Source organism: Gavia stellata, chromosome 6 (genome assembly GCF_030936135.1).
Source record: "Gavia stellata isolate bGavSte3 chromosome 6, bGavSte3.hap2, whole genome shotgun sequence".
In the NCBI taxonomy this organism is placed as follows: Eukaryota; Metazoa; Chordata; class Aves; order Gaviiformes; family Gaviidae; genus Gavia; species Gavia stellata.
Genome location: NC_082599.1, coordinates 17951574 through 18162933, shown reverse-complemented (window position 1 = coordinate 18162933; position 211360 = coordinate 17951574). Strand labels below are relative to the sequence as shown.

Below are 211360 nucleotides of genomic sequence, written 5' to 3'. Positions count from 1 at the left end.
ACAATGACACTCCCGAGACATTTTCTTTAAATGGAGGAAAAGGGGGGTATCAGATCCGCCCGTGGAGCATGGAGGGGCCGAGAGCCACCGAAGCGAGACGGGTGCGGGGAGGTCTCGCCCCTGAGAAGAGCCCGGGGCGCCCGGCATGGCGCCGGCCCACCCGCACTCCGCGGCGTGCCTGGGGCAGAGGCTGGGCTCAGGGCTGCCGTAGGAGGCGGGAGGGATTCTGGAGCCCGGCGGCTGTGTGGAGCCTCCCAGGGACGCAAGGAGCCGGGCGGATGGACGCCCCTCACCGCTCGCCCCCATACCTTGTGCCGGCTGGGCCGCGCCGGACCACGCCATCGCCGCTCGGGCCGCGGCCGGGGCCGGCAGGGTTGCTATGGGGACGGGGCCCCGCGGCAGCCGTTACCAGGAGAAGCGGGTAAACACAAGCGGCGACCGGCGGCGGGGAAGGGCCGCTGACCCCGCGCTGCCGCCTCTTGGACGTGCAGCCTCCTGTGGCGGCTGCGGGTGCAGGCCGTGGGGCTGCGCCCCAGAGGGTGATACCCTGAGGGGAAGGCCGAAGGTGTTCAACCCCGGAGGGCGGATGGATGAGTGCGGGTGGTTGCTGCTGCAACCACTATCCACAGTGTCCCTCAAAATCCGGGTGGGGCTGAGGCGGGGGCCCCTTAATAAGGCTTGCACTGTGGAAAACACACCTTTCTGACTCGGGAAAGGGGGCTGGGAGCCAACCGAGGGTTCAGCCCCGTGGCAGCCGGTGCTCCTCGGGAGGCTGGTGAGCAGGGTGGGGGGTGGCGGCTTGTGGAGCGGGTGAAGCTGAGGCTGAAGGGGGAGGACATTCCTCATTAGAAGCTAAGAGCAGCTACATTTAAAATAATAAAACAGGCTATATATTTTGGGTGTGGAATTAACTAATTAGTGATTAGAGTTACTGTACACCAGAGTTTAAAGGAAGTCCACCGAATACTTTTTAGCTTGAATTTCAGCCAGTATCGCTTAAACCTTTCACCAGCTTTCAGTCATTACAAGAAAACAACTTTAATTAATAAGGTTAACATTGACCACTTTTAGTTCTTGAGGCAGCGTGACAGATTATGCTTGAAATGTTTTTTGTTAAAGAAAATAGAATGTGAAATTAGTGTTTCTTGAAAGAAGTAAAGGAAATACGTATGGACAGTCCAATGAATGAAGTCCTTTCACATACTGAGGACAACACACACGATAAACATGCAAATAAAGCACCCCAAACACAGAATGAAAATGAATACTATTTCCCCAATCCTATTGTTGATCCATAATGTTAATGAGCCATCACTCTGGATACATCTTTAGGTTATGAAGTTGCTACTGCCCTCCCACCTGCCTGTCTCATCTTTTGTACCACTGGGCCGATAAGAACTATATTCCCTGACTTCCTTCCCACCTGTAAATACCCCCTCCAGTTCAATTATCTGGGTCCACCAAAATACCTATCAGATGATAAAAACTGGACTTAGATTTGACCTAGGAAGGAGTAAGTTACCTGTTGCACAGTAGCTGAGGTTAGGAAGCTATGTTCAGCTCTCCATATATGTGTCCTTCTGAAGGCACAGGAAAATAATCTTTTCAAGGACAATCCAGCAGAAGTACCCAGCTGTCCCAACACCGTAGAGTTAACATAGCCAAGAGTTATTTTACCAACTCAGAGCTCAGCTGGTTAAGAAACCTCTAATAATGAGGAAGGTCATGGAATGTATGTGGGATGTATCTCAAAGAATAACAGTGTGGGATTAATACATTTTTTCATGGAGATGATTGTCCATACACATTTTACAATGGATGTTTCCAATGTCCATATACATTGAAACTTTCAAGCAGTAATTACAGATAAATACATGCAGTCTGCACAATAATGACTTAAGAACAGCATTGGCTTTTCTTGTTTCATTGCTTAACTTCAAGAAGATAGAAAAGGAATCATTTGATTAGGTGAAAATGAAAGAGCATTTTTAGGAAAAAGCCTGTGTAAAGGCTTAATGCAATTTCTTCTCTTTATGGAATACTATTTATGAAGGTATTTGTATGAAGGCATTTCCAGAAAGGATTAAATCTCTTCTTTTTACTGAAATAATGACTATTAAGAAGTTGAATTTGATGGGCAGAAGGTGCAAACAGCAAAATGTGTAAGGGAGTAAAAGTATCCCCATCATGGGTGGTAGGGAGCGAAGACAGTGAGTTTTCACACAGAGCTGAGTATTTTAAGCAAGAAGTCGGTGGAGTAAGAAATAGAATTCCTAAATGAGATCACTCTGTTCCACTGAACAGCAAGAAGGAAAGATATTTTAGTGGCAAAGATAAATGGGATGATCTGCTCTCAAAGAGTATGCATCTCGACTAGCCATAAAAGAACCTTTGCTGACTAGCTTAGGCTTAGTTACCAGTGGAACTTCCTGTGGGGACGGGTAAGTCAAAAAATGAAAAAGCAGAACACGTCCTGCAATCCAGCAGCAAGGAATGCTTGCTGAGATCTGGTATTAGAAGCTAAAGGCCTATGGATGGTCTAGAGGTTGGAGGTGCTTTTCCCCTTTCTTCTTTGTGGTAGGCAAATACTGAGTTTGTAGCCCAGCTGTATTCATAGAAAGACTGCTCTAACTCTTCTGAAGACTAGAAACCATCTGATTTAATTTCTAACCTCAATTTGTATGAGTAGTTTCTGTCTATTTGTTCTTGCACCAACACTGATCCTTTACCTTATTTTCAAATGCCTACTTTTCCTCCTTGGATTTTTACACGCAGTTTCTGAGTTAGAATATTTTCTCTTAGACTTCACTTTGCTAGGCTAAGTTCAGTTCCTCTAGTCTCAGCCTACAAGTTCTTCATTTCTCTTACCACCTTAGTATCCCTTATTTGCCTGTGTTCCAGTCTGAGCTTCTTTTCCTTAAATAGATTTGACTCTGTTTCTAAGGTCATTTCACCAGGACCCGTTACAATGGCTTTAACAGTCTTCATCTCTTTTGGAAGTTCCTCAACTAGTACATTCTAGGATTGCATTTGGTTTTCAGATCATGTTAGGGATTGTTGTCACCTTGCAATTGAATAATACAACCAATTTTTAATCCATTACTTTTATCTTCAGCTGATGAGTTTGTAGCTTTCTGCAGGATTTAAGCATATAGTATTGCAGTTTGCCCTTATAAAATCAAATTCCTTTTCTAAAGAAAAAAAAATATTTATAGCACGCAGTCTCTATCTTTTGGTCCCCGTCCTCCTCTTCTTTCCAAAGTAATTTTTGAACCTGATAGCAAATTTGAACCATAGTTCACAGAGGGTTGTTGTCTTGGAAATAATTAAGCTCCTACAAGTTTTGTAAAACCTGAGGTAGTTGAATTGAGGGGAAAGCCCTTGCTGATGTAAAGGCAGGCATATGAACTGCAGATCACGTTCTGTAGCAACCAGCCAGACAAGTGTTTTGTTCATACTGTGCTCGCTAATTAGAACATGAGTAACCTCAGCCTTGCCCAGTGGGCATTTTATGGAGAAGGTGGACAGCACAAAATTAAGGGACAAAGCACATAATTCTATAAGGAATCAGATCTCATTACTTTTGCTGCTCATGAACTCTTTCCCTGACCTTCAAGTCAGATGAGAAGGTTAGGGAGCCTAGGGCAGAATTTGTGAGTGCAGGGACTTCCAGATGGTGCCTGTTCACACACAAGGACTCTGCCATGCCTGCCCTACACCTCGCTGAGTTCCGTGAACTTCATTTTCAGTGCCAAAACTCTTCAGTCATTCCCTTATGTGATATAAAAAATTTCTGTTCCTGATGTCTGCTTGTAGTCTCTGTGCTCTATTTGCACGTTGTCAGACATGTATTGGCTGTAGCAAGTCATTGCTGCAGTTACTGCATTGGTAGTTAAGCTCTGTGTGATTCCCTTGGTTGCGTTCAGGCTTGTCTTGCTGGATGACAAGAAGTCATGTCTTCTTACATCAGCTATCACTAAAAAATAAGCACTTAGGAACTCCCTCACTTAGCCAGACTGAAGGATATTTAATACCACCTTTTGCTTTTCCCAGATTTGATTGATCAATGCTATTAATACCTCCTAGCACAACAGTATAAATGGGTATCGTAGAAAATTTTGTCTGAAAGCTAAAGTGTTAATTAAAGTAATCACTTAAAGAATTATGCAAGTATTCTCTTGGTGCAAAAACTTCCAGGCAATAAAGTCGTAATGTATTCTTGAAAGCAGCTTACTCAGGAACTGGGTCCACCCATGGCATTTGCACCATGTTTGGCTAATTCTATAAATTAGTAGTAGTACCTTTATGTACTAGTGACTTTTTACTGTAAGTTATTTTTACATTTTTAATGTAAAAGACATTTTATAAAACAGTAGGTGAGATCTTTGCCTGAGCAGTCAAAGATGAGATCATTTGTTACTGGCACAAAGAAATGGGGAATAGGAAGAATTTGTTAACATGGAGAGAAGGGCAATTGGAAATTTTTTTTACAGTCTCAAAGTTGCAGCCAGAATGTGTAAGCAAATTTTCTTGTATATTTTTCCTCACATTATTGTAGACTAGGGTGTTGATTATTACTGTTAAAGTAGAACTGTAATAAAAGTTGTAAAAAACAGTTGTAGAGGCTTACATAAAATAAAAAAGCCATTCAAGATAAATAATGCCAGCTATTTCTTCTGTTAAATAGCAGTTTAGCTGATCAGCTTCATGGGCAGACAAGTTGAAAATCAGCAGAAAACAAGATAATATTTGTCAATTTCCTTTTATTGTTCATTAGCTTGCTTTTGTTGCAAAAGTTACCTATTTTTGGCATTCACAAAACAAACAAAAGTCCTACTGTTATGGTGAAAAGGGCTTAGCTAGAGAAATAAAAAATCCAGTTGTGCTGCATTTATTTCATTTTGTATCAGTACAAATACACTATTTAGGTGCCTAGAGTTGTTAACGAACATTTTTATGCATCTCAAGTTCTTGTAATCCATTGTTAGTTTGTTGTTGTTTTATTTTAAATAGGGAGTAGTGTTTTGTGGAAAGGCAGGGTTTCAGCTCAAGAGGTGACCTACATGAGAATACAAAAAGAGGGAGAGGACATGATGAATCTGTTGATGTCTTTTCTTTAAGCATGATTTTACGGAAAGCAATATTCAAAACCTAATCCTTAGAAAGCAAATGACTACTAATTTTTCACCAAGTCTCTGATTTCTGTATTGTGATCTCCTACTTACCTCTTGTTTTCTGAGCAATTATGTGCTTCAAAAAATGGCAGACGATCTGAAGTGAGGATTTTTAAAGATTGGACATTGTGCAATACACTGTCTTGGCCCTAGAGATTAAAAAATAGAAAAGACCATTTTCAAATAGGACTCAATGCAAGGGACAAGAGGTATACAATGTTGTGCATGGGTGTCTGGCAAAGAGACAGTTACTTCAAAAATCTTCAAGGAGAATAAAGCAGGACAATATTTTGGTTTATAAGTTATAGATTAACAATATCTGGATAGTTATTTTCCGAACAATGACAATAACAGAGATTCTGCTGTTCTTTTTTAGAAATGGCTTCCAGATGGGAATCATGGTTTACAGTCCAAGACTGAATGTGATTTAAGAAGTTTTTATCAGTAAAGAATATAACATTTCAGAATATGAACTGTGTTACTAGACTGTGCTTCCCTCTATTTGTAGATGGTTGTTTATTCCGTTTTGTTTACTACTGCCCAGGTCTTTTGAATATTTCTGAGTATAATTTGGAAGAAATAATCAGTGTGGTGTAATAACCAGATGATTGTGACTATGTCATAATAATATTTGGAGTACCAGCTTAGAAGACTCTGATTTTGAAACACGTAGTAAATTCATTCACGTTTTCTTTGTAGCATCAGAACAAGTTATAGGTCAGGTTATCAGGGGCCTCAACATAGTGAGCTATCTTTTCAATGAAACTTAGGCTGTTTTTCCTGGGTTTGTAATACTTTAGTGGGGGATAATTATGTTCAAAGATTTTTCTTTTTAATTCCAACATTATCTTTCTGTGTCTTCAACCTCAATTCCCTCTTCATGTAATATTTTGTCTTGAAATTTCTGCTATTAAAATATATGTACATAATAACACTGAAAGAGAAAACTTCAGAGAAAGATATTCTGGAGTAGTGTCATTTAAGTATATGACTAAATTTTGAATTATTTTAAAATGCTGACTTTTACAGGAGGAGTCACCAAAGTATCGACTCCATTAGCCACCTTAATTTGTTCATGTACCAGTACAACCCCTTACACACAGAAAGGATTAATGGCTGACTGTCTTTATTTTTTCTGATTGATTCTTCCCTGCATAAAAAAAGTTCTATTTTGCTTATATTTTCCCAGGGAGAAAGAATATCTATGCATTTTGATGTTTATACAAAATGCTTTTTTTAGAACTAGTTAATTATTCAGACCTTAATAGTATAGCAATTCAGTATTCATAGAAGCTACATAATGATGTCTTTTAAAACTTGCTCATTGGTTAGTTGAATTAGTTTTATGAATGGATGGTAACTACAAAGTTAATACAGTTTCTGTACAGCCATCAGGAAGATATACAAGCCTTTTAAGGCTTCAATGTAAATCAGGCATTCTAATTTATGTTATAAAAATCAATGGAACTTCAGCAGGGATATTCTTCTCTGAAGTAGTAGAGATTGAATTAAAACAAAACAAAACCAACAGAATATTTATCCAAAATAGTGTGTGCCAAGTGGAATGGACAAAGTGGTAACCCTGCAAATTAGAGCACCTTACTCTAAGTCAGGGGTATCCAGAAACACTTTTCACCTTTGCAATTTAGAAAAGATTTTGACTTTCTGGCCAGTAAAACAAAAAATGGAGAACTATTATAAAATGTAGGAAGAAGAATTGCCAGCTACACTTATTAGTTACATGTTTAGCCTGTGGTGCTAGACATTTGAAATAACTTGATATTAAAAGTAGTACTGCAGACAATGTGTCTTGTACTGTGATTGAAGACAGTGTTTTTAGCTTTCAAACTTCAACCCTTCACAAGTGAATGCTACTGACATGCCCCAATGCCTTTTGCTTTCTTAGTGGTTTCTAAAAATTGCCTCCTTTTTCAAGAGGAAAAAGGAAGAAAGGATTGGGCTGTTTGTTTTGGGGTGAGAGTGTGAAAGGAAGATTGTTGTAAAATCAGAAATAGAATGTCGTAAGTAGTCTCCGTTTATGGATTTCTTTTCCTAGAGGAAAAATGAGAGGTATTGGTGGAAAGTATTTTGGACTGTAACATGGTGATATTAATCGGGAAGGAGAGTTTGGCTGTTTTATGAAGACCGGATTCTCACACTAGGTGCTAATACAAACGTGTAAAAGACACTACATCGTTCAAGATAATTTAAAATCCTTTTCAGGTATTCAGCTTCCAGTTATTACTGTTCTAGCCCCATTTCACTACTTAGGCAATCACCAATAGTAATTCTGGGTAATTCCCTGCATAGTTTTTATGAAAACTAACATAAAAATATTAAAAAAAAACAAAATAGTTTTTTCCCCTGTTATATAATCAGAAAGAAAGCCAAGACTGACATCAGGGCGTTTTCTCTTCTTTGTAGGTCATTTTAAGGCATTTGGAGCAATCACTGGTTTTGAAGAGACTGCTTCTATCATTTATGGTGGTACGGTAATATTATATGGGAAAATGTGAAATTGTGAGAGGAGTGGAGATCAGAATAAAGCCAAATCGCTACAGGGTTTGAGCAGCAACTGGCTGTAAAATTAATATGGAGCAACAGTTGGATGTTGCTCAGTTGAGTATTAATCCAGTGCCTGGTAGAAAAATAATTTATTTATCTAAATTTCTATTTCATAGTGATTGTACTGTGCAAGCTATTAAACAAAACAAAATAAAAAAGCAACTCTCCTTCAAGTCCATAGAATATATTTGATGATACTGACATCTTCACTCAGCTTGGATGAAAAGTAAGTCCTGCGTGGATGAGAACAGGAATTATAGCTCCATTCCAAATCCTTTTACAGTAGAACTTCAAATTGGGGAGGAAAGTTGCCTTTTTATCAAAATTATTTTTATTGAGAGAAGCAGAAATGCGTGTTACATATACATATCTTCTTGCATAGTGTACATTCTGATACAGTTAATTCAGCCAATTTTCTGGTATTATTCTCAAGATCTGTGCCATGGATATTAGAGTCCTCCATATGGGTACATTTTTCCTCCCATTTTTTCCATTTCTTCTTCTGGTAATAACTGTATAAAATTAAGCATTTTATCTGAAATTTAGAATCATTAGGGTTGTTCTAGAGGATCTCAAGCTCTCCCACATTTTGATAGTTATTTTATTGTAGAGAGAGTTGCATCTAGCTGTTATATCTTCATTTATTTTTTAGCTCAAGCAGAGATGGAGATTAAAACTATCTATTTTAAAAAAACCTCTCTATTCTTTTTGCATCCAATTTATGCATAAATGAATATTTCAGTTTATTACAAGAGGTGTTGATTTCCAGCAAGCCTTTAACTCTGAATGTAAAATTTGGGGGATGATGCAGGCCACTTTTTCAAAATGCATGCACATGTGCTCTGTTTAGGTTTGGGAAGAATAACACTGAATAGTTCAAATATAATTTTTCCTGGAATATCAAGTTAGCATCTATTGCTTTGGTATTGAAAAGGTTGCTGATTATGATGCCAAAGGACTGTCTTAGTGGGTAGTTTGAAATAATTTCTCAGAGATGGAAGGGGATTCTGTCCCTGCTGGAAAATCATACATGGCAAGACTTTAGTATCATCTGCTCCCATTTCTGTCAATATATTTCTGTCATTGATTTCATGGAGGAAAAATTTGGTCTATCAACAATACTGTCAGACAGCAGACAGTTAAACTTAAGTTTTACCAGACTCTTTCAAAAAATCTAGTACCTGTGACATTCTAAAACATAGTTTAGTTACATTAATGACATTTTTCTGCTGAGATTTCAATGTAAAAAGTTAGTGATTTGTTCTGATTTTGGTAAAGCCTTTCACACGGGAAATAAGATTAATCTTTGTATGCCCAGCATCAGAAGCAATTAGGCTTAAGATTCTGAAGAAATCTACTGCCAATTAGCAGTTTGCTACTGCCGTCAGGTAAACATAAGCATATTTAAGCGTGGTAAGCCCAAAATTATATGCTCTAGTGATTCGTTTATAATGGTATTTTATTCTTTTGATAGTTTGGTTCAGTAACACCACTGAATTTGAAGCAGTGACATTTAAGAGTTAATAAAAGTTTTGTGCCCTTAAACTGAATAAGTGCAGAATAAAATTTGAGGATCCGAATCTGCAAATTTTTATGCAAACAGTCCTTTGCATCTCTTAGTACATACGCTATATTGCACAATAAGGACGATGTAGAAATTGGTGCCAAAGCTGGCTCATGGACTGGAAGCAGGCTAGCTTATTTGTGCAATGCTTTGCCAAAGCTAATTTACTTTGCTAAAAAACAGGGTAAATTAGACAGTGTGCAGCGTTAAGCAATGTGGTTAAACTGCTTTCAGTTACCCAAGCTGGCTCCTTTTGAGCTGCTTTGGCTATGTCTCCACAGCACTGTGTTGTGCAGCACAGACATGCCCTGACTAAAATTGATGTGTGTGAAATTTTATTCATGTAAGGAAGAACTGACGAATCGTACCCATCCTTTCTTCTCCAGAAATTCGGTCCTCAGATACATGTAGAATTTACAACTAAGCATGTCTTCAAATAACTACAGTATAACTATCATTGCATTTGACCTCAGAAATGTGATTCTCTGAGTAAACACAGAAAATGGAGGCACCGCAACTGATTATAATTAAATGTAAGTGGCTAAGCGCAGATCTGTGGTATAAATAGATGTGTTACGGCTGACAGTTAAAGTTTGAGTTCAGCTTACGTGTGAGCCTTTGCATTACTCATGTAAATCGATGTTCTCACTTAAGAGAGAAACCTCATAATTTACCACTACCCATAAAGTATTCTCGCTGTAATCAATAGTGATTCCTATATGGAATTACTGTGCAGAGCAACCTTTCTTCCATCCATATCCTCAGCATGATTGCTGTATGGTTTGGCACCACGACAGAAAAATATCCAGTGAGCTCAGTAGTCTTCTGCATGGAAGGACTTAGCTGTCCTAATTTGGTACAAAAATTCCATTCGGTTTAAAGTAAGCAAAACTGGAATTAAATACTCCACATGTTGAAGGATTGAGTAGAATCTTCAGGGGGGGAAATTGTTTGCAATCTCACTGTATTGAGACTTTACGATTAAATTCAGCAAAATTTTATTCTATATAGAAGTAGAACATGCTAATTAAAAATACTTGGTGTTGTCTGCCATACTAATAACAATAAAGGATGATCTGGTGATTTTTTTCATCTCCACTTTTGGTGATAATTATGTATGTTGCATTTGAGACCAACAGCAGACCATATTCAAATCAATCTGAAAACATTTTACAGCTTTCTGATTATGTGAGCACACCATGATGCATATACAGACATGCTGTGCTTGGCTCTTCAGTCTGCCAAACAGGAATGCTGAGCGCAGGGGTGTTTCTGAACCCCTCCACTCCTCTTGGGAGCCTGGGGGTGTCCCTGCAGGTGCAGGGCTCTGAGGCACTCTCCCAGGGCACCTCATGGAGCCACAGTCCCTGTCCGATGGGATTCCCTTCTATAAAACAGGCTGAAGCTTAAAACAGTAAGGCAGTGACTCTGAAGCATGCAGGAACCTGAGTCCTCCATAACTCACCACTTTACTAGACAACTCCACAAGTTCAGGGGCAATCGCCAAGTAGCCGTGAGCCCAGGATATGAGCGAGATCCTTCCTGGAAGCAACCAGTGGTGTCAGTAAGTGGTAGGTGTGCTCAGAGCACCTGGATTGAAGTGAACCCCTCAGGGAACCGAGTGCAGAATTGTCTTTTCATGGGGTTAAAAGAAGCTGTAGCTAGAAGTTCAGAGTTCAGTGTACTCACAGGAACCTAAGCTTTAGCACTTAGGAGACTGACAGGACCAAAACAGCGGAGCCAAGTGAATTCAGATTTTACAGTCAGTAAAGCAGAGGTTTTCTAAATCGCTTTTGTGGATTTGGATTGCCTGAATTCCACTTCCGGTGCCTTGTGTGCATCCTGAGTGTATGGCTCTGTGTTCCAACAAAAATATAGGCTACATCTCAAGTAAACAGAATTTAGAAAATAATTGGTTTTCCATTTTAGTATGTGTTTGTGATTACTAAAGTAAAAAACATTCCTGTAATTTTCTAGTCACCTATGTAACTAACACCTCTGGTGGAACTGAGCGTACCTCTTCTCGTTACATAAAACAGACCCTTCCAAATGTAATGTTTTATAAAGCTGTGATTAACTAATGGGGGAATAGAAGAGTTTTCTAATAAAATATGGTAAACATGCTAAATAAATGGCATTTTTTAAAAAAATCATAATTCTTGGCATTGGATTACAGCATCAAGGAGTGACAAAGTATATTTAAGATGACAAAGCTATTTATACTACAGAAATCTGTGAAGCTATGTGCTTTCCTGTTCTCATTGTTCCATTTCTCATATGAAAGCTACTTATTTTTTTGCTTTGCCCATCTTAATATAAGGATAGCTGTTTATTTATATGCTATACATTTTTTCATATAATTTGTGATTTATAAGACACACCACATTACATAAACCATGTTTTACTTTGAGAGTAAGCAGAAGAGTAACTCTTCACCTCAAGTAGTATCTTCCCATAAAATGTCCTATGTGTCATCTTCAACTGTTACCAGCAGAACAGTGTAGTATTTTTAAAGCGTTATCTTTTTGCTGTACAATGTTAAGACTATGGGAAAATACACAGAGACTAGCAATTGCTTCACATATCGTCAGTAAAACATATACGTACTCACAGTGTTGCTTTATTAGTAGGTTCTTCAGTGACTGTTTGCTGTTCGGAGATACAATATTATCTCCATTTAAAAAGATAAAAAAAGCACGACAGATGAAGGACTGACAAGTGCTAAACAGTAACTTTACTAATTCTTGCATTAGCAGAAGTATCTTAAACTCAGCAACTGTTCACAAATACTGCATTTGTATTTAGCTTGAAATTTGCTGTTCTTATGTACAAGGAAAGACAGGTTTAAGAAGGACAAGCTGTTCTCCAGCCATATAAATTGAACTCGTGCAGACTTATCTTTGTAATCCCTGCCTCCGCTTTTCTTGACTGCCTCATTGAGATGCATGGTGCCTGATTTCTCAGTATTCATTGCACAGCAGTGCTTACAGGCAGCTCCCGCTGCCTACAGCTTGCAGTTGCAAGTGCTCAGCACTTCTACAAATTACGCTACACCATACCAAGCACCAAGAAAAACACAATTAACAACCACATGTGCAAAGTGACTAGCATCACACAGGAAATCTGTGGCAAAGGCAGGGATACGATTCAGTTCCCCAGGGCTGCATTCATGCCTTAATCATGAAAACATGTTCTGTTCTCTACAGTTGTCTGCTTCACTCACTATGTACTTCCAACGGCTGCAATAAAGAAAGCACGGATTCCACAGAGCATGCTTGCTTTTACTACGCAATGATTCATCCTCCAGCGCAGGTCTTTTCTATATGCTACATAACACAGAAGACCCATGGAAAACTCCCTATGCTCTCAAAGGAGTCACACGCAGTTCCCTCACCCTCACCACTCGCATAATCGACCGGAGTCCTTCTCCCTTTGTCTGCCTCTTCTAACACCAAGAGAGTTGGGTGCACAGGAGTGACAGGATTCCTGATCCAATTCCTGTGCTTAATCAGGCCCCAGATTGCAGCAGCAATGAGTGGCAGGATCAGGGAAGACCATTTTGAATGTCAGTAGCCCCAGGGCTCAAGCGTGCCCAGATGTTTCGTGGAACAGCTCTGGCAGGCCAGTCGCACACAGGTGTTTATTGGCTTGAAGTAAAAATCAGGAATACCAAGAATAATTCATCCACCACTTGTCTCTTCAAACAGAACAGGAACAAGCACAATGTGCAAATCTAAATGGCAGATAACAGCAGCTATTAGCTAACAACCATGCTTTACGCACGGAGTTGCTTGCATGATGAACTATTTCTTTTCCTGGAATGAACTCGTTCTAGTATGAAAAGTGATTATGCATAAAGTATTGTTGAAGGCATGCAGCTGAGCAACCGTACAACTCATTTTTTCACTAATATCTATAATTTTTAGGAACAAAAGATGCTGCTGCTAACTGCAGTAAGTACAAATCTACTTCTTAGAAAAGTGATTTGCAGTTTACTTTCTCTTTACACTTAAAAGTCATTTAAAAGCAAAACAGATCTAACGGGATCAAAAGTAGCATTGTGTGCTTACATTAAATATATTCATTTTCACACTAAAATTACTTTAAGGAGCAAAGACTTGCTATATGTGGAAAATCAAAGGAGAAATGTAAGAAACTGTTCCAAAGAGGTTTGCTACTCTGCACAGCAAAAGCTCTGCACAGCCTCCCCGTGACCTAGACTCTGCACGATTTATTGTTTATCTTTAATAAAGTGAAATCCAAGCACCTCTTCTGTTTTGTTACTTCCATTTTAACACTAGCAGTAGCAGACAGACAGACAAAGGTTAGTTTTAGCCTGGGAGCTAAAAGAAATACTTCTAACATACATATGCACTGTTACAGTCTGACTTATAAATGCTCACTAGTAAAGTCAGCAGGAATTGAGCACTAAAACTGGAGAAGAGTAAATGGAAAGAGACCCTGTTGTATTTGCAGACTCGTGGTAATAAGGAAAGGACTCCTGACTGCTCTTGGAAACTTGTCATGTAAGTGAGCAAGGGGAAAGGTCAGGCAGTGACAGACCACTCTTCCAGCCTGAAACTGGAAGAGCAGGTAGATTTCAGGTTTTTAGATTTGGTTGTACCAAATCTAAAAACCTGAGAACAGTTTGAAACATGCATTTAACTAAAAATGAATGTTATTAAAACAAACTATACCCATCATTTAGAAATGTAATCTGAAAGTACCGTAGCTCCTGGCTTCCATTCAGATGATGTCTGGCAGCGTGCTGTGTATCATCCACAAAGTATCTTCGAGAATCTCCAGCACCCTGGCTTCAGGGACTGCTCTAAATCTCACTAAATTCTGATGATTCTGATGTCATTTTCTAAGCTTAAAATGTTCTTTCAAGTGACATCAATCATGACTCAACCTGGCCTCTCCTGCCATGTATGACAAAGGCTCCTATTTTTAAACTTTCAGACAAATACAGCCTGTATAACTTTTTTTCGCCAAAAATACGTCAGTTCAACTCTCACTATTCCGAGCATATTCTGTTCTTTTGGGATACTTGTCAGCTGGCCTATTTATATCAGGTTTGTAAGAAATTAGATGTTTTTTTAGAAGTAAAATAACAGACTTGGAGAACAGAGCTTCCACCTTGCATTATTAATAGAATTCATGATAATCTGTGGTTATATTGTCAAGAAGCACAGAGACTAATTGCACAGAGCCAACAATTCACTCAGCGTGGTGGTTAAAATGGATAAATGGATAAAAATGATTTGTATTAGTGCCTGCAGTCTCTTGTAAATGTCAAATACTTTCTTGACATTCTAAAACCCAGGCTGTACAGCAAAAGTGGGAGAGTAGCATTTCATATTAATTTTAAAATGCATAAAACTGATTATCCTCTTCTAGCACTCAGTATTTCACTGTTTCATGAAGACCCTAGATGCTGCTCATAACTGGCTATACTCTTTCAACTCATCACGTCTCTAATTTTTCTTTCAGCAAAGCAGCGAATGTTTTACTTCAGATAAATAAATGAATAAAATTTTACTTCTTGTGTAAGAAGATATTTACAGAGATTCCCCACAACCAGTTTTCCCACTTGGAAAAAGTTGTAAATATTCATCTTCCCTATTTCCCATGCATGGCAGCGTTGCCATTCCCAGGAACTAGCTGTTCCTTTTGTGTAAATCCCAATCACATGCATGTATCTTCATGTATTTCAGTACAGCTTTTTACTGTTCACTGTCATCACCTCGCAGGGTTCAAAGAACACTTGGACATATTCTCATCTGATAGTCTTTAAAACATTCACAAAGTGTTCTAGTATAAAGGATTTATGATGTTTCCTTGGTTCACTCCATTTGTGTACTTACCATACATCTGTTAGAGACTTATTTTACTCTGCTATAGTAGAATGATGCACAGGTATAATTGAACTGACAAAAGTGTTAATATTTTTCTGAAACAGATCACTTATACTTAGTACAACTGACATTTTACTCATTGTTCTCGTTAGTACCCACACTTATTCCAAAAGAATTGTGAAACGAAATCATCAAAAACCTACCAGCTGCACAAGTCTTCTGAAACCTCTGTCGTCTGTCTTACACATTACAAAAACATGCAAAAAGGCTTAGAGATAGTTTAAAAAAAAAAAAAAAAGAATAGCAAAGGAATATCCAGGTGGCTTTTTAACTGTGGTATACAATAAAATAGGGTTTGGAAAGTATTAGACAGAAATAAAATAACGAAAAAACAAGATACGCAGTTTACAAGTTGAAATATATAGTGCGGTGGCTTTGCTTGAGCTGAAATCAGTAAAGCAGACAGAGCTTGCTTTATATGGGTTTACTAACTGCTTGACAGCTCCAAGTTAACAAATGTATGACTGGCAGCTTACAGGCGTGCTGATTAACACTAGAAAATCTTTTAAGGCTTAGGGTTAATTAAGGTTAATTATTCTGAAACACTGTTTTAGAGATTTTAGTAATGATTGCCTAAAGTGACAGAGATTAATTGCTGCCTCCATTTTGAGAGCACTTGGGAAATTACTTAAAAGTGTGTGAGAAGATTTATCAGGAACACATTGTAGGTGTAAAAGAAATGAAACCCAGGATGAACAGCTAAGCAGCAAAGGGCATGCCAGTGTAACACAATCCTACAATTTGCATTAAGTAATTTAGACAAAGAGTCAATAGATTTATCAGCAATACCTATTTACTATCATGTGCTTGACAGGACTTAAATGCATTTGCATTGAAATTTACTCCCAGATACTAATCTCAGATCTTAATCCAAAGATAATAACCAGACAGCTCTTACATGTTTGATTACTCACCAAAATATTTATCATCTTTGCTGATTGCATCTTATCTCAAAGCCAGACCCTGAGCCCAGGGAAGTCATCAACTTGGTTCCAGGGCAAGAGCTGCCAACCCCATTGTGAGGAGTGTTATTGAAGTCAAAGGGACCACACATGAAATGAGGCACTAAAGCTCGACAGTAAAAGTCAGCAAGACCTGGCATTAGATTACAAGGTCTTCAGAGCAAAGGCATTCCTCATTTCCCAGGCACAGAAAGACAAGAGGTAAAACTCTGATATTGTTAAAATAAAAATGAAACTTTTCTACTAACTTCACTAGCACCGCATTTTCATCCACTGCCATCTCATCTGTGCCACACTGTTTAACTGCATGAACAATCCCATGTTTTTAAGTGGTACAGATGAAAGTCATTTGAGGCTAGCTATAGGAAGAGTTCCTACTATTGCTCATTTAGGGGTTGAAGTGGTGTCAGCTATCTGCTGATATTTCATACTTGTCCCATATACATAATACAGAAAGCAGCAGCAGCCGTTAGGTACTAATAGTAAAGCAATCCAGACTAAGCACTTTCCAATAGCAGAAAATGAGGCAATTTACCAGGAAGAGAGGGAGTTGCATTAGCATGAAAAAATTCTAAGTTATTCACAAGATGCTAAAAGAAAAGGAAGAATCATCAATCCTGAACACTGGAACCATGAGGATCCATAAGGATTTTACATGACGCTAGTGAGCGCAAGCCAAGTAACCACTGCTTTAAGTGGAGCTGTGCAGAGAGCAGAGTACTAGCACTGTCTCCCTGCAATGCTCTCCCAGATTTAGAGAGAATCTGGCCTCTTGTGCTTTCCACTTAGATTTTGTGACAGACAAGTTACTGTAGCTGGGAGTGACCCAGGAGTTCCTGCAGAAAACCTGAGCATGAGTGTCTCACTGGAGGTACTTAAATGCAGTCGCAAGGACAATAACAAACACCAAGTGTATAAATGCATCACATTTTGCCAGTGGTAGCAGGGTTAATACCAGCCACCACTGTCTCCCCCTGGTACAAAGTAGGTGAACGTGAAGGAGGCTCAGGATAAAGAGTGCACCTACCTTGTCAGTGATACACAGACACTTCAACCACGCATGTCTCGGGAATTGTTGGACTTGAACAAACTCTAAGAGTAGGCAGATTTTAATACCACTTTTCAGAAGATGACTTCTGGAGACCACAAAGTCAAAAGCTATGTTAGGACCGTGACATTGTGAAGGGAAACCATGTGCAGAGTCTGCCACGATGGAGTTAAGAACTGCACATTGGGAGTGCTTTACCTGGCACAGAGGGTAACTTAAACTGCTCCCTGCTAAATGCTTGTAAGTGAAGGGCACAGGGGTGGAGACTGCTCCTTCTCGTAATTAAGAGGGAGTAAATGACTGCTTAAATCATCTTCCCATTGCTGTTTTCACCCATAGGCTGCTCAATTTTGCGCTGGGCTTGCAGACTTCCCGGTGGTTCAGAGTCTGGCAGTGCCCCAGCTTCTTCCTTCCAGCGGTTCTGGCCAGCCTCTCCTTTCTGTTCCACATTGCCCTTGTTAAACTATTGGTCCCTGACATGGAGAGGCTTTTTGAGAAGACCGGTTAGGAAGAAAGAAATGAGATTAAACAGAATAGGTCACCTGAGAACAGTTGCAGAAATTTTGTCTTTGCTTGGTCTGGTAGCTTTGGAAGATAGGAACTCCACATCTTTTACGGATACATTTATATAAAGAATAAAGGCTTTAATTACAGCAACTCTTGCTTTCAAGAAGGCAGTAGGGAAGCCAAAAGAAAAATAGAAGAGTTTGCAGGCAGAGTAATAGTATCTAATAATCAGAAGTGTCACATAAACTTCTGAAGATTAAAAATAGAGTAATGAAGTATTTTCCTCTTTTACTAAGTTACTGTGCAATCTTACCACAAATAGCATCTCTCATTTCAAACACTGTGGTGTTACCTATGGCAGTCTCTACCATGGCAAAGAGTGACACCTCCTGCTTTGCTTGAAATAGCTTCCCTGTTGCTCCCCTGCCACGCCACAGCATCCCCCCAGCCCACGTGGCTGGCTGACAGTCATTGAGAGCGTAGTTTCAGAAGTGGGGTACATATGTAAGTGGACTTTTGAAGGGAAAATAGAACTTGATACTTCAGTTCCCACAGGATACCACCACAGAGACTATTTTCTGTAAAACGAAACCGGTGGAGTGGTGTTTTACACCACAGTATCACATAAAAGGCAAGACAGTTGGCCCAGTGATACTCCTACACAGACGAATTCCTGTGTCTCCTGACAGGTTCACATTTCTTTATCTGGCAAGCATAAAATTATAGTCTATATACAAAGCAGCCTTTTTATTTAGGGAACAATTAAGCTAATCCCCGCAAGATTTCATGTTTAACTAGGTTTGTAGTGAACAAGTTTGTAGTCTGCATTCAATCAAGCTCTTTTGACTTTCACAAAATAGGGACAAAACAGTATATTTGAAATGTAAAATCCTAAGCTTACTGAGATGTGTGAGTCCTGCCCAAGTAAAACTATGCATCTATTTGCTAAAACTTTGGTATTATATCAGTAGACTTCTTTCTTTAATCTGTCATTAATCTTCCAATTAAGCAATAAAGTGTTTTTGTAAGCCTGCTTTTTTCATTAAAATAAATTGGTATACACTACAGCACTTGATAAATACATAAACATATATACATATGCACACATGCACAATAAAATAAAGTTGCTATTGGCATAAAGGTAACATCAGCTGCACTCATTACAAGATGCAGACTCTTGGCTTTCAAAGTCTCACCTATTCAAAAGCGTGGTCAGAGTGTGCTTTTTTCACTTTGGTTTGAGCTGGGGTTGGATCCAGCTGTGGCCAATGATGGTCTGAATTCAATGAGGTCAAAAGAAGACAGTAATTCAGGTTCAGTTCTGGTTTTTGACAAAACAATGGTTCAAATCAATCTTTGGTTTTGGTTCTACTTCCTGCTTAACAGCTGTGTAAAGAAAAACATCTGGAATAATACCCCATCAGGGCCAATAACTGAGGCTGCTCTTTCATACTATCCAGATAGAACCAATAATAACAAAGCTTTCAGGCCAGTCTTCAACAACAAAAAACTCCAACCAAGCAAAAAAATCCCTTTTGTGCCATACGATCAGTAGTAGCCAGGATTGCAAATGGGACTTCCAACATACGGCCTCCATCTGCACCAGTCAGTAACATGGGCCAAGACCTGTTGCTCTGGCTCTGAAAGAAAGAGGCACAGCACAGTTCATCTATATGCAGCTAAATTCTCTCCCCCAGACAAGCTGGCCTCATGGCTGCTGGGACCAACCTTTTGCTACACCTCAGCTGTGCCTGGGCACTACCCAGCATGGGCTGAAGCCCTGCCAGGAAGCCCCCTAACCACCTGATCCTCCTGTGAGCTGCTGAATCCCAGATGTGACTGCCCCATTATGCCAGCACAGCCTCCGGTGCCAGTTGGTAAGAAGACTCGTGCTCACTAGATCTCCTTACACCTTCTTGCTGGTCTGCACCGCTCTGCCATCTCTCTGACTTTTTTAGTGAGCTTCTTTGAACCTGGGACTACGTTTTTGTTCCATGTTCACATAGTGCCTAAGACGGAGCAGTCAGTATTTGGGAGTAGAGCTCCAGAAGCTACATCAAAGTAGATTTAGTAGGGAAGCATAACCCATACATGGTATGTGAAGCTCTCAGAGAGAGTAAAATATGAGAGGGCCTACATGCACTCTGGAGTGGTCTCAACCCATGCTTCCATCTGTGCAATTTCCACATCATAAATCTGTGCCTTGATCATGAAACATGGTGACTACTCCCACCACTTGAAGCCTAACCCAATTTCAGGGAACCAGCATCTCTTAAGAACAAGCCCGTAATGCATATCTAGGAAAGGGGACACACACACCATGAAATGTCCTGAGGTCACACACAAAACAAGCAGAACCACCCCCAATTGCCATTTTCTTGAACAAGAAGCCCTGAAGCCAACACTGGCTACATAAAAATTAAAAACGCTCCTGGCCTTTTTTACCACGTGCTGCTCTTGCGTATCAAACAGGCCACAGGGACCTCTCAGAGCTATTCTGTTTTCACGGGACAAAACACTGTTCATGTGCTTCTCCATCTGGATCAAACGCTAGCTCTTCACCCCTTGTTTCAGAAACACACCGTCTCTAGGTCCATTGAGAGGGAAGTAAAAAATGTCCTTGTGTCAGATTTTTGGTGTCTCACTATTTTTCGAGATGAGTCGATTTTCCCTTTCCCCCTCCTTGTACGGATTACTAAACTAAAGCTGTACAAGGGCCAAGAGGAAAAAAAGAATAAAAGTGCCAGTGATTAAACCCAGTTCAGTAAGTTTGTGTTGAAGCTGTGATCTCTGTACTCTTGCTGTAAAAGTTAACAAAATCAGAAGTAAAGCAAAGCAACAGCTTTGCCAACATCACCAGGATGCGGAGTACTCCTTCTGGGCACTACATTTCAACTCTCCATAATTCCAACAATTTTGGCTTTGCTTACCAATAAAGATTTACTGGTGCTTATTTATATTTACCAAGGAGGGAACAGAAACCACAGAACATCGCAGCCAACTTGCTAACCTCCTTGTTCAGAGACTTACAAAAACAAAGATGCATTTCCAGGGTAATACTCGCATTTATAACATTCTCAGTCCCTCTCTTCCTCACCCACAGACCCTCTGCCTTTAAAACATGTACTGAGTCCCTTAAAACAAAGTTTCCATGAGCCTGTGTATAATCCTATAGAAAGCTTGTAACATCTTTGTTAAACCACAAATCTAAATTTCACTTGACGAAAATTATAGCATGCTTTCTGTTTTTTTAGCATATTCAAGTAGTGAATATTAATAGGACTACTGAAAAGAAATAGACCTAATTACAAAAGAAATTGTGACCTAATTTTCTCTATTTATTTCTTATGAAGGAGTTTTCAAATACTGTTTGTGCCATTTGAGCCCTTTTGGAAATCCTAAAGACATTTTTCTCCATTCTTATATTGAAATGTATAGCTGGCAGCTTTGTGTCACTAAGTCTTTAAAAATTTGTTTAAACAGACTTATGTGTACAACTAAAATAGAAGCAAAACAAAGTCTCAATAACCACAAGGATTTACCCTCTTTGTTAAAATGTTGGATGTCAGCTACACAAAATACCATAGTATTTTATTATAGAGATGTAAAATCATTCCATACCGTCTTCCAAATATCCAACTTGTATTTCAGACACAGATACCAAATGGGAAAAAGTCTCCAACTGTCTAGAACTCCAAATTCTCTCGTTTGTACTGTCATTTAACATAAGACAAAATTTAAGACCAGGCTTTAACTGCTTCCAAATGTTTTTGTGTATGTTTCTGCTGAAACCTTTAACCATTATCTAGCACCAGAATTCTTAAACAACAAATACACCCACTGTGTTCCTTTAATTTTGTGTTCAGACATTTTTCTGTTGAATGCTTGGTATGATACATTAATCATAGTAATATATGATAAATACTTAATGACTTTGAGAGCAAAAGGATCTTGGGCAAATTGCAAGTACAAATGATTTTAAGCATTGATGCACAGAAAAGTCTTAATTCTATGGCGAAATGACTGTAAATACTGCAGTAGCAAAAATAGACTCAGATTATAACTTTAACTGTAAATCTCTGAAGAAACTATTCATCCTGTGAAACAATCTCACAAAAACTAAATACGAGCTTTAATGAGGAAAAAACTCTCCACGCACAGTAGAAACCTGAACCTAAGTACATGTGGGAAATACAGAATACTGCACTGAAACAAAACAGCAGGGGCTTAAAAGTTTTCTCTCTAATCCTAGTATGTGTTAGGCTTTTTTTCTGGAAAAGACATAACACAATGCAAAAAGTAACTTAGTTTAAGCAGTACCTTCTTTGAGTCCTACAAATGAACACAACCTCCCATGGGAGGTTGGGGTGGGCTGCAGGAAAGCATAAACATCTATTTTGAAGGAGAATTAGGCAACAAAAATGAAAAATTAAGGATTTTAGTCCTTGTTCTAGGTTGCTTTATTTTTCCATTTAAAGATAATGAGAGCATTACAGTTAATAGAGAGACCTATCAAATAACTTACTACTTAGGCATTTTACCTTTTAAAGTCATTAAACCTATGTTATGGTGCAATTTACAATAAAGAGAAAAACACCTTCAGTGATATATCAATAATTTATTGTTTTGCATAAGATTTCAGGTAAGACATCAACCAAGGACCTGATGGCAAATTCAAGTATAGAGCTTGGTACAATATTAAAAAATACTACCATTTGTTTGACTATGGCAAACAGCTAAAACACAAGAAAACATCTGGACTTGACTGTCAAAACATACAGTTCTCTAAAAACCCACACAGCACAACTTGAATATGTGGAATATTGGAAACATGTTTAGTTGTCTTCGTTCCCAAATTCTTAGGAGTCAAAGGAACAATATCCCCCCCTTCCCGGTATCCCAGAACAATTCAGCACATGGACTCAACGTCCATCACAATAAGCAGGCTCCTGTCCTGTTGATGCTGTTGGGCTAAGACATTTTTTCTGCCTTGACCTACTGTCATCTTTGCCCACCTCATGGAGGCCAGTGGCTTTGATTTTTTTTTTTTTTTTTGAAGCTAACACAGCAATAATGTTGACCTTCAAGAGCAACTTAGTAATTTAATTAAAACTATTTCTCACTCCTGAAAGACTCTGTGCACTTTCTACTCTGTTGGTTGGATTTATGTTTTTGTGATTCCCTTTCTTTTGCAGGTGTTACAATTCAGGAATTAGCTCCTGGCTTGGAGATGGGGCAGGCAGCCATCCATCTAGGAAACTCCTGCCAGGGCTCTGCTGAGGATCAGAGGGTCAGTGTCTCTGTAAACGCAGCAAAGCACCGTGCTGCTTACTGCTGCCCGCCAGAGCAAACCTGTTGTAGAAGGTCCTCCTAGACCACACTGATCCAGGAATGGGAATTAAATTAATTTCAAAAGGACGAGAAAAACAGTCTGCAGGACAGCCAGAACTGTTTCTAACAGGGAGTTTGCAGGTTATTCTAGCATCTATTTCTTGAAGAGAAAAGCAGGTCCCTTACGTGAGCGTTATTGTACACTAATGTTCTGAGACAGCCCAGGTTAGAAGCAGCGTTAAGTGTTTCAGTAAGGACTAAAGCCCCTCTTGTTGGAAATGGCCAGATCCTGAGAGATGCTGAGTGCCCTCTCAGTTTGGGTTGGTTGCAAGAGATGGTGAGGGCACTCATCGTCTCGCAGGCAAAGGCAAACAGACCTGCTGAATTCCAGATCCCCTGAAAAATAGTTTGATTTTCAGTAATTAAAAAAAAATAGAAAATGTTTTCTCAACTCACATAATCCCCATGCAATTAATTTAATCAACAAATTTCTATTTATGTTATAAAATAGTTTAAGTCCACCAGGAAAATGGTGAAATTTGACAAAAGTTACGTTATAACTATTCAGGCAGAGCGTGTATCCATACTGGGATTCAGTACATCTGTAACTCTTGCATAAACATTTCCAGGGATTTTGCTGTTCTTTCTGGCATTTAATTTATTTTATACACTCTAAACCAAATGCAATGACCCACACATTAAATACTCATTTAGAATAAAACTGCAAAATCTGATGGCTTTATCACAGCGTATGAACTGAAATAAAATATTTACATGGAATGTTGAGCTCCATTTCCAGAGACAGTGTTTCAAATTACAAACTTAGTAATCTCTTCAGTAAATGATCAGATTGACAAGAAATTTAAAAACTTAACATCCCTTTTCAACCCTTTCATAAATATATAAAGTTTCACTAAATTCTTTTTTCTTTAGACAAGACAGCTATATTCTCTTTACAGATTAACATGAAATAATGGTTTCCTGTTTGAATGCCACAGATGTGATGATATGAAGTCAGCAAGTTCCTATACACATTCTGTACTTACAAGACATATTCACAACACAACACACAGGTGTTACTTGGTCTTTACAGCTGTACTCATTTCCTGCATATCAGTAGTAAATAAAGAAAAATACCAAATTATCAATATTAAAAATACATCATCTAATATACATTTGCTTACACTTCCACATCCAGTTTTAAAATGAGGTTTCCAACTGTGTCTAAGCAGTGACAAGGATATTTTTTACAGTGAAGTCTACAGCTTTAATTTATTTTTGAGTGGAGACAAAATATCTGTTACACTACTAAAAAGTATCACTACATACTAAACAATAAAAAGAATTAATCCCTTGCAAATGCTTCCCAGATCTCCAAGGTTTCCTCACTAATTGTTTGAAAGTTTCTGATAGGAAAATTATTCTAAAGGATGCCAAAAATGTTTGAAATCATTTTAAAGGGGAAAAAAAAAAGTTGCTTTCTACTTTGTTGCTATTCATATCACTTTGCCACTGATTTTACAGAATATTAATGCCAAAGACTTTGAAGTTATATACAAAGTAACTCACATTTTTCCCTATTTAAATAAATATTCCCGGGAGTTTTCTTTGTTGTGCCACAAAGCATGCGTGAAAATATTTTCAATCCATGCGTGCTCACAGCAGAGTATTTCACAATTAAGCCACTGAATACATCTTTGTTTCCATGACTATGTAAGTGCAAAGGAGTACTAAAATCACTCTGTACATATAAGACAAGGTTCACATCTAGAAAAGTAAAAACACTTATCCTGATACGTAATTAAAACTACAATGTCTTCCTTCCTCATAAAAATGTTGGTCGCTTTTGCCTGTTTCAGTTCTCTCAAGCACTTAAGGGGGTAATAACTTCCAAGTGCTGATGTGCTCTTTATGGGAGCAGTTATGCTTAAAACCATCAAAGTGCTGATCTCCAGTATTAATTAGTATCTTCTGCAAACTCCCAGTTAAAAAAGCTTGGAAAGCTTGGAAATACACAGATGATGATAAAGAGGTGTTTGGCAGTTTTGTTACACTAGTATTAGCTCACTTTACGGAGCATAGTAAGACTTCGGTTTAGTCTGAGTGTTCCGCCCCAAAATTGCGGGCAGGAGGATTGAAGACACAGGAAAACAAGACCAGTTCCAAGTGCATGAAGAGTGCACCTGCTGCTCAGGTAGAGTTAGAAAGCCCTCCTACCAAGAAAACGGCCAGTGAGTAATGTGTAACCATGCCCCATATTTAGATACTGAGACAACAGCAGATGTTTTGTCTACTTAAAACGTTATTATGAATGTAGCCAGCTGACGGGAACCCAGAAGGTCTCGGTCTCCAACCTGTCAAAAGTTGTTTTAAGCTCACTGTAAGCTGTAGCGAGGTCATCGTTGACTATCACCTTGTCAAAAAGGTGGCCATACTGGCTTTCCATCAGGTGGGCAGATTTAATCATTTCTTGAAAATCTTCTTCCTGGTAAGATCAGTGCAAGGCATAGTCAGTCCATAGCAACATCATGTAAACTCGTCGTGTGGTAAACGCAAGGCTCCTTGCTTATTTCTCATCTCATCAGGAGATGGAAACTGTACGTTTAATAAAAAAAAAAATTATAGAAATTACCACTACAAGTGATCTCAGAGAGCATTCTCATGAGTAGACTTTGCTCAACAGGCAATTCTTTCATCTCTCCCCTTGCAGTGACACAATTAATCACTGTATGGTAATTACAGAGACATTTTCTGTTAGCAGTACCAGTGGAAAATGTTTCTAGCTCTTTACTTTGATGATACCTTTAAAGTTTCGTTACCTATGTCTCAGCTTGCTATTAGCATATATTACGGTGCAGCCTTTGCTTTTAAGAGCTTGGTAGGAGCTTTCTTCCTATGCCTGGTTCAACCTGGCTCAGTGGATTTCTCTTCATGTTTGGGAAGGGAACAAATCTTAGGAATTTAATTGTTTACTTAACTATGAGAGATTAAACCCATCCTAACTAAGCAATGTCCTGAAGGCTGCTCTTAAGAATGAACTCCTCTTATATTTTATATACCATAGAACATATTCTTATAGTGCATTATTTCCAAACAATTTCAAATGCATATTCTACACAGATACAGTCTGTGACTATATCCATGACTCAGTTTGAAACAAAATCTAAAAAATCCTAAATAACATCTGAATGAGGGAAAATGATACACACTGTAAATGTAGATAAAAATTCTAATGATGATCAGCTCTGCTTTAGCTTCAGCTGAAATATGATTTCATTATATTTCAAGGAAATAAATAATTTACTGTTGGGTAATCTGACTAATATTTTTTTCTGATTATTGTCAAAAAGCAGCATTAGTTACTTGCTTCTTTCTTACAGTGTTCATTTCCCTATAACATTTAAAAAAATTGTTTCTCTTATCCATAAATATGGGCTTTCTATTAAAGTAGCATTTACTTTTTTAATTGATGCTTTATATTTGAGCTTTCCTCTAAATTTAGACTGAATAATACACTTGATAAAACAAGGAAATTCTTATACTTGGATAGAAACATCTGAGCCCAGATGCAAATTTTTTAAAGGAAATCCACAGCATTATTTCTCATAAAGGTATACTGGCATTGTGGGGGTTCTTCAATGACATAAAATCAGGGGACCATGGAAATGTAAATACCCACAAGCATATCAAACAATGAAAACAACACAGTAAATTTGCGATGTGAGAGAGGTTGGGAAACAACAAGATACTATGTGTAAGCCCTGACAAGTAGGGTCGATGAGATCCAGTGATCACCTTTATTTTCAAGGTAAACCACTACAACAAAACTCTTAACAAGTTCTCATGTTTTACCATGTCTAAATATACTTACTGTAAAGGGTTTTGCAGTTCCCTTATCATCTTTACTTGAAATAATCTTGGCATTTTTTCTGGTCTCTCTCAAACGGTCAAGTGACGGAGGCTTTATGAATGTAACAAACGGTTTAAATTCGTATGTCCGTAAGTGTTTCACTGTCTGTGAAGGGGAAAGGCTTTAATTAATTAGTTTATTTCACACAATGGAATTTACTGTAATAAAAGAAACTCTCCACTAACCAAAATAAACCCATAAAGCACTTCTGAAAGACTATTTTTCATTTACTGCCATCCCACCCTGGTGACCGGCATTGATTGATTCATGTAAGGAGAATTTTCATGCGACCAGTTAAGAAAACTCTCCATTTCCACAGGGGCTGCTGGTAAACCCCATCAGCCCGGCAAAGGCTGGGCTGTGCCCTGCAATGTCAGCGGCAGTGGGAAGATGGAGGGGAGGAAAAGTTCAACACATTTCAGCAGGAATAATACTTTCTATACCCATGAAAAGTAGTGGGAAAAGGTGTCTGTGACACTCAGTCACAACAGGTCAATGATTTGTTCTCTTCGATAATGTGTGTCCGCTACATAACTGCTCGCTCCTCCTGAGCAAGTAGAGTGATGCTACATATGGAGTTAGAGGTAGGTCTACAATTCAGATTGCACACAGGCTGAAGCAGGGATGGGTTGGCCAGCAGCTTTCTGTCCTCTTCACACTGCCAGGGCCCACAGGAAAATGCTGTGTTGGAGAGTGGGATCCCAGAACTGTTCAACAAGCCTGAGTCCAGAGGAGAATTTAGTGCTTCACTGGAAAACAGGGCCGTGCTAGACATGGAACGGTCTTGCAGAGCAGCCTGGAAATATCAGCCCCAGAAGTCCCTGCCCAGCTCCCCTCCTCCCCTGGCACCGGGTCTGGCTTCCCTGGATGCTCCTCTGCCAGCACAGCCCCCCTGCCCTGCTCCTATAGCACAGCCCTGCATCTGAAACTGCCCCAGGAACTGCTCACAAGCCAGGTTTCAGAAGTCACAGGCTGGCCACCCTTGGAGAAGAAATACTTTGGCTGGCTTTAAACAAACTAGTCCAGCTCCTGGAAGCACTGTTACTAGTAGCATCAAAATTCCTAGTGGAGCTGTTCAGTGGGGTTGAAAGACAAGGTCAATCAAGAACAAATGGTTTAGAGAGGAATGTTCTTAACCATTATCCAGCCCACATCGCAATTAGTGCGTTCCTTGACTCATGTCCACCCTGCATGGAAATCCTTTGCACAAACGGTCCAGCTAAACATGTGAGAGAGAGTTGCTGGACTGTGTGGTAGCTCAAAGCCATTCTGAAACTGAAGATTCAGAGAGAACCTCTAACCCAAACCAGCAGAAAGATGAATTAAAATACAGGAGCATTTTGTAATTACATCTTTAGTATTATACTGCAAGCTTTCAATTCGGTTAATTACTGAGCTGAATACTTGCCAATAGGTATTGAAGCTTCCTTCCTCTCCTCCTTTCAGAGAGTCTTGCTGTGATAAAGGTACCCAGCAAGCCCACTCAACAGTCATTCAGCATGGAATAAAATATACCTTTTTAGAAACATTTTTTTTCCTGGAATCCCAATATGCAATGTGGGGAACTACAAGAGTCCAAAAGACACGCTTACTTACATGAGGCTGCACATCCAACAAACAAACTTTGTTTTTAGCTAGAACGGATCGAACAGAATCTAAACTTGTACCATAGTAGTTGTTCTTATACTCGCCGTACTCGATAAACCTGTGGCAGAAGGTGAAAACAACTGGAATAATTTCCATTTTCTCCAGAAAAAAGCTTATCAGTTTGGTTTATAAGATCTAATTCAGGAGCAAAAATATTTTACTTTACTTGAGAGTTTTACCATGTTTTATAAAGGAAATGCTGTCAAATACTTCAGCATGTCAATTTTAAGAAATCTTCTACTTTACCACTTTCAAATCAGTAACACCTGCTTGTATTACAGTTAAAGAGAAAAAAGTACTGTAGTCCAACAGCCCACTAATGTTTTCCATCACCTCTTTTTCTGAACTAATGCAACGCAATAAAACAGTGGATAAGCTAAACAATAGAAACTACTGAAATTTCATTGCACACTACAGAATATCCAAATTCTCTGTCTCAGAAGAGGAGGAGGAGCAACGATGGTGCTAATGGAACCAAGGAGGCTGGTTATGTGCTATAAAAGTACAAGTGCTATTTGCCAAAGAAGCAAAGCACAGTTTGAAGTTTCAATAAAACCCACAGCTTTGTGTCTAATACACTTTTGCCCTCTGAAACACTGGGGCAGAATTTCAAGCTACGATATTTTACAGGCTGCTGGAGAGCACGATGCTACCATTGTCTTCGTTTTAGTTTAATTTCTGGCAGGTTTACAGGCAGGGGCTTCACTGTAGATCTCTAAATTCAAAAGCAGAGGAAGTGCCTGGCCTGCAAGAGAGCAGAACTGTGCAAACATTGACTCAGGCACGTTTGCAACACTTCCAGGACGCCCCCTTCTAGAGCTGCAATGCTTTATTGCTATGACAGACGATGCCCTATTAAAGGAGCGCTCCCCCATCCTGAACACCTACAATTTCAGTGTCTTCTTGATGAGCTGAAGTACTGAAACTACTTGGAAGCTTAGAAACATTTGTGTTTGCACATACTGCTTATTTGCTCTGTGTTTTTGCCAGCTGCTTTGAACTGCTTATATATCAAAATGTAATTTTAACACATCTTCAAATCACTGCAACTTATATCCACTTTGACTTATTATCTAAAATTACAACCAGCCCCATTTTATAATAAAGCCATTGTTTTAACTGTGGTTCTAGTTAAAATCGCTTCAACATACTTGTTATTCTGTACGTCTGTCTCAAACAAGTGCTTGGAAATGAAAATGTATTCGACACCGTCACTTTCTTGGCTTCTCCTTGGTCGGGTAGTGTCTGCAGTTTCATTAAATGAAAAAAAAAAAAGGAAAAGATGCACAAAACAATATAATGCAAACCAGTTCAGGAAACATTGAAAAGCACACAACCCTTGTGCAATACTAAGCATAGCGGTTCCCTCACTTTTGACAGACGTAAGGCTGCTCTGGATCTGGTAGGCAGCACTCAAGCATATGACAGGATTGAGTTTAAAAGCATGCAGGAAAAGCAGGAAAAAACTTACTGGACAAGTATCAGATTATCATTTTTATTAACTAGCAGAAAAATACAATAAAATGAGGACAGCTGAATAATAAAAGGAGCAGCAGTCCATAACAATTACCCCAGCCTTGCCACTTGTTAAACTTATCAGTATACAAGACCATAAAGGGAAACAAAGCTCACCAACCTGATTTATAAAATACTATGTTCATTAACAACACTTGTATGCAAACCATGGTAATAAAAAAATGGGGTGCGAATTTTATGTTTTAGTGCTTTTCTTTTTCTGGTGATCAAAACCGAATTCCTTTTTCTTTCATTAGCCTCCGTATTTGCACTTCCTACTTTCAAGGACTACGTATAAAGGTCTTGCTTATCAATGAAATTTATTTGTGGGGTTGCCAATTATGAATAATGAACCCATTCAAAAGCCCTATTTAAAACAAATTGTATGTTACAGCATCATGCATTCTCCATCACATAGGAACATACAGAGCATACTTGCAGAAACACAGTCCTGAATGCCATTTGATATCATGCTCTTCTTAGGTTGACAAGAAGAGAAACATTTCCAAGACAAGAACCTCACTTCCCCCTCCAAGTCCTGACTTACTGAATTTTAGGGAGAGAGATTTCTTTATGTGTTTGTTTTAAATTATAACCACAAATTTGGAAGAGAAAAGAGAGAAAGCAGCTTGATGAATACTGGCAATTTTTAGGGAAATATTTTTGGGCAAATGATTGCATATGCTTCAATGTGTTAAATATTTGGGAACATCTGGCTTTTTTTGTTGTTGTTTTCAATACCCAGCTGAAGCAAGTAAGTGCAAATGACATGACTTGCCAAAACCAAATGTATTCCTTTTTCTACCTAGCAAATTCATTCATATATATACTTTATAGAATACCTGTACTTGCAAAAACCTTGTGACATTATCTCCCACACTCAGAATGTTGGACCCGTATCTTTTGACTGATCCCAATAGGAGGCACAGGTACAAGTAGAGAGCAATCCAAGGAATGAAAGTCAACTAAAACTGTCAAGTCCTCCACATTAAAGAAAACCCAATAAAGTATAGTGAAAGTTAATACAGAACAATGTTATTCAATGTTATATGAATTACACTACTTGGTCAGATGGGGGAAAGAGGAAAAAAATCCCCAAGTCAACTTTTCTAAAGGTAATCAAAGGGATTTAATTAATTTATTCTCAGGATTAAACTGCTTATCATCAGTCTTAATTTTTCAGCCTGTCTAATACATAAAGAACATTTTGCTGCCAGCAAGCATTGGTAACAGAGTACATTTTACTGCTTTACAGCCAAATCCAGGGTGTTCTTCAGCTGAGTTTCATTTACTAAACCTTGCTGACATCAATCATGTTAAACTTGTACTAAAAGTCTACTGCAATACCTCTGAGCCAAAACGTCCTATCAGTTTAATCAATGCTATTTAAAGTACAACTGCAGCAGCACTTTTAAAAATTAGAAAAGTAAATTGGATGCCAAGCATGCATTTAGAGACCCAAATTTGAAAGTGCCTTAAGGTAATGCAATAATAAAGGATAATAATGCAAGTACAGCATTAGGAGAATAGAAGCGTATTTTTACTTACGTGGCACTGTTACCCCGTAATGCTGGGTGTCACTGATGAGCAATTTCCGTTTAAGTTCATTCAGTCCAACCCCCACAGGACCTGAAAGAAAAAAATTGTGCTGTTTCCCAACAGCCAGTTCTCTGTAGTCTTCAGGTATAAGTACTCTCTGAGGTAAGACTACGTAGCAAATAGCTATAATATATATTGACTTTTAATCAGAGTCATTTGGAAACGCCCATGGTTCTAGCCTCTCCTAGAATATACAGAGCTGACAAATTTCACGGGACGTAGTTGGCAGTTACTCTGCTCTGACTTTACTACTGAGGAAAAATCAGTGAGAAAGTTGACAGCAAAGGTAACTTTCTTTTCTACAGCAGCTACCCACAACATGCACCTATCTCCATCCTCAGCCCTACTACAGACCCCCGCACTCTAACCTGCAGCTTTCCAGCACAAATACTGGTCTGGCTATTCATTTTGCCAGAATATCCCCAACTCACAGGCTAGAGGACCCCAGCTGGCATGCACAAAGTCCCCCCAAAGCCTCTGCGCTCCGTGTGTCAAGACGGCCTTTTCCTCACTCCCTTCAGCTGCTGCATCCCTTGTCTGCATCAGATGCCCCTGAGGAGCATTGCTCGTACCTTCTCCCCATGCCCTGGGAGGAGCACTGTGCTCCTTCCAGCCCCAGCTGCAGGCAGGAATACCGCCTGGCCTCTGGCAGGCTGTAGCTGTCACTCTCCTCCTTTTGACTGGGCCAGGGTGGCATCGCATGGGGAGAGGAAGGAAGGGCAGCACTCCCCAGGTCACAACCCACTTGGGATGTTTGGGTTTCTTTCTTTGTTGTTGATTTTCTTTTAAACTATGCTCGCCTCCTGCCTGCTGTCTGAACTGGTCCAAAGCAAATGTTTCCTTCTTCATGCGGCTGCCAAAGAGAGACCACTCTTGGAAAGAGGATGGCAGGAAGAAACAAAGACTGCACGGAATTTTTTTGACCCATCTCCTCCACCTCCATTTGAGTACTGCTGTCCTAGAAGCTACTGAGCAGACGTTCCTCTTGTTTTTCAGGTTGTCATTAACTCTCGCCCATTTGCCAGTGGTGCTTTAGGTCTCAGTAAAGGCAGTCTGTCCTGTGAGGTCTCAAAGGCTCCATGGGCAATTGCTGCCTGCCCCCAGAAGCCCTTTACGCAGGGCTCCAGCCTGCCTGGCCCGTTGGTGGTGGGGCCATGGTGTCATGGGTGTGTGGAGGGAGCTCAGCTCTGCATGCTCATGCATTTCTGATGGTGCAGTGGCTTCATTTCTGTAGAACCAGGCCACCAGCAGAATGCAGAGGAGAGTGAGTCATTGGAACCAGATCCCAAATAATACAAGGATAATACATGTAGTTTTAAGGAAAAATCCTGCTCTTCTAGTAAAAGTGATACATTTATTCATGGAGTGCTTTTTAACAGAGACATTTTAGACATCAGAAATACAAAACCTAATAAACATTTAAATGAAATAGTGGTATGTTGGTTAATTACTAGTGAGAGTCTGGTATCAAAAAGCAAAGATTGATGCTTCAGCACCTTCAGGTGCCTATTTGTAAAAATGACTATCTGCCCTGTCTGAAGTTAGAAACATATAATGATGAAAAGCAAATGCTTGCTACTTTGCTACTATTCCCAGACTATGGTCTCTCTGTAAAATCTTAAGAGTTTCTGCATTTATAATTTTTATATGTTTACATAAGTTAAACACACAACTACATTTCAAGTTCCATCTCTGACTTGCCTGTAAATTAATCTATCAGTATGTATAAATGTTTATTTAATATGGTGTACAGCAGCCTCTACTGGTGCATGTCTGCAGAGGAAAGCAATGTGTCATGTAGATAGATAATGGCATTACTTTTGTTCTTATTTTTTTTAAAAAACATTTTGCCTTTTTTAATAGTATAGCTATTTAAGGCAAATATGGATTTTTGTAGGAAAAGTAATTAAAATTCTCAATATATCCTAGCAAAGTAGAATGAAACAAGTGGAATTCAAGTAAAAAAAAAATCACTGTATTCCTTTCAAGCAAAAGATTTTCTCCATCAAATCTACACAAATATTATTTCCTCTGTCTACATGCTGTCAAATCAACAATATGCTTTTAGCTCTATTTATATATGAAGAATCCAGGCTTGCTTCCTGCAACAGATGCTTTGGAAACTTAGATCAAATCTGTTTCCAGACCACAACCTCACTATTACTCTGCCTCCCCTTCCAGATTACCATTTAAAAATCATCTTTAAATTTAACTATTGGAAGGTGTAGATTCTTCTTTGTCCATTCTGTCTTCACATGGCTGCTGCAGGTTGATTCCTAATTAGCAATGCCATCCATTATGCTGATTTTCATACTACATCTCCCGAGTGTAATGTACACTTCTATTCTGAATATTCTTTTCATTTTGATGCAACAGTGAAAGATGCCGGTTTCTAATAATTATGAATCTGAACATAATTTGAACTCAAGAAGAGAATAAAGCATCAGGATTGAAAAGGACAATCCAGATTCTTATAGTAAAATGCCAGGCATGTGAAATCCATGACTGTAGCTTAGTTTTGTTTCACTATAAATCACCCCAGACAGCAATATTTAGAGTTATGGTGACAGATTTAGAGATATTTTGATTAATTTTTTAAAGGGACATTTATGTTGCTTGCTGTTGCATGTTGAGTCATGTAAGCTAAGTCATGGTCAAATCCTGCACAAATGGGCTGTAGTGCCTACCTCACTTTACTGAGGGACACTTGCAGAATTAAACCACCAATCATTAAAACTTGCATTAAATTTGGTACCATTCAGACATGTCTGAAGAAAACAGAAAAAAATGTTTGATGTAAGTTCAGGTCTCGGCAGGGTTAAGCCAACCAGCATTCTTCACCCATAGATACATACTGACCTCCTAAAAACCTATTTGGGGGGGGTGGGGGGGGGGGTGGGTGTGGAAAAAAAGTGGTCTTTCAGAAAAGATCTTGGGAGTTAGGTGACAACATCCCTGCTGGGATCATAAAGACCCTGTAGAAAACATGCCTTGACAGAGGTTCTGTGGCTCAGTTATTCCTTCTCTAGTACAACTGATCACTATAATGCAATGACCGCACATGCATGTCCAACTGTACCTCAATGACATATGGTAGGAAAGCAGAACCTCATTTTTTTGTGTTACAGTAAATTACAACTAGCAGCGGGAGTGTACTTTCAGATTTGCTGTTCACTGAAGCAGGATCAGTGATTTTATACTACTGTTCTCATGGGAAAGGCTAGCCAATATGTTGCATCCTATGTGTTCATTCCTGAGCCATGCTGACGTACCCATGCCTTCAACCAGGAAGGTTTAATGAAGACAGCAATGCTAGGTCTCTTTTGTCATTGTCCAGATGGTTTACTTGAAGTAGTATGGCCATGATAGGCCATTTTCCTGCACTACTGCTGTAGATCTATTAAGTCTCCGCAAGCCACTACTGAACACATGTTAAAGGTAAGTCAGGAGATGTAGAAAGCTAGGAGCCACTTCCATTTCATCCTCCCCTGCTCTGAGACAGACCTGGCTTCCACATAGCTCCTTCATGATAAAACCAGAGGTGATGGATTCTCTTAAAAATGTAAGCAATATAACAATAGAGAACTTTTCCAGTCCCAGATTCCTTTTCTTTGCAGTGGTGACCAAAAGGACACCATTGTGGGGAGTACTGGCAGCCTAATTCAGAGACAGACAGCCTTTTCTGTGTCGCACACCAATAATAACTGCCCCTTTGTGGTTACACACCTCTGGTTCTTGCTTCCACCACTGCCCACTTAGGACAGATGCATCACCATGGGTGACCACAGCATCTGAAAGGCTTTGCATGCCTCTGGTGATAACACTGCATGCACATAACTGCGTGCATTCTGGGAGACACGCTCATGGTTTGTTACTGCTGACCTTGCTTCATCCTAGCACTGGCCCTTCAGAAAGCTCTGACTTAGCTGACACTACGCCCTGTAAAGTTACAGTATGCGGCACATCCATTCTGACTGCTAGGAAATAAAATTTGTGCTAGTCTGGCCCTCACAGTTACTGAAGCCAGTTACTGAAGCAGATGCCTTTGTGAGCAGGACTTTCTCCTCATTAATGTAAATAAAAATTCTAGTGTCTAAATAATACATTTCATATTAAAATATTCTGCCTTTGCCTGATAGGGACGCAAGGTATCATGCTTAGGATGCAGGCAATATTTCTGAAGGGAAGACTTCAAGGATTTGTTGGCAGCCTGGAAACAGTAAGTTACCAGAAGACTGGTGACATGATACTGGATAATTTTGGTTTTAGCAAACTCATCACATTCATAACAACTAAAAGCACAGCAGAAGTATCTGTATCGTTACTGCTTCAGATGATCTGTTCTTTTAGCCCCAAGGACATGCAGGACTTTATTCATGAACCTACATTTGCAGACAAGGTAAAATACTGACAAACTAATACATCTAGCTGAACCTGAGACTAGTATATATCACACTACAGGGCGCTAAAAATTACTGTTTATGCAATTTGCATTCTGTCAATTAGACTACACCAATTTAAAATTAAGCCAAAAGAAATTTCCACTTCAAAGTTGTCAAACTCCCTCTCCCTAAAAAAAGGGCAAAACAAAACCTGAAAAAACCCCTTCCAACACTAAATTATACATTTAGGCCTACCAAAACACAAGGGACATTTAATACCCCCACCAATTACAGCTATAAATTGATTATCTGTCCTTTTGTTTCCTGGTGCAAATATCCAAATTATATTTGACGGATGACATTGAACGCTGCTACTGGCACACAGAAAGCTTTTTAAATGTGTTCACTTCTACTATACCTGCGTTGCTTAGCTCTGCTAGTTTTTCCACATTTTGCCCAAGACATTTTTATGGTATTGGCCAGACTTGAGCTGCTCTTAATATCCAGAGAAAAACATTAGAATTACTGAAGTCTGCAATAAATTTCTGAACTGCTTTTGTTACTGAAAAAGCACACTTTGTTCATTTGATTTATTACAATAAAAATCAAATGAAATCTCTAGGTATTCCTTAGATCAGACATATGCAATTTGTTATAAAAAGTCTACTTATCACACTTTTGCACTGCACTCTGTTCATGTAAGTGTAAAATCAACTCAACCATGTTATTACTTGTTGTATATAGCCCACAATCTCACAGTGATCACACTAGTAGGTGGCTGAATTTCAGTGCTGGAGAGTGACAAAACTGTTTATTAAAAACTAAATTTAATGTTCCCTTGCATATGAGCGACATAAAAACACAGCTACTCAACAGTTCATAACAGTCCCTGATAGAGGGTCATATTTCTCTGCTCTGCTGCTTTCAGAATGGAGGCAACTTTACTAATGAAGCATCAACCTATGTGCTACTGCAAAAGAAGCAATAAGCAATGAGATATTACTCATTGGTACTCCAATGGTTACTCATTACTCATTGTTACTCCAATGGTTACCTTTGAAAAATTTAAGATCATGTATTTTCTCTTTTTCTAGGAGACTGAAGCAATGCATTTTGGTTAGATAATAAATGCTGTGGGGAACCCATGGCAGTGCCAGATTACAAAGAACAGAAAGCTGACTAAGGATGACATCTTGAGTCTTCTGCAGCTATGTTTGCATCTCTTCTTGACCTACAGAAGTCCACATCTCATCCACCTTTCTCTCTACTTGTCTGTTTACTTATTCTAACACAGTAGATGGTTTTGTTTCTTTGCACTTATATATTCTGTCTTGGCTGACCATGGGTATGTATTCCGTTCTTTTTTTCTTCTTTTTTTCCGCATAGATATATTGATTGATCTCTAAGAGCAGAACACTGAATTCTTTTGAGTTTTAGTACAGCTTGACTGCCAGGTTCAGATTAGTAACCATGGTAGCTATATTTTAATGTCATCTCCTTTTGTTTTAGCAAGGCTTTAAAAATGGTCTCCTAGAGCATCTTTACATGCAAGTTGGGACATCCTGTCTAGATGGGTGGACTACTAGATAGGTGAAAAACTGGATGGATGATCATGTTCAAAGGGTAGGGATTATTGGTCTGTACTCTACTGGGCGACTCATTACAAGTGGAGTTCCTCAGGGGTCTACCCTGGGACATACTCTGTTTAATGAGGACACAGAATGGGCCCTTATCAAGTCTGCAGATGCCAAAATGCGTGATGCAAGTGACTTGCTCAAGGGCAGGGCTTCCATTCAGAGGGACCTTGAAATGCTACACGCATGGGCTGGCAGAACTTTGTGAAATTTCATGAGGACAAATATGAAGTCCTGCATCTGGGATAGACTAAGCCCCACAGCAGTACAGGCTGGGGACTGACTGGCTGGGGAGCAGCCTGGATGAAAAGGACTCGGGGGTCAAGGTGGGCAGTAAGCATGAGTCCACAGTGCACACTGGCAGCAACAAAGGCTGTCGGAAGACTGGGCTGTATCAGCAAGAGCCTAGCCGTAGAGAGAGGGAAATGATTCTTCCCCTTTACTCAGCACTTGTTAGACCCTGTGAGGAATACTCTGCCCATGATGAGCCCTGCACTACAAGATTCATGTTGATAAACTGGAGCAAAGCCAGCGGAGGGCCTCCGAGATGGTTGGGACCTGAAGCACATGACCTGTGAGGAGAGGCTGAGGGAACTGGGCTTGTGTAGCTTGGAGAAGAGGTGGCTTCAGGGGGACCCACCAGCACCCTTCTGATACCCACTGAGAAGATGGAGGCCACCTCTTTACTGAGGTGTGTGGTGGGAAGACAGGTTCCCAAATTTGTTGTCATCAGCAACCTGCTCTGAATTGCGTTAATTCTGCTGAGTGGGAGGCTGGACCAGGTGACCTCCTGAGAATCTTTCCAACCTAAATGATTTTGTGGTAAACACTGTGCTAATCAGCAGTCCTCTGTTTTATCCGGTCAAAAATAAAGAAAACAACTTACCAACCAAAACTACAAGCCTGTATTTGTCATTAGGTTGTCGTCTATATTTTGCAACTTCTTCATATGTTGGGATATCTGCTGTATCATACTGATCACTCTTCTTGCACTCATACATAGATTTGTTTGTTTTTTTATCTTTTCTGCTAAGACGAAAGCTTCTTCTAAAACCAGCTGCAATAAGAACAGGATTTTTTCAAAGTAAGAAAATAAGTCTTCTCAAAGTATTTGAAAACAGTCTCTTCCAAACATTTGAGGATTGGTGCATGGAATAAAAAATGGATTATATGCTGAATAAGCCAGGTCATTAGAACAATGTTTTCCTGCAGTTTTAAACTATATCAGGTACCTATTTAAACTGCAAAATTAAGATTACCAATAAAATCGTAACAGTTGCAACAACAAGCTGTAAAATATAATTACAATAAGTTGTTAACATATTTAGATAATTTGAGTGTCTTACACATTAGTATATATACACAAGGAAATTCATGCAATCTGGACTGTTATACCACATTTAATGTATTTCTGTTAAATCACCATGGCACACAGACATCAGATACAACATATGGTAGAAACACAACTGGTGGTTGAAAAGGTTAATGAGAATTAACTCCTGGAATAATTTTTTTGTGCTTAGCTCCATGCTGACAGCATAAAAAAAGTGCACAAAGCCTTTCCCGACGATGTTTAAAAGTAAAACTAAACACTGTTAGTTAAATTCCAAAACACTATGAAACATCTTCGACAATACAGTACCCATATTATAGATATGTTAGCATGAAATTAAAAGTTAATATTCCTATTAAATTTGCATTTATAATTGCACCAACAGTGTGACATTTATAGTGGAAATTTCTGGAAATTTCACATAGCTTTTAAGTACTCTCAAAAGAGATAATCATAGGCATTTTCAAGCAGAACAGCACAAAACCACCTTCTACACTGTATGTTAAAAAGCAGTTTACTCCTCTGTTAATGATTACCTTACAGTTTTTCAAATAAATCCTTTACATTGCATTATATTACATTTTACTGGTATCTCTATGGCACCGCTTTTGTTCTAGAAGGAACTACAGGAAGGACTGCAAAGAAGGACTGCAAAGCTTGTTTCATTATTTGGGGGTAATAAAGTAAAACACAAAGTACACTTTAAATACTGGAAAAATCCCAACACCCTTTTTTTCCCCCCCCAGAACATTTCATAGGACGGTAAACACATGTAAACTTTTGGTGACCCCAGATTTTTCAGCAATATGTTTTCATAAACTTGTAAAAGCACTTATATTTAGGTGTTTGAGAAGTAATCACATTACAATTTTTTCTTCAAAGGTAGTATCTGGCAAATTCAAGACTTAGTTCTGCAAATATTCAGAACCAGATCTGAAGTGAAATCCTACAAGGCTTAGTTACAGGCTTAGCATTTTGCACACACACAGTTCAACTTAGAATAAATCTTTGCAGAACCTGGATCACGGAGGATGTTAACTAAGTTATTTTATTGATGTGAGGCCCTGTAACTATGGGAATTCACAACACATGCATACATACAAAAAGGGAAGAAAAATTTGAGAATACAGGGATACCAACCTCTTCATATTCAAAATATGAATAAGTAAAATGAAAGTAAATTAAGTAAAATGAAAATTGTTAAAAAAAGAGAAGAGCTAGACTTGTATATAAAGAAAGGTTAAAAGTAACATTAGCAATACAGACACCTGAAGTGGGTTACAAGTTTCCCGAGGCCTAATCTAAAAGGCTCCAGATTAAAAAAAAAAAAAAAAAAAAAAAAAATCAGTTCCCCTTAAAAGCAAGCTGCAAATTGTTCTGAATTTTTTCTATATCATCTTTTTACAAAATAAGGAAAAAAGAAAGGAAAGGAAGGAAAAAAAGAAAGGAAAGGAAGGAAAAAAAGAAAGGAAAGGAAGGAAAAAAAGAAAGGAAAGGAAGGAAAAAAAGAAAGGAAAGGAAGGAAAAAAAGAAAGGAAAGGAAGGAAAAAAAGAAAGGAAAGGAAGGAAAAAAAGAAAGGAAAGGAAGGAAAAAAGAAAGGAAAGGAAGGAAAAAAAGAAAGGAAAGGAAGGAAAAAAGAAAGGAAAGGAAGGAAAAAAGAAAGGAAAGGAAGGAAAAAAGAAAGGAAAGGAAGGAAAAAAGAAAGGAAAGGAAGGAAAAAAGAAAGGAAAGGAAGGAAAAAAGAAAGGAAAGGAAGGAAAAAAAGAAAGGAAAGGAAGGAAAAAAGAAAGGAAGGAAAAAAAGGAAGAAGAAAAAAGGAAGAAAAAATTCTTCACCATTCGCTACTAAACAATTGACAGAATAAAGAGCTTTGTCGCAAAACCCAGAATCCACATATCTGGAAAAGGTAAAAAGCAAGGGTAGAGATCGACTGAAGCTAAGCCAGTCATCTCCATTCCAGTTTGGTGTTGGCCTTACAAATACCTCCATGCCTCTGACTAGCTGTATCATAGCACCATTACCACCAGCTTCTTAACCTCCGCTTACATGTCAAACTGTGCAATCTTCAGGAAATATCCTTTCTGCAAAATCTTCATGATCAATTCAGTCTCTGCTCTTAGGTTTTAGTAAGACCGTTTGTAACTTGTTTCTCTTTTCTCCATCCACATTATTCAGATTCCATTACCAAACTACCAGGTGGTGGGTTATTTCAGAATTTTCATTCCTTCTTCTCTTAAAAGACAAAACCCCCAGATTTTATTTTTTTATCAAAAAGAAGAAAAAGAAGAAAATCTTTCAGTGCTGTCTTCAGGCTGATTCATTCCTTGTCACTTTTACAGGTTGCATATAAAGCATCACAAAGACTCGGGTGATATGGTTCTGCTGCTAACATGGGTTTCCTTGATTAAAACATTTGATATTTCTGTGACTGAAACTCATTGGTAAAGTTAAAATAGTAATATTGTCCTGATTTTAAGGAGGTTCAACAACAACAAATTCACCTAGGACTTAGACATTACAGAAAAGCTATTCTGTTAATTAAAAAGAACAAACAAGCATATGAGCCAGAGATCACGAAGCAGATTTCCAGTACGGCTGATTTCTTTGCAGTTTGCTGGTGAAGACACACCGTAAAACTACTCAATATTAAAACCCTGTGATACGCTGATTGCTTTGCCACTTTAAGACTACTGTCAATGTTGTTTTAAGTGTTCCTTAAGGATATCTGAATAGCCCTACACAGAAATCCAACAAAGCTTGCCTTAAGCAGCTTTCAAAACCAAGGAAAACGTACAGTACAGAGAGAAAGGATGAGACTATTTCAAATATATCCAACATTTTTATGATACTGCTACTGCATTCCTGGGAACATGATTCTCCGTCTCTCACATCTGCCATTATATATCCTCACATATGTGGCTTAACTTTACTACGACCTTCAGAAGCTATTTTATAAAGAACAGTTAATAAATATTTTCTATTGAACCCTGCATTTATAAATGCATTATATGTTGGGCAGCTATAACTGTGCAAAAAGATTAAGCTGAACTGCAACAACATCATACTTGCAAGGAATAAAAACATTTATGAACAAGCAAAAAAAATTCTGCTAATGTTTGCATATTTTACAGTTTAGGAAAGATAAAAAAACTTCATATATTTAACAATAGAGCATCATTAAAAATATAGTGAAAATCACTACAGAAAAACAAAACCAATACAGATATTCAACAGAAAAATGAAGTTTCTATAAAATGATTAAGCTTAAAAGTAAATGCCTATAAAGAACAAAGGGAAAAATAATTGCTTGTCCAGAATATTTGATAATATAAACCTCAATGAATATGAAAGGAGCTGCAGGCTATACTGTCTGTGGAATATGGATATCAGCAGAGATTAACCTTAGTTGCCAAGTATGCAGACTATAAAATAAAAGGGGAAAATTCTGTCACTAAAGCAACATAAAATTCTGAACATTCCGAAGCTTGCACCAGCTCCCTGGTTTCAGCTACATGACCAGAAGCCCACTGAACATGCAAACCCATAAACTACTGCTGGAATGTAACAGTTTGGTGAAATAAGAACAGCCGCTGGGAAGAAAACATGAAGAACAAATGTTCTCAAACTACAAATGTCTCCAAACTTTATAACACTTCTCAACATGAAACAAAAATCGTAAACTGCTGCTAATAAACTTAGTTAAGGCCCAACAACAATTGAAGAGAACCTACTTACATCCCTAAGAAAAAGAATGAAAAAAACTCTAGCAGAAAATTGTGATTACTCTTTAAACCACTAGCAATATACATTTGGTCATCTCAGAACAACATCCTTACATTTACACAGAGAAATCCACTTGGACCTCACACAGAAATTCAAACTGAAAACAGGCAATGCATGAACCTGTCTCCCTTAAAATATTTTAAAAGGATGTTGATGTAAAAAATTGTGCTTATTTAGATTTAATTATACAATTCTAAAGAAGTGAACAAAAGATCGCGACTATGTTGTGTGAATTTAAATCCAAATACATCCATGAAAGTAGAAAGTTAATTTCTCAAATTCAGAGAAATTACACTAACAGGAAATATTATAATTTAAATTCACCTATGCTTCATAAATTCACCCGTAAGGCTCCAGATTGCTATAAAGCACTTACACATGCTTTTGTTCATTTTCATTCATTAAAACAAGTGCTTAAGTATGTGTTTAAATTATGTATATTCTTTGCTGAATTTAGGCTAATCTTACAGAACAGAAATCTTATGGTGAACAAATGCTGTTTATTTTAAAATGCATTTGCAAGTACTTTTTGTATTCATATTACTGACAATGGCAAGTTTGGTACCATGGTCATTATCTACATTTGTATGAATACAATATTTTTACTAGATGTTTCTGGATTCACACACACCCCCTTCCAACCCCCCCAAATATTGGGATTTTTTATACTGGCTCATATGCCGAGTATTTCTATTGTTACACAGGAACTGCACAAACAGAGAGCAGACTTCTTGCTTCTGCTTGCTTCTCTGCTTGCTTCTGGACTGATTCCCAGCTTGCACATTTAGACAGGGTTAATAAAAATTTAGATTATGTCTGGATTTTTAAGACAAAATTGAGAATAGTAAACAGATGATATTCATCTGTATTTACTGTATGTTCATAAAGGTTCAAGTAATGTAACTAGAATTTAAGCTTGGCAAAGGCAAACTCCTAATGTTCTCCCCAGCAATTCCTCAGGAAATTACTGCAGAAACATACAATACTATACTGTGATTTAAATATAAGAATTTGGTGAAAAATAATGAAATTTATCTGAGTCACTTTAGAGGGGAAGGTTCAAAATTAATAGTAGCATAAAAGACATAAAAGATCTGACTGCAAATGGTACAGACATTCTAGCTTCTGAAAGCTGCCTCTTCTGTTGCTCTTCATGACTATCTCATGCATCTAAAGTACCTATCCTTTCAGAGGGGGTCAGATGTTCACAGAATATCCTGGTTCACAGATTGAAATGCCAACAAATACAGAGCCCTAAACCCATAACAAGCCATAAAATCAACTGAAAATTCATTAATTGATAGTAGAATTCTTGTAGTTCACTTGATGTGATTACACACTATCAAAAGGAGCATGAAAGATGACTTACTCTTTTTGGCTTCAGGAAGTAACTGGTATATCTATACTTTGAAAACTGTCTCTAGAATTTAGACACATGAACAATTTACCGTACTTCAACTTGCCTCATACTAACTCTCCATATATGTGAATACATACAAGCTTATACAGGTCAACTCCTTCATCAACGGTTAAGCTAATTCAGACTACCTTGCTCTTCTAACAGGTTACAACATACAGACAAGCAGTTACTTGGGTGTCACCAAAACACCCTGAACTTGTTGGTGTGACCGAAGTCCTTCAGAGACAATGTTTTAGGTTTTGTTTTCAGTGTAATATGTTTAATCAAGACTTTATGTTATAATAATGAAGAGACTTGCTTAGAAATTCTTAGTTACTTAGTAATCAAGGAGTGCCATGAATGTCTATGATCTTTCAAGAACATGCACATTCAAAGAAATTGAGATGCTCCAAAAACCACTACTGTAAAACACAGGTGGACATTCACAATAAGCTGTTTTCAAAAATCAGACATATTTATTTTCCCACTCTCCAAAAAAGCAACAGGCAGGAAAAAAAAAAAAAGTATTTGAAAGGGCTTCACTACCTTTAGGATTGAAGAAATATATACTCAAACCAGTGGAAAAGAAAGAGGCCCTCATAAGCAGGAAGGTGGACTGCAGCAGTTAGATATGGTAGTGGCTCCCATGTGTCTAACAGAGGGTTTATAAACTGTCTTTGCCTAGGACTCCTTGACCTTATAGACGATCCGAGTTTTCTAGCGAGCACAGCACATAGGTAAGAGTTTTGTCTCCTCCCTGCAGCTGGTCACCAATTTTTGTTCAAATTATTAGACTTTAGGCAGTGGCATTTTTCCAGCCCAGAAAGTTATTCCACAGCAGTTTGTTCCCTGAGAAAATACAACTGAAAGATAATTCAGGAGAAAAGCAACCCTAAATGTGTCTGAATAGGACTGGGCTTCTAATGTTTGTGAAAAAAAAAGACACTGGATTGCATGAGACAGTTTAAATTACAAATCACTGTCTCCTGTTACCATGTGCAAAAGAATAGTAACATCAACTTTCAAGAGGCAACCTGACATATCTGAAGAGCAGATAATTTTTAATGAACCATTCTTAATGAACCAAGGAACCTCTACTTTCTAAACCAAATAGGTAGCTATTCACAACCAATTCACAACTTCTGTCCTTACCCTAAAACTGGTCCTAACCCTAGACAAGTCTTTTTCCCCCTATTGTTCTGTCTTCTGGTGCTCCTCTCTGACACCTCACTTCCAACAGCACAGACCCAGCATGAGAAGGCTGAAGGGACCATCTCTGGACCGATGGCAGCACTCCACTGCATGGAAGCTCTCAAGAGATAAACCATTGCCTGCACTGTACAGTAGTTCTCCAATAATTTTTGTAAAGTTTTTACTCAAGTAAACTACACCCCATTGATTTTTTGTTCTTTGCATCTGAGACAACAGTAGCTTCTTCCTCAAGACTTCTGCTTCCCAGATGACCGAACCTTTTTGGTAACTGTTGACCACAATGTTTCACTGAAAGGGCTACAGCACCAAGAAAAGGTGGATTCTGTTTTGCCACCTTCATTCTTGAATAAAGCAGCAGCTCACTAAGATCTGATTGCAAAACCATGATAGTCTGATCTTAAGAACTCATGCACTCTGTATTTGCAGATAGAAAGAAAAGGTGGGGCAAAAAAATAGGTCTTTTCTGTTTTAAAGAGAAGATTTGATAAGGAAAATGCAGTTCATCTGGAATCGCATCCAAAGTATCATTTTTCAAGTATACTTCAATTTCTCAATACAATTGCAATTCCACATTAACACAATTGATTTACTAACAAATATAGGAAGTTTCTTTTCAGCATGATCAGATGACCATTAGTTCCACAAATACCACACTAAGGTTTTGGAAAGAGGCCAAAGTTCTTTCAGTTATATAGTTTGTGTATTCCTGATGTAGTTCATATACCACATTTTAAAAACAGTATCGTGCAATATGAAAACCATCTCTAATTTACAGTACTGGTCTAGGCTGTTTCAGTGAGCCCAGTGGCTTGGATGTACTAAAGCACTTTGACAAGTTTCTTCCCATTCCTCTTGTAGTAGGAGGATAAAAGTCTTGGGAAAAGGGCTGGTTGCCACAAAATCCACTCCAGCCAGCCTTCAGCTGGCAGGAATTCTGGACAATTTCAACCAAAATATTTTTACATTGCTTTTGAAATGGCACAAATTAAAAAGCTGAAACATATCATGGAACATTCACCTTTTTTAAATGTTACTTTTGTTTGAAATTTGGAATCTTGAAGCTGAAGCCAAAGGACTCCTTCCCCTCTTCTTCCCCCCTGCCCGCAATGATACACTGAGCTCAGACTAGCTTTAAAGCTAAATTTAAGCTATTGAGTTATTACAACTCATTTTATTTTGTAACGTGGAAAAAGAACTGGTGCCTGCAAACTTGCTTTGTACTCTCACTGAATCCTCCCTGAATTGTTAGATAGACATGCACAAAGAAAGAAAGTGTAAGCAAAACTTGGATAAAACCTTGAAAGTGTGTCTTTAAAGTCGTACTCAAACTTTTAATGATATAGTAACCTTTTTGTTTCATTAAATACATTGCTCACTTAATATACTTTAAAAGTCAATATTTTTCCCAAATTTATATATATTTTTTATTTTGACTTAAAAATCAAACCAGTATTTTAGTAGCTTATATTTAACCCGATAAAGGCATACACTACAGAAACCCTTTATGTCAAATCCAATGAGCCATTTTTAAAACCTTAATATTCATGCTTTTCTCATGCATAATAAGGACATTTGTATGCAGATTACCCCCAAATGCAAAATGGACACAGTAGTTCCAAGGAAAAGAAGCTGAAAGAAAGGAATAAATTGTCTTTTGCAACCAATTGCTCACCTAGATAGGATCCACTGTTGTGACCAGCACATTCAGCATCTTCTGGACGAAGGGTAAAAGCATACAGAATAAGAGCCAAGAAATAAAGCAGAATAGTTAGAAGCCCAGCAAAAAATACAGAAGAAATTACTTAAAAAATGACAACTGTACAAAGCATAGCATTAAAAAGCCTTCAATAAGCCATTTTCTTAAAAACATAAAACAACATTTATTGTTTTATATTTTAGCTGGAGATATTCTGAAATTTTGCAGCATGCACACTGATCTTTTTACCTTTTCAAGCAAAAATTGTGATGAGAGCAAACATTCTAAAAAGAATTCTAACACTGTATTATTCACACTTTATCAGTTAATAGAAAATATGATGCTACTTAAAAGAAAGCAAAATGTATTTGATGTAAATCAAGCTTTTTTTGTAAATTATACATTATCAGACTTTAGCTTTAAGTTTTGGCTCACTGGATTAGACAGAAAGGTTTTTGATCAAAAACACATCCTCTCATTTGATGTAAAATAGCTATAATGTATATTTTTACATGCCAAAGGCCCTTTGATCAAAAATATGAGCTACAATTTCTAATGCCTTTAATAACAAAGGCCTCTTAAATAAATAAAAAAATAAAATACAGGAGATCAGCTGCTATTACTTTAACATATGCTGCAAGCATAACAGTAACCGGCTACACTCAGAGGGAAAACAGTAAAGATGATACTACATGGATGAACTTTCTACCATCTCAGACAAATAATTCTTCAGTATTAATTAGAAATGCAAGACCTCTCATGGCCATGTAATTAAGTCAGAACCATCTCTTTCCAGCCCAGCCCACCCAAGTTTTGCTGATATTATTTTATGATACTACCCTTCTATACATATCTTCCAAAAGTTCAAGACAGAGAGAAAGCAGTTTAAAACAATAGTCCGAATTACTGATCTTTACATGGAGCAATTAGGAATATTCTGGTATTTTTATCTACTTTTAAAAAATGATTCAATGTATTTGGTAGCAATATAGAACCATTAGATGTATAACATCTCTTAGAAACGTTGGACTATATTCAATTTAATTCTAAACACATGTTCTCTAAATAAAATTATTGGGCTATGCAGGGAAACTTTTGTACATGTACCTTCAATTTCCTCTGAGAAGCACATAGGAAAAAATAGGAAAGGAAATCATTAAATAGAGTGAAAACATAACTTAAGAAAGAAAAGTTAAATTGAAGAAGAAAAATGCACCTACCACACTCAACCGCTTCCTCATCTTAGATCAGCCAAAAAAACAAAGTATTATTGTTTAATACTTCATAAATGGGAAAAAATTTAGCTACGTAAGCTAATCTAAAATCCTCTTGATAGTACCTATTATATTGAGGCATATACCAACATACCAGCACTGAGTTTAACTTAAATGTTTAACTACAGTCAGTTAGAAAAGAACCTAAAAAGACACTGAAACATTACATGCACTTTAAATTTCTTATATGAGATTCTTCCACTATTTATTTGGTAGCAATGACCTTACCCAGTTGTCATGGAAGATCTCTTTGGTATTAAATGCAAAGTTTGTTAATTCCATTTAATCAGTCTTAACCGAGATTTTCTAAGGATGACTACCATGAACATGATCTCAGTATTTTTCTGCACTTACAGTAACTGCTGCAACTGCCCTTGGAGCTGGGTTTTCGAGAGGTTTTTTTGTGTATTATTTTTTAACGCCTATAGTTGTAGCTAAAAAAAGCTGAAAGAATTTATATACTCTGTCATTTTTTCTCTGATGCTATTCTAATATAATCAAGCTACTTTCTGCTTACCTATAGTAGGTCAATAAATTTCTACCTCCTTGATAGTGGAAAACACACAGTTTTACAGTCATCTTTGGATTTTCTTTTTGGTTGTTATTGTTCACAAAAATATTATATACTAAGGTCTAGATTTATATAGAGATTTTACAATCTACATCTCATTCACATTTCCTTTGGAATCTGGATAAATATGCCTAAAATATAAATATTTCGAAGTGTTTCCACGAAGCATGTCTTCCCTCAGAATGTGAAGAAATTACTCAAGACATATTTTAAAATCTTTCATGAGTAACTGATGTACCAAACAAAGGGGAGGTCAAAACTCTCCTGCCTATCTGATTACATGGAAGAGATTTTCCCATTTCATGTCATGGAATGGATACAAGAGTCTTTTCTGGCAGGGGAAGAATACTGTTTTGCAGAATCACTTCTTGGCACATTTTTTCTTGAGAACTTATGTTTTAAAATATTAATTCGGAAGACTTCTCTGAATCCTATTTAAAGCTTATTTCTACACTTGATGTGACCATATGGTTTTAGTAGGTTGGAAAGTCCACTAAGGTGAGCACTGCTTGGTTGACCACATCCGCTGCCTTAAAAAAGCACCGACAGTTTTGTGAGTTGAGAGTGAAAGTGTTGGATCCTTTTTCATCTCCTGACCTTCAAAGCTCCCAATTCTTGAAGTGACAAATGCCCTAAAGCTGGACCTAGGGGGGGCAGGCTGGCTTCCAGGTACTATTTCTTTCTCCTCTGTGCTGAGAGAGCTCTTACACTTCCTGATATGCCTACAAGATTTCCATTTCTATGATTTTCAACAGGCTGCAAATGTATCTCCTGAAAAGAAGTCACTAATGTTCAAAACCACTTCACATCAATACATCTAAAAAGTCTCCTGAATTCAACAAAGTTGTTTGACTTAACTAGTGACTATGCATTTTAAAGTATTCTGTTTGGTATTTTATCATTGGAAACAGACAAGTCCTTGTTTATGAACATGAAAGACTGGACCAGGAGAAAAAAAGGTCTGTATGTACACACAGGTATACATTCACTCAACCCTGACCACTTCAGACACTTGGAGGAGACCTCCAAGTATGGGAGATAGATGGTGGAGCTACAGCAGCAGGGCTGAGAACAGCTGAAGGGAATGCAGGTTTCTGGGCTACCCCTGCTAGGGAAGGGAACCGTCTTATCCATCCATGCTGTAAATTAAAGACGTGGATTCCCAAGTGAGCCAGCTGATGCCAGACAGCACAAGCCAAAACGTCTACAAGATGAGGTTTAACACTGAGATGAAGCGAAGGAGTTCTGAACTTTTTGTGTTTTGTTAAAAATCTTCCTTCTTTGGCTTTCTTTGCCTACTCCTAAGGCTGAAGATAACAGTCTATAATGAAAAGATGTGGGAAATCAGTGGCTTCATGCAGCTATGCAAGAGTCATCAACATGTAGCTCCCAATTTGAGCTTCAGCAGGAATTTTACCAGGGCTATTGCCTGGCCCTAGTAAAGGCAGAGGTTATTTGCCAGAAAACTTTGCATTGTGATTCACCACTAACTAATACAGCTCTGTGTGTTTGAAGCAGTTGTACTCATGCAGCAGATATGTGCAGATATGTGCCTAAAGTTCCAAAGTTTAGAGACATGGAAAATTGGGGTAGATCTCAGGCCAATACGGTTTCACTAAATTGAAGTGGGGTGAGAAAGGAAATAGAGGTGTTTATCTGGAAGGAACGAATAAGAGACTAAAAGAGGACAGAGACTAAAGAGGAGGAAATCCAATGGGAAGTAGGAAAATAAAAGCAGTAACAAAATGAAAAAAACCCATAAAGCAACATGCAGCAAAAAAAACACTGGGCAAAGAAGAAATACGATCAATTAAATGTAGTGTGGTAAGAAAGGAGAGGAAGTTACAAAGAAAATAGTCATGGAACAGGCTTATGAAACAACAACAAAGCAGTACCAAGACATAAATGGAAAAAAAGAAATAGGAAACAAGCCAAATGGAAGCTTAGGAAGTAGGTGTTTTTATTCATTTTAGAAAGATTTCAGTGTAGTCAATATGCTAAAACTATAACAATGCAAACCAGTATCACATACGCTGTCTTTTTGTATGTATCTTAACTGAAATATATTAAGATTTGGTTTTGGGGACCTCACCTAAATTATATTACGTATGAAGCTCAAAACCAGTGCCACTCCAGGAACTTTCTCCGCTCTCGGGAACAGTCCAGCACCAGATTAAAATTTTTAGCTTTTGCTGACTTTCTTTCAACAACATTTCCAAAGAATCTTACTTAAATGTTTCTCAGTCTAAAATTAGATACAGCAGCTCTGTTGTAGTTTCTTATCACAAGCAAGTTACATTATCCCTTAAATTCTATTTCACTCTAGTAAGCAAGAAATGTGACGTACAACGATCTGCATTACAGTGAATATATTAAACACTCCTGATTTTTTAGTGATGAACAGTCCCACAAAGCAATCGACATTTACACTGTTTTGCGGGTTTTTATCCTATAGAGTTTTTTAGATCGAATGATACATATACGCTCATGCTATAGGAAATTTAAGGTGATCTAATTTAATCCTCTCATAACATCATCAGATAACAGTATCTCTACCAAGATAATTTGGAAAATGAAGGATAGTCTTGCGGTGAAGGACAGAGTAAGAGTTTATGAGATCCATTTCCACTTCCGTCTCATGTGGCCGTGACTCAAATGTCATCCAGCTTCAGGTTTCCTTAATTTCTCTGTGGTAGCAGGAAGTTAATATTTGTAAGGACAGGAGACTTCTGAACAAAGATGCTAATGTGCTAATTTAACTCTATAGGTCTGGTTTATTTTTTGTTTTTACTTGTAACTACCTGCAGGTGGGCAATCAAGTTTCAAATATGAACACAGAAAAATACTGAGAAGAAAGGCAGAGTTAAGATTGTGCAGCAATTATAACAAGCAAAAGAGTCCTACTACGCATTTATCCTAAATGCTTGGTCTTCAAATACAAGTGGTACAAAGCATTCATTCTTTTAGCCTGTTTAAATTCTTTTGTTGGCAGAACACCATCTTCAATTCACAAGACACTCATCTACGGATAAATTGGGTTACATCTTGTTTGAATGAACACCATTTGGCTGCAGTTAAATATTTCCTTTTGCTCATACAATGCCAATCACATATGGTAAATCAAAATTGAAAGTAAAATGGGTTTTAAGCCCTAGAAAAACTATATGATGATGGCTTTGCCACAGTAAGTATTTACATTTAGCATTAAATATACAGAACAAATGTATTTTCATGGAAAAGACATCTCTGAACAGCTCTGTCGTATATGCCACATACATACACATATTTATATATAACTATACAGACAGGGTATGGATATACACATATGCATGCACTGTACAAGTTAACAGAAGTTACAGGCTACACTAGTATAAAATATAAAGTTACCAGTAATTTTCATACCAGAGACAACACATCTATAACATAAGAATAAACACAGTAACCACTGTGAAAGCAAAATTCTGCTGAAGGAATATAATGTCTTGGCTGATTATTGTAGTTCATAATAATTGCAGAACAGTAAGTTACTTGGTTGTTATTCAAAGAAATTTACTTTTTTTTCCTCAAAAAAACAGGTGATCACTGTTTTATCTACAAATTAAAAATTAAAGTAACCTATAAATGTAAGAATGACCACGTTTGTTGGCAATGACTATTACAGTTAGAGCATGAGTAGTCTTTGTACTCAAGTTAACAGACTGGGAGCTATTAAACAAATGAGTTCTTCCCCGTCACTGCTAATTAGCCAGGATGCAGCGACAGCAGATCCCACAGAGCCAACTCCAGCTACAAAGTTGTGCCCAAGCTAAGATGACCTCCAAAAGCCAGGAATGCTGTTATGTATTATTGAGGAATACCAGGTAAGCAGGTTTCTGCAGAGCTGGCATCAGCCATGGCTCACAAGCTCAGACACACCAAAGCTGATTGCATGCAGCCAGGCACCTGTACTGTACCTCACTCCGCATCCCACAGAGCTCCCTCACAGCCCGTGTCAGTACACTGCACGTTCACTGTCCCAGCACACAGAGGGTTAGTCCTACTCACACAATTTAATGCAGCTCTATTCCTTTACTTTCATTCCATTTTCCTATTTTCTATGCTGCTTTTTCTTTTTCCCCAGTATAATTTTCCCATAGTATTAATGCACAAGCAATACTGCTTTTTGCTGAAAAGTCATTGCTGTCAAGTATTGAGAACAACGCTGAAAATGCTTGAGAGGTTTGGTATCTCTCCATCACTTCTGCGCTAACTCAGAGCCTGGGAAGTAACACTATCAATCTTGTCAGCAGGTCAGCACATCTAACTGCCACTTATCTCCTACTTTTAAAACTTATCAAATATTAATGTTGAACTTATTGAGGTTCTACCAATAATAAAAAAAAATTAAACAGGTCAGAGTTTATATTAGTAATTTTTGAATTCATCATTTCAAAATCTTTAACAAAACAAATACGTTAGTGCTTGATTTAAATGGAATCAAGAAACAACTGAACTACAGGGCAAATACTGACTATAGTAATGCTCTTGCATAATACTGTTAATTGCGCTAATTTAAAAATTAGAAAGCCCATCCTCTGTGGGGTTTTGCCTAACGGGGTTTATGGGCAGTTTTTGTCCATCTGTTCTTCCGTTGTCCTTGTTGCAATACTTGCTCCTTTTCTTCATCCTCAATATGAAACTTCACTTCCCTGCTTTTCCCTTTATTTCTACTTTTTCTGGGTCTTCCTCTCAATGTAAAATCACCTCTTGTCAGTGTAGGGTCCATCTATATTGTAAGTTTCTTCACCTTACTCCCAGATACCATCAAACTATGCACCCTCTCCATTTTCAAATAAGAAAATGTGATTTCACTTACCTTTCAATACGGAATGTACATTGTTTTGTCCTCTCCTCCCGTGTACACATGTTAAAGGTTTTTCACTTAGACTGGTGCAATGTGAGAAAGATTCTCTTACCTCTTTCAACAAAATAGCTAAATTCTGGGAGAGGAGTACGTATGTATCTTCCACAAAGCTAAAGTATTTACTTTTACTTATATTCACTTCGCACATAGTCACAATGAAACAAGTTGACTTGGCTATTAAAGAGAAACTAAGAATTGGCATTTCCATTATAAACTGATCCTTTTAATAGTTCAGAATTAGGTTGGTTTCTGTTGTTTTCAGTGGAAATAATTCTTGCTGAAAAAGTTCCTTGGAAAATATCCTCTACTTCCTTTCCTTGACATGTGTATACATACAAGCATGGTCAGCATCACCAAAAAAGCCCACTTTTTTGCTTACAAATTTATGATACACAAATATGTGTATAGATTAACAACTTTACACAACATGCATTGCTATGCTGAAAAGTATAAAAAATTCAAAATTGGAAATAGAAAGAAGGCTTCCCAAAAGTAATTCAATCTAGCTCCTCGCAGGTTTTGAAACATACTTAATTATCAAACCAAATCCTGATGGATGTTAATGTTACTGTGAATACAGTTACTGACTATGTTTCAGAGAGCTCTTTTTTCCTACACAAATACCGCAGTCCTCCCCAGTTCCAGAACTGGCTTGAGAAAAGAGAAAAAAAGTAGTTGTAGAATACTTCTCATATGTTATATAATTTTGACTAATTTTTAGATTAATTTTCAAGTAGAAGGACACTACTACCCTGGAAGCCCACCTAAGAAACCAGAGCTGACTCACATTTTCTTGGTGTCCAAGAAAGCAGAATATTTCTCCTTGATTCTCCCTATTAAAAACAAAGGGATGTACCCAGGTTTCTTCCTCATTACAAAAGATGGGAGCTGTGGAATGAGTTGAACAAAGCAAGCCAACATCCAGTGCTATTTACCATCTCTCAAGAAAGCTTCCTAGTGCAACTCCCAGTAATGTCAGGAAAGGGACTTTTATTAGCAGCTCTGTTGAAGTCAACAGGTTTTTTTCTTTGGGAAGCTGTAAGAGCATAAGCTGGCAAATTGCCCTTTCCCTCCAAACTGCTAAGGAAATTCAGGTCATACGATCGGACGGGATCAACTGCAATAGCAAGCAACCTCTCAATGTACAGCTAGTTCAGGAAGATCTTCAGAACATCAGTTTCCCAAGACAATTACCCTTCCAAACGTTGGAGAACCCTATATCTACCTGAAGGCCTGTAGAACAGGATTGAAAAAGAATCAGATTAAATCAAGCATTACCAATTTCCCACCTCCTTACATGGGAACTTGTTAAATAAAACTTTAGAGGACAATAACCAGTGGGCCATACCCCACAATATAGAAAAGGGCTAAAAAAGTCAGACCCAGCAGTCCTTTCCAATTTTCTGTTCTCTGTGTCACCTTCCTTACGTGTTTCCGTATGCTGTTCATTCAGCTGAGCAACGCATGATTTTCCAGCATCTCCCAATTTTGGCAAGGTGATTGCTCCGCACAAATACAGACATGGCCTCCACATCTCACAGCTTCACTGACGTGCTTGGTAACATGAAAAAGCTGCCTAACTTTGGAAAGATCACAAGAGCGCAGAGTTTCCCAGCTTACGTGGAATCTTCTTGAAAAGCCAAACAAATGGAAGGTTTTCCTGTGAGCAACTCGAGCAACATCCTTGTCACAACACTTTTTTTCTATGGCTGAATTCTGGTTGTTAAAATGCCTCCTCTATGAAGGATCTAAATTCCCTCCTAGCACTAAAAACATATTTAGCCTTTGAATAAAGGGATGGACCTCTACTCAGAACATCACTTCCCCTCTTCCCCTGGAAATCTGGCAGACCTAGCAGCAGATTGTCCTAAGAAATGGGGAAGAGAGAAAATGACAAACCTACATTACGCTTTCCTCCTTCAAGAGGCACCACTGCCTTCTAGATGGTATTTAGCTGGAACTTGCTTTGTTTAAAGAAAGTCTAAAAGAGAACGATAATAGGCATATTGCTTGACCCTAAGGCTCTGTCACATTTTAAAGGAAAGGTATTGCTTGACCCTAAGGCTCCTGTCACATTTTAAAGGAAAGGGGAGGAAGAGAGGAACTCTTCTCCCTTGTTTAAGCTGGTTAAAGCAAAGTGAGCGGAGACAGCAGAGACAACAATAGTAGACAACGTACTGTGAGTCTTCTTTGGCTTGTAATTTTGGCAATTCCCAAAAGGAATCCCTGCCTATTTGGATGGGTGAGATGCATCTTGTAAAACCTTTCACTTGAAGGTCACTAAAAAGATGCAGTCCATTACAAAAGGAATCATGCAGTTTTGCTGCAGCAGCTGATTTACCTCTTCAAAAGCACCAGTGCCACATTAATTGAAGGCTCTTGTTGAGGGTATTATCCAGATTCAAGAACAATAGACAGAGAGAAATAGCTATACCCTGGAAACGGAGACTTTTCCAAAACTGGGGCAGAGCAACTTGACCTAGAACCTAGAAAAACAACAGATTTACTACAAGCTGGAGGAGCTCCTCTTTGTTTCTAAGATCTATGTAAATTACAAAAGCTATAGTGCAATCATATAGTCTGTTACTGTAATTACAAAGCTAATCAAGGGCTTTGGAGTTAGCATTAGGGCACACAAACAAATAGTGAAATGGAATGAAAGGTAGAAAATGCTGATTATTAGAAAACTAACAGTAATTGTCAATCTTCAGAACACAAAAGCCCTAGCAAGGAGTTAGGAAAACTGCAACAGAAACCTCAGTGAGAAGTTTTAAAGTTAAAAGCATTTAGTTTTGCACTTAATGTGCCAGCATCCAGTTTGCCATAGTATCCATAATTTTTGATTTAATGTTAGAGAATGAAAGATGGTTGGAAATTTTAGACCACTTTCTGAATATTTCTAGTTGAACTCACAAACATGTTTGTATTCAAGATTTGGATCCTACTGAAGCGTGATAGTTTCTTACATTGTACTCACTTTGTTATGAGTCTGTACAACTGAAAGAAATAACAGGTCAAGTAAAATATGCAATAATACTTAAAACAGATGTTGATGTAAATTCCAGTGGAAAGAAAATATTTGTTTCGATGTATGCACTTTCTTAGAGCTTATTTTTCTTATATTGTGCAACTACTGTATTTAAAAGTAGAGACTATTAAGAAAGAATTTGTTTAAAAAACAGTAAGAGGTGGTTCTGTGAAAGCCTGTCAAAGAACTGAATGTCCTGACTTCTAAAATTTGTGCTGCTTCATAGGACACAAAAAATCACCAACTATATGGGGGAGAGAAGGGGAGACTATCCAACCTTTTATCTCACTCTCAATATAAATTTCACTGTATTGATGCAGTCCAAATCATATAAACTGTTGAGCCAATTCTGTACTATTTCAACAGGAAAAGAACACTCTTCAACCTTTGAAATATTATATATCAAAACATTAATTGGGCTCGATGATTCAAAAACAAAGCCAGAGGGTTGGGAAAAATTGTTAGCTGCTTTTAAAGCTTTTAATTTCAGCCCTTATATTTATTTTCCTACTGATACAATGTGATCAAGAAGCTATTGTGCCTGGGAGAAATGCATCCTGTAGTCACAGGGCTGAGACAAACTGCTATTTTATAAGGTTAGAGATCAGGAGCATGATTTTTATTCCAGGTTAACAAACTTACATGATTTTCTGTTGGAAATTTTCAGTGGCTGAATCTGCACTTCTGGTCTTCTTAGTGCAAATCTCCTATAAAATGGGAGGTGGTAGGGGAAAGACACAAACTCCTCAGTTTTCACTGCAAGTTTGGGATTAATAAACACTTAACATCATGAGACTATTGCAAAATATCCAGCAGATTTTATAATAAATTAACTTAAAACAATGCAGTCTATTCACAATCTATTCACAATCTAAAAAATTAAATCCTCAGCCTCAAATTTTTGTAAGCTCTCCAAAACCTGCTGCAGTTCTTATTCCTGCATAGTACATCAGTGTGAATACAGATACTGATGTGCTATTTTCCATACGTTTTTTCTTTCAATCTGGATGAGTGTTCTCCTATCAGTTTTTGTCATTATTAATTCTAGCCAGACAAATAAGGAAATCCAAAGTATTTCAGCAACAGGTTTCCAAGTTCAGTTGTCTTGCTGCAAATGCAGGTTTATCATACCCATGTAATCTACGAGCATTACATATGGCAACTATGCTAACTTAACAACTCGGCAAATAAGCGTTTTCTCTTACTACAAAAAATGATGAAACTATGCTTCTCAGTAGCTCACCTCTCCTGGAAATGCTTTGAAGGGATCAAGCCTGCTCTGGGATTGGCATCACCTTCATGTTTGGCCTGCCACCAGGTTGCATCATCCTGGCTCATGATCTGAAGGATATCTCCTTTTCTGAAAGCAAGTCCAGCTTCTTTACAAGGAATTGCTTTATCCTCATTAGGATCATAGTCAAATAGGGCTCTGATAAACATCTGAAACAAACCGTGTTTTATCTTTAGAATCAAAATATTAAATGTAAACCAAAGGTATCTCCCTTTTTTGCTTTTACTGTTCAAAACTGTTGATCTAAATAACGTAGAGCAATAAACATTTACTGCTGTAAAACATCCTTAAGGACGTTTAACATTAGAAGTTCATATGGGAATGTTAAATTCACTGCTTCTGCAACCGCAATCCCAATGCAATAAAGGCTCTATGATCCAAGGCAAATAGGACTTTGCAGGTGAATAGTGTGCCCATACAGGGAACAGAAGAGAAGATACTTTTGAACCAAGTGTCTTTCTTGGAAGAAAAGAGTACTTGGAAGCAAGCCAGGTCCTTGCAGAAGACTGAAGATTACCTATGTCAACTTCATGGATGTAGAGTTAGGGTTTAAGAACCATGTTACACCCACTTGTAAATCCAGCATGTGAGTATTGAAGTGTACAGTCTGCTACACATTGTCACATTCGAAAACCTGAGTCTGCAGGCATAAATCACATTCTTGGTTCTGTCATCCAAGCAAACAATATATATCATCAGCATAACAGTTACTGCAATAGCTTCTGAAATAGTCTTGCCTACCTTGCCTTCCTTCACTGGCATTTCTTCCTTCACACTAGGTATAATTTTAAATGTAATTGCTCCTTGAGACTGAGCCTGGTGAACATTTGAAAAGAAAACGCACTGAGAATTAAGCTGTACATTTCAAAGAAATCTTAAAAGGAAAATAAATTAAAATTAATTTAAAAATACTCAAATATAATCAATCTATCCTCTCTCAAGCATGATCCATGGAGTTTGACAGCTTCACCATACCATACTTTGCATTGCAAAGATTAAAATACCCACTTGAAATGCTCAGTTTCATTTGCTTCACTGGTGGGCAGAGATGGACTGTTAAAAACTGGGACATGCATGTTTCAGAGGTCCCACTTCTGCACTGAAAGCAGGAGCAAATGCTACAGCTAAAATGTATGCATATTAGAAGCAACTGCTGGACTCCTGGCACAGTCTGGACATCCCTGGAAAAATCCAACTAACATTTCATTTTTCAAAAAAAACTGATAGAAAAATTCAAATAGGCTTGTGCCATATTTATCATATAAAACTATTGAGGGGTTTTATTCTTTTGGCAACTTTAAGAAACTAGAAAAGAAAAACATTTTTGAATAGACTACGTGTACTAAATGGAAAAAAAGCCCTCCACTATAAATCTTAAAACAAGTTAGCCATCATCAACCACCTCATCCATTCATCTTTCCCTACATCCCACTTAAAGTGTGTCTGGCTGCATTTTACTTATTAACCACAATATATTCCCACTCCCTCAGTGACATTTTGCTATTGAAGGAAGTGCTAATCAGCTGGAGCCTCTGCTACTATTGCATGCAGCCGACAAGTTTCATAAAACTAGCAGAGTGCAACAGCCAGCCAACGATTTAAGCAAAATGGAAACAGGCTTGTCCACTACCAAGCGAGACATACTTCTGCCGGCATGTCTGCAATCCAAGAGCTCACTGTTTGACAAGCAGCAGCCAAGTTCTTATTTCACCAGCCGTAGGACTGGAATCAATAATTCTTTTACTTTTGAAACAAGCTCTAACTAGCTTTTGATGTTTATATTGTACCTCGAGGAGGTAAATGGGGAAATTGTTCACACCTTTTCTAGTGCTATTGTGTTTCTAGAGATTTTTAAATATTAATTTCTGCAGGAAAATATGTTTCTGTAGGGAACACAAAACCATAAAGCAAGTATGAATATCAGCGGGTTAACATTTGAAATGAATCATCTCAGTTATTGAACCAAAACTGTGAGACAGACACTCAATTCAGCAGGACAGCAAGGTATTTGTGTATATAAGACATGTCACGACCCTCATTAGTTTCTTTGCTGTAAAAATACACAATATTTCTGAAAAAGTCTAAATTACTTAATTTGCAATAGTGCCCCGTAAGTGAGTAATTAGGCTGGCTTTAGATATTGTGTAGTTCAGAGGAGCGCAAAGATAATCATATATATGGCTATATACTACAAATCAATATCAAATATAATCTTAATATACCAGTTAGTTTTGCTATCAGGTACATGTATTATGAATTAATTTTCACATGGAGTTAACATGCTAGTAATGAATACATTTAAAATAGTTTGAATTCAACAGATCATGGTGTGCCTTAAAAACTGTAGATTATACACTGAGGGCTGCAACATTCTGCAAGGTATTTATAGCCATATTACCATTGTTAACTCTTTACAAGTAATCTGTAATTGCATATATATGTAATGCATGGAAAATCATTCTTTATGAGAAAGGAAATAGAGGTTTGTAAATGATGGCACTGGAAGAAAAGGCATTATTGTAGAATATACCTTTTTCTAATAAATACACCAGAAATTGTAAGTCAAATTACTTTTTCTTGACTCCCCTAGATTAATTTTAAAATGTTTGGTATTTACCAAAATGTGTATTATTTCTTCAGGTCTTTTATCATCTACGGGAATCCCATTGACTTCCCTCAGTTCATCACCAACGTGAATAAGACCTACAGAAGCCAAACAGGAGTTGTTAGAAGGTAGCTACGTATTATACAAAAAATGCCATTAACGTTCAGCTTTTTTCTCCCTTGTTCATCTACTTTAAGCTCTAACTTAAAAGCAGGAATATATGGTGAACAGAACAGCTACTGTCTTCACAGATAAGTTTGAGATGGTTGGTTTACTCACCTCCCTTCCTTCCTCCTGAAAATTAGTACCATTTCTCTATGACTTTTCCAGACTTTTATGCAGATGTTTGAAAAATGTCTGTGCCAGTTCTTTTTCTACTCATACTACTTTCTTATTGCTACACAGCTGCAAGTACTGCAAAGATCACTTAGGCTGTGAGTGCTAATTTGTGGCACAAATGCTTCCTAATTTAACAGTATATATATCTAGATTTACTCCATTACCCCATCTAAGTATGAAACACAGCTGTCCTAGATTCTCTTCAATGAAAAGAGGCCCTTTAGAGTATAACTCAGGACCTCTTGCTTGAGCTCTTGAAGACTTTGAGCATACCAAACTTAACAATGGCAGCCTAGGATATGCTGGTATTTTGAGAATTACCATCTGAAACTGCAAATGGATATACTAATATAAAATAATGCAGCCATCCTGAGTTCTTCCATCATCAGGTTGTAATCTTGGCATATCCCATGATTTCTAAGTGTATGTCTTCAACTGGAAACAAACCATGATCTATCTCAAAAAAACCCTGTATCTGCTACTCAAAGATACCTGGTTACAAGTGGGGAAAAAATTCAGCATGAATACTTTCACCAGTATTGAAATATCACTTTGGAAAGCTGTCCAAACCCCAAAATACTTTTGTTTGTGATAGTGATGTATTTTGTGTGTACAAAATGCTCCCATTTTATCTCATCTTTTTCTGAGTTATAGAACTTGAATGGCTAGTGGAAAACAGCAACACCTTACCACCTTACCACTTCTATCTGCAGCTCCTCCACGCATTATCCTGGCCACCACAATTGCACCAGTATGTTCATCCCTTTTAATAGTAGCCCCCTTTAAAAAAAAAAAGTTATTTGGTTAATCTTACCATATTTTTAATTCACTGCACTAAAAAAACATTTGCTAGGTAAAACTGCAAAAAGTTGACATTGTATCAATATGTGAATAAGCCAGAAATGATACTTGCTCATGAAAAAAGTATACAAAATATGTTGTTCTATTACCATCCTATTAAAACGTGACTTCTTTTCCATTCAGAACTGACTCATGCAGTTTGGACAAATTATACAAGACGTTTGCTTTTTGACTTAATGTTAACTGCAGCATACCTTACTTGAGTCTGCTGCTAAAACTGTACTAAACTATTACTAAGAATTGATAAATTGTTTTTCCTGCATTAAAACAGGCCATGTTACATGCTATGGGTACAAAAAAATTTATCCATGTTCGTAATAGTTGCACTTTACGCTCAGAACTGACTGTGTACCCACTAATCATAGTTTTGCTTTACAACATTATCAATAAACACGAATTTGAGAAATGCCCCTGCACGTCAGGGCTCACCTGGAATACCCGCGGGACAGAAATGCAGAGGAGGGGAACATTTCCTGAGTTAAGTCATGACTGTTTTCATACATTACACAAACACAGCAGTGAGGCATTTAGATAGAATGACATCATGTTAAATTTCCAGCAAACAGCTGTCTAGATGAGAAAAATGCCTTTGTAACTAGAACTGCAAGGGTGCGCTGAAAAGAGGCACAAGGTGATGGGGATGCAGCAGGCAGCAGCAGTGACAAGTGAGAAGGGAAGGAAAGTAGAGGCACAGAGCCGCTGCCTAAGCTGTGATGCCAGCCATTTCAGGCAGATGGGAAGGAGCGAGGGGGGAAATGCTGGCCCTGCTCTGGAAGCCAGAATCCACAGAATAGTGAGGCGGATTTTAGCTAGATAAGTCGTACTGTATAATCACCTCCAAAAAGGTTATTTGAACCAGTATTTTTAAAAAACACCAAAAAAGCACCTTCTGGCCAACAGCTTTTTATCTCCACATATCTAACTACTTTGCCATGTCAATGTAGTTATTTACCTGCGATAGCTCTAACTTTGTTAATTAACAGAGATGTTTAGGACTCTGGCAGGTAAGTAAATTTTCTGAAAATTTTTGATTAGTGAATGAACAGTATTACTTCACCTCTGAGTACAAGACAGTGGTTAGAATTTCCTTCCATCAGAGAAGTGTTGTGCTTCAAGTAAGGTACAGAAGTACTTTATAAAGTTCCTTGAATAATTAAATTGCTTTTATGGCTAGCTTTCTATATTTTTGTACATTAAACATGAACATCATGTTTATCACTACCTCAATTTTTAAGTGTGTCATGGATGTGAACCTGAAATATGTACAAGTAAATAATGGAGGTGACATTTTACTACAGCTAATAATTTTACTGACTGTAAATAAACTTGTTTTCCTTTCCCTCTGCCTCTAAGATGGAAATACAGCACAAGAAAAAAATGGGAGATTAATTTAAATTTTACTATATGCAAGCTGCATTTATTGCACATAGAGAAAAATTAAAACAGTCACCACACAATATTCTCTTTGGCTGAAACTGGAGCCAGCACTTCACAGCAAAATTGATGTGCTGTGTTTGTGCATTTTATTTTACATCTTAAATTTATTAGTATGACATTCTGTCCATAAGCAAAGTAATTCTGCAATTTGCCAACCTTATTCTTATGTGTTGTTTATAATGTAATTATATCGGTAAGCATTCATTTGTATTACAGTTTCAAATGAGTCTGAGAGTTTCAAAAAGACGAAGATTTAGCTGCAGCTAATCTCACTTTGAAAACTCATGATTAGACTTCCATGCAAAAAGAACTGCATACAATTAGGAATATTAAACAAAGTATTAACCCCTGTAGCCTATATCTCAATATTAAGTTCTGGCCTTGCAGCAACAGCTATTAATTCGAAGTTTATTATTAATACCTGGAAAGTTACATCTGTTTAAAAGTACAAAGCATCTTTTTCATGGATATATTCAGAAAAAAGAAAAAAGCAGCATTTGGTGCTAGAGGCAAATATAAATACAGGACATTTCCACTATATTGTCCACATAAAACAGAGGCTTTCCTAATTAATCAGGGGAAAAGCCTTGAATGGAAAGGCTTTATGCCTTTTATTGACATGTCAACACTATTAAATGCCACCAAATGCAAAAGGCAAGCAATGACTGACAGCCTTCCACTGCGATCACACAGCTACCCCGGGCCCTAACCCTGATGTATGAAAACAGGTACTTCACTTCACCTTGTTCTTAGACAGACCCTAGAAAAAACTTGTGTGCGACAGAAGACCACAGTTTTGACCCAGGCGGCGTCTGGAAGTAACGGTAAGGCTCTTGTCCAAGTGGACACTTCATGCTTTATGCAATTATCACTACCAACATGCTGGCACAAAATGAATTCCTAGTGCAGATCAGCCAATTTGAAAGATGCCCCCATAAAGATAACAGGTAATTTGGAATCACCTGGGATTATCAGCAGAAAATCAAGTTTGAATTTACAGGGAAATTGTTTAACCCAAGTTAGCTCACTGCCAGTAACTCCTTTACGGCAAACTCAAATTGAATGGGCAGACCAATGAGAAGCACTATTTGAGTTTATGTGTTTTTGCTGTACCTATACTACACAAAGAAAAAAGGGAGTTCCTTAAATTACCCTTCCCTTCCAATTTAGAATACTTAAAAACAAATCAAACACAAGTGGATTTCTTTTTAAAAACCCAAAGAGTTGATTTTCTGTAAAAAGCAGCTTCTCTTGTACTGCTGCCAGCCCTGCTTAAACTATGAGGTATATATAATCTGTCAAGAATTTCTCCTTATGGGATGTTCAGGTCCAGTACTTTCAGTTACATGTGCAGTGCAGCTCCTCATTTAGAGCTTTAAAAATGGAAGAAGGTTAGATTGGACCTTGAGAGCTGGAAAATATTTTCAGTGTTGCTAGCCAAAAGTGTAAGTTACCCTAAATGAGACATATACAGATGTAATAGCATAGCTCAGTTTAAAATACTTTTAAAGGGAAAAATAAGGAGTTTGGGAGCCATATGGTGATCAGACTGAGAAAATGTTTAAAGGTATACCATGCAAAAGCACTGAAAATAATACAAGCTCCTTCAGCAAGGCTCTTTAACTGTTTTTTGGGTTGGGTTTGCTTTTTTTTTCAGTTTTAATGTAGTAACACTGATTGGTGAGCATCACTCAGGGTTTCACAGATGTGAGCTTTATTAGTTCATCCATTTATCTGCTGGTTCCAGAATATAAACATTATAAGCCTTTATTTTTAAAGGAAGAAAGACTAGCCTGTAAAATAAATTACTAATAAGAGAGTTTTAAACATCAGTGATATTTTTGCATAACTTTCTGTTAAACAAAAGCACAGGCAGATGTTGAATGCAAGTAAGTACTTCAATAAGCCTTATTTTAATTCATTCTCTATTGAAAATGCAAATACAAATATCAGTTACCTACCTTACAGTGAAAAGTTATTTAAAAGTTGATGCCCACATACACGAAGACTATGCACAGTAAAGCTGCCCCTACACCCAAATTAATCCCACCTATAAAATAGTTGGGGTCATTCACTAATAAGAACTGAGCTACAGGGACTCAGAGTGAGAGGCAAGCAGGAGCTGCAGAATCTGCATGGGCAGAACATGTAAATGACTCTTAAATCACCACAATTAATTTCACCCAAGTTCAGTTACGGAAATCAGGTATCTAGTTCAAGCTAGGTGTCTAGGCTCCTCCTATAGTTAATGAAAAGAAATAGGCAGCTCCAGAGAATGAATCATCCTTTCATTAAGGCAGGTATCTTAAATAGATGGCATGGTTCGTCGTCTGGAGCTGCCTGTTTTTCTCTTGACTGTAGACACAGCATAGAGATTAGTTTTCAAATAGCTAAATTTATGTGAAATGAATCTCTGTGACAAAGAAGCAACCATCTTAACATGAAGAAGCATCCTATTCAGAATAACTGACAGCATGAGAGCTGTAGCAAACCTAGAATATCATTTGGGAGCCAGAAGTAGTGAGAGGCCAGGAACTGAATTCCTGGTATCGTGGTTGTACATCTCGGATATCAGGAATGCTAACCAGGAACATGGCAGTGGCTGAAAAAGCCCTGGAGAGGTAGGCATAAGTAAAAACCCTCCAAGCTATCTGATAAAAAGCTTAATTATAGCCAGGTGAATTTTGGATAATCTCTGAAAAGAGATGTTTCTACTTCTCTTTAGGTAAGGTTCATAGATGTCCTAGATTACTTTGTTCAGATAAAACCTCCTAACACAATTTCACCTCATTTGAGTGAGACACTGCTAGAATGGCATTTGCTAATAGAACATTTAGAAAAAAACACAAAAAAAACAAAACCCAAAAAACTGTGGAAGGATTAACAAAAAGTTTAAATCATCTCTTCCAAAAAACTGGAGGGAAGTTCAGCACTGACTCCTGAACTGATGAAATCTGGCAAACAGAAGGCCCTCCCACAAACCATATGTTTCCCTCTCTTTTGAGATGATTACTCCTGGGAACTGAGGCTTCATTAATGTGTGATTAATATTGGCTAAGAACACCGGTGAGGTGCTTAACTCTGAGAAAAGCATGAACAAGTACAAGAGGAAATGTGGTGCAGTTTTAGATAAAAATGGTCACTAGATATAGAACGGCATCATAGAATCATGGAATCATTTAGGTTGGAAAAGACCTTTAAGATCATTAAGTCCAACCATAAGATCATCAAGTCCAACCATATATTCCAAAGAATTTAAGAGAGTGCCTAATTTTCTTCAAAGAGAGTACAGTTGAAAGTCATCCAAAGGAGATATCCAATTCAAGAACTTCCAGGGTTGCAGCTGATGTAAAGCATACTATTTTGCAGAAGAACAGTCTCTACTGTTTGAGTACAAATAGAGAATGAGAATGTATCTGAGGTGGAAGAAAAGTTCAGAGAGCTCAGTATCCTCAAGTCAAGAAACCAGACAACCTCCATCCCAGAAAAAAAATTTTATGGTACCTCCAATCTCAAGTTCAGTAGCAAGAATCCTGATATAACTATGCAAGTGGAAGTCAGACTTTATGACTGGAGAAGAGTGAATAATTCTGGACTGAATGACTGGAGAACAGTGAGTAAGTAGAGACTCTTTGATCTGTACTCAGCCAGGAACATGTAAGAACAAGCTCTGAAGGAAAAGCCATTAAAAAGACATAGAAATAAATAGAAAATGAAATTTTAAATAGTTCAGTAAACAGAGATCATGGCATATCCTTTCTTTAGTAAAACAACTTCAGGAAGCATAGATGCAGGAGATCTAATATACCTAGCATAAACCTGTCTATTTATTCTGCTGTGCCATATTCTGTTAAGACCTTATCTGAATTACTATCCATGTTTCTTCTCACCCCTACCTAAGAAAAAAAAATAATCTGGAGAAGGCAAAGACACAAACAATAGGTTTGTTATGTATTGTGGGGATGGTGTCATAAGAATAATTGACTATCAATCTGACACAAAGATTGTTTGACATTAACATTAATAATGTTAAAATGGATTGAAAGTGGGTTATGGAAGAGGAGGAGGACACTATATACTATTCTTCAAAAAGTCTTCCTGGAGAACAAGTAACATGCAAAACAGAACTCACCATAAGCTCTTCTCCAACAAAAAAAAAACCAAACCATCAAGAACGGCTAGGGATTTGGAGGGAGTCCTTTCCCCTACAGATAACCTACAATCTTCGAAATGCTGGTTGAAAGGCAGCTTTTGGAAGTCATTTAGGCCAGTCTCCTGCTCAGAGGAGGACTACTATCAATGCCAGATCAGGTCAGCCATTGCCTTATGGAAAAGATTGGAGATTCCACATCTCTGGCCAGTCTGCTCCAGTGCTGTACTTCCCACTGAATGAAATACTTTCTTAATTCTCAGTCTAAACCTCCCAGGGCTGCAACTTGTGGCCATTGCCCTGTGTTTTAGCATCTTTCACTGCTGAGAAGAATTTGACTCTAACGTCCTTGTGAGCTCCCCACTCTCAGGTAGTTGTAGGCTGCAATCAGCTCATACCCTTCGCCTCTTCTTAGTAATAGGTCTACCACACATTCCATTATAAGGCTGTTTTTGCCTTGGTAATTACACTAAACAGTCTTGATAAACTGAAGACTGAGCTCTCTCACTTTTTTTTTTTTTTTATTTTCCATGGCTGCATTCTGTCTAGTAAAGAAAGTGCTAATAAAAACCCTTATTTGTTACCTCTTTAGCATAACAGTTGTACTAAATTGGATGCACCTTTTAAGAGACTGTACTGGTTTTGGCTGGGATAGAGTTAATTTTCTTCACGGTAGCTTGTACGCTGCTATGTTTTGGATTTGTGCTGGAAATAGTGTTGATAATACAGGGATGTTTTCATTACTGCTGAGCAGTTCTTACACAGAGTCAAGGTCTTTTCTGCTTCTCACACTGCCTCGCCAGTGAGCAGGCTGGAGGTGTACAAGAAGGTGGGAGCGGCCACAGCTGGAACAGCTGACCCCAACTGACCAAAGAGATATCCCATACTGTATGATGTCATGCTCAGCAATAAAAGCTGGGGGAAGAAGGACAAGAGGGGGGACATTTGGAGTTATGGCGTGTTGTCTTCCCAAATCACCATGACGAAGCACGATGGAGCCCAGCTTTCCTGGGGATGGCCAAACACCTGCCTGCCAGTGGGAAATAGTGAATGAATGCCTCATTTTGCTTTGCTTGCCTGCAGCTTTTGCTTTACCTATTAAACTGTCTTTATCTCAACCCAAGAGTTTTCTTACTTTTACCCTTCTGATGCTCTCCCACATCCCACTGGGGAAAGTGAGTGAGCGGCTGGGTGGGGCTGAGCTGCCTACCTAGGTTAAACCACAACAGACACACAGGTACCTGGAAGAGTTTAGTATCCCACTGGAGTGAATTGGCAAGAGTGGAATCTGAGGAACAGCCCAAGGATAACCTTTGGCTTAGGCAACTCTATTTGTCCCTTTAAGAGGGTTTAAAATCTCAAAAGCCAATATACAGTATAGATATCTACACTTTTTAGAAAATTCCTCAGTTTTGTTTTCAGAGTTGCTATTTATCCAGTTCACTTTGATATACTATTAACTTATAGTATTTAACTCACAAAAATCTTAGTAGCAAATCATGTTTGAAACATAAAACTATGTAAATTAAGTTTTTTCTGACATAAATTCAAGAAAAGCCAACAATAATGGTGTTTTCATTAACACCAAAAATAAGCTGCTCAATTAGAACTCATCTCATACTATATGTTCAAATTTCTTCACACCTTTCAGAATTAATGCTCTTTCTGATACTAAATCCTAAAGCAAGTTTGTTTTCTTCCTCAAATAATTTCTTTGATTAAAAAAAAAAGAAAGCTTAAAGCTGTGATTTAAATATTTTGGGGGAAAAATGTTTAATATGTTAAAACAAAGTAAAAACTTTCCATATGGTCAAAATTTAAATTATACCCATGGGCACCTACAGGCAGTCAATACCAAAACTTATTTCTTGTTTATTAATGCCAGAAATCCATCAAGAATAAGAGTGATAGTGGGATATCTATTGTGGGGCAAGCTACCCCTGTATGTCTAACAGAGGCATTGCTCTCCCTCTGTCATCTCAAGTACAGAATCATGGCTTTCTCAAAGTAACTTTGCAGGTATTTCTTCAGGATTGCTATCCATTAAAACAAATATCCAGTACAACATAAACCAAAGCTCTTACTGGTTTGCAGGAGAAAAAGAATATAGTTAAATTTTACACAAGATGACTCCCACTCCACAGCAAATAAAAATAACCAAATCAGTAAAGCATTTTAATATTCTTGTAATACAACCTAGGTTTTGTCCTTTCATTTTTCCAGATATCCCCATGAAGATATTAACTTTCTAGTATTCATAATCCAAAGTACAACAACAGACATCTTAAATTTGCCCAGATTTCAATTCAAGTATTTTAAAATATGTTTTTATGCTTTCTTTTCAGTGTATTGAAAGGTCACATTTTTTTACATGAATGTTAACAGGCACAGTTCACAACAAAGGTCAAGATTTCTTTGGGGATTCATTCTCCCTCTCTCATTTTAAAACAAGTTCGTGATTTGAATTCAAGATAAAAGATGAATATATTGTTGTTCTAAATGCTCAGACTGGCCTACATATATAATGCTCAAACACCATGAATGAACAAATTCTTCTTATTCATTTCATGTGCTCTACTAATAATGACTGCAAGTGGAAGTCACAAGTGTATTATTGAATGTTATGAATAAACATGCGTAATGTCCGTCTATCCACATTTCAAGTTAATGTCACCCGTTCGTATTCATAATCTGAACACTCCCCATCCTGCACACAAACATAAAAACCCAAAACAAAAGACAGGGTTACTTACCAATGGTTCCCTGTTTTTGACGAGCCTGATTATTTTAACTGAATCTTCTTCCTCATCAATATCATCAGGCATGGGGGGCAAGACAGGATCGTAGTTCTTCTGAGCAACAGTATCATGTACAGAGAGCAAAGCCTGGAAACATTATTAGTCAGTATATTATTTGGCATCTGAAAAGTTTATGAAAGACAAAGCAGAGGATATTATTCAGAGCCTAACTCTACTAGCGTGATGCATGTAGATTGAATATAAATCTTGTATACAATTTTAACACATGTCAAACTGATGAAAAAGCTCCATAAAGTATATGTTTTCATATACACAATGTATGCATCTAGTAAATTGTGGATACAGAACAGTGTCTTCATACGCATGAAAATATCGAGTGCTTTGTACATTAGCTTGAAATTACAAGAATTATGACCAGGAGAAAACCCAAGTCTCCTGAAGTAAGAACATCATTCTACTTGTCCTAGATAAAAACTTTCTTCGACACAGTAAGCAGTCCCGTGAAACAAATAAGCCCCTTCAGAGGGGCTCTGGAAGCTTACCTGGTTACTGGATCCCTTTCATACTAGCTTCCTTCATACAAGCTCCAAAATATCTTAAGAATTTTTAATTTATTGTGGAATTCATGATTGAGATTGAGGAACATATTGCTGAAACGATTCGGTTCAGGCAGGTGCTTATCAACCACCTGTCGCATGTCTTGCCTCCTTTCTTTCTCTGTTGCTTCTGCAGTTCATGCATAGCTTGAACAATAGATTTTTCACAGAAAAGCCTAACAAAGCCTGACAAAAGGTCCAATCTTAAAATAATTTATGAACTTGCAGAAATTAAAAAATCTTGAAAGTCAAAGGAAGTTAGAAAGCTCCTTCTCCTAAGGCTCTAAAAAATCTCAGCTATAATCTAAAGTTCGCAGCTTTTTCTAGATACAGAACTCTAAAGTTCTTTTCCATTTTGAAAAGGCTTCGTTATTTGTAATACCTTTTAAACTGGTGAAAAATGGTTAAGTAATGCTTTTAGTTTTGTAGTGAAAACTATGCATTATAGCAGGTATAACAGCAACATCCATACATAGAAGTCTATCTACTGCCTTCAGCTGCTTCTGTTTTCAAGTAGTTGCTCCTAAATACTTGAATATTTTACATGTTGACCTGATATTTCTTCCCAAAGAGTCAATATTACAAAAGTTCTAGTCTGAATAGCAGAAGTAATTTGCAAATTGATAACCTTCCTGACAATAAAAAAAAAAAAAAAAGCATTTTGGAAAATATTGAGATGTTTAGGATAAAGCAGAACACATCAACGTTGTCGACATGGATGATATCAGAAGGTATCATATCATTGACTGTAATAATGAATCTATTATAACAATCACAATAATGATTAAGAAGAAACTCCTTAATAAAGAACAGAAAAATGGCTACATTTCTCTGATGCCAGTTTACTTGCTCCGTAATAAAAGGCAGATAATAGACTGAGTACACAAATGACCAGAAACTGTATGTACTCAAGGATAATGCAAATGTTTTTAAAAAGTATGACACTTCCATTACGCTATTCCAGGGGTTTTTTCCTGAATAGAGGAGACTGTAACGACGGAAAACAATTTCCAGGCAATGCTACAAGCTATTGTGTCAAAAGCAGAAGGCAAAGAGTGTATGGTAATCTTGAAATTCTGAAGTTTAAATTTGAAGTTAGGTCTTCAACAAAATAAACACAGAGGAAGATCATGCCTGCTTCATGAGAATTTGCTATTGTTTCACTAATTTCTATGCATATTGTACAAATTGATAAAAACATTTCAACACACTATTTATTTATTTCTGGTTTTCTTCCCAGATAGAGTTAAGAATTTGTACTATTTACCATCAGAAATTACCAGCTCCCTCCCACCAAAGACCAGTTTTACTTTAGATGTGAGCTAAAAACCTCAGGTTAGCAATTATGGTTCCTCCTGGAAATGTGTATTATGAAGCATTACATGCAAGCCATGCAAGTCCTCTAAAGATGTACGTGAAATATCAAAGACACACTAAAACAAAAGTAGTGTTTGCTTTTACTTCAGGCTACTTACAGTTAAGACTTCTAAAACTAGTCTTCTGCAATTACGTTTTTCCACATAAAGCTAGGGCACATTCATGCACTGGTTCAATTTAATGAGGTTCTATATTGCAGTTTAAAAAAAAAAACAGGCAGATAGAGAAAACAGATGAAAATAATCTAAAGCACCACTTCCAGACTAAAAGGTAGCAACTTAAAACATGTTCAAAAGAACCTAGCCTTGATTGCAAAACAGATTCTGTCCACTACTACACTGAATTATGCCACCAGTGTTAATAAGATACTTCCCTGCTCTGACTGCCAAATCAGCCTCCTGGACACCGTGCCCAGAAGAACGATGCAGCAAGTATTATAAATGAATGCCAATCTATGTCTGGTATTTATGATGCTTTTCTTCACTCACAACAACTGGAGCTTATCAACCCCTTCCCCCCTCCTCCCAAAAACCATACTAAATCACAATGTACTACAATTTTCCGTATAAGATCTTTTACCCAAACTCTGGTATTATTTTATCTCGGTGAGAAGACGCATATTTTAGGTAACAGTATGAATGCCAGAAATTATGTACCTTTTCTCAGTCAAGTTTCCAGAAGAGCTTCTGTCATCACAAACTTGTTTATGCTCTACACTGAACATACTAAGATTTCTTTCCTGATTGTCTTCCACCATTGCTTCTTCTAACACACTACTCTCTGACCACTGTTGTTGCTCTTGAAATAGTCAGCAGCATAGACATTGGGCAATAATTAATCTGTAAGCAAAACTTATAAAGCTATTTTGATTTCACTAAATGTATTCACCTAGATGTGATCAGAGCCTGCCCTTGAGAGAACTTCCATATGTCCTGAACACACATAAAAATGACCATATTCACAGAGTAAGGGGACATTTCTTCAGCAGCTTCTTTGTACTGTGTATTTAATGTAATGTATGCTTAGTCCAAAAAAATATCTATCAGACTAGACTTTTCTATAAAAGATTGAGACTTTTTTAAAAACAAACAAATTACAAGTGCCAAGAAATAAAACTTGGATCCTATCATGAACAGCACTTGCACAGAATAATTCTGCAGTAAATGCACAAGACAATATAAAGGTAGTAATGTTCTCTTTTTGTACATAAGAAGCGATAGATTTATTCGCTGCAGTTTTATACCCCATGATACTAATTTTTGCCTATCACAAGAAACTGCAAGAAGTACAGATGACATTTTAATTTTTTTTTTATATTTTGTTTTTGTTTTCAAATACACAGCTCTTTGGAACTATGCATGTATGATCCAAGATTAGGGTCATGTATATTTAAGCACCTCTGGAGAAAAAGATTTTATTTCAGCTCTAAGTTCTATGCTTATGATTCACTAATGTAAACATGGTCCGTATTTAGAACTTGAAAGAAGGTATGATTCAAACTCCTGCACTACCTAAATATAAATATTGATGTTCAGCTAAATTCTTAGACATGATCTAGCTGGAAATGAATACTTTCATCAGACCTCTGAAATGGCTAATAACTAGTGGTGTATTTTTCATATTAAAACTATCACTGATCATTTCACAGTTTATAAATTGAAATTTTACACTATCAACTTACACAAAGAAAATCTGACATTGGAAACATACAAAGTTCTTTTTCTTAAACTGTTCTGAAACTTTAAATGTTTATTTAAATTGAGAATGTTATTAATGAAAACATTTCTATATTTTGAAAAATGTGTATCATTTGACTACACTGACTACATTTTGCTCCTCTAAAACAATGACAAATTTTATATTATTTTTTGCTTGTTTATATTTTGAGATCTGTAAGAGTAGAAGCACCCCAAATAGCCCCTGACTCGTGAACACAGCTCCTTATGGTTTTAAATTCTCATTATTTTTTTAAAAAAAATACATCTCAATTTAAGCTTTACTTTTCAGAAATATTTTGCATTTACTAGTCTAGAAAAACATTTTAGAAAACAGTAAGTTAAAGCAAGACAGAAAGGGCAAAGAAACAAAAGCAGCCTTTTTGTATGCAGTACTTGAAAAAAACAAGATTAGAAAATTAAATAATTAATAGTCAAGATTATTGACACAAAATTTGTAGGGACTCCGACCAACCTTTATGAAAGCCAACAGCTGCAGCAGACTGCGACACTGCCAACCCAGCTGCTGGTTACCTTGCCTATGGAGCAGATTACTGCCCTGGCAGCAAAGTCAGCAAAATGGAACAAAATGGCCCATGACTTTGCTGTCCCAGTCCACAGCTTGGATCATTAGCACCGACCACCTTCTCTGGCAGTTCAAGCTGAACTCTATCAGGTGAGACAGAGACATTTTCCCTCCTCTCTGCTTTGCTGTGGTGACAGTAACTTCCACTGAGGCTGGCACAGCAAACTTACATAGGAGGTGAAAAGTAACTTCGTCAGCAACCACAGCAACGTGCCCCTGAACTTGCCTGGCAGAGCTCGTCCTCCAGAGAGCTCTAGCCAGCGCTCCAGAGAGCTATTGCATTTTTCTTTGCAATAGGGTTACAGAAGGAATACAGAAAGACAACCTAAAAATGTTGGTGAAGAAAATTATTCAAGACTGGAAAGATTGATTTAGGAGTAACTTGCATGAAGTTAAAATGAAGTGAGTGAAGTCATCCAGCAACAAAGAAGGAAAGCTGAAAGAGCTGGGAGGAGACTGAACCCACTGAAGGAAAGACCATCACAGCATCAAAATGGAAAGAGACGCATAGGAGACGTAACAGCCAAACATGTGCAAGAACGTAGAAAGCAGGCGAATAAAACCAGCAGAAAGCTGTGTTATAATGGTGATGGCATAGAGGTTCTAGGCACAAAAAAAGCAATTTGACTTGAGAACAGTTTGGAGAAGAAAGGAATAAAAATATAAGGTATTCACAATCGAGCTATACATTTAAGAACAACTGGTAAGCAGCACAAAATTAACAGGGGGAAAGAATTTAGATAACAGGGTGGAGAGAGAGCAACTTTTCTTCTTCTACAGAAGAATTAGTCTTTAAACCTACTATCTTGAGTACATAAGCTAGTTTTTACATTGATGTACTGATGAATTACATCCCACTAATTCCACTCTCCAGCAATTAGGTGGTAAAACAGCCATCAGAAAAGGGCAGCGTATGGCAGTCGTTTAACCACCAACACTGCCTGCTAAGGGAGTATGTGCAACACTAATCCTGATGCAAGATAGGGGTTAACAAGATAACAAGAGGGCAGATGAGAACAGGCATCTCAACTAACAGATAGGAACAACCACACTAGCTGAATTCTCCAGCTTGGCTAAAGCATGAAGCATCATCTAGAAGCAGAAGCAAGCAATAAAACTACAGGCAGGAGAAACTTGGTAGGGCTGCTGAAGCGACCAGAGGATGGCTGGGATAACAGTGAACTGATATTTTTTTATTTTTTTTTTGGCAGTAGAATCAGTGAGTGAGTACGCAAACTAGAGTAACCACTTATCAGTCAGAAAGTGATACTATTCCTTCTGAAGGTGCAATAATCTAATCACTTTCCTACAGAAATCTGAGATTTTCTGTTCTGAACAAAATTCCCAAGTTAAATACATACAGTACATAATAGTAAAGAAATCAGCCAACTTCCAAAGAAGTGAACATGTTTTACTTTTGCTACTGAAAATAATTCACACTGTTCATTCAACATAAGCAAAAAAACCTTTGACAGTGATGGTAAGAAAAATGAAATAAGGTCCTTTAAATTAAGCATGATTTGCAGTTTGTAATCAAGAAACGAATGGGTGCACTAATTCATGGGGAAAAAAAATGAGGGTTCATTTACTTCTTTCCATCCTCCAAATATTACAGTTTTCCTACATATTCTCTACAAATTCCCTAGAAATTATATATTGTGCGAGAAGACAGCAGTTAGGTATATACAAAAGAGAAAAAACATTCTATGCTTGCAACTATCCCATCTGTACTTTAACCAGAGTTGCCCTCTAGTTCAAGCTTGTCCAGCTGGCATTTAAATCCCTTTCTCTTCCAATTTGACTTTGATGTAGTTGGGTCACAGTAGTGATTCAAAATATTGAAAATACATACTGTACATGTGGGGTTTTGTGTTCTTAATATCTACCATATATTAATGTTCTTAGCATAGCAACATCTCAGTTGGATCAATATTCAGTATGTATTACTTTGTCCTCTTTACTATAGTGGGCTTGATTCATGACTATATGAACTTCCTTTCACAAAAGGGTAATTTCCTTGCCTGAAAACACAGTTTCTTGATTTCAGATTCACCAATCTGAACTGATGGGTTTACCTGCAGCTGGTAGCCAGACAGCAACAGCCAACAGAAAAGTGAACTTTCTGCATCTTCAGCCTCCCGCTTCCTCTGGCTCCTTCTTCGCAGCCCCTGGAGACACTTCCAGAGTCGAACTATTCACAGTGTTCACAGAAACACGCAGCCTGTCTGTGTCATCTGGCAAAGGTGTTAATATTCTTCCAGATGACAGCTCTATGTTTCTCCTTAGTTGTGGATAACGGCAGAATAAGTTCTGATTTTAAATCAATAGTGAAGAATCTGAACAACGTCTGTTTTACATTCGCAACGAGGTTCATGTAGCTAAAGTGTTCTTGAAGCTTTAAGCCCTATTTAAGTAACATCCAAGAGCACAAATAGGTGGTTTTCATGGTGGAAAATGCCAAGACAGAAGCACTCTGCCAGTATCTTGGCAATCCTTGATCAATTCCTTTTTTGAAGAAGTGGCAGCATCCTGACAATATTAAGTGTCTGCAGTGGTAGCATCCATCTTTTCTTGGTTGAAAACCACCTGAAGACACACCCTCCTACCCCCAAGAAATCAAGTGAAAATATAAACTAAAGCAAAGTAAAAGCTGAGGTTGCAGTTGCCCTTTCTGAAAAAGTGTCTTTTAGAAATGACCCAGCCTTTATTTGACAACAGCATGATGTCTGAAGTCTTAAAAAGAAAAGAAAAAAATCTACTGATCCATGAGGTTAAAATAATCTGGATATACTTAATTCCTCCAGAAAACAACAGCATATATTTGTTTCTGATAAGGAGGTCTTAAATTCAGCTATGGAGTACTCATACTACATGGACACGTAACTAAAAATATTGAATCAGTTTAGTTTTTAAGGTAATTATTTTTTCTTGCTTTAGACTTTTCCCATATTGAACACTAGAAGTAGTATTTCTATATATCGATTGCACTAAATTCAGGTATCATTCTGGATAACTGAAAAGCTGCAGTGAGTATTCTCTTCACCATTACATGGAAGTAAATCTTCTATAAGTACTTAATAAAGTTGTAACTAAAGAATTATAAAATATTAAAATAAATGTGGTGCAATAGAATAAATCCAGCTTCTTAAACAGTAACTTTTTTTTTTTTGAAGGCCAGCAAAATAGCAGGTATAAGAAAAAACATACAATTTTCCAAAATATTTGTAATAAAGATACTTACAGATTTACAAGTTACATAATCATGGGAAGAGAGCCTTGCCACTGACTAGGATCACTGACCAGGAATAAGCAGAAAGGGGAAAAAATGATTACGAGACCATACTGGACCACTATTGAAGATTCAGCAATGAACTAGAAAAGAGTAGACTGCTGAATAAGTGAATGGAGAGTTCAAACAGAAGACAGTCCGACAAACGCAAGAGAAAAGCACCACTGAAAGAAAAAGCAGCATAAAAAAATGACAACTAAAAAAGGGATTATTTGCTTCGTATTGCAGTTTCTCCATTTTCACAAGCCGAATAGACTTGCTACTTGAATGGGATGTGATTTTATCCATAATGATTCTTTCCTCCTCCTAAATTACCAGCTTTAGTAATGTTGCCAGCTTTTATGCGTGAATGCTATAGTTATGTGCATGCAATTCAACATTCTTACATGGGTTAGAGTTGGTTCCTTCATGTGGGAAAGTCTCTATATATAACCAAAGAATTTCTTCGATTTACTTTTCAAACCTTTTATTTTCTGCTGCCAACCTGCCTGGCTTCACTTTTGTTTATTATATCTATCACTTTGTTTATTATATGTTGGCTGCTAGAGAGCATTCTTATATCCATATGTCTAAGAAGATTGACAGACAAGCTGTCCATTGGACATCAGCTGAGTTATCACATGAGACGGGCCTGAAAGCATTTGCAGGGTAACATGACGGTTGTTACTTAAATATATTCATGCACTATTCTTTCATCTCCTTTATATCATTTTATATCTATGCTTATGATTAGGTTGTATATTGTTATATGTATGCTCTGTCAGCTCCTACCACATTAAGAGTGTGCCACAACTGCTTTTTGATTTTCTTTGCCTGTCAGATGTGAAAAAAAATGAAGGCTTTTCTTGCTGTTTTTAAAAGGACTATTTTGCCATTACATTTTTGTTTTACTTATTCCATTCCAGTAACATGGACATTCCAAAAATAAAGACAACAACATATTCTCCCAGTGGTCCCCACCCAAAAAAAAGTTTTTCTATAAAAAACTCCTTTGAATTATGGGTACAAGTGGAAATGGAAACAGGAAGTCAAGGTCTGAAGCTAAAAAGAATTAAGAATAAAACCTATTTTTCCTCTAACAAGGTTGCAAAACGTGTGATGGAGGGTTTCCCAAAGTGGCAAACAGTTTAAAGGAAGGAAACACTAGGCAGAAGGATCTCATTCGCTTGCCAACAAAAGTCTCCCCAGCACTGTCCCCTCTCCCCAGCTTCATGGCTGGCATGCTCAGAACATCTATGGGTTATCCATCAACCAACGTTATCAAACCATCAGTGCTGTGGTCCTTGCTTCTTGTTGTGATAATCTGCATATATTAGGTGGAAAAATAAATATTTCTCTCTCACTGCTGATACTTCACAGCACACCATCCAAAATCAAGCAAGCTCTTGCAGATTTACAAATTAATAACACCTGATTTTACAAATGAGGATTAGATAGGTAACTTTTCAGTTGACATATGAAGTACAGTGTACTCCAGCTCACCATATTAATGAAGTTAAACTAGTTTGTACAACAAAATATCTTAATACAAAAGCACAACTCCTGTAACTGGTCTGACCAGCAAACCTCAAAGACCACTGATGAGTAAGTAATGATAAATTCTGGGAAAATACGCTACTGGAACAGATATTGTAGTCTGTGATAACATGTGTGAGCATGACTATTTCACAAAGAGGAGGAGAATAGTCACCCAGGACATGAGAAAAATGGAAAACATGGGGGCATTCAGGAAGACAGGTCTCTAAAGGAACAGGGCCAAAAGTTCCTTCAAGAGCTTGAGATACAGTAACAGCCCAAATGTAGCTCATATGTTAACTGACGTGAAATTTGTATTGGGTTTTCCAGATGCAAAACCTGAACAGTTGGAGGCAAATCCCAGCAATTTCCAGTGGAAAATGCTGACTTTGCAGAAACCGCATATTTCAATGGAAAAGCCCTGACGGAAAATCCTCAGCAAGTCTAATTACAAAGGAAATGTTGGAAAGAGGACAAAGTTGAGATTAAGATTTTTTTAATTACATGTTACAAGAAATGCTTCATGAACTTTTCAAAGCAAGAACATGTTATGTTTTACATTATCATAGCCCAACATTTTCTTTGAGTGCTTTGTATGTTAAAGTTCTTGCAGAAAAATGCCTGCTGTTTCCTGCACAGTAAATTATATTGTCAATTTTTGCCAGTGACTGTAAGGCAGCTTTATAAGGCTCTGCTGATAAAGGCTTAAAATGTTTGGGATTTTAACATAACAAGTAGCACTTTGATCCGAACAGTCTATCAGGCCACTGGGCAAATCTAGTAGATGGCATGGATCATGGTATCAGCAGTTTATCAAATAAAGGCTAGAATTTACAAACTTCCCAGTAAATACAAGAAAACCAGAACAGGATAGGACAACGGTAAAGGTATGCTTCAAGCTAAAAGAAGCATTATTTCTTTTTTTAAAGAAACCTAAACAAATACAGGAAACATTTATATGAAGAATAAAGTGCTCTGGTTTCATTACCTGCAGTTTTAGCTTTGTTTAACTCATGGTTCTATTCTGAAAGAAAGCCAAGGAGGTACTCATTAGATGAAAATGTTTACAAATGCAAATTGTTTATGCTTTGTGAAACTAGAAGTCAAGTACACCTCAAATGAATTGCAAATAAAACAGCAAGCGTAAATCCTATTTACAGTTTTCTGGTGTATGCATCTTTGCCATTTGAAAGCAATTTAAAAAAAACTGAAAACAACTTAAAGAACCTCTATTTTCTCTGAACGGCACATTGAAATTGTCCATGAATAAGTTAATCCAAAAACATTCCCAGTCATACAAGAGCACTTTTCCCTTCACTCTGCAAGTTATCTTAAAACGACTTCCAAAATTCTATTCATTCTACAGTAATGAAAGAGAAGCCAAGAAAAATACTTCAAGGTTGTCCACCGCTTGTTCCCTCTACAGCTACAGCACCCAAAGTGATCCAAATACTTTACCTTCTCCTGTACCATGATGCACGGAAGTCATTCACAGTCCTGCCTTGTGCCCCTGTTCAGGTACCTGGTTTATGCTTCAGACTAGCAGCTGGCAAACCTTTCAGCACACATAAACAGAAGATAAACTCCGCTGAAACAGGCAGAACCACCACTGGCATTCTTAAGTTAAAAAAAAGCTTAATTTCCTCTGGGTCATAAGAGGTATAAACATCCTTCAGAATAGTTTTAGCACAGTGGCATAAGCTTTTAAAATAATTATTGTTCTACCCATTACACCGATGACCACAAAGGACATACTTTATATGAATTTAAACCACACTAACTTTACCCTAATAGGGATTAACTTCAAATGGTAAATTGCTCATTTCGATATGTAATGATCAGGTATGTAACTGCTGTTACAAACACAAAGTTAAGAGCAAGTGAGATTTGAATAATACATTCTGAGCCTGTCTCAAAGTCAGTATAATTGGGATAAAATTGTTCAATGGACTAAAAGATGGTCCATTCTTTATATAGTCTTTTTTGTTTACAGGCACACCAACAAAATAAGTGCCTAAAATGTTCCTATTTATATTCCTATAGTTAATTGGTTTAGTTTTTCAGATTTCACATAATTTTAAAAACAAATAACAATTATGCTCTTGTGCTATGGCACTGTCCAAAAAAAACCACAGATTTTTCCAGCTTATAAGAAAAGGAACTGAGAGCTACTATTCAAGAAAGCTTTTTAATTAAAAATGGAAGAGAATTTGATTTTCTCTTTCATTCTCAGTTTGATCATCTGTCATATCTACCACATCTCCTTTCTTACAGTGTCTGTCACTGGGGTTCTGCCCCATGACTGGCAGAATGACACTAGCGTCCACCTCCATTCCCACTGGTGTCCCTACTGACAGATAAGACCATTTTGCTAACTTGATTGTGACAAGTCCATTAAAAATCCAGAATTAAATTCCCTTTTAGATATACTTTGTGTTAACATCTTGAATCCTAGTCTTCCAATTATATATTCCAATTTATACAATTGCGTAACAATGAAAAATAGAGTATTTTATCTGTAGATAATGTAGCTAATTTAAAAAGAAAAAGTGGAGGGCTTTCAGTCAATAGCAATACTTTCAGATTCATAAAAAAGCCAAATTACTGTATAAAGACTTCTCTCTCAATTGCACTGATGCCTACCTGATGCATCATAATTTTAAAAATTTTTTTCATTATTTCCAGAATTCTGTAGAACTCCCCCCTCACATACATTCCATTTGCTGTCACATAAGTTCCTTAAATTTCTCCAAATTATAAAACATTAAAGCTGAGAATATTTACTTCTTTATACTATTATTCATATTTTTTACAAAAACATGCATAGAAGTGTCTTCCCTTAAATCAGAAACATCCTTTCCTCATGTATATCCTCACTATATATTGTAGTTTTCATGTTATAGAAAACATTAAGGAAAAAAAAGCTTCCTGTAAGAGGGTTCGTTAGTGTTATGTCAAGCTTCATATCTTGTGGATTTACAGCACACATTAACTTTAATGTTGTCATTAGACAAGGAAGTTAAGGGACATTTGTTCCTTCCTTTTACACATGGCAAAGAGTACGGAAATTCCTCATTGTGTCTCACTCAAACCTGTACAAAATCATATAACTTCACTGTAAATGCCCTATCCTTCAATGAAATTGGAATGTAAACTCCAAATCTTGAAACTACAAAACATCTTTTAAATGCTCCCTTCATAAAATAAGCAAAGTAAGCTTGAAATAGGGTTTAAAAAAAAAAAAATCTAATTCATGGTTACACCTCAGGAATTAGAAAAGTCACTCCAGGAGCTGAGGAAAAATCCAGGAGCAGGTGCAGTATCCACTCCACACAGGCCAGGAATTACCACCTTCAAATACAGCCTATTAGCCTGAACTATACAGAATAAAACCTTCCATACAGCAACACGGTCCTCCCTCCATTCCTCGTTCACATGAGGTTGTAACAGACATACCACACTGCCTAACGCTTCTAATGGAAATGGTGGTAGCACTACACAGATTAATATGCAATTAATTTAAAGCACCAGCTCCTATGTTGAACAAATGGAAAGGATTACAGAAAAGTCTAAACATCCGTCAGAAGACAGGCCAGCAGGCAGGATCTGTGCTCAGCAAGCTTTGTACAGGTGCATCAAGATCTTGTCTGCCTTGTGAGACCTGAGCAGGAGAGGGGAAGACCTGGAGATGCTGCCAGCACGCAGGCTTTCCACAGCCTGTCCCACTGCAACACAGAAACGGTTGGTGAGTGCTGCTGCTACAATACCGAGGAAACAGAGATAGCAGTGGAAGACCAAAATGTCACTCTCAGAAGTCTAAAATATGTTTACAGAGAGCTATGGCAAGCAGATCCAAGCCTGATCTGCCAGCGTTTCAAATCACACAAGCAGGTCCCCACTTAAGTCCAAACACCATTCAGACTAGAGCCACACAGCACCCTGCAGGTTAGCCCACCCTGACCCTGAATTTATGTATGTTTCCATCTTTAAGGTATATATTTTATTGCAACTGAAAAAAACCGACCAAAGAAAATCCCAGCAATCCCCACATACCTCACAGCTTTAAGAAACACAAGCACAGCAATGTAAGTTTCAGTACATCTAGTTCTGGTTATTTACCATCATTCTAACTTTGACATGCTAAAACTCTTTTAGGCTGTTTTTTAACAACAAACTCAGCAGACCTTTTAAACTTACATACGTATACACTGGAAGTGTAAACATTTATTAACAGTTATCTTCCGCAACTGATTACATGCATTTGATTGCGCACTTGTGGTTAACAATGGAAAAGAGCTGAAGATATCCATTGCTGTACTTAACACTTGCTGAATGAGAGGTAAGATACATTTCAAAGAGTAAATTTCTGGGCTGTTTAAAAATGAAATACCGCATTCAACTGGATTCGAGTTCTAAGGTACAGAAATACTGTTCCACTTGCTGATATCTTTAACAAGGTACAGCAAGATTACAGAATGTAAATTGTAACTCTTTACTCAACGTTGGAAATTAAAAACAATAGATGCTCCTGACCTGCATCCATGGGACTCTGCAATTATCTTTTAAATCTAAAATGCAAATGCAGTATCTTACACATAGGCAAACAAATCCACTTGATTTCCCAGAGCTAAGCTCTCTGTTCTACTTCCAGAGTCCTGTTTTAATCAGATGAGATAATCCAGAACCATTATTAGTTCATTTAATTATGGTAACGGATGCCACATGTTAGGGCAGAAAAAAAACCCACTCAGTGTAACTGGATATTACATCCAGTTTTAAAAAGATCAGCAAGGCCCAATTAATTTTTTCCCAAAAGAAAATGCACCTGACAAAACCTTGGAATAACTTCTAGGACATTTTGAAAATCTCAGGTCTGATAAATGTAACTACCTCAGAGAAACAATTTTCTTGTTTAAAACATTTCTCTATAGATGAAAATCATGAACGCCACAAACTTGTCAAAGCTTTACTCATCAGATGCAAACACTCAGAAATATATTCAACAAAACAATTTTGTAACACAGAATGAAAATATAGAAACATTCATCTAATCAGACAATTGCTGGAAACCTCTCCCAGCCTTTTTTGGCATGTTAACCTAACCTGTGAAGTTATAATCATCTTCCTAGACCCGTCCCTTTACACCACCAAGCTTGTGGAAGCAGTGATGTAGTGCAGTGAACTGATCCCAACCATCCTTCATCATACCGTGAAGATAGAGCAGAGCTGTAGGAAAGTGGAAGCTCTCTTGTTGGCTCCAGCTAACACTGCAGTTATAAGCCAGGTCAGGAGAGGAAAGTTTCCCCTGCAGAATAACAGAGCCAGCTTAACTTAATCCCAAATTAAGCCATATACAAGTTTTTTGATAAAGCCTATGCAACATCATTGGAAAAGATGTATCAGTTATCCCAAGTAATTTCAGATGTGTGGGAAAGAGTTGTTCTAGACATCATTTTACCCCAGGAATCTAGAAGGAAAGAAACAAAGAAACTCTCCCCAGCCATCAACCTAATACTGAAGGGCTAGAAAATCTTATGCAGTGTACGGCATAAACTCAGATACAGCTGAACAGACTTGAGGACATCTCTGGGGAGGAACTAGAAATACTGAGTCCCAGGTTGTCTGGTCAACGTGATAGAGGAGGGAGCGGTGAAGTTTACCATCCCTCACAGGCATGTTTGCCATGAGAAGGTGGATGGAGAAGAAAATGGACAGGCAAAAATATCAGGCATACTGTCAGTTCTTTCCCCTAACTCACACAAACACCTGCAAGCTATACAGGGCAGGGAAACGTGTGTGTCTTGTGCAGGATTAGGCAGTCTGGCCATACAAAGGGCTTGGTACCCTGCAGCTGGCCATCTCCTCCTGCAGCCAAGAAAGACATTTGCTGAGTTACTGCATTTGTTCAATCATATCAACCACGCTGAGGGTAAAGCACTTCTTTTCCTGAAATCCCACTAAGATTATCACATTGCATTTAACTGCTTCCAAGGAACGGACAGTGAGAGCAAGTGAGTGAATGAGAGAGAGAAAGTGAGCGAGGGAGGGGGAGCAAGAGAGCAAGGGGGTAGAGAGAAAAAGAAAGCAAAAAAGGGAGAGGGAGAGACGCAGTTGTGGCACACGAGCTGTCTTCAGACTCAATCCACTAAAGCTTCAGAAGTGAAACACATGGACAGTCACTAAGGAAATACCTACAGTGAAGCTTAGGATCTCTGCAATTTGATGCACCATTTCCTCTTGTAATAAGCCATTGGCATTGCTTACCCCTTCAGAGAAAAGCAGCTTATCACTTCGGAAACTTATCACTATGGAATAACCAACTGTGTAAAAATCTTTAAGAAGGAGACAATATTGATCTTTAAAATTTTGTAGCACTTTGAAGATACCATAATGTCTCAGGTTTTGAGATCAGTTTTACAGGGAATATAAAGAAGCGACTGTCTTAAAAAGGGCTCCTTCTGACTCTACAGTTTTCCTCCAAACTTATCAACTGCTGCATTTAATTAGCATTGCAATATGCATCTAGAGCACTAAGTTCTTCCTTCTCTTTAGAGTGGAAAAATAATGTGATAGCGTGCGTTAACAATGATACACAGGGGAGGTTCTGACTGGATATAAGGAAACAGTTTTTACTGGGAGGATAATTAGGAATTAGAAGAGGCTGCACAAAGCATTTGTGGAACGTGTGTTCCCAGGCATTTTCAAGACCTGATGGGAGAAAGCCTTGAGCAACTTGCTCTGAACTCAGTGTTGACCCTGCTTTGAGCAGCACGTTCGACTAGACAACCTCCTTGCAACCTGAGCAATTCAATAGTTCTATAGTCTACTGTCAGATAAAAGGTATCAAGTTCCCTGAAAGCACCACAGAGAACCCCAGGAGTTTTTAAAATTAGATTTTTTTAAAAAATAATATCCAACAGGAATTTTGTTCCAACTACCAGGTTGCGTTACTCACGCACAGTGCAATTAAATTAATGGTATGACTGAAAACCTTTTAGTAAAAGCGTATTTTGAATAAATTTATGAAGCGCATGAAATAAAAGCTAGCAAAAGGAAAAAAAAAAATCAAGTATCTACTTTTTGGAACATCCATTGTAAATAAACAATGGCTTTCCAATGAATTCCTTTTATAAATACCAGTTACAGCATAACTATTTACGGGCAACATTAAATGTGTTGCTTCATAACAGGTATTTCCTATTAACATTGTGTACCTTCTTAAAAGCACACATATTCATTAAAGCAGACAAACCCCCATGCAGCCTGAGGAAGCAGATGCCGATATCTATGCAGAAAGCACTTTGCACGTGCAACACATCCTCACCTTGAGATTGGGTTTTGAGAGGAGTTTCAACAGTTCTCTGATCTCACTGCTCAGTGGTTTGCTCTGCAGCTCCTCAGCCAGCTGGGTGGGAGAGGGAATTGACACAAATACCATTAGCGAAGCGTTGTTTTACCCAGTGCATCAGTGACAACCCAGAATCTATCTTGTTCAAGGTTATTACTTTCCAGTGTGTTCATACAGAAGCCAGCATGAAGAAAAACACCATCAATCACTGCGCTTCTTTTTCTGGCCCTCGGTGGACCAGATTTAAGCCAGGCCTTTTGGCTCAGTTTAACACAAGTAATCATTTCTGGCAAAGGTGCAGCCAGATCACATTCTGATTTATAGCGATGGGGGCAAATCCCAGCACTTCATTTAAGTGAATGGTCCTTTGCGTGCAGACAAAGGACTGCTTGTAAAAATGACTGGATCAAACTTTGACACTGTCTATAAAAAACAGTTTCGAATGAGGTGGTGAAATCCACACTGCTTCCAAAAACCCACAGTAGCTGTGCTGTTTAGGACTGGGATAAGAAAGCAAAGTGCCCCTACAGTGCAAGCAATCTGAACCTTTTATTATGTTTACACATACACTGGAAGGAGCTTGTTAAACGTGAAGTGGGTTAATCATAATACAGTTTATAACAGGTCATCAGCAATTCAAGCCCCTAAAATGCACAAACTATGTCCTAACAACAAGATCAGTAATTTATATTTGGTTATTCTACAAGATTGTGGTTTGGTGAACAATAGAGCAGCAGTCTACCATTTAATCCCACTGCTATTTGGCTCATGTCTTGAGTTTTTCTTATCACGGCATTCTCAACTAATTTGGACTCAAGAGGCATATTTTACTGCAGGATTTCAGACTCCAACTATTTTTCCAGAAGAAGGAAAAGCTAAAACATATTTCACAACACTGAACTTCAGTTTAAAATTCTGAAGCTACACGGCTCATAATCCAAAAACGTGATTTCAGATAATCACTTATTTTCTTTGCATTAAATCAGTATCATAAAAATGTCTCAAAGAAAGATTGGTTATTTGCAGCAAGTAATTTTATTCATCTAGCCTAATTTTAAATTTGTACTTTCATTTTGTATAAATTTTCAAAATAAATGGATAGAAGTATATTTTGCATAACTATATATAATAGACAATTCTAGAAGCAATTATAGACATCAGACATGGTTTGAATACTTTTTTTTAACCTTCAAATTAATATAGGTTTAATAGGACTGAAACAAAAATTCATCACCTACAGTCCCACAGCCTTTTAACTATAATTCTGAGATAAAAACATCCATCAAATACATCGGTGCTGATCTTAACAATATTTGTGTCTTAATACTGAAAGATTAGAAAACGATCTCTGTCGGAAAGGTCAGAATGAAATTTTTTAGGCACATAAAGCCAAGTATTGAGGTAATCTGACTGCAATCTAGTCTGCGTGTTCTACGGAAAAGCTCTGCAAAGCTGAAAATAATCTGTGATGGCAATGACAGGAGATATATGACACAGGTTCCCCTTGGTTCTCTTTTCATTCTTCAGCTTGTACTACTCATCACTAGAGAATAAAATCTGTTCATTCATGTTTCATTGATGAAGTATTGTAATCACTCAGTAAGAATGACTGTATCAGCATTTCTCTCTCAGATGAATTGTGCACAACCATCTTAACTTCAGCAGAATTGGCATTTGCTCTGGTAGTACAAATAATAAATGCAGGTACATAAGGTTTAGAACAGTGAAAAACAGAAAGAATATTTTGCTATTGCTTTAACAGACTTTTTAATCTCATAATTTAGAAAATATTTGTTCAGCGATGAAATAATTAAAAATTTGTTTTGACTCATATAATTTACAAGGTTTTTTGAAATATTTCTATAAAAGTCTTAAAGGCACATGTAACACCCATTGATAGAAGAGAAGGAGGAAGACAAAGCCATGTTTCCAGATTAGCAAACAGATATCACCAGAGCTTGTTGTGCATCTAGCAGTTTTGGACTGGATTTTTATTTGTTGTCATTGTTGTTGAAGTGCTGAGTTTTTTGACAGCTACCAGCAGCAGTACAAACTATATGGAATACTCTGGGCACACTGATACCGTGCCGATCACCTCCTATGCCAAAGAGCAGGAAAAGCTGTCAAATAACCTCTTCTGTGTCTGTTGAGGGAACCATAACATTTCACCAAGCTCTTTATGAAGAGCTGCCACTACAGAGAGGGGAAAACAAAGCAAGGGAGAGGGGCAGATGTGGAATGAGGCTGGTGAGATGAGGAGCACTGGGGCCTGGGGGTGTAAAGCTTCTGGAGAAAGTTCTGAAACTTCTTTTGCCAGAACAGTCTTTCTAATAACGTAGAGACCTTCTTTGCCATATATACCTATACTGCCAGCAATGTTTAGAACATTTGCATGAAATCAAGAGTTCTACGCTAGACACTGCTGCTCCAAAATAAGAGGCAAACAGAATCTCTGATGGGAAATTCAGCCTAAAAGTCACTGTGGGTGAGGAGAGAGAAGTTATGGCAGCTATGAATATGAAAATGTTGAGGAAATTAAGCCTCACCACAACTGTTACCTCTAAAATTGCTTTAAAAAAATAACACAAGACTAAAACCACACTCCTTAAACAGTTTTTAGTTACATTAGCAGCACCTCTAATTTGGGTTTTAAATCAAACAGGAAATATTCACTTGCTAATAAGACTATCTCCTTCTTTGTTTAACTATCTAACAGTTACTATCACTAGGAAAACAAAACATTAATTTAAAGCCTATTGAAATAAAAGTGTGGTTTATATCACCAACATGCTCTTAAATCCCTGAAGCTGACAACTAGTCAGACAAATGTGCCAAAAATTGAATAGCATTTTAATCCTGGAACCCCCTGGGTTTTGGAATTACAAAACCCACTGCACGTAAATTAACCTCCGCAAAGTTTGCTGATAACTATTGAAACACAGAAAATCCTGCAGCATGCTAGCCTAACTTCAGCTGCCAAAGGACATCCTCATTCTATGGGACGGTGCCCATAAAACCAATTGTTCAGCTACACATAAGCAAAAATGAAGAACCAGCAAGAGGTTCTTTAAAAAGAAGCTGGGCTTAAGAAGTAGGCAGATGTCTAGAGACACTCATGTCCCAACACATGTACATTTTAAGAATACTACCATATATACATAATAATACATTCATAGGGTTAAAAACCCCAACCTCTCTCAACTGAGGAGTGACAGAGTACTTTAATTTGGGGATTTCCAAAAGTATACGTTTTAAATGGAGCTGAACAAAGAATGAGATTGCTCAGCATTTCTGAAAATATCAAGAACTGAGTTTTGCATCCAAAAATAAGAAATTATTAAGAATTTTAGCCCAGAGATCTGTAACACAAATGTTAACAAGGATTATTAATATGTCACCAAGAACATAATGAAGAGAATTTCAACCAGCTTTCTAATTTTCAAAATTACTATCAACATTATTCAAAGCTACTTGAAGGTTAAAAAAATGTTACTAATATATGCCTGATGTCAAAGCTAATGCATTATTATATTTGGTATGTTACAGGATATAGCTCTCCTCTTACTGAAATGTGATTAAATTACATTATATGCTTTTTTCAATATACTTCAAATACGTTTAATTTAGTTTTTTGTTAAAACATTACCATTCTCAATTGACAACATCTAACCATTCGTAAAACTTAAAAATCGAAAGATATTAATCATATAAAAAGATAGTTAAGATTTTAAAACATCTATAAAGTATGTGAAGTTTCAAACATGCCGTATTTGAAATGGATCCTAATACATACTGCCTTTTCCAAAAAACAACCTAAGATCATCAACTGCAACAAAGATTTCTGGATTTCACCTAAACCACAGTTTATTAAACATTTCTCTATCCTGGCCTACCTCAGGTTCAGTCATAGTTTATACAGGTGTGTACACAATTCATCTGAATCTTAGAATTAACCAAACAGAAAGAAATGGCAGGTTGGATTTTTTTCTTTAAAATAAAAATTATAGTAACAGGAAATTAACTACTCCATCAATGCCGACCACTTTTACAATTTATTTTTTGGTTATGAAGGTAATTTGGAAAGCTCCAATATCAATAAATCACTACTGTACTTTTTCTTAAATAGTTTTTGGTGGGTTTTTTTAAAAAGCCTCCTTCCTAGGCATTTCAAATGCTTCATTTCTGTACTATTATCTGTCATTTTTCATGTTCTGTCAGCAGTGCTGCTATCTCATTTGTCTTTATTTTTCCAAAGCATTCCTCTTGTCTGTGACTTTCTCAAAGTACTAATAGTTGACAGCTTTTCCCCTCCCAGTAGAGTTCCAACCTGTAATTTCTATTACGTAGTTACTAAAGCAGAACAAGAGGCTATCTAGATGCAATGTTTTTATAACAGGCAAGTGAATAAAAATCAAAGTAATATCAGCAACAAGCCTGGTGATGACAGCACCTTTGGAAACAGTTGCAGCTTCTTATGATTTCAGCTCAGAGGATTACATTCATATGTTTGCACTATGAGGAGTTCTGCTTGCAGACAGTTTTTTGGGAGACCTGGTACCAGTGATCTCAGCAGGGGACACTTACATCATCTGCCAAGGCTGCTGCACTATGGAGTATGGGCACCGGGTTCTGTTTTTCATAATAATGCAGTTTTTCATGAATCTGGAAGACAATAGCACAAAACGGTAAGTTTATTTAGCAGCACGAGAAATGGTACAAAACGACCCTGTTGAACTAAATGATCTGTTGAGTGTCTGTAACTAAAGAAACATCCTTATAGTAACCTACAGGCAGCAATCTTGTAAATGTAATTCATCATCATCCTCTGCTGAAGTGCTAAGAATATGAAATCAGATGGAAAAAATGCTCAGTATGTAGACCAACCCACAGAAAAACTAAACATTTGTGATTTTTCTCTCCTGGCTTTCTCTGTCCGTATTTCTAACATACTGCTTTAAGTATCAATTACATTTTATATTGCTGCTGAAAACACAAAGCATAAAGTGTTTATCCCCAAGATGGATATAAAAAACCCTGTAAATTATGATTTATGAAGTGAAATAATACCCTGCCACCCACATCTTGACAGACAGCTTGGTGGAGTGGCTGCCGTCATTAAAATAATTCAGAAACAAGGGCAAAGTAGTGCTAATATGAACTCTAACACATCTGAAAGAAAAAGGCAGTCCTTCAGCAAGTTAAAGTCATTTAGGAGCATTTAAAGTTTTTAATGGAGAGTTACCTACATTAAAAATGCAGTGTGCTATGGTTCTTTCAAAAGGGGAAAGGACACACCATCATTTACATATCCAGCCTCTTCCCTCCTCCGCAAGTCACGCATTTCAAAATTTAATTTTTCCAGTGTGAAATCTTAAAAGAGCCAAAATATTTTAAAACTTCTAATAAGTTTATTAAAAGTTATGTCAGAATGGTATAAAGTAATATGTTCAACATTTGATTTTATTTACATTATTTTTCTGAGATACACAGATGTACAAATATTATTTTTTTTTAAATGACAACAGTAGTCTGAGCTAATGCAAACACACCCTATTCTTAGATTTCTACTTTAGTCTCACTGCTCTGAAGGAGGCATGGACTTCAGATGGTTGGAGGAGTTGCAGAAGCAGCTAAATCTGGGACTTCTGTGCTTGGCAATGAGGGGAACATGAGGTCTGGCAGAGGCCGCAGGGTGCAGAACTTGGCTGGGGAGACCCTCACGTCCTCAGGGTACAGGAACCCCAGTGATACCCTACCCCTCCCTGGCATGCTGCTGGGGGAGGAATGGAACAGATGCCAGGCAGCAAGGACAGCTGTAAATAACAACCAAACTAGTGGTCTTTGCACACTGAAAATGTTTGGAGTTGACTGTATCATATCTGTTTTGCACCGACTGTTCCCTCCAGCCTTCCCTGCTCTTCTACATTTGCTCTTCTCTGCTTACTTTTACCCCTGGCAGCACTCAATCCTCTCACTGTCCAGGACTTGTTCATCCTTCTCCCCAGCCCCTTCTTGTGATTTTAAACTGAACTCCTAACAACTACACCCATAAAAAATGCCATGACAATGACACTTGTGCTTGCCACTTTTCCTGTCTTCTGCTGTGCTTCGTAACACTTTCTAAGTCCATGTCTATTTTTATTCATTTAGACTATAGGTTCTTTGAAGTAAAGGCCATGTGATAATCTGTTAACGCAGTGTGGCATAGCAAGATCTAAGTCTTCATCATTTCCCTAATCTTAATAAGATCATTTTTGTACGTCTTTGGTTAAAGGATGTCAAAGTTCTGAAACATCAAAGTGAAGCATGAAGACAAGAAGCTGCTCAATTGCTAAGTTGTAAAATGATTTGTTCTGAACAGCAAGTATATGTACATCATCTGGAAACTAAATGCAAAGCACTATTTTCTCCAGAACATGAGTCTGAATTTTACACAGCTTATGTAGACATTGTTTACTCAGCAAAGTAAGACTAATCCATATTTGATGTCACCAAAAGTATAAGTGACTGGAAAACTTCATATTTCTAGTTACAAAGCACAGAAACTAAACAAAACTAGGAGCTGCAGCTCCCTGAGTTTAACAGAAATTTGTGATTTACTTAGACTGTGAATTTGAATAACTAAAAGGCATTATAAATCAAAAAGTCTCAAATCCATCATTTTTTTGATTGCTTCAGCCAACATCTTGATTTTATCCAGGCTGAACTTCCGTCACCTCTGAGGTTAAAAGCAGTCGCCTATGCTACCTTCTAGTTTCTCAAAGAAAATAGAAGTGCCACTGCTGCTGAAGCTGTTTTTACCCTGGACAACCTACAGGTGTCTTTAGCACTGAAATTAAAAAAAACAAGAAGAAAGAAAAACCCCAGAACCAACAAAAAAAATGCTGAGACATTCTTGTGCATCTCATCTTTAAAAAAATGTTATAAAATTGTAAATTCATGCAACAAAAAAAAGCATTTTAAGAGGAGGTACTGCGTAACTTTAAAAAGTTATTGTCTCTGCCTATAACCAGCAAATGGCTGAAAACAAATTTTTATTTTCCTAACAGTGGATTATCGGAATTCAACTAAGCATTTGAGGAAAGTCATTAAGGTTTTATTTGATGATGGAGGAGTTACAGAGAGTAACTGCCAAATCAAATCCAGAGCAAACAACAGGAGCTGATCAACTAAGCAGGAAAATTTAACTATTATTACTAGACAGTTCTAGATATTAGGTTTTGCTGCATCAGGTTGGAAGTTTTAGTAATTTACTGTACTGGCACTATGAGTAACTCCAGGGATAAAACATGACATGTTCTATGGTAACAGATACTGCAAACTCAGCACACTACCATTCGAGATGCAATACAGATGGTGTTGTTTGTTTGTTTTCAAAAAGCACCTGATTTGCTTTAATAGGTAGTATTTTGCCTTGTTTGCTGAATTAATCTGTTTTTTTTTTTTTAATCAGATCTTTATACGGCAGTATCTGTCTTCCATGTCTTTGTAATTTAAAGGAGTTACCTAAGAAAACTAAAAAAGAACTGGTCTGTGCACAAAACTGCAATCAATACAAAATACCAGGATTACCTTTCATATCAATGTAGAATTATCATATGTATCATAAAAATGCTACTTGCTACTGCTCTCCTACGAATACCGCCTACCTCTAACTTCCAGATAACTAATGTATTCATAATGTATGCAGCACTTACATATAATAGCTTCCTGAAAGCAGTAAGACAGGAGATTTGGTGCAATTCAACTGACAAAGCAAAAATTTCAGTGAGGCAAAAATGCATTTTTCAGGCAACTTCTTCTCTCCATGTGTCTAAAAATCTGTTCCAAGATCTTTTGGTCTGTAATTTTTACCACAGATCACAGTAAGGCTGACTGGCCTCTAGCTCCCCACATTGTATTTTTGGCCTTTTTTGAAGATGGGTACAACACTTGCCTTTGCCTAGTCACTGGGGTCTAGGTCATCTTTGTTGCCTTTCAGGGATGACAGAGCACACTTGCAAACTAACCTGGTGGCCTCTGAATTTCCCAGACTTCAGGGTGATGAATGACTGCATTTATGACTACCGCCTTTAGAAAAACTACCGTGCACATAGCCAAATGTTTTGGAAACTTCTCCACATGCTGTCTTTCAGCTAATTATTTTCCCAAATCTGAAATTTGTAAATTATGCTAATATATGCACAACTAGCATTATATTTCCAAAATCCAATTCTTACATAAGTAGGATTTGAAATTTAAATATCTAGATTAAGTGACCACATTGATGAAAATGAAGACAGTGTAAGCTAGGCAAACACAAAATTGAAAAGCAAAACAGGACAAGGTGGTGCAAGTACTTTGCCCCTTTGCAAATCTCACTCAGTGAAATGAAACTGTAACACAAATTAATACCATCCTGAAACACTTCCAGAGAAGTATGACAGTGGATTCAAAATAGTAGAAGAGAGAGCATTTACCTATTCAAGATAAAACATTTAATATTTGCAACCAGTTGTTCTGAGCTTCATTCTAAAGAATTCTATTTAATACCAAAGGCAAATTTATCTTGTATTCCCTGACTATACCCGATGTCCAGTAACTTTAACACTATTGCCTTCTCTCTAGTAGAAACCTAGGGAATCTGTGGAGAGTATAGGACTGTATCATGCTTAAAAAATAGAAAATGTAGTACAGCTGTTTTAAGTTCTTCTGACATTTAAGTGTAAAGCTTGAACCCTGAAAATCTCTTCACAGATGAGACTGAGACTTTTAAAGCAAGAGTTTTATATTGTAAATAAAACATGTGAAGCTGTTCTGCTGAACAGATGACTAAGTTGCTGGGGTTTTGATTTTTTTTTTATGACTACCTATTCTTTTCACTGTAGGGTACTTTGGGTAGACTTACAAGGTTCTGTGAAAACTGACAATCTACAATGAAGATATGCCCCAAGAGGGAAAAATAATAATTTGCAAATTTATACAATTTTTGGCACATTTGTAGGCAAGGGAAATTGTTTCTGGATTTTCCCAGAGAGACTGAATGAAGCTTTCTATCACAAAATATAGCAGAAATATGTCTTCTGCAGTGTCCCCAGCCTGGACTATTTCAAAACCTGCAGGGAGCTTTCTGAGTCAGAAAAACAAATATCTTAAGCAAAGAATCCTACAAAATTAGCTTAATTTCTCCTTTTAGATTTCTTCATTTCCAGGTACAGTTCCAATATCATATGGCTGAAAACAACACAAGGGAAGGGGATAAGCATGTACACAGAATAGTATCACCAGTTTCCAGTACCCCAGCTCCTTCTGGGAAGGAATCCCCTTAATACAAGAATAATTTTATTACAATTTAGTGGACTCTGGTACAGTTGTGTAAGCAGGACTTTTCTGAAAGGCTCTACAGAACACACCTACAAACTACATACCTGGCTTCAGAAAGGGTAGCTTGTATCGGTATTACAGCCCAAGATTTATTAGCAATCTTTTAGAGAGTTCTCCACCTATAACGTTTCTGGAAAATTTAAGACGGAGCTCCAAAATGGACTATTTTCATCATAAAATGAAAGAATAGAATAGCCTGTTTCAGTTGGAAGGGACCTACCTGGTGTGGATATGATTTTACTGGATGAGATATTTCTCAGTATGGAGATAAGGTACCTGCAAAATTCGGCTAATTACACACATGCATGAAAACATGCAACACCATCTTTGTTTAATGCAACAGAACAATTGGCACTGAGGACCTAATCACCACACCATATACGATGCTGGGGTTTTACTCTGGACTAGCCTAGTCTAGTATCATCTGCTGAATACCCATTAGCAGCTAATCTCCTTGTCTAGTTTCAGCAGAAAGGAATTCATCTCATGTACTGGACTGCTGATGCTTGCTGATGCGAACCAAAGCAGCACAACTTGAGAAGATGGGAAATTGCTTTAAAAAATGCACTCCTGATCTGAACTAGAATGCCAATATAAACACACATTCAAAGCACCAAGACATGTCTAGAAGACAGGCATTGAGTATATTGTTGTAGAAAGTCCATAACAGTAGGCAGAACATCTCTCCTAACTGCTCTCTTCATTACATTCTTCACAATCACAGAATCACTAAAGTTGGAAAAGACCTGTAAGATCATCAAGTCCAACCATTACAAAAAAAAAAATCAAACAGAAAAAAACAAACAAAAAACCCCCATACACCTGCACCACACAACACCATGCCCATCAAGCCACGTCCCACAATGCCACGTCCACATGCTCCTTGAATACCTCCAGGGAGGGTGACTCCACCACCTCCCTGGGCAGTCTATTCCATTGTGTCACCGCTCTCTCAGTAAAGACATTTTTCCTAATATCCAGCTTAAACCTCCCCTGGCGCAACTTGAGGCCATTTCCTCTTGTCCTGTCACTCATCACTTGGGAGAAGGGGCCAACACCCACCTCTCTGCAACCCCCTTTCAGGTAGTTGTAGAGAGCAATGTATCAAGAAGAGTGTCTGACATCAAAGCACTGACAAAAGCCATGCAGCTTCTGTACTTATTGGCTTAGTCACCTGCATGGATGCATAATGAAAGACCCTCTTATATGGAGAACCTGTTAATTATCTGCCAAAGTTTCAGGTTCATGTGCCGTTCGCAAAAAAAGTCTGCAGTTCCACTAGTGGCACCACAAAACGGGGAGATGCTACTACAAAGAGGACCATGTTTACATTAAGAAGCCACAACAGATTAAGAGAATGGAAAAAGAAAACAAAAGAGAAACTGGTGAGGCAGTAAGTGCTAGTTTTGGCTTCATCTCCAATTTGTGTCCTGCATCTGTAATTTCTGGGGCAAGAGAAATCATCCCAAGGCACTCATGACTGCAGAAGACATATTTATGAATAGTCCCAACATTTACACAGTGAAATTTGACGATGAGAATTAGGGTCTTCATTTGATCACTAATGGTACTACCTTAACTCTGGGATTTAGACGGTGAGTTCACTGTCTAAATTGACCAACAACTTTGAGTCAAGGTGAAACAAAGTACTTAGAAGGAAAAAAGAAATGATGGGCTACAATGAAACAAATGAAAATAACCATAAAAACATTCACAAACTATAATTGCATACCATTATCTATGTTGAAAGAGTATTTTGCTTGATGTAGAATTTTAATTAAAAGTTTACTTAATTCCCTCCTTTTCTCCTCCCAGAACCCTACTGTATCAGATGAAAGGAACCAAACTAGTTAGCCAATTTTTGCTTTATTTTCATCATTTAGCAGGTGTCTGTAAGCCTGTTTACACAGCACAGAAATATGGAGTGAATGCAAAACGACTCATTTGTTCCTAAACCTTTCTATAGTACTTATCATTGCAGCTTTGGCACACTAATTAACTTAAATATATGAACAACTCTGCAGTAATATGGCATGATGAACACATGAGGTGTAGGAAAACTGAGCAGCAAGTCAAATGCCAACTCATTTCAAATACCCGATGCAACATCTTGAAAACTGACTTTCTTAGTACCTGTACAGCCTTTAAATCACATTCTGTTCAGGCCAATTGACTTGAATTGCAGTTAGAGGCATAGAATATTGTGAAGAATTTAGCATTATGTATTTTAGAAAAGACAATCAAAATAAAAATGCATAAATCATAGCTAACTACTCAAAGTTTGCATTCATTCCCCATACTAAATTGCCACAAATACAAATTAAGTAATTGCACGGTGCAGAAAGGCTTTTGAGAGAATGTTACATGTATCAAAGCAAGCCTCTGAAGTCATAAAAACAGATATGCAGATACCTCAAATCTGGCCGAATTTTCCACAGCAAAAAGTTTCATCAGAACAAATGAGCAATTCTCTCTTTCAAGCCCTTGCTCCAAAGAGCAGAAGCATTAAGTTCATAAGAATTCAAAAGCAGGCTAATGGCATAGAAATACTTCTGCCCAAACAGTTAAGTCAGTAGTCAGAAGTAATTCAGAACAACAACGTTAAACAACCTTAACAAAAGAACTGAAAACTTGCACTATCATAAAAGAGTCATAAGCTTTGTTATCAATATAGCATGAAATTACTTTAAAAAAATCAGAAAACCTGCAGACTGTCTGGTATAAACTGTTGTACTGTGCTTGGCTGGGAGGGAGCTCATTTGCTTCATAGCAGCCTATATGCTGCTGTGTTGTAGATTTGTGACCAAACCAGTGTTGACAACACACCGATGTTTTAGCTGTTGCTGAGCAGTGCTTGCACAGCATCAAGGCCTTCTCTGTTCACGCTCTGCACCCCCAGCGAATCGGCTGGGGGTGGCCAAGAGTCTGGGAGGGAACACAGCTGGGACAGCTGACCCCAACTGACCAAAGAGATATACCATACCATACCCTATAACATCACATTTTTCCAAAGCAGCCATTGCTTGGGGAGTGGATGGGCACCAGTCGGCTAGTGGTGAGTGACTGCTTTTGCATCACTTGTTTCCACCCCCCGCTAACAGCTAGAACAAGGGAATAACCAACATGACATCTAAATTCTTTGATAGAAACCCACAAATGCAGACTCCTTAGCTTGAGCCTTATCTCATCTGCTGCTAAAGGGTGTTTTCTTTTGGGGGGAGAGGAGGAGGGTTATACCTGGAGACGTTAATACAGTTTGAAAAAGGAGGTGTTTCTAGCCCTGATAAAACTTGGTAACTAGTTCATTTAGCATTCCTTTAAGCAAGCAACTCATTCATAGAAATGAAATGAGGCCCAAGAGCAAACTTCATTGGATTTTGTTAAATTCTGTCAACTTAAACATTGTATCTATTGAAGATTAAACCCACTCACATCAACACTGCAGGAAACGTTCCAGCTATCACAGGAAAGAAGCCTGTTATCAAGATCCTAAAGGTGCAAAAAATGGATGTGGTTTCTGTAGAGTTCATTTTTGTGCTACAGCAGAACACACGGAACAAAAGAAACCGCTAACACTCTCTTTTCCAGGTCATATGCATACTTGAAGTCCATTATTTGAAGAGAGCAAACAAATGAACATGTATATCAAGACCAAAGTGCTCCGAGATTACCAAAATCTTTGCGGTTGTGTTAAAAGAATGCAAACAAGCTCCAAGCATAGAATCATAGCATGGTTTGGGTTGGAAAGGACCTTTAAAGATCATCTAGTCCAAGGCCCCTGCAATGGGCAGGGACATCTTTCACTAGATCAGGTTGCTCAAAGCCCTGTCCAACCTGACCTTGAACACTTCCAATGACAGGGCATCCACAACTTCTCCAGGCAACCTGTTCCAGCACCTCACCACCCTCATCATAAAAAAAATTCTTCGTTATGTCCAATCTAAATCTACACTAGCATCTGTACAGCCCTTAAAGATATGGTTGCTAAGAGTCCAGGATTGTGCTGAATGACACTTGAAAAGTGTCCTTTACCCAACATTCAGAATGACCTATATTCCAAACAGTATTTCCTCCAGAAATTTCTAATTGCATTGAAATTTCAGAAATAAATTTTCAGAACTATATGCACAATTACAGTAATTTTCTAAGTTACAAAATGTGGTAATAGAGTTATATTAGATCATATTTAAGGGCATTTTTCTTGTCAGGCTATGTTTTGTGAAAATTATACAATAGTGTGTTATCTACAGATTTACAAAGTTGTTGGAGCATTATTTTAAATCAGTTGCTACCAGTGCAAATCAGCAGTGCTGCCTGGAGAGGCAACAGCTTCAACCTACATTCTCAACAAACACTTGCTGCTTAAACTTTGATTCAGCAAGAATTTGGTTATGGAGTGCTTATATGTGTGACAGAGTTGTTACGGCAGAAGTGCCCAGTTAAGAGTCATGGCAAATATTATGTGATTATTATGAATGAGATTGTTAAAGCCAATAAAAGAAGCACAGCATACTAGAAATGAAAGAAAGCAACCTCGTGGGGAAAGAAGGCAGCTTTTCTCAACTGCCAAAATCAAATGATATATTGATTTTGTTAAGTACAAAAAAAAAGCCTTGCTAAAAATTCAGATTATGTTAGTAGTTAGTCATTCCAGCCAAATAACTAGTTTTTATTGACTAGCCAGAAATTGCAAGATAGAAAAAATGCCTGTGTACATTGCAATAAGTTGCACAGTAAAATCCTATTCTCCATGGATTTTTTTTTTAATCTGTGGTTTCTGAGTTTCCTCCTCAATCATTTAACACTGAGCCTCATTACCTCATTTTCTGTCCTTCCCCCTTGATCGAACTTGATGAGAAGAGCACATCTGAGGAAGATGATCACGACAGAGAAAATGCAATGCTTCAGGAAGAGGCAGGAAGAACACCTGCACTCAGGGGTTTACTTCAGGCAGTCTCACAGATGAAGCAGTTCCGAGACTAGTCTGACAAGGTCGCGAGGGCACCACCTGATTTGATTTTGTCTTAAAGAGATCTAATCAAAGTCTCAGGCCTGTAAGGACCCATCTCTTGATTTTTATCCTAAAATGAAAACGCATCTCATCCACTTTTGAAAACCAAGACAAACATTAAGTAAGCAATTGATGATTCTGGTGATCTTGCTCTTGCTTCTCTGTGCCGGATACACTGTCCCTGTATAATTAAATTGTATGTATTTCTACATGCACCTCCACATCACATTTCTTTTTATTGGAAAAAGTACTTCATTATCTGTTAAGTACCTAGCTATTGACACTTTCAACAAACACACCCTTCATAAACAGTGGGGGTATGCCTGCATATCTGTCTTAGATCTATGTCTTATAATATTTCTAATTTCAGAATTTCCTGTTTTCATTCTAGTGTCACCAAAGCATATGGAAGAAAACTACTAAATGCATAAATTATGCTCATATACCATACCTTCTCCTTAGCTCAAAAGCAAAGAGATGAGAGCCATTAAAAAAAAATTTAAAAAATTAAGTTCCTTGGGAATATTTTAGAGCAACAGGTATAGCACCAGAGAATCAGTTTTCCTAATGTGGAGCGCACATTGTAAGCAAGCAGTTGTTCACCTGTAAATAAGATCTAAACGCAGAAAAAATACACCTGATAGGGAGGACTGGTGAGATTGTTCTTATTACCCATTTTGAGAAGTGACAAGAACAGATATGAAAGGAAAGGTGTGAGTGCAGTTAAGTGTGGGATTAGTGGCACAGAAGTTCAGCAGTAACATTTAGTCCAGACACAGTCACTTTAAAGCAAAGGTTCTAGGGTATTAGCCTATTATAATGTGGTGAGCAACCAATTTCCTGCTTCACCACCACCTTCCTGAATGACAGTCTGTCCATTTGTAAAATGGAAAAGTAGCATTTCCTTGCTTAACGTGTGCTTAAAAGCAAGACCAGTTAAGTACCTTGGAAATAGTGTGCCACATATTTAAATTCATTTGGGTGCTGTGAAACTTGTTGGGGTAGCTGATGAAGACCAGACACTCTCATCAGGAAGAAATAAACAGATGTATCCTGAAGCTTTCATTTAATGTGGAAATTCGACAAACACAACCTCTCTATATGCACATATAGAAACTGAGCAGAACAATTTCAGACAATGACAGAGGCCATATACACAATGGCAACACCCCATCCAACCCCTTCTGCCCATAGCCAAGTAAACAGAGATAAGTTCTGTAGATTTCTAATGATACAAAATGCTCCAGGTCAGGCTTGCTCATGAAACTGTACTCTGCCAACCGTTCTTTGTGGCATCTCCTCAGGGGTGTGAGCAGAGCAAGTACCATGCACAGGATGGGCAGGGCACCTCAGCACAGCAGGAGCCAGGCATCCCTGAAACACGCAGAATCACACCATTGCTCAATAGACCACCAGTTTGGTCTAGTGCCTGCAAGGGAGCGCCTTCTAACCTGGCTTCTAGCCCTTTCTGAGATCCTACAGCCATAGGAGCAGCAGCCTTGCATTGGATTTGTTTTTTGCTTTAAATTGATTTCCTGGCTTCTCATCCAATCCTAGAGAACAAATTATTCACTTTGTCTTTGTGATGGCCTCTTCAACACGAAAACTTAGGTACCTCTCCAGTCATTTTTAAGCTAAACTCAAATTCTTTCAATCTTCCCCCATGGATCATGTTTTGCAGCCCTCTCATCATTCTAACTGCTCTCTTCTGGAATTTCTACAGGCTACTTAATTAGTGGCCTTATGTGTGATCTGCCTCGATGGATACATTTTTTGCTTAACTACTGATAATCCACAGCATGCCATCTAGCTTTCATACAGTTGATAATTATTATTCAAGTAAGTTCCTAAAACTACTAGAAGTTTAAAGAGTAAAATAGCAATTACATGAATATTCATTTCCTTATTAATTCCCATTTGCAGAGTACTCTAATGTGCTTATTTGTGATTTTACCTCCTTTATAGCTTACCTTGTGAAATGCTGCCCTTTTTCTTACTTCATTTTTTAAAGTTTTTTTTATTAAATTATATTTTAATACTTCAGAGGTTTATTTTATTTAGTCTATATCAGAAAAAAAGAGAAAGGACTCAAGAATAAGAAAATTTTAGTCTGAATGAATATGAAAGCATACGGTAATAAGACTAATGTATTAGCTATTTTATTTTTGCAACGTTAAGCAAAACAGATTAAATCCTGGCTACAAACCCAGTTATTCCTTGCAGAGTTTAAAATGTTTATTTTTCTGTAAGAAACACTTTTCACTTTGAATTCATTGTTCCTTATACAATAAAATAAAGCCGTTATTATATGAGATTTCACAGACTTCATTCAAATGCACTTTTTTTCTTGTCAGTAATAAGAAAAGGTTTTGATGACTTTGCTTATAGGAAGAGGGTCCCTAGGTAGACAGAGGAAGTTCAAACCAAAGCCAAACAACTTGCACTTGCTCCAAAATAAATTTCCCTGCCCCTTTAGAGCCAAACAGCCTACATGGCTACTGTATACAGTATTTTCAGCATTGTTTTTCTGCACTTTTAACCCCATTTCCAAAGGAAGGAGCATCAGAACAATTCCAAATTTGAATGAAGCCACTCTCTTGTGTGAGCTAAGGACATGAAGTCCTTGAACAGAAAGAACAGAACAACATCAAACTTTTTCTCCTTTGAAACAAGCAGTCTTCAAACAGGAGACCATGGATGCTGAAAGATCCCTACAGTTTCAATGCACTACTCTTCATAAATGCATTTTCAGGTCAAACAAAATCTAAGCAGTAAACCCATCAAAAGTACCAGTCTGAATTTGCTCAGATAAAAATATAGCAAATCCTTTTCTCCAAAAACACACACTGACCTATATAAAAACATCTTAAATTTGGTAAAAGTTTGAGGAAAAATTTCAGAAGAGCACTACTGAACTCAGGATTCCAGGTGACAAACTGCTCATTCCAATCTATGGCTCTTCACCCTTCTGACTACATACTCCCACTCAGTGGCAATCTTTGCCCACCGCCAGCCAGTGTTATTAATTCAATAAACACTACTTTTTGAATGAAACATTCAGATTTAAGTGAAAAAGAGAATTTGGGATCTTTATTTCTCTCTCTTCCTTTCATCAAAACAATGATAAGGATTCATCATTCACAACACAATAGACCAAATTGTTTAGTAAAGACTAAGTCCAACGCTCTTCTCTGCATAATTTAAGTTTCTATGTTCGTGCTTTGTAAGTGACCTGAGGAAATACTTCTGTGCAGCACTGCAAACACAGCAAATCAATCACACATCCAACAAAGCCCATCCACTGAAGCCCTTCAGTTTTGAGAAAGAGCACCCAGTAAAGTTGCACAGTTGTTATTAAATACAGATGAAAATAATCCTTACTGCAACGATCAAACAGCTGATATTTTTACAATGGTTCTAAATACAAAAATTGGGGAAAAACTTACTTCATTCAAGACACTAATGAACTTAGATTGATCAGAAAAAATTATATATACATGTCTATAGCATTGCAATCCCACATTCCAACAATAAACTTGTTTTTTCTTTCTTTCTTTAGGGAAATCTTTCTTTTTTTTCCCCACTTAAATACTCTGTTGATACTTCCTTTTTGGGTATCACCTGACTCTGTGTAAGTAATGCAACAAAGACTTCCCAAATGTATGCCTAACTAATTTGAATTATTATGTGTAACAAATAATCCAAATAATTGATCTAAATCATCAAAAATTAAAAACTTCTTCAAGTCTTGCTATTGATCAGATTTTAAGAAATTTAAAAGTTTCTTTAGCTTTATGACAGATGCTTTTTAAATAGCACAAGGCTAATGTTACTGTTTTATATAGCAAAAATGCTTATCCATTTGGGGTTTAGTACTTTAAATTTACAGCTCTTAATGAATTTGAAAGGAGGATTTTTTCTCAGAGAAGTCAGCTTTCTGTACTACAGAAAAACATAACCGTTCTTGCTCTTGAATATCAGATTTGAATATTTAGAAGAAAAAAAATTATCTAAAAGAGATAAAAATAATTATACTACTAAAAATGAACTGAAAAAGGACAGAAACAGACTATGTGCCTAGAATGTAAAGAACAAGGATCATGTCAACAGCTGACTGATTGGGTTTTGGAAGCTATCATTATCTGAAGTCCTTCTAAGTACAGAATACACCAGCAACACCTGTCATCTTGCTAAGAGACATCTAGGAAAACTGCAATCCTGACTATTTCATGACTTGCAATTAAATCTGATTATCTAATTCAGCAATTAAAAAAAAAAAACACAATATTCCATTATTTCTCACTGCTTTATGCTGGTATGTTGATTAGAAAAGAAAGAGCCATAAAGTGAATTCGAACATAAATTTACAATACTTTCTGTGCCAATACTAATACCATTCATGTTAAATTATTCCCAGAGTCCGAATTAGGGGACTGAAGAGGTAACTTGCTAAGAATATGGAGATAGTACTTAAAAAAAAATTAAATTAAAGGAACACTTTTCCAAATAAAGAAGCTATCAGGACACGTTTTAAATGAACAACTGCACGATCCTGCTTTGTCAAATAAATATAGCTGAAGAAGAAGCTTTAAAGTGAGACAGAACTGAAAGATGAGAGTTGTCTTTGGAAATCTGCTAAGCAGGGAAAGAAGCACTGCACAGTAAGAGCAGGTAGTCTCAAATTCACTGCAAATAGACTTCCCTGAAGCCTAAGTTTAAGATTTCATTTAGATGTTAGAAACAAAACATGTATGTGCCTAGATTGAACGCTTCTCTCAATAAATGCCTTGTCCATTCCTTCAGAAAACACAAAAACTTACATAAACATTAAAAGGTTCTCATTTGCCTACAAGCATGTTTTACTTGTAAATAATTTGCTTTGTAATCTTCATTTCTCCTGATACTACTGTTTTTAAACACTCATCACAAGTTTGAATCGAGGTCTTTACTTTTACGTCATTATATAGAACCTAATTTCCAGACATTTTTCCAAAAGCAAGTGATTTCCACTGTTCTGTTAACAATATAAATCCAGAGGAAAGAACTTTCTTATCCCTGATCACCAAGTAAACAGATTTCTAACATGAGCAAAAGCTAAACTGCTCTTCTGGTTGTCAGACAGACTTTTTTTTTTTCCCTACCAAAGTCCATTCTCTACATAACTAAGATTTTACAGAAATAACAATTAAACATTAATTAAAGAAAATAGACAAAAAACTAGGATTCACTGCATACAGGCTGAGAAAGCTTTGCATAGACTTGTGCTTTTTCACTTCCGCTATTCAGGCAGAGCCTGCTAAATTTAAATCATTAAGAGCACGGTTTATTCCTGATTAGTACAGTAAACACCATCCTTACAGTCTCTACTCAATGCAAGTTAGTCCAAGATCCAATTCCATACAGGTTCCCTGAGTTCATAATAATATTGAAGAGATCATTTCTGTACAGCTCAAAGCCATTCAAAACCCAAACTTTAATCACAGACAGGGACATCTATGCTTTGAGCTAAAATTATATATATATATACACACACACAGACATACATTTATCAATTAGCACCATCTAGTGGGGTCAGTACAATTTATGCGATATGAGAAATATGTAGCTCACTGTTCAGGTTTTTCTACATCTTGTGCAACATGTTACGATACAGCACAGGTCAAGTAATTAATAAAATTCAGATGTGAAAAAAAAAAACCCCAAACAAACTCCAAACTCTCTCATTTTAATTCATAACATTATGTTATTCCGCTATAAATTACATTTTAAGAAAAATACTGACACCGAAAGCTGCATGTACATACACATGAAAATATACTGATAAGAAGAAAAAAACCCCATCTTTTAGGCATTCATACACATACAAAACACAATTACAATTTAATTACTGTTTTCTATTTTTACTCTTCTGTTCCCCTATCACACACCTCAAGAAAAATCTGCCACTCTTTCAAAGAAGCTACTCTGAAGCATGCAAAAGATGAAAAAACCCTTTTTATTTAAGGCTTCCATCATCAGAGCAGTATTCTGCTGTAAACACAACTTAGTTGCTAAAACAGGATCAAAGTGCCACAAACACTGGATCACAACCCAAAACACTAATAAAATGACAGATTAAATACTTTTGAAAATTTCGAAGTAATTAATGTAAAAGGGGTCACCTACACTAAAAACAGATCCTAAGAACTAACCATACTCATTTATGTCATTTCTCAAATATGACATCTAGAAATTGATTTTTAGTCTGTTTTACGTTAAAAACTGTAGGGACTTCAGTCGTGCAAACAAATAATGCCAAAGAATTTCAAATGCAAAAGCTAACAGTAGTAGACCCCTCCATACATCAGCCATATGCAAGAAAGACTCACAAATAAAAAGCATGAGCACATGCGGGTGCTTAAATGCAACAGGCAAAATCTTTACCAGCATCTGCCAACAGGCAAGTGAGCTAAAAACATTATTGTTCCCTTCTCCCTCTGCCTGCTTACAGTCCAGGTTAAAAAACAAAGCAAAACAAACCAGAAAACAATTAATCACTGAAATTAAGTACATGCTTAAGAGCATTAGGACAAGTCGCAAGTGCAAAATTAAACATTTGCTTAAATGCTCCTTAATGAAGCCATGGTCACAAAATCAAAGAACGCCTCAGAGAACATGTTTTGTGTTCCGGTGTTCCCCTTGTTTCTAAAAAAAGGTGATCGACAGTTAAGCACAACTTTCCAAACAGATCACAACAAGTGGAACTTGGACAATGAGGGACAGACACATCTATGGTGCTATCCCAGACCTAAAGTTAATATGAAAATATGAAGTTGTGAAAACTTTAAAAATAGACAGCAAAATTAAAAAGCTCTTCTGTTCTTCTCTACTACACTTGGCACTAGGTGAAAGTCAGTTTTATTTTTGTTTCTGGGAATAATGCTAAAAGTAGGTGAAAATTCAGAAAAATAGAAAAATGTGGAACAAAAATATGTAGATATGGGGGAAAATTTAAGATCAATAAAAATCAGCAATGGAAGACTTGCAGTGAGTACTTGAGAAGTCACAGAACATAAGAACAGAAGATGCTGAGGCCTGCACAGTACAGCCAGGTACCTGGCTACAATTTAAACTAAACGGAAATCAAAACACCGAGATTCTAATAAATTATTTGATACCAACAAACAAGACTTATAGTAAGAATTTTAATTTAAAAAAAGATAAAGTCAGCATCTGAATTTTATTTAAAAGGAGACAGAGATGTGTTAGGAGTAAAATGTCCCAAATAACTACAACCAGAAAATTACAATAGTGTTAATGGACAGAACTAATTCTTAACCTTCCCTTCAGAGGACAGAGAAACACCAACACTGAAGTGGAATGTGTGTTGTAGGTTAAAAAGGAGTATGAAAAATAATGAGAAAATATTGGGAAAAAATGCAGTAATTTAGGAGAGATTTACTGCTATTTCCCCGTACCTTTTCAGACCACTACACTTCAGGCTTTTGCACTAAATCATCCAAACATGCAAACCCATTTTACAGGAAGCTTCAAAACAAAGCAAACATATTAATTTCTTTTTATATTAGAAGGAGTAACATAAATGTATCTGTACAAGCGTACAAAATTACAGCCATGCCATATCTTTAAATTTTGGAAAGCTGGTAGAAAACAGCAGAAACTGCCTAATGACAGAGGAGACGACAGTAACAAACATAAAGGAGCTGTATTGGCACTCCTTCTATTATAAAAAAGAATATAGAGATAAGTTTAGCAATTTTATTCTTCAAGAAATAAGGATCTATGAAAATACAGACCAGCGATACGGAAGTATCAACTACTGGGATGCAAGAGATTTCCTGAGAGTTTCCAACCAGGAATTGCCCCCCAGCCCTCTTTTTTCAAGTAGGGTGCAACCAAAGCATTAACCAGCATGACATAGCCTGATTTACACTGCCTTTGAATAAGAAAGCAGCAAAAATTTAAATAACATCAGGAAGAAGTATAATTAACCAGGTAATTTTTTTTACATTTTTATGTCATAGATGAGTTATAACATTAACAAAACCAAAAGGCACCACAGTTCCTTTTATATCATGCAAAAATGTCAATTTACACTTGATAGAACAATAAATTACAAATATTGATCCAGCTTAACTCAGTTGAGCTCCCCCACCTCAACTGAAATACACTGAAATACTCTCTAACTGTGTCCATCTTCAGATGATCAACCTCAGTGTAGGAGAGGTCACTCTTACCTACATTCTTAAAGGTTTGGAACATCAGTGGAAAAGCTAAAATAAGTAAAAACCAGCACAATATTCCCACAGAGAAGCCACGAAAGAATGGTTGTGAAAGTGTTAATAGGAATAATAAAAGGAGAATAAATGCACATAACCTAAAGGGAATTAAAGGTCCCTCATACATTAAAAATAAAATTAGCAGTAGAAAAATAAATAGAAAATAATCCAGTTCTAGTAAGTTAAAAGACCAATATACGTACTCAGAAAACACAGAGCCAGAGCAGAAGCAGGACAGAAGATATGATCAAGCCATATGTCTTACTCAGTGGTTACCTGATATGCAAAAAGAGGAAAATATTGCTTCCCCTTTGGGAGAAGACAATAATAAAACTTTGTCAGATTATTAGTTAGAATTAGTTAGAAATTGGTAGAAAGTTGATGTTTCAAGATGAAAGAGCATGGGCACACAACTACAAATATTTTGTTGCTTGGCATGTGCTATGGTATGATTTGTAGTTAGCCTTTAATGACATACCAAACTTCAACATGACCAGCTTAGTATTTCAGATGCCGATTAACATGATTAAAATCATGGGTTACTTTTTTCCTAGAATGATTGAAACTTGGAAATTCAAAATTGCACCCTGATTTACGGTTTGATCCTGATTAAAGCCATGTATGTCTGTAGTGTCATTACTGGATTATTTAATAGCTATATCTCAACAAAAACTGTTCTTTTCCATGAAACCCAATCTGTAAAGCACATTAAAATTCAAGATACTTTATGAAGATGATATCCATACTAAATGTAAAACAGTACTGAAGCTATCCCATATATATAATCACTAGCATTTATAGCTGGCATGTTTTCACTTTTTTTAACTCTTAAATGTCAATATAATTGAGGCAAAGTCATGTTTGTGAATAAATAATTGACACCACTGGCATTTACCTCGCGCGTGTTGTGATTTCTAGCAAAAGTCAATAGGAAAAGTTAGAATGAAATAGGGAAACAATATAGATTTACTTTCCAAAGGACAAAATAAGACAGTTTACTCCACTCAGTAAATATGTTCTTCATGAAGGGTCACACTGTACCTGAGCCACTGGGGCACAAGAGTCAGTGGCTCCAAGGTTCAAAATCTCCTCCTTTTGGGAGCAATGACTTCATGTCAGAGGTCTATGAAACAGGGTGAAGGACAAAGGTGGCAGGACGGAAATCAGAGGAAAAACAACCTAAGATTGAAGCAGGGAGCACAAAGTGCCTACTTGGCGTAACATTCCCTGAAACAAACAGTTCTGAAGCAAAAATGTGTCCTTGCTGACCAGCAGATGCATCAAGAGGGACATACTGATGCATCTAGTACAGTGACTGAAAGTACAGATAATGAAATTAAAGTAAGAAATGGAATTCAGAAGTCAAAATGGATTATTATTTTATTCCTTTGCATCAATAATATTGGTGGGTATATGTCTGTGTGTGTGAGATCCAAGTCCAGAAACTGATGAAAGCAGAGTGTCTTTATATTTCCCTAATGAATTTAATAAAGTCTTTACTTTGCTAGTAATCTTTTAAGCTGGAGTAGCCAGCAAGTAAGGGGAGACCCATAACTGGAAGGACTCAAGGTCTTAACCAGTGGCTGGGTAAAGGGCCCAGGGTCCAGGCATGGCTATTTAGTTGGACTCGGAGCCCATGCTGATATTTGAGGAATCTGTAAACATGGTTCTGCTTAGAAATCAAGAGAGCAAAGGTGTGTGTGTTTTCAGCAATGAACTTCAGCCCTGATCAGCTGGAGAGGAGAAATGGGACCAGGCTGCCTACTTTTTTGTTTATATGAGCACTGTTGGTGCCTACATCGGTAAAGGCACTGCTCTGCCTGTGGTAGCCCTTCTGTCCAGCTGGGCTAGTGGCACAGCCTTGCTACTGGTCGGACCTGCAAATGGAACAGCAGCAGCCACATACATCTCTCAGTGCACCAGACTGGGCTTTTGCAGCCGAGACAGAGAGTCCTCACCTCTTGGGGTCAGCTACACTTGGCAAATCTCATGACATCTTCAAACTCCAGCACTGATGGAGTGTAAAAGACTAAATATCTCATCTGGTTTGCACGTAATGAAATAGTGTAACTTTGCAAATTCATGCAAACAGGTGAGAGTAATATTTTCCCTAGGAATTTATATGGCCACAGTAACATGGCATACAAATATTACATTTTTATACACTTACAGTCTTAATTTCCCTAAGAGACAAGGAATTAATCCAATCCTTATTTAGTAGATGAGAAATAGAAGGAGCCTGCAGGTATACATGGGAGGACACACTGAGGGAAAAAAACGGGTCTTAGTAAGGAAAATGGAGGGAGGAAGACAGTTGCAAAATACATGACCATAATGTATGCACATGCAACTCTAAATGGCCCGCTGAGGCACCAGGATTTGTTTTCAAAAAACTCAAGGCAGCTCTAACTTTAGACCATTCAATGTTTTTAAAGCTGTCACTACAGGAATAGAAAAGATTTTTACACCATAGGTACCTTAGAGTGGTTCAGCTGGAGCAAGAAAGCATGAAACCCTTCTCTCTGCAGCACAGAAACAGACTATGTCACCATACTGAAGATGCTGTGTCAAAGTGAATCTGTATGTTTAGGTTTTACTATTGCATTGAAGGCATTCTCAAGTTATAGCAATTGCCTACTGTAAATTACTCATCCTTGATTTATTCGGATAAGTAAGCCTTATGCTTTGCATGTTTTTAAATTTTATTTCTTCAGCACCTTATCGGTTACACTGCAGTGGCTGTCCACCACGTGGATAGCACCGGTATGTTAAGCGGTTACATGCTGCTGCTCTCAACTTAATGTAACTTATGTTTGAAGTGAACTTCCACTGATATCACCACACCTGCAAAGTGAGCACTGGATTCTACAAAGATACACAGAAACGGCTATAAGAGAAACAACCTGTGGTTAAGAGAACACTGCTATACAAACAATGCTACCTGTAAGCCTAAAGGAATTGTGCACATGGAGCATACTATGCTGCTCTCTTCTTTCCATGCTTTAAAAAGGAAAAAAAGGGTTATAATAGAGATGACTGAAAAAAGTTTTTAAAAAAAGTGCTTAAGGGGGCACAGAAGAAAGAAAAGTAATGGGGAATAGAAAGAGACGAGCAAAAACTGTGCGTGTGTGCCTGTATTTCATACAAAGAAGGAAAGACAGTGAGGATGCATGCAATATTATGCATATTACTGAACACTACAAATTAACTTCACAAGGATTAGCTGGAGAATGGATACGACCAAGATTTCAAAAAAAAGAAGGAAAGTTAACGTAAGCAGTAACAAAACTTGCCGGTAGGAAACACAGGCAGGCATTTTTACTAAATCTTATTTTTAAGATTTTTATTAAATCTTATTGTATCAGTTTCCATGCTTTAGAAAGGTTTTATAACTATCACATCCCATCCTTCTTAACTCTTACAACGTTTTTGCATTGCAGAGGCTTGTTTGGGTAGTTATGACTTTCTGTTCTTAAAAGGAAAATAGTCCAAGACAGTAACAAAAAACATTGTTTTAAACACTCCCTCACATGTTCTGCCACAGAACTTCTGGTCCAAGGGGAAAGAACGCTGTAGAAAAACAGTTTAAAATTACATTATCCTTGGATGTCTTGGATTTATCAGACTACTATTACTGAGCAGCTTACGAGACCTTTGATTGGCCTTAGTATCATAGACAAAAAATGTACCGCTTTGGTCAAATAAATACCGTACAAGCTTCATAAGACAAGAAAAATCTGGGTATGAGCATAGGTTTGGGTTCTAAAACTTCTCTTCAAACTGCTGCACCAGTTTTGTCACCAGGCTGGTACATTGTCCCCTCAGTAACAATGAAATTACAAACTATTTGTCTTAGAAGGATTGATTTACTTCTTTTATGTCCAGTACATTTTGGCTGGATTTCTGCTACTCTTTGGAGGTTTCCCAGCAGAAACTTTAAATCAATTACCACTGATCCAAAAAAATGCCTCCATCTGGATTTTAACCTAAACCGAAGTTTTTTCACATTCCAAAGCACTGATTTATTCACAAGTTTCAAGTAATAGTCATAGACCAACACTTCACACCTCTTATTCAATAAGCTTATCTGCTTTATTTTTCATTTCAAAAGCTTGTTGGTACACCATACCTGTAGAGACTTCTGATATCAACCCAACTTCTACAGCTTTTATGAGACTAAACTGTCAACAAGACAATTTAATTGATACTCTGGAAACTGATCTTTTAATTGTTTTCTTAAAATGGCCTGAAAGGAGGAGTTGATGACAAGAACAAGACTTCCTTATAAAAATCTAGATGAAAAGTTGCAAGTGTCTATTACTAAACACATTAGCAACTCTGATGTAGAAACTGCAAGATGCTGGGAGAGACCAAGCTTCTGATAAAGAAGTTAACCCTAGATATCCAGTTAAACTTCTACCAAAAATTACAAAATAAAAACATATGAAAAAACTACAAAAAGGTATTTACCACAGGAGAACCCATTCAACAAACTTCAGGACAAAATGATTATTTATGTCCACTAGCTGCCTGCTTCCTAGTAAACGGTCTACTAGCTACAATTATAACCAATACTTCTACTTGAACCATCACATAGGATTCATACTTCACCACAACTGCACTAACCGATCCATTTGGCACTAACTTGACATGCATTTTCTCACAAACAAGGTCATACCATCCAAAGCTATGCCTAAGTACTTACTTTTTCCAATAAACTGGAGGTGCATTTTTTCACTTTATTAAAGGCACAAATAAGCACAGGTATGTATGTGTGAACACACATGGCAAAACAACTTTGTCTTTACTCAGAGAAGAAACAGTAAAGCTGTTACATATTATAATATGTGGAAAGTTGGGGGTTTAGCTATGATTTCAAACAGGAATCCATTTTTACTTTGCTTATTTTTGCCCAGTTATTACCTGATGTACTGCATTTTTATACAATGAGACCACAAGCAAGTCAAAGGGTTCAACACACACACACATCAACCAGAAACACCCCCAGTCTCAACAAGAGAAGCAAGTGTTTGTTCGATGCCTGGCTGCTAGCTACCTTTTCCCTAATGTTTCCATGGAAACAATATCAGCCTGAATAAAGTAAAGATCCTGTACTATTTTCTATAAAACTTTGATTACCTTATTTTGATTAATCTGATCACTGTTCCCATGGAAATGAAGTTTCAAGGCAGCTGACTGCCTCCAGCTAAGAGCAATCTCTTTACTTGCAGATTTCAGTTGCTGGCTACTGAGCAAATCTCAAAGAATTACTTTGACTTCAAAAGTAACACTTTAAATTTGTGTGGCATTTCATAAGGAATAACACCTTGCATTACACTTTTTTTGAATGCATTAATTTTGATAGAAGCAAAATGACTCATTGCTTCAGTGGTAATTACTCCAAATACGAATGCAAACTATTGTCAGTCATCAAGAGGCAGAGTATTATTTTTTCAATAATTTTCATCCTTAGGCAAGCAGAAAGCATGTGGCAAGTTTGTATTTCAGTATATGAATTAGGCCATGACCTACAAATACTTTGTATGAGAAGAGTACTGAAACTCTAGTACTCCAGATACATATTCTGTAAATACAACTCAAGCGAGAAGCTTCAAAAATTAATTGGAGATCAAGCTTCCTCTCCAGACTTTTTCTGAGAAAAAGAAAAAGTGTTACATTTTCTCCACACAGCTTTCATACTTCTTTGCAGATTCGGTTTCCTAGTACTGTCCATATATACCTTACTGCTAGACAGTTCTCTAGGGCTGAAAATATTGTGTATCGTGTGTTTTGCCAAATGGATTTGAGGCAAGACTGCACCACGTGCCTCTTTCAACAAGTACATCCTTAGAAAAATTAAGATTTCCTAGATCTATGATGATCTGGATTTAAAGAATGACAAATAACTACCACCTATTATCTAGTACCTCAATATTAATGAATTCAACTATAGTAAATTCCTTCTCCCCTTGCCAGAAACAGTAAAAGTTTTCAAACCGGCACAACAGACCACATCTGTTCACTGTTTGGACAGTCTGCATTACAAAAGTGATCGCTTTATTCTTGCCATCAGTAGGTTTTGCATGCTTTCTCTGACTGAAAGATGTAAACTATAACGTAAAAAGCAACCTTGCCTGATTCTCCTCTAGAGCATGAAGAACAATTATTTTTCATCGGATATGAATTGTTACCAGCTGCCAACCACGAGACTCACACCTCGTCCTCCAGACGGCCAGGTGGTAAATGCTTACTCACACTGCCTTTTCCTTCATTTTTTCCCCGTCTCCAAAGCAAACAGCACTTCAGACCTCCACATGAATTTACAGAACTGCAGCCCATTCCATTTACTGGGGAGGCACAGCTTTTTTGAAATAAATATGGTTGAGAACCCAGCAGTAAAGAACCTTAAGGACTTCAAGTATCAAAGCAACTTTTTAGTGAATGAGCTATCAGCTTCAATAATTCCACCCACTCCGAGGTGGTCCATACACCTTTCCAACTCTACAACGCTCTCCCCTGAAACCACAACCCACTCACTCCGTTTGATTTGAGGTTAGATGCCACACCTATGGTCTACCAATCCCCAGTCCTACTTAGTGACCCACACTTTCTCTTCTAGTGCATTTTCCAGGCTTGCTGCTCTTGGGTAACGCAGCTCCTCTGAGCTCCTTCTGAGGTAGCTGGTTTTGTCTGCCCTGAAATCAGAAATGCCTCTCACCATTCTCTTAACAGGTGTGAACATACTAGCCATCAAAATTCCCTCACAAACACGCCCTGCTCTCTCCATCTTTTATACAACATAATGGTTAACAGGAAAAAAGAGTTCTTGTGAACTGTAGGAACAGACAGTTCCAACAATAAATTATGAAGATTGTATAAATATTAGTTCTAGAGAAAGTGTAGATAAAGAACAAAGTAATGAGAAAGTAAAGTAAATAACTTTATGTTCATCAAAAAATATTTCAATATCAGCTTCAAACTTGAAGTGTGGAAGCAGTCAACACTAACATCATCGGGCTGCAATGAAGAAAGCCAATTCTATCTCAGCACAATCTCCAACCTTCATTCCACATCATCTGCGTCACACTCAGGTCTTACACTATCTAATAAATCCTCCTCAGTCACCACCACTCTCCCGGTCCTTTGACACAGATATCATTCCCCCATCTATGGGTCAACCCCATCAAACGTTCAGAACAATGAGTTCAGAACTATTAGTTGTCACACACAACTCATCAGAACAATTTATAATATAATCTGAAGTCTGTTTCCTCTACATTCTTTCGGGAAGAAGATCCAAATGTGGGGATGCTTGAGCACGTGCCCAGGCAGAGGTATTCGCCATTCGGATGCACAACGTGGGGGGTGAACGCACATGATCTGTGCAGCACATACCTGGATGTTGGCTGCAGAATGTCTGACACATCACAGGGTAGGGGAAGCTGCACCATACAACCCTTCCCTGAGTGCCAAAAGAACCTGCATAGCTCTTCCCAGGTGAAAGGTTGGACAGTTATGAGTTAGACTATCCTCTAACATAAACCAAGCCATGAAACCTTATTGAGATTCTCCGATTCTGTACTGTAGATGCAAAGTCGTTCATCCTACAGATCAACAGCTTTTTCATGGAGTTTGTGTGTAAAGCTCTGGGTAAAAACTAGAAGAGTGTATATAAACTTGCTTATTGTACCAGTCCTGACTGAAGATTTGGCACATCATCTGCAGATCGTTGATTTTTTGTCACATGTGTCAAATCAATCCCTTTTGCTTTGCCCTAGTCAGCTCATTTTTTTTGAAATGCTATCTTCACTTTTCTCATTACCAACAAAGGAACCCCAGTAGGCTGAAAGCATCTACATTTATGTATTGAAAAATCTGAGTCTTCACACTGAAAATTTCCAGTACACCAGAACGACTGTAAAATTTGGGCTATGTAATCATGATTCAATTTACATGCCAAAGAAATTATACTCTGATACAGTCAGCTATTTTATTTTTAGCGATTAGATTACTTAGAAAAAGCTGTTAGCCATCAACATGGACAATCAGTAGCACATACAAAATAATTTCTCAGAACTTCAAGCCAAGTCATGTCCAGGTGAAACTAATAGAAAATTAGCACAAATTAAGGTCTTTTAGTGCCAGCTACCAAAATACTTTGCGATTATAAAAAAATCAGATTAGATTCACCAAATATTCCTTACTTTTGCAGTAGTTACTTTCTTTTCCAGTGCCACATACTGCTTTTTGGATGTACAAACTCTTCCCTATCAAGGGAGCAGCAACACCACTTGCAGCGGCTTCTTATTCATAATGCAAAGTACAATACTGGCTAAAGAACTGTGCATGCTACGAGCTGGCCAAAACCAATCAGTAAAAAGCAATTGGTTAAGAAATACTTCAGTAGCAGCCCAACAGAGAAGCTTACTCAATTCTTGAGCATTACATCCACAATCAGAAATGTTTAAGGTGACAGTGCAAGAGGAAGCTTCATCTTGGAGCTAAACAGACAAACAGTAAAACATGTGTCCAGTGCGCTAACTGTAAGCAAACACACATTGAAATTCTTGCAGCTCCTCTAAAAATACACTAAAGGAGTAGTTAGAACAGATCTTTATTTACCCCTTCAGTTCTTCTACAAAAAATCCAAGCAAAGCACATGTGTACTATTTCAGATTTCAGCTACATTGGTGCTCATAATTACCCTGAAGGATCATCTCTTCATGTTTCTTTTCTATAAATTTCTACAGAATTACTAGGATCTCTGCTATATAAAAAGTAATGAGATGGCTAAGGATTTTTGGTAGAACTTAAGAGAGTTGTGTAATAAGACAAGGAAGTAACAAATTGAGGGAAGCAGAGACAAATTTTAAACATTCACTATCCAGAGCCATTTTTCTCTTCCAAACTGTCAACAATGGTTGTGGGTTCCCTCTTCTCTATACTTCAAACTAAAATCTAATCAACAGATTTCCTTTATTGAGAAAAAAGACAGCAAGAACAGTTGCATCAGTTTTTACTGGTCTTACTTACTACAAGAGGAATGTACTGTAGGGAACAATCCAGTATTTGCAGGGGAAAGGACTCGATGATCTAATACAACTTTTCCATTTCTGACTTCTTAGAACAGCTCAGGCTGATCCAAGCTCACAAAGAGATTTCTGTCCAACAATACTGAATGAAGAGAACTCCAAGACAAGGTTTGGGGCTTTTTTTTTTTTCTTTTTTTCTTTCTTTTCAATATTAAGAGAGCCAGAATAGCAAACCATATGCCATAGTATACAACCCTACAGAAAACACTATGACAATTAAATACCCATAAAACTTAGAATATCTGTAGAAAAAGTAGAAAGTTCATTTTACACTTAAACTTTCAAGTAATTTGGAACATTTTATCCATTTTATAACTTAGAAAAAAGCTCTTTTCTAATATTTGAAATTATTAAACAGTAAGGTAAGAAGATCAGTGTAGAAGTTTTTATTAAGCAGTGTGTCCTTCTGAAATAGAGAAATATTAGTGCCTAATTAGTAGTATACCCATGCTTATTTTCTTCCAAAACCAACACATACCAGGATCACAACATCCGTTGCTCTAAGCTAGTGCTTTTTTTTTTTTTTTAATTACAAAATATCTGTCATCATTCTCTGCCTGAGGAATTAAAAACACTTGTCTTTGAAAGACTGTTTTTCCTAGCAATAACTTCTTAAAGTCAACTGTACTTGCAAATAAGACACCAGAACGAAAGATTTGGCTCTTCTGAAGCCTTGTAACAGGGAAAAACTATGGCAGATGGCGTTCTGTCTTCTGCTCTTACAGCTCTCTTCCAAAAAGGCTATGGACTGCCTTCTCTGAAACTTGATAGGATGCTGAATAATCCTTCTAAAAATGTGTTAAAAGTCAAACAAATACCATGAGTTTCAGATACAGTTAAGCCCATCTTGGGGCAGGGATATGAACTAGATAACCTTTTGAAAGCTCTTCATGCCCTGCTTTCTCTAACTGAACACCACAGAAACCAAAAGGTGAGGTTCAATAGCCCGTGATATGCTCTGGGTCAGACCAGATGCTCTTAATAGTCTCAATTCTTATAATTAAAATTTTGAATTAAATTAGTATGGCGTATTAAAGAAGTGCAACTAGTGAACACTAAAGATGCAGTTTCAAGAATTAAGTCTATTTTAAGATAGTGTTAGACTTAATAGGACATTAAAAGAACCATTCGCAGGGTCAGAGTTACATGTACATTTAATATTTGGACCTAAAACCGACAAGATAAATAATAAAGATAGTTGGAACTTCTTGTTACAACTGCAATAAAGTGACCATTCACTGATCCCCAAAACTTTCTATCTGCCTCAAGAAAGCTTTCTCATGAATTATTTTTGTTAAAATCAGAAAGACCAATCCACCCTGCAATAACAAACAACATGGTAACTAGGGCACGCAACTAGGAGAGCCAACTTTTCCAAACTGAGAGGTGACTAAACGAGTTGCCGTCATGCTATCTTTGTCTTCTTTTGGCGGAAGGGGCAAAAGGGAGCAAGTGAACAAGTTTGAAAAGGTTTTAGGTTTTGCCTCAATAGAAAATTAGAGCAAATGTTGAAATTTCAATGTTTTGCAGATTAACATTCATTTTCAAGCCAGCCTTCTTTAATTCCCAATCCAGAAAGAAAACTGATTTAGCAATTGACCTAACATTTTGCTTAGATGTACACCACTGTCAGCCTATATTAGAAACAAAACCAGTGTTCCCCTTTCAGTGATGTTATTAGCCACATGAACAGACAGCTTCTGCAAAGCAGTACAGAGTCTGGAAATGACTGCATTTCAGAAACTTTGATAAAATTCTTTAGGCAAGTGAGTATTGCCAAGCACTGTTCCTCTGTTTGTTGCTTTTGTGTATCAACTACCAAAGAGTACTTGAGTTTATTTTGTATGTAAATTCTCAGCCAATATGAAAATAATTTTGGCCAAGTATCAACATTATTACCTCTTTTTGCAGAATAAGATAGCTGAAAGAAATGAAAAAGGTTTCTCTTAAAACCTACATTGAAATAATTCCAATTTTAAGCTTCTTCTAGATCAATGACTGACAAGGGTTTCTGCTCAGTTATGTGCGATTCTGGATATATATTCACAGCACAGGTTACTACCACCTACTGACTCATTTGAGACCTCAGAATTTCCTTTCATCTTGAATTAGCTCTGCACTGGAGACTGAAGACATACTTACTGTTTTGTAGGAGTGGAAATTTCTAACCAGCTGATTGGTCCCATTTTTCTGCTATAAGCAATTTAATATTCTCAGGGTAGCGTTGCATACTCCCATGGCATGCTTTGATTTCTTGTTGCTGATCATTTTCATAGCAGGACACTTTACTCAAGTATTCCTCCAAACTTATTTTAAGTCGTACTTTAGTCCAACATATTTGTGTGCAAAACACAATTTTAAATGGAGGCAAGCCAATAAAAGAAACAGCTTACTAGAATTTCAGTTGACTTTGTTAAAGGAAATTATTTTAAATTAATGTGGCTACTGAACTGTTGCCATACTTGACCTCAGAAAATATATTCCTTCTAATTTTTGCTGTGAACATTTGTTTATTTAAGCTAAACTCCAGGTCTTGAATGTTGACCATAAAGAAGTCTCAGATTTCCTGCTACTATTTCGTACTCTTTTTTTCTAAACAAGGGCAAACAACATATGTTTGCTGCATTAGCATTACACTGCCAAAACATCACTCTTAAATGAAATCATCTATGTATTTTTGGTAGAATCTCATTTAACAACTTCCACCCCTGACAGAAACAGAGTTAAAACAAGGCTGTTTTATTTTCACTGAGCAATAGTTTGATCACTGGTTTACTAGATGGCGCTCAAAAGATTTTTCCATATGCTCTTCTCAAAGAGAATCTGACTTAAATGTGGTTTACCTTCACCAGTGAATGAAGGCTTTTTTCACCAAACATATCCCAGAGGAAGGTCAGGTCTTCCTGGCTGTCCACATGTGGCTGCAGCTGGGCTGGCAATGCAGCCAGCAGCTCGTACAGACCTATAAAATGAAAATAAAACACAAAGTGTAATCTGGGGGTGATCTCATTAATTTCACTTAACAGTTCTGTGTAATTGGCTGCCTGCAGCATGTCATTTTAACTGAATAGGGAGTTTGGGCTATCCAGCACAACATGAACTTGTAGAACCAAAAGGAACATTTAAAAAAAATTATTAAGAAGCAAGTATTAGCAGTGTACTTTTTACCTTGTCACAGTTGTCAAGCTTCTACATCCATATATATTTACACAAGGTTATGCAGAAAATTCATAAAGGTTTTGAAAAATGGACAAAACCAGAAAAAAAACATACATTCCTTTGCTTAATCGTTATTCCATTTCCCTTGATGTTAGCCAAAGAGTGAAATGAGTCATGAATAGGAAAAACTTCCTTAAAAGAACAGAAACTGGATAGGGTGGTCCATTAAAAAAAGGTTCGTGGTTTCTCTAAATATTTCTTGCTAATATATTGCTTAATATTTTTTTTAATCCCGTGTTCAGTAGGAATCCACAGCAAGACAAAAGAAACTGCTCTGTTTTGCAGGACTAAACCTTGAATAACAAAACCAACACTGTTTTCCCAGACACACACACACACACAGAGAAATATTTCAGTAACATTTTTAATTTGCAGGTATTTGAGATTCTTCGTAGGGTTAAAGCAATTGCTGTTCCTGGTTACTTGTGGCACACCTCACCAGCGGTCTCAGAGGGGCAGACAGTAGCACACTGTTCCACAGTAGCATACAGCACAAAATATCCATCATGCACACAGGCCATCAAACTGCTGTCCAAGAAATGTAGCAACAGTGTTTGCAGCAGCCCTCTTTAGGGAGGTAACCTGGCATGAGTTGATATCAATTCATAGCACATGTTTAATTTTCCAGTGGGATTACTTGGGGTAAAAAGGACAAAATGCCTTTTTCTCCTGTCTGCTGTCTACAAAAACACCAACAGTCTCCTGGGATCCAAGATACATGGTTCTGCGATTATTTTTAGTCTGAGTAAGTGCTGCTGTTCATCACAAGGACAGATTTACAAGATATTCTACTGGTAAAGAACATTGGTGTAACTTATAGGTTAACTATCGTTATTATGACTATTATCCCCCTAAAACTTATGATTTAGAATATTTATTAGTAAACAGTATTTCACAACCTTTCCAGGCACTATATACGCCTTTAAAAATTACATACAGTACCAGATCCGATTATTTAACATTTTTTCAGTCTTTTTACTGCCTTTCAGGAAAATATTCTGGAAAAAAAAGTTCCTTCCAGATACATTCTTTCCGTGGTCCAAGCATTTTGGTTGTTGACATTCATTTCTCTTAGAATCTTGCTTTTATTTAAATCTGCTTTTGTTTGTGCTTCAGAAATACTGCAAAAAGAGGATACAACTCAAACCACTACAATTTTGCATGGATAGAAAAAGAACACTGAGCCTTGCCTAGCAAGACACGCTCAGTGATTGAGCTAACATCTAGAGAACAGAGGTTTGAATGGGACTCTTGGCTCCAGCTTTCCAGACTATTAGAACTTCAGCACTTGGCAAAAATGGTTATTTTTATCACGCAATTTATGCTTTAAAAACATTTACATTTAGAAAAGTAAAAATTTTTTTTACAATCACCCTTATATTTCTCCACATAGGCACTTTTGTTACTGCAAATACATGTACTTCAGAATAACCTGAAGGTTTTTAGAAAATGGAATAGAAAGTTCAACGTACACTTACACTGTGGCATAAACGCTTAGGAACAATTCATGTCTGCCATTCAGAAGAAAATATTAACTTCAGCCACTCCCTTCAAATAAGAGATATATAACAGAGTAAGCTTTCTTTTCCTTGATCCATCAGATCTGCTTAAATTTCGCATATAATCAACTAAAACTATTCTATCCTTTTAACTTGCTCCTCAAAGCTTTGATAATTAAAACCCTGGTGAAAATAAAATGAAAGTTCATGTTTCCTGATGGATTAACTATTACAGTAGTGACACAGGGTGAGACTGAATCTGCCTATAATGAGTCTTAGGTTTTATGCACAGAACTCCCCAGAGAAAAATCCCACCTGCCGACTCTCCAGGACTGATTAACCCCACAGGTGCTTACACACATTAAGGTTTCCATATCCAGCTCAAAAGTGTCTGTGGGTTTCACTTGTTCACAGAGCCCTGAATTGCCCCTTCTAGAGAAACGGGTGTCCATGTCCCTAGTGCACTATTGATAGCTTCAACAGCAATGCACCCAATCTATGCAACTCTCTTAGGGAAGTGGAGAAAATTAGACAAGTGCTGACTGGTTTTATACCATCCCATGCCTCTGTTTGTAGTGCTGTCCCGCTTTGGCTCTACAGTCCAGCTTTTATAGCTTTCAGCCAGCAGGAAATCAGAATCTCGCCCTTCTCCACAGCAGCAGAACCCAAGGACTAATCCATGCAGCATGCTGGAGAACACCAAGCTCCTGCTCTTCAGACTCCTCTTGAAAGTGAGCACTATGCAGCCAGGAATAAAAATGAGACAAATGAAAATCAGGCAGAAGGAGGACTCAGGGTATTTAGTTGGGAAGAACGGAAGACAAAGATCTAGAATATGTCCAAAGTAAAAACTGCGTAATTCGAGATCATCTGACTCGGCTACAGCCTCCTTCCAAACAGAATGTAATGGCAGCAAGAAGATGCTAGCATCTGTAAAGGTTTACTTTTAAAGACAGAGTCTCATTTTCTTTTGTTCCTTCTGTGGTGCCCAGCACCATGGAATCCAAAATTTTCAAATGGGCATTCATATTTTTATATATGAAGAAAACCAGTATGTGGTTCTTCTACACACTCACCCCTCCAACTAAAACGTCACATTTTATTTGTGTCTCAATTACACAAAGTGTGTTGTTCTTATTCATTGCAGTGTGAAGAGACAGTGAAAATTGTGGCTGGCATATGACTTAATTAGCAAATGGGATTTAAAAGAAAGTGCTTTTAAAATAAAATAATAATAGTTTGTCAAGTTACTGTAAACTGGTAATGAAGTTGAAACCACGATATTGGCAACTACACATTGACCTAATTTAAATTTCCAGATCTGATAACTTGTCACATCCATCCTTCCAAGACCTGAAGGGCAGTAGATCAAATCTCTGCAGCCCTGTAAGGTGTCACTGTACAGAGATGCTGCCATGCAGCAAGAGAAGTAAACTGAATTTAACAGCAAAGACTGTTTCAGTCCAACCTCAAACCTCTTGCAAAACTTCTAACTAGCATCTCAGGTGGTTCTGCAAGCCAGAGCGAAAGGCCACTGAAATAAATGTAAGTTTCTCACTGGTGTTAGTACTGCCAGGCTGTTGAAACCAGTTATTTTTTTAATCTTTACATCAGCAATTATAAAGACTGAAGTGATGCTATACTGAACACTTTTGATCACTTCTAAAAATAAAAATTAACTTTCAAAAAGGTCATAGGTAGACCCCCTATATTCAGATGAACTGTTTTGTAAATCAAAAACGCATGTTCATTGTGTAAGTCATAGAATGAGATATATCTCATCACCTCAGAGCTGAATGCTACCGTTGTAAGCATGTGGCTGCCAGGCCTTGGTTGTGCTCTAGGTCTCAATTTGATGTTTCTCTTAAAGTCCCACCTCCTTGAGTCATATGACATACACGGACCTCCTATTAAAAGAAAGTATTTTGCACATATTTTTTGAAAGACGGCCACAATTTAAATAAACACACAAAAAAAGCTTTTTACAAAGTATCTAGAAGTTGTGTTAACAAAAATCAGGAAAAGCCATGTTTTTTAATGCCTGATGTTGGCAACACTGTAAGAGTCTTGAAAAAAAAAAAAAATTTATACACTGTTGCTATTCTACTCAGGTTCTTGCAATTTTTTTTAGTCTAGTTTGCCTAAATTTAACCAGCTTTTATATTTAAAAGGAATCATATGTCCTCTGGGATTTTTCTAGTACCAAAATACTTCAGGTGTCAAAATTCAGTAAAGTAAACATGACTTACACAAGAAAAACTCATTTACTTTGATTTTTAAAAGCAGATCATTTATTCAAAGGCCCCAGAAGACCTGAGCACACATTAAAAAAAAATTAACAATGAGCTTAAACATGGAGTTGAAAGACTATTTTGCAACTATAAGAGAGGAAGTAAGTCTGGTCAGTCCCACAACTTGGGGAAAAAAACCCAAACCCCAGATGACAATGTAATTGTCCCTGGACATTCCCAAATCATTGTAACAGGGGAGGAAAAAGTGTTCTTTCTAGATTAAACAAGATCACATAATCCAGTGGCAGTAATTCCTAATAAACAAGGGAGCTCCTAGTTTTAGATACTAGTATGCTGCTATTTATAGCCATGTTTTATAAATTAGGTACAGTATCTAACATTAAGTCAAAGCCTATAGCATGGAAATATTAATAAAAGGAGACAAGCATTGCACATAGGACTACTATAAAACTCTTGTAAGACTGGAAGAGGGAGGGGATTGTTTGAAGGTGCTTATATGGTCTATTAAATCCGATTACCTGATTCAAGAATAAAGAAATTTCAAAGCAATAAATTAATACTGGACATACAATACACTTTTCATGAAATTTAGTTCAGCCAAGAAAAGTAACACAGGGAATTAAAAACCAATGACTAAATAACCTTGCCTACAGAAATAGTCCATGTAAACTATACGCATGTAGATAATCTAAATACACATACATAATCTAAAACTAAAATTTACAACAGCTTGTCATGAACAGAAAAACTACTCTGAAGATTTTGGACTTGTTGCAAGAGCAAGTAAGATAAAATGGCTGCAGAAAAAGCCTTGTAGCATTCTGCCAGCTTGGACTAAGGAAATAATTTCAAGGGAAAATCCAGCTGTGTTTGAAAACTCAGCACTGCCCCTGCTTAAAAAGGTAATAGATAAATTTCAATTTGTTCTTTTAACACACTGAAGTAGTTCCTGTCTTGAGAGTATCTTCAGCTTTTCCTAAGCTTAATTAATACAATTTAGTTTTATTTGATCTGAAGAACAGAATGTATAATAATGGCAATTCCAATTTAGAAGTGTGTATGCTAAATTTGCACATGCAATAAGATTTAAAGACTAAGCAGCAATGGAAAGCTTTTAAATCAGAAACAACGGGACATAAAAGAAATTTTCCAGTTCTAGAAAATTGCTTCCTTCGTAGTGTTATATTCTATAGAAGACTGCTTGTTCCTAGGAGGAGAATAAATGGCTAAGCAATTGATGAAAGCATTCCCGTACTGAACCACTCACACTGCAGATTCCAGATGCTCTACATTCTTGACATCAGAATGGAAAAATTTACTGTTAGTCTAGAGAAATTTAATATCACCATTCTTGTCATATCCTTCATAGCTTCATTATTAGGACAAGTCTGTGGAAGCTATAAACTAGTGCTAAATGATAAAAAAATATGGTCTCTGTGTTCCATCACTCTTGCATATTACAAGAAAACACCAACTTTGTTTTGGTTAGTGTAAGGAAAGAAATGGAGACAAATGGATGTGCATTTGCTTTCATATGTTAATTAATTTCCTGAATTAGCATTCTGAAAAATGATGCCTGACTTCAAATCAAAAATTTTTTACAGTAACTGAGGGATAATAAACACTAAAGAACATATATCTAAGCCCAGAACAACACTGTAAAATTTTATTGTATTATTAAAATGGGACACACCAACCTTTAAATTTTCCACTTTGTCAAAGGTAAAATAATCAGCACCATTTGCTGCCATTTATAATAAGCTAACATTTTTTCACATTTGAACTGTACTTTACAGTTCTATAAAGGCTCAGACAACACTTGCCTTACACAAAAGCAAACAGCATTGCAGTAGAAATGCTCATTCTGACATCCTTGCTGCTGCATAATAAAATCAGTCACTAACACCAAATATTGAAAATTATTTCATTCTGAAGTTTGAGATCAGTATTTCTGCACAGGTTCATATAAAAACATACGCAGTAAACATGTATTAGGATAACATACTGCACTGTCCTATCAGACTCCAGTTGTAAAAAGACCACTATATGCTCAATTTTATGTGCTACAAATAGTTCTTTTATGTTCTCTTAAGTAATTCCACCGAATACATGGGCTTCCTGACACTGCAGAAAGTTAAAGACTAACAATTTTTCTTTGCAGACCCAGAGTGATTAACTCATTCCAGCATGTACCTTTTTTAATTTTGCAGTTTAGTGTTTAAAAAAAAATTTTAATCTAATTTTCAAAGGTACAGAATACTGAGTAACTAGATAATCATGACATGCAAGTGATCAGCATCTTTGAAAAAATATGTGTTTTGATTTATTTTCTAATTTCAAATAAAGTAAAATGCTGAAATCCTTACGGATGGCAGAGCAATAGAAATGTCAATGTTTATTTTTTTTCCTAATGAAAACAAGAATTTTGCTGCAAGTGTCCTCAAAGAACAAGACTACATACTCATTAAGGGCAATACAGTCTTTTAACTGAAAAGTTGTACCTAATTTTTATTCCTCCAAGCTACAGTAATTTGTTAACCCACCTTAAAACAACGTTATGACAGAAAATGTTGAAAGTGAGCAACCATTTAAAGCCCACCACTTTTAAAAATATTATTGCCTTCAAAATGGAAAAGTCTTTCGTTTCGGAACTTGGCTCCTGGAGCTAAAGAATCTGCAGTTGTTTGAAACAGTTACTGGTCTTTTAGGATTTGTCTCAACATGTGTATTTCAGATTTAGCATACCACATACCGTTATGTTCTGATGCGAGTTAAATAGTTGATCCCTATTTGCATTCGTACAGGGCAAGACTGTTGCTGCAGAGTTCTTGCTTGTACAGCTCATCAAAGCTGCTTCAAAATTGAAACCCCTCAAAACGTAGTTACTAGACACTGTGTCAACATGGATACTTTGAAAGTTCATAAAATGTACTTTCATGAGTATTCAAAAGCTCTCCTATTATCTGCAAGAATACCACATACATAAAACTGATTTAAAGTGACCTATCAAGCACAAATTTTTAAGGAGCTTGTGGAAAGCTCATACAAAGATCTGACGTTCATATCTTTTTCAAAAGCTCTTGGATCCTCCAACGAAGCCTGCATACTACAACACCTTGCATAACCTGGACTAATTGACTGGTCCTTTGTATAGACATCAGTTTGGCGAGTCTTTAGTATTTCTATCTAGATCTTCATCAACACTAGAGGAGGCAATAGCAAGCACCTGGCAGGCAGTCAGAAAAGAACTTGTTCCAGCACTAGGATGTCACTGGGCACGCTCACCATGTTTAACTCTTCATCCACAGTTTGCAAGGTTAGGAGACTTGGCACTGGGGAGGGGTGGCAAGGAATACTAAATGTGGCATTTTACATCTGCAAATGGAGGACACAATATCTCATTAAGAGACTGAATAAAGACTTCTAACAACAGAAGCCAAGACTATTTTCAACTCATTTGTGCCTAAAACTGTTGGAAACACCATTTGATTACCATGTATCTCAACCTTTCATATTGTGTTTGAGAGTAGAAGAAAAAGTCCTACAATCCTAGCCAGTACTGGTGCCCAAAAATATGCCAGTATATTATTTCAGTGTTGTGATTCACTGTATGGCTGAGTTTAAAGTTTAACACTCAAAACAAGTTATGCCATTACATCAATCAGTCATATATGCATACAGACACATACACTTGATATACAAGTCTGTAGAGGTATCTAAGAATATAGGAAAGTTTCAAGAGTCAAGTACATCATCATCTTATCTTGAAAGTTTAGAAAAATCAAGCTATTTGACGTAATTAAACTATTTCATAGTTTATGCCTAAGATTAGTACGCTGCACCGAGGAGTGTTTTGTGGGTTTTTTTTTTTTTTTAACCAATGTGTTATTTTAAAAGCAAAATCATATTTGAATCCCTGTGTTCCCCAACAGGCAACTAATACTAGCAGGGAAGCTTCTCACTACCTCTTAGTAATACTAAATTTCCTTCAGATTAGCAGCTTTAGTTTTATTAAATCAGCCAATACTTGATGTGATGTCGGGTTGAGAAGCCACAGAACCTTTCATCTGACAGTAAATGCACAAAATAAGTACACTTTGCTAGCTAACCTGGATGCTGGCATAGCTACACTTGAGCGGTACAGCATGGCAGTCTGCTCTCGGCAAAGGACATCTGGCATCACTAGAAACTGTCAACCATTTGTGTAATTGCAGCTTTTGGTCCAACAAACATAGCTATACATTTAAGCCCCTGGTTAGAAACAATATCGGCTGTCGTACTTTCAAATTTACCACAAAACTACACATTGCTCACCAAAAAAAAAAAAAATTTGAGTAAAAATTGTTGCAGCTGCCAGACCATTTGAATTTAAATTTGTGTCCAAGAACTGTAACAGTTTTAAAGAGTTTACCATCAGTAAATATAACTGCACACATTTTCTGATTCCACACTGCTGAATCAGTGTAGCATATATATAGCATAATATAAAATATTAACCCAAAACAGAACCGTTTAGAGAAATTTCATTCTACTTTGAACAAGTTTTCCAACAGTCACCATAAATATGTTGATACCAAAATAAATACCCTTTCCAACACCAGCAAGTTATATTTTTAAAAATTAAATCTGATAGCAATTAAAACTAGCCATACGTGTCAGACTTTCCCAAATCTTTCATACTAATGTTAGCCTACAAGCCATTTAATGCCTCTGGCAGCTGGAGATGGGGAGAATTCAAGAATGCACGGTAAAATATTGGCTCTATTCATTAATTCAGTATAAATTTTGCCTCCGCTAGCGTATTGGTTTTCATTAAAATCTAGCCATATCTGTGCATTTCAACGTGGTGAACAATGTAAGTAGCGGTGAAATCATGATGCAACCAAAGATATTTACATACTACACTTGTGGTGGCACACCTATGCCTAAGTCGTTAAGCCGCAGTGTGAAGCAGGCGAGCAAAGGCTTTCCCTCTGCTCGGTTTCCACGGCGGTGTGTCAGCAGGGAAGCAGAGGCAGTTTGGAGCAGGATTCAATCACCCTGCAAGCCTTCGCCCTGGCAGCCTCCGACAGAAGAGCTACTCCCAGAAATCTTTCCTTCATCACTCTCCTAAATTCGCTTGCTCTTCAACTCGTAACAATGAACCCAGATCTTTGGCCACCATTTTATATTATTATATTTTTTAAACAGGCTGTAAAAATAGAACTCCCCGATTTCTATCTCCCTCCTCATTCTGAAAACTGGTTTAAAAGGCTAAAATTTTTAGCCACTTCAGATTAATTTGTCCTTCTTCCCCTACAGATGTTTCTGATGACCCCCCTCTCAGCTCAGCCAACACTTAGCTTTTTCTTCGTGTTATTACTGTTTCTTTTTTTTCTTGCCACCTTTTTATCCTTTTCATTATCAAGCATTCCGAGAAAAGTTTATGTTAAAAATGGCAAGCTGATTAAAACGCATTAGTAGTAAATAAATGGAAGACACTTCTATATGAAAACAGTAAAAGCAAGGATAGCATCTTTCAGCGTTGAGATGATTGCAAAATCGTCTTTGAACTTCACATTGCTTGCAGTGGTCTCACTTCACTGGGAGGTAATCCATATGGACTATGAAGCTATCATATCAACATAATATTCTAGCAAAATATTTCTACCAGCATTCAGTACATCCACATCAACAGCATGCAGTTTCAGAGGTCGAGATAATTCTTAAAGAATCACAGAATATGCTACTAAAAATGCAGTTTGGAAAAATACCCAACATTTAGAACAAATTTCATATCTTTATTTTGTATTATTATAAAAGAGAGAAGAAAACACCAAAACCGGGAATATTTTAAAGGGCACGTGAACTTACAATGTGGTTAGTAACAAATGTGTTGGGTTTTTTTAATTTAAAAAACTAACATGTATTCAGTTTCACAGGCTTGTAATACTGAAAAAAATCCACTATTGGCACAGCATTAGCTCCTATATGTACTCAAGAAGAAACTAATGTAAGCTAAGCCCTGCACATTTTTTCTTTTTATAATTTACAATATTCAAATTCAATAACTGCTTCTGACTTTCATTATATTTAAGCAATTTCACACAGTTTTACTTGGTGGCCAAACTTGGCCCATAAATGTGACTTTCCTGCTGATTGTACATGAATCAAAAACACCAAGTCTGCTTTGCACATTCGTGCACTAGTTTTTAGGGACAAACAGAAAAGCATTTTTAAACTCGTCAGCTGAGCAAGCTTGATAGAGGGTTGAGAGGAAAGAAATCTGTAACAATTTTACGATGTTTTTCACACAAACACAACACTTTAAGCATAATGATGTCATCTTGGCTCCACCAAAGTCAGCAACGAAGCTGCCATCGACTACTGTGAAGCCAGGACTGCAAACTTAAATCTTTCTAAATATATCAGATAAGCAAATGCCAGATCTCGCAGACTTGCTTTACCTGCAAAAGTGCACGTCTTCTTGCTCAGTCCTCAAACTCTATTTGATGGGCTTGCACACAGAGTTCAAGCAGACTTTTGCAACACAGAAAATATTTAAAGCTTCAGATTCAGCCTCAGGCAGGAGATCAGCCTTCTGTTCAAGATGGTTGCTTTAAGATAACGTCAATCTGACACTGACAGGACTATGAACCTTAAGGGATGAGCAGGATCATGTACATGTTATAAACAACAAATCATTTTTTAAATCATTATTATTATATAAAAATAGGGTTTCTATATGGCTAATGGAGAGAGGAAGAGAAAGAAGTATGTGCACACATAAGCCTTTCTCCTCTGTCTTAAAGTTAAGACGACAGGTTAGCCTGGTAAGGTACAATATTAATTTCAAAGTCACTTGATGAATCCAAATTAATTAATTAAAACAAATGTTTTAAGCAAAAGATTGCAAATATTATAGCCATGCTTTTGATTTATCAAAGTTTAAAGTCTGGCAAACGCCTCTCAAAACAGACTTAAGAGGCATGGTCTGTGTTCAGAAGAATCTATAGGTTAAAACGTGGTATAACAAAAGCATGTGTAGGTATATGAAGGAAGCAGCTGCAAGGACATGGTGACATCCCTAACAAAGTGTGTTGACAAAGTAAAAGCAATGTAAAATTAACATGAGTAGGTCAACATTTAGTCTGATCAAATGTGGCCCATCATGAACACTATCCTGCTTTTGACAGTGGTCTGATGCCTAAGACTATATTTAAGAAAAAAATAAAATAAAAATCAATGCTTCCATACTAGTGACCGAGTTTCCAATAGTCCGTGACTTGGCAACTTTCCGATATTCACAGATGGTGCATTTCTATTTACTAGTCCTCAATGAATTCTTTCAATCATTTTTAAATCCAGGTTTACTTCTACTTCACCAGGATATAGGAGACACAAAAATAAGCTAGGTTGGAGTTTTGTTTCAATGCATTAATAAAACAGAATCTTAGCAGATAGACTAAACAGAATCTTAGCAGACATCCCTACCCTAAAGGTGCAGTTTTGTTAGGTCCCCACTAAGTGACTTGCAAACTCCACAGCATCCCAGGTAGTCCTCTCATGGACTAGAGCAGTTTCAAGTCATTACATGTCACAACACCAGTTTATGCAGGCGGGGTGAGAGGAAAACTGGTTTACCCACCAAGAAACAACTTAGGTAAGAAAATCCTTTTTTTTTTTTGTGTTTCTTTTTTTAATCTAAGAGTGAGAGTAATCAGAAAAACAGGGCTCTGATTAGAAACCACCTGTATTATAACCAGGACAGAAAGCACAGTTTGATGTAATCATTCAAAAAAAATACTTAAATACATATCATCCCCATCAGGAAATACCATAAAGAAAGTGGAAGAGAATAAATAATTCTCTTTTCCCTCCAAGTGCAAATTTTTCTTTAAAGAAACAATTTACAGCTTGCAGGATAAAGCAAATGGGATTTAACAAGCAGTATTACTTAACAGCAAGATATTAACAGTGCATATCATATTTTACTATAGGTTCCCAGGGACAATGGAGATAGTTGGGCTTTATCACACACCATAATTATTAAAGGTGTATTTGGAGCATCATATGCATTCAACAGCACAGTAAAACATGTTTTTAGAGACATTTAAACACACACAATTTTAAAACTAGGAATTTTTTTCCCACTTTTTGGAGCCCTTGTCTTGTCTTTATTCAGAGAGTATGTCCATGACTATTACTTTTGGACATCTTAACATTCTTTAAACAATAAAACAAGCAAAACGGTCAGCATCAGGCACCAGTCATCACACATCGCCCTGCTATTCATCTCAACATGTTCTTGAGACTTCTGAAATGTCAGAAAGCATTTGGCCAAGTAATAATTAAAAAAAAAAAAAAAAAAATTAAGGCAGGTTTTAGAAGGACACAAAAGGTTGTGCGATAAAGAAAGCAAAGATCCAGAGTGGAAAATCAGCCCCGAGCAGACCCTGACAAATCTTCCAAAATTCTAGCATACTAAACAGCTTCAACTGCTCTTATTTCCACAAGGGAAAGAGGAGAAAAGAAAGATATGTAGAGGTAGGGTTTGGTGAGATGATAGTCAAATCCCTTAAACGCAGGATTAGGGAGACAAAAAAGCAAATAAAAACAAACACAACGTTCCCTCTCCATGGTAATAATTAAACAAACACACACAACTCTAAAGATTAATCTTTTCATTTAAGAGAAATTTTACATGGACCTGAGGTGTGAAAAAAACCTCCAACTACTGCACTGTCAGGTCTATTTAAAATAAGAATCAAATGCAGTTCCTTATATACATATTTTTTGGTTTCCTGACTTGAAATCTCCCCTCTTCGTTTTCAAAATCCTGCTGTTACTTGTGCATAAAACTATGTGATCTAGAATAACAAGCATAGGAGTGGAAAACAGGGATCTTTGTATTGTAACCTCAGCCGGATCACCTATTTGCCAAACATTCTTGAATGAAAATACTAACTTTAGTTGCCCCTAAAACAGGGACAAAAATATTGTCAGACAGAGAGAATGTACACATAACAGAAAGATGAGATTTAACCTTTGAATATAGCCTAATATTGCAATGAAGAAGGTGAAAACTATGGAAAGCTACATGTCTGCACTCCCACTGCCTGCAGTCCGTGATAGGAACTGGACTCTGACATGGAAGGCAAGGGAAGGAAGAGAACTTGAGACAGTATTTATCTTCTCCTAATTTGTTAAAGAAGTGTCAAAACTAAATAGTCTGTGTTCAGAAATAACTCCACTGATAACTGTAACTCACAGAGGGGTTAGTCTAGACTGCTGCAAATATTAAGGCATGTATGATATCATCTTTTTGTTTTTTCCTCCACCTTTTTCAAGTTAACATTGTAGGAACCATGCTCAGAGGTGAATCCAAATTCTTCAGATCCATATATAATATCTGTTTGGAGTTTTTCTTTTTTTGGGGGTTGGGGATTGAGGGGAAGACGATGGTGGTGGGACTTTTAAAATTAAATGAATTTATTTTATCTGTGGTGTTCCATATATCTAAATTAACTTCAGGGAGAAAAGGTTATGTTTAAAGTCTTAAATTAACACATCTGTTGAGACCATAATTAATTATCTTATTTGATGATTTCTTGAAATAGAGACCGTAGACTTAACAAATAAGATCTGGAGGAAACATGCAGTTCTCCTTGGCTTACGTACCTGTGTCACTTCCAGATCCAGTTGATAACGCTGGCATGATGTAGTCTGCAGAGTATCACGCAGGAACGTCAGACAAGCACTCTGCAGCCAGAAGGCAGAAGTCAATTTCAGTTTAACTGCTTGCAGCCAAGTTGTCTACTAAGATTTATACTATCTCCCAGTTTCTCCTAGGAAGAATAGAAACAGAATTTTACAATTAGAACATTGTTAAACTGTCAATTACTGCAGCTATCCAAATCCAATGATTATCACAAAACAAGCTTTCGATTTAAGACTCTCAAAACAAAGTGCTTTGCACTTATTTATGACTGTTAAGATTATTTTTTTTCCCCAGGTAAAACAAGTTTTGTTTTCTTCAATCTAGCCTATAATCCCATTCTACTGTAAAAATAATTTAACACATTTCTCTCGTGTAAATTATACTCTAACTGTAGTGTGTCAGGTATTCTGGAAATAAAGTCTAGGGTTGTTTTATTAAAACAGTGAATAATTTAAGTCACTCAAATTTTGCTACTACTTATGCCAGAAAAAAAAAAAATGCTTACTAGCATGGTAATTTATTCAGTGTTTCTACTTAACCCCCTTTCAATTGTTTTCAGTTCATTTAAGATCTGATATGCAATTTTTATTTGTCATCTGGAAATATAATCTGAATTTTAACTGAAGTTGTAAAAAGCAGGACTGGAACAAACACTTCTCTAAGGTAAACAGCAGTTCGATTCGTGGAGTTGATGGAACCATTATCACGCAGGCCATGTAAGGAATTTTTCTTTAAGTTATTACTACAAAGTCGGTATTTTTTTTAAGACATATGTTTTAATTATTGCACAGGTCTACTGATACTAAATTTTGGGTCTTTTAACCAGTTGTTGAGGAAAATTCAGAGCAAATGTAACAAAAGTAAAAACCAATTTCAAATGTAAGTGAATGTATTTAAATTCAGGTATGTAAAAATATGAAACTGAAACACAAACTTGCGAAAAGAAATTCAGAGTTAAGACTGGAAATGTTTATGAATAGCAGGGCAGGGGCTCATGTGTTTGCAGGGAGAAGGAAGGGAGAGGGGGAAGTAGAAGCTGATAGAAAACAAGGTTTTTCTCCAGATTTCAGTAAACAAAAAGGATCCTTGAAGAAAGAAAACAGCATAGGTCTGCTTTAGCATAAGAAAAGAAACAAACCGAAGAGCATTTTGCTGCTGCAGTTGCTGGGGGTTTTTTGTTTTGGTTTTTTTTTTTTAAACACATTCATATTAATCAGAATTACTTTTGAAGTCATCTTGGCTCTGAAACTGCATATTTTGGACACATTTGTACTTGGCAACAGTCTTGTGGAAGAGTAATATACAGGTGCTGTAAACACTGCTGTTCAAAATTTTGTTTTTCACCAAAAAAAAAAAAATCCCTACATTGCTAAAAGTATTGCAACATATTAAAGGCCATCCACAAGATTTTGTTTAGTAAGTTTTAAATCAATTATTAGATATAAGCTAGTTGTTAAACTCATCCCTAGGCATAAGCCTAGAGTTTAAACAATCTGGCAACTTTTTAAAGTTTTTTTTCTCCCCTAAAAAGGAGGGAAAAAATCTTTCTTACCCAGAGAAAGATTATGCATGTCAGCTTTCAAACTCCAGTGAATCTAGGCTTTTTTTAAGAAGGCAAATACAGCAGAAACTACAGCCCTGGGTAAATTCTTCTATGATGAAAAGGATCGAATAAAACTTTAAAACCTATCTATTAAGATTGTTTTAAGGTTTGGGGGTTTTCTTAGTTATATAAAAGTTTGTGGTGAAGAAAAAAGAAGTTTTCATTAAAAAAAGCATCAGTTTCAAAAAAAAAAAATTTACATTCATCAAATCAGCACAAAGTCCATTAACTTAAAATTTAAAACGGAGATAAGGAAGTTAAGTATTTCTGAGCGAAACTCATCTTACGATGACAAAGCTGTAAAATATCTATATGCAAAGCTAGCCAGGGTACAGTTTAAAAGAAAAAAAAAAGACATCGTAGCCAAGGACACGCTGTACCAATTAAGAAGGAACATATTCACTTTGCATTAATTCTGCTTGTTTTCTTTTTAACACATACAAGCGACATAAAGGAGAAGTCATGTTCTAAGCTCACTTACAGTCCCCAGCGCGAGCACACTACTACAGACATATGAAGGATGGAGACATTTTTAGTTTTCATACATGTAAGAAACTGGTTGGAACAAAATGATATACTATTAATGGGACATCTTTGAGTTATATGCGGCTTAAAGTACTTCTGTCTATTAAAAAATAAAAACGAAACATGCAAGGCATTCTCATTAAAATGCATTATTATTAATTACAAATTCAGGTTCCTTAAAAAAAGTTCACTGTGAAACGTGGAAAGTCTTGTCGATCTACATATCTGTCATGTATTTAAACTTGATAATTTTATTTTTCTTTATTTCACAGCAAATCATTCAATATTAAAAAAATTCAAGCTCCTTATTATTTAAGGAACGTATCTATGACATAAAGTTATCCCCCCCAGATCCTAAATATATATTAATGAAAAATAAATGACCTGATGAAATCCTTACCAGTAAAATGCTTAATATTTTGCTGGAATGGAACGGGGATTTTTTTTTTTTTTTCTAACTTGCAAATTAAGCTACATTTTTGCAGTGATGATGTTATTTTCTTTGGCTTGCTTTATTTAAAATGCTTTGGAAGTTTTTGCCGGAGCCCAGCCATAGGCATTGCTGACTGCTGTATGGAATCGATTTGCTGCAACACAGAAATACCAGCTGTTACAGTATGTCCTGAGAGGGATTACCGAATATTCTTAAATTGAAGTTCAATCCATCTTTCCATAAAAATGAGCAGGCAACGCCAGGAACGTAACAGCAGTATCAAGTGCACCTGAGGCATTTACAATACCCAGCAGGACTGTTACAACCAGCCTTTAAAAAGGGCTTATTTTTGAAATTTCATTATTCCAGTTGTCCCTTGCTTCTATATATCACACTGTATCGGGTTTTGCTGGCACCCAGCGTGTGGAAACAGTGGAAGCCGTGCCGCCCTGTCGTACGCCGTCGAGTTTCCACCGCCCCGAGCCCCCCGCGCGGCTCCCGCGCTGCGCCTGACACCTAGCGGCCGCGGGGGGCGCCGGGCCCGGGGCAGCGGGCCCGCCCCGCCGGGCTCGAACCTACCCCGCCACGCGTCACAGGTCTTGCGAGCTCCAGAAAGAAGCTCCTCGAAAGGTACGGACGCGCTTTGATTACTTCTGCTTTTCATCATGTGAAGATAAAAACAAATAACTAACTAAAATTTAATAATGAATAAAATCATTTTAATTACTGCTGCCCGCAGTTACTTCCATAATAAAAGACGTTTCTATTTCTAGGACTTTCTGGTTCAACGACAGATACTAAAAATAATAAAATGAGATGTCTGTAAGAGGAACAGAAATGTTCCCCTACCTTCGGATAACTCCTGCACACTGCACAAGCACATTCCCAAGCCAGACGTGGTGCTCGTTATCTTCACTGCCAAGTTCACTAAGGTGACATAACTTACTGGGGTGCCAAATCCCCTGGTTACACATAGCCAGGAGCAGGGCAGAAGCCTCCTGGGAACAACTTCCAAAACAGCAAAATCCTAGAATTCAGATCTCCAAGGGAACCATTTTTCTGCACATCCCACAAGTAAGCGAGGCCCCTTACCAAGGGATGAGGGGATAAATGTTGTTCCCGATCACCCACGTTGTCAAGACAAGAGGACTAGTAACAATGGACAGAGGCAGTCAAATAAAACAAGAGGGTGGGAGGCAAAGAGTACCAAGATGAACAGCCTTCCGCATCATTTTAGCTTTAGTAGCTTCTTTCTAGCATCCTCTACTGCTTTTGAATGGAAGTGACTCCATTAGTCATGCATACATTTTATTTTAGTCAAGTTCATTTTTCTACAAAAGATGAGGTAGGAAAACTGATTCAGATTTGTCTTTATGGCAAGCATCATGCATTTGGAGACAGCACACATGAAGTCTTGGTTCTACCTTTGACTCCTGTCCAAACCTCAATAAACTGCATAATATTTATTTCTGAAAGGTTATTTTACAAGTTACTGAATATTTTTGGCACTTTAATGATTATAAATTTATTTTCTTCACATTTAAAAAGCAGGCTGAAGACTTTTGACTGATTTAAAACAGGTAAAAACATAAAAAGTATGAACCCAGCAATGTTACAAATGGGGGGGAGGAACATAAAACCAGGTTGTTTGATACAAGAAACACTCAACCTGTTGAGTGTTCCATTCTAAAGCATGCTACAGTTATGAAGACTGTAACCTTGATCTCCAGAACTAAATCAGCATGCCTGCAAATGGTATTTGAACTATCAGATAGACATTTCATGTGGAGACAGGAAATTTGACAGCCATTCCGTCTTGTATTCATCATGAGGCCTTAAGTAATTGAATGAGTAGGGACATGTATACAAGTCTCCAAAACCTAGTCAGCACAGGAAATTGCCAAAGGAGGTTTTCTAGACTGGGAGAAGGAAATCTGGTTTGGCAGACAAAATCTGAATTGAAAATGGTGGTCTACTCTCTTCAAAGTTGTAATGTAATGAGATCTACTGGATCCTTAATCTCTTCTGAGGAAGTTTGCACCTCCTCAATCACAGGGTTTCCAATGGGCTGCTGGAACCTGCCGGCAACTCCTGATGGGCTTCCAAAGCTGGTCAGCTGCCTTTGTAGGCAGTACATGCACGCTGTCAACAGGAACCCACAAAAACTCTTGAACTGGAATTACTGCATAGAGGACATGGCGCATAAACGTTATGGGACTTCAAAGGCACTGCAGAAGCAAGAAGCTGCCTCTGACTCACTCAGCTGTGGGTATAATGGAAATGAAAAGAGTGGCAAAAAACTCTGGGTATAGAGTTCAATAAAAAATAGGAATATCTATGGCAACTACCAAATGTTAGAGAACATGGACTGTCCCAAACTGGAACGGACAACAGCTGCCTTGACTGATTTTCTTCTGGTCTTGCCATCATATCAAACCTCAGCCATCAGAAGAATTTAAGGCTTCTGCATAATATTTTTCTGTATAATGTTCTATCAGGGTTCTCCATTTTGTTTACTTATATATTTCGCTTACACCATGGGGATGTTAGAAACAACCACACTTTGTTAAAAGGCTTTGAGAGTAATAGCTGAGAATTTAGACCTGCTTAAGGATCCATTGAGAATGTAAGACTGCTTGACTTTAAATTTCTACATTTGTGGGGACAACTTTAATAAATATTTGGAAAAACCATACCACTGAACTCATTGTATCTTGTAGTGTGCCTTGTACTTTCATGGCTCAAATTTAACTGTGAAGCCCCAAAGCCTCAGAAAAGAGATCAATCTGGTTTCTACTTATGGGAAATTTTTTACAAATGGAGGAAAAAAGATGATCTAAATGATAAAACCTACAACTACTATTAAAAAAAAGAGTATTGAAGAAGTCATGTGCTGAAAAACGTTAAGACATCAGAGATGGATCCCAGTTATTTCCAAGAGTGCTCAGGTTTCACTGTAATTAACAGTTTGACCAACACCAGAATGAAGCAAGGCTGATTTCCAGTGGCCTTCCTGACTGTGGTGTCTAGGCTACATAGTTGGGCCATTATAATATTATTCTCTTCCTCTTCAAGGATGAGCTCCCACTAGACCCTTCCCTCACTGGGTCAGTAACAGAAGACACACAATTCCAATCACTACCTGACCACCCATTTCCAAAAACATGCCAGAAACTCATATATTGAGATCTTTTCTCTTCTGTCATGTTTGACTGAATTTGTTCAAAGGGCTCAGAAGAGAGGGAAAAGAGAGTACAGCGTAAGATTTGCTTCCTTCACAACTTCAGCAATAAATAGGTTCCTCCTCCTGAAGAGCTTAATGCCGTGTCAATCAGAAAAATCTCACTTGCTTAGACACTCCAATAGCAACGCTGAAATTGATACCCCAATTTTCTTCTTCCAGACTGTTTTCCCCCATGATATTCCTTCACCCAGATAGGGTTCATAACACAAAACCTGTTTATCTAGGTACCACCTTTATCTGAACCCTCTCTAAATACACCCATGAAGTACATTCTTTCAATAATGAGTCAATCTAACTTAGAACAAAAATAGAAATAAAATATATAAGGTATTAAAACATAAAATATATTGCAGGTAATATAGTTATTAATGTATATATTAATTATAATCTATTGTACATTAAAAGTTTTAGACAGATCCTTGCTGCCTTAAAACATAGCCATGCTACAAGTGAAATACATTCAATAAACAGCAATATTGCAACAATGGCAAGACTGTTTGCAACCTGCACCTTCCCTGTCTTTTACATAAAAATCCCTACATGAGCTCTGTCCAGACTCAGATTTTAAATGTCAGTGTTGGAATTGAGCACATTGCTTGCAATGCATTAAAACATTCCTTTAAATACATACCCTAAAGCTACCAGTTTAATTTAAAACAGCATCACTGTAGTCGATGTCAGATACCCTTAGACAGATCCAGTTTTCTGCAAATAAAATGTACCAACTGACAGAATAATATTAGTTTAATAAACTAGCTTAATAAAGCTATTCATTAAAATGTGACCTAAACTATGTCTCAGATCAAAGGTTGTTCTTTTGGTTTGAGTTACTGGTTTGGGCACACTTTTAACACTTTTCCCCTAGCTGCAAACCATTCCTTTTCTTGGAAAATATCTGTCAGCAGGTACCACAGCCTCTCCATTAATTACCTGCACAAACAGTTTTGTTCTGGCATGATTTCTTGACAGTCTGTTTGAAAAATGTAAGTAACTAAAGTACAAACCTTACTGGCCCCTAAAATACTGAAAAAATTGACAACTTTTAACATTTTCTATAAATGAGAAAGTTCAGCAAAACCTGCTGCAATGAGTCATCCGATAACCTCAACGTTCCCTAACAGACAATTCCACGTGCTTTACACCAAAGGGCTCTGCAACTCCAATTTTAGACATATATACTCCATATTTTAATAGCATTATAATGCAGTTTGATCCCACATATGCAAAAGGTGACAGAAAAATCTCTGCTAGAAATAAAACTAGGATTAGGGCCATCCTTAATAAAATCATAAATATTGAATTGATTTATTTAAATAATTTAGCCAAGTATTTGTGTCAACAGTGTAATTTACTTCAAAGTCCTGTGGCTCAACAAAACATGCATGCACCAATTCTGAGGTCTGTTAAACAGCCACGTCCAAAAATCATCCTCAGAAATGTATAAATATTCAAATATTATTACTTCAAAGTCAGAAACATCCCCTACAATGGTAGAATGTTATTTTTCAAACTCAAAATTTTATACACCTCTAGAGGCGAATAAAGCACAGATGTTTTACAATGCTTCCATATTTTATTACAGAAGACAGAAATTTTGACCACCCCTCCTTCTTCAGATTAACTAATCTTCTCAACACTTCTCCTTTGTTCAGCATAACTTTCCATAATCTACTTCTGTCAAACTGTGATGATTTATTTTTTTGATGGAGGAGAAGATGGGTAAAGGGAAAAGATGAATGAATGAATAATTAAACAATATGTATTCTTTTTTCCAAGAGCAAAAGCAGAATAAACCCCACTTTCTTAACGTATGTTTTTATAAAAAAAAAGCCTCACTACAATAATTTTCATTTTAATCAGTTTCATATTGCTTTCTTTAATGTGATGTTTTAAAATTTAATATGAGCAGTCTGACGAGTATATGCCTTTAGCTCAATTTTGGAAAAAGCTTTGATTTATTAAGTGGTAATTTATTAGTTGCATCTTGAGTGCAAGTAACAAAAAACTTCCTTACATGTTACATGTGCACAGTAAAAACAAAGTACCACACGTGGACAGAGCGCTAGTCAGAGGAAGCATGTGTACTTGATTTCCAGAAGTTTACAAGCTTTGCAAGCCAAATTTCTCTGGGATGCTAAGTTTGTAGAAGAAAACAAAGGTGAAGTTGAATAGCCAAGCAATAACATGTTCCAGAGCCTCTGCACTGCCGGTACATCAAGCACACCAGACACTCCTTGCAGTCTTCTGTTCCTCCCGGCAAGCTCCCTGTGGCCATTCTTCATCCTTGAATTCTTCAATTCCACCCAACTCCCAAAAGCCACCGCAAAGCTCTCCTCATGCCTCACATGGTCCCCTCCTCCTCTTCCTCCTTGGCAAGCTCTGGGAGCACCACTGCATCCAGTCCACTGTGTAATTTGTCACCCAGCACACACTTCCTTCCAGTTTTATTTTCATTATCTTCATTTACTCCATGTCCCTCTTTCTAGGAGTGAAGCTCTGGCCTTTCAGACCTTGCTGTCCCAATTCCACCTTGCAGTTTCTTGCTTCACATCTACATCCATCTTACCCTTTCCCTGGGAGACACTGCTATGTACTCACTATTCTTGTCATAAATTCATGATCCTCCACTAACAAAACCTGATTTTACCCCTCTCTTTACAAACATTCCCACCTCCTGACTCCCGTCTCCATTTCCACTCCTGTCCCACAGCTGCTGCAACCCTAATGACCCTCTCTATTTTTCACACCATTGCTTTCCAAACCTAGATTCACTTTCCAAAGCTATTCTTAAACCAGCAAATCCTTGCTTTACTACTCTCTAAATATCTCCTTTAAGGCTCTTCCCTTTCTTCTAGAACATGGATTAGCCTAGTTCACACAGGCAAGAAACCTTAAGTTTATGACACATGCAAGCAGTGGCAGATCGGAACAGATCAGATGGGGGGATTTTTCTGCCTGCAGCTCTGTACCGTTTCCAGGCTGGAACCACCCTCAGAGCAGGACTTTACTGTGTTCTGAGATACATATAATCAACACTCAGTAACATCTGGAATACTCCCTAAAAATTTTGGAACCATCATATATATATAGTTTCCAAAGTTATACATTATAATTCAAGAGAGATATGAGTTCATCTTTACTGCAACACTTTAAAGCTTGATTTACTCCATGAGTACAGTCACTCTGCACATTTTAGTTATGTACAAATTTAATTAGCAGAAAATATACCAATTAGAAATAATTGTAAGTTCTGACTTGCCAACAGCCTAAGTTATATTCCCACTGCAATCAGAGTGCCAGCCTCTGAGATTCAAGTCATATTTTCAACTTCAAAAGCCACTTAATTCAAATCTGAGATACTGATGGATGAAGAAGAGTCAGATTCAAGGCAAGGGGTAAAATGTATGTCAAGTTCACACTGCAGTGAAGACAAGCTCTCAGATTTCACTTCATTTCTTCATCTTTATGAAGAAAATAATTTAAAATTATAAAAGGTCAATAAACACAAATGGTAACAGAACTTAACTTGGCAGTGTTACCCTCATGAAGAATTTTTTCTGTTTTTCTTGTTCAATTCACAGCTTAATACATTACTTTATGTCTTAATGTATACCAGGAAAACACAGGATATGCAAAGAGTCCAAGTTAATGTTGCTGTTGGAAACGTAATGTTTGCATTTCCTGGATTTTGCAATTTTAACTAGGTGAACAATACTGCATTGATTCTATTTTGGCACTTGCTACAAATACCAAAGTATTTTTTCTTATTTTGTCTGAAACTGTATAAATCAGAGCTAAGCAGTTTGATAGTGAATCTTTATATTTTTTTGTTATCAATAGTGGCCTCTTCAACTTACTCTACTTGCAGTTTATTAGGCAATGACAAAGGTGATGCTACACAAATCAGCAAGCATACCTGCTCCAGCAAGTGTACCTAAAAAAAAGTGTAGAAACATTTTAAAAAACCTGATGCTTTGTACATTAAAATACTAAGTTTTTATCAAGCAATGGAAAAATATTCTACAGTAAAAATGTTTCTTTGAGATGGTGACATTGAAGATTCCCTAATAGCACTGGAGAAGTTAAAACAAGAATGTGCACTGTTCCTGTAAACATCATATACTCCCTTATGCTCCTACGAGTGTGTGTAACCAGAGGCAGTTCAATCTTCCCTCTTAATTGAAAGGCTAAAATACCTAGGTAAGTCCAAAAAATAGAGGGATGGCAGGTAACTGAATTCAGCTAAGTGCAGCTACTTAAGGTACTACAGATATTGTACAAAAAATATAGTCACTGCAAAGTAACTGGTCTCTTCAAGTACATACTGGTGTGTGTTCCTTGCATTAGGACCCTTGAGATGGTAAGATAAGGAACCAAACAGTGGCTAAGGCTCACCTGGCACCCTTGGCTCCTATTTTGACAGATGATTTAAAGGCACAACACTGATAGCAGCCAGCTGAACACTTATTTTATCATCCTGCATTCTCAGAATTAGGAAATTCACTGGACTTTTTTTTTTTTTTTTTTAACAGCTAAGACAAGAGATCTGTCCCCAGTGCCACCTTTTCCAGTCAGGTTCCAACCCTTGTGAATGATGTCACATGAAAGACTCAGGTGCTGCCCTACCAAATTTAAATATCTACAGAACTGTAACATTTCTCTGAGAATTTGCAACATTGAAGAGGCTATGAAAGAAGAATAATTGAATAAACAAAAAAAGTAAGGAAACTTTCTCTCTTCTACCGCTCCCTAGATAGACAGGAGGGGAGGAAAGGGGTCACAATATATACATCAACTGTAAAGCCCTTTCAATGTTCTTAAAAGACCCCACTTCTCCTTTCCAAACATATGACGATTTATAGGGCTTTATACCAAGTGACCATCAAGCACTCACGTCGCTATTAACAATTGTGAAATGCTTAAATGAAGAGATCATATTGGAATTGCAACTTACACCTACATTAACTATGGCTGTCGTGACCATACCAACAATACCACACTGACGGAGAGGAAATCTGCTGTCTATGATGGTACAGAGCAAAGCTATAGATACATAGATATTGCACGCAGAGCAGAATTCAAATGGGCATTTGAGAGCTGAACCAAATTTTACCATGACTGCCAAGATACCAGAAAAACATTTCTGCATGTAAGTATTCAAAAGAAGATATTTTTTAACATGATTAATTGAGAACATTACCATAAAGTTTCAATTTAAAGTGCTCTAAGCCAGAAGAGGGAGCTCCTGCACTTTTCAAGTAAGTCAACATGGATTTCATCTTGTCTTTGGTAATAAGAAAGCAGCAGTCCTCATCTCATGCCAGACACATGTCTGCATCTCGTTGCTTGAAGAGCAAATATACAGGAAGAATCTAATATGAAACCAAGATATATAATGCTGTAATTATACATGACTGATACAGATTAAAAAAAAAAAAAATCGGTTAAAATTAGCTCTATTTCTCCTCCTTATAAAAGTCATCGTTTTCAAATTACATAAACATAAAGCTGAAATAATTGTCTGCAAACTGCTTAATAAAATAAGTGATATTACATGATTTATAAACAATGACACAATAGGTTTGAAAACCCACATTTCCTAACAGTGAAGGGTGTTCCTCCTATCTTTCTTTAAGATGATTAAGTTGAACACATTATCTTGTCTAGAATTACAAGAAATAAGGAAGTGGATTTTGATAACTTTAAGAAAGTTAGGAAACTGGAGAAGTGTGAACTAAAACAAATAGTTGCAATTTATTGCTGCCGAACATGGAAGTGTTGTATTTCATCAATCCATCTTTCTATGAAAGTGGTGTTTTTTAAAACATCTCAATCCAGAATAGTTATTAATAAAGCACTTATTTTTCTGGTTTTCTAATGAAGCTAAATGACAAGTATTTCACAGATTTTGTGGCCTGGTTCCTTAGTACAAAGGCAATATTTACCCAAAATAAAAGCAGACCACAAAAAAGTCAAAGGGGTCAAAACACAAGTTTTCATAGCGTGCTTCATCAGAACACATTCTTTATACCAGATTCAACACTGTGATACCAGTTATATTTTCTCGGTTGAGGGAAAATTCATGGAATAAAATGGATTGGGTATTTAAAAGACCTCGCTACAGTGAATTTCTAAGTCACTTCTCTTCAAAGTACACATACATAGTGAATTGCCTGGTTTGAGATTGACCTAACATACCTTAGTCACGGAGATAACTTGTGGTCTCTTTCAGTGAAAATAAACTTATCCACATGAGATTCCTACATGTTCTTTTTTTTAAAAAAAAAAACCTCTTTACTGAAAATGGAATAAAAACCAGTATAAATGTCCAAGACTGAGCCAGTCCTTACTTTTATCTGTAACAGTCTAGTAAAAAATGTCCAAGAAATTTGTTCCCATTGAAAGAAGTTAATCTGTGAAAACTTCTCACTAGAAAGCATATGCCAGTTTGAAGAGGAAAGATGTCTAAGATGTAAGACTCAATTTGTGGTGAATATAGGAAATCACATATTTCCATCTTACAGTGGTTTGAGTTCCAGGTAAGCACCCTGGTTTCCAACTTCACATCCCTTTCTGCTATTTTGATAAAGATTCTCAGCCTTCCAGGTTCCCAGGCCAGTACTTTGGACCTTGATATATGGTTTCATTTTCCCATGGGAACAGTGACAACATTCTGGGTTTCTTCCCAAAGCAAATGAAACAAATTTCTTCTGCTCCTTACTGATGACTGTATTTGCATTTCCCACACAACTCTCAGCTTAATCAGAAATATAAAACTTAGCATCATCATATTCCAGCAACCAATTAGCCATCTGGTCTATGCAACTTCTAATTTGATGATCTTAATATTCTTGAACTAATAGTTTGTGCTTAAAAACAGAATTGATAGACAGCAGAATCTACTCATCAATGACAAAGTCAGTCTAACTGCAATAATGTGTTCTACAAAAATCTGGAAATTGGGCCTCATGATAGAGAAAAATGATGCTCAGAATTTTTCCATTGCATCTGCTATGACCTTCAACTACGGTGGTGAAGGAGGAGAGGAAGAAAAGCCATAAAGATAAAAAGCAGGCCAAAAGCAGCAGTAATACCTGCTGACAAATTTCACATCACTATTAGCTTTTACAGTATAGCAATATAATTATGTAGTCTAAATTTCATACAGTTTCATAACTACTCTTCCCTCACTCATCGGTAGGCTTCAGGTTTGTGGAAAATACTACAGTGTAACTATTTTCCATGGTATATTATTTGCCAAAATATCACTGCCACAGCTCATTTCAGGTATAGCAGTATGATTAAAGCATACTAAGAGGGTTTTGACATGTAACTTAATTTTCACAAATATTGTAATTGTTACTCATAACATTATAAACTAGTTTAAACAAACATTAGGATCTAGAAGTTAATTCCCTAGAGTTATTAAGTGGATACCAGAAGATATTTCAGCATTATGTAGCCCACTGGTTTAAAACAAAACAAAATACCACCTTTCAACTGAAAGTAATATAACCATCATCAGCAAGGGAGTGGCAAGGAAATAGAAGTACAAAAGCACATAAGCACTCGAACAGTTTTTCAGTGCAGTCTAAATTCTTGCATCCAACAGCCCAATGGAAAAATGAACCAAACACAGAGAATACAATGACAACACACCTCCAGTAGTCTTTGCTGTTAGGCAAATGGACTAATGAGTTTGATTAGTGGTCAGATAAAAGATTTATGTAGGATTTTTACTGGCTAACATTTTGACCAAAACTTTAGAGATTCAAATTAATTTTTCAGAGGAAAATTTCTCTTCATTTAAATGTCAAGTATAGGTTAAAAAAAAATTATTCTCTTTTGAAACGTATGAATATGTTGTTACTCAAGCTATTCCTGAAGCCCAAGGCTGTGCTTCTCCAAGGTCAGCTCCTCTGGTCATCAATGTCTCTGCTACAATGCCATTGCCTCTGCCTTGCCCCTAGCTGGGAAAGTACGGCAGCAGAGGGAAGAGGAAACAAAACTCTTTTCACACTGTTTTCTAGTGTGAAAACAAGTAGGAATAAGAGAGTCTCATAATTTCTCAGCTTGTAGATACAATCCCAGCTTACTAAAGAAAGAATTTTTTTTTAAGTGCCACCATCACAGTATTTCAAGTAGAGAGTGTACACAAAAATGAAGAGATAAATGATAATAACTAAATTCAAAAAACAAAAAAACAAGGTTAATCACGCATAAAATGTACAGGTAAGTACATGTAAATAATCAAACAGTGCATTTTGAAGATCGGAGTGTGATTATGTGTTGAATATGTATCATACATGTTGACACAAAAGAGGATGAACAAGAGTTGTTAATCTTCTCCCTCCACTTCTGGCCACACGCAAAAGCCCTTCAGGCCCTCATGAGCTACAAACTTACTGAAAAAAAATCCGAACTAGGAGTTCTAGCTTAGCAAGCAATGCATAAATGAGGGTGTTGATAGGTCATTTTAAAAAACCCTCTTTTGTATAGATATGCTCAAATAATATAGAATAACCACACTGGGTTATGTCTGCAAGGGGGAAGAGTATGAAGCTGGGGGGGGGGCAGCGGGAAATGTCCTGGCCCTCAATGAGAGCTAAAGGAAGCCCTGAAAACACAGTTCAAACAAGTACGATCAGTGAATTTGCTATCAAGTTTATTTCCAAACTTTGCTAAAGACACCTGCAATATCCAATAGTGTCACCATAAAATCTAGCTTGGAAGTGGAAGGTTGCTCCTCCTGTAAAAATCTAGCAACTACGTCTTGAAACAACCTGTGTTCTCAGTTAGCATTGAAGTTACCACGTATCCAAGCCCATATTTTACAGTCATAAGTAATAATTCTCCCTCCCTTCCCACTCCCCAAAATATACCCCATCTCATACTCATTGAGTATTCGCTTTGTCCTTACTGCCTGACATATTTGCCTGATTTGCTGCAAACCCCCCAAACACTGCTCTGAAGACAGGATGATCTTTTCCTCCTCCTTCATTTCCACAGCACTTGCTCAATATACCACAAAATACTGAAACATTATAGAAGTTAATTCTCACGTTAAAAAAAAAACACCCCTAAAAATAAATGTATTTCAAAAGACACCTGTTATTACAAGCACCTAGTCATGGCCCAGACCAACAAAAAGTAAGAATCTATAAAAATACGCATACAGTATAACTGTCTAAATTTCACAGACTAACAATAGAATAAATAAAAATAGGCTCCAATGGACAGAGAATATTTCCTTGATTTTTAAATTACTCAACCAGTTCAATTCATTGACTAGCCTAAAAGCCAAGTGACCAGGTAGGGACTTTAACATAGGAATGCTTGTTTTCTTTTTCCTCTATACAAATGAAAAAGTTAAGCATGACAGGAAGATCTGCTTGTTCTACTTTCTCAAAAGACAGTAAACTGGATGTATTCTTTTAAATTATCATGGAGACTAGTATTTCACTTTTTTAAAGAAACTATTTGTATATATACTAAATAAAGTGTTCCCATAGGAATGCATACCTGAATTTTCATTTATATATAAAATTATTTATTACATTCTTTATACTTTCAAGTCAGCAATACTTACTGGCTACTTGCATGAAATTATGAGCAAAAATGTTATTATATTAAAAATTTAACAGTTTGTCATTATTCTTAGCAGTAAAAGTAAAAAAAAAAAGTTAAGCTATCCAAATGCTTAAATAAAATGTATAGAAGTACATCGTACGGTCCTATTAGTAAAAAAGTGGTGTTAACTAATGGGAATTAATGTCTTCAGAAAAAGCCAAGATATTCCAGTACAAATAAAATCAGAATTTACTTGAAAACAAGTTTCCAGATGCTTACATAAATTGTTGTCAAATCTGGTTATTACAAAACAATTTGATTTAAATAAGTTCTCTGTACAATACTGTTGTTTTACAGTTTTCATACATTTTCAAAATATTCATGCAGGAGAGCATCACTATACTTAATCCCCAAGTTCAAAAAGAAGGCACGGATGGGCTTAGGTCAGGAGTACTGATTAATCTGTACTGCCCTTTTTGGGATGCTTTAATATTTAAGGGCATTTTAATGAAGACCTATGTGTGCAACAGCAGTTACAACTAACTTAAACACCTGCTGAACAGAAAGGACTTTTGCAAGCCAGCTTCCAAAGACTCACACTGGGAACTCAAACTCAGGTATGCCTATTTAACAGCATCTCTTGAAAAGTTTAAATTAAATTACCTAAAAACACTAATTAAAGTGTGATTAAACTCATTACAACAATTCAGTTGCAGAGGCAGGAACATGATGAAATTCTCCATTCCGGTTATCCACCGCCTTGATGATACCTGACCTTCCCTTCCCTGCAACCTTTTGCAATAGCTCTAAGCTAACAATAACTGAGATTGAGGCATCTCTTCAAAGAGCATATTGTGCCATGTAGGACCATCAAAACATTTATACAAAAAGAATTAAATTAAGCTGTAAGTACAAATCTTAAAACTGCCCAATTTTAGCATACCTGACAACAATTTTAGTAATATTCTTTCAAATTTGGTTGTGAAGAAGTACAGTTTCCCACAGTCATCATACAAAAAATACATACTTTATCATGACAAATCACCAACACCTACATGGTTCAATAGCTGAATGAACCGGACATTTCTGAAACATTGCACAAATCTTTGCTACTGGAGCTTACGGTACCTGGCAGCAGTCATTTGCCACCACCTATGGAGAACAGCAGCAAGAGGGCACTCCACTTGGACTGCAGGAAAACCGGCATTACCAGCTCTGCTGTATATCCTTAAAGACCTTCTAAGCCCATTGATATTTGGCAGGCCATGGATGCAAAACTAGCTTAGCAGAAAGAGTGAAATATGGTGTAATCGGAAACATAAAAAGACAAAATTTCTCTGGCCGGCTGCTAAACAATACACAGATATTCCAAAAGTTGTTTAGTGTAAATCCCTCGGTCTCCACAGCTCTCCTTGTACTAGAAAGGAGAATCTTCCCAAACTGAAGGAGAAAATGCACATTTTTTTCCTGTATTTCCAGGAGAGAATACACAAATCAGCCTAACACCAGAGAGAGAGGAAGACCTATAACCAGGTTTGTTTATATGCCATAAACCTGCTGTCTTATTTGTCAGGACACAACGTTCTCCCCACTTCCAAGAAATTGCGTATCTTCTTTAAGAGACCAGATCAGAAAAAACATGTCATGGACATTCAGCAAAAAAAGTCACATGTAAAGTTACAAAAGGACCAAAAAAACCAAGGTGAAACTTGCTGTCTTATTAATCTGCAGTAAGGCGCTGGGAGGCTGCCAAATTAGTTAATCTGAATACACAAACAAGTTAATGATGACCTGAGGGAGCAACACGGGATTTACACATCGAAGGAAACACCATGTAGGAGAATGTTAAGAAACTGCATGTATTTCAGAGCTCTATGCTTTTATTTCAAAAGCTCTTTAATTCACCAGATGGAATCATGTAATGAAGACAGAGAAGCAGAGCCTCCCCGAGGAATCCTACTGCAGTCCCCATTCCCATCACAGGATGGGAATTCACAACAGAAACTTCAAAGAAGTAAAACTATGAAGTACCCTGGTTACAAGGGCTTTTGCAATACCCTACCATGCACCTTCTAAAGACCAAAATGGCTTATTGTGTTCAGCAAATTCACATGATCTAAACAAGAAATACTTTAATTTTTTAAATTAGAGTGTAATAGAGAGACAAAAATCATGACTTGCTCTGAGTTTCCATTCAACCTAGAATTTCCATATTTAAATACCAGACAGCAGAAACATGAATTCTCTAAAAAGCAAGGAAAGATACTTGTTCACACCTGGCTTAAAGTTGCATATGAAAACATTTTGGTTCCCAGTCAATTGCTGATAAGTAAAAAAAAATTGTCAGCCTCTCTGAGAAGAGTGAAATAATTCCACTGTTAAGTTTGAAAACATTTTCAGGAGGTGGATAACTTCCAGTTTCATAAGTAGAGACATCAGTTTATAACCTAAAGACAGGATCAGACTACTTATATAAACATGGGACAGAGAAGGCTACAAATCCACTAACAAACAACTCCTAAAATAATTGTATCATGTATTGCATTTTTCCTAAGCACGTTGTTTAAAATAAGTCTCTAAAATCATGGTAAAAAAATACAAATATCTTGCCACTTTGCCCCAGGGAAAAAAAAAATATTTTCCAGTTCTCAGAAAATATATGACATGAACAGAATCACTGTATGCCTTTTTGCTGCTACTTTCAACCACATTCATATGCTCCACTGCATTTTTATTTCATTTTGAAAATACAGTAGAATGGAAGCAGAACTGAATCCAGTACTGATGGCTGATTTATTATGAATCAAGTGTCTCCCCACTAAGGCAACCCTTCTGCAGAATCAGGAAGTTCAGAATCCAGCTGCAAAAAAAGATTTCTACATTGCATTGAGGACAGGCTACTCAATAAAAACAACTGGATTTTCTGTCAACATGATGTTTTTATTAAAGGACGATCTCAAGTACCCTCAAAAACAAATATACATTTTACATGCTGAACAATCACCCTTATAAAATAGATCCTTCTTCCTTGTCACTGCTATACCAGGCATTAAAATACTCCTTGACTCAATTTGTCTTTAACACGCAGGCATATTCCATTTTGGGGCCTATAATTTTGCTTAGTACCCTAGAAGCAGCTGTCCCAATCTTCTGTATTTCATGTAATTCATGTAATGACATAAAAAGCTTTGCTTTAACAGTTGATAGAAGCACCACAAAACGTTCTGCTGAGATCTTAAAAAGGTACACCTCACCCAATGATCCCACCAGACTTCTCCACCCTTCCTAAATGTTTTCATCTACATAGTTGTATTTGGTTGTGTAGAGAGGCTGTCATTCAGGTCAAGTTCATTTGTCACAAATCAGTGGTGGGATAATTGGCCTGTAGGAATGAAAATTTCTTACAACAATACTTAAAACACTATTTTACTGAGTGTACGACACCCACGCTGTCTGTTTAGGCAGTGCTCATTAGCCACCATCAAGTCTGAACCACAACTAGTGAAACAATGATTACTAGTCTTTCCTGAGAACTCGCCTGTCCTGATTCCCAGCACAGGGTGTGTATGGTAGGAAGGCTGAGCTAAACCTTGTCACCAGCTTGCATGCTCTACAGCTGCCTCTTCGATCCCACCAGGACAATTGGAACCCAGGGATAACAGACTCATCCACTTCATGTCAACTGTGGAAATGCTTAATCTCAATCATTCTTATAATACTTTGATGTGATCTTTATGGAAAAGGAGGTTAAAAGAAGTGAAACACCTGGGAAAGTACCTGACTTCTAGTTTAGTATAAAATTATAGATGTTGAGAACTTATTTTCAGTCACTTGTTTTAGACTTCTATCAATCCAGAATGTATCTGTAGTGCCACCGCTACTCTGTCTGTTTTGCTGCTTTCTGATCCACCTGTGAATAACATGCACACAGCCTGAAAGTTAGCTTTGTGTCCTCAACATGAAAGAAATTAATTGATAATTTAAAACTGTTTGATGACCCAAGCCCACTAAGCCACATTCTTCCACTGCTAGCAAAGGCCTGACACCACCTTCCTGTTCTTCAGCTGACTTCACATAGGAGATAAAAACAATAACTACAAAAAACCCCAAACCCTTCAATACTTAGCCAGAGTAAAGGTCCACGTAGTACAGAATCCTATCTTCAGGAGAGCCAGGACAGAATATCTAATACACATTGGAGATAACACCAGTAAAAGTTATTTCCTCCCCCAGCGACCAGCCACACAGCATCTGTTTCAGTCAGACTGACTCTGGACTATCACCAATAATACCGATAGATTCGTGAAGTTCCTTGTTGAGCCCATTTTTTTTTGTTTTGACTCTTCAAAATATCTTGTAAAAATAAGTTCTATAACTTATGCCAGCTGTAAAGCACTTTTTTGCATTGTGTTTGGTACCCCAAATTCTCAGAAATAATGAATAGTTTCCTATTAATTTCCTCCCACTACTTGTAATTATCTTTCACGTCTTCCTTCAAGCACCTCTTTTCCAAACAAAAATTAGTTTATTTACTTTTTCTTTTTCTTCTAATGGGGAAGCCATTTCATAGTTCTGATGTTCCCTGTTACCTCTCTTTTCATTACACTGGCTAAATATCCCAGGAGATTTAGAATTACATCAGTCCCAGAAAAGAAGCAAATGTTCAAGCATTCACAAAATTTTGGGGGGAAATAATTTTGCCCAGGATTTTAGAAACAGGCTGTGGATTTTTCTGTTTCCTTTCTGTCTGTACAGAGGCTCAGGAACTTACCAGCATTTCAGCAAGTATGTAGGAGTCAGGATCCAACCCCTACCCATACACAATAACTAGGCCACAAAATTCAACACCCATCACATCATATGACTTGCACAGGGTGATGGAAGAAGGATACATGCTCTACTTCTGATTACAAGATGCTGTATCTCTTTTGTCTTTCTTGATTAGGGAAAAACAAAGAACCCACAGCCTGGTCTCTTAATTTTTTTAAGCCAAGCTATTTCTTGTCACCCAGACCTCAAAAGCGGGCCTTTTCTTCATAGTGCAATTCAAAAATATGCTTACTTAGTAATAAACATTAAAAGAAAACAGTGTTTGTAAAGCCTAATACATATGTATATACACAACATTTTGCTATGTTTATCCCAGATAAAAGTGAAACAAAACCATTTACAGCAGGATGAGAGATGGCATAATGGTGCCAAGTGCAATAACTCCAAACTGCATATGAAAGTAATCACAATCAGAAAAACTGTAACGTGAATAACATCATATAGGTTGTCACAATCAGTCATCAGCTATGAAGAAAACATATAAGAAGATAATATTTTGATATTATGTTTAAGCATAGATGTATAAATCTGTTTTCCCTGGCACGTCTGTTGCATATGGCAAAGAAAATGTGAGATTCCCCACCTGCAGCTTGTGAACACTCTAGAATGCAATAACCAAGATCTAGCAAAAAGCTATCTCTCCAGAGTACTTTTTATTCATGGCATAACAGGGAAATTGTTATTTTGAAACAAATTAAGTTTTGATACACATAATATCTAACTAACTTAAAACCCTAGAGCTACCAATTGATACTTTCCATAAGATGTTTCTGCCAGAGAAGATTCTTCCCCTTTAGAAAGGAAGATGTTAATAAGTTCACACATTAAACCACAACTCTCCATCACATAATAAAGTCCTTCAAATTCAACACCTCCTTAAGCTCGTCATTACAAGTTACACACTACAATCACTTCTTAATTAATCTAGAAATAAATACAATATTGATGAAAGTGCTAAGAAACACATTTAATACAGCAAATATCTAATGGGAAACATAAAAACAAGACAGAAAGGATTCAGAATGCTCATTAAAGTGAGAAATTCCTTCCGCGATTACTCAGAAGGAAGCTGAATACAACTATTCACTGGAATTAGCAAATTAAGTTTGCCTTCTTTTCTCTGAATTCTATTAATATACAGACATCATGATGCAAAAAGAAGTCTGCACATGCACTTGTATCCATTTTTATTTTGTTTTGAACTGCAACATCTCATCTTTGCAAATATATTTACAGAGGCACAGAAACGTGACTACTTCTGCCTTTCTCTAGATGCATCTTCTTTCATCTGTCCTACACGCTTACACCTGTGTTATATTTGTGACCAATTCCTATATGAATTGGTAGAAGTTTAGGCACACAAAAAATAATACAGAACCAGCTAATTGTTTATATGACTGTTAGAAAACAAATTAGAAAATTCCTGGGTTGGGTTCTTGTTTTGTTTCTTGGACTTCATATAATCATAGTTTCTAGTACGATCATACCTTCATGTATTTTCTCCATACCTGATCAACTTGACTATCTGAAAAGAGCAATTTAATTTAGATTCGGGAGTTGTATTGCTAAAGTGACTACGCTCTACGTAAGAAAACATTCAGATTCTTAATCCCTTAGCATCTCTCACTAACACTGCAGCCTGTGACTTCAGATCCCTTGACTATTAAAGATTCGGCCTGGAAACACTGTAAAAACATTGTGCATTTAGTCAACAGTTTCAAGACAGCTCCTTCAGAATTTGACTTACGATTAAGATCTATTTCCAGGCTAACAAACTACACTCTGCCCACCTTTGAAAAGCTAGAAGAGTTTTAACTGGAACTACGAAATTAAGGTACATACCCTAAAAGTTACAGTGCAACATTACTTGCAATCCAAAATACCTGTGTGCTCCGAGTGCTTAGAAAGCAAGCGTCCAGCTATGCTGCATGATTTTGGGACTGCCATACAAAACAGATGCTTTGGAAAGACGCAGAGATTTTCCCTCAGCACTCCACTGCAGAACACAAGACCACCATTAAGTTGGAGTTAAGCTTGTCTTCTTGTTTAAGAACAGTAGCTGCCTTGCCTTCATCAAGGTCTTTTTACATGTAGAAAGGGAAAAAACAATTAAGAAGGACTATCAGAAGAAATGCATTCATTTTACTTATATCTCAGGAACATACCCCTCAGGGCAGCATGAGAGAAAGCCTCAAGCCTTTCCTTTGAAGATTTCAAGGCAGCCATTAAGGGCTGATTGGAGGTGGACCCCTACATATCAACATATTGCTGGTGAGTTAATGACAGGCATGATAGGAGTAGACAATGAAAGGACATACACTGTATGTAACTCAATAAGAAAGAGGAATCCTGCAGAAGAAAAGAAAAAGAAGAATGACATGGTGCAAGCAACAGCCTTGTAAAATCTTTGCAGCAGAACTGTGTTGCAGAGAGAAGCATGACTAGATGCTATGTATTACAAGAAGAGACAAATGCCGCAGTAATTGATGAAAGAGATTATGCAATCCAAAATATTTTCAGTGTTTAAATCCATAAGAAATAATATATCTTATAGCTATTATTACAGGGTTTGAAATGACCAAGACTTAAATATAGCCTTGACATGATGCTGAATTTGGAAAATATTTTCCTGTTTATGAGCTCAAGTAAAGAGTCAGAATAATGGCATCTTTCACAAAAAAATCAAGAAAGGACATAAGAGGAATTTTAGAAATGGTGATGAAATTATGGTATGAATTGCATTATTCAAGAAAGTAAGTAATGTGCTTTTTAAAATTACAAGTTAAGAGTTTCCAATAATTTACTTGAAAACTAATAGTAATAAAGTAATAACACTAATAAAACACATTCCAGTGCAATTTAACAATAACACAACTTTCTAGAAAGTTGACAATATATATTCAGACATTGCAAGCAATGAAAAATTTACTTTATGTTTTTGTAATGGATATAATCACAGTTTTAGCTAGTGACTGCTCTGTCAGAAGAATTAATCTTAAGCAAGATTAAGGAGCAATGTAGAAAAACCAGTCTTGAACAAATTATTTCACAATCTGCATCCAAAACACATATAAAAAGGTGAAAGTGCTAGTGTCGATCCAGAAAAACACGGCACAAATAATTCAGCCTTTCTAAATCAAATGTATTTTTGTGCACAAAAATATTTAGTATTAATTATTAAAATAATTATTAATAATACTCTTTTTTAGCTTTTCTTCTAACTCAACAACATGGTTAGTAGAAAACAAGGTTTTCTACTTCCCTCAGATCAAACTAGAATTCATTGCCTTCTTATTTTTTTATGTACCCCAACAGATCAACTAATACAATACTTTTATTTGCTATTGTCTCTAGTGAGTGAGCAACTGAAAAAATAGGAAGTTCTTCCATTAAAATAATCTTAAAATAGTATCTGTCTAGAATGAGCCATTTCAATTTTCAAAAAAAAATCCTAGTGCTGTGTTTCTTTCAATTAATGATTTATCGGGGAGGATGCCTCTGTAGCTTCTAAGTTAGGACTGACACTGGAACAAGACACAACGAGGCACAAGTAAATCAAACTGAAGCAAGCCTAGTTTTCAATGAAGACAAGAAGGGTACTTCTATCATCACGTAAAATTTGGGAGAGACAGGATTCTTCTACTCCATTGATTCCAGTGAAAGCAATGCACGTTCACAAGAACTTCTAAAACAAATGTTCTTCAACTTAAATCACTAGTTCTCCTACTCATTTTCTGATCGTTTCAAGTGATTTTCATTATGGTTATGAAGAGATTAAGGTATTGAACTGTCATATTAAGGAACACAACCAACTCTCACCCATTATCTCTGTTCTCCCCAGACAACTTCCTCCACAATGAAACTATTGGAGAACCTGTTATGTTAATCACGTATCTCAGTGCAAGGTAGACACCGCCCAACTTCTTTACAATCCCTTTGGATTTCTTGCTCCTTGACAACCACCTACTCCTCCATTCCCATCCAAGGAGCTGCACACAGTACATTTTGAGCAGCAATACAGAGGATTCCTTTCCCCAGTCATCTCCTTGCCTACATCCTAATAAGGCTACTTTCATCTCCTTCGCCCCACACTTCTTTCTTCCCGTTAGATATAGAACAGTGCTTAGATCATCGTGGTCCTATATCTATCACTCTTCAGAGAAATTCAGTTAAACCAGGAAGGATTTCCCCCCCCCCCCCCCAGATACTCTTCAGTCTTAAAGAAAACACATTATTTTGAAACAATATTTTGGAAAGACAGCTACGGTGTTGGAAAAACAATTATGCATCTATAACGTTACCTTACATTGCTCATAACAGTAACATTCACAGAACAGACGTTCACTGCTTTTAGTAGTTTGAAAGCTGTCCAAAAGCAGTACTGAACTCAGCAAACTCAGTAATGTTGACCAGTTGAAGCAGCAAGAAATCTTTGTTTTAACTTTCTACTGCAGAGTACCAGGACAAATGGTTGTTGGCTACGTAACGTAAGCCTTAGCCTAATGTTCATACTTACGGCTGCTATTCTTCAGCTGTCAAACTGAAGAGGAATACCAATAAGCTACACAACTCTGTTAAAGCTGATTTAAACATAAATGAGAATCAGCCAACATGCAGAGGAATTACAAGCTCCCAGAAAAAACACTTATCTCCCAGCAAAAACGTGATGTTCCAGCATGTTTCAGGTTATTACTTAAAAGCATTTGAACTGACTATCAGTAAATACCAGCTCATGAAAGCAGATTTTAGTAAAAAGGCAGGTGCTAACATTATAATACTGCTTTCTGACTTCTAAACAAAACTGAAGTAGAACACCTCCACTTGAAATATTTAATTAGGCAGGAAATCTAAATCTCACATCCAATTTTCTTTCACCAAAACCTCTTTATCCTCAACATTACAGTAACTTCATTTATTCTTAACATTAACAGGTGCTGTTTGAATTCAGTGCCAAAGAGAGGACATGACATATGCATAATATTACATTTGGAAACATGAGTGAAATTTGGCAGAAGCTAATGTGTTGAGGTATCTCAGACACTGCACATGTGCTCCTTGCAGTGAACTGTGCCAACTATGAAAACTAAACCCCTTTAAGGTAAGACGTCTTGCAGATCAGATGTATGGTCTGCACTTACTCCATATTCCAGACAATAAAGGGCACAAAAACCAATCCCACAATGGCCCTCCAAGCACATATATTGCACATATATTCCTTCCACTTTACAGCCAATGCCAAAAGGGTGCAATCATACCAGTGTTCAACGTATTTTTCATTATTGCTACTTCACAGCGCCCAGGAATTCATGCATGAAGGCAACCATTTTCAATTCATTGAGTAAAGTTTTTCACAATTTTTTTCAATTTCTAAGTAACTCATGAAGAGCCAAATCGGCTAAATTTCATTCTTTTACAACTTTGTCCAGGTGGAAGCACAACTTTTGAGGGTTATCACACAGGGAACAAGCAACATGGAAACACACATGGCAAGTTCATTTTTGAATGCTTTGGAAATTTAACAGCCAGTAAGTTTCCCAACTAGGTTATGCCCTTCTAAGATCTCCCATTTTCTGTAATCTTGCCTTCTTTATCTGAAGAGAGAAGCAATTTTTTGCATAAGTGTTATGCCACCACTTAGGAAGAAAAACAAAAAAAATTCTTTAACTTTGGAAGTAGATTCATAGCTGGGTCTCCCAGTATAGCCTGCACATACAGAAAACTTCTTTTATTTATTTTAAATCAAAACAGCTATAAATTCCCTTTTGTTTTCCTGTTTCAGGATTCAAAATCACAATGTCTGTCTTAGAAAAAAAAATACATGAGAGTTTAAAAAAAAGAAAAAAATAGCCCCAAATTGAAACACCTCTGAAACTTCATCCCCAGAAGCAATGAGATCAATGACAGCCATTATTATTCCATTTCCTTATTACAGTATCTCAGGCTGTTAAAACATTTTCTGGACAAACATTAAGTAGAAAACAGTACTCAAACAATTGCTAAGAATCTTAAATTAGAATAAAACCACATTATTTAGATGTAGATTCTACTACTCTCCAGTAGCAGAATTTCCTTTCCTGGAAAGGAAAGAGAAGAATTGAATCTGTGTTCCAAGAAAATACCCAGCTCATCAGCCTGCAGGGTGCTTTGCACAGGAATGCCCCACCCTTCCTGATAAATTTGATGATAATGCAGCCAAAAATTCAAGTTGATGGATACAAGACACTAGGTCTGAATCTGCAGTCTGGTGGTTAGGTCACTTACATAAGCACAAATGACTGGGTTATGGCACTCTTATAAGAAAAGAAAAATGTGGGCTTGAGCTCCCTCAGGTTGAGAAGGACCTAGAATCAAAGCCTACTACTTCTTGGACAAATAAGCAAATTAACTGGTCCTTAGGTGCCTGCCTCCATACTTTCTTAGCCAGAAGCCTAATCTTTATGAGCTGTGGTGTTGAACATTAGAAGGCTTAAGTTCTTTTTTAAACCTGGGATACAAAACCTTCCACTGCATTTTAAACAGTGTTAAGCGTTTGTTTCATTTTTTCCAACACACCAGCCTTTAGGATTTTAAATGGGAAGAAAGTAGGTCAGGACTTCCTACTGAAGCGTCTTCAAACTCTTTTTTTTTTAAAATTTTGTAGTTAAATTCTGCAAAATGTATCTACCTTTTACATCTTTCATTAATATTTTAAGAATATAAATCTTTGAAGAGTACTTTGATTTATCAAGAGCCTTAGAAGTAGCAAGTATCTATAAATATTAGTCAGAAAAATATTTAAACATAATTCCAGTTTTTGATTCCTTTGTAATAGGTCTGACTTATCTTTGATCACAGATTTTCACAGTAACTCATTAAAAATGCACAAAGAATTTGTCTGTGCACAGATCAGCCACAGAATACTGAACTGAACATTTAACAGCCTGAGGAAAAAAAAAAACAAAAAACACAAAGTGGAACTCACACACTTGAAGCAATCAAACATCTGCCTGCCTTTCAACACCACTGTCATAGGATTGCCTGCATTGCTAAATTAGAAGATATACAGCAAGTCCCTACTGTTTGAACAACCTCGCCAGTCGAAGACAATGTTCAGAGAGTTTAAAATACAAAATTTTCTATCTTCGTGTTTCTGTTGGTGCACTGCAATAACAAGGAAGCTACTATTCACTTCTTTTATCAGCAATAGTACAAAGAATAAGACACACCCTTCTCAGGGAACTGGAAAAACCTGCTATGTGAAAGCTGAAAAGTCTCCAAGTACCCTACCTTCATTTTGCTCCAGGTTTCAACAACAGAACTGAACGGAGACTGCAAGGACTTGGCCTTAGCCTAGCAAAAGTAAAAGCTGAGCAGAAAAGCAAGGGCTGTGTATAAACACACTGAGATAATTATAAAACAGTAAGAAAAAACTACTTAAAATAAAAGGACAATCTTGGCACAAGAACTGGTTATTACCAACTGATGATGAATAAATTTAGGTTGAACATTACAAGCAGCTTCCTCATGTTGAGGGCAATTTTGCATTGGAACAGGCTTCTAATTAAAGCAGTGAGGGGAAAAGGCCCAGCTGCTTTTAAGACAGCGCTCCATATGTCTATGACTGTATGACATAAAGCCTACAAAAGCATGAAAATAAACTTGATGAATAGGGAGGTACTTTCCTGTCCTGCGTTCCTAAGAGAACAATAACCGTCAAGCAAATAACATCATTCCGATAGAAGTCTAAGATATAACCATCTGTCAGGCGATACCTGAGAATCATTATACCACAGAAAGCAAAACCAGATATTAATACCACAGCGGGACAAACTTTGCCAATAATAAATTTCACAGATTATCTTTTAATAAAACATCTTAGACCCATAACCTCACTTCTCGTAATTTCATGCCAAAAAATTGCTCCCTCTGCAAACAAGAGCTGCAGAAAGCACACGCCTCATGCAGTACTCGCTCCCAAATCTGAAAGAGCTTAGCCTGTTTGGTCTCCATGCAACTAGGCAGTCCTATCATCTGCACCCCTAGCATTCTGCACACATAGCAGATCATCTTACCCAAAACAATATTACATCTAACACACTCAACGGGCTCTTTATTTGCTACAGTCATTACTACATTCAGCTCAGACAGGATGATTCAAAACTGGCTGTCAACTATTGAACCAGGAAAACTGCAGCAACCATGATGGTCTAAGACAATTGGTAAAACACAATGAGTCTGCAGAACTAACATACTCTATTAGATTAAGCTTTATAGTTTGAAAGAGCAGACAGTCTTTCAGGCACACCAGCCTTTCAACTTGCTTGACATCTAAAGATGTATGTAATGAAGTATACGAGTTCGTCTAATAAAGAATATTACCTCTAGCCACAAGTCTTTCAGGCTAGAAGACTGTTTTACACTCCAGGTATAGGCCTGGCTAGGGGAGATCTTTATATCTGTTTTATTATTGCAGCATATCTGAAATTGAAGACAAGCTGCAACATATTTTTGGCTGATAGACTCTATCTGTTTATTCGCAAAGTCCCTGATCACACCATGCATCCTGTTGTTCCCTTCTAAAGGCTCATACTGAAATGCAACAATTAAGTGAATTGTAGAAGAGGGGGAGGTATGAGTGCTCATCAGGAGTTGTACATCAAAGGCAAACCAAACACGACCATTCACTACTTCTTATAACACACAAGCTCAGGACACTCAAGGAAACTACCTGGAGCATAAAAGAGCAAACTATAGGAAATATTTTTTTCTCTACAATAGCTGGTTAAGTTGTAATGGCTAAAACCCAATTATTCAAATAAGTACTTAAAACACATTTTGAGAACAAGTTCTTTCACTGCTATAAAACAAATGGTCCAGACACAGCCTCTCAGAGACAAAAGTTTTTATATCAATCTTTGTCAACAGCTAGACTGCTACACCAAAACAAAGGCTTCTTTACAGCTATTTGTTATTCTCTTTTCCCATACATCCTCTCTTGGTCACTTCTGAAGAAAGTATAACAGGTCTTAAATTCTCGTCAGCAGACCTACAATATATAATTTTTCCTTCCTTAGCACACAATTTCACTTTGTATTTAGAATTCAAAGGCAATTTCCTTTTTTCAGTTGATTTCCCCTCTCCCTATCCCTTGCAAAACCATTGTGGTTAAACACATAGAGAAGTTTTGTAGAACAAGAGTAAAACCTGTGCCTGAGCAGTAAAGTTTATATAAATTAATTTCAAACTGTGTTTTCTTAGCTTTAGTCTCTTAGCAAAGTACAGAGCATAGTAGCTGCAAGAGAACATTACAATCCATTTTCAGTTAGTTTGTCACAACACAACATTTTCCTACCATTTTAGTTCATCTGCTTATATTAGAATACCAATGCTTTTTTAAACTTGTAATCAAAATAGCATACACTTCTATTCACTATGAGAGCCTGCACATCTGATTTATAGTATATTCCAGACATATGACTGTATAATTCAGACAAGTTTAAAAACAGTATGCTGAAAGAAGATACTACCAAGGACCTCCCGCTAGCCCTTACTGAGCATAAGAGGACGTGTTTTACTTGACCTACCCTACTAATTTCAGCAAGCTGGTCCTTAGCAACAGATGCAAAGCTCAAATGACCACTCTCAAATCCTTGTTGCAGATCCACCTCCTGCCTTTGATCATTTCTTGTCTGGAAGTAACAAATAGATTTCTGCTCCTTGGCCTATGTAACAGTCTCCTCGTAATCCACCAGTGGATCTGTATAGTACCAGGAAGTGGGATTACTTATCTCAGCTTTAGCTGCATTTCTCCCCATCACATACAGAAGGGGATATATTGGATGCTAAGATAAATTTCAGTTATCTTAGCCATTTATAGACTGTTTTGATTATTTTGCTATAGGATTAGATATCAAATTACAAAACTACAACAATACGTGTGCATTCTGACATTTAAATTTTGACATTCAGCAGTCTGACCCAAAAGTGGCTAAATCGTAGGATGAAATCTACTTGAACCAGTTTTCATTCCTCTAAATATTACAAAATTGTAAACACACAAATTGCTTGAAGTGTAATTCACTTTTGCACAAACTTATCTTAAACTGGAACAGTTAGAAAGAATATTTTGTATCACAAAAGGTCCTTTACCTTAAGATAAGCATTAAAAACAGGCAAATTGAACTCTTCAGAAACACTGTAAGCACCACAAAGCATACAAAAGGAAAAGCCGTCTATAAAAAACTAACTTAGAACAGTCAGAAAACATGCAGACGTTAAGAATTGCACCTATCTCAAAATGCACTCGCTTTCTGTCTTCTGCTTCTTCCAAGCTGCACCCAAGCTGCACCCACAGACAATTTACAGAATTCCCTATCAGATATTCTGATTACTCTCCTACACTCACCCCTGGCCGGTTTCCAGGCAGACTGAATGATTTTGCTATGCCACTGCAATGACAGCAAAGGAATACTATGTCCCAAGTAGCACAGGGTTTTTTTAGTATCTTATTTTGAAACAATACTTTTTGAAATATTATCTTGAAAATATGACTGGGGCAATTCCTGTAGAAAAATTCTGGATCTCAAATGCCAAGTTTACGTTTATGCCAAGTCTTGGGGTGACAAAGTTACACAAACTTGCAGTTTTATTAGCAAGATTTTTTTTTTCCCCTTTCATTATTTATATTTAATTCCAAGTTCATAGAACTACATAGGTCATTCTGGCAGCTGGTACAATCACATGCCAAGTCATAAGCTAAAGACTCCCAAGACAAAATGTCAAATCAGCGACCCTCTGATGAGACACAAGCAATGGAGAAAGAAACCTGCCTGATCCTGACCACGAGAACACAACCTGGTTGAGCTACACTGAGACAAGGTCTTAGCATCAAGTCAAGGACTATCATAAGGAGAAGTCCAAGCCAGCCTGACCATACTATTCTCTCTTCAGTATCACCTAACAAAGAAAAGGAAAACCAGAACAAACACTGTCTCGTGACAATGCAACTTACTGACTGGGAACCACTGACCTAGACAGTGGTACCGTGACATTAATTCATATGCTAGGGCTGAAACCGGCTTCTTACTTGGAGACCAGAATAGCTCACCCATTAACTCCTTATAAAAGAGACTTTAGTTTAAAGTTTTTTCCTATCCCTCTTTTAGTTACAAGATTCCTGTAGGATCCAGTAGATTAGATGACCTTTTCCTTTAGCTTTACCTTTTCTGGGTATACAGTACTACTACTCTATTCTCATCCAACAGAAGTAGTTCACGAAGATTTTTTCCTGAAACATGCTGATTCTACCAAAAGAAAGGTAAGCACCTGACATTTTCCTTTCTTCACCTCATCATTCTTTTTGCTTTTTTTCCTTGGCCTAAGAAACGCTTCGCTGTCAAAGGAGGTAGGGAAGGCTCATTAGTGAGAGAGGTTTGCTGTAACAATTATCTAAAATTCAAGGTCAAATGTTTCTTTTCGTAACAGTTGTAGAGGTATGCTCGCACACAAGAATTCAGTCTCCTTGCAGTGACCACTGCCTTGTACTTGAGCACATACACTATAAAATAATTTATATACAGTAACGTGCATACAAAAGAAAGAGTTTATGCATAAAAACACCCAACTTTCAGAAAGAAAAAATCTAATTACCAATAAGAGGAAATTTATACCTTCCCATGTATTTGTAACTTCTAGTTTCTAAACGTGTAAGTGGCTTTGCACCAATGCAAACACTGGATTTTTGATTACCTTTCCTATTACAGTCTACAACCGGCAAAGAAAACATAACATAGTAATAAACATCACAACATTTGGCACAAGGTAACCAGGCATGAAGCTTTCACTTCTCTGTTGGGGAAGCAAGGCTATCAAGTGTGCCTGTCATGCATGCCCATATCAAAACTCATCTCTAGTCAAGCATTCAAGTGGGGAGATAATATCTCAGCATACTAGTCAAGAATGAGTTTTGGAGAAGAAAAGGTCATGTCATTACTTACTAATTTATAGTGGTGTATTATTACATACAAGGTCTTTAAAAACTGTTCCAAGAACTACAGAGAAATATGTTTCTTTTTGAAGGCAGCAAAAGAGATACAGAGGAAGAGGACACAATTTCCATTATGCAGAAGATACAAGGCTGCAACAGCAACGAGGCATTAACATTTGTTACGACAGAATCAAAAACTAGCCCTGTTTGAAAGAGGAAGAGGGTAAAGGTATGCTTTTAATTCATATATGATGGAATAGCACTAGGTCGTAAGGCCAGCACTAACTGGAGAACACAAAAGGGATGTTTACCCCTTTGCTTACTGTCCTCTCAAATGCACACCTAAATAGAAGGGAAATCAGCATTTGAATTTGACCAGCCAGTGAATCAGAAGCAGCCTACTGCAAGGAAAGGGACAAAGACATCTGGTCTTTGTAGCGAGGAAACTGTCCTTGTAGATTGGGAGCCAGGAGCAACAGAAGTGTGCTGGAATTCTGCAGACAGACCACAGCAGCTCTGACCATGTCCTGTGCAGGCAGTGGAAGAAAGACACACTCATTCTCATTCCAAACCTGAGGAACCATATAAGCTGCAAACTAGCAGCTAAACAAATTATTTAGCCATAAGTACCACAATACAAGATGAGATTTACTTTTGGACAACTGGGGATAACTTCATTTATTATTTAGATCTTCACAACGTGGGCAAACATAAGAAATCTCAATTAACACATGTAGCTGCTCTGACATATTGGAAACTATTAGCACAAACACACTGAACTGCCACAGAAAGTACAATTACTTAAATGAATACTTTTCTGTTCCTATAGTCTGTTAGTCTTAGATGGTATTAATGGGCACACCACATTTTCTTTTCAGGAATCTGGAGATACTCCATTCATATAATCATGAAGGTGTTTTTTCTTCCTGAAGTACCACCACCATTTCAACTGACCAGCCTGTGAAAATGTGGTGCCAGCAGGTGCATTGTACATGTCATTCCAGAGATTTTCACCTGTGATGACAGCAGGTTTATTTTAATAAGCTGCAGTGTTTTGATAAGTAATGCATGTGTCTATTGAACTGATACATATATTTTAAATATTAATGCTATATTCAAGCTAGATTAAAGCATTAGAGAAGACAGAATAAGTGATTTAAGAAGGTGAGAGGTTTAATTCCCTGATGTAAGCTAGCAGCATGTAAAATGGTGAGTTTGGTACTTGGATAAAGCAACCAGAATGCCTCCTGTTTTCTTTCAAATTTAATTGCTATCACACATAGGAAGCCAAAACCACTAGCCGGAACTCATTAAATAGTGTGATAAAGCTGAAAGTCTGAGGAGTAAAATGTAAATTCAACATTAATGAAGTGGCATTTACTCAACTGTCATCATCGATTACACTTGTCCACCTACTCAACAAAGTTACAGAATTAAATATTGTGTTACAGCTGCCGTCTGCCTCTATTCACAGAACAGTAAAAAGAGTATTTAACTAAAACCTATCTTCCCACAGGATGTTTTAATTCTGAACAATAAAAAAAAGAAGTCTAATACCACCTTGGTTTGCTGAGCCAGAAGTGAACCACTGGTAAAGAGTTACTGGGTTGAGACTACCTGTCTTCATATTACAGATGTTGGTTATTATGTTTCTCTGTACTTTTTTCAGTCAGTTAACATGATGATAACCAACCAGTGGTCACTCAAGTCCCACGAGCTCTTCTCCAAATATGAAAAGTAGCATTTTGCAAGGTTTCTGAAGTTTCCTTGGTATTCTATGACTTATTAAATATCAATAGCAGATCAGCCAGGTCCTACTGTGAGGAAAGGTTATTGAGTTTGCAAACCTTTCCTAACAGGTATCACTTAAGACTCCTGTGCTGTGTGGAATGTGGGGGTCTGTTTCATTCCAGAATTCAAATATTTGTCATATTAATGTCTGCACATTACTTTTAAAATCAGGTATCTAGAAAAAAAATGTTTTACAACTCTGCTATAATATCCTTCTGTACATAAAATATTTAAACTCTTCCTCCACAGCCATGTCAGCTACAGATTCTTCCTTTTATCGAAATTTCTGTATTGGTTTCTAACACCCTTCTGTTCCCACCCTAACTTTTTTTCCTTTTGAAATTAAGGTATTTAACAGCCTTAATTTACCACTGTGAACAAGTTCAGTAAAAAGCCCTAATGAGAAGGAATCTTAACTACCTTTACTAAGTAATAAATGCATATTTACCATTAAATCAGGAGTTAAAATAATTAATGTTAAATACAGTACATAGTGGTAGAAAACAGGTTTTGTAGCTTGTAGGAAACAAAAGCTGTTTACAGCTGGCACAATAAAGTTTTCAACTTTTTTCCAATTGTCGAACTGTTCCTTTGACTCCCATTTCCTCCAGTAACTGCCTTGTGAATCCTTTTCTTAGTGGCATTCACAGCAGAACTTTCCAGATCTGATTGCCCAGAAAGACGTTTTCCTCCACTGCTGCAGTCCTGAAATCTGCTATTTCCAGTCACAATTTCTCCTTTGGCCTGGGTGCTAGCATACCCACCATCCACTAGAAGTAGTTACCTTCCAGTAGAAACGAACAGAGGGGAAACTACGACAGTATTCAACCATCCACATTTGCTAGCTGTAGCCATGGTTCTAAACAAAGGACAACATGTGTCTTCTCTACACTCCTTCCAAAAACGTGTTTGCCGGAAGGCCAACTTCTATCTTGCCTCAGTACTCAGCTGCTGCACATTATTTTTGCTATCCGTTTTAACCATCAAGATTTCTTGAAGCTGGATAGTCTTCCTTCAGAAGCGCTCAGGATGTCTCGCCCAACCTGTTCCAGGTCTCAGGGCCCAGGCACATGACTCTCACAGCAGTCAGATGAGGGACCAAAGGCACCACTCAGCACTTACCTCAAAGCATGCCATTCACAGTTTTATCCCCTGAGGTTTGTTTGCCATTTTGATACCCTTGCTCAGACTGGTCGTGGTAGCTGGAAGGTGGTCCAAGTCACTGTCTATATCATATTTCAAACACACAACAAGCTTTCAAAGCAGGGAGCCATGCACTGCAACTCGATCAGGGCAGTTTAAGACTTGCTGGGCTATAGTACTTGTAGTGTCTTCTTAATACCAAGACAAGTTTCCAGCACATCTAATTTTGATGTTATTAAAGTAACAGATTTGGATCTTTGGAGAAGTAACCAATCTTTGAGTAAGAAACCTACAACAGCTCTGTAGTACAGACTGAATGTTTCTTTCCCCATAGGAAATTAAATGCTAGAACTTAAGTTGGCAGGACTGAACTTACAAGTTAGCTGTATATGTACTGGAGGTAACATAGACTTACTGAAGCAGTTAACCGTGGAGACTGGGCAGCAAAAGGCTCCTTTCAGGGTCTCTAGGATCTACAGATGGCAAGAGAGCAGCAGCAAAGCCAGGACAGGGTGTGCCCCTGGCAAGAAGCTAACAAAGGGCTGCTGTTTGTCCTGGTGGGAGCAGCAGTTACTGTGCCTTGGACTGGTGGGAAAGAAAGCATCAGGGGAGGAGCAAGGATTTTTAGATATGATCTATAGAGTTGAGATTTCATACCCTTGTTAGACTTTAGCCTCTATTCACCTCAACAAGGGAGCAAGCTGTTCATTCAGAAGTTGGTTTTAGTCAATTCCCCAGCACTGCTAGTCTCAAGATGATGCAGCTTCAGCATTCCCCCTTCCACACGCACATTTCACTTACAGTGCAAGCCTAACACAAAAGTTAACTGTGTTCACAGCTTCCCAAATGACCCAGATTACAATGAGATAATTAACTGCTCATGAACAGCTCTTCATTGAAAACGTCTATCACAGTATCTCTTAAGCCACTGAAAACCTTCATTATTGTATCTGTAAGCCTCTGAGAAGAAATGTGAGACTGTTTCTTTAGATCAGTTCTCTTTTTGCAACTCTTCTAGATAAAAAAAGCAAGGCTTTATCAGCTGAACTTGCAAGGTGTTTTCTAAAAAACCCCTCTCCATCTGCCAGTTGAAGCTTCTGATTTGGCCACATGTAATGTGTGAAATAATTATATTCCACTCTATTTATAATTGGCAATGTCAAGTCCGTTTCTTTAGATAGCATTCATGGCATATTGTCTGTGAAACAGCAGCTCTGCATTTCATATCTGAAACGACATCATTTCTTTTGGAACAGCTTCATTTGCTGAAGCCAAGCTCAGTCCACCAAACAATACATTATGAATGCAATGAAGATTTTTTATGCTCTTTATATAAACAGATGTGTATGTTTCCAAGTTCTGAGACATAACTAGTAGCTCTGAAGCAGTTTTACTCTATTCTTAAACTTGTTATACAATTTATAGTGCAATGTGTTTTGCAGTCAGTCATCATTAACCGTTGGCTGTAGTAGCAACACGTTTCCTATTTTTTCAAAACTTATACCACCATATATCATGAAATAACAGAAGAAAATTTAGTCATTCTTGACTCAAAAAACAGAGGCTGTCTTTACAAGACAATAAAGCAACACACAATTAACAATACTTAGACCACATATTGGTACAATGGTGTTTCACAGCTTTATTTATTAATACTAAGCATGATAAAAAATTATTCTTGGTCTCTCATACTAATCCACACATTGTTCAGGACAGTAGAAAACAAGAGAGAGCCTAGTCCAGTATCAGAAAACAGTGGGAAAAGAGTAATCGTAAGGTAATCCTACCTGGATGACCGTCTTTACTTCAATAGGTACTTAAGATACGCATTTTCCAGACTGTGGAGCTGAGAATCTATGAAGCCTGAAGGAAAAAGGAAAGGCTAATAATAATATTACATTGGTTCTAGTCAGTGTTGGAAATAATACGTATTTTCATCTTTTTATTCTAAATGTTAGGAGCATAAGTTTAAAGTCGTTAACTTCCCAACAACTGTTTCTCTATGAAGCCCTGCAGAAATAAGAGAAGTTAGAAGAGACTTATTTAAGTTGGAGGAAGAGAGGATTTCAAGTTGCAAATTTGTTCTGCCTGCATGCCTGTCCTAGGCAAATTGGTCTTAAAGCAGTATTTAAGCAAAATAATGGTTTCAAAATGGGTACGGGTAAGCTTTATCCAACATATAAGTATCCATAAGACTTCAGAGATGTATAATCACATTTTATACGTGAAAAATATGCAAGTTCTGGTACAAAACTTTAGGTGTAAGCCTTCTCCCATTGCACTTAATGAGTCCATATTGAAAATCCTTTAAGCGCCTGTGACTTCATGCTTGTAGTAAAGATGGTCATTTCTTTGCTTCATGATAGCTAATCACTGTGCTTTGGAAAGTCAGCAATAACCTCAAAACCATTACTAGCTGTGCACACTGACATTCAGCAAATGTCTTTTTCAACACTCCTCTTGGCATTACCCACTGCCTACTCCTTGTACAAACTGAAAACACCTTATGTCTCCTCTTGGCAATAAACTGCAGGAGCAGAAATGGAGCAGCAGACCACAGAACCGTAGTGATTCTGTAATGCATGTGGGGAACAGAAGCATGGCAACCCTGTTACCTGTATGGCAGGCACCTAACAGTCAAAACAGGGTAGAAAACATCACAACGGGCCTGTTCTTTCCATGTTCATATGTCACCATCTCTTCTGCACACTGCAAACTACAAATTTCATAGTTCTATAGGATAGTTTGTAGTTACAGTTTATGGACTGGTTCAATGACTATCTTTAAATACTGATGTCACTGAGGATGTAAACAATGAGTTCATTTCAGGAGCTTTTGGTTGCAGGCTTATTACATCACTGACTATACTGCATGTGGTTTGAGAACCAAGAAAGCTTGAATTTTTGTTCTTTAAAACTAGCAAACAACTGCCAAGGTTGATTCTTTTCTCTTCTATTAAAATATTCTTTCATTAAAAGATTACATACTTTAAAGGGGGTATTGCCTAGGCTGGATTTTAACTTGATCTGTTATTTCGTATAACTAACATAAGAACGGCCATAGTGGGATCACATTAGCCTTCACATCTGAATGGAAAAGTGACAAAAACCAAGGTGTTGGCCACAACAACAAGATGTGATCCCAAGGGATTAAATATACTAAAACCCATTTTACATTAGCAGCTCATCTTTTCTCCAAAGCTAACAACTGGGAGATAAGGTTGGTTCTACCATGATTCATAATGTAGATTGAGAAACCATTTTTTCCAGGACAAAATGTGGAGTCCTGAAAACTAGTCTGCTTACTGCTATTGCTTAAGAACACATGGAATTTGTTAGCCTTCCAAAACAGAGAGAAAATTCAAGTTGTGTTCTTTGGTAGCTAAGCATAATGAACATAGATATTCAAGAACACCAAAGTGAAGTTTTGTGCATCTTCAGACACATGCTATTTTTGCTTTCTGCTGGTTTTCCCCTAAAGGAAAGACTGCTAGCTGAAGTAAAGAGCAAGTCAATGTATCTTTATCATTTATTGCTGTCTTTGGAAACTCACTTGTCGAAGAACTTTACTGAATACCTCATGGTAATGCTCAAAAATGTTCTGTAAAATACACAAACACCAAGTCAGAGCTGTTCTCAGACCTGCCATAACAGCCAACATGACAGTTCAGACCACTAGCTCTGTCCCATGTCAAGGGATGTTAAGGATACTGCACTGCAAAAGTTATTTGAAGTGTATTAAGTCATGTTTGCTCCCCATCTCTCTACTTCTGTAATACAGGGCATGGCACTGTATTAGGTAAGTACTACATAACTTGTGATGTAAACACCCATGATCCACTGAAAGCAGATATAAATAAATTCTTTTATATTATTATATTTCTAAGACTAAAATTAGGAAGGGATGGGTTATTATACTGCATCTTTTCCTTAAGGAACAAGAAACAGTAGCAACCAGGATAAAAACTTTTCAGGAGATGGGGTCAGGAAGAGTATATACACCACAGGCTGGGATTAAACTGCATTAGCACAACTACGTGGGAAGCTTTCATGACTCCTACACATAATTCACATAGTTCTAGATGGTGAAACTTGCTTAATTCACTGCAACAGCTTTCCAAAAGATACTCTAGAAGACGACTAACAGACACTTTGCTAGCAGCAAGACAGGATTTTTTTCCTGCTTTTACTTATTATCATAGCAAGTTCTACAGTAAATCTTCATGCAGAGGAACCAGTTTAGAAGGAAGATGCTACTGAACTACTTTTTATAGATCCCTTCTGCTCCCTTCCATATGCTAGAGAAAAATGAAAGGCTCACAGGTGCCCAGGCGCTTGCCACGTAAGAAGGAGAGATTCAGCACAGGAAAGTGGAACTAAGGCTGGGGTTTCAGTGAAATGCAACGTTTCAACATCATAAGAACAGATGGGAGTTGCAGCAGATTCCAACAACAACATCTTCGTGAGAAGCACGGTACTCCCACAAGGCACTCAGGAAAGGACTGGAAGTTGCCACTTAGAAAACATACTTGTGACCATTTCCTATCAGGAGTTCGGATGTCCTATAAATGTTAACAAAAATGCAAATAAGCATCCAAAGTAATAGTACATTCATTAGCCGGCTTTCTCTGCACATAGTACTGACTTTTATACTATACTCTTAAAAACTTACAGCTCTGACACCTGCCTAATTTAAAGTTTAAATTCCAAACTGCATGCTACTACACAGAAAACATTTTATTACAAACACAAAAATGCCATACTAGCTCAGGTTCAAGGTCCATCTAACACAGTATCCTGTCTCTAACAAGGACTGCTAGTGGATGTCTAAAGAAAAGAACAAGAACAGAGTAAACATACAGCAACCCTTCCTTGATGTATGCTGTCAACTGCCAGAGATCTGCAGCTCTGGGACTTCCTCTGTCTCCTTTTAAGTGTACACACGTAAATATAAACACATTCACATTAAAGTCCAAAGCTATTCTGAGTCTGAAATAATTAAAATCAACTTTTCACCATCTAGCTTACTGTTTTACTCCTTTTCATTCTGATGAATGAACAGGCACAGTTGAAACTGATGAGTCTCAGTCATTCATTCATTCCCTAGCTCTACGAGATTAAATCCCAAAATGTAAATTAACTGTTGCTTTAAGACAGCTTTTAGAAGCTACATGTAATCATCCATTCTGAATACAAAAAAAACTTACTCAAGCCAAACAGTGACATCTAGCAAAATCCTAATGTTAATTCTAAGTGAGATTAGAGACTTGATCATCCACATCAATTAGAGCAAACAATACTTTTAGTAAGTGAATAACCTTGTTGTAAATTAAGTAAGATCCTTCTGTAAATTTGGCCAAGATGTAAACACCCCTTCATAAAAGGGACCTGAAAGATAATGATAATACCTCATAAGAAAATTCTAATTACTGTATTTTAAAATGAACACCCACAAAAGATAACTTTAACAAAAAAAAAAACATGCCTCTTAAAATGGTGCTCTTGATCTAAGTAAATTTAAAATAAGAACTCTGAACCTCATCCAAAAAAATCTAACTGTAAAAAACAAATGCTGAATTCAAGTACTGAAGATTGCCACGAGGTCTAAAGATGCTGGTCACCACTGTCTGGACTATTCAGTCTTCTTCATAAGGAAGAACTCAAAAAAAAAAAAAAAAAAATCACTGAAAGCTATTGCCCCTGAAGTTATTCTACAGTTTATTTAGAGGGAAGGCAAAGATGTGGCGAGCTGTTTAAGAAATCAAATCAAACCAAAGAAAAGCTCTGGAAATGCAGAACAGCAGTTTGTTATAAATACAGATTAAACAAAACGAAGCTAGGAATTCAGAGGTGAAAGCACAAAAGTAGCATGCAAAGGCGTCTACTGCTCTTCCGAGCTTTTCCATCAAATATCATCATCTACGTTCTTCACGTACAACATGCCAAATTAATACTATTTATTGTTCCACACAGATTAAACATAGGCATTAACAAAATCAGTAAGGAGCCGGTTTCACAGGTGAATTAAGTTTTTCTGAGCCAATTCATAAAAATACCTCATGGTACTGATAAACTTTAATTTAAAGTTTATAGGTCTCCTGAGTCCGGCTGCCTGGTCTGATGTCACTTAATGGTTTAGTCACATCCATTACTTGCTATAAACGAGCTCTCTTCAACTCCTCCCGACAGCCCGGCAGGTTTTAGAAGCGAGGCAGAGCCGAAGCACTAGCCGTGATTAAATTCACCTCTCCCCCGCCCTCTCGCCCACTGACTGGATTTCACTGCGGTGCCCGCGGGGAGGTCTCCGCTCCGGGCCTGCCTCCCGCGGGCGCGATCGAGACCTCCCCTCACAGCACCACCGCGGCTGCAAGTGGCCGCGGGAACCACCTCAGCCCGAGGGAAACCCCCGCGCGGGCAGCCGGGCACGGCCCCGCGGGGCTGCCCCGCCGCCCGGGCGCCTCGCACATCCCCGGGGAGCTCAGCCGGGCGGCGGCTGGCCGGTGGGGGCGGGGGCCATCTTGGAACCAGCGCCCCGCGCAGGGGGTGCGGACCCCCCCACACACCCCCGCAGCCGAGCCCCCACGGCCCGGCACCTGCCACATCCCCTCACACTCACCAGCCGCCCCGCCCGGCGGTACCACCGGCACGGCGCAACCCCGCCGCGCCCCTCGGAGCCCCCCGCCCCGGCGGCGCTCTGCGCCCGCCCCGGTCCCGGGGGAACGAGGGCCCCCCCCCGCCAGCTCGCGGACCCCCGCGCGCGGCATCGACCCCCCTCGCCCCGAGGAGACGCCTGCGCGCCGCTGGGGCTCCTACCTGCGGCCGGGCCTCCCGGGTGACGGCGGGCGGGCGCTCCCCAGCCTCCCTCTACCCGCGGAGCCGCACTCCCCGGCTCCCCATCGCCGCCGCCGCGCTGGGCCGGGCCGGGCGCGCCGGGCCCCTCCCAACGGGGCGGGTCTCCGCGGCGCGCGGAGCCCAACGGCCGCTCGCCAGGCCCGACCCCGGCCCTCTCTCCCCCCCGTACACAGACACACGCCAAGGAAAGGCTCGCGCTCTATTGGCTAGAGGAGGGAGGACCGCGCGAAGCGGAGAGCCGATTGGCCGCGGGGGAAGGCGGTGACCCGCCCCGCGGAGGTCGCGTGACGCCAGGTGGCGGGGGGCTCGGCGGGAGCGGGCTGCGGCCGTGCCCCCGGGGCGGCTGCGGCGGCTCCGTGGCCGTCGCGCTGCCGGGTCCTTCCTGCGTCCGCGTGGTTGTGGCTTCTTGCAGTTTGGAGTTGGGGAATTTCGGCAGCGTGGCTAAAACTGGGGCTGGGGGAGTCCGCGAGGAGTCCAGCGCGGAAGCTGAGGGGAAGGAGACCTGCCGGATCCCGCTGCGGTAGCTGCCCCCGCGGCGTGGCACGGGTCCCGCACCAGGCGCGCACCGTGCTGCCCCACGCATGGCTCACCGGTGGTCCAGGCCGTCCCCGGCCCTCCCTGGTGTGGGACCTCCTGGTGCTGCGTGTGGCCAGGGGACACCCTGTTGCTGCACAGTGCCCGGCGTACGGCGGGAGCCTTCACAGACGGTGTGATCCGTATTTGGTTTTGGCGTCCTGCCTTAGCTCTGAAGCTGCACACGGAAGATAATTTCCTGAAGTTTGTAGAGGGTGAGCTCAGGAGGAAGACAGGGTGGAGGAGCAGGATGAGCAAGGCCATCAGGTAGCGGCTGAGAGATGGACAGGGCTCGGAAGCTGGCAAGGGCAGTGGTGCCTTCACCAGAAGAACAGGCTGCAGTCCTATCTGTGCATGAAAGTATGAGACATTATTCATTCAATGAATCTATTCTTAATGGGTTTATTTTTCGTATAATAAAATATGCCAAGGATTGTTCTGGTCTTTTTCAAGTGAAGGAATACACCGGTGTTATGAATACGTGTTTGCAAGAGCAGTGCTGTCTAATGTCCAGAAAGACCAGTGTTTAATACACTGGACAGCCACTTTGCCGAAGTGCAACCCTAGCCTACGCCAGGCTGTACTGCTAGTAGTCCTTGGCTAGTGTCAAAATATGTCATTACAGGTGGTTTTGGACAGGTTTAATTCTCCTGTACTTAGTGGGACTTTCCTGCATTGTGTTCAAGTAGCATTTTGAGTGAAGTGTTTAACTGTGACAAAAATTCGTTGAGATAAACAGGTCTGGAAGACTATTAGTTACTTACGATTTTCACTCATTTCTTGGGGCAGGTATTTTATTACTAGAGACATATAGTTGCATAGTGTATAATGCAACTAATCTCATTCAACCTCCTCTGACATTTGTTCCTGTTCAATTTAAAATTATGTTTCTTTGACACACTGCAGGATTACATTATTTCATTGTGTTGTCAGTCATTTTTTTGTTTAGATCAGCAAATCATTAACAATTACTTCCTTCTTATCCGTATCTTCAGAGACTTGGGACATCATCCTTCCTTTTGTGATCCATCAGCAGCCGAAGCATTCCTGGAAGGAAACCAGTTGAACATACGTGGTTAGTTTTGGAATAAATTATTCTCAAAGACAGCAGAGTAATTACAATGCCTAGGGGTGCTAGACACCTCAAAATGTAGCCCAGTTTCTGGATTAATGCGTATTTTGTGTGGTTTTTGAGATCATATTTTAAATACTCATCTCACTTGCCTTTTAAATAAATATTTCACAAGATTAAACAAATGCCAAGCTAATAATTTCCTTGTTTTTATGCTGAGTACCACCCAAGTACTTTTTCATATCTTAAGTCTTAACTTCATTTGGAAAATTAATTAAAACTGTTCTGAGTTCTGATACTTTCTATGCAAAGTTCTAGTTGAAGCCAGGCTGTTGTAGGAGAAATTTAACTTCCCCAGGATGAAAGTGTTGACAGACACTAAGCAACAAAACTCCAAAACAAGGGTTCCGGCCAGAAGGATGAATTGCCATTGTACCCATCCAAGTATTATTACCCTTCTTTTCCTATTGTAGGATTCGGCAAGAGTGAGTTGAGCCCTCCATCGGTTTTGAAAAAGGGCGTATTCTCCACAAACCCAAAACAAAGCAATGCCTGTAAGCTGAACACTCCCATGTGATGGCAAATGACATGAAGCTAGGGAGAGAGTGAAGAGCTTTCCACAGGTCAGTGCTTTTTCCAAACCCAAGGGAGACAACCATCTCCAGAGGACATTCTCCAACATGACTTTGGTTAAGAGCTAAGCATCCCAACGCCATTAAATCGGTCCAAGACTGAAAGTCTGTGAGCCAGACTAGCAAAAGATAGCTAGGGACTTAAATTTAGGCAGGTTAGATGCCCTTCTCCCTTTAATTTTCTCCCAGGGGTTTCTCTGGTGGAAAAGGACAGGAAGAAATAAGACACTTAAGAAGCTGTTTTGACACACTAGTCCCCAAAACACTTCAGGCATGACTGATATGGCTGGGGGATTTTCTTCTGTTTTGCTGACATGGCTGGAAATCTGCAAAAGCAGCATCCTGCATCTCTCTCAGGGGAATGCAGCAGTAGAAAGACATCTCAGGTGGTACCACGTCTGCAGATCACTGTAGGCCCACAGAATCTTCCTGGTTGCCTCTGAAGATCTACCCAATCACAAGGTGATGGCACCTCTCTCTTCAGTTGCTAAGTTGTTGTTACAAGGCAGCTAAAACATATTAAATACTTTCCTAAAATTATTTTTCCGTGCAGGCAATTGCTGTATCTGTCACAAAGGTGTTACATGATCATTAATGGGAAGTGAAACTGAGCCAATTTCTCTTCAAAATGTGGCCAGGCCTATGGGACAATTTAAGAACTCCTGCTTTAGATATGTTTAGTTGTGTGTGTGTAGAGACTGCTTTGGTGTTCTTCACCTCCTGACACTGACAGTTTTGCTGTGCATAACTGAGATTCTTGCATAATTTTAACAGAGCCATCTCAGGTGTCTCCCATTCTGTTCAGAGCATTTGAGCTGTGTTCTCCAGATTTTGGCACACAGCTCGTATCACATTACATTTACAGAAGAGTTTACCAGCCTTGCTTATTTAGAAAATTTCCTAGAGAACAGGGTTGGGTTTTTTTCAAACACATGTGTTTGAATGGCTCCCAAAATATTTATGACAGCTGCCTCCAGTTAAGTTTTTTGTTTCCTTATTTTAATCTGATATGAGTATAATCAATATTATTCATTTTTCTGTTTCAAATTCCAGCATCATTGGTACAAGTGAAATAAAAAGTCATAGACATCTCTTTTTTTTCTGATGCATTGTAAATGCTTGCTGGGTTTTTTGTGTTACTGTTTCATCTTCAGTATTCCAGCAGGCAGGCTTGTGGCTAGCAGGAGGGACTGGCTGAATGGAACTGGAACCAGCAAAAAATCTGTTTCAGTCATTGCAAATTGAACTTACTGGAAAATATGTAAAAATAGATTCATTTATTAAAAGCATATTTATTTTGTTTTCTCCCTTTTTCCTATTGTAATTGCAAAACCTTCTGAAATCTGTTGTTCAGCAAAACTCTGAAGTATATGTAGGTACAGTAAATAAATTATGCAAATGATTTTATTGAAAGAACATGCACATTAATGTGTAGACATTATTTGCCTGGTCTTCCTATTACAGATGCAAAATCCAAGTTTGTTAAAGCAAAGGAGGGCTCTAGAGGCTCCAGATTTCTGACTGATATGGTAGAAATCTGTCACGTTTGTGTAGGGCACATGGAGCTTGAATACATTAATATGAATAAATACTAAAGTATGGTAAACATTATTTTTCGTTGATTTAGGTTGTTTTTCTGAGGAAACAGGACTTAACGATATTTTGATGTTCACGAGCAACCTGTCTGTGAGTCCCGCTTAGCAATTTCTGAATTTTTCTAGCTGCACTTGAGGTAATTTTAACTTTCTTCTTTCATTATATTTATAAAAATCTCAAAATACATCAGTTTTTTTCCCTTCAACTTGTAAACTTTTGCTGTCTATAGAGCTCTCAGTATTTTTCTGTGGGACTACCCGTATGATTTTCTGGTATGTAAGAATTTCTCCTCAGGATCCAGCTATCGTAAAGGTACATGTGCTATGTAGATAGACATCTTCAGGTCTGCCCTTTTTATTCTTCTGCATGCTCAATAAGCTTGCCATGGCTGTTTTTGCTGTGCATAAGCTATTTTGAATATTCAAACAGTTTTGATAAATAACTAAGCTCAATTTTGTCCCTTCACCAAATATCTCATGTTCTTCTTGCTCAGTCTTACAGTTTTCCGTACTGCAAACCACATTGATATCCCTTCTGCCATTCATACCACTAACTTCTCACTTACAAAGTAGAAACTAAATAAAGTTGATTGAGCTGAAATACAATTTGTCTCACAATTTACTTGTTTGATTGATATTTCAAATTCTGTTTTACTTCTAATCCTTTCCTGTATGTCTTCCTCATGATCTTGCTTCCAAACCATATTAGATAAGCTGTTCTGTAGTTTTTATGCTCTTTCATCCAATTTTATGCTACTGATAAATATATATATAAAACTTGTCCAATCATCAGGCTACAGTCCAATTTGCTGAACTTTGCAATACATCTATTGATGCTACTCCATCCAACTTGAGAAGTTCTGTTGGAGCCTTCTCTGACTTGGAGTCTTCCTGTTCTGAAAAGTTAATTATATTAATTATGAATGCTATTTCAGATTTTAATGGTGGCAGTTATACAGTCCATATAATTCAATAGTTTTTCATACGATTCCTCATTGTATAATCAGTGTCTGACCATTCCTTGTTTTTCTTACTGGAATCTCACACTCTAATGATTTTTAATTCTGGTTTGCAGTTAAAAAACTTCCATTGCTGACATGCAGAAATCAAACATCTCCTCAGAGTTTTGCTGCCACCTCCTGATCCCTGGCACAGCTACTGATATCTTATTTAATTTGGTTTAACCGTTCGGATTTGCTTAACTAAGCCACCTACCACCACCAAACTGCACTGAAACAAAAGCAGACATGTCCTTCATACTTCTTAATACTCATATTATGTTTTAATACAGTGCTTGGAAAGGAGAAAAACACACATGGTTGAAACTAAGAACAAAAAATGAGTGTTTGCAATACTTCCTAAACAAAGGTGTATTTCTGAGTTAAATGCTGATGTTGAAGTTTTTTATAAAATAACTTCAGGATTTGTGGAGGAGTTGTGAAAGAATTAAAAACCTAATGAATGCGAAGTTTAGGATGTATCATCCCTAATTAGTCTTCCATTTTATTTTGCTGAACTCCTGGGAGGGTGAACTGTTTGCATCACGAGATAGTTAAAAAGTCACTGCTTTCTTTATCTTTCCTGGCAGTTACAGAAAACTACTATTATTAATGAATTTGGATGCGGCTGCAAGCCAAGAATGTGCTGTTGCGTGAGCGTGATCCTGCATGTGCGTTTTAGTCTTCTACTCACAGACTAAGGAGAGCTCTGATGCTCAGAGATCAAAGTCAGGAGCTAGGGAGTGCGATCCACCAGTTGCACATGTGTTTTTGAATGGCAGACGGAAGTATGAAGAAGAATAGAATTTGGTTGGATAAGCAGCTATCATTTCATTTTAATTTGCTATCTGATTGCCGGATCTCATTTCCCTACATTTTCTCCCCTAAACCTTGTCTAATCCCCTCTTGCAGCTGGGAGACAGAGTGCAGAACACCTGTGCAAACTGGAGCTAAAGCAATGAGCACAACCCAGTGCTCCTTTCCCTTTGGGCAGTGTGTGGCTATAGAATGGAAAATGGATCCCCCTTTGGCATTATCTTAAGTTACCATCACATACAGTTGACAGTACCGAGTGTAACCTTTAGGGAATGCATTAGAAAAGAGGCAACTGCTCAGGTACAGACACAACACCAAGATTAACACGAAATATACAACTATAATCTCACAAAAGCACATAATCTAATAAAGAAGAGGGAGCCAAATGTATTTTTTCACAAACTGGCATACACTTGTGGCGTGTTCTGAGTTTAAAACTTCTCTAATAAATCAATGATATTATGCTAATGGAGAAATGAGGTAGCTGATGCTGAGTGCCTCTAGCAAACAGTCTGTTCCAGGGGAAAGATGTTTCCTTTGGAGCTAACATGGCCCTCCCAATTCACAAACGTTATGTATGTGGCTGCAAATTGGGGAATATCAGAACTGGGGAGACGGTAGTCCAGAACAGGCAAAAGATACCAGCCCTGTGAATGTCTCCCTAATTAAACAATGTTATAGCAGCCATAATGCCTGAAATGCACCACCAGTGCTTGTGCATTTAGTGAGTAGTAGAGAGGATCTTTCTAGGCTGAAAAATGAGCACCTCTTACTGATGAGATGCTCATTATCAGTCCAGCTGTTATCAGTTGTTATTAAGCATACTCATTCTCTATCAAATCGTTAAACTAGTGTTTACTAGGGTTGCCTGACAAAAACTGAGCACCAGATATCAGGAAAGACACCAGAAATCAATAAAAAATTCCCTCCAAAAACTAGCAAGATCTACATCTTCCTCTTAACACCTAGCAAGGTGTGCTCAAGCCTACCCTTAAAGTCAGGATTGCACCCAGCTATGTTGCACTTAGTCTGTACCAAAAGACCACAACAGCACAAGCTTTAGAGCTTCCTGATAGGTGCCAGATGCCTTACCACAAGCTCCTGTGTTCATTCATTGGACCTGCATGACTCAAGCACAGGCAAATGCCTTGCAGGCAGTAGTGTGATAGTCTTAGTTTTACCTCTTCCTCAGTACAAGCAGAGATGTTTTGAGCTCAGGCTGCAGCAGAGCTCACATCCAGAAAGGAAGTGGATCACAGGTGTCTTCTGCATAAATCCACTGGCAAACCTGTTCTTCCTTCCCAGATGGAGCAGTCATTGCTTCTTAGACTTCCCAGAACTCCTCCCCTGTGCTGGGCACAAGCTCCTGCCTGTGAAAGGCGATTTAGGCCCAATGGGACTATGAGCCGCTCAGGATCAGCAGAAATAGGGACTGTAATTCTGACCGGAGCTGGTGAATGCCATACTCCTCCTTCCTCACACTCCTCTTGTGCCAGCTTTGGAGAGGGCTGAAGTAGGAGCTCTACTCTTTCTGTGACTGGAGGATTCTTAACATGATTGGGAGAAAGGCAAGTGGCTGCAACTCGGTTTTGTCATTTTGTCTGTGAGTGGTGGTCTTTCCAAGTCAACATTTTTACCTCTGTAGACTGGATAATGCACTGTGGTTCTTTGGTTTCTATTTTTGGTTAGCTCATCTAGGGTGAATTTTAAGCAGGCTGGCTGTGCTTGCTGCCCGCCAGCACCAGCCAGCCAATCTAGTGCAAAATCTCATTATCAGTCTTTTTATTTTCAACTGACTCAAACTCTAGTACCATTCAGGTTTGCCAAAACTGCTGTTCTGTCTCTATAGAGGAATGGTCTTTTCTACCCAGAGAGTACCTTTATCCCCATTCTGCTCTTTTTTTGTGCATGTATGTGCACATACAAGGGAGGGGTGGGAGGAAGGAACAGCTCCCCTAAGAGACAAACATCCATTTCTCTCCCTAAACTGGAAACCTATTTAAATCTGCTTGCTGGGAATCAGCCCTTCAGCTCATTCCCAACACATGCACAAGGTAGGGTGAGCAGCTCTGCCGAGTTTTTAAAGAGCCCATACAGCCTGTTACACAGGGTTTGACATTTCTGACACAAGACCCAGCTTTCAGCTCTTTGTGCCAGGCTACACGGATTCAGACTAGAAAAGTCTATACTGATTGTCTGCATCATTTCTTGCCTGGAGAAAATATCAACTGAAGTGTTTAGTCATTTCTGAAATCAAATGTAGGAAGGGTATATTGTTTTTCAATAGGAAAAAGTCAATCAAACTTTTTATGGAGAACGTTTGCTTTGAAATTGAGCAAGGGAGGCCTTTGTCGGATGCTTTTCACGACACTAAAGAAAATCTACTCTAATTCAGCCAAATTTTAGGGTATTTTAAATCTCAGTTTATGGAGATTGTGCTACTGCTTAAGGGTTAAGACTGTCCCAGAGCAAGCTTATGCCTCTCACAGTCCTGTTGTTTGTGCATCATTCCCACAGTTCCAATAAGGCTCTCTGGCCCCTCTCAGCTCCTAGCCTGGGCATGCGTTCTCCGTACAAAGCCACTACACATGCTGCAGCCTACGATGACATGATGGAGACAGAATTTCCCAATAATGGTTGTTTCCAGCTGCTACACGCTGAGCCGGAGCCAAGAAACGAATGGAGAGCAGGGACATTTTCCTGCACTTTCAGTGACCTCTCTGCTGGCATCTAGGCAATGTGAAGGAAGAAGCTATCTGATTCAGAGGCAGACAGAGCAAGAGCCAGATCTAAGGCCTTGCTGTGGAGAACCTGCAGGCTGTACTGGAAGTAGGAGCATGTGGGATGAAAACTGGGACTTGCAGAGAAGGCAGATACTCAGAACTGACAGGACAGGAATACTATTTTGAAGCCACCAATGGAAATGACAACTGTCAGAGACTGAAGATCCAGAACAAGGATATTAGCGTTGTAGACTAAAGGGATGGTAGAGGTGAATGTAGGGCAGAAGAAACAAATTGCTGAAGAAACTGGGGCACAAAAAACCCAAACAGTTAAAGAAGTTGGTATGGAGAGGGAAGGCACGCTGAGAATGCAATCCCAGGAAAGAGACTGGCACTAGAAACCGGCAGAGGTGGGTAGCGCTGGCAAGTGAACGGAGTGAGCAGTCCCAGACGGGAGAGAGCCAGGCAAGAGTCAGGAGGGAATTCACATTACCTGGGCAAGGAGGTAGAGAGGGTAAGCTCAGTTGGGGCTTCGAATACGGGGTTGTTTTTAATGAATGTCAGTGAACAAAACAAATAAGGCAACAGCTGCAACAAAAGAAAAAGCAACCAAATTATCTTCTTACTGTCCAAGGCCTGTAAGTGTTTACTCTGAGAAGACAAGAAGGAGTCCAGGACATGCTGGACTGGCTGCTGCAGCTCCTTCCGGCACTGTCAGTCGTCACAGGGGACCATGCCATGCCCGCTCGACTGGCTCTAGCAGGGACGTGGGAGCCCATGGTGGGAAGGTTTGCTGACGGCGGGAGTTCCTGGAAGTGGCATGGTGAGTCCATGAAGTCACCCGCTACGTGTGCATCTTTTCCAGGGTGGATGCTCTAGATCTTTTCGTGCAGTTTTTACCTGCTCTCCGTTTGCCACAACTTGGTGGTCAGGCTGTTGGCTGCATTCTGATGTCAGATATTAGGTGGAGAGGTTTTGGCTGTCTTGGGTAACGACTGATTTTAATCTACCAATAATAATAATCATGGCAAGATAAAAATGATGAAATCTGCTGCAGATGAAATGTATCATGGACCACAGCACTCATAAAATGAGTAGCAGATAATGATTTTTATGCTTAATGCTGCCTTCTTGGGTAGACTCTTGTGCTTATTTTGGAAATAGTGCCTGATCTTCCTCCTCTGACCAATGCGTATAGCCACGACTGTGAGTGCTCAAGCTAGGCTGATCCTCTTACTCTGGATTGTGTTTAACAAAAACTCCAGCTGTCTCCAGGTTTTCTGTGTGCAGAAGGTTGTTAACCCTTACGGCCTTTGGCATACCTGATGCTGGTCTTCATTTCTCTCTGCAGTAATGTGTCCCCATTTGGGTTGAGCCAGTCTACTGTCATTTAAGACCAACTAGGTACCATCAGCATTTAAGAATCTCTTATATGTGGTGTTTTGTAGACCATGAACTAACACATTCAATAAGGCTGGTGCTAGCACAGAGCATTGTGGGAATCACTCTTCTGGAGCTCCAGGGGTGGGTTTATGGCCCACAGCCACATGAAAACTATTACTGCAGAGTGACACCTCAGTTGCCATTGATACTCCTTGAGGAAGAATGTCTGAAGGCTTGACCAGTGGACTAGTATGTTAGATGGTACCGGAGGTTACTTTGAGCTGATGTCAGCTACACTTTTTCTCTTGACAGTCCTTTTTAACATATTTAATGACTGTGATCATGTTGGTGTTTTGTTCTGGCAGGGAATTGCAGAAAATGTCACTCATGAGACCTTACCAGGGTATGCCAGGGATGATGTCTGTCCTGCCAGGAGAGCCGGCTCCAGGTGCAGGTGGCTGCAGCTCAGGAGAGCTCTGGGCAGTGCTGTTGAAGTGGCATCTTTGTCTTCAGTAGCTTTTTGCCATATCATGGAAATCCAGCCTTGCAGCATCAGATGGGTGTGGAGATGGACAGAAGTGCTAACATTTCTTTTCCAGTTTCTGTAGCACTTACAGCATTACTTTGTCAAACCTGCATGTTAAGCTAGATTAAAAATATCCCCTAATTTCACTTTGTGATTCTCAAGATCTCCTTTTTGCTGGTAGCACCTAGTGCTATGTATCACTTCGTATGGTCAAAGCACAGTTCTGCATATCTCAGCTACAGCTGTATGTGATGTGTCTGCAAATCAAATACTAGGTTATCGGGTCAGCACCCAAAATGAGGGATATGAAATTAAAGACTAACCCCTCTGCAGGAACTCTTTAGCAGAAGCAGAACAGACTCCAGTCCTCCAGGGACAGCATTCTGCTATCTTAATTGCAAAGCAATCCTGTTTCTTCATGCAGTCACCCATGTCATTCACTGTTCATTTTCCAGTTTCAGCCACAATGGGAACAAGGGTCTGGCAGACAACATAATCGCAGAATCACTAAGGTTGGAAAAGACCTGCAAGATCATCAAGTCCAACCATTAACAATAAAAAAAAAAACAACCCACCAAAAAAATACCCAACACCCACAAACAAAAAACCACACCACTATGCCCATCAAGCCACGTCCACACGTTCCTTGAACACCTCCAGGGAGGGTGACTCCACCACTTCCCTGGGCAGTTTATTCCAGTGTTTCACCACTCTCTCAGCAAAGAAATTTTTCCTAATATCCTATCTGAATCTCCCCTGGTGCAACTTGAGGCCATTTCCTCTTGTCCTGTCACTCATTGCTTGGGAGAAGAGGCCAACACCCACCTCTCTGCGACCCCCTTTCAGGTAATTGTAGAGAGCGATGAGGTCTCCCCTCAGCCTCCTCTTCTCCAGGCTAAACAACGCTAGTTCCCTCAGCCACTCCTTTTGGTTCAGAAACTGAATCATACCCACAGCAGGACTGAAAAACAAATATCCAATCTTCTAAGTAAAAACTATGCTAAAAGTTAAAATTAGAAAATCAGCTTTGCCAAGTTTTAGTGATTGACTGTGCAACATTAATGTTGTTTTAATGTATTTTTTTCTGAATACAGATATGTTTATGTGCTCTACCTGTTTGTCAGCTCACATTCTTTCCCATCCCAGGGGGTTTTGAGAAAAAATTACAGGAGATAGGAAAAACAGCAAAGTTAATTTGGACTAGTCCATGCAGGCAGCTGGAACATGCCGGCATTACCACTTCGCTTCCATTTAGAATAGGAAAGCCCAACAGAATGGGTTAAAGGACATTTTTGCAAAGAAACTCCTGGAAGCAGCTACGTTGGGATAAGCATAAGCCTACACATACACTGTTTTATAAGAAAGGTTATAGTCCCTCTATATAAGGCTTCTGCACCAGTAAAATACTATTTGGTTTTATAAAAAAGGATTGAAAGGCAGACTTCAAGTAAGTTGACTATACTTTTCTTCAACTTGATAATTCACATGCAACTCTGGAAATGCCAGATCTGATCTTGCAGCAAATAATGTGGTGGTTTCTATTACTGAACAGACCAGAGAGAGAGAGGTGGAACTATCTGGTTCCAGGTTGTTTATGTACATGTGACAGCACTTTGCATGCAGTCAGTGTCACTGCGTGCAGATGGCCTTTAGTATATTCTACTTAAGGTACTATCTTGGGGACGTCCTGCTTTTTGCATTGATAGGGTGGGAGCTCAGAACCACTGTCGTCTCTGGGGCACTTGCCAGACACAGCATCAGAACTGAAGAGTTACGAAGTAGACAAATAAAATGTAAAGACACTGGGGAAAACTTCTGGACCAAGTATGCTGCTTACTAAACCTGTTTTGTCTTCCCAGACACCAGCAAAGGCTGGTGAAAAAGACTCTTCTAGAAAAACAAAAACAGCTTGTGTGTGCTATGTAATGTTTTTCCTTTCAGAATCAGGGTGGCAGTGTCTCTTTAATGTGCAGCACTGTGAACTTAAAAGAAATCTCATTATCAGCCTTCCTAGCCTTAAGCACTTCATCAAGTATTCAATGATTGCTGGCTTGCAGATGCTGCAGTTAAGGTGCTGGGTGGTGGGGTTTTGTTTGCATTCCCTTCGGCCCTTTTCTTGTTTTTGTATGTGACTATAAATATCTTACCCCTGAGAAAAGACATGAAAGTAATCATATAGACATTAATTAAATGCCATACGATTTTTTTTTCAAATTCTGGAGTCACAAAGCCTAACTTTTAATTACCCATTATTTTGGGAATAATAGTTTCTTCTTCAGACATACATCAACATGATCAGAAATATGTATAATTTCTTCTCCAGAATTCTTGATTTCCCCTGGCCAACTTTTAATAAATAAGGGAACATTTATGCCTGAATCAAAGAGTTATGCACCCCTGAGTAAAAGTTCCAGTTCCTCTGTTGTGGGTCTCAGCACTGTACATCTATAATGTATTGTTCACAGAGATCCTCAAGATAGACATCAAAAACTTAGGAGTATAGTTCATTTCAGTTCATTTGTAAACTTCTAAATTAAAGACAGAAAACTTAATTCCAATGTAGTCATATCCAACTGACTAGCTAAGTAACTTTTTTTTTATCCCTTCCCTTACCCCAAAATAGTTGGTACAACAAAACCATATCACTTAATTTAAACTACATCCAGATAATATTACATGCCCTTGTTGTATATTCAGGAGAAGACTCCTTTTTGCAAATATTTTTGCAAAATCCAAGCATGTGACTTCAGAGTGACAGTCAGTGTGGTATTTTGGGTAGGTAGCTTTCATCAAAGTAGAAATTAGTAATGATCCATTGGTGTCAGAAACAGCTACAAATTGCTGAGACATAGGGTTTTCAGACAGAGGATCCATTGCAGCCAGGATTCACTGGTTGCATTACTTCAGATTTCAAAACTACCTCTTGCAGTTCCATTCCCATCACCATGCAGAAAATTATTGCAGAATGCCGAAGTCTATGTAATGGCTGCACTGCACAGCTGTGGAGCCTCCGCTGTATTGAAGCCTTTGAAATAGCTGAGTGGAGGAGGAGGATGATTTTGAAGAGACTTCTGAAGGTATCCTAATGACTTTTGGCCTTTGATGTGCTTGGGTTAACCCAATTCAGTTTCTCACTACATGCAAAATATTATAAGACTTTCTAGTGTCTAGTTTCTTTCCTTTTTGTTTAGTTTCTAAAGAATCAAAGCTTAGATGTCTGTGTCTTCCCAGTAATTATTGAATTTGTTAGCAAGTATCAATCAGAGCTGACATAGGTCTCAAAGATAGTTTGAATTTACTCAAAGGTAAGTTCAATTTTGTGAAAGCTGATACAGGAAAGAAATCAAAACTGGTGACCCCACACCAAAAGGCTACAAGAGCTCAGCTATTATTAGATGTCAGGGAGTCTGTTCAGGGGGGCAACATCTGTCAGACCCAAACCATCATAAAAGCTTCCATCAGAATTTTGCATGGATGGGGGAATCACAGTACAGATCCTTGGTGTAGAAGGTGTTGTACTATGGCCATTTCTTTGTCCAATACGAAAGCAGAGATGGACTATTAAATACATGTGTGCCCCCCTTTCCTTTCTGTTGTGTGCTGTCCCAGGATTCCCCAAGCTGCACCCCTGAAATTCCATTCCTGCCTCCCAATTTACCCGCCAGAAGTTTATGGAATCTGATTTGAATTTCATGTATTTGCCATCCAAACCAGCAATTCAACTACCCTATGTCTGCTCTCCTAAATATATACTGTAAAAAAGCTATCCTGTGGTCATATGCTGTTTGCCATTTTGATTTGATTGCAGATGTTCCTGCACTCATCTAAGGCTGTCTGTGCCTCTTTCACACTTGCTCTCATTTCCTTTTCCAGCCTGTGTTCTTTTCAGGAACACATTTGTCTGAATTAGTGGTGCACCCATCCTATGACCATAAATTGGCATTCTCACTAATTTAATTCTTACCTTAAATTAAAATTTCTCTGTTTCTCATAAATATTCTAAATCTGCGTGCTTTTCTAAGCTTTACATCTTTATAGAAATATAACTCTGGGTTGTGACAAGTGGCTTTTGGGGTCCTTAGATGGGGTTTGGATATCGTAAATCCTGAAAGAAGAATATTTATAGCAATATTTTGCTGTTAGAAATTGCTACTATTAGAAATTCCAGACTGCCAAAGATTATGGATTAATCTGAAGAAAGAGCTGCATCCTGGCAGGGTAGGGTTGGTGAGCACCATACAAATTACTCAGTTTTAAGCTGCTTTAGTGATCAGAGAATAAACTGCTGGGCTCAGAGAGAGAACTGGTAGTCACATAGTGCACAGGATATTCACTGTCTTTCTCCTCAGTTTCTAATGTTGCAAGTGATGTGAGTGCAGATCTAGAATGCTGGAAAGATATTGACTAATACAGGGATGATTATGGAAGTGCTGGCTACCCTGGTCACAGATGTCTGTCTTTGGGAAAGACCAACATTTAAAGCTATATAAAGGCATCTCAGTGAGTATTTGAATTTTCAAGGCGTTCAACAACAATATCCCTCACCTGTGAAGAAGGAGCAAGAACACCAGTAGTGGCTGTTTTCAGCTACAAAGTCATATTTTTATGGAACATAAGAGCCAATCTGCAATTTCCCAATTCTTCTCATTTTTTTAATATGGCTATATCTTGACATTCCAACCTTTCCATGGCTGAAAATGAGCTTGAACTATACTTTCTGCCGCTCACAAAACTGTGTAATTCTGAATGGGCTGTTAGTGAACACCTACAGTTTCCCCACCAGCAAACAAAACTGCTGCTATCATACCTTGTGGCACATGTGTTTGTCATTGACTGGGTATAGCAGCCACAGATCCTCTGATCCCTGTCCCCCAGCTAGGTCGCTTTTGCTCCATCCTTGTCTTACACCAGCTCTGCTATATCACCATCTTTGCCTTCTCATCTCAACCTTCCTCCCTTGTCCCATGGTGTTTGTCCAGGCAGCACTCTCGTTTCTTCTATTCTCTCACCTCTCCCCCTCCAGCCTGTCCCTGCCTTGGGTGACCATTTCTTCTGAGTTGCCCCAGACCAGCAGCAGGGTCCAAAGGAGCAGAGGAGAAACGAGCTGAAGAAAACCACCTTGGTCAGCCCCAGACTAGCGCAGACTGACTGAAGGCAGGATCTCTGAAAGACCAAGCAGTGAAGCTCTATCAAGACCAGACCAATCTTGCTCAGACGTGTAACTCAGCCAGCCCGAGGTGGATTTCCAGAGTGGCTTAAGCACTCCTCCTGCCAAATTTCAAGCTTTTCCTCCGAAGTATGGGGCCTTTTGGACTGTCTAAGGAAGTGGCTGCCATTTTTTTGTTTTTTAAATGTGAGGGAAACAGCACTTTTTTTCTTATACTTGTTGAAGAGCGAAACCATTTTGGCTGAAATTTTTATACACACTCAGTCTGAGGCAATTCTTGATACACACACACACACGCATCACCCATATCCAGCCTTAGGCAGACATCTGCCATGGAAAATGTGAGTCCTGGTGGCTCAAGTCTGACAATGGCATCAGCAATGGAAAATGTGGTCTAATAGTGGGAATTGTCAGGCAGCATTTAACAGGTGAGTTTTCCCAACACCACCCTAAATTATCCCTCCACTGAATAGTTTTTAAAAGGTTCAACAAACTTATTTGTCCCTTGCAGTAATTTTCCTCTTAAAAACCTTTGGCATGCACTTGTTCATATATAATAACGATTTGAGGAAATAGAGGAAGTTAAAATCCCACCCATCCTTTTCTATCCTGGCTTATTTATTTTCCATGTGAGATTAATGAGTTTCCTGCAACAGGGCTAGATCCGCTCACACATTGTGCAGATAAGTTAATATTTATTTCCTTTTCCAAAGGCGAGCAGACACCTTCGTGTTCCCTGGTTTTTAAAAGCGGAGATCAGTGTACAGTATGTCAAACGATACTGAAATCAACCATCCTAAATTATAAAACGCTAGTTTTACCTTGACTACTGCTGTTAAGCAGACTGGTAAATCAGGCTGAGCTGTACTGCTGGATGCTGACATGGAAGCTTAATTTAACTGGCTCAATTTATTTTACCAGCAGCTACTTTGGAAAGAACACATCTGCTTCTTTAAAGGACTTTCTTTAGTTTAGCGCCTGTCTCGTGTCAGGCTCAAATGCAGTGTGCAGTGAAGCCCATGGAGGCCAGTTTCCTGGATTTCTCTTCCACGTCCCGCTTACCCTCCCAGTTCCTTCCTGCATCCCAGTGCCATCGCTCCTTTCTGCGGCATCCCCAGGTGCCTGGGGGTCCCCTCTGGCAGAGCGGAGGTGCCCGCCGCTCCTGCCCTGGTGCAGCTGCAGTGGCCAGAGCCCACTTTCCAGCGGGCACAGTTTTCTTTGCTCTGCCCGCTGGGGAGGCCGGGCATTCATCTCTCCCATATACAACTACCAGGTTTCACTTTTCTTGGACTTGCTCTGTCACATACCAGTAAGTGGAAAAGTGGCGGGTGGCAGGAGGAAGGCCAGGGAGGAGATGTGACAGGCAGACGGTGTGAACATGCACACTACGTTTCCTATGGAAACCAGGTTAAAAAGGAGCTCCTTATTGCCAGGGCATTATGTAAAAGAATTATATATGAGAAATGCTGTGTGTGACTTGGTTCAAGAGCCAATGGATGTTTGTATTGTTACTTAACCTCTCATTCTTCCAGGGGCAGCCTCAGTGCACCACTTACAGCTCCTTCCTCTCTCTCTCTGGTCAAGTCTGCCTTAATAATCCAGAGGAGAAAAATCCTTTTTTTCTTCATGTATGATTTTAAATTTTCTGTTTTAAAAGGTAAACTGGACAAGCAATATGACAAAGTTACCACTGTCTCAGGAGTTTCTAATCCCTGCTGCTGGAAGTGTGACTCAGGGCAGTGCAGCGGCAGTCAGTGGAGCTGTGCCAGTGTAAACGAGGGGAACTATTCCAACCATGTGTGCAAACTCCACCAGAGCTTTACTCACCTTCTGAAACCAAAGAGCTGAAAGTTCATTCCTGTTTCACTTATCTGCCAAGGCTGAAGTTCAGTAATTCATACTTTTACCATAATAAATAATGAAACAGCTATAACAGAGCAGCGAAGGCTTTGATTAGGCATTTTATAGCAAGTACAAGAAAAACATGGAACCTTGTGCTCAGGAACTGGCAGCTATGAGAAGCAGGAATGTCTTGGTTCAAACATGCCTGTACTTTAAAAAAAAAGAAAGAAAAAGAAACCTGGAGAGTTTCTTTCCTATGACTTTACAGGCAGTACAGTAACCCTGGCACTTCAATAAGGGAGCTGTCATAGATAGAGCTTTCATTGTCTGTGCTCCCACTGCCACAGATAAAGAATAAATGAGCCTCTGACTCACAGCGCCAGAGCAACACATCCCTTATCCAACACCCCAGTCTCAGCTAGAATGAATTTTTCAAGACACATGCTAGCTGCAATTGAGAATTTTGGAGCAAATAACAGGCAGGCAGTGTTATTACTGCATTATATACCTGTATACCTTCAGAAGCCTGTGTTTGAAAAGCAGACCTGCTGTTCTGAGCAGTATGAGCAATGAATGTTGTATTATACAGCCTCACAGAGAGCACCCTGCGTGTTCAAAGGGGTGCCTGGATCTCAGCCCTTCTACACCATTACAGGCAGTGGGAATTTTGGAGCCAGCACTTTGCACCACTCTGAAAACGGGCCCCTCCCTCCTCCCTCAGACACAACAGGCAGAAGGAAATCAGAACAGGAGGACAACTCCTTTCCCACTTGCCATTTTGAGAGAAAATAACGTGTAGATGATTGCAGAAGTTCGAAGAGAGGATTGTAAAGTGCCCTGAGGCTGCCAGGGAGGATAAGGTTTGACAGGGCTCATAGTTTTATGAAGTCAGGCAGGGACTAAAGAAGATGAAAGCCTGTCGTGCCCTCCTTTTCTCTTTTCCATACTCATCGGTAGCACATGATTGAGAACTGATGGAGTGGCTCAAGGATTCTGGGAGGGGATTTCTCATTGAGAAAGTAAGTATGTTTTTTACAAGAAATATGCCATCTAACAGTGATCCATGCAACAGTGATCCATGAAGGAGGTTATAAGTGTTTTCCCCGTAACAGGCCATTTTGATTTTTCACCCTTAATTGCAGGTTTTTTGGAGATAATTTCTCAGGCATTTTATTTTTAAGATTTGAGAACTACAAATGAAAACCAACGTGACCTAGAAATGCTATTTGCTTGTTTCACATCTGGCCTCAGCCTTGGCTTTTAGTAAGCAGAAAAATTTGATTAACAGTTCTTGAAAGTGAGTTACGATGGGCTGCGAGGACTTGACATGCTGCAGCACTGCAGCTGCAGAGCCCACAAGGGACAGGAGGGGGACATGGTCGGTGAAAAATTAACTCTTAGATCAGGGATTTGTGAACTCTGGTCACCAAAGACATTATATATTTTTATGGGACTAGTTCCCATACCTCTTTTGCTTTGATACTACACTCCCAGCTAAGTGCCTAACTTGTGGACTACAGACTCTGGCTCCATTATGTTTCCTCTCCTTCTAGCCATGTCACTCTTGGACTTGCACTGACATAGTTTCAGAAAGAGAGATATTCCCTTCCCACATAATTTTGTAGCCTACTAATTTACGTTCATTGGAACCACTGATTTATATTTTTTCAGCTGAGAAGGGAATTAAAGTGTTCCTTCATTTCCAGAGCAAGAGCCCTAACCTCTAGACCGTTATGCAAACAGTAGAAGGTACTCCCTAGTGCATTTTGAAGTGAAAGTGGTCATGGTTGCTGCTGTGTTAGATGAGAAAAAGACATGGAGCTTCTCAGTTCAGCAAGGTGGCTGTATCTCCGGACAAGTATGGTAATAGAAGTTTGGATACAAATGATGCTCAGGTGCCCGTAAACTCAGGCACAGAAACACACCTTTTTGTGATTGTTCTCTTGGGCTGAGGCATCACAAATTCTCCCAGGGTTTGCTTCAGGCACGTAGAGCTTTTTCTTGGACCTCTCCCACTGAGGTTGTCCTGCCTTCCAGATAGCGAGCCTGAGAGTCCTCTCTGCCGCCACAAAAAAACCTGAGTTGTTCTGGCCTCAACCGTAACAAGGCGTTTCTCTGCAACTTTCCTCTGTTGTCCTCTACTGCATGCCAAAGCTCAAAGCTGAATGCCTGGTCTGGTGTGACGACCTGTTGATACTGGTGCAGGTAGCAGCTCTTTCCACATTTCCTACCACCAGACTTAGTGACTTCTCTGAAACAGATGTAAACATTCATTTCCCCTGGAACAGTCTCTAGGAAGAAGGACCCAGAGAGGCTTTTTGTCCCTAAAAGGACAAACCTGAAAGTACCTTATGGGCATGGAAAGCAGTTGTGAAGATAATAGCTCCACCTCTGCATGGGATTCCTGGCATCAAAAGCTTCCCTGGGTCTTGTGAATGCTGGATGTTGGGTTCTTATGCCTTTGTGTCATTGATCTTTACAGACAAGCAGGAAAAGAAATTTTCAAATGAGAAATCGTGAAGTTTCTCATCCTTTCTAGATCTGTGGCAAAGTATACCAAGTTTCATGCAAGGAAGGTTTTATCTTACAGTCAGCAGACAAAAGTATTCATAAGGGTATATGATGAGATTATTACGGAGTGGAGACTGGCAGGTTTATAGTTGTAAAACATTGTCAAGCAAGAGCTAAAGGAGGACTTCAGTGTGAAATATGAAACTGATTTGGCATTCCCTGCGTCCTCAGGTTCCCCTAGATACATTCTATACTTACCATCACAGATTCATCCCACAAGAACAGAAAAGAAAAAATAAAGTTAAGGTGGAAACTATGCAAGTGGAGGGTACATTATCATTGCACAGAACTGACCATGAAAAAATAAAAAAAAACCCCTCTTCCTTTCAATTGTTGCTTCTTTGAAGATGCTGCTGTAGAAGTAAAACATTTTTAACAGAAATTCGGTAATTGCCAATATCCCTTGAAGGGCTTTTCAATTAGCTTCAAAGTTAAGAAGTAAATTAAAGACTTGTACTTGTCATGAGCTGACATTTGTCATGAGCTCATTTGTCATGAACAGGCTGGAGTGCCATCAAAAGTTGTTCCAGCATGGCTACACACTAAGCTGCAAGAGCCTTCATAATCAGCCAAGAAAGATGGGCAGTCCTGAGAGGTCACGGAAGCCAGTTTCTGGTGAGCATTCAGCCCTTCGATGCCCCACTTCCCTGGCGAGGTGCAGGGCATGACACCACACCTGCTGTTGGAAGACACATCCCCCTCTTTCTATCCACTGTTGTCATTTCCCTAACAGTCACACTGGTCATCAAAACATTCTTCATCAGAAGTTGGCCACATCCTCAAAACACCAAACTTCTCATTTCTAAAAAAGGAAATGAAATACCAGTGGATTTTTATTTTTTTTTAAAAGAAAACAAGGGCTTACACAAAGCAGGAGCTAAATGAGACTTAGCTAACACATGGCCCTTATGCAGGTTCCTGTACTGCAACATGTTTGGCTTCTGGTGCAATGCACAGTTGCAGGGTCTACATACCACTAACCAAAATGTGCTGGGCAGCTTTTGCCAGCGGGGAGTCTGCTTCACACGCTTAGAAACAAAAAGAAATGTTTCCCTTTCCTAGCTACTGTAATAGCTTTTCATGACTTAGGGAATGAAGAGAAAATAGGTTTGCAAATGTTACAAGCAAATACTGACCACCTCCTCTTTGAATTCCCGTTGCCATTTTGCCCAAGTGCTGCTTTCCTTTGCTCATGACTGCTTCTGGTGGCATACAACATGCCTACCTTAACCAGAAGGTAAATATCAGACAAGAAACTGCCCACCTCAAGGTTCCCATTTATACCAACAGTGCTTCAGATTTATTCTGCGGTGGGACACAGTGAGATCTGACACCACAAGAGATGAGGTCTTGTGACATGGGATGTATTTGGTCCCATGGCAGGGAAGTTTTGTGCTACAGCTGGGAGGTATGTGAATCACCCAGGCGGTCTGAGCGTGGGCCCTGCAGCAAGCACAGCCCCTTCCTGCTGAGCAGTTCACCCTGTTAACTGATACACCACACATTGCTGGTCAGCACGTCAGAAGGTCCATCCAGTTTTGCAATAGAGAGAACAGCAGAGGTGGAAGTTTGTGGTTTCGCTGCAAAAGTCTGTAAAGGGAGAGTTTCACGCGCATGGGATGCAACTGGACAGATCTATGACAATAGGATGAAGATGGAGCACTGCTTGCCAGTTACCTTGGAAAGAAAATTTATGTCTGTATGTGCTACTGTGGAAAACATGAAATATGAAGGAACAGCTCTCTGGCAAGTGAACAATGTCTTCCAATTTATGTCTCCACCAAGGACAGGAGTGTTCAGTTTTGCAGGAGTGGCGATTCTTCCGAACAAGCCCTGGCACTGCGGAATTGAGGCTGGCACCAGAATGTCTGGGAAGCCCCCCTTCCCCCTAAAGCCGTGCCACCTGTAGGAAGAAAGCCTGAACCTGCAAGAAGGCTAATGTACAAACCCTCAGTAGGCCTTGAGAGCAACCATGTGGAAGTGGCTGAACTCACTATCCCGGTAGCCAGAGGCTGTGCCGAGGACAGACGCAGCAAGTCTGGCATATTCCGGGCATGTTGGACCTGCATGCGAATCCAGACTGGCTGGGTCTGTGCAGTGGCCATTTGCCCATGGTTTCCTCTCCTCTGGTGGGATCCCCCAATGGGGCTTGTAGGCAAACCTGCAATGTAGGCTCTACTAATAAATTTTTTCTTACCCTGAGCAGTATTGTGTTTACCTCTTGATGATCTGCCCCTGTTTTTGCTCACTGGAAGCTGTAGGTTGTGTTCTTGCAGCTGTTCTCACAGCTGCTGCTGCATCAGGGGAGGAAGTGGGAGATGCTGCTGGTTTGTTGGACCAGCTCTGCTGATAGCTTGGTCTCTCCCCTATCCACCTGGATTACTGCATTGCATCCCCTGACTTTGATAAGGACTTGAGGGGATGCCACACAGCTCCTGGAGGAAGCCAGAGAACGTGTCGCTTAGGATGATGCTAAGTTAGCCAAGTTGTTCTTCTTATTTGTTCAGTGGGAGAAATAACAAATTTATCTATGGACAGAACAAGAAAAGACAAAATATAACAGGTAGAAAAATCTCAAATGTAAAAAAATGCGGGACCTGTGGAAAAAGTCCGTCCTTTGAGCAACAGACACAAGATAGTGCAGTCAGGCTGTCTGCAGATTTAAAACCTGGTTTGAATCCCACTTCTTCACTGTCATCAGTCAGCTGGAAGAATGAAGCAGCAAGTGGCCGAAGCAAGGACCAGACTGTGAAAGGATTTTAGGTCCCTGCACACGCAGGTAGGCATCCATCAGGACTCTTAAAAGTTCCCATGAAATAGGAACCAATTTTGTTGAGCTGCTGAACACCTTTAGGATTACAGCCATGAGTGATCCTAAAGGCATATGCAGTACTACAGGAATTGAGTTTTTAAAGATGAATATTTAAAATGTGTTTGCTCTGATCCCAGAAATAGCAAGGAAGTGTCAAATCAGAAAGGCCAGAGGAACGCCAGACAGCAAAGGAATCTGCAGGACGGCAGAGGGAAGCGCTGCTGCTCTGCCAGGCGGGAGCAGTTTGCACAGATTGCCACTCTGCCCTCATGTTTGCCTCAAAGTCACCATTTGCTTATTATAAACATCGTTAAATGAAATGTGTAATTCAGGAGAGCAGAACTTGGTCTACTTCCAGCAAGAATTTGTAGCTTGAGAGGTTTCTGAATTCCTGAATTCCTCCCTGAGTTCATTTGCAGGTTTTGCCAGTCAATCAATGACAGTTCTGCCACAAGAATATTTCTCTCACTTCTTAACAGGTGCTTGCTGGTAAGTAACATCTATAAGCCATCTTCTGTGTGTTTTAACGTAATAAATGAGAGAGTAGTGCTTTTTACTTTACAGTGTTCAGTCTGAATGAGTTAAGCATCACAATTACAGATAGACAAAAATTATGTTGTATTTTACGGCCCCCAAAGTCTGAATCTTTTTTTTTTTGCTGTGTGGGGGGGTTAACTGCATGGATTTTTTTGATAGCTGTGTGTGCTGAATCACTCTTTGGAGGTGCCAGATCTATCCATCGACTCTAGAGGGAAGCAAAGGCAAGCTGTCTTCTAAGTTAGCCCTCTCACTTAGATGCATATAATTAGGTGGGATGAATGCTGGCCCTACTGTACGCTGTATGCTTCAATTACCTTTTCTGTTTAAAGGACGCAGCAATTCTGCCCTCACTGGAGTGTCCTGAATTAAATGTCTTGCAGCATAATGAGGGGTGAAGAATCCAAAAATGTTTAAGACACTCATGAACATAAGCTCAAAGGTCATTACGAAATGTTACATATGCTTGTCCATATACAAACATTTAAAAAAAGATTGGCCCCGTTCTATTTTTCCTTCTCTGTCTAGCGCTTTCAGTTGTTTGAAATGGTAAATGTCAAAAAAAAAAAAAAGAAAAGGTGCTGGGAACGACCTGCAGCTTGCGAAAATCCTGCCGCTGAGGGCGGGTCGCTGGCCGGCAGGGCAGCAGCGCCGAGCCGCGGGCGGCAGCGCCTCGCCCCGGCCGCGGGAGCCCCGCGGGAGGCGGGTGGGGCAGCGCGGGAAGTGGGTGGGGCAGCGCGGGAGCCGCGTGCCCCCTCCTGGCGGGAAGCGCGAGCCGCCCAGCCCGGGCTTCCCCGAAGAAGGGACTCCAGAAGGATGGGGCTCCAGGGACAAACTGTGGTTACGATGGTAGTTACTATGTCACACCACTGATGCATATTTTTGCCTATCCAAAATTTATCGCATGTTAAGACTTGCCGTTCGCAGTACATAATCTTCACGATTTCTTTTACAAATGTACTTTTTAAAAATTAAATGCTGGAGGCAGCGGAAACGTATTGCAAGTGACAAAATAAATTGTTTAATCTCCTTGCTTGATTGCAGATAAACTGTAAATCAGATTTTATCTCTTCTTAGTGAAGTAGAAATGATGGGGATGCACAAACTCCTGAAAATAACAGAATAGCTAACATCTCTGTTTTTTTCTAGAGCAAATGTAGCCCTTTGGGAAAAGTACAAGAAATCTGTGTTTCTGGAACTCTGCAGTTAATTTATTGCAGACATCTCTCTATTTTCTGTAAATGGACATATTTTGTATTGCAAAACAACATGTTGCAGTGATGAAAAATAACCTAAATACTCCCATCCAATTAACTCCAAAGGGTTTTCTACCTGAAAAAGTTCCTTTTAAAAGATCAGTTTCTTTTGCATCAGACATCAAACCTGACTATCTGGGTTTTTTTAATTTAGTTTCATACACACATTGACAGCTGTTCACAGAGGAAGCTGCGAGGGGAAACTGTGAAGGAGTTCAGACTTTTATGACAGATTGTATTTTTCTGATTATCAGACAAGAAGTGTATTTTATGAATAGCTGCTGTCTTGGTGAGAGGTTTCTTCAGAATGGGCAACTCTCCGGGCTTTCCCAACAAACGCTCCTTTGCATTGTACCTGCTAAGCACTCTCGTTCCTTGCAATTCATGTTAAATGTAAGGTAGCGTTTAGAAAATAAGCATTTTCATCAAAGTGATTAATTGGAATTTAAAAATAATTTGGAACATAATTCTGAGATGATGGAAATGAATTATTTGCATATCCTATGGGAAGCCAGGGGAACACAGCCCTTGACTTCAGCTGACGGCAGCTAAGCATCTTTATTTTAAACTATGGCTGGAACTGAGCCATAAAATACAGATGGAAATGTGGATCTGAATTTCCCCAAGGTTCAGTGTGCAATCTGCGTCCATTACAAAGATAAGTTTGGAAAGAGATTTTACACTAAGCTTTTTTGAAGTGTAGAGACTCTCCAGTCAAATGTTAGCCTGTGAAATGTAAAAAGGGAGGTAGCACATGGGAGGCTGAGGCACTGTGATGCTGTGGTTTTATATTTGACTGCAAAGATTTAATATGTCTGGTTTTTCTTGTAATGCTTGGCCTTTGAATGACTGAGAGCTCATCCAGACATCAACTGCTCCTGTGGCAGCAAAAATCCCCTTGAAGAGTTTTTATCTCGTTTTTCTCCCAAATCCGGACAATTGGGTTATGAGAATGCAGAAAATGTGGAGTCATTTAGGCAAGCAATGATGCAAACACAGAGAGGCGAGCCCCGGAAGGCAGTGCTGTGGCAGAGGGGACGACAAAGCCGGGCACTGTCACCGCTGAGACAAATTCAGCGCAGAAAAATGTTTCTGGAATGCATATGTGATTCCTCATCCTCAGCTCATTGTTCGGGAGCTTAGATCAATACCGCTCTAGCAAAGATTCCCAATGAGCTGAAACAAAACAAAACATGCGTTCACAGGAGCATGGCTGTTCAAGAGCATACATTTCCCAGTTAAAATGAAGGTCAGTCATAAATTACATCTCTGATTCCCTCTGGATTTCTCTCTCTTGCTCTGTTTTGGCAGTTTAAGACCCCTTTGATATTTGAGCAAGGCCTTTCCCTTTGCACATCTGATCTTGATTACAGTTTATGGCAATGGTAATTCTTTACCTCCCCAAGGCAGCAATTTTGAGAAGAGAGAGGGAAAGCAAGTACAGTATGATTGTGTAGGAGAGAGGCACACTGCATAGTCTTTTAACCATTTCTCCATTTTATAGCTGTGTCTTTTCCCCACGGATCGCCCCTGCATGCAGCAGCACTAATATTGAGCTCTTCCTACAGGAATGCCCCATGTCTATCAGTGAAATCACTGTATTTGGAGGCAGAAAAAATCAGGTATTTACGTATCGAAACACCGACTTCTGAACAATAAAGTTGTGGTTTGGATATGTTTTTAGATGCTGTTTCCTGGTGAACACAGAGTAATAGCGTATCACTAAGCACCAAAGTTGTTCTGGCTGCAAAGTGCAGTGGCCAGGTCTCGGGGTTACCCTCCCCACCTCTCTCCCGCCTTACAAAATGAAGGGGAGTGTTCTTGCTCAATTTCTGGAATGCAACTTTGTCAAAAAAGGGTGGATTTCCACATGGATCAACTTTGTGCCGGTCAGAATTGCCAAGCTGCTAAGCCAAAAATACACTGAGGCTTTGCATGAGGGAATGGGTTGGGTGAAACTGGGTCTTGCACTGCTTTTCCATGTATGCAAAAGACAGAGGCGAATGTTCCAGCTAAGAGCATGCTGTTGAGAGCACTTGGGACAATGTGAAGGTGGCAGAAAATCTTGGATGCTGATTTGCTTTTTCCTGTGGGTGGTATGAGGCATATTGTTACAGGCAATTACAATTGCAGTAAGATTTTTCATGTCAGTTTGTAATATATACTTAATTCCTTCATTCCTTTCACTTCTCTGGCTTGGTTATACCATGAGCTCCTCGGGTCCATTGAGGCTTTTCACGGAGTTTGCAATGTGGAGGGCTTCTTAAGTATGAATAACTGCTCTTGAAACTCTGGCACCATCAATCTGCTCCCCAACAAAAAATACGCTTACAGACTTGGGGGACGATATACCGTATGGTTTAATTGCCCATCAAGCACTACAAATGCCATCCTGTTAGCAAAATCCTGTTTAGTGAAACATTGGAATAGGCTGCCCAGGGAGGTGGTAGAGTCACCCTCCCTGGAGGTATTCAAGGAGCATGTGGATGTGGCATTGTGGGATGTAGCTTGATGGACATGGTGCTGTGTGGTGTTGGGTGGGTTGTGGCTTGTTGTTGTTGTTGTGTGGCGTGGGTTTTGTGGTTTTTCTTTTTGTGGTTTTTTGTGGTTTTTTTGTTTTTTTTTTTCCCCCCAGGTTGGACTCGATGATCTTACAGGTCTTTTCCAACCGTACTGATTCTGTGATTCTGTGAAAGACAACTGATGGGTATGGCTTCTTTCATAAAGGTGACCACAAACATCTCACTGGGAAGTGGAAGCAGCTGGCAACTTTTGCAGGTTTGGCGTTTGATTCTGGTGCCTGGCAGAAACACAACAGGCAGAATTGCCAGTGATATTTTTTGTTTGTTTGCTTGTATAATATTTTTTTTAAAAGCTTAAAACGCATTTTTAAGTATGTCTACATGCATTTTAAATGAATCTTCCAGAGTGTAGGAGAACTTCCTAGGTACACACTGTATTTTGCCAAGAAAAGGCCAAGGAAATGTGATGAACAAAGGATACTTGTAACATTTTCCCTGGAAGAAGGAAATTTCGTAACTCCTCACCCATAAGCCTTTCCTGAAAGAAATGCAAAACTTCCACAGTGCAGGAGAGGAACAAAGCTGTACCAGCTCTCACTATTCCAGTGACACAGTGAACCTGCTCAAGGAGCATTTTACAAGCCAAAATTTCCACTTAGCTAATGCTAAGGAAGGGTCCAACATGGGAATTTTCCCTTTCCTTTACTATTTTAAGTAGACTTTCAGTACTACCTTGGAATGTACAACTTCTGAAGAATACCACGTGAAGGAAAAAAGTGTTTATTGCATGTATCTGTATATTTTCACCAAGATACAAAGGCTGAAGAGTTGGGGGCCCTCCAGCCTGCCTGGGTAGCTGGGGGTGGGAGTGTGAGCTAGCACGGAGGCCCAGCACCGCGCTGCCTGCAGCTGGGTGGGTGCCCAGCCTCGAGTGGTGAACGCTGCAGAAGGAGAGCTCTCCTTCACTCTGTCGTTCTCTCATAAATCAGCCTAATTATTCGAATAAGGAGAGCTGTGTCCCTCTGCTGCGAGTCCTGCTGGTTTACAGAGAGAGGGAAGTAAATAAAAAGGAACAATGCTGGCTGCTGCTGAGGGAGGGGCCACAGGGAGGGAGAACAATAGTCCTGACTCTCCTCCCTGCCACCACCCTGTCAGGAGGGAAGAAGTAAGATGACTTTGTGCACGCCCCTGGAGTTATTCCAGATCAGAACTGAAATCAGACGCTGGGCTCATCAGCATCTGCTGAAGGGAAAAAGCAAGTAAAATAGAGGGCAGAGGCATGTTGTTTTCAAGGCTCTAAAAGAATGGTGCTAAGAGAGAAAAGTATGGGATACAAGGATTCCCAAAGTCTGTCTGAGTAACCAATGCACTATCAATACCCACCTGAGCTGTAATAGCAGGTTCAAGTCCTAGGTTTATGCCTTTGGATTTTTTTGAAAGTAAGAAGGTAGATTTTAGGTTTTGAGCTAAAACTTGTACAAACTTATCTCTTAAAAGATGTATTTTGGTTCCTTTTCTTGCTCTGTATTAGTTTTAAGTCTTCTTGCAATCATGAAAATTAAAACTTGTTTTTCTGTAATGGAATCTTAGATTCTTCTTTACTGCACAAATCTGGGAGCTGAAGCTTTAAGTAAACCACAAACTACCATGCATTTTATTATAAAAATATGAGAGCCAAAATTATGTGCAGCCCTATTCATTGTTCTCTATATTTTTGTCATGTTCCCTCTTACTGTCCTCTCGCTGTGATGACTGAAACAAATCATTCAGGTCTAGATTGCGTATTATGATGCCCACAAATCCTCCTTGCTATTGTTTGGGTCAAGTTGAAAGTGTTTGTCAAGAATAATTGTGGAATGGCATCAAAATTCATCATTTTATTTCTATTGTGATAAATTATTCTTGATGTTAGATACTGTATTTATGTATTTTTAATAAAAAACATTTTAAAAATTAGACAATTTTGGCAGTTCTTGTGATGGTCTCCTCTCAGGAAATTTCCTCTTGATGTCTCTGAATGTTCTCAGCAGCTTATCCTCTTTTTCAGGGTCAGTTTTACTAAAATGTCTTCATCCTGCCCTTTATACAGCAGACTCCAAAGAAAGCTCCATAAATATTAGAAAAACCTTCTCTTCAGTCATATTCCATTTATCTTTCCTGTATTCATTTCTGTGAGCTAAATATAATTGCAATGTTAGGAGATCCCCTAGACCCTCTTTCAGCCCTGAAATGCCCCTGCCTCTCCATTGCTTGTTCCTCTAATGTTCCTGATTCTGGGAAGTGGGAATTTCCAGGCTGGTACTTCTGGCAGAAGAGGGGCCACGTACTGCTGCTGCACACACTCTCTCCCAGGAGTTGGCAGACTTCCCTTCCCCTGCCACCCCATCGGGCTTCCAGCTTCTGCTGGCCTGGGAGCTCCAGACCTTACTCTACAACACCTGCAGATCATGTTGGGGCTGGACTGGAAGGAGCTTCCCTGACACGTCCGAGTAATACTTGGCAACTGCAGAAAACCGGGTGAAGTTGCTAGAGGTAGTAAGAGAGGAATTTAAATATTCATGTAAAGAAAGCAAGTTGCGTGCTACAGCATCTACAACCATGGTGCCTTTCTTAAAGTCATCATAATTGCATCTTCTTTGATTGAAGTATAACATGGGGTGAGTTTTCAACAAGACTTTGAGCGTGACCAGCTTCCAGCATTCAAAAAGACATGCATCAGGCCAAGCACAAAACATGAGACTGTCATTAAGTCATGAAAAAGATCTAGAATTATTTGTATTTGCCTTTTATTTCTGAACCTTTCATACTTACTCACTTTCGTGTTTTCAACCTTTTCTTTACAAGGAACAGAAATATAATTTCAAAGGGGGGAAAAGAAGAACAAAGAAAATGCCTTGATTTCAGGAGCCATGCCTTTGAGAAATGCACCAAGAATCCTGAATCTTAAAGTCCAGAGCATTAGCAAGCAGAGCACAAAACCCACTAACTTTCAGTAAGCTTTGTGGTATAAAATCCTCTTGGACACTTATTAAATTCTTAGTATTATCTTAAAACCCATTGCAGAATTTTAAAATTAGTTTTGTTACCTTCTTTGCTACAATACAGGGGACAGCACTAGAATCAGAAGTTGCAGATGTGGAAATTCAACAGTTTGAAATCCAGTAACACTGCACAACTACTTTGGTTGGGTTTAGGGGCTTTGCTCATGCTAATGAGATGATTTTTAACTACAAATTAAATTATAACTTCCCAATATAACAGAATCCCAACACAGCAGAGGTAGCATCAAGCAGCTCAAGCAGCATATACACACACACATTTATTTACTTTTATTTACACTTCACACAGAGTAGGAACAAAGAAGAGAATCCCAAGTCCTTCTGACTGCCTCAGTATGAGCCTGCCTGGGGTGTTTTTGTACAGGATGCGTTGCCTTCATTTATTTACTCATCTGCTCATTACCAGCACCCACAAGATGGCCCCTTGTCCCATGGTCCTTGCAATACCGACTAGCTTGTTCATATGTGGTGGGAACAATTGGCTCGGGAAATGGAGGCTGTGCTGTGCTCCGAGGGTCCAGACTCTGAACAGGTACCACACTTAAAATCTCAGGAAAGGTACTGTTAGCGAAAACAAATGATTTTTGACACCTATTTAAAACATTTGGCTGTGCTTTCCTACCAAATAACCAAATGCAGAAGTTATTTAAAACAAAAATGTTCATGCAATGTTCATGGCAAGTTTTAATTTAAGTCCACAGAAGTCAAGTTACACCTTGCTGTGTTTAGTCACTGCTGAATTCACCAACACTTGAAATTAAAATACGTTATCAGCACACTCTAAGTCAAGAGGGTCATCAATGTCTGAGAACCAAACTTCGCTCTAGCTACATCAGTGTAATGATGTAATAATACATGGCATACTAAGCCACTGAAAAGGACTTTTAACTAAAAATTATAGACAAATTTCATACCTATATAAGCATCAATATGTACACTGCTTTATTAAACTCATCTGAAATAAAAAAATGTATTCTAAACCGAACAGGTCTCAGACCAAAAATCCATGTTTTGGACAGGCAGTACTTGCAACCAAGAAACTGCACGCAGGAGTGCAGTTACTGGAAGAATAATTGGTCCATGATGACAAGCAAACACAGCATTTTGTTGTTTCTTCTTCCCCTTCAACGTCTGCTGGCTTTTAAAAATTTTCATCATGCAAATTCTTTCTGAAGGAAAAATATAGACCTTCCATGGGACAGCTTTAGCTGCCTCCCATGTGGCATTGGCTTTTCTTGGAGCAGATTATCCCATTTATTATTATTCGTATCTTTAAAGAGAAAGAAAACTCTTTCCCTACTCAGCCCAATAATGATGTAGGAAGGAGCAAATAAAAAATAAAAAGAAGAAAGCAAAGAGCCTTCCCACTTGCTACTTTTGCAAGCAACCCTGCTCCATTGAGATCAAGGCCAGCAATTTTGTCCTGTTGTGCTTTTCCTCCTCTTTGATGGAGGCCAGTACCAGACACTGCTCTGCCCCAGGTTCTTTCACTACATTATCAGAAGTCTGTCCTTTCTTCGTCAGAGATGAAATTATGTCTGCTAATAAAAGAAAATAGAATTCTTCTGGTCTGGGGGAGCCAGTTTATCACCAGGACTTTGGTATCAGTAAATAAAAATAGAAACCTTTATGCAAACCAGCAGGATTTTAGCCAGTGTGAAAATAACTGAACTATTGTCCTTCAAAAACTATGTTTGCATTCAGTCACCCCAGACAGCAGGAAAACCAATTGTTCCTTAAAATGTTATAAAAGTCTGTGCAGACACTGTTGGTACCCAGAGATTTCACAGCATGCAGACTTTTAATTGCCTCTCCTTCCTCTCTGCAGATGAAGGCGTCTGGAATGTTTATCTCTAGTGCACCTTACTGGGGAATATATTAGTTTGTGAAATAGAGCAGGATTACAAAGAAAACTGCTGAATAAATACGATGTTTTGATACAACTTTTTACAAGTAGCCTTACTGTGAGCATTCTCCACTCTAGCTTAGCACGTGTTTATTATTCTGCAATATAGGTTGTATTCAGAGCTTCAAAGAGCTACATAGCTGACCTATGCTGGCTTTCTCAATGAGATCATTGATCTGCAAGCTCCAGCATTATATTCCTTTTTCCTCTTTTTAATTTAAGTTACAGTCTTTTCTCAAACACAGTGCAATCACTTCTGGAACAAACTCAAGTCACTCTGCACATAGCCTTAATACTAATTAAATTACAGCATCCCATATAGACCACCTTTATTTGCAGACGACTATAAACAAAGTCTGCATTTTCTGGGACAAGGATATTCTCATTGACGAACATAATAAACTTCTGTTCTTTAATCTCTACAGCGTATCAGGGACATCACATTCCACCCAGCCATCACTTAAACCTAAAAGTCTTTTTAGGATGGGTTTTCCATAGGATGAAACTCCTCTCAGATCAGGTGTATGTTGTTTCTCTACCATATAATATTCTTAACCCTGACCAACCATAACTTACGTGGCACTATCAAATTGAATGAAACTGTGTATCTTTGCAAACAATTTTTTCCCAAGTGTGCCAGAATATGTCTGGACAATATGAAGATGCTGAAAGTATTTCCAACCCACCACGTGGCAGAAGAGCAGCATGTTTCCAGTCAGCAGCTTGGGAGAGCCCCTTGCTTACCATGTTTTTAGCTAGGAAATACAGGCAACAAAAGCTGTTGCAGCAGGAAGAGAAGGATGGGGCTACAAACAAGGGTTTATATAGTAGCAAGACTATGGGGGCTATTGAAAGCAGAGGGTACACAACCTAATATAGCTGTCAATCACAAGTCTATTTAAATTGCCCTTTCTAATGGCAGATGGTACTGAAATATTGGACAGGTTTCTACCAAGAACATTCTATACTTACTAAAATGCTTAGTATATTTATATATGTATTTTTAATGTGTACATATATATTTATTGTGATATGTGAAGTAAAAGACTACTGCTGTCAGGTGTTACCTGTCCTAGATTAAAGTAGTTTTTAACCTGAATTCACAGCACCAGCTTCTTCTCCCTATAGACAAGTCCTATCCATCCGTATCTCTAGTTCCTGACTTGCCATGCTACTTCAATACCATTAACCCAAAACAAGCTGTGGTGGAATATGGTTGCCACAGAGCCTGTTGCTGTTTTAAGTGGTCAGAATGCTGTTATGTGGTCTATATAACATTATAGATGGACTAGAAGTCAGATCCTCCACTGTATTTAAACACCAAGGAGCCTTGCTGTCTAGAAAACCCTCAAGGGTGTTGGTACAAATACCTGGTGGTCTTACATAGACTAGCATAAGGTAATACGAAGCTTGATGAAGATGAGACAGAATTGCAGGGTCTATAAAGACAAGCTATCTGAATAAGGTTAGGCTTGTGAAAGGTAATTAATTAGAAACTATCATTGAAAGTTCTTTCTGTTCCTCTGACCCATCTCCTACAGTCATCTCCCAAACACCTGTGAGTAGGGGCTTAGAGAGAGCAGGTCTGGAAAATCAGAGTAGCTGCTCTGGAGCTGGGATACTTTGTCATGAGGGGTGCATCCATGGAGAAATGAGTAATACTTTTAAACATCATCATGACGCTGCATGTGATGTGAAGTGAGTAATATCAAAAAGTATGCATCTAGTCAGTTATGTCTATCCCTTCCCCCAATACACAGGTTGAGAATGCATAATACAGTTGGTTTATGTCAAATAGGATGTGAATCCCTGGGAAGCAGTCCAAGTCAGAGCATTCAGTTGAGGCTGAAAAAGCAAAGCCTCCATTCCCAGATCTGTCCCTGATTTGGGGCAGATTACTACTGAGTGTCACGGTCTATCAAGGGGGATAAAGATATTATGATTCCCTTTAAGGTAGTTTGTGATCTGTTGATTGGAAGCACTTGCTTATATATCCTGTATAAATATATATATATACACACACTCAGCATTTTAAAACACTTTCAAAAATAAAAACAGCATGGCATAAAACCAAATCTTGTTTCAGTTAAATTGCTGCTGTACAGGTAGTTTCTTTCTGACATTCCCAAAGAAAACCTGTATATTCACATGCACAACATGAACGTGTATGGCAGAG

The 211360-nt window shown here is 38.2% G+C and overlaps 1 protein-coding gene across 1 annotated transcript; it reads right to left on the bottom strand.

Annotated features, from left to right (window-relative positions):
• Nucleotides 1-25313: 25313 nt before the first annotated feature.
• On the bottom strand, nt 25314-177106 carry MPP7 (MAGUK p55 scaffold protein 7). Its single transcript, XM_059818799.1, has 19 exons — nt 176959-177106; nt 121413-121531; nt 91409-91486; nt 86801-86881; nt 70393-70524; nt 61890-61971; nt 60865-60950; nt 58989-59063; nt 58200-58396; nt 57599-57663; nt 48401-48421; nt 48288-48299; nt 47157-47198; nt 38643-38813; nt 31690-31770; nt 29778-29871; nt 28576-28684; nt 26941-27084; nt 25314-25554 (listed from the first exon to the last, which is right to left on the bottom strand). The coding sequence occupies exons 1-19, from the start codon at nt 177104-177106 to the stop codon at nt 25375-25377; spliced, it is 1917 nt and encodes a 638-aa protein (XP_059674782.1). The 3' UTR covers nt 25314-25374.
• Nucleotides 177107-211360: the final 34254 nt, after the last annotated feature.

Excerpts from the sequence above, each read along its gene's own strand:
- MPP7 (XM_059818799.1), bottom strand. The coding sequence starts at position 177,106 with ATGCCGCGCGCGGGGGTCCGCGAGCTGGCGGGGGGGGGCCCTCGTTCC. Across the intron at positions 61,972-70,392 it reads TCAAAAACAGGGAACCATTG|GGGGCTACTATTAAAAGGGA; the intron begins GTAAGTAACCCT and ends TTTTTTTTAAAG. Across the intron at positions 31,771-38,642 it reads CAGGCTTGTAGTTTTGGTTG|GTCCTGTGGGGGTTGGACTG; the intron begins GTAAGTTGTTTT and ends TTTTTCTTTCAG.